This window comes from Talpa europaea, assembly GCF_964194135.1.
Source record: "Talpa europaea genome assembly, chromosome: 9".
Lineage (NCBI taxonomy): Eukaryota > Metazoa > Chordata > Mammalia > Eulipotyphla > Talpidae > Talpa > Talpa europaea.
Window position 1 is genome coordinate 27,762,145 of NC_140076.1, and position 273,874 is coordinate 28,036,018.

The 273,874-nt window shown below is 39.6% G+C and overlaps 4 protein-coding genes and 1 pseudogene across 9 annotated transcripts; 1 reads left to right on the plus strand and 4 right to left on the minus strand.

The window, feature by feature from the left end:
• Positions 1-208: 208 nt before the first annotated feature.
• Positions 209-75,453, minus strand: EIF2B3 (eukaryotic translation initiation factor 2B subunit gamma; the record flags this gene model as incomplete). Its single annotated transcript, XM_084242755.1, has 11 exons — positions 209-306; positions 4,610-4,713; positions 9,907-10,055; positions 11,094-11,171; positions 13,098-13,288; positions 14,375-14,502; positions 26,051-26,140; positions 48,227-48,338; positions 55,687-55,846; positions 69,100-69,245; positions 75,306-75,453. The coding sequence occupies 11 exons, from the start codon at positions 75,451-75,453 to the stop codon at positions 254-256; spliced, it is 1,359 nt and encodes a 452-aa protein (XP_084098881.1). The 3' UTR covers positions 209-253.
• Positions 75,454-90,114: 14,661 nt separating this feature from the next.
• HECTD3 (HECT domain E3 ubiquitin protein ligase 3) lies at positions 90,115-97,667 on the minus strand (the record flags this gene model as incomplete). Its single annotated transcript, XM_084242300.1, has 21 exons — positions 97,296-97,667; positions 96,933-97,093; positions 96,588-96,680; positions 96,374-96,509; positions 95,990-96,105; positions 95,790-95,903; positions 95,567-95,649; positions 94,976-95,141; positions 94,669-94,750; positions 93,912-94,094; positions 93,711-93,763; positions 93,469-93,533; positions 93,215-93,318; positions 92,603-92,722; positions 92,399-92,488; positions 91,317-91,523; positions 90,918-91,047; positions 90,760-90,834; positions 90,556-90,637; positions 90,366-90,437; positions 90,115-90,199 (listed from the first exon to the last, which is right to left on the minus strand). The coding sequence occupies exons 1-21, from the start codon at positions 97,662-97,664 to the stop codon at positions 90,115-90,117; spliced, it is 2,586 nt and encodes an 861-aa protein (XP_084098426.1). The 5' UTR covers positions 97,665-97,667.
• A 2,039-nt stretch (positions 97,668-99,706) lies between these two features.
• Positions 99,707-103,042, plus strand: UROD (uroporphyrinogen decarboxylase; the record flags this gene model as incomplete). Of its 5 annotated transcripts, XM_084241885.1 has the most annotated exons (10): positions 99,707-99,726; positions 100,397-100,509; positions 100,629-100,708; positions 100,784-100,846; positions 101,049-101,246; positions 101,364-101,525; positions 101,921-102,058; positions 102,232-102,332; positions 102,418-102,484; positions 102,881-103,042. In XM_084241885.1, 10 exons carry the CDS (start codon positions 99,707-99,709, stop codon positions 103,040-103,042), a joined length of 1,104 nt encoding a protein of 367 aa, XP_084098011.1. The 5 variants fall into 5 exon arrangements, with proteins under 5 accessions (XP_084098011.1, XP_084098013.1, XP_084098012.1 ...); XM_084241887.1 differs by lacking the exon at positions 101,364-101,525; XM_084241886.1 differs by lacking the exon at positions 100,784-100,846.
• Positions 103,043-105,948: 2,906 nt separating this feature from the next.
• ZSWIM5 (zinc finger SWIM-type containing 5) lies at positions 105,949-234,135 on the minus strand (the record flags this gene model as incomplete). Its single annotated transcript, XM_084244169.1, has 14 exons — positions 105,949-106,811; positions 107,483-107,564; positions 108,048-108,211; positions 124,821-124,978; positions 125,850-125,985; positions 126,199-126,459; positions 127,680-127,817; positions 128,569-128,715; positions 130,965-131,141; positions 136,352-136,531; positions 143,975-144,125; positions 146,099-146,247; positions 153,979-154,335; positions 233,544-234,135. 14 exons carry the CDS (start codon positions 234,133-234,135, stop codon positions 105,949-105,951), a joined length of 3,555 nt encoding a protein of 1,184 aa, XP_084100295.1.
• LOC311177920 (translationally-controlled tumor protein-like) lies at positions 173,189-174,356 on the minus strand (annotated as a pseudogene). Its single transcript has 2 exons — positions 173,763-174,356; positions 173,189-173,636 (listed from the first exon to the last, which is right to left on the minus strand). The product of its transcript is annotated as a translationally-controlled tumor protein-like (transcript).
• Positions 234,136-273,874: the final 39,739 nt, after the last annotated feature.

Consider the following 273,874-nt stretch of genomic DNA (forward strand, 5'->3'; position numbering starts at 1 on the left):
ACACAAGAGATAGGTCATTGTGTCCTATTCTGTTCCACTCAATTGCTCCAAATGGACAAGATTTTACCAAATGACTCATGAACACACAGTTCATGGAGCCCATCTGACATGGAGCTTGGAATAATTCCACAGGTTTCCAGCATGCCTTTGGGAGCGCTTCTTTATTAGGAAATAAATACAGAGTCAAACAGATGGGCAGACCAACATCCGTAGTTCTGGGGGCCAAGAAGAAGGAATCTGACTTGCTGATAAGTCAGATCTCCATGAGCTGGTCATTCCCCACGATCACCTCGTTCACTCGCTTGGCTGCAAAAGAAAAGAAAAGGTAGTTTGAGAATTGGCAGCAAAAGAGGTAATTTCAAAACGAATTACTTGTAATTCTACATTCATAAACATTTATTCCTCTCCTGTGTGACTCTGCTCTTGAGAGAATCTTGGGGCTAGAACTTGCCAAAGGGACTATGAGAAAGGTAGCATCTTCCTCATGCAAGAACCAAGTCTCTATACACCTGGCTCTGTGGAGACAGACTTCACATAGGGGGCAACTATAGCTGGATGTTAAAGGATGAATAGAGTTTTTTCAGGTAGTAAATCAAAAAGAAGGCATTCCAGGTTGTTGGAACAACATGAACAAAGACACAAAGATATAAGAAAGAGGAATATGAAATACTGGGGTATAGTCAGAATAGGGAATGAGGGGAAAGAGTGAAGAAATAAGACTAAAAGGATAAATGGAGATATCCAAAGGAGGAAGGAAGATACCTCATATGTTATATGAAAATAATACCACCCACTACATAGGGTTCTTTTTTTTTTTTTAAAGATTTATTTATTTATACAAGAACTGGGGTACAGGCCAGAGGCATGGGAGGGTGAGAGAATTCACCAGAGACAAAGCAGGGAGCAGAACAGGCAGATGGACTAAAAACACTGCTGAGGGGAGCAGTGGGCGAGACATGAGAGGTCTGCTGCACCATGTGGGTATCTCCCTGGCTGACTGGGAATTGAACCTGCACTGCAGAGACTGCAGACAGCTCCACAGCACTGCGCTCAACCTGCTGTGCCACCGGGGAGGCCCTACATGGGTTCTTGTGAGAAATCAATGAGTTAAGGCACTGGATAATCAACAGCGGACATTATTTTTCTAAATAATTTTCTAAATAATTAAAAAAAATTTTCTAAATATTTTTTTCTAAATTCAAAACTAAGAGGCCTTCTCCAGGAGACCTGGAGGGAATAATAAACAGTACTAGTTTTGCTTGGCTGGGGTTGGAAGGCTCCAGAAAATACAGAAGAAAAGTTCTGGGCTGGAGTCAGGTTGGGAGACATCCTAAAGCGACAAGTATTAGGGAGGGTGGTAATTTGAGGAAAAAAACAATGGGATAGAAGGGAGTGACAAGTCATGAATGAAAAGCAATACTGTTGGGAAGATGGGAAGGATTCCTTCTAGCCAGGACTTGACCTATGCATCCATCAGGTCTATTTTCATAGCAAAAGGACTGATCACTGAGATCTCCGGGAAGAGATCGTGTCATCTCTTTACAGTAAGAAGATAGTCAGATGAGGTGTCCGATCTTAACTCCCAGGTCTTCACTTTGTTGATTGTGGCCTTTCTACTAGTTTGAGTAGGAAGTTAACATCTGGTTGCCAGAGATAATTTCATTGAGCAGGCTGGGGTGGGATTAGAAAAGCCAGACTCGCTAGAAACTGGTTTGTTCTTCTGGTAGTGCTAGAAGAGGGCAGAGACTTATACTTGTGTTATAAGAGTCAAATTTTCGAGGTAGAAGACTGCTACAGATATGGTAACTGGTAAGCAAATGATTAGGATTTGGAGAGGGGACACCATTACTTCTGAGGATGCATGATCTTTCTTGAAATTTCCATGTGAGGGAGACTATGAATTTTGCTATCGACTGAGTTCTTTGCTGATGAGGACCTGAGTCGCTGATGTTTGTCTGGGTCATCCACTTGAGGTCTACACTGTTAGCCAGGAATTTGTTTTTTTCCATATGGCTCAGCCATACAGATGACTGACCAGGAGTACCTGGAGCAGGAAGGCTTCTGTGCTAGATTGCTAGATGCATTGGTCCCTCCAAAGATAACAGAGAAAAGGAATTGTCGGAGTTTTCTAGTTGGGGGCCTATTAAGGCGTCTCCTTACTAAAGAGTGGGCAAAAGAGTTAGTTAAAAGCCAGAAAGATGTTGAAGTCCATGATATTCCAGAGGCTTTGCATGACCTGTGCTCCCTGATGGGAGATGCCATTCCTTAAACCCTCAGTACCTGGCATTCAGTTGTTATTTGTGCATTATACAAACAGAATGAAAGGGGTCCTTGAAAAAATAAATGGAGCACAAATACTTTGTTGGAAATGGGGAGGAGAAACAGCAGAAATAGTGTGGTTCTAGGTTACAGCACACGGGAAAGAAGGAACCTTCTAGGGTGGTGGCAAATGGAATTCTTTCATTCAAAACATACCTATGGCATCTAAACCCTATTATAAAAGGAACAAAAGGAAGCAGCTCCTGGCCTCCAGAGGGACTGAAAGAAGAGCACTGGGGGATGTTTCTACTTTTTGCTGAGCAGGAGATAATTTACTAAGACAAAGAGGCAGGAAAGAGGTGGAAGGAACAATGTGTGGGGTCACAAACCCAAATAAAAGAGAACAAAGAGGGACTGACAAATGCAACACAGAGATAGAGAAGGGGACAGAATAAGAAATAAGCTCCAAAGAAAACGATGTGGCTTCCACAAATTCAAAGCTGAGTTGCTGCTTTCAAAGCTCTGGGTACCCCTTTGAAGGCCTTCCATGAAACAGAAAAGGCTGGGAATTCTGAATCCTATTTTTAAGAAACTACCAACAGAATCAAGCTGCTTTGAGTGTCTCAGTCTAGTAGGGAAGGTAGATTCATAGATAACTGCCATTATCCATGAAGTACTATAACAAAGTGCTGGCAAAATTCACAGGTACAGAGGAGGAAGGAATGCTCAGTTTGGCTGTGGGGAGCCATGGAAAATTCTATAGAGAAGAAAAACCTTGGGTGGAGTCATCAAGAGAGGAGTTCCAGAGAGAGAGGGTACAGGCAAAAGCATGGAGAGGCACAGCACCACAGTACTGAGATGGGTCTGAGCTGCAATGGCTCTAAGCCCCTTGGTAAGCTTCCAGAAGTTGTGTGTACTCCTTACATTGCATTGTATTTAATTCTCACAATAACACTCAAAGATAGATATTACTGTCTCAAATTTTCTAGTTTTGAAAATCTGAGGCCCAGAGAATAAAATTTTAATGTGGTGTACATTCAGTGAGTTGTTCAGCTGAGATCTGAACCCAGGTCTGTTTGATTCTAAAACACAAAAAGGAGGCATATGACTTTTAAAAAGGGAAGGCAACAAATATACAAACAAAAACAAAAAAACAAAAACCCTGAAGATGCCTCTCTTTACTGGAAAGGAGGAAAATGACATGGCTTCTACAAATCCAGAACTGCTGAACAGAGGCAACTGGAGCTCGAGCCTGGGTTGGGGGAAGGCCTGGACAAACTTTATGTGAGTGAGAAGAGGTCCACCTGTAGCCAACACATTCTGGGCTATGCTGGGATTAATTCCTTCAGAAGCTCCCCTACACCACCCCTATTTTAGGTTTAGGAATAATCTCAAAAGGAATTAACTATTCTTATTGATTTTGAGCTTCGTCTATTTTTTGGTTAAAAACATCCAGCCAAATTATGTTTTTATTTGCTCAGTCAAGTAGGGAAACCCTGGTGCTCGTATGGCTCTCAAGTGCTATGTGTTCTTTTGATAAGCTACAGAGCAGAGTGAGCTACCAACACAGCTCATAGCATCACCTCTAAGCAGTTGAGGATAGCTCTGAGTGAATAACTTCTTAAGATGGTGTTAACCTTCCAGGCCAGGAAATCTACAGAACTACTTCCCTTAAATACTAGGTCAGATGAGATGCTTAAGGACTTCAGCACTAGCAGGTCAGAGCTACTTCCAGAACCCTTCCTTGTGAAATACTTATGCCAATCTGGGCTATGAGATCTTTTTGGTATGCTTAAACTGCACACATATATGAGCTTACCTAGAGGATAAAGTTAAGCTGCACACATATATGAGCTTACCTAGAGGATAAATTTCCTAAAAGTGGAACTAAGTCAAAGTAAAGACATTTGACAATGATGTCAATCCCCCACTTAAGATGGGGGATTTTTTAAATCAATTTGTGTTCTTTTTTTAAGCAATTCTTTTTTAAAAAAATATTTATTTATGCCTACAAGAACTGGGGTACAGGTCAGAGGTGTGGGGGTGAGAGGATTCACCAGAGACAGAGTGGGGAACAGAACAGGCAGATTGACTGAAATACACTGCTGAGGGGAGTGGTGAGCAAGTCCGGAGAGGCCTGCTGCACCATGTGGATTGCTCAACTCATGTTGCAGTGGCTGTGGACAGCTTCATATGTTGCGTCTTAACCCCCTGAGCCACCAGGGAGGCCCCTCGATTTGTGTTCTTATCTACAGTGTATGCATGTCCTTATTCCCCAACATTCACCAGCACCGAGCATTACTGGTATTAGTATGATCCATAAAAAATTGTAATTTGGGTTCTGATTTACCTTTGGAGTCAATCCTCTGGCCACTTCCAATGAGGCATTCCCTGATGTCTGCTCCCTTCTCGATCACAGCATTATTACAGATGACACTCCCGTGGATGTTGCTTCTGTAATACAGTAGCCAAGTTAGGGAGTACCACGGCTTTCATCATCATTTTCACTACTATGAGTTGGGGGGCTGGCTCCTCCCTTGGCTAGGAATATCTGGCCAATACAGTAAATGGCTACATGTCTAAAGTTATCACTAGAAGAGAGAATGGCTAAGTTGGGTGAAGGGAGGACATGACTTTACAGAAATCCAGAGTTGGGATATACTCTTAATGGAGCTGAAAAGAGCAGACATTCCAACTTCAATTCTTTAGGCACCCCAGACCTGGAGGTCTAAATTCCATCCAATCTCTTCTCCTTTGGTCTGGGTGTGGAGGCTGGCACTGATCCCTGGCCCAACCCATCACTCCTGCCTCTCATCTGGGACTATATATCAAATTTCATTTGAGGTTCAGATCCCATGACTCTTCCTAGGAGATCAGCTATGGAAACAATGGATGTCCCACAGCTCTCATCACAGACTCTGGTTAATCAAAACCATACTCATTTAGGAAAAAAGGATGTTTTATAAACTAGCTCCATGCCACATAAAAGACTACTCCAGACCCTAAAGCCACACTCTGAAGAGTAACACTGCTTGTTCTTAGCATTTAAATGTTTAAAGAGCATCTTCCTGGCTCCTAGAGACCAGTGGGTGGGGGGAAGGTCCTTTTGAAAATCTTCACTAGCATTTACTGAATAGTTATTCTATGCCTGGTGCTATGCTATTTTAAGCACTCTGTACATTATTGGAGTGACTTACTAATCTAGTCATTTTATCAGAAAAAATCAACTGGTAAAATGCACACACACGCGCATGCACGCACACACACATATCCTCAATGTCCTGGCCCCCATCAATCTTTTTTTTGGTAGAACAAAAAAACCTTCCAAGACAATTCTGGGAGTATCATTTTTACTTCTGATGATAAAATAACCACATTTTGCAGATGAGGTAACAGATTCAGAAAAGTTAAATCTTTTATCCAAAACCATATAACTGCCAAGAGGCAGGTTCAAATCTATGTCTGTCTGACTCCTGAACCTATTCATTTAATTGTAACCCCCCCCCAAAAAAAAAAAAAGGGTAGGGGGAGAAAAAGGTGGAGCCTGGAACTACTGAGCTGCTTTTCTGAGTTAAGATGGCTCTGCGGAAGGAGTTCCGTCCTAACAATGGAATGTTCGAATCTGAAAGAATCAGTTGGAGGGGAGGAGATGAATAAGAAGGGTGTGGAAGATCCATTTAAATAAAACCAAACAAAAGGTCAACCAGGGAAAATCCTCAGGCAGCCCAGGGGGCATAGGGGATGAGGAAGAGGACATTTCAGTGACTGTAAATACCGATGCCATTAAAAAATATCTTCCCAAATGCCAGAACTTTAGTAAAATACAAAAAAGAATTTTAGTACTTTATGGCATTCCAGAATCATCTTCATTTCTATTGTTCTATAAGGTTAAATAAAACCTGTCAGTAAGCCACACCTATTGTGATGGGCAGAGATAGTAACAGTTTGTTATTTGGGTCACTCAAGATACACTCAGTGGATGGGCACTAAGGGATCTTTCAAGATTTCCAATTTGCCCTCTGCCTTCAGCATGCAGTTCTGTCAACCTTTAGAGTAGTTCTTGCTCCTTGGGGAAAATTCTCCCCAAAAGAGGAAGCACGAAATGTAGAAAGCATAACATACAGCTCTGTCCCAGGGCAGAGCTGTTGGCTATTAGTTTGTCACTGAAAAGTCTCCTTTCTTTTTTCAAGATAGGAGTAGGGGGTATGCTTCATGCTCTATAATTTAAGAGCCTGAGAATTCACGCTCTGAAACTAGGCAATGGGTAAACAGCAGACAAGAGACAGCCAATAGGATCTCATGCAACCATAATTAGAGACTACAAAATGGCTATTCTGCAATCTGGGATATAAGTGGGAATCATTTTGGGAAGGAATAGGCTGGAATGACCAAGGTTGGATTTCCACAGCAATGGATAGCCTAGGTTCTCCTTATGTTTGGAAGGGCAGGGAGTAATTGACCTTTCACACTTAATATACCCATTTGTCAATATTTTGTTTCATTTCTTACTTGGCTATATTATGTTTTCAAGTAGTTTTCAGAGGGCTTATGGGAACAAAACTCTTAAGCCCTGGAGTTTTTCTGACACTTATATTTCAACTATAATTTAACTGAATATAGAATTTTTGGATCACAACAGTTTTCCCTCCAGTTTTTTTAAACTTTTGTTTCACTGTCCTCTGGTCTTAAATGTTGTCATGGAAAAGTCTGAGGTGAGCCTCATTTTCTCCCTTTTATATGCTGCAATTTTTTTTTTTCCTTTTAGTTCTATGTGTCGTGAGATTTTGCAAAATACGTATTTTCCATATCTCCTTTGGCTCACCCATGACTCTTATGCCAGTCAAATCTCTGTGTTCTCTTTAGATTTGATTTAAATTTCATTGTGTCTGGTGAATATTTTTTAGTCTGTGTTTGGAAACAGCAGTTACCTAGTATTATTAGAGATGAAGTTTCTTTTTGCTGCTTTTGATTGTTTTAATTTGGTTAATAAATGATGGCAGAAGAGTAAAAATGAAGGATTCACCTACTCCCCAAATATATAACAAAATAATATGCTGATAAAAATAATAGTTCCTAAAGAAAAACTGAAGTATCAGTTTTACAAGGTAAAGTGACATGGCAGAGAGATTAGGAAAAACTGCAGTATAATTTTGCTAGAAATGTTACCAGGGTAGGGTAACCTGAGAGAGGCACAGCTGTGACACAGTCCTATTTTTGTTGGTGACTGAAGGGTTCATGCCCACATTGGGGGCTTTAGAATCTGGGGCTGCACTGGAGAGGGGGGTACACACAACCAGGTGTGGAAAATGGAGGGGCCTACCTCTGGAGAACTATAGGATATGTAGGAGTAGAGATCCAACATTGAATACCCCGGGGAACAGGTAGACACTAGCAAAGGGCAGATGTCATACAGGTAGAAATCAACCAAGGAATTAGAGCTGTAGGGTAAAGTATGCTGCACCCCTGCTACTAGGGGGGCTTGAAGCCATTGGACAAGTCTTGCTATGCCAGCATAGTGGTCTAAGGTAGCTTCTGCCGGTGACCCTGAACATAGGCAACTGGAGCTCCAGCCTGGGTTGGGGGAAAGGCCTGGGTAGAGAACTTTATATGAGTAAGAGGTCTACATGTAGCCAACATATTCTGGGTTATGCAAAACGCCTGTCCCACTCCTGCCTGAGCCCAATCACTGGGATAACTTTCACCTCGGAGATTGCTGCCTTTTATCAGGGATTAAATATCTAGGCCCTGGGAGCAGGAGTTGGTACCTCCAGGGAAGGCTCAATACTGAAAACCTGAGGACCCTGCTATTGAAAAGCAGGGTCAGAAAAGCAGCTCACCATTGCTGGCAGAGACTAGCAAACCAAGACTAGGATAAATTCCCTTCTGGACAAATTCATGCTCCTGCTCTGCCACTCAGTTCAGATGTAATAAAAGCAGGTTATCTGGTCTCACATGACTACAATTTAATTACCTTTCCAAAATTCACCATAAGCAATTAAAAGTAAATGACCCAAAAAATAATGGGGAAAAGTTTCATATGTGATGCAGGATGTCTAACAGAGCTACTGGACTTCCTAGTCATCATGTAGCTTTCCTTTAATATTTTTATTTGGAAAAATAGCAGCAGTCACCATGTGGGTTACTTATTACCATGTGTTGGGAACTCAGTAGGCTCTTTGATTCTCTAAATTCTTATCTTTCAGTTGCAGGACACTTTCTTATATTATTTCTTTAATAATTTCCACGTCTGATTTTTCTACACTCTTTTTATGGAAGTTCTAGTCAAAAGTTGGCCTCGTGGACTGGTCTTCTCATTTTTTCTTCTAATTAAAGTGTAACTGACATACAGCATTATTTTAGTTTCAGGTGTACAACACAATGATTTGACATTTGTACATTTTACAAACTGGTCACCATTTTTTCTTAGCAACTTTCAAATTTGCACTATCATAATATTGATTATAGTCCCCATGGCATATAATGCATACATGGTATACATGACATCTCCTATAATAAATTCTATTTATTGCTTTTTTGGTCTTTAACTTTCAGGACATAGGCTTTCTGGTAATCTTTGATTATTTCTTCATTGCTTGGAGAATATTCTAAAAATGCTGACTGGAAGGTCTGAACACATGAATGGAATTTGTCATCCATAATTTTCACTAGAGGGTGATTTAACTGGGCTGTTAGAAAGCTTTGATGTAAACAAATTTATGTTTTTCTTCTGCCATTGGTCAGATTCTCCAGAGAAGATTCTCCCAAACTCCTGACTGAAAGCTTTAGGTCTGACTGCCAGGGTTCTGGGAATCAAGTAGGAAAGGTATAAGGGGAGGACAGATCTTGATAGCCAATACCTACATGGTCTACACCTTTCCTGATTTTTATTATGGTACTGTCCCTCTCAATCATGTCTACTGTCTTCCATCTGTCACTTTTCCCAAAGAGCAAAAGCTTACCCTTTAGCTCCATCCCTAGGCAGCTCCCCCAACCCTCACTGGCAGCTGTACATAAATTATAAGTTTTCAATGGCCTTACAGTCTTCCCCTACCCTTCTTTCCTATCAGTTTCTGGACAGAGAATTCACAGATGTTAGAACTAGAATCAATCTCAGGTTGATTCAGCTTAGTGGTTTTCAAAATTTGTTTTATAGGTTATAAATCTATAAATTTGTTGTATAGATTTGCTTCAATTCTATACAAAGGAAAAATGCTCTCTTCCTGCTCTTTCAAACAACTGTGTTTTATCAATTTTAAAATATTAAGTCTCTGCATAAGATTTATCATAAGAAAAAGTTCACTTTATAAAAAGTCTGGGATACTGAGATATGGGAAAATGACACTTGGCCATTAATACAGTGTCATTCCAGCCTGCCATCCCATCAAGTAGGATATCAAAGCAACAGAAGGAGCTTGTCCCAGGACCACAATTATTACAAGTGTGAGAAGGCTGCTGGAAATGCTTTCAGAGGCTATGTCAATATGGAGTCAAAACTAAGGCCTCAAAGGAAATAGACACTATTCCTCCCTTTATTCTTTTTCCTTCCTTCCCCTCCCATGGTGAGTCCTTTTTTTAGAATGGACTGACTCCCAAAGCCTCTCAGGTTTCCAGGAGTCTTGCTTTGTGTGGGCACAAAGAGAAACATACCCTTCTTCCACAGTGACTGAGTTCATGAGAAGGCAATTGGTGATAGTCACTCTATCTCTTATGACACAGGATGAACCAATGATGGAATGCTTAATGGATGACTTCTCTCCAACGTGTGTATCTGGCCCGATGAGGCTGTCAACTCCAACCTGCAAAAGGTGAATATAAAAACTTATCTCAAACAGCTGCATATCAACTCCCTATATCCCTTAAGTTGGGGCCTAATAGGGGATCTTCCCCTAGAGACTTAAGAAAGAGGAATCATCATCAAGATTTTTCAAAGCCACAAGGTCACTTAGTACCTCTGATACCAACCAAGCATACACACTCATGCACTTTTTTTTTTTTTAAAAGATTTATTTATTTATGCATACAAGAGCTGGGGTACAGGCCAGAGATGCAGGGTAATGAGAGGATTCACCAGAGATAGAGTGGGGAACAGAACACAGGCAGACTGACTGAAATACACTGCTGAGGGGAGCAGTGGGCGAGACAGAAGAGGTCTGCTTCACCATGTGGGTTTCTCCCTGGCGGGCCGGGGATCGAACTTGTGCTGCAGAGGCTTTGGATTGCTTCATAGTGCGATGCTTAACCCTTACGCCACCAGGGAGGCCCCAGATGCACTTTTGAGGAGAGTGCTCAAATCAGGGAAACAAGAGGGACAGAGGGCCCCCCCGGGGTTGAGTGCAGCACTGTGAAGCTGTCTGCAGCCTTTGCAGCATGGGTTCAATTCCCAGCCAGCCAAGGAGATACCTACATGGCACGGCGGACCTCTCCTGGCTTGCCCGCTGCCCTCCTCAGCAGTGCTTTCCATCTGTCTGCCTGTTCTGCTCCCCACTCTGTCTCTGGTGAATCCTCTCACCCATCCGCGCCTCTGGCCTGTACCCCAGCTATTGTATAAATAAAAAATAATTTTTTTTTTTTTAAAAGAGGGACAGAGATGAAACTGAGTCCCAAGGCTATAATTAATCTTTCCTTACAGACTCTTGTGGCTGGGATCAGCATTTGTCCAGGCATTCTTTGTGAATGGCTAGGCTAGAAGGTAAGATTTTATAACCATAACCTAGTGGGTTTTCCTAGGGTTAATGAGGTTCAGGGCTTGAGAGAACCCTAATCCAGCTTCTCAAGAATAACCCTCAATGCTCCCAAACACTGTTCATGCCTGCCCTGACCATGCTAGCACTTACCAACTGTTTGTTGACAATCTGGGCTGACGAATGGATCAGTGATTCTTCTGGACAGAGAACAGGTAGCAATTTGGGCACCTTGAGGAAACAGGTTTGATTACTAAAGTAAAACCAGAAAATACTTGAAAGCACCTTAGGTAGAACTAAGTCTGTCAGAAATGTGGGAAATTTTCAACCATAGTTTCCTTTCTGGATTAGGCAGAGCAACAGACTGATATATTTCTGTTAGGACAAACACTGTTTCTGCAGCAGCTTCTAGATGGTCTTATTTTCTGTATCCTAGGTGAGAGTTTCCTTACTGAAATGATAAAAGGGACATAATGCTATGTCCCTTAGCTGGGAGGAAGTGAGACAAGCTCTAATGAGGGCAAGGAACACCCCAAGTCCTGCCCATCCTAGGTTCTGGCTCACGTCCTGGACCACTTGAACCAAGTGAGGATGCAATATTAGATAAATTCCACAGTCAGGAAAGACCCTAAGAAGGCATCCATGTACTTTATCAACTGAAAGGAAATGCTGGAGGGGAAGTACTCAGTATTCTCTCTCCAGTATGAGAAAACTGACACGGTCACAAGTGTGGAGGATTTTAGCTGTGGACTGTTAGGTCAAGGCACTGTGTGAAGTGGCCACACTGGTTAAAAGAGGCCCTACCAAGATTGACTACGCTGGCAATGTGAAGGCTAACCCTCAACTCCTCCTCCTGGGAATGCCTCTATTATATTCCAACCATACACTCTGCTGGTACTTCAGAGGATACTTCTCCAGCCCAGGCTACCCATGAACCTGCTTTCAAAAGTCACAGAATAATAGAAAGAGAACTAAAAGTTAAATTAAGGAAATGTTCCAATGCTAACTTGGGGCTGACTTTACTTTTTTAATAGTGCTGACCCTAAGTTGGAGCTGATTTACCTTGGACTGCCATGGCTATACACAGGACTACTTGTGATTTCTCATAAATGTTCTTGTGTGGATGGATTCCCTTGGATCTATTACCAGCCCAGGTTTGAGGTCAGTTTAAGGTCTAGGGCTGGGGCTACAGCCACCATATGGTATAGATCCTGAAGATTCCTGAGCCAGGCTTTCTTCAGGGACTAAATTCCAATTTTCAACAATATCTTCTGTCACTGCACCTACCCTCCCACCTCCACCTTGCATCTGCAATGACAATTTCACAGAGCTCTACCAGGAGCAGTATCAATAGCTAATCTTTTCATTATCTCATCGCTGTTATCCTTGAATGCACCACCCCTATGGAGTTCCCTCAATCATTGATCTTCCTATTCTTTTCTCAACCCTTTACTGCTGTTTCCTGTTCATGGTCTCATCCTTTCCTCCTAAAACCTTCCTCCTATACTTGCTACACAGTAATGAGTTCCCCTGCACCCACAGTCTCTTCATTGTCTCCCTTTCTTGACTTAATTAAAAGCTGGTTTTATCTTTTAGGACACTGCTTCCCCTTCCATAGAAGCTACTCATTCTCTGTATCTCACAAATCTCAGGGTTAGAGGAGGAGTTAGCAAGATTCTTCACTCTCTAAAGTTGTTCCAGACAATCTTCTCTTTCATAGCTGTTCTTTCCTTGAGGTTTTGCCATCTGGCTACTCTATAATCTCTTCCTTTACCTTCTTAGGAAAGCCCCCTCTGTGTGCCCATGTTTACCTTATCACAGTAATGATACACAGTATTTATCTGCTTGTTTATCAACACTGTAGGTATGTCCATGCTGAAAATAAGTGAAAGCTGAATTCACAGATCAGACACTAGCCTTCCTGGAGAGCTTAGCTTTTGCTTGGAACCCCAGAGGCCTCCACAGATTAGGCCCTCTGCTTCCCTTTTACTGTCCCTAGGTACCCTAATGATTTCCCCTGACATGCCAGGTCTTGTTCAACCTTGAGAGTAAGAAGATTCTGAACAAGTCACTGTACCTAATGAAATAATACAAAAGGCTCTCCCTATTTCTGAGGCATGAGCTCTCACCATGACTCTTCTAAACCCGTCCTCTCACCTGTCTATTTGCTTCCATGTAGAGTCCCAGGGTGCTCACTCGAGAGCAGAGCCCTTCTTTCATGATGTGCACATAGCAGCGCACCTGTGATCTGGACAAGTCTTCCCACCTGTCTTCTCGACAGGCATTCCAGCAGGCATCATAGGGCGCAAAGGTCAGTGTGTTGGCTTCTTTTAGAAAAGTGTAAATATCTTCAGAACAAACGCCACGGCAAGTAAGTGAAGAGACAGATGACAGAGGGGATACAGAGTCAATTGAGTTTTGAAAGCGGGTACAGCTCATACCTCTCCCCTGGAACTCACCCATGCTTCATGGACCCTGAGGAGTCCCTAAAAACTGAAAGACTAAGTTAATATAAAAGAAACAATGTGCTTTTCTGTATATTTGAAATGTATGATAAGAGAGGTCCTATAAGCAAGTTTGACTAATAATCAAGTGCTACTGGGGAAAATAAAATAGATGACTCTTGTAAATCACGAAGTAACACAAGCAAGCGTCCAGGCTTTAATGACCAGCTATGCTGGCTTTGTACTGTTAGCATGTATCACCACCGTATCTGCTAGTGGTGCTATGGCAGAAATAGCACAGGACATGGAGCCAGAGTATCTGGTCTCTAGTTTTTCAACTCTTACAATAATCATTTGAAATCTTCTATTTTATGACAAGAAAAATAGGGCTCAGAAGATTGAGTGGTCTGCCTCATGTCACAGAGCTAATAAGAGGCAGAGTCATATGCCAAGTTCTAAAATACTAACCATCAGGCTATACCATTTCCATTGATTCATTTGATAAATATTTTTTTGTAACATCTACTATGAGCCCAGGACTAGGTCAGGGACTAAGCAGGGATATAGCACATGCAAGACAACCTTAACTTTATATCCTGGAAAGGAGACAGTCTAACTGGCCTCTGGTTAGATTGTAACTGAATACTCTTTCACCTTTCTTCCCCTGACATAAGGGGCTGAATTTAGTCAGGAATGCAGCTGCCCAGATCCTAAAGAATAGGCAGGCAGAGTTTAAAGTTACACAGCCAAACCAGAGTTGTAAACCAGAGAATGGAACTGAAGCAATTAGCCTGTCCCTGATGGACAGGGTGACAGGATCATCTTGAGCAAGCTCAGGAAGTGGCATCAACTAGACTGTCTAGTCTTTTGGCTAGACAAGAATCTTTTGCTTGAGATAGGTATCATCTTGGGCTGAGCTAAACTGCCCAGCTACTCTTTCCAAAGGTGCTGCCATCCTGCCTCCCTTATTGCACCAACCCAAGCACTGACCTAAGGATTTCAGGTCCTTTTTCTTTAGATCCTCCTCTTTTTCTTCTTGTCCTTGTTGTGAGGAAGCTGAGGAGAACTGTTTTCTTACTAGGTATGGAATCAGTTCACTCCTGATGGAAGTGATTGACCTAGGAAGAAAGAGTGGTCAAATATGAGAAATCTGACTATCTGGATCTTAGTGGGATTAAAAAACTGTATCTAAGGAAAAACCAAATTCTTCCTATCATATCATCTTGGGACAGATAATGATCAAAGTGATACGGATTTGGCAGTTTTGGAGAAACAGGGGATTAAGTCCTCTATCAGCTTTAGACCAAGGTGGAAGGTAAAGTACTGGATCTGAGACTCCCTTTCCCTGGCCTCTGCAGACAATAGTCTTTACAAAGTCTTATCTACATGGTGTGTGCATGCATGTCTGTATCTGTGTCTATTTTAACATGGTGCCTTGACTCTTTAACTGACAATAACCCATGAAAAGACACATGCTCTGGTCATTTGAAAAAAGTTTCAAAAACATTTAAGAATTTTCTTCATAAAGACCCTGTATATCTTCTGTTTATCCTAACTAGCTTATATATTTTTGTTGGTACTATAAATGGTGCCTTTTACAAAATTATTCTCTTACTGTCAGTTTAACGAAAGTCAATTTACTCTGTATTCTAATTTTGTAGCCAAGTGCCTTGCTAACAATCGTATTAATTCTAACAATTTATCGATAGATTCTGACAATCATATCAATTATACAAACAGCAATTTTTCTTTCTTCTTTTATAATTACAATGTCAGTTGTTTAAATTTATCATTGTCTTACCATATTGGCTAAGACCTCCGACACAATGCTGAATAGAAGCACTGATAGCAGTCATCCTTACTTGTTGATTTTAAAGGGAATTCTAGACAGCAGCTCTCCTGCCGCCTATAATTATGCAGGTGTTTCTTGTCACCAACCCTCTCCTAGCAAAGCAGCAGAGGCAGCTCTCCTCCCAAGACTGCCCTCCTATGAATATGTCTCTCTTCTAACAAACCTGTCCCTTAATTCAGGGGAAGCTTTTTGCCCACTTGTGTCTGTGCAAGCATCCTTTAGTCTTCTCTCCCTTTTTAATAAAATTGTTCTTTTAAATAAAAAAAAATAAAGGGAATTCTTCTAACATTTTATTATTTAGACTGATGACTGATTAAAAAAATGATCAAAGCTACCATTTATTGTCTTCTATGTATAGCTATGGGCTTCAGGTTTTAGAGTCAGCAGTTAGTATATATCCTACACTTTTTGCAGGTAGCCTTTGTCAGGTTAAGAAAGTTCTCTTCTATGCATTCCTAACTTGTCAAGAGCTTTCATCAATGAATAGGGATTGAATTTTATTAAAACTTTTTTTTGCATGTACAGAACTCATATTTTTTTCTCTTTTAATCTTTTATAGTGATGAATGATATATATTTCTAAAATACAGCTGTTTATATAAGCACAGTACACATGATTTCTGTTCTATGCTCCCTCATAGTAGAGAAATTATGATTCTTTTCTTCTTTATGAAAATTATCAAATTTAAAATTTTAGGCAGGGGGCCTCCTGGTGGCACAGGTGGTTGAGTGCAGTGCTGTGAAGGTGTCCGCAGCCTCTGCACTGCCAGTTCGATCCCCACCCACTGTGGAATAAACCACGTGGCGCGGCAGACGTTTCTTGTCTCCCCGACTGCTCCCTCAGCAGAGTATTTCAGTCATTCTGCCTGTTCTGTTCCCTCGCTCTGTCTCTGGTGAATCCTCTCACCCTCCCGCACATCTGGCCTAAACCCCGGGTTCTTGTATAAAATTAAAAAAAAAAATAAACCTTAAAAAAATTTTTTTAGGCACTGTTTAATTTTTTTTTTTTGTCTATCATATTTTTCTTAGCTTTTATGGTTCTACTCTCCTGGTTTGATTCAGATTCTGCAAATTTAAGATCCATTCTAATGACTAAATACACCCATGCAGTATTCCTTTTCCCACTGTAGGGTAAATGGTTTTCAGGCTTTTCCGTCCTCCTGCCATTAGGATTGCCCTGCTTGATGGGGCACCTGCAGTTGTTGCATTGTTGTAAGCTGTGTTGTTTACTTCTGTGGGCCATGGCTCAGTATTGAGTTATTGGTGGAGAGAAGCTGAGGCAGGAGACAGAAGGGGAGAAAGAACGCAGAAAAGGCCAGAGTGAAGACTTGCCCGGGGCTTGGAGGCCTGTGGCCTCCTGGCCCCCCACCCCCACCTGCAGTGTACCTGGTTGCTACACTACATGTAAAAGCTCAATAAAAGCCTGAGAAAGTCACCGAGGGCTCCAGGACCTTTACCCTGCCTGCTTGGAATCATGGAAAACCTGCTCTGTGCCCTTCCTGGCACTACACCCACCTACTTAAAACAAGTTACCAATGGCTATCAAAGAATTCCCACAACAAAGTTAACTTCAATTTACTTTTAGGTAATAAAATCAATCTAGGATAGTATTTATAAAAAATCATTTGACTTCTTTTGAATTCCAGGCGACATGGTGCTCAAGGCCTGGAACTCAAGACAGGATACCCAGGATACCCAAGACCAGGAATCTGTTACAGGGGAAGAAGGGACCTGATCCTTAGTATAGCAAGTATGTTTTTGATTTATACTTAGCCAAAGAAATGAAAGCACAGAGTAGTGAGAGACTGGCACATTTTTAGTTTTCTCTCTCACGATATGACTTTATTAGAATTTTAAATAACTAATTTATTTAGCATTTACCAAATATCTATTAATATTTCATTCACTATGCTATGTCTTAAAAATTCGCTGTTTCTGCCTTCAAAGAATTCATAATCCAATGAATAGTAGCGTCATTATGGATTAAAGGGAAAGGTAGGAGATGCTAGTTAAGTAGGCAAGGGAGTCAGATCATCAACATGTTCTGTGGAAGTATAGAAAGTCTGGACTGAGAAGCCAGTCATAATTTTTAAGCAAGAAAGTGATATGATCTGTTTTATTTCTTAGTAAGGTTATGCTGGAAGTGGTGAAAACAGGCCTAAAATGAGGAAAATGAAGAAGCTCTGAAAATGAAGATAGGGAGACCAGTTACAAGACTCTGAGAGATGAGATAATGTGGCCTGAAAGAGGGATTAATATATAAGCAGTCTCTATAAACCTGACTGCTGCTGAATACTACCCACCCCCTGCCCTAGTTCCCATTCAAAGAACTGGGAGGCTGGCTCTGCAGACTGACACAGGACCACACAGATGGAGTGTAGGTAGGAAGGAAAGACAGGCAGAGGCTGAGGAGGGTAAGTAAAATTATGAACCCTGGAGCTATGCAGTTCATGGTTTTTGTCATTTTTAAAGGATCAAGTCAAATTTCTTTGGAAAATTCTGTGTAAGCTGGAAGCTCTTCTATGCAATTTCAATGTGATTTGCCTCCTGATCCTTTGATGGAGATTAAAAATTTCCATATAAATACAAAGAATGAAACAACACTTACTCGTAGCTCTTTTTCGTCCCTTTTCAATGTGCCAAACCAGTGTGGGTAGCAAATGTTCCCTGGCCCCCTCTGGTGGAAAACAAGTCAGTTCTCTTTGAAGGAGTGACAAAGCATGGACAGCTGGGGGATTTCAGAGCCATGATATTTACATTATGGGTCAAAAAGAACTGTCACTGCAAAAAGCAAGCAAACAAGTCTTGGCACATAGCCCCTCCAGACAGAGCCCTTTAAGGAGATCAGAGAGCAAATTGAAGAGAGGACGTGAAGCAGTCCTGCCGGCTCACATCGGCCTCTGCTGGCATTCACCATCAGTTCAGTTCCCATAATGTAGTTGGCTAAGCAGCATAAGGGAGGACAAAATTATTCTTCCTGCTTACTAGTCAAAGTAGAGGCAGTTTAAAGCTGTGCCAACGAGTAGGACAGGCTACTGTGAACCACAGCGAACATCCTGACCTTGAGGCTAAAGACTGGCAGCTGGATCTAGTCCCTAGAATGGGTAAAGCTCACTTTGTCCTTTCCTTCTTATATTCAATTTCTTGGAAACACCTGCCTCATTTCATGAAATTATAAGTTCCTAAGAAGAAATCACAAAAGAGAACAAAGATTGACTATTAGCTGTAAACAACTGTACCAAATTAAAAAGACCAAAGAATCGTTACAAATAGGACAAAGGATTAATATCCTTATTAGAGAAATAAATATAAATGTTCAAAAAAGAAATTTTAAAAAAGATTTTAATTTTGTACAGAAGAACTGGGGTGTAGGCCAGAGGTGTGTTTGTGTGTGGGGGGTGAGATGATTCACCAGAGACAGAGTGGGGAGCAAACTCAGGCCACAGCAGTTATAGCAGTGCTGAGATTTAACCTAGGCCACCAGGGAGGCCCCCAAAAGAAAATATTTTTAAAGAAATGAAAATTTTAAAAGATGCAATTTATTACTCAAATTAGCAAATTTAAAATAATTCCCATTACTGATAAAGGGTGATTTGAGAGAGTTATCAAATAATGGGAGTCAGAATGTAAATTGATAAAAAAATTTTTCTGAAAATTGGTGATACATAGCAAAGTCTTAAAGATATTAATATTATTTCACCCTGCAATTCTATTTCTATAAAGCTATTGTAAGGAAAACACATTATGCTCAATAAATATTTGTTGAGCAAATGAATGAAATCATTTTTTATAAAAAGGTATTCCCCTGGATGTTATTTATAAAAAGAGAACATCCAAATATCCAACATTAGAAAAGTAATAGTATACCTATGTAACAGAATACCATACAGCCCAACTCATAAAAACTTTTTAGTGACATAAGAAAATACTCATGAAATAATATGGGCATGAATAAAGCAAGCAAGTTATTTTTATAGCATGATCTCAAATGCATATCATATAAAATAAAACAATGGAAAGAAGCACACTAACATATTTACCGTTATCTCATAGTAGTAGAATTTTGGGTAGTAATTTTTGAATTTTCCAGACTTCATAGAAATATTTTCTTATGCCTTCTTCCTGTACTTTCTGTAGTGCCACTCTCTTAATATATTCCTATTTCTGATAGCTTTTCTTGTGTTTCCCCTAAAAAATTTGGCATTTCTCAGAATTTTTCTTTTTGCTTATTATTTTCCTTATGCTATCTGACTCCTTGAGACAGGTCATCATTAGATGGCGTCTTTGCTGCTGATTCCCTAATATAGAGTCATAGCCAAGTCCTCTCTCCTTTACTTTAGTCTCATATTTTCAACCGCCTGAGTTACCCTTCATTTAGATGAGTCGCAGATCATCTAAACCTTAATGCCTAAATCTGAACCCATCATCCCTTTTCTGAACCTCCACCAACATGGTTATCTTGTTTAGTGATATGAAGATTTAGTCACGCAAGCCAGAAATCTAATAATTATCTTGATTTTCTTTCCTTTCCCACTCCTCACATACAATCAGTCACCAAACAATGCTGATTCTAAATCTCAAAACTGTCAATTTCTCTCTAGCTCTACTGCTATCACTTAGTCAAGCCACTGCCACCACTTGCCTGGATTTTTGCAACTGCTTTTTAATTTGCCTTTCTACTTCTACTCTTACCTCTCAAAATCTATTATTCAATATTGTAGACAGAACATGCTCTCCAAAGCACAAATCTGATGATGTCTTTTCTTCTTTAATCCATCTTATACAATGTAGGCTATTTTTCTAAACTACAGATCTGATCTTACCTCCTAAAACTAACTTCTTTTTTTTTTTTTTTTAGAGGCATGTTTTTTAATTTATTTTATTTATTTGTTTGTTTTGTTTATACATACACTGGGTACAGTCAGAAGCGTGGAAGGGTGAGAGAATTCACCAGAGCCAGAGCGGGAGCAGAGCAGGCAGAAGGACCCAAGTACACTGCTGAGGGGAGCAGCGGGCGGCAGGAGAGGTCTGCGCGCCATGTGGGACCCTCCTCTGGTGACCGGGGAGCAGCCGGGGATCGAACCGGCGCTGCAGAGGCTGCGGGCAGCTTCGCAACCCAGCGCTCAACCACTGCACCACCGGGGAGGCCCCTAAAACTAACTTCTTGTGGTTACTTTTGTGTGTTGGGGGCATAGTTACTGCGTGGGAAGTAGTATGGGGGGAGCGTCTGGAAATCTGGTAAGCTCTAATTCTTGACCTAGATAATAGTTATAAGGGTATGTTCATGCTGTGAAAATTTAATGAGCTGTAAGGCCATCCTCAAATATCTCTTCCTAGAAGCTGTTCACACACATAGACTTCTGTACTCTCGTAGCAAAGACAATATATTTACTCACATTATTTGTGTGTTTGTGCTAGGAAAATTAATAAACATTTTCTCAAATTCTTACAACACTCCTCATGGTAGGTATTGTTGCCCTTATAAGTGAGAAAATCATGGCTTGAAAGGTTAGTTATCTTAAGGTTATAGAGCTTTTATAATTGGCAAAGCTGAACATTACTCCACATCTATCCTAAAGCCCATGACTTTTCTCACTACATCATTATCAACTAGTGTCCTGTGTTTCCTGCAACCACAGCACTTTATAATTTTCTGCTTATAGTCTCTTGACCAATAAACATGTAGTCAGTGCTAAATATTTATTTGCATAGATGAATAAGTGAATGTATAAATGTTTTGTGTATCATCCCTCTGGGCCAGACAGCTGGCAATAATTTCTTCTTCTGATTTTTGGAACTAGGAAAGTAGAGTTTTCCTGATTTGGAAATGCAGTGAACCCTAAACATGTTTCTCTATTATTAGTATCACTGACAAAAAATCCAACATTTGAAAATACATACTATTAGTTTTGCTTAGACTTTGTATTTTTAGCACAGGTCTTCCCTGTGGTTATAAGCTACCAAGGAAAGCCTAAAAAATGATGTCCCTGGCACATGGAAAAATTTGGCTACTTTTGCATTTTGACTTTGTAAACAAATCAAAAGAGACTTGAGTCCTCTAAATGTCTTCAACTTCAAATCAGTCCATCAAAATATTAGTTAGGAAAAAGCAGAAAAAAAAACCTACTTTTATAGAGGCTGGAACTCAAGTCTGTACAGCATAATACTAAAGGCTTGCATTTTCTTGCCTCTTCTTAGCAGAACTGTAATTGGGGAGAAAAGGTGATTGCTGAGTTGACCCTATGCTTCATTTCCAGGTTTTTCTTTTGCTTTCAAAGAAAAATACCTATAATCTGGAATAGTAAACAGGAAATTGTTTTAGATTAAAAGGTGCTATTTTAAAGCTAGGTACTTGGAGAAGAGTATTTTTTTTTTTTAAGATTTATTTTACTTATTTATGCATACAGGAACTGGGATTTAGCCAGAGGTGCAAGGGATGAGAGGATTCACCAAAGACAGAGTGGGGCGCAGAATAGGCAGATCTACTGAAATACGCTGCTGAGGGGAGCAGCGGGCTAGACAGGAGAGGTCTGCTGCAGTGGCTACTGATAGCTTGATAGTGCTGAGTCTTTAACCCCTGTGCCACCAAGGATGGTACCATGAGAGTCATCTTTAAGTTAATTTTAAGTAAGCACAATATGCTGCTAGGCTTTGTCCATTCCCCAGGAGCCAGAAGTCTCAGAGGTCACAATGAAGATAACTAAGAAGTTGAAAGGTGACTATGCTGGTTAAATTTTGGTAGCATCTGAATCAGTATGTTGTTACCATTTAACAGTCCTGGTTAGACTGTGTATAAGCTACACATTCTTGGTTTAATTGCACTTTGTTATTTAAGTAAAGGATAGACCATGCAAATCCTAGGACATCTAAGGACACGAAACCAAGAAACCAAGTATAGACAAGTCATATGGTCATTTAAACTGAACATCGAGGAACCAAGCCTCCTGCGTCCATAGCACTACAATCTCTCATTTCTCATCTCCACTCTGCCTTCCTATGCTCACCATGCTCATGGCTTCCTACCCAGGTCATCACTTCATCTTGCAGGTGGTTTTAATTATCACCCTGATTAAGACCTTGTACTGCAACCGTGGTGCTTGCATTTTCCTGTTCCTGTTTATCTTGCAATAACAAGTCTTTTAAGAGTGAAACAATGGGACAGATCCAACTTAAAAGCAAAAACAAACAAGAAAAAAGATTTTTTGTAAGTTGACAAGTTGTACATCACATTTCAATACTCAGTCTAAGCTCTGCTCTTGCTTTGAATATAAACTCCAATACATTTTAAATTAAATTGTTTGAGGGGCCTCCCCTGGTGGCGCAGCGGTTGAGTGCTGGGCTGCGAAGCTGCCCTCAGCCTCTGCAGCGCCGGTTCGATCCCCGGCTGCCAGCGAGGGTTCCACATGGTGCACAGACCTCTCCTGCCGCACCCACTGCTCCCCTCAGCAGTGTATTTCGTCAGTCTGCCTGTTCTGTTCCTCGCTCTGGTGAATTCTCTCACCCTCCCGTGCTTCTGACTGTACCCAGTGCTTGTATAAATAAATAAATAAATCTTAAAAAAAAATTAAATTGTTTGAGAGTCTTTGTAATATTCATCTACATGAATATTCAGAAATGGATATCCAGAAATGGATAAAAAACTAAAACATATGTGTATACTTTTTTAAAAAGCAAAAATAGTATCATCTTGAATATATATACTAATATTGCAACTTAATTTAAAGTAAACGTATCTTGGAAATCCTTCCTTATCATCACATAAGAGTCATATTTCATTCTTTTTAACAGTTGTATAATACAGATATTCCATAATATAAATAATTACCCTATTTAAATTGTACCTTTGTATATATAGACAAACAGGCTTTCAGCAAAAGATATCAGCATTCAAGCCGAAGTGGTGTGCCTCAGGCAACTGCTATCATTCTTATTATGCCAGGTACTAATTCCTGAGTCCATGCATTACTCTCCTTGGTAAATGCCTTTCACCTGGCAAGCTGGTCAAAAAGGTAATGATGTGGTCAATTTGCAACTTAGAAAGACCTCTGATAGTTCTGCAAAGGATGGATTGGAAGGAGAGGGCAAAACAAGTAGCAAGAAGGACACTATATTAAACCAGATGAGAGATGACTTGAATGTTAGCTAGAAAGCAACACTGAAAGAGCAAATAAGTGTACTAAGTTACTGAATTCTGCTGTTTTAGTGCTGGGTTTTGCCATAAAGTTAATCTGAACCACTAATATTAGTTCAGTTAATAACCGTTAAATTCTTCCCACTCATCCACTGTTGCTAGATCTACTTAACCAATTGCAGAAAATGTCATCTTTTTTCACTACCAATGTACCAAATTACTTCTGCTATCTGAACTATGACTTACCTTCTCTCCTCCCATTCACCAAACATATATTGAATGCCTTATAGGTATCTAGTATCAAAGACTTTAGGTGGAAGACATTAATATTAAACATTGAAACAAAGCAAAACAAAACAAACCACAGGGCAGAATATGTTAACTTTCATAGGTGAGAGACAAAGGATTGTTAAGGCAGTTCTTTCTCTAAATTATATCTCCTAGGTTTACTTTTTCATTTCCATCTCTAAAGGAATCATCATTTCATAGCCAGATTATTATAAATGCCTCCTACTTATCTTGAAGAAGTTTCTTTTGCATCCATAATGGTTTATGTTCCCCTGCCAGGTTGCATCAATGCTCATTCTAATATAGGACTACTCTGTTTAAAGATCTGTAATTCCCTGCCATTTTTTGAGGTCTTCGACATCCTGCTCCCATTAACCTGTTCAATCCATCTACCACAACTTTGAGGTATAACTAGTCTAGCCAAGAATAAAGAATCCCCCTCAAGTACTGCTGTAACTTGTCCTGCTGTGCCTTTATATTTTTCTAGTAAATTGAAATCCTCCAGTTTTCAATATAATGCCTTTAATCCCAAAAACTCTGAGAGGGCGAAGGGTGGGGGTGGAGAGGTAGAGAAAGGGTCTCTTTAACAGAGCTTGAGATAGGGGTGCTAAATGGGTGCTAAATGGGGTGCTAAATGGGTGCTAAGTGTGAAAATGGAATTCAGGTATTTAAAAGATAAAAAGATTATCTATGGGGCCTCCCCTGTGGCGGTGGCGCTCGCTGGTTGGATCCCTGGCCACTGGCGAGGGTCCCACATGGCGCGCAGACTCCTCCTGCCGTGCCCACTGTTCCCCTCGGCAGTGTACCTTGGTCCTTCTGCCTGTTCTGCTCCCAGTTCTGGCTATGGTGAATTCTCTCACCCTCCCGTGCTTCTGACTGTGCCCAGTGCTTGTATAAACAAATAAATAAATTAAAAAAGATTAAAAAAAAGATTATGTTTTAAGAGATTTACACTGAAATATTTACAGATAATTACAGATAAATTTATTATGATGACTTGGTTTAAAGAATCTAGGATGCTAGTGGGGAGAGGGGTGGTAGCATATATAAAACAAGGCTGGTGATAACTGTTAACTGCTGAAACAATATCATTGGCACAAATGAATTCACTATATTACCTTCTCCACTTTTCAACTAGCTGTTGCTCTTAACCATATATTATAGTTATAAATATATATTTTTTTAAAGATTTATTTATTTATACAAGCACTGGGTACAGTCAGAAGCGCGGGAGGGTGAGAGAATTCACCAGAGCCAGAGCGGGGAGCAGAGCAGGCAGAAGGACCGAAGTACACTGCTGAAGGGGAGCAGCGGGCGGCAGGAGAGGTCTGCGCGCCATGTGGGACCCTCCTCCGGTGGCCGGGGAGCAGCTGGGGATCGAACTGGCGCCGCAGAGGCCGCGGGCAGCTTCGCAACCCAGCGCTCAACCGCTGCGCCACCGGGAGGCCCTATAGTTATAAATGTTTTTCTACTTGTTTCTCTGAGCAATCCTTGCATTTCCTATCAAAAATTCTTGAAATTAACTGTAAAAGGAAGTTTTTCTATCTAGAAATAAAAGTCTTATGACTTGCCAGAAACAGTTTCTGAGGACAATACAAGGCCTACAATTCAAAGCAAAATCAGAAAAAGTACCAAAACTTGTTTCTGCATTCATGAATACTCACTCAGGGAGGTGGACTTCTTTCTCAAAATTGGAGTGAAATTTGTTCTCTTTCCCCTCCTCTTAAGTCTCTAGCCCTTTGCCAAGAGGGCTCACCCAAAGGATAATCGCCAAGGGAGGGACATTTGCTTTCAGATAAAGAGCACTAGAGCTAGGAAGCTCGCCCTTGCAGAAGAAATTAAGAAGAGTTTGGAACTGTGCAGAAAGAAGCATCAGAGTTACTGTTAGTTATACAAGAATATTTTGCTGGTTTACTATATGTGTTCCCAAAATACAAGGGGGTGGATCTTTGTGGTACAGACAAAATAACAGTATGCTGTTAACATTTCATTTCTAAAACAACTGCCATTTTTAAAAACTGGTTAGCTAACATTATTAAGTTTTAAAATCATTAACCAAGTCATCAGGTAGCTTTTTTGAATACTACAGGTTTGACTCCACCTCCCTCTTTCTTATTTTTTTTTTTTTAAGATTTATTTATTTATGCATACAAGAGGTGGGGTTGAGATGCAGGGGGTGAGAGGATCCACCAGAGAGACAGCGTGGGGAATAGAAGAGGCAGATCGACTGAAATACACTGCTGACGGGAGCAGCGGGTGAGACAGGAGAGCTCTGCCTCGCCATGTGGGTTTCTCCCTTGCCGGCTGGGGATCGAACTTGTGCTGCAGAGGCTGCGGATTGCTTCACAGTGTGGTGCTTAACCCCTTGCACCACCAGGGAGGCCCCATTTTCTTACTTATTTTCCATGAGGAAGTCCACCACGTATTTTTTCAAGCAGTAGAGATGGGCATCCACAAGGCCTGTGTGGAAACGTATTCTAGGGTGCCTGCAAAAAGGATAAGAGAGAAGAATCTCAAAACCAGGTAAAATAGGCTCTTACTATTAGGCAGTTTAAGGATTAGAAAGTTTATGTGGGGGGCCTCCCCTGGTGGTGCAGCGGTTGAGCGCTGGGTTGTGAGGCTGCCCGCAGCCTCTGCAGTGCCAGTTCGATCCCTGGCCACCGGCGAGGGCCCCACAAAAAAAAAAAAAAAAAAAAAAGAGTATGTGGCCCAGAGCCATGATGCCTATACCCAGTTCTGGGGAAATCAAGATGTTGGATAACAACTCTGATACTGCCACATAAAATTTCTTCTTATAAAAATCTTATCTCTTATCTCACATTCTATGAGGACTTCAGGCTCCCAAAAACATTAAACCAAAACTGAACGATCAAATACTTACAAGCCACCTTCCTCTAACTATCACAAACTCCTTATCGAGGATTCACCAGAGGCAGAACGGGGAACAGAACAGGCAGACGGACCAAAGACACTGCTGAGGGGAGCAGCAGGCAAGGCAGGAGGGGTCTGCCACGCCATGTGGGTTTCTCCCTGGCTAGCTGGGAATCGAACCCGCACTACAGAGGCTGCAGACAGTTTTACAGTGCTGCGCTCAACCCGCTGTGCCACCGGGGAGGCCCTGGCATGTATTTTCTTAGAAGATAAAGCAAAATTCTTTGAATGCTCCCTAATTTTCTACAAATATTTACTCATGAGGACTTTCCTCAGACATTTTTTCCAGGAAACCTTCATTGACAACTGAGTTTGTGTTCCCACATTTGGTGCCCATCTCTATGAGATAACTGGTCATACAGAAAAGTAACAGCTTATTTACTTGTCGCTCTCCCCCAGTTGACTGGAAGGTTCCTGAGGGCAAAGATTTATCTTCATCACTTTAGCATTTAGTATCGTACCTACCATAGAGAGCTTAATAAAATATTGTTGGATAAACAAACGAATACATTAGGTCAAATTAAGATATTTGCCTAGATGATGTCTATTTCAGTTTTGTATTTGTGGTGTTAACCTTAAGAAATAGCATACTTATCATGTCCAAGGTTTTATTTAATAAAAACAGATAGCTGAGGGAGAGGAAGAGAGGAGTATGATGAAAAAAAAGGAGATTCCAATCACAATGCTTAGTTTCATCTTTCTTCTACTCTGTGTTACTGCCATGACTGGCTTACAGCCTTCAATGAAATTATTCTCATGGGACCTACATAACCCACAAGTGAACTGGACAGAGATGGCAAAAAGGTTGTAGAATGCAAAGCCAAATCTTACCAAGTAGGAAAGGAAAGTGCCAATATAAGAAACAATTAAGAAGGGTCTCCCTGGTGGCGCAGGTGGTTGAGCGCTGCGCTGTGAAGATGTCTGCAGCCTCTGCAGCGCCAGTTCGATCCTGGCTGGCTGGTGAGGGTCCCACATGGTGCAGCAGACCTCTCCTGTCTCACCTGCTGCTCCCCTCAGCAGTGTGTTTTGTCAGTCTGCCTGTTCTGTTCCCTGCTTTGTCTCTGGTGAATCCTCTCACCCTCCCGCACATCTGGCCTGTATCCCAGTTCTTGTATAAATAAATAAATCTTAAAAAAAAAAAAAAGAAACAATTGAGAAGATGCACGAATAAAATAGCCTTATATATAACTTTCATTAAAAACTGATAAAATGAGGGCCTCCCCGGTAGCGCAGCGGTTGAGCGCTGGGTTGCGAAGCTGCCCGCAGCCTCTGCGGTGCCGGTTCAATCCCCAGCTGCTCCCGGGCCACAGGAGGAGGGTCCCACATGGCACGCAGACCTCTCCTGCCGCCTGCTGCTCCCCTAAGCAGTGTACTTCGGTCCTTCTGCCTGCTCTGCTCCCCGCTCTGGCTCTGGTGAATTCTCTCGCCCTCCCGTGCTTCTGACTGTACCCAGTGCATGTATAAACAAAAAAACAAAACAAAACGAATGAATAAATAAACATGCCTCTATTTAAAAAAAAAAAACCTGATAAAATGAAAAAAATGCTTTTAAGAAAGTCTGTTATTTATAGGATACAGCAAAAGTGGTCTTTTTTTTTTTCTTTTTTTTTTAATAGAGGCATGTTTTATTTATTTATTTGTTTGTTTGTTTGTTTTGTTTATACATGCACTGGGTACAGTCAGAAGCACGGGAGGGTGAGAGAATTCACCAGAGCCAGAGCGGGGAGCAGAGCAGGCAGAAGGACCGAAGTACACTGCAGAGGGGAGCAGCGGGTGGCAGGAGAGGTCTGCGCGCCATGTGGGACCCTCCTCCGGTGGCCGGGGAGCAGCCGGGTATCGAACCTGCGCTGCAGAGGCTGTGGGCAGCTTCGCAACCCAGCGCTCAACCGCTGCGCCACCGGGGAGGCCCCAGCAGCAAAAGTGGTCTTAAGGGAAAATATCTATAACACAGGTCCACATTAAGAAGAAAAATCCCAAATAAACAACTTAATATTGCACCTAAAGCAATATTAATGAAAAAAGAGAAACAAGACCCAATATTAACAGAAAGAAGGAAACAATAAAAAAATAAGAAAATAGAAATAAATAAAGGCAATACAAAAGATCAATGAAACTAAGAATTGGTTAGTTTCTGCCCAGGGTCTGATAGCTTTTCAAGCAAATTCTATCATCCTTTAAAGAAGAATTTATGCCCATCTTGTTCAAATTATTTCTAAAAATCCAAGGAGAAGGAATATATCTTATGAAGCTAATATAACCCTAATACCAAAACCAAATAAAGGCAGTGCAAGAAAACTATAGACCAATATCCCTGATGAGTACTGATGTGAAAATCTTCAACAAAATACTAATAAATTGAATTCAACAATATATTACAAGGATTATACATCATGAGCAAATGAGATTTATTCCAGGGAAGGAAGGGTGGTTTAAAATATGTATATCAGGCCTCCCGGGTGGCGCAAGGGGTTAAGACACAACCTATGAAGCTGTTCTCAGCCACTGCACGAGTTCAATCCCTGGCCAGGGAGATATCCACATGGCGCAGCTGACCTCTCCTGACTTGCCCACTGCTCCCCTCAACAGTGTGTTTCAGCAGATCTGCCTGTTCTGTTCCCCACTCTGTCTCTGTTGAATCTTCTCACTCCCCACATCTCTGGCCTGTACCCCGGTTCTTGTATGCATAAATAAATAAATCTTTAAAAAAATATGTATATCAATGATATACATCAAATACATTACAGCAAAACATAAAATTATATGATAATATATGATAATATCAACAGATGCAGAGAAAACAGAAGATTCAGCACCCATTTATGACAAAAACTCTAAACAAGATAGGAATAGAAGGAACCTACCTCAACATAATAAAGGTCATACATATATCACAAATTTATAGCCAATGTAATACTAATGGTGAAAAACTAAAAGCTTTCCTTTTTAAGATCATGAGCAAGATCAAGATGGACTTGTATAAAATAAAGTAAGAAATTGGTAAATGGAAATGAACTTCTATTTAGTTTAGTATTAGAGCTTTTAATAAGAACAATCAGGTAAGAGGGAATAAAAGGAATCCAGGTTGGGAAAGAAGTGAAACTATCTTTATTCCCAGATGATATGATACTGTATAGAGAAAATCCTAAAGAATTCACCAAAAAAAGCATTAGGAACATAAATAAATACAGCAAAGTGGCAGGTTACAAAATCAACATACAAAAATTCATTGCATTTTTATATATAAACAATGAAGGAGAATAAAAAGAAATTAAGAAAATAATTCCATTCACAATTGCTTCAAAAGGAATCAAATACCTAGCAATTAAACTAACCAAGAAATGAAGTACTCAATGAAAATGAAAAGACATTATTTAAAGGATATATATATATATATATATATATATATATATATGATGACAAGGATATAGAATGACAGTCTATGCTCATGGGTACAGAATCAATATAGTCAAAATAACACTTCTACCAAAAGTGATATTAAAATACTAATGATAAGTCTTCAAAGAAATTAAAGAAAAAAATATTAAAATTGATATGAAATTATAAAAGGCCTCAAATAGCTAAAGCAATCCTGAAAACAAATGAGAGGAAAGGAGGTATAATGGTACCTAACTTTAAACTATCCTATAAAGCAACAGTAATTAAAACAATATGGTATAGAACAAAAATACATGGATCAATGTAACAGAATCAAAAGCCCAGAAATAAGTTCATGAATATAGAAACATTCAATCATGATCAAGCACAGGAGAGGAGAATCTCTAACAAATGGTGCTAGGAAAACTAGACAGTCACATGTGAAAGAATGGAGTTGTATCATTCTCTACCTCCATGCACAAAAGTAAATTTAAAATGGTTTAAAGATTTAGGTATAAGACATGCAACAATAAAATACACAGAAGAAAATACTGGTGAGGGGCCTCCCTGGTGGCTCAGCGGTTGAGCGCTGGGTTGCGAAGCTGCCCGCAGCCTCTGCAGTGCCGGTTCGATCCCCGGCTGCTCCCCGGCCACCAGAGGAGGGTCCCACATGGCGCGCAGACCTCTCCTGCCACCCGCTGCTCCCCTCAGCAGTGTACTTCGGTCCTTCTGCCTGTTCTGCTCCCCGCTCTGGTTCTGGTGAATTCTCTCACCCTCCGTGCTTCTGACTGTATCCAGTGCTTGTATAAATAAATAAATTAATTAAAAAAAATCTTAAAAAAAAGAGTTAAGTTTAAAAAAAAAAAAAAGAAAAGAAAATACTGGTGATTTGTTTTATGATATCAATGATGTTTTTAGAAACTCAACCCCTAAGGCAAGGAAAATGAAAACAAAAATAAGCAATTGAGATTACCTCAAATTAAAAAGCTTTTTACACAGTGAAAGAAAACATAAGTAGACTAAAAAGACAGCCTACTCGATGGGAAAAAAAAATTCACATATTACACAACCAACTAGGGGTTAATAACCAAGATATACAAAGAAGTTATTCAATTTAATAAGAAACAATAAAAAATTAAGTGGGTAGCATATCTGAATAGACAATTTGTCAAAGGAGTATTCAGCAGACCAATACACACATGGAAAAATGTTCATTATTTTAATAAGGGAAATCCAGATCAAAACCACAATGAGATCAACTCATACCTGTGAGAATAACATATTTAAAAAGACCTCAACAAGTGCCAGAGAGGATGCAGAGAGAAAGGAACATTATTATACTGAGGGTTGGAATATATACTGGTGCAGCCATTTTAGAAAGTAATCTGGATTTACTTTAAAAAACTAAAAATGGAAATACCATATGACCCAGCAATACTACTCTTGGGCATATATCCAAAGAACATGAAACCAACTAAAAAAAATTACATTTGCTACAATGTTTACTGCAGCACATTTTACAATAGCTAGAAAGTGGAAACAACCTAAGCACCCACTGATAGAGGACTGGAGGAGGAAGATGTGGTATATCAGAACAATGGAATACTGTTGGCCAAAGTAAAGATGAAATGTTGCCATTAGCAACAGCAAAATGGAAAGAGTTCAAAGGAATTATGAGTAGTAAAGTAAGTCAGAATGACAAAGACAAAATAGCAGATTCAACAAAGCAAAATACTTATTAACAAGTGAGTTTTCTGAGGTTAAGGAGGAGGGGAGAAAGGGTAAAAAGGGTATAATGGATAATACCTTTAAGGGATGATGGTGGGGTAGAAAAAGACATAAGTGAAGGGACTGGCCCTAAATTGGAGGATGGAAACTTCTCCCTTTAAGGCTAGAGAAAAGAAACTGAAGGTGGGTCTAAGTAATGATAAAGTTGTGGGTAGGGTGAGTTTGTTGGGGAAATCAGTGTGTTAGGATTTTCCACGGAAGGAGGAGGTAGAGTAATTTTCTAAGACAAGAAAGTGGTGATGATTTAGAAGAACTACTAAGAGAAGTAGAAAGATGATTCTGTACAGATGTAAGAATGCAGAAGGGTTCTCAGGGCCCAACTAAATATGGGACCTTGAATTTATAGTGGTGCCAATTTCCAACACTGTATAGTATTTCTCCAGATGACTTTAATAGGACAGATGTAGGCATAGACAACGTAAATGTTATAGTAATCCAAAGTTAAGGGTTATGAGGCAGATGCAGCAAAAGTATAGTGAGTGAGGATATGGAGGGAAATGCCTGTAGTACCATAGGGTCTAGATTAGATAAAGAAGGAAATGAGAGGAAGGGATGGAAAGAAGGAAGAGGTGGTGAGGGACTGAAACAATGAGCTTGAAATGAAGGAAACAGAATTCTAGGTAAAGATAGCAGATTAAACACAGGCTTATTAAACTCTATGCTTTCTGAAAGCTCATTAAGTAATAACGGTTTTTTGGTTTCTTTCTTTCTTTTTTTTTTCAGCGGCATAATCCCTTAAGGAAAAAGATCAGGAGATGACAGTAACACAATTTTGGAAGCTAGAAAACAGAAGGATGGTGGTAACAGATTTAGTCTGTCCAAGAGAGCTGAATCCTAATCAAGCCATGACAACTGAGTTGTGCTACAGAGTCCTGAAGTGATCAGGAGTTGGCAGCATGACTTTCATCCACATGGAATGGAGAATGGAAGATTTTTCTCTGAAGTCTGTAGCCAGTGCGAAAGCAAAGACTTAAGGATACTGATATGGGAGTTCTTTTAGAAATAACCTAACTACATCACTTTATAAAAGTAAGAGTTAAAAGTACAGTAAAGTTTCAGTACCTATACTGGTTAAGATACCTCAGGAAGGTTTTGATCCCAACTTCCACAAATTCCTCTGTACTGCTTCCTCACTCTACCCTCAACTGCAAATTAGTGAAGTATTTCAGGAATTATGGCTTGTTGGTAACAGTGGGGATACTAATTTAGATAAATAGCATTTCAAGGTTGTGCATACCATTGGGAAAAAGATAATCAAGAATGTAAGCCCATTTCTCATCATTTGTACCCCAGAAATATAGATCTGACCATAATCTTTGAGGTTTTATTTAAATTCTTGCCTTTTGAGATATAAATGTCTAAACTTTCCAAATGAACATGTGAATATTTAAGAGATGTCCTTTAGAACTTTTAAAAATATTTTCATTACCCTTCCAGTAAAAAACCTTGACTAGTATTCAAAAGAAAACAACATAACATTGGGGGAAAGTTACATGAATTTCTTATTAAATATTTGGCACAAATAACTTTTACTTATGAATTATTAAAACCATATGTCCTTCAGAAATAAAACAGGGATTTTAGAACTGGTCTTTAAAGAACAACTAAGCCAATTTCGGCTGGGGGAAACTGAGACTTAGAGAAGCAAAGTGATTTGTCGAAGGTTATATAGAGGATATGTCTCAAGACTAGATTCTAGATCGTCTGAACTTGAATTTTCAATACCATGTTCTTTCTTCCTGCAAAATTCTTTACTACTATATATATAGTGCCTCTCCAAGTAATGACCACATCAATTCAACATGTAGGAAAGGTGGTGTGCATTCTCTAAATTCATGGAGGTAGTGAGAATCTGATCTTATTGCAGTAAAGTTACCAGTACTCCCTAATGATTAAATAGCATGTGGGGAGACTGCCCTTGGATGTGACCACAGGCCTAGCTGACTCTTATTCCAACAAGCATCTTGTAATACCTCATTGTCCAAATATGCCTGAGTTTCAATGAACAGAAAATATTCTTTGCAATCAAGAAAACAGTAATTCTCTTCTGAGAAATGGAGAAAACAAAAAATTTGTACATTCCATCATCATTGTCCTTTTCCTCTATAACCAGTACAAAAGTAAGAAATAAGAGGTTTCCAGGGCCTCCCTGATGACACAAGGGGTTAAGAGGAACCTATGGGGCCTCCCCCGTGGCGCAGTGGTTGAAAACTGGGTTGCAAAGCTGCCCGCAACCTCTGCAGCGCTAGTTCGATCCCCGCCCACCGGGCGAGGGTACCACATGGCACACAGACCCCCTCTGCCGCCCGCTGCTCCCCTCAGCAGTGTACTTGGTCAAGTCTGCCTGTTCTGTTCCCTGCTCTGGCTCTACACTTGGTCAAGTCTGCCTGTTCTGTTCCCTGCTCTGGCTCTGGTGAATTCTCTCACCCTCCCAGTGCTTGTATAAATAAATCTTACACACACACACACAAACAAAAAAAAAAAAAAAAAAAAAAAAGAGGCAACCTATGAAGCTATTTGCAGCTACTGCAGTACGAGTTCAATCCCAGGCCAGGGAACTACCCACATGGCACAGCAGACGTCCTGACTCACCCGCTGCTCCCATCAGCAGTGTATTTCAGTCGATCTGCTTGTTCTGTTCCCCACTCTGTCTCTGGTGAATCCTCTCACCTCTGCACACCTCTGGCCTGTACCCCAGTTCTTGTATGCATAGATAAATCTTAAAAAAAAAAAAAAAAAGAGGCCTCCCCAGAGGCACAGCAGGTGAGTGTAGTGCTGTGAAGCTGTCTGCAGCCTCTGCAGTGCAGGTTCAATTCCTGCCAGCCAGGGAGAAACCCACATGGTGCGGCAGACCTCTCCTGTCATGCCTGCTTCTCCCCTCAGTAGTGTATTTTGTCCCGTCTGCCTGTTCTGCTCCCTGCTCTGTCTCTGGTGAATCCTCTCACCCTCCTGTGCCTCTGGCCTGTACCCCAGTTCTTGTATAAAAATAAATAAATCTTAAAAAAAAAAAAAAGTAATGCTTGAAAAATCTGAATCTAATTGGCTTTTATCGGCCATCTCTCTGGGGCCAGCCAGGAGAAGCACGGTCCTTCAGAGGGCAACAGGAATGGGAGGAAGAACTTTTTTATTACTAATTTATCCAGTCAGCAGCCCTATTACAACTATCCACCAAAGATCCCGAATCACTGGGGTGTAAATTACAAATTGCAATTTGGAGGGAAAAATATCTTCCAACAACCAAAAAAGCAACCTAATCTTAAGAAACTGCTAGAAGATCTGATCTTAAGGGCCCCAGTGCTTCCTCAAAGCCTGAGCTTAGCAGCTACAAGGAAAAAGTACAACTCTATCAACTCTTCATTTTCACCTACCTCTAGCTATGTCCATCTTCTTTGTTCCCATCAGGCCCAAACCTTGCTCACTTTGGCAGGAACTACTGGGACTAAAGGCCTTCACTAACAGCTTACTATATGGAGCAATTAGCTAGTTTGCACGGAGGTTAGAGAGAAAGCAGGAGACAGTCTCCGCCTTCCAGTAATAACTATAGAAATGTATGACTATGGCTTTCTAAGAACTTAAAAAAAAAAGAAATATATTAAACATTAAGATTTATTTATTTATACAAGCACTGGGTACATTCAGAAGCGCGGGAGGGTGAGAGAATTCACCGGTGCATGGGGTTAAGTGTCAGCACTATGAAGCTATCTACAGTCACTGCAGCATGAGTTCGATCCCGGGCTAGGAGCTAACCCGCATAGCACAGCAGACCTCTCCTGCCTCGCCTAATACTTCCCTCAGCAGTTTATTTAGGTCAATCCACCTGTTCTGCTCCCCACTCTCACCCCCCAGAACCTCTGGCCTGTACCCCAGTTATTGTATGCATAAATAAATCTTTAAAAAAAATTTGAGATTAAATCTTTACTCCTCCATATCTGCACATGTTCCACTCACCTTCCACCAAGCCACCCATTCCAATACCTCATCTACCTCCAGTCCCCAACCCCTTCTTTTTCCTGTTCCCTCTAGTAATCAGTATATTTTTTCACTAAGTCCAAGATTTGTTCCTGCCATATTTTGCTTGTGTATATTTTTTTGTTATTTATATTCTAGATGTGAAACTATCTGATATATTCCTTTCACTTTCTAGCTTGTTTCACTTAACATAATCACCTTGAGAACCATGCATTTTGTCCCAAAAGATACTTTCATTTTTAAAAACAGCTGTGTAGTATTCCACTGAGTATATATTCCACAATTTCTTTATCCACTTGCCTGTTGATTGACACTTAGGACCTGATATCCTAGGAGAAGCAGGCTCTTTCTGATAGTCATGATCACCTAAGTGAGAAAAGACAACTCTTGTATCCCTGAGGCTTGACTTCATGGTTGGGAAAGAACTTTGTTTTGACAACACTCAGACTGCAACCACAAGAATGTGGGGAATGTTCTTTTGCTATAAAATGGCAGTTAACTCTATAGTCCTCTGACACCAGAGATATCAAGAATCAGTATCTTTTATAGACTTTATCAGGAAAATGATTTGAATTTATTAACACTTTTCTTGAGGACTTAAGAGTTTGCTTAAGGCCTCAAACTCAAGTAACAACATTTAAAGACATTGTGACTACACTGTTATTATCACTTTCCAAGTCAACCATCTATGCAAATTTGGTAACAAACTTTCTCACTGTGAGAACTGTAATTATTACAAAAAAGCCTAACAGCCTGAAATATTTATGTAGTTTTTTCACCCCAATTAAATATAACAAGAAAATAAGGGATATCCACTTTTCTGTAGTGTTGCTTGTGTCTCTCTCATGTGCATGGAAATTTTCTAAGGAAATAAATATGCTTTATGCACCTTCAAAATTCTAGATAACAAAATCCTTAATGATTCAGTAATGGAAAAAGATGATTTAAAAATCAAGTTCCTATCCTACCTCATGGAGATTAAAAACCACACTACTGGAAGACCACTGGACTAACAAGGAGAGCAAAGAAGAAATTAAAAAATTCTTTGAATTGAATGACAAGGAGGACACCAATATCCTAAATGTATGGGATGCAGCAAAAGCAGTAATAAGAGGAAAATATATAGCAATAGAAGCTCACATCAAAAAACAAGAAAGAACTCAAAGAAACAACCTAATCTCGAAGCTCAGAGATCTAGAAAAAGAACAACAAAAAAACCCCAAAACCAATAGAAAAAAAGAAATAATAAAAACCAAAGCAGAAATAAATGAAATTGAAACTAAAAAAACAATCCAAAAGATCAGTGAAACCAAGAGCTGGTTCTTTGAAAAAAATCAACAAAATAGACAAACCCCTAGCCAGGCTCACAAAGGAAAAAAAGGAGAAAGCACATAAACAGGATCATAAATGAAAGAGGAGAAATCACAACGGACACAGCAGAAATCAAAAGAATAATCAGTAACTACTATGAACAGTTATATGGAAACAAGTTCAACAATCTAGAGGAGATGGACAAATTCCTACAACTCTACAATCACCCAAAGCTAGATAAAGAAGAAATAGAACACCTAAACAGACCAATTACAAGCAGCGAAATTGAAATGGTAATCAAAAACCTTTCCAAAAACAAAAGCCCAGGACCTGATGGATTTACAAATGAATTCTACCAAACATTCAGAGACGAATTAGTGCCTATCCTTCACAAACTCTTCCAAAAAATTAAGAAGGAAGGGACAATACCAAACACATTCTATGAAGCCAACATTACACTAATACCAAAACCAAATAAGGACAACACAAAAAAGGAAAACTACAGGCCAATCTCCCTAATGAACACTAATGCAAAAATCCTCAATAAAATTTTAGCTATCAGAATCCAACAATGTATCCATAAGATAATTCACCACGACCAAGTAGGATTCATTCCAGGGACACAAGGATGGTTTAACATCCGAAAATCAATCAACGTTATCCAACAACGACATCAACAAAAAGAAATATAAAAACCATATGATAATATCAATAGATGCTGAGAAAGCTTTAGACAAAGTGCAACACCCATTCATGATAAAAGCCCTTGAAATTCTTGGGATACAAGGAACATACCTCAACATCATAAAGGCCATCTATGACAAGCCAACAGCCAGTATCATTCTCAATGGTGAAAAGCTGAAAGCAATTCCATTAAGATCTGGAACAAGACAAGGATGTCCACTCTCACCACTGCTTTTCAATATAATACTGGAAGTCCTAGCCAGAGCAATAAGACAAGAGAAAGACATACAAGGAATTCAAATAGGAAAAGAAGAAGTCAAACTATCACTATTTGCAGATGATATGATAATATACATAGAGAACCCCAAAAACTCCACAGAAAAACTAATTCAACTCATCAATCAATTCAGTAAAGTGGCAGGATACAAAATCAACATGCAAAAGTCAGTAGCCTTCCTATACACAAACAATAAATCTGAAGAAGAAGAAATCAAAAAAACCATCCCTTTTATTATCGAAACAAAAAAAATCAAATATTTGGGAATAAATCTAACAAAAGAGGTAAAGGACCTATACAAAGAAAACTATAAAACACTGTTAAAAGAAATAGAAGACACAAAGAAATGGAAAGACATCCCCTGCTCATGGATTGGAAGAATAAACATTATTAAAATGGCCATCCTACCAAAAGCAATATACAGATTCAATGCTATTCCAATCAAAATTTCAATGTCATTCTTCAAAGAAATAGAACAATTATTGATGAAATTCATATGGAATCACCAAAAACCCCGAATAGCCAAAGCTCTACTGAAAAAAAAAGAAGGAAATGGAGGCATCACACTCCCAGACTTCAAACTATACTACAAAGCCATAATCATCAAAACTGCATGGTATTGGAACAAGAACAGACATACAGACCAACGGAATCGAATAGAAAATACAGAAATAAACCCACAGATTTATGGTCAACTAATCTTTGACAAAGGAGCAAAGACTATGCATTGGAGCAAAGAAAGTTTGTTCAATAAATGGTGCTGGGGGGCCTCCCCAGTGGCGCAGTGGTTGAGCGCTGGGTTGCGAAGCTGCCCGCGGCCTCTGCGGCGCCGGTTTGATCCCCGGCTGCTCCCCGGCCACCGGAGGAGGGTCCCACATGGCGCGCAGACCTCTCCTGCCGCCCGCTGCTCCCCTCAGCAGTGTACTTCGGTCCTTCTGCCTGCTCTGCCTCCCGCTCTGGCTCTGGTGAATTCTCTCGCCCTCCCGCGCTTCTGACTGTACCCAGTGCATGTATAAACAAACAAAACAAACAAACAAATAAATAAATAAATAAAAACATGCCTCTATAAAAAAAAAAAAATGGTGCTGGGAAAACTGGGTTGCTACATGCAAAAGAGTGAAGCTTGACCACTACCTCACACCATACACAAAAATCAACTCAAAATGGATTAAAGAACTAGACATAAGACCTGAAACCATAAAATACATAGAAGGAAATATAGGCGAAACACTATGGGATTTGCACATCAAAGACATCTTTACAGACACATCACCCAAAGCAGTGATAGTGAAGGCAAAGATAAACAGCTGGGACTACATCAAATTAAAGAGCTTCTGCACAGCAAAAGAGACAATAACAAAAACAAAGAGAAACCCCACCAACTGGGAGAACATTTTTGCATCCAACACTAATGATAAAGGACTGATCACAAAAATCTGCAAAGAGCTGATGAGACTCAGCAACAACAAAGAAAATAACCCAGTCAAAAAATGGGCAGAAGAGCTAAAAAGAAACTTCTCTGAAGAGGAAATGCAAATGGCCAACAGACATATGAAAAAATGTTCAACATCACTTGTCATCAGGGAAATGCAAATCAAAACTACCATGAGATACCATCTTACACCAGTGAGAATGGCACATATTAAAAAAACTAGCAACAACAAATGTTGGCGAGGTTGTGGAGAAAAAGGAACTCTTTTACACTGTTGGTGGGAGTGCAAACTGGTCCAACCACTATAGAGAGCTGTGTGGAGATTTCTGGACCTACTAAACATAGAGCTTCCATATGATCCAGCAATTCCACTCCTAGGTATTTACCCAAAGGACACAGAAACATCAATTCCAAAGAACACCTGCACCCCTATGTTTATAGCAACACTATTTACAATAGCTAAGCTTTGGAAACAACCCAAATGCCCAAAAATAGATGACTGGATCAAGAAGATGTGGTACATATACACCATGGAATATTACTCAGCATTCAAAAAAGATAAATACATGCAATTTGCAGCAACATGGATGGCGCTGGAAGGGATCATGCTCAGCGAAATAAGCCAAAAAGAAAAAGAAAAATACCGGATGGTCTCACTCATAGCAGGAATCTAGAAAACTTAAATAAGGGACCAGGAAAATGAATAACTATAAGAAAGTGAAAATCAAAATCAACAAAAAACTATGAACCAGAGACACTTTTTGGGGGGTGGGGGCTGGGAGGGGAGGGATTGGGGTCAGAATGGGGCATTTGCAATTGTATGGGGGAATATAAAAATAAAATTTATTATTCAAAAATAAAGAAAAAAAAAGAAATTCATCCTACATTCATAAATCAGCACAGATATACAAAGCTGTTCGTTCAGCAGTATTTAATATCAAAACAAAACAAAGCAAAACTAGAAACAAACTACAAGTTAATGGATTGCTTATTTTATGGCATAAGCAGTTGTTCAGGTTAGCAAGATAAACCTTAAAGTATAACAGGGAATGATATCCACAACAATATGCTTAAAGTAGTATGCTCCAAATTGTGTCAAAATAAATTTCTAAAAAATAAAAAAAATAAATAAAAATCAAGTTCCATTGGATGGTGGCAGATGATCAGTACAACTTTGGTGATGGGAGTAGTGTTGTACCATATAGTTGAAGTAGTGTGAAGCTGAGCTCCTAAAACGTATACAGTGTGTAAAACACTGTTACTTAAATAAAAATATATAAAAATAATTTAGGGCCTCCCCGGTGGCACAGCAGTTGAGCGCTGGGTTGCGAAGCTGCCCACAGTCTCTGCAGTGCCAGCTCGATTCCCGGCTGCTCCCCGCCCAACGGAGGAGGGTCCCACATGGCGCGCAGACCTCTCCTGCCACCCGCTGCTCCCCTCAGCAGTGTACTTTGATCCTTCTGCCTGCTCTGCTCCTCACTCTGGCTCTGGTGAATTCTCTCACCCTCCCGCACTTCTGACTGTACCCAGTGCTTGTATAAAAATATATATATATATATATAAATAATTTAAATAAATAATTTAAATTAAAATAAATCAAGTGCCAACATTAACTGATGAATAATGCATAACTCAAATGTGAGAGATACATATGTATGTATACAATAGTAATTATTGTTACTATTATTCAATAGTAAGAAGGAATAAAGTACTGATATAAGTTAAAACATAGATAAATCGCCCAACATGCTACATCAAAGAAACCATTCACAAAAGAGCATACATTGTATGATTACATTTATATGAAATATCTAGTATAGGCAAATATATATAGACAGAAAGATTAGTGTTTGCCTGCAGTGGGAGGAGAGGGGATTGGGAAGAAGTAAGGAGTAATTTTTATTTTTTTTTATTTTTTTTTAATAGAGAGAGAGGCATGTTTTATTTATTTATTTGTTTGTTTGTTTTGTTTTATACATGCACTGGGTACAGTCAGAAGCGCGGGAGGGTGAGAGAATTCACCAGAGCCAGAGCGGGGAGCAGAGCAGGCAGAAGGACCGAAGTACACTGCTGAGGGCAGCAGCGGGCGGCAGGAGAGGTCTGCGCACCATGTGGGACCCTCCTCTGGTGGTCGGGGAGCAGCCGGGGATTGAACCGGCGCCACAGAGGCTGTGGGCAGCTTCACAACCCAGCGCTCAACCGCTGCGCCACCGGGGAGGCCCAGTAAGGAGTAATTTTTAATGAGTACTGGGTTTCTTTTGGGGGTAGTAAAATGCTCCAAAAACTTACTATGGTAATAGGTGCACAACTCTGACTATAGTAAAAACCACTGAATTGTACCCTTCAAATAGATGAATTGTATGTTGTGTAACTTATACTTCATTGAAGCTATTAAATTTTCAAAAGGAAAATCAAATTCTAGGACTTCTGTCTTCCATCTAGGATTTATAAAACTGGAGAGGTGCTCTCACCCCAAACAAGAAAAACTGGATAATCTACAAATCATAACATCTTGAACTTATCACAGGGCAAAGAAGTAACCAGAAATTTAAAGAAAGACAAGAGCCTCTGAAGAGAGATTAGGTCTCAAAAGAAGCTCACCCATGAACAACATGGGAGGAAGAGAGGGCTGCTATACAAGTGAAGAATTTAGTTAAAATCCTTAGCAAATATCTAAAGGTTGATTGTGAGCTAGCATGAGAGGCTATCAACCCAGGAACCACAGATATATGAAGTATTTGTATTTACTTTTCTCAAATATACAGAACTATATGACAAAGAGTAAACTTCACTACATATAAATTATGCCTTGGTAAAATCCAAGTAAAAAAAATCAAGCACCCAGCAATTAGAAATAATCTAAATGCCCACTGATACTGGACACAGTTAAGTGAATGATGGTATATATTCATATGACAGATTATTATGCAGCTCTTAAAACCATGTTAAAAAATTAAGAGAACTATAGTGGTCAGGATTAATGGCCCCTCAAACATGTCTATAGCCTATTCCCTGGAACCTGTGAATATGGTGCACTATATGGCAAAAGGGATTTTGCAGAAATGATTATATTAAAGAACTTGAGAGAGGTTGATTATCCTGTATTATCCTGATTGACCCAATGTAATTATAAGGGTCCTTGTAAGAGGGAAACAAATAGTTAGCTAAATAATTTTTAACTAATAAGTTATTTAATTCTCCAGAATCATCCAGCCCTGAGTGTTCAAACATCAGCCTTATCTTTAGGCTTGGCCGTAACACCACATACCTAATAGGCTGCCATTTGAGTACTATAGGGTTTATTTGGTGCTGCACACACGTCTTTGGTGTTGGACTCTTATTACTTACACTAGCTGGAGACCTCTCCTTATGCTGTCTAGGCATAGTCTGCAGCCCCTGGAGAATCAGAACTCTAAGCAGCCATTTAAGGTGCTGGATGCACTTTCATTACTATTTTCATTCACTCCTGGGGAACTGGAAATACCTTTAGACTTGAATAGATCGAATGACTATGCATTTATCAAATATTGATAGAGTAGCACTGTTAGGTCACAAACTCTGGTAAGCTAAACATGAGTGTCTAGCACAACGGTTTTCAACCTTGGTGCATCATATTCTGTCCAGGAGTGTTTTAAATATGTCTGCTCAATGCCAGACCAATTAGATAAAAATCTCTAAGGGTGGGTCTCAGGTATCAGCAATTTTTAAAACGCTCCCAAGGTTTGAGAATTACTGGCCTTATGAGGAGGGCAGACAAGAAACCAACACTTAGGTAATGCGAGGTTGGAAAGACTTAGGTTTAATGGATATACAATTTTTGGGGATATACATGCCCAGTCAGGAGACATAAGAGGCACACATATTAGATAACATTCCTCAAAGCTTTTATACATGCAGAGACTGATGCATCAGGTTTGCTTTCAGAGAAAGAAAACAATTTAATCATATAGGTAGCTTAATTCTATACTCGAAAGAAGAATGCTTCCAAGGTTGAGAAAATTTGCTTTAATAGACAGTGACAAACCACAGGGAAAACCATGTCTGCTAACTACACTCCCTAGAGGTGAGCGTAAGTCCTCCCTTGAAGGGATCTTAGACAGTGTATCAGTCTATCATATGATGCTACACCAACAGTGGGTGAAGAGGTAATTCCTTTTCTCAAAAACTTACCCCTACTCAAACCTCTAGGGACACAAGAAAACAAACAACTATGGGATTATATGCTGTCAATGTTTAAGCAACAAAAGCCTTTGAAGTTTATAGGAAGACCATAGGATGGCTTCCATTGTCTTATTAAAGTTTTGAATTGAACTGGTGCTTGTCCATGATTTCAACAAAGGAATTCAATTGAGAAGGGTGCATCATACATATAGCCACATGATTTTCCCTACTTCCAGGTTATGTGGGAGCAAACTGAGACTAAAAGGAAAGGAACAATGCTAAACAAGCACACTTTTTTTTTTTTTAAAGATTTATTTTTTATTTATACAATAGCTGGGGGGTATAGGCCAGAGGTGCAGGAGAGTGAGAGGATTCACCAGAGACAGAGTAGGGAACAGAACAGGCAGATAGACCGAAAGCACTGCTGAGGGGAGCAGTGGGTGCAACAGTAGAGGTCTGCCGTGCCATGTGGGAATCTCTGGCTGGCAGGGAATCGAACCCACGCTGCAGAGGCTGTGGACAGCTTCACAGTGCTGCACTCAACCCACTGCTCCACGGGAGAGGCCCAACACACCTTTTTTTTTTTAAAGATGTCTTTTAACTTCACTGTTTCTTAAGAAACTCTTAACTCAAAGTCTAGAGATTTAGAATATTATTAGTCAGTTACAGTTGTGTAACAAATTACCTGAAACTCATAGACTTAACATTTATTATCTCAGTTTCTGGAATTAGGGAGTGTTAGATTGGTGGTTCTGACTCAGATTTTCATCAAAATGTTGGCTAGGACTGTAGTCATCTCAGGGAACTGAAAGAGATCTGCTTTCAACGTGGCTGTTGACAGAACATCTGTTTCAAACTCACTCACATGGTTGGCAGCAGGCTTCAATTCCACCACATGGGCTTCTCCATACTCTGCCTAAACATCTTCATGACATGGCAGCTATCTTCCCTTTTCCTAAATCTTTGGCATAACATAGCAGCTGACTAACTTAGAGTCAATGATTCAAAAGAGAGAGAGAGCCTAAGAGGGCACCAAAGACAGAAGCCACAGTCTTCTTATAACCAAATGTTGAAAGTGGTATTACACTCAAGAGAAGGGGAATTAAGCTCCATCTCTTGAGGAGAGAGGCATCAAAGAATTTATAAATTTCTCTTTAAAACTACCACAAATATTAAATAGAATAGGCTCAGAGTTTAATTAAGTTTGAATCCAACAAAACTTTGTCATTTCTACTGCAGAAAGTATTCTAAGCAACCTGGCTTCATGCAAAAACAAAGATGCTCCCCAGCTGGGATTCCCTCCAGCAGCCCATTTATGCCATGGCTACCACACAAAGAGAGGCCACTTTCCCAAAGCAAGAGCAAAGTCAAATACAGAAATGTCTTCATCTACTAGAGCATGTCCTTAGAACTACTACTGCCCTGAATCTTGGTCCACTAGGTCCTTAGGCTTCTTCATCTCCAAGCATACAGTACATATGGAATTTTGCTATTTTAAAAACCTTTTAAATTTGGTGAAAACTTTAAAATACAGAAAAATACAAAGAAAAAAATCACTTATACTTCCATTTTTCAGAATTCCTACCATCTCAGTATAAATGCTTTTAGTTTTTTAAAAAAGAAATCACGTTTTATAAAAAAAATTGGTATTTTCTAGAACAAGGACTTTAGAAAATTAGTCACATAAGAATTTAAAAATTCATCCTGAATCTCATCACTCAAGAATAACAGCCACTATAAAGACCTATGTCCATACACAAATAGACTGCTATAGTTAGAAAAACAGGATTTATTGATTCTATTTTGAAATAAAAAACCATATTCCAATTTATTTATATTTAACAGAAGAAAAATGGAAATAAAGTAGAAATGAAGGAACTGTTGAAATTTTAATAGGGGAGCAGCGGTCAAGACAGGAGAGGTCTGCTTTGCCATGTGGGCCAGCTCCCTGGCCAGGGATTGAACTTGTGCTGCAGTGGCTGCCAATAGCTTCATGATGCTGAGACTTACCCCCTTGCACCACCAGGAAGGCCCCCTGATGGCTTTTTAATTGAAGTCAACAGATCTTTTGTTGCTATTAAAGAGTTAGAATCATTATTCATTTCCCCTACTTCATCATTTACCCTCAAGCAGTTGTTGCTATTGCTCCTCAGTCAGAAGACTATAAATGTACAGATGTATACTTAATTTGTTTCTTTCCAGATTTAGAGCTATTAGTGAGAATTTACAGGATTTCATTAACATGTCAATATGGCTTCTGGAGAGAGGTGATAATAGAGTTGAGCCTATCTTTATTCCTTTCTGTTTCTTACCAGAATCTTGTTTCTATCTTGGCTACAATTTTTGAGCTACATTATATTTAATTACCCTACTTTTATTTTCTGCTGCTGAAATTTCTATTGTTTTTAATTCTTTTTCACATTTAATTAGAAACTAGTAATAGGAGTTCTGTAATTTACTGATGAATTTTGAAAATTTTAATTTGGAAGGGCTCTTAATCATGTATTTTTCAATAGTTGTTTATAAATAATATCTCCTTTTCTGTTGTGTACTATGTAGCAAGCATTGTGCTAATTATTTTATATACATGGGTATGCTAAATGTTTTACACACATTTATTCCTCACAGCCCTATTATTAAACTCATTCTACAGATGAGACAACCAAGGCTCTAAAACAGAACTCTTATCCATAGGGTTAACTGGAACCAATTGAAGCCAGAGTTTAACTTGAATTTTCATTAAAATAAGTTTTGAAATATGTCTTCTATCTCTGTTGAGATAGACAGCAATAACAAAAAGACATTTTTCTTTCCCAATTTATTCCTCTCACATTCATTTCATCTGGGTTTGAAACATTTAGCGTTCCTATGTGTATTTTTTTTTTTTAAGATTTATTTACTTATGCATACAAGTACTGGGGTACAGGCCAGAGGTGTGCGGGGGGGGGGGGGGGGGGGATGAAAGGATTCACCAGAGACAGAGTGGGGAACAGAACAGGCAGATTGACTGAAATATACAGCTGAGGGGAGCAGTGGGCGAGGCAGGAGAGGTCTGCTGTGCCATGGTGACTCCCTGACCCGGGATCGGCTGTGAACAACTTCATAGGTTGTGTCTTAACCCCTTGAGCCAGCAGGGAGGCCCCTTATGTGTACTGGCATCAGGTAGTAAAATTCTGAGTATGTGACTTCTGAAAAAAAAAAAAAAAAATCCATGCTGGGCAAGTACTCAATATATAGTTCATCATGCTACATCAAACCTTGAGGACATTATACTAAGTGAAACAGGCCAGTAACAAAAAGATAAAAATTATATTAAAGAAAATGTAACTGGGGCCTCCCGGTGGTGCAGTGGGTTGAGCACTGCGCTGTGAAGCTCTGCAGTGCGGATTCGATTCCCAGCAGGCCAGGGGGAAACCCACATGGTGTGGCAGACCTCACCTGTCTCGCCTGCTGCTCCCCTCAACAGTGTCTTCAGTCCGTCTGCCTGCTCTGCTCCCTGCTCTGTCTCTGGTGAATTCTCTCACCCTCCCGTACCTCTGACCTGTACTGCAGTTCTTGTATAAATAAATAAATCTTAAAAAAAAGAAAAAGAAAATGTAACTGGGTTGCTTATGTGTAAGGATAAAATATGATCTAATATCCAGTAGGATGGATACTATCAAGAAAAAGAGAAAATAACAAGTGTTAGTGAGAATGTAGAGAAATTAGAACTCTGAGCACTGCTGTGGGATTGTAAAAATGGTGCAAATGCTATGGAAAACACTATGGGGGTTCCTCAAAAAATTATACACACAACTGTCATATCCAGCAATCCGACTTCTGGCATATACCAATAAGTATTCAAAAGACAGCTCTAAAAGGGATTATTTGCACACTCACATTCACTGCATCATTATTCACAATAGTCAACAGGTAGAAACAATCCAAATGTATATCAGCAGATGAAAGGATAAAGAAAACACAGCTCGTATGTAAATGCAATGGACTATTATACAGTCTTAAAAAGGAAGGAGATTCTGTCATGCTACACTGATGAACCTTGAGGATATTATACTAAGTGAAATAAACCAGTGACAAAAAGAAAAATATTGTATGGTTACACTTATATGAGGTATCTAAAGTAGTCAAATTCATAGAAACACAGAGTTGAATGATGATTATCAAGGGCTAGAGACAGTAAAGGAGAGTTTTAATTTAATGGGTATTAGATTCGCAAGATAAAAGTTTTGGATACCTGTTTCACAGAAATTTGTGAATATACTTAGCAATACTAAACTGTATACTTAAAGAGTTAAGATGATTAATTTTACATTGTGTACTTACCACAGTTTTTTTAAAAAGGAGATTCTATAACACTGTCAGTCCTGTTCCCTGTTCTCCCCCCAGTTGCTTTGCCCTACTATGTAGGCTTTGGCTCTACCTTGGTAGGCTTTGGCTCTACCTTGGTAAGAAAAGACACAGGGAAAAGCTAAGCTTGTGCAGTAAAGAAAAGCCTCCATCCTATCTCATGGGAAAACATTCACATACTTTTGTTAATTTCACACAGTATAATCTACTTTTCATTCCCTCTTTCCCATCCACTGGGTGGTTTTATTTTGTTTTAAAACAAGGAGACCTGCCAAAAAGAAAAACCCTAGGGCTTACTTCTGCAGGATGGATCCCTTAATGACCAGCTCTTCATCCAAATCTGCTTCATTAGCCATGAAGAGCAGCCTCTTTCCTGTGCTGTCCACTCCAATGAAGTCACGCTGCTCCACTGAATCATACAAAAGAAGGAAAATCAAACAAAGCCATTTTCCCCGCTTGCATCACTAAGTCAGGGGCAGGGCACCTGTTCACATTGCTTTTGGAACCAAATGCAGGCCTGAATGTTATATAGCACATACTTACCACACTGTTGAAAACATGGGCAAAGTTTTTTCATATGGTTTTAAAGGATATTATTAGGTTAACTACTGAATTTATAACGTTATAGATTAAAATATTGTGCCAATGTAATTTCCTGTTTTAAGAGACTGTCATTTTTCTTGGGGGGAGGTACACACTAATGTGTTTAAAGGCAAAGAGAATCATGCCTGCAATTCAATCTCAAATAGCTCAGAAAATAATAATTATATATATTTTGTACATATATTATATTGAATAACTATTATAATAAAAGAAAGAGCAAATGTTAACATTAGGGGAATCTGGGTACATGAAATATAAGTTCTTTGTACTATTCTGTAATCTTACAAAATAGTTAAATTATCTAAATAATAAAAAGGAGATGATGGATATGTTAGACTATAGTAATTTTATAACATATACATATATTAAAATCATACTATATACCATGACATCATTTTTATTTGTCAAAAATAAGTAAATAAAAATTAAAAATAGTGCTTACCTTACAGGCTTGCTATGAGGACTAAATGAATTAATATTTAATAACTGTTTAATAACTATTATAATTCTATAACTGTGGTATTAACTAAAACATTAAATAACATGTTTTAAGTTTAAAAATTAAACAAAATACATGCTTTCATTTGATCTTCATAATAATCAAATAAAGCCATGATTTAATGTCATTAAAAAGAAAATACTCAAAGTTGAGCTCTAGGAAAAGTGATATCTCTTAAAGATGAATTTGTCTGCCTCCTATTGAAGGCAATGGCTACTAACTAACTGAATGTGCTTGTTATAGCCTGCAAATGCCTATTTATCTAGAACCAAATGTATTACCCAAGTGTAGTTCAGGTGCTTAAAAGCATTCATGCCTTCAGAGGTCACTGGTCATCTTATCATAAGCAGTGTGTCATAAAACACACTTTCAATAACCAAGATTAGTGAACTCTAGGAAGGAAAGATAAAAAACGCCAAATTGTGGGTAAGTTTTATAGAGGATTTCAACTGAAGCTACATTTTGTAGAGAATTTCAAATTCCACGCAGCAGCATTCACATATATCAATTCATCCATTATATGGAAACTCAAGACTATAACAAAGTCTGCAAAGTTCTGATTATGAGCCAAGATTTTAAAAAGAAACACAAAGATGTTATTTTTGGATATAGTTTAGACTGCTTGCCCTATCCAATTCCTTAGGCCCACAAAAACCTTGAATCACTGAATGTCCTGGGAGCAATAATTTCTAACAAGTCCATTTTTCAGCTGTGTTGCATTTCACTTGCATTCTTCTTCTCCCTCTCTGGCCCCCTCCTGTATTTGCTTCTTTGCAGATGCCATGGTAACTGTGACCTCAGAATATGACAAATTATAGAAACCTGGAATGGTTTCTTTCTGCCTTACCAAAATGAATTCCACTATTGGAGGAGCAGAGGTAACCTTAGAATGTCATCCTAAGGGCCTCCCCGGTGGCGCAGCGGTTGAGCGCTGGGTTGCGAAGCTGCCCGCGGCCTCTGCGGCGCCGGTTCGATCCCCAGCTGCTCCCCGGCCACCAGAGGAGGGTCCCACATGGCGCGCAGACCTCTCCTGCCGCCTGCTGCTCCCCTCAGCAGTGTACTTCAGTCCTTCTGCCTGCTCTGCTTCCCGCTCTGGCTCTGGTGAATTCTCTCACCCTCCCGCGCTTCTGACTGTACCCAGTGCTTGTACAAATAAATAAATAATAAATCTTTAAAAAAAAAAAAAAAAAAGAATGTCATCCTAAGAAGAAAGGCTACACAAATAAGGTAAGAGAGCAGTTAAAACTATGAACTTCCATTTAAAAAATTTTGGACAATACTCACTTCAGCATCACATACACTAAAATTGGAATGAAACAGAGAAGATAAGCATAACCTCTGAGCAAGAATGACTCACAAACTCATTAAGCATTCTGTATTTTGTGAACCTATCTTCTTAAAACATGCAGTGTTGTAAACCAATATTACCTCAATAAATAAAAAGGAAAAAAAATTTAAGAAAAAAATTCTGGATATTCAACTATTCATATTTTTTTCTAGTTTTATTACCTCTCTAACTGATCCTTCTGTCTCCTCTATATCATTTATTTATTCATTCTTTCATTTCACTAAAAGATAAATGTGTACATCTCCCCTATGACAGGCATTATATTTAGAATTTGGAATTCCAACTTTATGAGGCCAACATGATCCTGATGCCCAAACCAGACAGTGATATCACAAGAAAGGAAAATTATAGGCATATTCACATTATATAAATATAAGAATCCTAAATAAATATTAGCAAATAAATAGCAGACTTAAAGGATTACAAATTTATTACATCTCCTCTGGGAAGGAGATAAGATCTAAGATGTAAAACAGTATAGTTGTTATAAAAATCAGTATGTCAGTTCCTCGAAAAATTTAAAATAGAATTATCACATGATCCAGAAATTTCCCTTCTGGGTATATATCCAAAAGAATTAAAAACAGGGTGCCTGAAGAGATATTTGTACACCGATATTCACAGTAGCATTGGTCATAACAGCTAAAATGTGGAAGCAATCCACATGTTCATCAATGAATGAATGGATAAACAAAATATATCTACATAATTTGAATTTTATTTAGCTTTAAAAAGGAAGGATATTCTGCAATATGCTACAACATGGGTGAACATTATACTAAGTGAAATAAGTATAATGTTATTTATACTTATTAACAAAGGTGTGAATCCTGGTATTCACACCTTTCTGTCTATCTCCCCTTGAATATGGTCTGGCCTACCAATTTGCTTCTAACCAACAGAATGTGGCAAAAAGTGACGATATGTTGCCGCAGACCAGCACAGCAGTAGACGATGAGGCCACCTCAGGGTTGAGAGAAGCGTGCAGGGTGGTCAGGGCGTCGGCGAAAGAAATGACAAACAGACACACTTCAAGAGTGAAAATCTGAGTGTAATTTTCTCTAAATTTGTGACCAGTATATATATGTTTTCCAAAAGCACAGGAATGAATATCAAGGAAATTAGCTTGCTCATGGGCTCAGTCTATCACTATCAGGGAGGTGATCTACATAACAAGCAATGACCATTAAAGAAGAAAGAAGGAAGTTTAAAAAGACAAATAAGGGATTAAAGTTTGTAGTTCTAGGAAGAGGGATAAGATTTTTAGCATTCTTGTAGTGGTTCTTGGTGGTCGTTGTCTTTTGATAAGCTTCTGCCTTTTCAGGGAACTTCCGCTGCACTTCCTCTGCTTCAGGCTGTTCTCCCACCGCGCGCTGGTTGCCCAGCCGGATCTAGGGACCGTGGCGAAAGCTATTCCTAAAGATCACTGCGGTGGGAGGTGCAGCAGGTATGTAGGGTTTTGCTGTTCTTCCGCTGCGCGCTGGTTGCCCAGCCGGACCTAGGGCCGGTTAGCCCTAAAGGTCACTGCAGGGGAAGGTGCAGCAATATGTTATTTTCATGATTAGGTTACTTAAGTCCTTGAATTCTCTCTTACTAGGAGATTCCCTCCCTTGCTAGCTTTCATGAAGCAAGATGATGTGTTGGAGAGGTCCACATGATAAAGAAATGAGGGCAGCCTGTGGCCAATAGACAGATAGAAACTGAGGTTCAGTCCACTAGAAACTTAGAGAACTGAAATTTTGCCAACAAACAAGTGAGCTTAAATAAATTCTTGATCAGCTGAGCTTTTAGATCAGAACTTGGAACTGGATGACACCTTGACTCTAGCCTTGTGAAAGACACTGAATCAGAGGTCCCAGCTAAACTATGCCTGAATTGCTGACCCACAGTGTTATTTTAAGATGTTAACTTTATGGTAATTTGTTATGTAGCAATAGATAACTAATCCACCAGCAGCCATAGATAAATAATCATTAGCTGACATCATTTCTGAACAGAGATAAGCCATTTCAGTTATATCAAGCCAAACTGCCAATCCATATAGAATCATAAGTAAGTAAATGATTGCTGTTCTATGTGTTCTATGTTTGGCGGAGATTTGTTATGCATAAAAACTGAGACAATATGTAAAGAGACAATAAGTCATGATGAAGTTGGGTTTATAACAGATATACAAAGGTGGCTATTATATATTCCAGATATACATGGTGGTTTATTATAATTCATCACATTATCAGAGTAAAAGAGAAAAACAATTAAGACCATATAAAATAGATGTATAAAAACCATTTGATGAAATTAACATACCTATAGATTTATTCCAGAGACACAAGGATAATTCAATATCTACTTATGATAAAAACCCTCAAAAAATTGGGGATAGATGGACCACATCTCAACATAATAAAGGCCATATGCAATAAACCTACAGTCAACATCATACTCAATGGTGAAAAACTAGAGAAGGATGCCCACTTTCACTTCTGCTATTCAACACAATATTGGAAATTCTAGCTAGAGCAATTAGATAAGAGAAAGTTATAAAAGGAATCCAAATTGAAAAAGAAGAGGCAAAACTATCACTATGTGCAAATGACATACATAGAAAACTCTAAAGACCCCATTAAAAAACTAATTGAAATAATAAAACCAATGTAGTCATGTGGCAGGACACAAAATCAATTTCTAGAAATCAGTTACACGTCTATATGCAAACAATGAGCCAGAAGGGAAAGAAGTCAAGAAAACAATCCCATCCACAACTGCAACAAAAGAATTAAATACCTAAGAGTAAACTTAAGAAAGGTGAAAGACCTATATAATAAAAACTGTAAGATAAGTTCCCCACTCTTGGATTGGAAGAATTAACATTGTTAAAATGGCCATCTTATCAATGGCCATTTCAATGCAATCCCTATTAAGAGGGGGGGAAAAGTCAGTCCTCAGCATCTATGTATCTCTTACAAATCTTCTAGAAGGAAGTGCCAAGGAGGAGAAAGATAACTTCTGATACATCTAGCATTAGCCATTCTGTAAGTGGGAAACTTGGACCTTGGGATTCTAGACTATTAAATAATATCTGAGACAGAGTGGACTGCTGGCTGTTCAGTACATAATAGCAGATAAAATATATACTCTGAGAAACTTAGGATACTTTAAAAAATGCTTATCATTGAAATGCATAGCATTATATGGGAGAATTTTAAAACTCAGTTATTTACGTGAGCCTTAGTACTCAATTTTAAGTAAATATAGCTATTAGGAGTTCAAGATTCACATTAAAAATGAAAAATTTTTCTAAAACACAAATCTGATTATGACATTCTCTAGTTTAAAATTCCTCAAAAAAGCCACACTGAATGGGGGATAAAGTTCAAATTCTTTAGTCTGACCCCTGTATCCTGTCCAGTTACAGCAAGAGGACTGCTTCTCTGCCCTCCATACTTAGAGCTAAATAACAAGTTATTAGTGTATGATATACTTTTTCAAAGAAGGTAGAAGAGCCAGTTTAAAGGAACTTTTCTACTGGTGAAGTTGACTACTTAAGGATCAAAATATTTTATATTTTTTTAAAGATTTATTTATTTATGCATACAAGAGCTGGGTTACATGCGAGAGGTGTGGGGGTGAGAGGATTGACCAGAGACAGACAGGGGAGCAGAACAGGCAGATTGACTGATAAACACTGCTGAAGGGAGCAGTCGGCAAGGCAGAAGAGGTCTGCTGTGCCATGTGGGTCACCTCCCTGGCCAGGGATCGAACTTGTGCTGCAATAGCTGCCAAAAGCTTCATAGTCTGAGACCTATCCCCTTGAGCCACCAGGGAGGCCCCAAAACATTTTTAAACGGATAGGTAGTTAGCTAATAGTTATGGCTGATTTAAACTAAAATTGTTAAAGTTATACATTTATAATGACCTTTATGCAAAAAAAGCTAATATGTTAAAAAAAATTGTAAGATCAAGAAAGGTAACTATAATAGGGCATTTGATTTTTAAAATTATTATAAGTAGAAGAGTATGAAAAAAAACCAAATACTCATTTTTATAAAACATGAGTATATTTATAAAATCTGGATATGAGGCCTCCTCTGGTGGCGCAGCGGTTGAGCGCTGGGCTGCAAAGCTGCCCACAGCCTCTGCAGTGCCGGTTCGATCCCCAGCCACTGGCGAGGGTCCCACCAAAAAAATAAAATAAATAAATAAATAAATAAAATCTGGATATGTAGTTGTTTCTATCTATGTAGTCAGAAAAGGCTGAAAACAAGGAATTGTGAGTAAGCAAATCAGACCTTGCAATAATAGAAACTATATCTAAAATAGAAGGACTGATCAACATGAAGATCATATACAATAAGGCAGAAAGAGGACCCAACAATTACTCTACACCAAAAGTACACTTAAACACAAAAGTAACTAGAAAGACGTTCCAATGCTATAATCCAAAATTATGTTAACCAAATGCCCTAAAGAAGAGAGCTAGAAATACAAGTAAGATTACTCAAATCTGGGCCTCCCCGGTGGCACAGCAGGTTGAGCGCAGCGCTATGACGCTGTCCACAGCCTCTGCATCACGGGTTCGATTCCTGTCTGGCCAGGGAGATACCCACATGGCGCAGCAGACCTCTCCTGTCTTGCCCGTTGCTCCCCTCAGCAGTGCTTTCAGTTCATCTGCCCATTCTGCTCCCCACTCTGTCCCCCCACTCCTCTGTCTCTCACCCTCCCGCACCTCTGGCCTGTTCCCCAGCTTTTGTGTAAAAATAAATCTTTTTTTTAAATTTTTTTTTTTTTAAGATTTATATATTTTATGCAAGAACCGGAGTACAGGCCAGATGCGCAGGTGGGTGAGAGGATTCACCAGAGACGGAGGGGGAACAGAACAGGCAGACTGATGAAATATACTGCTGAGGGGAGCAGCGGGTGAGACAAGAGAGGTCTGACGAGCCATGTTGGATTCTTGCCGGCCGGCCAGGATTGAACCCGCACTGCAGAGGCTGCAGACAGCTTCACAGTGTGGTGCTCAACCACCTGCACCACCAGGGAGGCTCATAAATAAATCTTAAAAAAAAAAAGATTACTCAAATCCTAGGCATGAAAGGTCTAGGTGACTCTACTAATTACTATCAATAGTTAAAACCTCTTCAAGTTAGGTACTGTGTCTTATTTAACTTCATATTATCCACCTATAGCACAGTGCCTGAAGTACATAGTTGGTTCTCAATACATGTTTCCTAATAAAAATGATAATTATTATTTAAAAAAAAAAAAAAAAAAACAACAAACAGATAAATCAAACTCTGGTCTGCTTACCTGCCTTTTTTTTCCCCTTTTGACCTGGAATGGATACTAAGCCATCTTGGCCTTTTCTCATTAACATGGCAAGTGATGCTTCATGAGCTCTGAACAGGTCCACAACCTCATGTAAGGCAACATCTGTTATTAGATCACAGCTCAGGATCAGCACATCTGTCTGTTAAATGGAGAAGGGGGTAGTTAATAGCACAAAGGACAATGAATCATGCAAATTATCACAGGATAAGTTTATAATGGTTTAGAAGCACACACAAACTGGACACTTGTTTTCAGTGTCCTTTATTTTTTATAGCAGCTGAGTAAGAAAAATAAATGTGCTATTTTAATTGAACTGTGCTGGGGGAGGGTGTGGAATATCTACCACGCCTTTGTGTGTGCATTACTGCTGCCATTCTTGAAGCACCTCTGGAATCTTAGCTCTAAAGAATAGTCTGAAAACTACTACATTGACCATTTCTATGCCTATGGGATTAATGACCTTAAATGTATATACTCATTTATAATTTGAAAAGCATCTCCACATTGTTTGATAATTTAATATGGTAATATAATACTATAAAGCAATTACTTTGCTAAAGAACTAAGAAATAACAGGATGAATATAATGTCTCAATTTTTGGGAACTCACAGCCTACTTATTTTTGCATAGAAGAACTGGGGTATAGGCAGAGGTACAAGGGGTGAGAGGATTCACCAGAGACAGAGTGGGGGAAGAACAGGCAGATCTACTGAAATACACCAAGGGGAACAGCAGGTGAGATAGGAGCAGTCTGCTGTGCCATGTGTGGCCAACTCCCTGGCCAGGGATGGAACTCAGGCCATCTCAGTGATAGCGCTGAAACTTAATCCCTAGGCCACCAGGAGGTCCCCCAAAAGCTTTTTTTATAGTGGCTGGTTTTCTGATAATAATTCTGATAATTCAGATTAACTGCAGTAATAACTAATGGTGGTAATTAATGTTTACTAAATGTGTACTGATGGGTATAACTGTCTGCATAGAATCCTATGCAGAAAGCACTATTATTTGTATTTTACATTTGAAAGTTTTACAGTAGTTACAGTACTCATCAAAAATCTAACAACTACTAATGACTTCATACAAATAGAGTCTGCACTACCTTACAGTATTTAAACAGAGCTAAATCTAGATCTTAGATACTCTAAATTTTGGTCTATCTAGTACCCAATATTGTGGATACCAGATATTAACTAGAGTATCACATTTTAAGAGTCACCTTGATAAGCTAAAAAGTATCAACAAGAAGACTATCAAGAGGGTGAAAGAGTTGGAAACTATGCCAGCTGGAGAATAGAAAGTGTTTAGTAGGAAAAAGAAAATACAGTGGGCAGGACAAGGAATAGGGGGTGAGGTTAAGAAAGAAAGAGATTTTACCTGAATAGTCTAAGAGTAAAAATTAGAATAAGTAAGTAAAATAGAAAGAGTATTACCTTTTTACATATTACCTTTTTGTCAACTAGAACTAGTCAAAAAGAGTAATTTTTTAAGGTAATGAATTTCCCATATTAGAAATACTAGAGAAGAAACCAGGTTATCACTTAATAATGATTCATCTATCTAATATTTATTGAGTATGTATTCTGTTCAGTCAGGCTCTATTTTAGAAGTTAGAGGAAACTCAGACTACAAAGTATTAAATATGAATGGCTAATCAAGCCTCTTTATTTTAAATGAATTTCTACCTATACAGCCTACCATTATGTTTTATCATAAATGCAAAAAACAGAAATCCGAAATCTACCAATTGTTAAAACAAATTTCTTAAATTGTAATTTAAACTGACACTATCAGTGTTTCACAGTAGCATACAGTTTCCCAGAGAAAGCCTGTTCCTACTGCCCTTCCTGAGGGTAGATTCTCTTTTTTTTATTTTCTAGGTTTTTGTGTAAGCCTTGGCTTAGAAAATGGGTTCTGTTACTATAAAATGTCTTAAAAACATGGGCCTAAGTTATTCCAGGTTTAAGAATAAAGTGAATATCTACATGGAAATTTTTGTAAGAGGTTCCAACTTTTCTAAGATTTTAATTTAAAATCAAGATTCCTACTTAGGGTGGGAAAATAAATGATTTCAACTCATATTCTACTAAAGCAAAGAATCATGTCTGGATCAGAAAGTGAGACTCAACAATTAGTGCCTTGTCTTACTGCTTGAAACTTCTTATTCTGAATACAGAATCTATACCAGAACCACCACTTCTTTTTTTACATAGAACTCATATATAGCCTAAATAATTTCTTGTGACGGTCTCTTAAAGAAGTTTATTTTATTTTATTTTTTTAAAAAGATTTATTTATTTATTTATTTATATAAGCACTGGGTACAGTCAGAGCGCGGGAGGGTGAGAGAACCCACCAGAGCCAGAGCGGGGAGCAGAACAGGCAGACTGACAAAGTACACTGCTGAGGGGAGCAGCGGGCTGCAGGAGAGGTCCGCGTGCCACGTGGGACCCTCCTCCGGTGGCTGGAGAGCAGCCGGGGATCGAACTGGCACTGCTGAGGCTGCGGGCAGCCTCACAACCCAGCGCTCAACCGCTGCGCCACCGGGGAGGCCCTCTTAAAGAAGTTTAAATTAGGATTCTCCCCCTACCCCCGACTCTGCTGTTTAAGGAATTCTTCTTTCTGAATCTTTACTCTGAGCTAAAAAAAAAAAAAAAAAATCCCTATAAACATCTTTTTAGGAAAAAAAATTCCTAAGCACAGAAATCACCCTCCATGAACTACCAAACATCAACAAATGATGGTTCAACAAATGAACCTACATACATAAAAGCTAAGGAAGAAATAGCCTGCAGAATCTTATTTCTTATAACGATGCTTAGGCAGAGAGCAGGGGTCATTACTAAAGACATCCACACAGTTGCTACCTCAACAGTAGTGAAGTTTTCTCATTTCATTTTAATGAAGATGACAGTTTGCTAAGGAAAAAAAAAATCTATTTTTCTAATTTTCGCTAATGAGATAAATGATTTTTGCAAGCTGACTGTTCTACAACAAATTGAATTATTAAGTGTACTCCAAAGTGAAGAAAATGACCTAATGCAGATGCCTCTGAAGTGGTGACAAAGTTGTCTTAGAAAATAAATGCTGTTATCATTCAATATCTGCAAAAAATAAATCTGTCAGTATAGTGAATGCCAAATAAATCCTGCATAATTGTGAACAGTCTGCAGCTTCTTTTTACTCTTTGCTTTTCGATGACTTTTTGCTAAGCTGAATGAAAAATCCCAAAGGAGCATAAGGAACAGACCCTCCCCCAATGTCTGTTTGCCATCTGTTCTCAGTGTGAAAAGAAAGGCGAGGGCATGGGATACAGATGGAGGTGCTATTCCACCAGGCCCTCTTTTGCCTTTCCCATAGAATGCACCACGGAAGACTCACTAAGACCAAACACATTCCCATCCTATTTGCAATCCCACCGCTTCCAAAGGAAAATCTATGCTGTTTGGGCAATATACTTTGTTTGCAAGGCTGGAAATTCTGGAAGAATAAAGTCTAAAAGGAAAACTAAATCATTATTACATTTTCATAATACTATCCATTTTTCTTTACATTTTAATAAAAGCTGCGATAGAAAATAAATGACTGTTTTGATTTTTTACTCCAAAAATGTGAAGTCCATTCTAGAAATATAAATGCCCTACTAACTGAAGCCCAGAGAGAGAAAGTGGAAAAACTATTAAGAGCCAGAAATATTTCTGATCACGTGCGACCACAAGTCATGAATAAACATAGACTGTTTGGGCTGAGAAGCAACTGTCTATCTGAAATGCAGTTAACTTGAAAGTTTCTGGGATATATCAACCCTAAGCTGCCTGTGCTTTGGTGGACCAGTTCTTTTCTAACACCAACAGCATGCCTCTTCTGCAGACACCAAATAGTCTCCATAGACCTCCCTCCTCACTTTTCTAACAGTCCTCAGTATGTTTTATGCCAGGTTTGCGCTCAACAGGAGTAAAGGCTATGTCAAGGGCAAAAGGCACAGCTCTAAGGAAAGCAAGTGTGTGCATTTCTGACAAAGTGGAAACATACAGGTTCTTCAAGGGAAAGTGGAAGACAGCACTTTAGTGTTTGGGAAGAAATCAACACACCCAAAAAATTCAAAACCCGAACTGATGCCAGTCAGTCTTGACTAAAGCAAACAATTAAGCTCAAAAATCCTAATTACTAAGTCACGGCAAAGCACAGAAATCTCTCATTACAAGAACATTTTCAATCAAGCCAAAACCACTGAGTAAAACTAGAAATAAAAAACAAGTTAAATCAGAGAACCGGATGTATGTGTGTGTGGAGGTAATGGTGGGTGGGAGGTGGGAAGAGCTACTGGGAATAGCTTCTTTTCTTTTCCTGGCAGCTGTTCCATGACAGATTGTTATAAATAACACAATCTGGCAAACATTTTTCTACAGCAAGGAGAAAGAAAAAACACACACACTCCTCTGGAAAAAACTATCAAGAGAAGGCAACTATCACACTTTTACCCACCCAGCTCTTCCACAAACAATGGCCATGATCCAAATCACCCCCCTGCACTCCACACCCCCCCCAATCCCCCCACCCCCTGCAGCTGCAGTGGCTGCTGATAACTTCATAGTGCTGAGACTTAACCCCCTAGCTAAGGGAGGTCCCCTAGTTTGCTGCTTTAATAAATAACCAACAGCTAAATGCAATAGAGACCTTACTTTGTTTTTACAGAGGTATGACAGTAAGTACAGGAAGGAATAACCAACAGTCTGTAATAAGAAATGTGATAATCCTTAGGCTTACAGGTAAATATCTTTCCTATATTTCCTAGCTTAATCATCCAAGATGTAAAAGCCAGAAACTGGGTTTTCTTTACTTTTTTTTTTTAAAGACTTATTTATTTACGCATACAAGAACTGGGGTACAGGCCAGATGTGGTGGGGGGGGGTGAGAGGATTCACCAGAGAGAGTGGGGAACAGAACAAGCAGATCAACTGAAATACACTGCTGAGGGGAGCAGCGGGAGAGTCAGGAGAGGTCTTCTGCACCATGTGGGTAGCTCCCTGCCCAGGGGTTGAACTCATGCTACAGTGGCTGCAGATAGCTTCATAGCTTGTGTCTTAACCCCTTGCGCCACAGGGAGGCCCTAGAAATTGGGTTTTAATCTAGGGTTGAAGTTCTCTCTCTCCTACCTAGTTCCCCACCCTAAAATCTCATTCGTCCCCAAATTCTCTTTTATCTCCAGTGCTGTACTTTAGTTCAGGTTTGAAAATATTTTTTCAGTCTCTGAACTAGTTCTAATCCATACTGCAATGCCCATTGCTTAAGTCATATTTAATCAGTTAAAGATATCCAAAAATAGTGTTCTCTAAACATAAAAAATATTGAATACTTATCCACTTATTCCCACTTACTTTAAAATTTTATTTAAAAATACATGAATCTTATAAATGATCAAAATTATAGGACAGGGGCCTCCCCAGTGGAGCAGAGGTTGAGCGCTGGGTTGCGAAGCTGCCCACAGCCTCTGCAGCACTGGTTTGATGCCCGGCTGCTCCCCGGCCACAGGAGGAGGGTCCCACATGGAGTGCAGACCTCTCCTGCCGCCCACTGCTCCCCTCAGCAGTGTACTTCAGTCCTTCTGCCTGCTCTGCTCCCCGCTCAGGCTCTGGTGAATTCTCTCACCCTCCCGCACTTCTGACTATACCCAGTGCTTATATGTATAAATAAATAAATAAATCTTTAAAAAAAAATAAAACTAATAAAAAAAATTATAGGACATATACAAAATAAAGGCATTTTTATAAGAAAATAAAATTTAAAAAGTGAGAGATTCTAGTATTTCATCCCATATACCACTCCCTTGCCTTGAAAACACCCAATTTTGGAGATCACTGTTCTATAGGACTGAATTCACATTCCTTAGCATGACATAAGGGACTTCAAAATATGACTCCACTACCTAATTCAGCCTTTTCACCCACAGTTGGCCCTTCACATAGCTAACACTAACTCATTAAATTGTCAGGAATGTATTCCCCAGTCTCTTTTCCCACTCTGCTACATATTCATCCAACAAGAATGAGGCAAAGTGAATCTTTAGAATGATGCTGACGGGAAGTGACAGAATGACAGTTATACACCAGGCATAAGGCAATCACTATGGATTGAAGTAAGTCAGAAGCTCTGGGAAAGACTTCTTTAGGAAGATGAAATTGACAGAATAGTTGATACATATCTTGAGAAGAGATTAGACAACCAGTAAAAAGGTTAAACTAATAAGTAAATTAATAAGTTTTAGAAAACTAAGCATAGGAAAAGGCAAGCCAATTATTACCTTGCATGGAAAAAAAAATAGTGTAGGGAAGGAACAAAAGCAGTAATTGACCACATGACTAACAGCTTACAAGGTCAAACTAAATAGTCAAACAACTAAATAATGACCTCCCCAAATTACAATTAAGTATATTAGAGGTGCAAAATCTTCTTCTGCCATAGCAGAGAATTAATAGGTAATGTTGCAGTAAAAAACTGAGAACAGCTCAACCCTTGTAATTGTACAATTTTATGCCATACAGGACTTCAGAGATGGAATAGCCTTCTCATGTTATATATGAGGAAATTGAAGCCCAGAGAGGAAGTGATTTATTCAACATCACATGTGGAATTAGTAAAAAAAAAAAAAAAAAAAAAAAAAAAAGAAGAAAGCAAGCATTCCTAATCTTATAAATTGCTTGTCTGTAATGGACTAAGGCAAACTAAGGCAAAACTAAGGCAAAACTTTCCACTTGCATACGGAATCAAATTCCCTCTAAGGTACTCAATACATTCCATAAGGACAGGAACTTTTACTCACTCTTTATCCCAAGCACCCAGCACAGTGACTACTACATTGCAGGCAATAAAATTATAGTTACTTAATTGATGAACTGAATGCTTTCTTTTCTCTTTTATCAACTTCTTCCTTACCTATATCATTCCCATCAGCATGCACATATGCTATGATATGTTGTATCTTAAAAAAAATGTATACCTTATTTTCACAGGCTGTGTAAAGAAACTATAACACATATCCAGTTGTTTTCATCATGTCACTATACGTTTTCAATAATATAAAATAAAATAATGCTTTCTCTGGGAGAAGCTTAGGGTAGAGGATCAGCCATGTCAGTAAACTTACAATTTGGCAGGAAATTACAGATCATACAGAGTGAACACTAAGCAGCCAATGCCATGATCTATCTGGTCTATAATCACTAAAACTCATCCTTACGCTCATATAAATATCTGCGTCCATATTAAAGGAGTAAGGGAATTATTCCAAATGTTTACAAAGAGCTTGTCTCCATTTGTCACTCATCCTATTAACAAATACATATTGAGCATTCTCTCTGATCTCTATCTAGACAGATAAAGTTCTGGTCCCATAATCCATTGCAGGGAGATAATGATATTACAGATAATTTTAATCCTCTGTGCAAGTATAGAAAAATGGCACCGAATGCAGTCTTAGAAAGCCAGAGAAGGCTTGTTGGAGCAGATAATGCGTAAGTAAGAGCTGAAAAAATGTTGGGTGGCTATAGGCTACTTCAAATGAAATTTCTGGTCATGCTATCAGAATGACTTCCCACATGGGCCTCCCTGGTGGCACAAGGGGTTAAGACACAATCTATGAAGCTATCCATAGCTGCTGCAGCATGAGTTCAATGCCCGGCCAGGGAGAAACTCACAAGGCGCAGCAGACCTCTCCTGACTCACTCACTGCTCCCCTCAGCAGTGTATTTCAGTCAGTCTGCCTGTTCTGTTCCCTGCTCTGTCTCTGGTGCATCCTCTCACCCTCCCCCCCCACCCGCACCTCTAGCCTGTACCCCAGTTCTTGTATGATAAATAAATCTTAAAAAAAAAAATGACTTCCCACAAATTGCAGAGGTTCATGCCACTAGCCAGACCATACTGCTACCTTATGATCCAAAGGAGGATGGGTAGCCTTACCATGAGTTTGTAAAAATGTAAGCCATGTTGAGTTGCTTGTTATTCAAAAATAAAGAGAGTTTGTAATCACAGCTTGGGCTTCCTATCACAATTCCTAGCTATCACATTTCCCCCCTTCCCTACAGCTCTTCACTTCATGAAAAGATACTATCAGAGACAGAAAGTGACACTAAAAAAAATCAGGTTCACACAGAACTTGCAAGCTTTTTGGCTGCCAAATACAGTATTGGGCAGTAGGAATCCAGTTCCACAGACTATAGGTCCAACAAGGAGAAGTCTGGGAAGGGAGAGGATAAGATGAAAATACCTTGAACTAGTAGATACATGTACCAGGTTAGTAGAGTTAAAAGAATTTACATTGAGGTTTCTTAAAAAAATAATAGTAATTTAAAAAGTGGGGGGAGGATACAGGGAAAAGGGTTCAAAATTTCCTCATCTAACTTGTTTTGCCATAACTTCTGGGCTTTTCACTATGCTACCAAGCAGGCTTAAAGAAGCCAATGTCAGAGATATATTGAGGCCCTAGAAGGCAACCACAGCCCACCAAAGCAGTCTAAGAAGAAAAACTGCCACTTAAAAAAGTCTTCAAGCAAGTTGGGACCAAGTTCTTAGATCTTCTCTTCGACCAAATTGTATTCATTCTTTTCAAGCAGATAGAAATCTACCAAAACAAATCCTTGGGCAAAATGAAAGAATGACAGAGATTTGTAATTGGATAAAAACTTCAAACACTCAACTGAAAATAACTTGCATTTATCTTTTTGAACATCTAAAAATATCACATATGCTCAATCTTTGTAATAAGCTGTCTCTAGGATGGGGATTTCATTGGCATAGTTTGTTCTTTGTTGTGGCATGTTACCTGATTCAAAAAACATAACAATAGTGCTTTTCCTACATCAAAGGACTTAAAAAACTTAACCTCTAACAGCTAGTGTGTTGGTTTCATTATCCCTATTTTCTTGGTTGTGAAACTGAGGTGCAGAGGGTAAATGAGACTTCCCTGAAGCCAAAGAAAGATTCCTGTGTAGATTAAATAGAAAATTATCAGCTCCAAAATCTCTAAATTAAGAGAAGCCAAGAGACCTGCAGCGTAAGTGTTTTAAACATAGACTACAGAACTCTATTATAGACTTAGTCTGGTGAGGCCTTTTAAATATACCTCACTAACCTGTTCTTAAAGCACTTATCTAAAGAATAATCACATTCTGTTTCTAAGGCATAAAAATAGCACTCATGATTGATTACCTCTGATAATCAGAGGAGAATCTAATGTGAGTCAGGCTCAGTGTCCAAGGTGTCAGTTAATTTTGCTTTAAGTGCTGATTACAGATTGCATTCTTCTCACCTAAGAAGAAAGAGTCCTTGCTCAAGAGTCAGGCTTACTGCTCCTATGGCTCTAGAAAGGACAGATGGTCTTCCTACAAAGCTGGATTTACCTTCACTTAGAGAAAGATATCAGTAAGCCACAACTGCACACTTGTAAGACAAGGATCCAACATAGTTTTTTGAGTCTTATTAGGAAATTTGCAATTTTTAAATATATTTTATATAGAAATATTTAATTAAGAGTTCTATATCTACTTAGAGTCACTTAACTGCACACTTTTTTCTTTTTTTTTTTAAAAGATTTATTTATTTATTTATACAAGTACTGGGTACAGTCAGAAGCGCGGGAGGGTGAGAGGATTCACCAGAGCTAGAGCAGGGAACCGAACAGGCAGACTGACGAAGTACATTGCTGAGGGGAGCAGCGGACGGCAGGAAAGGTCTGCGCGCCATGTGGGACCCTCCTCCAGTGGTCGGGGAGCAGCCGGGGATCGAACTGGTGCTGCAGAGGCTGCGGGCAGCTTCGCAACCCAGCGCTCAACCACTGCGCCACCGGGGAGGCCCTTAACTGCACACTTTAAAAGTTCTTTAGGGCCTCCCGGGTGGCGCAGCAGGTTGAGCACAGTGCTGTGAAGCTGTCCACAGCCTCTGCAGCACGGGTTCAATTCCTAGCTGGCCAAGGAGATTCCCACATGATGTGGCAGACCTCTCCTGTCTTGCCCGCTGCTCCCCTCAGCAGTGCTTTTGGTCTGTCTGCCTGTTCTGCTCCCCACTCTGTCTCTGGCGAATCCTCTCACCCTCCCACACCTCTGGCCTGTACCCCAGCTATTGTATAAATAAAAAAAAAACTTAAAAAAAAAGTTCTTTATATACATATACATATAAATATCTAATGTACATAAATAATTCGACATGAGGGGCCTCCCTAATGGTGGAAGGGGTTAAGTCTCAGCACTATGAAGCTATCTGCAGCCATTGCAGCATGAGTTCGAGTCGTGACTAGGGAGGTGACCCACATGGTGCAGCAGACCTCTCCTGACTTGCTCGCTGCTCCCCTCAGCAGTGTATTTCAGTACATCTGCCTGTTCTGCTCCCTATTCTGTCTCTGGTGAATCCTCTCACCCCACAGCACCTCTGGCCTGCACTCCAGCTCTTGTACGCATAAATAAATAAATCTTTAAAAAAAAATTGACATGAATGAACCCCATGCAGGTCCTCTCAAAAAAGAGAAGGAAAAGTAACTTTGAAAATACCAGACCAACTAACCTGTTCTAAAGTCAAGGGTCTAGAGTTAGAGTAGATTATAATGACTACTGATGGTTGTTTTTTTTGGAGGTAGCATGACAGAATAAGAAAAATGGGCATTTGAGATGCACAAATGGATCTCAAAACCCAGGACTTGGTTCCAGTTCTGGCTTAGTACCTTACCAGGAGTAGAATTTGGTGTTGGTTATTTAAACTCTTTGAGCATAAATTTTCTATTCTGAAAAATGGAATAATACCATGGGGATTAGAAACCCACAAGGCCAGACACCGTAAATCTGAAAGATCTCCCTTATGATCTTCAGAGCAACTGTTTCAGGTAAGCCAAGGAAAAGGAAAATTACATCCCTCATAATCAGCTAATAAATTAACTCCCTACTTTAGGGTAGTATCTAAGAACAGAAACTAGAGTTCTGAAGTACATTAATTAATTTCTCAAATGCACTCATTTTTAAAACTTTAGCACATTTCAGTCTCCTCAAAGTGTTCAAGTAGCTATAGATACAGATATTGAGCGTACAGTCAGCTATTATAGCAATTACTGCAAAGCAAGTTTCTGTTGCTCCTCAATTTCATTTTTCATCTCCCTTTCTGTTCTCTCCAAAGTTGTTCACATCTAAAAAAAGATCAAATTAAACCTTATGTATATAATTCAAGCTGCCACCCAGAAAGAAAAAAAGGTTACTGATTAGTAAGTGGTTTTTTTTTGAGTGTACCTCAAAGAAATATCTCAAATTTCTCACTATTTGGAGCTGAAAATATATCCTTATAGTAAATATTCAGCTGTTAAAGTATAAGCACTACCAACATTTTCATACTTTTTCTGGAACAATTCTATTCTGATCACTAGGAATATTTATCTCTCCTTATCTCTTCACCATCACAAATTCCTATTCTTCCTACAAGATTCAATTAGACCACGACAATAATGAACTGTTCTTCTCCTTCAACAAGTTGATTAAAGCAGTGTTTCTTGAATGTTCCTCTAGAGGGTGTATAGAATAGTACTCTTGTGTCATTTTCCTACACTACTCTACAACAGTGCTCTCCATGAAAAATTCAGTTTCCATTGATACACACGCCATCTTGCTGTACCTAGTAGACACTATTCTACTTATCCTTTGAACACTCAATACAACTGTAGATGCAACTTTAGCATCTAATGCAATCTTTCCACCAGAACTTTAGGTAAGTTACTCAGTCTCTCTGAGTCCTGTTTTCTTACCAGTAAAATGAGGATAAACCTAGTATCTACCTGAGAGTAGTTGGAAATTAAATAAAAACATACATAAAGTGTGTAGCATGGAGGTTTCTGGTATCGGAAAACTAATGGGATGCCAAAATTTTGCTACAAACACCTTAACATTTTTGGGTAAGACATAAAAAAAATTATTCCAAATCTATTCAAAGAAATGTATTACAAGAAAGGGAAAAATACCAAGTGCCAGAATTGAAAAAAAGTAAAAACTGAGCTGAAACTTTGGCTGCTCTAGCTGGGGTTTTTAGGGGCTACACTGGGCCAATGATAGTTTGAAGTTAGTATGAAGCAGGGAACTGAGACCCTCCATAAATGGGAGTTGAGTGAAAGGGGCAAAAATCTATCCACAGCACAGGTAATTTGTTTCTGTCTGGACTTGGGGAAAGATTCTAACTGGGTTTTTCCCAAAGGACATCAATTTAGGAACTCCCCAGTGGTGCAAGGGGTTGAGTCTCAGTGTTATGAAATCACTGCGACACCAGTTCGATCCCTGGCCAGGGAGCTGGCCCATATGGTGCAGCAGACCTCTCCTGTCTCGCCCACTGTTCCTCTCAGCAATGTATTTCAGTCAATCCACCTGTTCTGCTCCCCACTCTGTCTCTGGTGAATCCTCTCACCACCTCCTACCCTGCCTCCTGCACCTCTGGCCCACACCCCAACTCTTATATGCATAAATAACTAAAATCTTTTAAAAAATAAACAAAAAATAAAATTAAAAACAAAAAACAGGGGCCTCCCCGGTGGCGCAGCGGTTTCTCGCTGGGTTGCGAAGCTGCCCGCAGCCTCTGCAGCGCTGGTTCAATCCCCAGCTGCTCCCCGGCCACCGGAGGAGGGTCCCACACGGCGCGCAGACCTCTCCTGCCGCCCGCTGCTCCCCTCAGCAGTGTACTTCAGTCCTTCTGCCTGCTCTGCCCCCCGCTCTGGCTCTGGTGAATTCTCTCACCCTCCCGCGCTTCTGACTGTACCCAGTGCTTATATAAATAAAATAAATAAATCTTTAAAAAAAACAAATACAAAAACAAAAAACAAGGAACATCAATTTAAGAATAATTTACAGGGGATATTTCTCAGCTTATCGACCACAAGCCACAGAGATCCTGTGTCTTCATAACTATATGCCCTGGTCAGTCTCTTAAACAAAAGAGACTAAAAGTTCAAATATTATCAAATGGAGGATTCTGGATTTTTGAAAGCTCCTCTGTACTTCCTTCCAAACAATATCTCCTCTGCAGAGTCAACTGATTTCTATCACCATATGTTAATTTTGCTTGTTCATGGACTCATTCAATAAATGGAATCTTTTGAAGTATGTTTGCAACATTTTTTTATAAAGATGTACTATTACACAAAAATATTGGAAGCCCATGACTACAACAAATAAACACGTCTTTACTAGTAATCAAACTAAAAAGCATTTAAAGAACATATGAATAACAAAGTATGAGATATAAGAATACACTTTTAAAAAAGGATTGTAAACTATAATGCATTGGGAAAATGGTAAGCATTATAAGCTGTAATACACTGGAAAAAATAAATAAGGCAATATTTATTTTCAACAAACAAAAGTCAAGAAACGGTTTTTTACCTTAAGTTTTGGATATATATAGCGCAGAGAATCTGCAGTTCCTGTATCAGCTTCATCAGGAATACACACAATATCTGGCTTTATTTTCATCTTGAATTCTGCACTTAGAGCCTTTTGGACATCCTTGGTTGTAACAATAATGACTTCTATAGCATGAAAGAAAAAGAAAAAGGAAAAAACTCTCATTCACTTGGACAATAGTTTCACTATTTCAGTTGGATTTGCTCTGTTCCTAGAAGTAATGATAAGTTCTATTGAGCATTTTCAACATATCTTACACATGCTCTCTCCATTCTTACAAAAATCCCTCATTTTATAAATGAGGAAATTTGCATTAAAAGACATTAAGTGACTCATTCAAGGTCACATAACCAGTAAGCAAGGATTCTAAAATAAAACTCAGGTCTATACAATATGTTACCTGCCACTTTTTCATGTAAAGAATTCAGAAGATTGGACCTCCCTGGGGGAGCAAGGGGTTAAGACGCAACCTATGAAGCTTGCCGCAGCCACTGCAGCATGAGTTCGATCCCAGGCCAGGGAGCAACCCACATGGCGCAGCGCAGCAGACCTCTCCTGACTCACCCACTGCTCCCCTCAGCAATGTATTTCAGTCAATGTGCCTGTACTGTTCCCCACTCTCTCTGGTGAACCATCTCACCTTCCACACTCTGGCCTATACCCCAGTTCTTGTATGTATAAATAAATAAATCTTAAAAAAAAAATAGAATTCAGAAGAGCATTCATTAAAGCATTTTAAATCTACATTTGCTACAAAGAAAGCGCTATCACACTTGCCACTGCTTCACATAGGATCTTAATGAACCCGAGTAAGGCACTTTCTATAGTACTCACATCTTCAACTTATCCAGGTAGCTATCAACAAAAAAAAGAAAACTTGGGGTTTTGTCATGGATCTTTGATAGTGTTAATATAATCCACTGCAACATTACATGCATTGCTGATGTCTGAAGTGGTGCTAAGGTCCCTCTTTCAGGCAGCCAACCTCTGATACCACTAACTACAACATAAAATAGGCCTTGGAAGGTACTGAGATAAAACACAAAGTGTGATGGATGCACTGAGGTCAGGATGATTAGAGATTTCTGTTAGAGACAGATAGAATGCTGTTAGATATTTCAAAGAGTAAATGACTTTCCATAGATTGAAGAGGACATTTTAGGTAGAGCGGATAGAGTGAAGGGAGTAACTGCAATTATGGGATGGTCAGTTAATAAATGGAACAAGACGATTCTCTATGGAGAGAGACAAAAGCAAAGCAGGGCTATGTTATTTTTTTTTAAGATTTAATTATGCATACAAGAGTCAGGGTACAGGCTAGAGATGCGGGGGGTGAAAAGAGTCACCAGAGACAGAGTGGGGAACAAAACAGACAGACTGATTGAAATACACTGCTGAGGGGAACAGCGGGCGAGTCAGGAGAGGTCTGTTGCGCCATGTGGGCTTGCTCCCTGGCCGGGGATGGAACTTGTGCTGCAGAGGCCTCGGATTGCTTCATAGTGTGGTGCTTAACCCCTTGCACCACCAGAAAGGCCCGTATCGTAATTTTTTTTTTTTAAGATTTATTTATTTATACAAGAACTGGGGTACAGGTCAGAGGCGCGGGGTGGGGTGTGTGTGAGAGAATTCACCAGAGAGAGTGGGGAGCAGAACAGGCAGACAGACCGAAGATATTGCTGAGGGGAGCAACAGGAGAGGCAGGAGAGGTCTGCGGCGCCACGTAGGTTTCTCCCTGGCCAGCTGGGATCAAACCTGTGCTGCAAATGCTGCGGACAGCTTCACAGTGCAGCGCTCAACCCACTGCACCACTGGGGAAGCCCCTATCTTTTTTTTTTTCATTTTTTTTTAATTAATAATAAATTTTATTTTTATATTCCCCATACAATTTCAACCCCCCCATTCTGACCCCAGTCCCTCCCCTCCTGCCCCCCACCCCCCAAAAAGTGTCTCTGGTTCATAGTTTTTTGTTGATTTTGATTTTTTTTTTTTAATTTTTATTTATTTATACAAGCACTGGGTATAGTCAGAAGCGCGGGAGGGTGAGAGAATTCACCAGAGCCAGAGCGGGGAGCAGAGCCGGCAGAAGGACCGAAGTACACTGCTAGGGGAGCAGCGGGCGGCAGGAGAGGTCTGCGCGCCATGCGGGACACTTGCCAGAGGGCCGGGGATCGAACCGGAGCTGCAGAGGCTGCGGGCAGCCTCACAGCCCAGCGCTCTACCGCTGCGCCACTGGGGAGGCCCTGATTTTGATTTTCACTTTCTTACAGTTATTCATTTTCCTGGTCCCTTATTTAAGTTTTCTAGATTCCTGCTATGAGTGAGACCATCTGGTATTTTTCTTTTTCTTTCTGGCTTATTTCGCTGAGCATGATCCCTTCCAGCGCCATCCATGTTGCTGCAAATTGCATGTGTTTATCTTTTTTAAATGCTGAGTAGTATTCCATGGTATATATGTACCACATCTTCTTGATCCGGTCATCTATTTTTGGGCATCTGGGCTGTTTCCAAAGCTTAGCTATTGTAAATAGTGCTGCTATAAACATAGGGGTGCAGGTGTTCTTTGGAATTGATGTTTCTGTGTCCTTTGGGTAAATACCTAGGAGTGGAATTGCTGGATCATATGGAAGCTCTATGTTTAGTAGGTCCAAAAATCTCCACACAGCTCTCCATAGTGGTTGGACCAGTTTGCACTCCCAGGAAGCCCCTATCTTAACTTCTTTAAAATCATGAACAATATGAACAGAGTGAACATAAGCTTGGCTATGATGCTCCTGAATCTGCATTGAGGAGTCTACTCCAAATTCTGAAGGAGCTTCAGTGAGAAGGAATTTTACACATAGAGAGTATTAAATATACCAAAGGTCACCCGCAAATGTAACCAAAGATATAACAAAAGTAATTTAAAAAAAAGTTATAGGTGGCAAATCCATAAGAAGCTATTAAAGGGAAGTGGGATATTTATTTATTTTTTAGAAGATTTATTTATTTATGCATACAAGAGCTGGGGTACAGGCCAGAGGTGTGGGTGGTGAGAGGATTCACCAGAGACAGAGTCGGGAACAGAACAGGCAGACTGAGTGAAACACACTGCTGAGGGGAGCAGCAGGCGAGACAGGAGAGGTCTGCTGCGCCATTTGGGTAGCTCCCTGGCTGGCCAGGTATTGAACTCATGCAGCAGAGGCCTCGGATTGCTTCATAGTACTGTGCTTAACCCCTTGCGCCACCAGGGGGGCCCGAAAGTGGGATATTTTAAAGCACATTAAATCCCACTTTTAAGACCGAGGTCTTAAATCTGTTCTAGAACATATCTCTTAACATTAATGTCATATGTGCTAAGAATAAACAATGGATCACAATACTAGGCCCCACCTCCATCTGGTACTCTGATTTGCTATGCCTAACTTACAGGACAACTCAAGCCCTATGTGGACAAGGTTGAACTCATCTTTGTTCAAATCTGTTCCTTTTCTCATATGCCCCTTTTTTGTTAATGGCATTACCTTCTACCTGGTTACACAAATAAAAAGTAGAGGTAACTCCTCCCTCTTTTTACTGCCCCCATTAATTTTTAAATGTTCTCTCTTCTGCATTCTTAGTGCTTTCTCTTCACTGATGATATGGATCTGCATCAATCCCCTAACTTTCCTCCTTGCTTCTTAGTCCTCACTCCCTCAAATCTATTCTTCATACAGAGTCCAAAAACTTTTTAAAAATGCAAGTCTAAGTTGGTCAAGTTTATTACCACAAAGTGTGGTTCAAAATATTTGCTTAGGGGCCTCAGTGGTGGTGCAAGGAGTTAAGATTCAACCTATGAAGCTATCTGCAGCCACTGCAGCACGAGTTCAATCCCCGGGCAGGGAGCAACCCACATGGCACAGTAGACCTCTCCTGACTCGCCCGCTTGCTGCTCCCCTCAGCAGTGTATTTCTGTAGATCTGCTTGTTCTGTTCCCTGCTCTGTCTCTGGTGAATTGTCTCATCCCCCACACCTCTGGCCTGTATGCATAAATAAATCTTTAAAAAAAATTTGCTTATTATCTTTTCAGGTATGTAGGATGTGTATATGTAGGATCTCATTCCTGTTAATAATTCGTGTCTTTTTCCCCCTGATTACTCTAAATACAGATTTAACAATTTTACTGATTTCCCCCCCAAAGAATCAACTTTTGATTTTTTATTGATTTTCTCTAGTGTTTTTCATTTATTTCTGCTCTTACCTTTTTTTTAAATTTCCTATTATTATGAGTTCATCTCTTTTTCCAGTCTCTCAAAGTAGATGACTTGAGAAATTTTTTTCTTTTTACTATAGCTTTCAAATTTTAATATACTGCATTTTCATTTTCTCTAGGTTAAAATATTTTCTGGGCCTCCCTGGTGGCGCAGGGGATTAAGCACCGTACTATGAAGCAATCCGCAGCCTCTGCAGCATGAGTTCAATCCCCGGCCGGCCAGGGAGAAATCCACATGGCGACGTGTACCTCTCCTGTCTTGCCCGCTGCTCCCCTCAGCAGTGTGTTTCACTCAGTCTGCCTATTCTGTTCCCCATTCTGTCTCTGGTGGATCCTCTCAGCCCCCGCATCTCTGGCCTGTACCCCAAATCTTGTGTGTGCATAAAAATAAATAAGCCTTTAAAAAAATTTTTTTTCTAACTTCCCTTGTGATTTTCATTTTGACCGATGGGTTAGATAGAGCTATATAGCTTAGTTCCAAATACCTAAGGATTCTCTTGATATCTTTCTGTTATTGATTTCTACTTTAATTCTACTTGGTCAGTGAATATACTCTGTATGATTTTAATCCTAATAAATTTATTGAGACCTGTTTCATTTCCAAAAATATGGTCTATCTTGACAAAAGTTCTGAACACTTGAAAAGAACATATATTCTGCCCTACTGAATGAAATGTTCTATAAATGCCAGTTAAGTCGAATTGTAGAAAATCCTAAGGAATCTACAATAAGCTATAAGAATCAGTAAATTTTCAGAAATATTACAGAATAAAGGTCAACAAAACAACAGGAAATTGGAATTTAAAAATTATTTACAATAGCATCAAAAATATAAACTACTTAGAGATAAATTTAACAAAGTATGTTTAAGTCCTATACACTGAATTCTATAAAAAACTGAGAGAAATTACAGAACACTTAAATAAATGGAGAGATATACCAAGCTCCTGGATCAGAAAATTCAACATTGTTAAAATTCTCTTTATTGAGCAATTCACTCCCAATCAAAATCCTAGCAACCCTTTTTGTAGAAACTGACAAGCCTATTCTGAAATTTATATAAAGATGCAAAGAACTTAGAAAAGCTAAAATATTAATCTGGCCATATTATATCTTTGTTTAAACCTTTCACTGGTTTCCCACTGCTTTCAGGAAAAAAAAAGTCTGAATTCCTCAGCATTGAATACAGGGCCTTTCATAGGATGGCCCCTGTACCCCTGTGTATCTCTCCCATGACATCTACTCCTCCCCCTTAACTAAACTTTATATTACAGCCACATAGAATGAATCACACTGAATAATAATATGCTATGCTTAACATGACTCTATATATCTGCATATGTTATTACTTCTGCATAGAAGGCTCTTTTCAATTGATCAATCTGGTAATCTATTCTTCAAGACTCAACCAAGGGTCAGCTACTCTATGAAGACTTCCCTGAATCTGTTGGGACATCCTCTGTTTTCCCAAGGATTAATAATATCCCACTGTTAAAACAATCACCACATTACACAAAGATAATATATTTGCATGTGTTTCTCTCCACTAGACTTTAAGGTTCTGGAAATTGGGACCTGAGTTATCTTTTTAATTTTGTACTTTTTAATTCTGTACTTTTTAATTTAATTTATAAGTGTTTAAACACTTCCTCACACATACAGCTTCTCAGTAAAGTACTGACAATGATGCACTTGGAATCCTATTGTGCTCTTTCTGATATCCTCACAGGTTTCATAGTAGAGACCAGCCCTGAATCAGTAACACTTGGTGCTATAATCTCAACCTTTTTTATACTCAACAGAGTGCGCATACATTTGTAATTTAGAGACCAGTACCCAGCCAACACTGAGTCCTGGTTTTCTCTCATTCATCCTCTCTCACTCTCATAAAACTGACAAATCTTTGGGATCAAATACCCTAAAAGTTTTATGAGTACATCTCATTACCATAGCTCACCTTCAAACCCAACGCGCTCAAGCAGGTTCAGTGGGTACCAAATTAAAGGTTTGTTCCCAACTGGAAGCAGAGGTTTGGGAATGCTGGAAGTCAGGTCTGTCATCCGAGATCCCCCTCCAACTGCCATCACTACTGCTTGAAATTCCATTTTTACAAACTGCAAGCACAGAAAAAAACACAATTAATGGGGGTGAGCAACAAAAATCAAAGCACATACAATATTAACCCTATTTTTATTTAGATTATTGAAACCAATTCATGTCAAATGCATCACTTCCAACTCTAATAGCCAGGGCTAGAGTTCCTTAGCTGCAATGTAAACATCACCTTTATAATATCACCAATATATTTTCCCACTCAAGTTTGGGGGAATGGGTTGTAGGAGGAATATGAATTTTTGAAAATCTGTCCGTTGTTCTTGAGTTGCTCATAATTAAATAGAGAAAACATATTCTGCAAACTACAAAATACTAACATTAGTGCTATGGCAGACATATTTCCAAGATGCAGTAGGCATAGTGAAGGTAACTGCTAAGTTTTCCTAGAAAACATAAGGAAAATTTTCTAAGAAGGTAATACTTGAATTGACCCTTGAAGGAGTAAGAATTTACTAAGCGGGCTTCTGATATCTAAGTTCTTATTCCTTAAAAAAATTTAAAAACTTCTGACTAGTATTAACAGCACATTGGGTCTCTGAAAAGCATGAAAGGACAAGATTCCTCCAATAAATTCAGCCATCTCTACCATCTTCTGATTATCCCCAACTGTGAAAGGTAGCACTACAAACACAATTGTAGGCTTGTATGGGAATCTAGATTTGCAGAGGTCAATTGCAGAAACAAACCCAATTAGTTCCTTGTTTTAAACTCAGTGTAACAAAAGAACCAGTTTGACCATCAAAAGAATCTATTTTTGGCAGTTACCATAGAATAGACACACAGCAAAAGATCAAAATCCTCATTGATTTAAAATAAAAGTACTTTATGACTTGAAATAAATTATATAATCTTTTTAATTTTTTAAATTTAGAATTTATTTTCTCAAGTTTTATAAACTTTATTAATCTGTTTTGGGAGTACATTTTCACATATCCATTATGTGTACAGTTCATTTACCCTTCACCAAAACTCCTGTGCCAATAGATATAATCATAATAAGGTAAACTGCAATGTTTAGAAAAAGAATTTAACACCAAACTAGCAAATATTGTACTTTTACCATAATATGATCTTAAACTGCAACACTTACACTCAGTGCATCCAAAACACAAAGTGAAGGTTCTTGTACAACATCCACAGGTTAAAGATATGGTTATTTTGATTCCAGCAAGCTTGTCTCAGATTGGAATTTATCTTCGATTTGGCACTGATGTTATTATTTGATGTTATTATAAGAGTACTGGATCCCTAAGAATCAAAAGAACTGTGTTTAAGTTCTGGCTCTGCCACTTGTGATATGACCAGATGCCTGACACTTAAAATTCTTAGCATGCTTAGTTCTTAGAAGACAGCCTGATGATTTAAGTGCACAGACCCTAGAAGAAGACTGCCTGGGTTTGAATTCTAGTGCTGTCACTCATTAGCTGTGTGAACTAGGGCAAGCTACCTAACTTTTCTATGTCTCAATTTTCTTCATTTTCTAAGATGAGGACAATTACAGTTTCTACTTCAGAGTTGTGAAGATTAAATGAATTAATTATATAAAGTACACAAAATAATGTCAACCCAGGATATGCACTATATAAGTGCTCCATATTATCTGACAGAAGCTAGATCATGGAAAGTTTTCAGTGCAACTGAACCATACTGTTGCATAATTCTGATCTCTATATTGCTATATTTGCTTCCCAGGTTGCCTTTCTCCTGTACCTAGTAATCTCCTATTAAACAATTAAAGACTCAATTCAGGAATTAGGTTGCCTAAAAAAATATTCCTAACCCTTTCCCACCCTCTTGTTAGAAACTATTCCTTTTCTATTAGGTACCATTTACAGATCATCTTTGTCTACACAGGCTTTCTTTATTGCACCTGCTTCAATGTCTATTTCCTGTGAATTTCTTGAAGGCGTGAACTCTGTCATCACTGTATTCCCAGTACCTTATACAGACCCTAGATTCCATTAGATGCCAGGCACTCAATCACTATGTAATAGTCAAGCTTAAACATGTGCAGAACGGGCATTAGAATAGCGATAACTAGGATCTACGATTCCTGCTCTCATAACTAACTACATACCAGGCCGACTGTCAAAGGCCTCAAAGTTACTGCCACAACTCTGGGTGATGGTCCCCAAAGCTTTAGATGGGACCTCATCACAGCACGCATTGTCTTCTCCCTTTGTGAAGTGCTAAGATAAAACACAGTATCCTAATTGTTCTCTCATCCGGACCTTACAGTCTTCCTCTTTGCATTTCACTGCCCTACACCTAAACAACTCCAACAGGTAGAGTGAACTACTTAAGGGCTGAAGAGGCAGGTTCGGCCACTATGCTAAGGAAGTCAGGTCCTGGGTCCGGTGCTCACTCGCTGTGAGCAAATCCTCCCGTCCTTGAAACTACTTTTCCACCTGTTGCTTAGGGTGGCTGGGACGGGTCCCCCCCAGCTCCCTTCCAGGTCGGACACTCGGCTCCACGGCCGGGTCGGGCAGGGACTCGAGCTGGCGGCTCCGGGCTCTGCATCCCGGCGCGGCTCGAGGAGCCCTTCTCCCTCAGCCGAAGCGGAGCGGGGCAGTCCCCACCGCGCTGCTCACCCCCGCCAGCAGCTCCAGAGGGGCCTGGCAGCACCGAAGCGGCGGCTTTACCTCGGCTCCCGGGGCGCCGCAACCGCTCCAAGCGCTCCCACGCCGCCTGCCTGTGACAGTCCAAAGGCGCAGGCGCGCGATGGCCGAGCAGATCGATGGGGCGCGGCGGGCGGGATGAGCGCCGAGCGACGGATGACAAAGGGGACGCGCTCTCGCCGGGAGAGAGGAGGAAGGGGGAGGGGGGGCCCGAGGGTGGAGGGGTAGGACCGTCTGGGGCTTTTTCCTTCATTCACAAAATCAGGCACACCCTTTAAGTATCCCTTCCAGGGCTGCGCTTCTAGAACCCAGATCAGAACTCTTCAGTCTCCTTCAAAGTTCTTTCCTAGATGCGGACTCCGCCTGCCCCTCTGAAAAGAGATGTCTGAGGGAACCCAGTTTGAGCTTTCCAGTAGAGAAATCACTAAGAGCCCATGCGGGTCGAGGATTGCCAGGGCTTTCTATGTCTGTGATGTCTAACCTGAAGACTCACTTCAACTTTCTGAATCAGACCGTTATGTGAGAACTGGAATTGTATTTTTGGACCCCTCTCCCTAGTCTGACAGGCTGGAGGGAATAGCAGTGCCCCTGCATAGACCAGAGTCAGAACTGCCTGGTCCTGTTCTGTGGAAAACAGGAAGAAAAGTCCATATGCCTGAGAGGAAATGAAATCAACAACACCCTTGCCGCTACCCCACCTTCTGTTGGTGACCAGAAGACAGTTATTGGAAGATCAAACAATGAGTACTGTAGGGTAAGGTACAAGTATCAGGCTTTTCTGCCCTCCCTCCATTAGGATAGATGACGGAACCCTGTGGTCCGGAATGCATGCCTGATGGCAGGCACCTGGAGTAGAGTGTGGGCATAAGTAGATGGGATTCACCTGGGCCAAGACTGGGCTTTTTAAGGGCGGCGTCTGGGAGACTCCAGCAGAAGAAGTCGAGAGAAGCAGAATGAATGGAAGAGCAGAGAGAATGTGAGAGAAGGCCAGAGAACCCAGAGTGAAGACTTGCTGGGGGCTGGGAGGCCTGCCAGTCCCCCAGCACCCCTGCCTGCTGTGTACCTGGTAAATCCCAATAAAAGCCTGCAAAAGCCACTGAGGGCTCCAGGACTCCTCTTTCACCTGTCTGCTGGAATCATAGAAAACCTGCTCAGTGGCCCATTCCTGCCCTACCCCTTATAAGTACCCAATCAAGAGTCGCACAAGCAGAGTTAGGATCAAGTTGAACTACCCTTATGTCTTCCTTCCCATGAAGTATACACAACAGTAGTCTTTGAGTCAGAACAATAGGGAAAGCTTAGCAATTTGAAATCTATGAAAAAAAAAAAAACTGAAATCCTTGTCAAAATGAATATTTTTATCATTATGCTGTTTGATGGAAGAAAATGATATTCCCTTCTTTCCTAAAGTAGATTATCTCATTCAAACTTGTGACTGGCAGAGCAGTTTTCTCAGAGTAAAATCTATCAGACTATTCCCAGATTTGAATCCTCACTTTGATTATCTAATATATTATTTGTCTAATTATCCCAATTACTGGAATCATTATCTCAGCCCACATATGTCATGGAGAGTACCCACCTTCAGTCATCAAAACAGTGTGGAAGTGAGGGTGGCGAGTCAGTACAGGCCTCACAGAGGTGACACTAATAGATTGAAGAAAGTGGAAAGGTGGGTGTCTCAGGTAAGAGCCTTCTAAGCAGACTACCCAGCAAATGCAAAGGCTCCGAAGAGAGACTGCATGGTCAAGTAATAGCAGACAGTACAATATGGCTGAAGGGAAGTAAGTCAGAGGGGCAGTAAGTGATGGCAGAGGAGGGTCAGAAAGGCAATGTGGGAATGAGTGGAGAGTTCAGATCCTATGGGTCTTGTAGGTCATTGTGAGGATCTTGAATTTAGTAAGGGAAATGATATAACAGGTGTTTAAAGGATCACTCTGGTTGTTGCAGTGATAATAGCCACCCTGGAAACACGTTGATCACTTAAGGGACTGTAGCTTCATGAGAGACTCCAAGCACCTGAGTCTCGGCAACTTCAACAACTGTGAGAAATAATAATAAAATAGTTATTTTGAGGATAAGTTTGGGGTAGTGTGTTAAGCTGTAGTAGATAACCAAAAACAATAGTTATTCCCTCCCACATGCTCCTACAATTTCCTAATCTTTTGGCAACTTTCTTTTTGTCTATCTGTCTCTTGCATCTTGAGTACCTTTACCTCCTTGCCAGTTAGGAGACAGAATTTACTTTCTACAATAAAAATAAAGACATTTGACTTCAACAACATTTACTGAGTGTATAGTAATAATGTGCCAAACAATGTCTTTTTTTTAATTTTTTACATTTGTTTTCTTACATTATGGTTAATTTTTGGACCATATTTGATTTCTCCTGTCAAGTGTAGTCCCCATAGTTCTCCCACCACCACAGCACCTGGTTCTATAGTTCTCCCATCACCATAGTCCTTTGTGCTCTTCTGTCCCTTCTTTTAACCCCTCTCCCTCCCCCTACTTTCCCCCCCACTCCTATGTGTGCTTCAGGTCTATAGTCAGCTTGCAAGTTTTGTTTTTTTTTCCTGATCCTTTGTTTGGTTTCTTTATATTCCCCATGTAAATGAAACCATCCGATATTTATCGTTTTCTTTCTGACTTATTTTGTTAGCATAATCCCTTCCAGACCAACCAATGTCTTAGATGCCAGGTGCTGGGGATACTGCTGTCAACGAGAGAGGACTTGTAATTTCCCCAGATTTTTCATCAGAAGGCACAAATGACTCAGCTTAGATCTTACTGGAAACAAAACAAAAAAAGTTATGAGGTCATATCCACGAAGCTAGTCTACATCTGCCCTGCCTCTCCTTCACGTTTTAATGCTGGTGATGAGTAATTGAATGATTACCTATATTAACTATAACACTGACAGTTAGTAAAAGGAAGCCATGGAGTGATTCCAGCCAGGAGTTCGAAACTTGGCTACCCTGTTGTAGGGTAAAGAAAATATCAGGCTTTTCTGCCCTTCCGCCATCAGGATAGATGATGGATCCTTGTCCTGAATGCATGCCTGATGGCGGGCACCTGGAATAGGGTGTGGGCATAGGTAGATGGGATTCAGCTGAGCTAAGACTGTACTTTTAAGGGTGGTGTCATGGGGGGACGCCAGCAGCAGCAGCAGCAGCAGCAGCAGCAGCAGCTCCAGTAGCAGCAGTAGAAGCCGAAGCAAAAGCCGAAAGAGAAGCCGAGAAGCAGCAGAACAAACGCTAGAGAGCCCAGATAGAGTGAAGACTTGCTGGGGGCTGGGAGGCCTGCCAGCCTCCCAGCCCCCCAGCCAGCACCCCTGCCTGCCATATGCCTGGTGAAACCCAAATAAAAAACCTGAAAAACTACTGAGGACTCTGACTCCTCCTTTACCCGGTCTGCATGGGATCAGAAAACCTGCACTGTGGCTGGTCCTGCCCCTACACCTGTCTTTTTACAGAAAGATTCTTTTCTTGGTATTAATCCAAGCAAGCAGAAGTCATGGTATTATATCATGGCTTTGAGTAAGAATTAGTGATGAAATACTGTATTTGTCATTCATTTTAAATGCTCATATTTAAACTAGCAAATGTTTTCAGGGAACTAGAAGATTTTCTCCTCCAGTGAGGGATTATTTTAGCTTAAACTCACTTTAAATGATTTCATTGAGCAGTGGTTCTCAAACATTTTGGTCTCTGGACCTTTACATTCTTTTTTTTTTTTTTTTTAAATTATTATTTTTTTTAAATTTTTTTTTTTAAAGATTTATTTATTTATACAAGCACTGGGTACAGTCAGAAGCACGGGAGGGTGAGAGAATTCACCAGAGCCAGAGCGGGGAGCAGAGCAGGCAGAAGGACCGAAGTACACTGCTGAGGGGAGCAGCGGGTGGCAGGAGAGGTCTGCACGCCATGTGGGACCCTCCTCTGGTGGCCGGGGAGCAGCCGGGGATCGAACCGGCGCTGCAGAGGCTGCGGGCAGCTTCGCAACCCAGCGCTCAATTGCTGCGCCACCGGGGAGGCCCTGGACCTTTACATTCTTAAAAATTATGGGGGATCCCAAAGAGTTTTGTCTGTATGAATAATATCCACTTCTACTTATCATATTAAAAAATTTAAAACATTAATAAAAAACAAAATAAAGTCATTACATGGTAACATAAATAACACTTTTATGAAAATACATAATTATTTTCAAAACAAATTTAGTAAAAAAGAAGGCCATTGTTTCAACTTTTTTTGCAGATCTCTTTATTTATTTTTATATTTTAAAAGGACATGTTTATTAAGAAAAAGAAAGGAGAACAGGATGCTTGCATGCAAGACACAAGCAGGCAGGGAAAAAAAGCTGCTGTAGATCTCTTTAATGTCTGGGTTAACGGAAAACCACTGAATTCTACCCACATCAGTCTCCATTATTGTTTTGGTTGACTTGTTTGGTTGATAAATAGTCGGAAAAGGAGAGAAATTTTAATAGATTTGTCAGATAATTATAGGTAATTCTCATCGATACTACATCAAACTCAGTTAGTGGTAGTTTCTTAAAGATTGGTTGCAACATAGAATTTGAAATTGTATCAATAAACATTTTGTATTCTGTTACAATACTAGCATTTGAATGACATTTTACCCATGTGAGATTTTGCCATTTGATGCATTGATTATAAAATATTGGTTCATTGAGTTATGCAGATCTTCCCAACATTGACTCATTATACCATATTTTTAAAAGTCACATTTGTTACTATCACTACCAATCTCATCAGAGAAGTATTAAAAAGCTGGCAAGCTTATGAAGGCAGATACAAATTTTCTAAACTCCTGATTTTCTCTTGAAAGCTCAAATATTACCATTAACTACAGATATTTTTAGTGATTTTCCTTGAAGTGACTGGCTTACTTCACTCATTTTGATAAATTGTGGGCCATAGTTTGTCAGTTTGAAACTGTGCAAAGCTGGGGAAGCAAAATGTCACTGGGTTGGTGGATTCTCACCTATGCACTTACAACTTCCATTGTGGGGCATGACTCAGGCTCAGAAGTCAACAAAAACAACATTTATTTACAAAAGGGAGATAGAGAAGTTGGGAGCAAAGATAAGGGTACAGGCAGGGCTAAAGGCAGTAGCAACAGTCAGGCGGTGCTTGAAGCAGAGATCAGACGCAAGGGTATTTGAAGGTCTCTCCAGAGGTGGACCACAGTAGCCAGCAACAGCAGTCACCAACAGTAATCCAAAGACCAGGTCAGGCAGCGCTGGACACCAGACCTGCAGCACCAAAGGCAACAGCACCAGGGGTTGGTGGTGTACGTGTCAGAGGCAGGGACCAGTGTTATGGCTCTTACAGATGCTGGGAATAAGGCCATCAGCAAACAGCTCTTTTAGAGACTTGTAGCAAAGGGCCGCTGGTCTTATTCAGCAGGCAGATGTCACAAAGTTGGAGGTCAGTGCTGTGAAGGAACTGTGCCAGAGGACAGGAACCAGTGTTAAAGCTCAATGATGGTCTTCCCAGGAGAGATTCTGGACAAGTATGCCCCCTCACTGCTTAAGCGGGTTGGCACCTGATTTATATAGTCTTCAGGGTACGCCCCCTTGAACCTGATTGGTTCTTTTTAGTTTACTGGCAGTCATGGGAGCTCCTATCAGATTGGTCTATTTCCAATCCCAGCTATTTGATTTGTGCCTTCAAATACCCCTGTGTGCCCTACCTGACCTATACTGAGGTTGGGCTTTTTCACTAAAACTGCACCAGGGTGCCCAACTTGGCCTATACTGTGGTTGGTCTTCACAACTGAACACCAATAGTAGTGAAGGAGGTTTGGGGGGCGGCTCCTATCTCAGCTCTTTGGTGCTGGGCCAATCAAATTGGTCCATTTTGAATGCCGTGTTCAATCAGAATGTTCCATGCTGGTCCACTTTTATTCTCACCTTGGTTGTTTCAAAACTGAACACCAGGAGCTCCTGTGGCACTGGTTCAAGCTCAAACCTAATTGGTGCCCATAGGAGCTCTGATCATATTGGTCAATTCTCAATCCATTTTTTATCCCATTTCATGGACTGCATGGATAAGGGATTCTTTGAAGTAAATATAGTTTTCTATGAAAATAGCAGTAGTTTGTAACTCAAACACACAGTACTTTACATAGAGACATACCTTTTTAGTACATGTAAGTGTTATATGTGTACCTCCTATTTTGTCACATAGAATACTAAAATGATTGTATTCAAGGATTAAGATTTAATGAAATGACTTTTTTGCTTCATCAAAGGCAAACTTAAGTAAAACTTAAAAATTTTGCTTTGTAATTATTTTTTAAAGATTTATGTATTTATGCATTGATTAATTAGGGTACAGGCCAGAGGTGCAGGGGAGTGAGAGGATTCACCAGAGACAGAGCAGGGAACAGAACAGGCAGATTGACTGAAATACATGCTGAGGGGAGCAGCGGGCGAGACAGGAGAGGTCTGTTGGACCATGTGGGTAGCTCCCTGGATGGGGAGCTGTGGATTGCTTCATAGTGCTGAGACTTTAACCTCTTGTGCCACCAGGGAGGCCCTATTTTATCTTTATTTTTACCTTTACTGCCAGTGTGAAGCAGTGAGGAATACAATGACGTGTTAGTATAGTTTGGTATCAGTACTTTGATTCATGTTAAAGCACCAACAGTTTTAATCACCACTGATTTTGTACTAGCAGTGTACATATCAAATACAATGAATGAGCTTGTATTGTTTTAGTATTATGAAAAGAATTGCCTGACAGGTCTCCCAAAAAGATCTTAAGGGGTCCACGAAGCATACTTTATGAACTGTCACCATGTGGGTTACTTCCTTCTGGCTTCCACTGCCTCTGCTACTTGTATTGAGCACCACATAGGATTGTCATCTATGTTTTATGTCTTTTCTATCACACTGGGAACCCTCTGAGGGCCTGTATCTTTGCCTACCAGGTACATAAAGTTCCAGTACGGGAACTGGAACATGTTAAATACATAATATTGGGTGAATTACGAATTTCTTGTATATTTTCTTTTGATCTCTTATTCGGTGGTGGGAGACTGGGCCTCGGGCCTTGGTCACTAACAACAAGCTCTTCTCCAGAATGTTCCTTCTCACTAAGTCAATTCATATTATTATCCTTATGCCTAGCCACATGTTTATTATTTATTTTTAAGTTTTAATTGCACAGGAAGTTCTTAATAAATGCTTATTGAACATAGGCTAGTTCCTATAATGTTTATATCTTGCTCATATTTCCTCCTTAAGGCATATTAGTGTGTATGTGTTTATATGGGGTGGGGAATAGTTTAAGAAGGGCAAGCTCTAAAGTTCTCTTTTTACTGTGGGAGACAAAAGAAACCTTTCAAAAGTTGAGCCTTGCCAGGGTGTGCAAGACATCTCTCTGGGAATTTGCTGGCCACATCACAATATTCATCCTACTTCTTTTGGCTCTAGACTTGTCAGTGGGGTGGAGAATTATTATTTTTACAGTGCTGAGTGAAAGATAAAAATTAAAAGAGAAACCCTACTTTGGCAAGTAATTGCAGGTCCTAGAATATTTTATGTTTCATTTTTGAACATAAACTGAACAGTTGCCTAATAGATTCATTATAAGTTAGAGAGTAAACAATGCTACAGTGTTTCTATAAAGAGCTTTAGAGAGAAACTTCATTAAGACTTCAATATTTCCTTTTATGAACAGAGAGTTTTCATTGTTGGTGATTTTATTTTTTTTTAAAGATTTGTTTTTATTTATTTATGCATACAAGAACTGGGGGTGAGAGGATTCACCAGAGACAGAGTGGGGAGCAGAACAGGCAGATTTACTGAAATACACTGGTGAGGGGAGCAGTGGGCAAGACAGGAGAGGTCTGCTGCACCATGTTTGTTAGCTCCCTGGCCTAGATCACGGTGATAGCTAGCCCTGAGTCTTAACCCTTAGGCCACCAGGGAGGCCTAAACCATGTGACATTTAAATAAAAGAATTGAGAGACATTGGTTTAAACAATGAAAATACAACAAAAAGAAATGAAAAGTGATAATGGTGGATGTGAAATTCAAATTGAACATAAAGGAAGTTATAGCAGAAATAGCTGATTGTGGGGTTGCTGACACTGCTATCAGGAGAATGTATAGGTACGCAGTCAGTGGAATTTAGGGAAGGAATATGGTTTTGACAAAAAGATAAAGATTCATCATTGCTCTAGGGTTTTCATGGGGATTTACTACTTCATAAAGTTGTTGAGAAGATGATACAAGATAACAAATGAACAGTACTTATCACAATGCCGTGTTGTGCTATGCAGAGATTGTTACCAATAAATAAGAAAAATCAAATGAAACCAATAGAAAAACGGAGGAAAGTACATAAAGGACAGTTAATTAAAAAGATATGCAGCGCTGTGAAGCTGTCCGCAGCCTCTGCAGCACTGGTTCCATCCCCAGCAGCCAGTGAGGGTCCCACATGGTGGAGCAGACCTCTCCTGTCTCGCCTGCTGCTCCCCTCAGCAGTGTATTTCAGTCAGTCTGCCTATTCTGTTCCCCGCTTTGTCCCTGGTGAATCCTCTCACCCTCCCACGCATCTGGCCTGTACCCTGGTTCTTTTATAAAAATAAATAAATCTTAAAAAAAAAAAAGAAATACAATTACTCACTATAGTAAACAATCAAAGCAATGTAAATTAAAATAACCATGCCATTTTCAGCACATCAAATTGTCAAAAAATACTTTTAAGTGTTAATACCCAAGATTAATAAGAGTTTAGAAAATAGACCAAAAAAGAGTGAAAATTGATATGTCATACTAGATAGCAATTTGGCAGTTTGAAGATGCAATTTTAGGAAGTTATTCTAGAGGAATAAACAGGCATACAAGGATCTCTACGTGAGTATGTTTATTGCATTGTGGAAAATTTGTAAATAACTTCATTGTCCATCTCTAGAGGGTGTTAAATGAATAAAAAGTTATGAATATTCCTTACAATGTGGTACATGCAAGTAGTAAACATAATGGTTAAAATGAGTATCCCCCTTGTTCCAGTAACTATCATTTCCTGCTTGGGTTACTCCCTGCCTTCAGCCGCTTCCTCAAAATTCATTCTCTACACAGTTGCCAAAGAACAAATCTAATCACTTCATTCTCTTGTTTAACACCTTCAGGGTTGCTCAATGCAAAAATCCTAAGATAGGCCTCTACAGCTGGAGCCTCTCTCTCTCTCTCTCTGTCTCTGTCTCTCTCTCCCTCTCTCTCACCACACACACACACATACACTTCTCTTTTGGCCTTTGCACCTCATCGTTCTCCCTAAGGATTTAGCATTCCATTGGTTAGAATCATCCTGTAACACCACTCTCCACTTCCTTAGAACTCTTAAAAATATGCCATTAAATGCTGTTTATGCGATTGTTTAATAGCTATCTCCCATTAGAGTATAAATCCTCAGAGGACAGTATCAGTTTAGCCAGTTTTATTCATTGTGCCTATTATGGTGCCTGACATCGGTGCTTGAGACATATTGTTCACTGAATAAATGAATAAATGAATGATTAAATGAAAGCTAGCTACAAAACATACAGTATGAACCTAATTTAGTGGAAGAGAGACTAAAGATCATGCAGGCCGCACAGAAGCAGAGTACCTCTTGCAGGTCCTTGCTGTCTAGGTCCTTCTCTCGAGATGGGCAAGTTGCACCTAGGATGGCAGGACAAGAGCAGATTTCTGGGAAGAACGGAGATGGTAGGAGTGACTTCTGTCCTTTCAGCTCCTTGGGCCAGAAAGGGCTGCAGGCCCATGTGAGATGTCTTCCACGGACCACCCACGGCGCAGGGATGGGGAGCCAGAGAGGTTCAGCTGCGGAGATGAACTCAGGAGCTACGCCTCCGGGAGCGCAGTCAGGAGGCGCACAGCGCCACCTGGAGGAAGCGGTTTCCCAGCAGTGTCAGGGCGCGCCCTAGCGGACTGCGTGGGGAAGGCATGGGAGAGTGTTCGCCGTGTTTTCCAGGTGAATTCAAACAGTGCTTGAGGGTGACTGCGTTCACACCAGGTCTCATGGAGAGGGGCTGGGGCTACTTGTTCTTAAAGATTGCACCTTGGCCGTGTGACAATTTGGAGGCAGTGTGGGAGCTGAGTGGCAGCAGTGCTGCTCCCCGTCTTATGTCAAAAATCTGACCACTTGTTCATCAGTCATTTTTTTCTTTTTTAAAAAAAATATATGTATATTTTATTTATTTATTTATTTATTTTTAAATGCTCGCCATCTCTTTTTTTTCCTTTAATATTTATTTATTTATTTATACAAGCACTGGGTACAGTCAGAAGCGCGGGAGGGTGAGAGAATTCACCAGAGCCAGAGCCGGGAGCAGAGCAGACAGAAGGACCGAAGTACACTGCTGAGGGGAGCAGCGGGCGGCAGGAGAGGTCTGTGGGCCATGTGGGACCCTCCTCCGGTGGCCAGGGAGCAGCCAGGGATCGAACTGGCGCTGCAGAGGCTGCGGGCAGCTTCGCAACCCAGCGCTCAACTGCTGCACCACCGGGGAGGCCCTAAAAAAATATATGTATATTTTAAAGATTTATTTAATTATGCATTCAAGAACTGGGGTACAGGCCAGAGGTGTAAGGATGAGAGGATTCACCAGAGACAGAGTGGGGAACAGACAAGGCAGATTGACTGAAATACACTACTGAGGGGAGCAGAGGATGAGACAGGAGAGGTCTGCTGCACCATGTAGGCCAGCTCCCTGGCTGGGGATCGAACTCCTGCAGTGGCTGCCGATAGCTTCATAGTGCTGAGACTTAACTCCTTGTGCCACCAGGGAGGCCCATCATCGGTCATTTCAAGGTTTTTTTTTTTCCCTCTAAAATGTGAAGTTATTGCACCTACTTGGCTCCAAAAGGTGGACTCCCATTCTCCAGATCACCACACCTCTCCCAGAGGATACCAGGTAATATTTCTCTCTGCTCTTCTATATAATGGGGTCCTTATTTCTCACTCAGCTCCACATTTAATGTTTGTAACTGAGAAGCCACTCTTACTTGACCCACATCTACTTGACTCCCAGCAGGGACCTGAAGTCCTAAAAGTTACAGAAGGAAGCTGGAAGATTCTTGCAGGACAACACAAGCCCAATAAACACACTCTAAATGAATGAATTCTTCCATTTATTCAATTTTCCCATGTGCAAGACCATTTTTGATGGAGTGTCATGGAGGCCGTTAAGGGAGGGAGGACTAGGGCAGAGATGTGCTTAAGGAAAGTTTAAATTCTAGACTTTATTTTAGAGTTGAATAAATGGGAGCTATTTAAGATTTCAGGTAATTAGCCTTAAAATGCAAATTCCTGGAGTGGAATGGTAGATGGGGAGTCAGTATGGGTTGGTGGTCGCAGTAAGATTTAATGTTGAGTAGTTGTAGGTTCTAAGCCAGGGAAGGTGGTGCCACTTTGAGACTGGGTTGGAGAAAGAAAGCTCACATCTTGCGTTTGGAGAGAGAGGAGGAAAATACTATATGTGAGGAAGGGAGTTCTCAGCTGTTGCATTGCCCTTGGGGTAGGTGACTTCCTATTCATCTCTGGTTCCTTCCTTGGGGAGGAGCCTCCACTACCCTCCAAAGTTTTTAGTTTTGAGTCCAGGCAGAAGCCAGAAAAAAACAAGCAGAAAAAAGGAGGAGCTGGAAAAAATTGAAGCCAAGTCTATGGGCTGGGGAGCTAGGAGGCCCCCTTCAAGTTAGCTCAGGACTGGCAGCTAGCGCTGGATTTGTGGAAAATTCCCTCTCACAGAGGTTTAAATAACTCAGAAAGCAATCTCCAGCACTAGTAGCACTGTGGGTGCAGGGCTGGACCTGGGTCTACCCGCCGCCCCTAATCCAAATACACACGGGGGCAGTGCACACTGGCTTTCTCTGCTCAGGGAAGCTTAGGTTGGAAGTGCAGACCCCTGCTGGTCCAGGAAGAGTGTCTTCGCTCTGGCAAGGTCAGGTGAACTCATGCAGGCATGGTCCTCTGGCCTGTGGCTGCCCGCTAGCACCACCTCAGTCCTCCCAAGGGCTCATGTCGGTGTCGATGGCCACACAGTTGTATGCCGCATAGCGGAGCTTTTCCTCACACACCTTGGCACTGTGGGGGGGATGGAGACTGGATCAGTGCTCAATGCCAGGCACCTCTGTCACTACTAGGGCAAATGCAGCTCCATTTTGTGCACTTCAGTACCGAAGTCCCCCTCACCTGGGATGCCACTCCCCCTCCACTCCCCACGCTCTAGGCTCGAGTCTAGGAAACGTACCTGGCATAGTGTGGTAGGAAGAGGGTACTGGAGCAGGTGGAAGACTCAGGCAGCGCATCTGTGGTCTCGTAGCTGGGGGTGTGAAAGGGCCAGAGTTCAGGAGGAAGTGTAGGGACACAGGGCCAGGGTCTATGTGAGGAGAGGACAAAAGGCCAGCCACAGCCCCTTGGGGTCTTCCCTCTCCACTCACCCCAGCTTGTCAGGGTAGATGTAGATCCGTGCTGGCAGACGACTGCGGCCTGTGACAAAGCGCAGGAAGCGGCTCCGGTCCTCTGGATGGAGAAGGAAATCAGTGCCTGCGCTGATGGTGGGAAGATTCTACAAAGTCCACCCTGACTCTGTATCCCACAAGTGGAGTCGGAACCCAGGCATCACTCTGCTCTTTTCCACTGACCGTTGGTGAAGTTGCTTAGCGCCTCCCAGAAATACCGCACCCGTATATCAGTTTGCTCAAAGTCTTCAAACCGGGCTGGTGGAGAAGAGGCCAGAAATCATTCCTAGCACCCACCCTAGGAAGCCTCACCCCCACCCCGCACTGCCTGCCCCACTCACTGAGTTTACGCAGAGCGTCCACAGTGACCTCTGGGTCCCCGCACACCTTCTTCTCCAGTTCTTGCCAGGTCAGCAAATCCAGCACAGCCTGTGGTACCACCTTCAGCAGACCCGCCTGCATGGCTGCCACCTGGGAAGGGGAAAGGCCTGGCTGGGCAAGAGGGTATAACTCCCAGTTCATTATGTGGTGGGGGCACTTGGTCTCTACTCAGAGATTAGTAAGGAACATGGTATTTGCTCATCCCTGGGGCATCTCTGTGCCCCACGGATGAGGAGGAACGGGGGGCAAAAAAATGGTAGGTGCCAGAGTTCTGAGACTGGGTATTGGTGGTCTCTCAGCCTGGGCTCTGGATATTAGGGGTTGCCCAAAGTTTTCATTCTCATGGCTGTGGGTAGTACCTGCTCCTTGCTCTCTTCTAGCCGTGCCTTCTGTACTAGCTGGATGAAACGCAAACGGTCCTCATATCCCACCACGATGCCTGCGCCCCCAGGGATCAGCTCCACCATCTGCTGGTCACTCAGTACAGTGGTGAATGTCAACTCCTTCCCAAATTTGAACTCAAATGTCTCCTTGTCCATTCCTTCCATCACTTCCAGGAGCTTCACCTAGGGGTTGGAGAGAGGGGAGGTCAGCTTTTCATTGTGGAATCCTTGTTTTTCCTTGAGATGCTCATAGAGAAGCAGGAAAGACACCAGGCAAGGCCGTCCTCATGCAGGCAATGAGGACAGAGAGGGGCAGTCTGCCCCTAGTTGGCCCTGAAGGCCAGGGAAGTCATCTTGGAAGAAACAGCATCTAAGCTGAGATCTGAGTGATGACTGGGAGTCAGATCAGCCACAAGTGAAGTCATAGAGAAAACATACTGGAAGAAGGTGGAAAGTAAAAAGCCTGAGGAATCTGACTGCAGCCTGAAGGTGAACCAAGTGGCTAGAAATATAGGGGTCATGTAAGGCCTTTCTGCATTCTGCATTTTATCCTAAGTCTAAGGTGAAGCCACGAAAGGGTTTAAATGAGAGTATAATGAATTATTCTAGTTGCAGGAGATCAGGTGGGTAAAGGGACATTAACTTTTACAGTAAGTGGCTGAGTCAGAAAGGAAGGTGGCCTGAACCAGGGAGATAGGAGAAGTGAACAGATTCCAAAGAAACTTGACAAAATATGGGAGGTGAGGGAGTAGAAGGAATGCAGGATTACTGAGTGCATTGGCATGGGGAAGTATGGGTGGTAATGTCATTCCGAGATAAGGATTGCTGGAGGGCAATAGACTGTGTCAAAGACAAAGAGTGTGCTGAGCCCGAGGTGCCATCTTGGGACAGATGTCCAGTCAGCAGATGCATATATGGCCCCAGGTTTAAAAGACAGCTGGGGCTCGAGGTAAGGACTTAGAGGGTCACTGGTTGAAGCCAAGGGAGTAGGTGAGTCTTGGGGAACAGCAACCTTCTTCCAATGAGCAGAGAACACATTGGATCCAGGCTCTACTCACCAGCACAGAGTCCACAGCTGGGAAGTCCTTGCTCCAGCTCACCTCCTCACCAGAGAGCTGCTTCCACACAAAACCAGGCAGAGCCAAGACCTGTAGGACAAGGACTCACTGCTGTCTCCTCACCCTGAGCTCCCAAGCGTGGCTGGTCCTCTTCGTTCCAAGGGCCAGGGCTGATCTGGTGGGAGTGCTGATTAGGCTACTCACCAGGAACTCCTTACCCCGAAGGGCAGCGCCCATCAGTTGTCCAATCCACTCATACTTAGCAAAATCTCGGCAGGATGGGTTGGGGACATACATGTCCCGGGCCTCACCAGTGCCATTGCCCTGCCCCAAGACAGAGCTGTCAGTATGGTATCAGATGGACCCTACTGTGCTGCCCCAAGTTCCCTAGAGACTTCCCTGGGGTCCTCCCTGGTGGCCTAGGGGTTAAATCTCAGCACCATCACCGCTATGGCTTGCAGACCTCTCCTGCCTCACCCGCTGCTCCCCTCTGCAGTGTATTTCAGTAAATCTACCTGTTCTGCTCCCTACGCTGTCTCTGATGAATCCTTTCATCCCCCACACCTCTGGCCTATACCCCAGTTCTTCTACTCACAAATAAATAAACCCTTAAAAAAAAAGACTTCCTTGAATACTTTCCATTGGAGGCCCTGAATGATCTGCCTGTATAATGGCTGCTACTTCCCTGTCTGCCTAGAGGCTGACTCAGGCTATTCGGTTCTTTCTCTGCCCCCTCTCTAGCTCAGCCTTGGTGCCTAGGAGCTTTGTAGAGAGAGGAGAGCAGAAACATCTTGGAGAGTGGGGGTGGGAAATTACCTGGTTAGCTGTGCGCACAAAGAAGGGCAGAGGCACAGGGGTGTCTGCCGAGCTGGGGCACAGCTCCTCTGACATGTCTGACAGGCTATCCCGGAAACCACCCCCTGAAATGCCAGACAGGTGCCCTTAGCTGGGGCATTCAAGAGTGCATGTGGATTAATAAGCAGGTCTCCTATTTGGTTAGCTGGTGACCCCACAAGGCTCTACCACTCTGAATTGGGCAGGACCCTTGTAATCCTCCCTCTGGGCCTCACCTTGGTCAATGATTCCTTCTGCGATGAATTTACACTCCCACCACTGATCATAGCGCATGGGCCACCTGTAAGAAGGGGTGGATCTGTCATGTTGCTGGGCCAGCACTTGGGACGATTCAGCAGTCCAGTGACCAGCCAGAAATAGGGGTGACAGAAGGCTAATGGCAAAGGGTGTCAGAGGCAGTGTGTTGATTGGTGTGCACATGTGTGCCCCAAGCAAGTCCCTTACCCTCATGCCATACCTGTAGTCCAGGGGCTTTTCATACTTGTCAGAGGGCTTGAGACCTTCATAAACCTGGGGGCAAGGGACAGAGGAGGAACAGAGGAAAGTCGGTGTCAAGACCTGGCCCCACTATTGCCCAAAGACCTTGCTAGGCTTCCTCTGGTGAAGGCCCCTGTTCCCTTTACTAACTCTCCTTCAATCGAGCCCAGGTGGTCCAGACCTGGGTGAAGATTGCGTTCTTGCAGGCAGGGTCCTTTAAGGGGCAAGTTCTGTGTTCCATGGCAAGGCGCCGGTTGATGTACAGGAGTGGCCTAAAGGTGGGCTTGCTGCTCTCTGAGTCACGCAAGCACTGCATCACCAGGCCTGGTCGCTGGCGTGACAGCAGCAGGAACTGCTTCACTTGCTGGTGGGGAGAGGTGGTTTGAGCAGAACCAGAATGTAGTCAGCCTCTTTCCAGACCTTGGAACTTTTCTCTATACATGACCTGGTCCCACTGTTTCTGTCCAATTTATTCTGTTCCCTCCTCCTTGCTTCTAGTTCCTCCCTTCATCCAGTCATCAGGGGAAGCTTTCTAAAACAAAGAAAATCTTAAAATCTTTCTAATGGCTTCATTTGACTTGGGACAAAGTCTGTCCTGGCCCACAGTGCCCTCTGCTACCACAGCAGCTTCCTGCTTATTCATTCAAATGCCACTAGCTTCTTTCAAGTTATCTTTTGCTACCACTAACCCCCAGCATGTGCATTTTATGCAACTTGCTCTGTCCATGCTATCAACTCTCCTCCCTAGTTTCTATTTATTTCACACACCATTTGGAGAACAGTACTGTAAGAAACACCAAATTTTGACTATTTGTTTCTGTGCTCCCTGAGCCCCTCGAAGGTCCAGTTTTTAAGAACACTCTGCTGAAGATTGACAACTGCAAGAGCAGAAAGGGGGAGCCCCCTGTAAAGACCAGCAATGGGTGGGCCAGGCTCACCTTAATCTCATTGAAGGTGCCCAGTGTGTGGTCCCAAGCAGGTACCAGGTGGTGCAGGACGCTGTCTAGAATCTTTATGAATCTGTGGGTGGAGTGGGGGTAAAGATGCTTGCATAAAGAGTTTGACATAAATATAAGACCCTCTTGCTCCCCAACACACAGGTACAGAAGGCAGGGTCCAGGGGCTGCTCTGACCCTTGGAATGGAGCACCTTGCTCTTTAAGATCTTGGGGACCTCCTCTACACAGACACACAAGGCTCAGATGGGGAAAAGGGAAAGGGCTGGCAGGCCCCAGATCACAGCCACCTCTGCAGGAGAACAGCTCTGCGGTACAGTACTTCGGGGTCAGTGCCTTCCAGGCGTGGGTATCGCACCAGGCTGGTTGGCTGAAACAAGTCTGCATTCAATCCCAGTTCCCGTGCTCTAGATGACTTGATTTTGACGCCTCGAAGACGCACGTCAATCCCATCATCTGGGGGAAGGAATCAGAGTCAGGTCTCTTACTGCATCTGCAGCCTCCATGGCCCTCAGACCTGAGAATGGTTTCTTAATGCTCGGTTTTTTGTCACCCTCTGCCTCAAGAAACTTGGGAGCACCACGATCCTCTTCCACTCACCTAATTCTGAAGATTATATTCCTTGCTGTTCTCCTGTCCACCACTATAATTTTGGGATGCCTGAGGATGCAGTCCTCTTCCAAGTGAGCCCAACTACCTCTATAACTTTAAGACAGGCCTATACTAGGCACCTTCTACAAGGCTCAGTCCCAAAGCTTCAAATCCTGGAGCTACTGCCTTCGCCTCGCCTGCAAGCCCATCTCCTTCGCACCACACTCACTGCCAGCTAGCTCCTATATCTACTGTGGCTCCCCTTCCCTCCTGATAGCCTTAAGCCCTACCTCGGCACTCCACGATGCGGATCTCGATGATTGGCAGGTGGACCGTCATGTCGTCTAGGACACAGACATCCCCGATCAGCGTCCTGAGGAGATGGATGTGAGGCACTTTGGGTCCCCTGACTTCAGGGATTGCTGGGTTCTCACCCAACCTATGCTTCCAAGCTGGGCCAGGCCCCATTGCTAGGATCATGCCCCACCTCCCACCTCAGGTCAGCCTGCTCACTCGTCAATGCTCACGTCACTCAGCTTCTTCAGATTGTCCCCTTCACCCCCATAGACCACCACTCGCTTAGGCATAAAGTTGTCATCTGTGGTATCCACCGTGAGTAGTAGCTTCCTGGGGGGCAGGGGAGTATGTACATGGTTCTCTGTGCAACCATAGGCACGCGGCTCACCCACCCTGTCCAACTCAAGTCCACTCACTTGACAATGGTGCCCTTCTTCATGGTAAGCCGTACCCAGTGCTGGCACTGGGATCCATCGCTCTCCCAGTAGGTGTCTGCATTGCTATCTGTCAAGCAGGACACATTGAACTCCTCCTGGGGAGGGGCAGGGAGGTGGAGTCAGCATTTACCCCACTCCTTGCACCCGGCTGTGCATTGGGTTAGGGAGCACAAGAAAGAAAGCATAGTTAAGCTGATTAAAGGGCAACTGTTATGAAGGGAGGTGTCAAGGGAATCCTACAGGACATCCAAGGAGCTGGACTGAGTCTGGCTGTAGGGATTTGGGTTTGATCTTGGCCTAGGGGTAAGGCTTCTAGATCTGGCCTGAACGTGACCACACTTTAGACGGAGTCCCAGCACCTACCGTATATGAGGAAACATCTATGCTCTCCACATACTGCTTCACACTACCCAGGTTCTCATCCTCCCTGCCCACGTGGTCGTACAAGAAGTGGATCAGGTCTTCGTCGCACTCGTAGGTCCATGTCGGAGGCACATAGCTAAACAAGCCCAAATTCCTAATCAGGTAGAGCCCAGACCTGAGGGTCTTTCGCCTCATTCCATTCCAGCTTACTCACAGTAGCCTTTGGACAGCTTCCGTGTACGCCGCTGCTGGCTGAGGCTTCGACCCGAGGCGATGCGAGTATGTCAGGTCCACCACCTGCTCCCATCTGCGGGCACAGGGTGGAGGTGTGGGGTGGACACGGGAAACAAAACCGGGCATCCCTTACATGCCCTGGGGCCCTCTCCAGGGCACCTGCTCCTCCAAAGTACGCCCTCAGAAGCCACACCCCAGCTGCCTTCAGGTCCTGACCCTTTTCTTAACCCTGCCTCCCTTCCAATATCACATTTCCCTGCCAGACTAGTTGCCAACCCCTCCGGCCCACCACTGACACTATTCCCCGCCCCTTCCAGCGCAGGACCTGAGCACCCTGCGGTAGTCCACGCCGAAGAGCTGCTGCTGCCGCTGGAGGTGGTCCGGGGTGTCGATGGGCACGAGGCGGGCCCCGCCCTCGGCCGGGCGGCACACCAGCAGCCAGCCCTCGTCCAGCCCGCAGTCGCCCAGGTGTTCGGCCAGCTGCTCCTACCGGGATGCGTGGGGCCGGACGGCGTCAGGAAACAGCCCAGGGGCCCGCCCTGCCCTGCCCTGCCCTGCCCTGCCCAGCCCAGCCCAGGGCAAAGGGCACGAACGCTATGCCAGCTAAATGTGGGGGAGGGGAGGGGACCAGCCGGGGCGTCCCTGGCCGGGGAGTCTTTCGCGGAGCTCGCGACAGGCCCTGGCTCACCTTGGTCAGTTTCACCCAGAGCCCGTGTCCGTTGCACAGCTCCTCGCCCGTGGTGCGCACGCAGGCCCCGCGCCGGAGCTCGATGCTGTCGCGGGCCGCGCGGAGGGGCCCGTAGCCGGTACCGGCGGCCGGCCCGGTGGCACCCACACGCAGCCCCAGGCCCTCCGCTTCCCACACCGGGAGCAGCACGCGCGACGGGCCCGCCGGGTCCTTGTAAAGCTTGTAGAGCACTTCGCGCGGGACGAAAGCCAGCGCCGCGGGCAGCGGCCTCCCGGTGCGGAGACTCTGCGCCGCCTCCACCAGCAGGCGCACGCGGCCCAGCAGCAGCCGCGGGGACTCCAGCGCCGCGCCCCGGCCCGGGCCCGCCATGGCGAAGCGGCCGAGGGCAGCTCGGGGGCGATCGGGTTTCTGGAACTGCAGCCGCGGAGGCTGACCGGGCTTCCCACTACTCTCTCGCCCCGCCTTCTGCCAGCCTCGGCCGTAGGTTCTGGACTACGAGCACCCTGCGCGCCCGCCCTACCGCCCTGCGTGTGCGCACATCAGCCTTCTAACCCTCCTCCGTGGCTCCCAGCCAGCCGATGAGACCCAGGTTTAGGAGCTCCTGCCAGATCGACCCCCACCTCTCCATTTCCATCGCTACCACCTTTTATCCCCACTGCTAATACCCTCATTCAAATAATAGACCTGTCTGCTAGATCATTTTTCTGGTTCTCCAGGCCCCACTGTTTTGTCTCCCCTCCCCTAAGGAGTCATACTACCACCAGAGGAATCTTTTAAAAATCTGCGGGACATCCTTTCTGGATCCTCATCCTAGCGGCTGTATGAACAAAATGTTTGGGAAAATAACTCTTTTCAAACTGCCCTGCCACTGACAGGAGTTTTTAATCATTCCGGCTTGATCCTCGTTGTTACTACGGATCCCAGGACGCTACTGATCCTTTCTCCCTTCTCCCTGTATCTGAAGGAGTCTCGTGGGAGGTGGTGGGAGGCAGAAAATAGAAAAGAGGACTGGAGCTGTTGGAGTACAATTAAGGAGGAAAAGGAATCTCTGTTGTCCACCCTCCATTAAAAATAGAAGTTTTATTGAGATATAATTAATATACCATACAGTCCACCCATTTGAAGTATATGATTCATTTTTTTTAATATATTACATTTAAAAAATTTGGTAAGCTATGTATAACAAAATTCCCCATTTTAGTCATTTTAAGTGTACAATTACCTATTTTCAAAAGTTTTTAGTCACCGCAGACAGAAACTGTATCCAGTAAGCAATAACTCATTAAACCCTTTCCCAGACTCTGATAAACTCTAATTTACATTGTGTCTATGAATTTACCTATTCTAGATAGTTCATATAAGGGGAACCACAAATATTTGTCCTTTTGTGTCTGTCACTCAGGATAATGTCACAAAACTGTTAATAGTATGTATCAGAACTTAATTTCTTTTAATAGCTGAAGAATATTTCATTGTATGTACACTCCATTCTTTTTTTCCATTGGTGTGTTCATGGACACTTGGGTGGAAACTGTTTTCAAATGGTTATCAAGAAAGAATAAATGACCCCATGTGATTTTGACAGTTTTCTACTTTTTTCTGTAGCAAGTTGGGAATTTCTTCCTTCCTTTCCTAGATATTTATATTTCATAGCCACTAACACCAGATAAATGAACAAATACACCTCACAGGGCTTGCATGACCTGGAATCTGTAGGCATCTCCAGCCTCTTTAATTCCACCACATTGATCCTCTGGTTCCCATAACGGTCATGTGCTCTTCTGTGTCTTCTCTTGGCACACGCTGTTCTCTCTGCTTGGAAGACCCCACCATTTCCTCCGACTAAGCTAGGAGTCTTTGTTCTTGCTTCTAGCTTTTTCCTCTTAAAACATTTACTATTATGATTGCAGATTCTGTTTCCTCATCAGTCTGTAGGGGTTCTTTCTTATAACTGTAAACTCTGCACCTAGCATAGCGCCTGGCTCTTAGTAACATAAATATTTACTGATTTTGGGGCCCTGTACAGCTTGATTTCATAATCCACGGTATGCCTGGCTGGGCCAGACATAACATTGGTAGCAGTGAAAGTGAGACTTGGGTCAAACCTTTGGGATACTCAGGCATTAAGAGGAAAGCAAATTCCTCAAGCCAAGGTAAGGTGTAGTTACAGCGTAATTCATGCCCGAGGCATTTGTGGCTGCGTAGCTACAGCGGACATTACGGTGAAGAGCGGTAGGAGGGTCCTACTGGCAGCACCCTGGGCAGCCCTGGAGCTGTCACTGAAGTCTGATCATGTGACTTTCAACGTGGCGACCGCTTAGGCTCATTACAGGAAGGGGCGGAGCCTGGGCAGGGGCAGGCTCAGATTCCGGCTAAGTAGTGGCTGTATTCGCAGTTGCAAACAGCTTATCATGGAGGCGAACGGGTTGGGGTGAGTTCTCTGCGGTGTGGCCAGCGGGGCTTGTGACTCGAGTCTTCCAACTCCGAAATCTGCCCCTGCACCTCCTTCCCCCACCCTGTAGAGTTCCGAACCCGAACCCCAGTCGCTGGAACCCTAACTCCTCCAACCTTGGGTTCCAGAGACCTTCATCCCAAGGACCGCCTGGCTAGATTGCACCCTAGCCCCCCGCCCCCTCCCTCCTACCTTCATTTATGATATGCCGCCGGGACTTTATAATCCTCAACTGGGATCCCTATTTCGGGACTGTCAACTCTGATCCCTCCTTGTGTACTCCCTTGCTCTTCCACCCTCCCAGTCTGGGTTGCCTCCAAGCTCTGGAGCAGCCAACTGGTACACCCTACTGGTTCCTGAGATTCTGGCCTTATAACCCTCAAACTTGCTGGGTTTTCATGAAAACCCCCTTCCCCCACCATTGAAGTGGGGTTCTCTAGGATTGTGTGTAGGGTAGAGGCCCCAGCGCTGGCCCTTCTGGTCATCCTGATAAGCAAAGAGGTGCCAAAATGGGCGTGGAGCCACAGCTTGGAAACTGGCCTGGGGAAGGCAGATAGCGGTGCACGTCTGAATCTGCCTTAAGAACTCAGGCCTTCCCCAACCTCCAGCCTAGCTTACTGATACCTACCCCCTCTCCCCACCACTCCAGACCTCAGGGTTTTCCAGAGCTGAAGAATGACACATTCCTTCGAGCAGCCTGGGGAGAAGACACAGACTACACTCCCGTTTGGTGCATGCGGCAGGCAGGTCGCTACTTACCAGGTCAGGGTTTGGGCCTAGGGTTCTAGGTAAAATTCTGGAGGGTGAAAAGGTTTTGAAGGACGGGAGGGCTCTAGAGGTTCCTTAAGGCTGAGCCCTGCCTTCCTTTCTTCTGTCTACAGAGTTTAGGGAAACTCGGGCTGCTCAGGACTTTTTCAGCACCTGTCGCTCCCCAGAGGCCTGCTGTGAACTGACTCTACAGGTGAGGGGTCCACAAGAGAGGAAGGGATTTGTGTCCTCAGCTGCCACCTAACAACTTGTCCTCTATTCCCTACAGCCACTGCGTCGTTTCCCTTTAGATGCTGCTATCATCTTCTCTGACATCCTTGTTGTACCCCAGGTACCTGCTCAAACCTAATTCAGAAATGGGTAAAAAGGGGAAAAGACAATCACAGCTCAAGATAAGCATTCACTGGATAGAGGGGAAAACTTAGGCTGGAAGAGATGGAGTTTTATTCTCCTTTCTTTCCTGCCATGGGATGAATACAGCCTATCTTCTTGGAGTTACGGATTGTGAACCCTGGTATTTTTTCCCCCTCTAGGCACTGGGCATGGAGGTGACCATGGTGCCTGGCAAAGGGCCCTGCTTCCCAGAGCCCTTAAGAGAAGAGCGGGACTTAGAGCGCCTTCGGGATCCAGCTACAGTGGCCTCTGAGCTGGACTATGTGTTCCAGGCCATCACCCTCACTCGAGAACGGCTGGCTGGACGTGTGCCACTGATCGGATTTGCTGGTGCCCCAGTAATAAGGGATAAGACAGGGGTTTGGGCATGGGGAAATCACCCTGACAGGTCTGGTGTGGACAAGTGGTCAGTCTGGCTTCTATGTCTGTGACATCTTCTTTGTATCCTTCTACAGTGGACTCTGATGACATACATGATTGAGGGTGGCAGCTCAAGCACCATGGCTCAGGCCAAGCGCTGGCTTTACCAGAGACCACAGGCCAGTCACCAGCTGCTTAGTATCCTCACTGATGCTCTTGTCCCATATCTAGTGGGACAAGTGGCTGCTGGTGCCCAGGTCAGTCCCGAGGGAGAGACAAATAGGCTGGGGTTTAGTCTACAAGGACCGGAAGTAACAGAGTTCCATACATTTGTGAGGGTAGGCAGGTGCCTGCTGTGAACTGACTCTGCAGGTGAGGGGTCCACCTGCAGAAGGGTGATCTCCAATGATTTGGCTGGAGCAGCCAAGCCAAATATTGGCAGGGGGTGCTGACTGCTCCATGTATTTAAAGACCAAAGCTAGCACTGGGATCTGGAAAATCTTTTTTACTGGAACTGGGTTTATAGACTTAGGCATTATCAGGAGTTGAAGTCACTTGAGGGAAAATTGAGGCACGTTCTGTGTCTAGAGCCTGAGAGTCTTCCCCTTCATGTGTTATGTATTTTTTTTTCTTCACCACCTCTTGACTATAGGCATTGCAGCTCTTTGAATCCCATGCAGGACATCTTGGTCCACAGCTCTTCAATAAGTTTGCACTCCCCTACATCCGTGATGTGGCCAAACGAGTGAAGGCCAATCTACAGAAGGCTGGCCTGGCACCAGTGCCCATGGTAAGGCTGGGGATGGGGTGAGTGAAGGTGGGCCTCTGGAGCTTTCAAGAGTAAGCCTACATGGACTGAAGTAACCGCTGGAGGGCAGCAGAAGTACAACAAAGAAGTACAACAAAGGTTAATGGGCATAGCAAGGCCCTCTAGTAGCCTTAGAAACCTGCCCTTTCCCCTAGATCATCTTTGCTAAGGATGGACATTTTGCCCTGGAGGAGCTGGCTCAAGCTGGCTATGAGGTGGTTGGGCTCGACTGGACAGTGGCCCCAGAGAAAGCTCGGTGAGTCAGGGAGGGGTAGGCCCTTGAAGTTGAGGTGGAAGGGCCATATATGCAGTCATCAGAACGTGGCACTAACTGCTTCCAGGGAGCGTGTAGGGAAGACGGTGACCTTGCAAGGCAACCTGGACCCCTGTGCCCTGTATGCATCTGAGGTAACCACCACAGTCCCTGTGTATGTCTGTGAGTTCATCCCTGTGCAGTCTCTGATGGCTGTGAGGGGCTGTCAGCTCAGCCTTGTATGTATTACTATGTGTGTGTTTTTATTAGTTGTGTATTACTGTGTGTGTGTTTTTATTATGTCTCTCCCTCCCCTCTACTCCATACACCCCATGTGGGCTCTTTGAAGGCAGGAATTTCTTTTTACTGTTGTTATTAATCATTGTTTTGTTGGTGCCTGGCTCATACTAGGCATCCAATACATTTTGTTGAATGACTGAATGAGTAATGCTGAGTTGAAGCATGCCTTCATGCATGTGTGTCACTATTGTGTGTAGGGAGGACAGAAGTTATGTTGGCTTTCCTATAGCTGGTCCCTTTTGGTCCCCCAGGAGGAGATTGGGCGGCTGGTGCAGCAGATGCTGGATGACTTTGGGCCACAGCGCTACATTGCCAACCTGGGCCATGGACTTTATCCTGACATGGACCCAGAACATGTGGGGGCCTTTGTGGATGCAGTGCACAAACACTCACGTCTGCTTCGACAGAACTGAGTGCCTTTCCCCTCAAATTCCACTAACACAGACGACTGATTGTTTCTAGGAGAATAAAAGTTCCAGATCTGGTGTCTAGCTTGTGGTTTTGTTTGTGAAAGATCTGTGTCCTTATCTTAAATCCTTTCTTAGCCTCTGCTCCTTTTTGCATCCTATCCTACAAGACATGGGAGCTCAGATGTCAGTGAATAGATACTGTAGGACCATTTTGCTCTCAGAGCTCTAATCCCTACAGCTATATGGGGATGGATAGAGCATTCTAGCAGTTGGAGCTGTGACATCTGCAGAGAAATGAGGTTCCCATAGCATGCAAGGCTGAGCTGTCAGGGCTTTGTGTCAGGGGATGTGGAGGAAAGTATAGATCAGAGAGTGGCACAGAAGCGGCTAGAGTACTTCAGAGAGACTGTTGAGAAAGATGGAGTCTAGATGAGCAGGGAGAAGCTGAGGCCTTCAGCTTTCACCCCAAAAGGTAGAGTGGATATAAAAACTCAGCTAAGTTGCTTAGGGTTAGAATCTTAGACTTTAATCACCAAGATGAGAAGCCTCTGAAGTTAAAAGGCCTATGACACTCAGAGTCTGCTTTACATTCTTTTCTGAGTAGATATTTAATTTTCCCAGAATCTTGGATTTCTTGCTGATCATGTTGGTACCTACTTCCTGGGAAAAGGTTCTGAGGTGCTGTGAGCTCTACAGAGGGGCCTACTGAGGCAGAAAATTTCTCATTTGTCATTCAACATTTACTTAGACGACTAGGAACCCACTATGATATAGGACTAACTAGTTCCCATCCCAGCTAGGGCAATGCGGAAGGGAGAGAAGGGGCCCATTTATTGAGAAAACACAATTTCTAACTTTTAGAAAAATGATCTTTTCTGTGATCCATGATTTATTCATAGAAAAGCACTGTGAGTTCACACACTTGCTAAAAAACGGCAATTGTGATACAGAAATGGGAGTGGCTTCTCTTTTTTTAAACCATACTATTGGGCTGAGATATTGCAGGGGCCCAGACGTTGTAGGGGCTGGACAATAAGACTTCAGTAGCCACAAACAGCAAATACAACTTAGTGATTAGTGTGGAAGAAAAAAAGAAGTGACAGTTTGTCAAAGAAAGGAAAATAAAGCAGACGGAGAAGTCCTTAGTTCACACTCTAGCTATACCACCCCTGCCCTATCACACTTCATCCCCTACTTGGGAACTAAAACATGGAACAGTAAAACACCAAGACACTGGCATCCAAATGACTCTTCTGAATGCACTTGCTACCTTCTATAACAATTCCAGGCTGAGCATGATGGGTCAGGAAGGTAGCAGGAACATGACACACTGTGAAGGTCAGCCAGGACTAAGATTGGTTGCCACCAGGGCTAGAAACTAGTCAGAAAGGGAAAGGCCAAATGCATTCCAGCCCCAGCCTCCAAATCAGTGACCAATGGGGCTGTGACAAAGCAGGCAGAGGAAGCTTGAGGTAGAAAGGCAGGGGAAGAAAGCAAGTACAAGAAGAGAACCATGGAGCTGAAGTAGTCACTCTTAGGGTAGAGGAGACCAGTGTTGAGAAGTCTGTTTGGTGAGAATGGTGAATAAAGGAGGCACAGATATGTGGAACATACTTAGCTGGTGAGAGACGATGGAATGAGGAAAAGAGCTCTGGTAAAAAAGAGAAGGTATGCATTCATGCAGATCCTCATATGAATCCACACACATACCTACATGTTGAAATGCACAGTTAAAAAGAAATGTCAACAGAAAGCAGGCATATACACAGAATACATGTTTACATACATGCACCTGTGTGTGCCCAGATATACATACTCTAAGCATTCACTGATGAGCCGTGATGAGCACAGACACACATATGTATTCTTATGTTCCCAAATATGTATTCCCTCACATGGAAACCCACAGTTCAGCAGATGGGTATTCATATAGACATAGACCTCACAGATACATACAAATGTCTGTGCACAGACAGGCATGTACAGATGTATCTGTGTACACAGACACATGTACTTAGCCGTACAGATACATATACACACAAATACAATGAAATGAAACCAGACACTCTAACACAAAGGTGATCAGTGTATATGTATATGAACTCTGTGACCTCCCAGACTTTCACTTTCTCCTTACACTTGTTTCTTGGGAGCTCAGCAGCCTCTGAGAGAGGCTATGACGCAGAAGCAAGAACTTGTGTCCTCATAGCTTTGTGAAGCAAAAGTCTAAGTCCAGTGCCGGCGTCTGCCTTCACCCACCATGGGGCTACAGATACCCCATCTGTAGGCTGGGCTTTCTGCATAGACTAGACTTGTGATTTATGCAAACTGGCCTTTTTCCTCCCTGTCATCCCCACTCTTCCACTGCCAACAGCATATACTCTGCAAGGGAAACCTGAGAAATGGTTGTGAGTCTCCTCAGAAAACAAGCCTATCTTCCCACCCACAGCTACTTCAAGTACCCATCAAATTAGAACCAGAATTATAAATAGTTACAACTTTACAATGTAATTGGCAACACAGCTACTATATTATTTACAGCATTATAAATGTTTCTGTTTCTCTGGTTAAGCAATCCCTGAGAAGGAACAATGTTCTGTGTTTGCCAAGGGAGAGAGGGCCAATGCCCAGGACACGCAGGATATAGGGGCGTGAGGTGGCATGTTGTGGGGTTTCTGATCAATCTGCAGGGCCCAGCTCCTCTAGGAACAGTAGGCTTTAATAAGAACCTGGCCAAGGCAGGCATATTGGCTAGAGTTAGACTCTCCCCTTGTTTAGCCCTGTGGTCCTTTGGTTTTGGCCACAGGTGCTCAGAGTGCTCTCAGGGTGGACAAATGTTTCAGTGTCCTTGGCCTGACCTGATGGTATCTGGAAGCCCTGGCTGCCCCAGCAGTGAGCTGTCTGCTTTCTCAGCCAAAGCGCTCTCGCACCAGCAACATCAGCTTTTTCTTGCCTTTGTAGATTTGTTTGAGGTTGTCAATGAATTGAGCAAACTGCAGGTGGCCATCCTGGGGCAGCAGGAAGGTCTCCCGAGCCTTGCTCAGAAACTCAATGAACTCTCCATAGTGGCGAGGGCTGATGTGTGTCAGGCGTGAGTGTGTAGTGTTGATGTAGGCATTGATGGTTGCATCCAACAGCTGGCGCAGTGGAGCTTTGTCGGTGGACATGAGCTTCCCAGAGCTACGACGGCCTGGGATGCCAGCCAGGCCAGGTGCAGTCACAGTGCAGCGCCGTAGGATGTCTGAAAGCACTGTGGCACAGTGCACACTCTTCACCACCAGGGGAATAAGGGCTGCCAGCTCATTCTTGCCCAGAGAGTGGCTGAGGGCACATGCCCAGAGCACATCATTGATGGCAGGGTGGGTGTCCTGGTTGTAGGCCAGGTTGAGATGGCTCATGGCCAGTGAGGCCAGCTTGAAGGCACGTAGCGGGTAGCCACGGAGCTCCATGTAGCGGGCGATGGTGAACAGCTGTGAGTGGGTCATGCCTCCAGCGGCAGCATCAATGGCTATCTGATAGGCTGCCTCAAAGGCAATGTGGTCTTTCTCACAGAGCGTCAGGGCTGACAGGGCACAGCTCTGTGGATCCTTCATAGCACACTGCAGAGCCAGGGTGCGAGCACAGCTAGCCAGCTCCTCCCTCTGTGGATAGTCAAGACTGAGGCGCAGGATAGTGGTGTGGGATACGGCTGTGGCAGCCACAATGCTGGTGGCCTCTGTAGGGGTGAAGAGTGTGTACCAGCTCTGCAAGATGCTCACCAGTGCACGCACACCTGTCAGGGAGAGCTTGAACTCAGTTGTGATGGTCTGGGTTCCAATCCTGATCTTCCCAGATTACCATTTGGGGACAGAACTTGGTCTATAGAGATGAGTTCTCCCTCCTCAGGAGCCTTGGGTTGATCAGAGGCAAACCAGGGCAAAGGGAGCATCCCAGAAGGTCAGACCCTCTGTGGGGTCTCCCCAGCCCTCCTTTCCCCAGGTCAGAGGGTTGAAGGACTCTACAGGTACCCAGCAGAGCCTGTAGTTTGCCTGCCCCAAAGCAGGGTTGCAGATCTGCCTGGGGGTTCTAGACTCAGGAAAGTGTCTGGGATCTCAGTGAGGTTCTGAGTTTCCAAGTTTGTTTGGGGTTTCCCAAAGCATGAATAGGAATTGGGATGAAACCACTGGGCCAACTACCTCCCAAGGGAACATTTGAGGATTTGGTAGCTGAAATATTCTTATATACATGTCTCTGATCAGAGTCAAAGTACTGCTATCATCAGGTGATGGTCCAAGCAGTGAGTGTGGAACTTGGGATGGCTGAGCAGAGGCCCTACCAGCAGCCCTATCATCTTTTAGGCTGTCAGTAATAGGAATATGAGAGCTCTAAGGAGTCACTGTCCTGTCCTAAGAGTAGGACTGCAAACTCCTTTCCCCTTGGGGCAGGGGGAGGTGGCAGACTCACCCACTTCTGTAGCACATGTCACCAACCACCGCACCATCTCCCGGCGCCTCCAGTTAAGGGTTGATAAGGTCATCCTCATCACCTAGGCAAAAAAAGAGGCATTCCCAATGGGTTAAGTATAACTGTTAAGACCTCCCTCTCCCCATTCCCTTTGCCACTCATTTATGCAACAAGTAGTTATTGTTTGTTTACATAGCCATTTCTCCTCTGTTAAATACAGAGTAGTTTGTTTAACTTCTCCTCCACCCCTCTCACCAATCAGAGAGGCTTCTTTGATGACCTGTAATAAATGAAATCCTTAGTACCACACCTTATTTACCTGGAGGAATGAGGGTGGGGTGGGGAAAAAAAGGGGACACATGGAACTGAAGGCTGCACATTGCTTCTGGTTTTAACTTCAAAACAGAGCCCAATTTATAGAGTTCTTACCTTGTGCTTAGCCAAGAATTTGTGTTCTGGGAACATAGAAAGAACCAGACTCTGCTCGTGCCCAGTCTCCTTGGTATCTTATATCAACTGTCACTAGGCCATAAGCCTACCTGTAACCCCATCTCTTCCTCCATACCTGTAATCCTAGCTCCAGTGCCACGTTGAGTAGGGTGCTGTCAGTACTACTGTCTGTGGGAGTAGCTATCTTGAATGCATCTTGGGCCAACTTAAAGATGAGGGAAGAAGAATGGATGTGCTTCTGTATCGCTTCCAGGATTGTTCGGAGCCTCAGAGTATCCCCTATAAATTGCAAAGAGACAGGGCAGGTAGGCACAGGGTCTTCGTACAATCATCCCCAAACTGTGTGTCAGCTGATCACAACAGGTACTGGCTAAACTGACTACCATCAATTCACTGAATGCTTCTGAACATTACCATCCCTTCTGGGTGTCAAACTATCTCCGCTGAACCCAATGGATATTCCTTCTTTACCCAGTTACTAGTATGGATTGACTTCTCTCCACTTTTTAATCTGCTTCTAACCCTCACCCTCTTTTCCCTCAGGCACCTTACGTGCTCCAAATAATTTTCTCCAACACCTGAAATTTGAGAGCTACTCACACAGGATTATTGCCACAAAAGCAGACCAGTACCATTGTTTGCCTCACTGCAGGTCCCTGGGGCAAAAAGAAGCTGGATACAACTTCCTACTCAGGAAGCAAGGAATTTATACAAAGTACTAGTGTAGAATCAAAGAATATACCACAGGAAGAGCATTATACCATATGAAATGAAGGTCACTGTATGAAGGTAGTTAGTACATAAAATATTGGTCTACCTCACAAAGGAGTAAAATGTGAACTAAGGATAGAACAAAAACTAGGTCTTATGTTTTATAAAAAGGTGTAATGATAAGAATATAATAGAGGCTTGTAGTAAAATGCATTGAGTGCTGAATCCTAACAACCAGATTACTAAGGAGCCCCTAAAATGCATTGAGAATTGAACCTATTTCAGCTGTTTACCAGTTCAGTTACTTAATCTATAAAATGTAAATAATAAGATTTTAGGATTGTTGTGAGAATCAAAAGCAATTGTGTATAGTTAATACTCTATTTCACTTTTATAAAATAAAGGTATATATAGCATGTGTGCATACAGATGAATAGAAAATCTCCAGATAGATTTATATCAATGTCTTAGTGATAGTTATCTTTGGGTATCAGGGCTATATTTTTCTTCTGTCATCTTTAAAAACATTTTAAATTATTAAGTTTTATGTTATTAGATCAATTTTAGCTTTACAGAAAACTAAGCAGAGCACAGAGAATTTCCATCCATTCCCTCTCCCTCCTTCCATTTCCCCCTATTATTAACATCTTATATTAGTTTGGAATACTTGATGAAACAACACTGATAAATCTTTAACTAAAGTCCACAGTTTACATGAGGGTCCACTGAGTTATACAGTCCCATGAGTTTTGGCAAATGCACAGAATCAAGGATCCACCATTACCATATCATTGCTCTAAAAGCTGCATCTTCTGTGCTCCACCTATTCTTGCCGAGGAATCCCTCCTGAGGAGACTACTGATTTTCTTACTATCTCTGTAGTTTTGCTTTTTCCACAATGCTATATACTTAGAATCACAGTATGCAACCCTTCAGACTGACTTCCTTCACTAAATAATATACATTTAAAGTTCCTCCATAGAGTTTTGTGGTTTGATAGCTCATTTTTTTTTCATTATTAGATAAGAATCCACTGTATGGATGTACCATAGTTTATCCATTCACCTTTTGAAGGACATTCTGACCCCAGTTTTTTGGCAATCACAAATAAAGTTACTATACACATTTATGTGCAAAATTTTGTGTGGACATAGTTATCAACTCACGTGGGTAAATACCTAGGTGCACAATTGCTGAATCATACATAAGACTATATTTAACTTTGTATAAAACTGTTGAACTGTCTTTCAAAATGGTTGGATCTTTTGCATCCTTACAAGCAATTTGTGAGCTTTAACTTGCTCTGCAAGTTTCAACTTTTCTCAGTACCATTTGTTGAAGACTATCCTTTGTTCTTTTGTCAAAAATCAATGGGCTATATTTGTGGGGGTTTATTTCTGAGCTCTGTGTTCTGCTTCACTGATGGATTTTTCCACTCTTTTGCCATACCACCCATACTGTCTTGATTACTGTAGCTTTACAGTAAGTTTTGAAGTCAGATAGTGTTCTCCAACTTTGTTGTTCTTTCATATTATGTTGGCTATTCTAAATCTTTTGATTTCCATATAAACTTTAGAAAGTGTGCATCAATATCCACAAAATAACTCCTGGGATTTTGGCTGAAGATGTATTGAATCTATAAATCAAGTTGGGAAGAACTGACATAATAATGAGTCTTCCTACCTATGGACATGGAATACCTATTTATTTAGATCATATTTGATTTCTTTTATTAAAGTTTTATCACTTTCCTTACTAGATTTTGTAGGTGTTTGGTAGATTTATTTTGAAAGGTTTTTTTGTGGGTATGTGTGCAAAATGTCTATTGTTCATTGCTGGTATATAGGAAAACAATTGACTTTTGCATATTAGCCTTGTATCCTACAAATTTGCTATAATCATTTATTAGTTTTCTCTTGTTGATTCATTGGGATTTTTTATATAGACAATCATGTCATTTGTGAACAAAGAGTTTTATTCTTCATTCCCAATCTGTATACCTTTTGTTTCCTTTTTTGTCTTATTGCATTGCTATAACTTCCAGAATGATGTTGAATGGCAGTGGTGAGAGGGGACACACTTGTCTTATTCCTGATCTTCCAGTTTCTATCCATAAGCACGATGGTAGCTATAGGGTTCTTTTTATATGTTTTTTATAAAGCTGAGTTAGTGTTCTTCCATTCTTAGCTTGCTAAGAATTTTTTTTTATTATGAATAGGTGTTACATTTCATCAAATGTTTTCCACCATCTATTGATATAATCATATGATCTTTCTATTTTTCAAAAGGTTTATTTATTTATTTATTTATGCATACAAGAGCTGGGGTACAGGCCAGAGATGTGAGGGATGAGAGTATTCACCAGAGACAGAATGGAGAATAGAACAGGCAGGCTGACTGAAATACACTGCTGAGGGGAGCAGCGGGCGAGACAAGAGAGGTCTGCTTTGCCATGTGGTTTCTCCCTGGCTGGCCGGGGATCGAACTCATGCTGCAGAAGCTGTGGATTGCTTCATAGTGTGGTGTTTAACCCCTTGAGCCACCAGGGAGGCCCATATGATCTTTCTATAGCCTCTGGATGTGATGATTACATTAACTGATTTTCAAATGGTGAATCAGTTTTGCATACCTGGAATCCCATTTGATTGTGGTATATAATTATTTATTACACTTTGTTGTAGTCAATGTGCTAATATTTTGCTGAGGATTTTTACTTTTATGTTCATGGATGAAATTGGTCTGTACTGTTTTTATCTGATTTTGGTATTAGAGTAACGCTGGCCTCAACTGATGAATTAGGAGTGTTCTCACTGCTTCTATTTCCTGCAAGAGGTTGTAGACAAAGGGTATCTTTTTCCTCAAATATTTAATGGGACTTACCAGTGAAATTGTCTGGGTCAAATGCTTTCTGTTTGAAAGATTATTGATTCAATTTCTTTATTTATTTCTCCATGTATGAATTTTGGTAGACAGTTATTTTTCAAGGAATTGGTCCATATCCTCATTGTATATCATATTTGTGGTCATACAGTCTTTTATATTTCTTTGTCATTTTAATATTCATGGGAGCAGTAATGATGGCCTCCTTTCACTTATATTAATTTATGACTTTTTTTTCATGGTTAACTTGGCTATAAGTTATTAATTTTACATTCTTTTCAAAATCCACTTTTGTTTTCACTGACTTTATTTCACTAATTTGTTTTAATATTTATTAGTTCTTTTCTTCTGCTAGTTGTAAGTTTATATTGCTCTTCCTTCTCTAGTTTTCTAATGTGGAATTTTATCCCCCAGTTTATTGATATAATTTACATATAACATTGTATAATATTAAGGTGCACAATGTGATTGAATATGTATTACAAATGATTACCACAATAAGGTTAACAAAACCATCAACTCACATAATTACTTTTTTTTTTTTTGGTGTATGAGTTGAGAATATTTAAGATTTTTTTTAACACGGCCTCCCTGGTGGCGCAAGAGGTTAAGCACCACACTATGAAGCAATCCACAGCCTCTGCAGCACGAGTTCAATCCCCAGCTGGCCAGGGAGAAACCACATGGTGAAGCAGACCTCTCCTGTCTCGCCCGCTGCTCCCCTCAGCAGTGTATTTCATTCAGTCTGCCTGTTCTGTTCCCCAGTCTGTCTCTGGTGAATCCTCTCACCCCCCACATCTCTGGCCTATACCCCAGCTCTTGTATGCATAAAGGAATGGATCTTTAAAAAAAAAAAAAGATTTTTCTTAACAAGTAGCAAACATATGATATTATATTATTAACTACAGTCACCACCTTGCTGAACATAAGACTTCCAGAAGTTATTCATCTTACAACTGAAAATTAGTACCCTTTGGCCAATATCTTCCCATTTCTACACTTTTAAGTCCTTGGCAACCAAAATCTAGTTTCCATGAGTTCAGCTTTTGTAGATTCCACATAGAAATGTCTTTCTATGATTTATTTCATTTAGCTGGATGCCCTCAAGGTCACTCTATGTTGTTGAAAATGACTGGGTTTCTTTCTTTTTATGGCTGAATAATACTCTAGTGTGAGTGAATGTGTATTTGCACTATGCTTTTGTTTTAAAATATTTATTTATTTATGTACACAAGAACTGTGGTATAGGCCAGAGGTGAAAGGGGTGAGAGGATTCACCAGAGACAGAGTAGGAAGCAGAAGAGGTGGATCGACTGAACTACTATTGCTGAGGGGAGCAACAGGCAAGACAGGAGAGTTCTGCTGTGCCATGTGGATTAGCTTACTGGCTGGGTATTGAAATTGTGCTGCAGTGGCTGTGAATAACTTCATAGTGCTGAAACTTAACCTCTTGCATCACCAGGGAGGCCCTGTACTATACTTTCTTTACCCATTGTGAATAATGCTGCAAAGCAATTAACCTGGGAGTGCATCTACCTCTTCAAGATAGTGATTTTATTTATTTTGGACCATCACCAGAAGTGGGATTACTGCACATATGTGGTAGTTTTACTGCTTTTCATAGTGGCTGTGCCAATTTACAGTCCCACCAACAATGCACAAGGTTCCTTTTTATCCAGGTCCTCACCAGCACTTGTTACTTTTTTTGTTTGTTTGTTTTTTTATACTATCCTTTCTAACAAGTGTGACATGACAGATTGATTTTAAATCTTACTTCTTTTCTAACATGCACTTAATGCTAAAATTTCCTCCAACTGCTTTTACTGCATCCTACACATTTTTGTTAGTTGGATTATAATTTTCATTTAATTCAAAATATTTAAATTTTTTTCCTTGAGTTTTCTTCTTTGACCCATTTGTTAGAAATGTTTTGTTTAATCTCAACATATTTTGGGATTTTCCAGTTATCCTTCTGTTAATGGATTTCTAGTTTAATGTGGTCTTAGAGTATACCTTTGTATGATTTTTATTCTTTTAATTTACTGAGATGTGTTTTTTTTTTAAAGATTTATTTATGCATACAAGAGGTGGGGTACAGGCCAGAGGTGCGGGGGGTGAGAGGATTCACCAGAGACAGAGCGGGGAACAGAACAGGCAGACTGACCAAAGTATACTGCTGTGGGGAGCAGCGGGTGAGTCAGGAGAGGTCTGCTGCGCCACCTGGGCGGCTCCCTGGCCGGCCAGGGATTGAACTCGTGCTGCAGAGGCTGCGGACAACTTCATACATTGTGTCTTAACTCCTTGCACCACCAGGGAGGCCCTGAGATGTGTTTTATGGTCCAGAATGTGGCCATGGTGGATGTCCCTTGTGAGCTTGAAAAGAATGTTTATTTTGTTGTTTAAAGAAGAATTCTATAAAAGTTAATTAGGCTCACTTAATTGATGGTGCTGTTCAGTTCAAGTATATTCTTACTGATTTCCTGCCTTCTGGATCTGTCAACTACTGATAGAGGTATGTTGATTCCCCCAACTGAATTAGTGGATCTGTCCATTTCTTTTTGCAATTCTATCAATTATTTTAGTCTCATATATTTTGATGCTCTGTTGTTAGAGGCATACATATTAAGGATTATTATATCTTATTAGAGAATTGACCACGTTATCACTATGTAATGCCCCTATTTATTCCTGATAATTTTCCAATTTTTAAAATCTGCTTTGCCTGAAATTGATTTAGGTACTCCAGCTTTCTCTTGATTTGTGTTAGCAGAGTATAGCTTTCCCAATATTCTGTTGTTGTTGAAGAAATCTGAAGTGGTTAAGAAATACTTTTAAAGATAAAATAACAAACAGCTATAGTAGTATGCATGCTTTCTTGGGAGAGTATCTTTTCAAGATTCTTCCTGTTTTCAGTGAGGCTAGCTAGCATCATAGGGTATGGAAGTGAAGGCTAAAGTCAGACCTCACCTCCTATGTGTTATTTTTATTTAAAGTCCTAGCCTTTGTTATTAGTAGAAAATATTTGGTAATGTAAGGCCTATAAACTTAGTCTTAGAGAAGTTAAATATTTGCTGAAAGACACTGGGATAAAAATGAACAGTACTGTACTTAGGGTCTATCTGTTTGTTATAACATTATCTCTTTATTGACCTATCTAAATTGCTATTTTAAGCAATTTTAGGTGTAAAGTTGAGTGATGCTAATCACAGTCACAATGTTGTGTACATATCACCATTATTTATTTCCAAAATTTTTTCATCACTCCAAACACAGCTCTGTACCCATTAAGGAGTAACTCTATTGCTTCTCCTCTTAGCTTCTCATAACCTCTAGTCTTCTATTAATTTGCTTATTCTAGATGTAAGTGGAAACATACAATATTTATTTTGTGTATGGATTATTTCATTTAGCATGTCTTCAAGGTTTCACCATGTTGTAGCATTTATTTTTTGATATAATATTCCATTGTATGTATATACAGTTTGCATACATATGAATGGTCATATGTGGTAAATTACTTGGGTTGTTTCTAACTTTTGCCTATTGTGAATAATACTACAATTAACATGGGTACAAGTGTCTGAGTCCTTATTTTCAATACTTTTTGGTATATATCTAGGAGTGGCATTGCTGGATCATAAGGTAATTCTATTCAAATTTTTCAGGAACCATAAAACTATTTTCTACAGCACATTCTACATTCCTACTACCAATGTATAAGGGTTCCAATTTCGCAACATCTTCACCAGTACTTGTTATTACTATTATTTTTAATAACACCATCCCAGGGCCTCCCTGGTGGTGCAAGGGATTAAGACGCAACCTATGAAGCTAACCGCAGCACGAGTTCGATCCCAGACCAGGGAGCAACCCACATGGCACAGCAGACCTTTCCTGACTTGCCAGCTGTTCCCCTCAGCAGTGTATTTCAGTCAGTCTCTGGTGGGTCCTCTCACTGCCCGCACCTCTGGCCCGTACCCCCGTTCTTGTATGCATAAATAAATAAATCTTAAAAAAAAAATGATACCATCCCAGTGGGTATGAAGAGGTATCTCATTGTGGCTTTGATGTGCATTTCTCTAATGACTAATGATGTTGACCATCTTTTCATGTGCTTCTAGTAATTTGTATATTTTCTTTGGAGAAATGTTTCTTTTCAAGTTTTTTATCCAATTTTAAATTGGTTGTCTTTTTGTTTTGAGTTGTAGTTCTTTATATTAAGCCATTATCAAATATATGACTTAAAATATTTTCTCTCATCCTGTAGCCTGTCTTTTCACTTTCTTGATAATGTCCTCTAAGGAACAAAAATTTTAAATTTTGATGGGGTCCAAATTTTGTTGTTGTTGTGTAAGCTTTTGGTGTCACATCTAAGAGTCCACTGTCAAGTCCAAGGTCATGGAGATTTATCCTTATGGTTCTTCTATAAACCTTATGACTTTAGCTCTTATATTTAGGGCATTGATCCCCTTCCTTTAATTGGTTTTTATACTTAAAGTAGGTTTTAATCTTTATATTTAAAGTAGGTTGGGTGTAGACAACATATAATTGGATCTTTTTCTTTTTAAAATCCACTCTTAGTCTCTTTTAACTGGTATATTTTGACCATTCACATTTAAAATGATTATTAATATGGTTGGACTAATATCTAACAGGTTTGTAACTGTTTTCTAGTCATTGTACTTGTACTTTGTTTCCTTTTTTAAAAATCTTACCCCATTTCTGCCTTTTCACGTTTAAAACTAGCATTTTATGATTCAATTGTTTCTTCTCTCGGCAAATTGTACTTTAAAAATTATGTTTGTCCTGGAGTTGCAGTATATAGTTACAACTAATCGAAGTCCCTTTTGAAATAACTATACCACTTCACAACTTAATGTACAACAGCATCTCAGTTCTTACCTTCTGACTGTAAAATCAATGCTGTCACTCACTTCACTTATCTTTAAACTATAATCACCTAATAAACTGCTACTATTACATTATTATTATTATTATTATTATTTTGAACAGGCAATTACCTATTCAATTAATTTAAAAAGTGTTTACCTTCATTTATTCCTTTTCTAACACTCTCCCTTTTGTTACACAGATTTGAATTTCAGATCTACATAATTTTTTTTCTTTTTTCTCTGAAGGACTTTGTTCAAAGCAGGTCTGCTAGGAATAAATTCCTTCAGTTTTTGTCTGAGAAAGTCTTTATTTCTCCTTTTGAAGAGTAATTTATTTGGATACTGAAGTTTAGGTTGGTGGTTATTTATTTCAGCACTTTATTTCATTCCAACTCTCTCTTGCTTACATGCCTTGTGTAGTGAAACTGATGTAATTCCGATCACTATTTCTCCATATGTAAGATAATTTTGTTGTCTTTCTTCAGTATTTTCCATCTTTGGTTTCCTGCAGTTTGAATATGATATGCTTAGGAAAAAATTTTTCGGTATTCATCATATTTGGTGTTCTCTAAACTTCCTGGATTTATGTTCTGGTCTCACTGATTTTGGAAAATTATCAGCCATTATAAATTCAAATATTTCTTCTGTTCCTGGCATTTCCATGTTATCCATCTTTTGCAATTTTCCCACAGTTCTCAGATATTTTGTTCTGGGATTTCTGTAGCCCTTCCCTCCCATCACTACTATCTTTTTATTAGCTTTACATTTCAATTTGAGAAGATTCTGTTGACATTTATAATATAAAGTTTTGACAATATTTACATGGTTCAACACTAAAAAGATACAAAAGGTAAATAGTGAAGTTTTTTCTCTCCATTCCTGATCCTCATAAACCCACTCCTAACCCTATGTGTAACCAATATTATCAGTTTCTGTATATTATCATCCAATATAGTCCATGCATTAAAAGGAAATACATGACCTATTTTCGCTTTTTAAAAAAGATTTATTTATTTATGCATACAATAACTGGGGTATAGGCCAGAGGTGCAGAGGGTGAGAGGATTCACCAGAGACAGAGTAGGGAACAAAACAGGAGGAATGACTGAAATATACTGCTGAGGGGAGCAGCGGGCAAGGCAGGAGAGGTCTGCTGAGCCATGTGGGTTGCTCCCTGGCCAGCCGGGGATCAAACTTGTGCTGCAGAGGCTGAGGACTGCTTCACAATGCAGCGCTTAACCTCCTGTGCCACCGGGGAGGCCCTATTTCCACTTCTATTGAAAAAAAAAATACAACCACAAATGGTAGCATAATATACACAGATTCATATGTTATTTTTTCCCTACATATAAATATATCTTGGAGATTATTCCTTTCAGTATATAAAGAGCTTCTTGTTATTTTCAATGACTGCATAGTGTTTCATTTATGGATGAACAGATCCACAACTCCTTATTCAAAACACAAGAGTTTAGTAAGATGTCTCAGAGATATACCTGATCAAGCTTTTGCAGTAACTCTATTTAGAATTTAGAGTTTTGAAAGATAATTTGTGCATGTATTATATGTAATATGTAATACAGTGGGCCTGGGCAGCATCCTATAATATATACATTACTATTTGTGCATGAATACATGAATACTGATACTAGGTGGAATAAGGAGCAATATTAATATTGTAGTTTATTGACTATATTGCAGTATTTATCAGTAAACTGATAAATGAAATAACTATTTATAGGCCATAAATAGTTGCTATTCTTTTTATTTCTAAGGAAAACATTCTATAAAACCTCAAGCTAAATAGCTGTATATATGCATGCAAAAACTGTTAGATCTGGTTTCTTGAGGATCACGGACAAAAGACTTCATTAGTATTGCTGTAATCATCACTAAAGATTAAAATTGGATATTTATTGATGGGCCAGGAGTGAGACGTGAACTACAACAAATGACCTTTAAAAGGGTGTAGTTCTGGGACTCCCTGGTGGCGCAAAGGGTTAAGACACAACCTATGAAGCTATCCACAGCCACAGCCACTGCTCCCGGGCCAGGGAGCAACCCACATGGCTCAGCAGACCTCTCCTGACTCGCCCGCTGCTCCCATCAACAGTGTATTTCTGTCCATCTGCCTGTTCTGTTCCCCACTCCGTCTCTGGTGAATCCTCTCACCCACCACACCTCTGGCCTGTACCCCAGTTCTTGTATGCATAAATAAATAAATCTTAAAAAATAAATACTTTAAAGTTTAAAATAAAATAAAAAGGTGTAGTTCTAGGGCAATGCAGCTCATTAATATGGATTTCTACATAAGCAGTTTCTTCAATTAAGTAAGCCACCAGTCTCTTTTTTTTTCACTCTGAATGAAGTTATTAACTGCTCATACATTTCCCCCATGTTGTTTATAGAGATGGCCCTCCCCCCATATCTTTTTATATCTAATCATTGTCATCACTACTAGCCTCATACTTATTTGGGTTCACACCATGTTAGCAATTTTCAAGTCTCACAAGGAATGTATAACAGGATATAACGTATACTATTCAATAATAATGCATAGTATTTTTTTTTTTCTATTAGCTTTCATTAAGTTAGTGCTTCTACCTTACTAAACATAAAAGTTGCCTGAAGAATTTGTTAAAACATAGATGCTTGGGCTACACCCCCAGAGATGTAGATGTGGGGACCTGCATTTCTTACAAGCTTCCAGATACTGCTGCTGCTTGTCTGCTGACTACACTTGAGTAGCAGGTCTGTGACTTATTAAGGCTTTAAGTTAAAAATTTTGCTGTAAGTAATGAGACTATAGTCTTAGTAGTGACACAAATATTTCAGTCTTTAGCTCTAAGTTCACTTTCAAAAATTACCGAAAGCCAAAGCCTCTGCCAAATATTTATCAATCATTCCAAGTAGCAGCAACTCTAAATGGAATCACTGTGGTATACCTGACCAAGCTTCTGCAATAACTCTTCCAGAAAGATTTGGAAGTTAACTGCTGCAAGTGTAGACTATGAAAATGAAAAAAAAAAACCAACCAAATATTATATCTTCTCTTCATTGAGAATAAAATTTCTTGGTCACAAGAGGTTCAGGAGAGGTGTGTGTAGAATAGTGGTCCAGGGATTATGGTCAAAATAAGGGGGGTAGGAATTGTATGGGGACTATAACCAAGATGAAAATGCATACATTGTGCAAAAATGAAAAATGATGTAAAAAATATATAAAATAAAATTAAAATAAAAAAAGAATAGTGGTCCAGGAGTAAAAGATTCAAACAATTTTCTTACATTCCAGCTTGAATGTAATTAGCTAATGTCATTGGTACAGATAACTGAGATAGCTAAAAAATATTTTGGTTATCCATGCTTTTTTGTTTATTTACTAACAAATAAATCATGAGCAATTTTGATACATGTTGGATGTTGGCCTTTTCTAGGTTTACCTGTATGCTACATTGGCACATCCCAGAACTTTCTACCAATGTTTAGTCTTTAATACCTGTTGTTTGCTCTTCAATCATTGTTAATTTTTAAAAAAAAAGAATATAGGCCAGAACAGAGCTGTTTCATCAGCATTGTATATATGTTTGGGACTAAGGTTTTCATTAAAAACTATATTAAATTTGTCAGTAAAAACTTCATCTACTTCATGGTAAGTGGAGAATTTTTCGTCATAAATATCTAGATATTTTATACCATAATGCTTCCTGAATTTCTGCAGCCAATCTTCTGATATTCTATACTTACCTTAAATGTTCAGTCCTTCATGGCATATTCTAGCTTGTTTCATGACCAACAAACCAGTCACACTGCTTCATCATTGAGTCCACTCAATCCTGGTCATGTCAACATCTTCATTTTTTGCCCTCTGAAAATGTTTCTATTCTTTGTTAGTTCTGGTCATTGTTGTCCCTATAAAACTTCAACACCTTGTCTTTCTGTTCTTTTTTCCCCCCACATCATATGTAGTATTAATTCCTACCCCTTATTCTTTAGAGAGGTGCCTCATAGATACCTGATTAAGCTTCTGTATTAATTCTATTTTCTGTGCTATTGATAATGACAGATGCTTTCTTTTCTTCTTATTCTTATCTACAGGAGTATGTCTAATTTTCTGCTCATTTTTTACAGGGCAATAAAACTCAAACTAACAAAATAACAACATTTAAAAAATCATAATAGTATTAGTGAACAACAGAGACATCTATGGCTGGCAAGGATGTTGAGAAACAACTAATGTCTTTTGAAGACAGGTTTTGCCATCAAACTTCAACTGTGAAGTCAGGTTTTGCCATCAAACTTAAAAGAAAAAGTCTGGATTTTCTGGATTTTGAATTCCATGTAAGAGGTTTTGGACCTAAAGTGTTATTTTTAAACGGTCTCTTATTGATGAGTATTTAGAATGTTTCAAATATTTTATAATAGCAAACAATGTTAGAGTGAATAATCTTATACAAATATCACTTCACATTTGTATAAAAATATTTGTAAGATTAAATCCGGGAGGTAAAATTGTTTCCAATTTGGTTAAAGGAAAATGTGCATTGTAATTCTGATATGCCAAACTGCCCTCCACAAAAGGTTATAATTCATACTCCCACTATACACGGTTACAAACACAATGTTCTACCAAAATGTTTTTTCTTTTATTTTGAGATAATTTCAAACTTACAGAAAAGTTTCAAGAATACTACAGAGAGATCTCTTTTCCCCCCTGAACCATTCAAAAGTAAATAACTGATTTGATACCCATTACTCCTGAATACTGTTAGTTTATATTATCAGGAAACACACTTCTATAACCACACCACAACCATCAAAATCAGGACATTAATATTGATATATTACTACCATCTTCTGCAGATCCCATTCAAATTTCACCAATTGTCCCAATAATGTATTTTTTTAAAAAAAGGGATTTTATAGCAAGTGTTTCATTTAGTTTGTCATGTGTCTTTAGTCTTTGTCAATTTTGAAAAAATTTTCAGTCTTCCCTTCACATCATGACCTTGACACTTGTGAACATTAGATTAACTATTTTGTAATATGTCCTTCAATGATTACTGTTTCCTTGTGATTAGATGTAGGCTTGCATTTTTGTGCTATAAAGTCACAGAAATGATGCAGAGTTCTTATTGCTTCCTCTCAGGTGGTATATGATTTTGACTTGATCCATTGTTGATGGTATTAACTGTAATCACTTGGTTAAAGGATTTCTGCCAGTTTTCTCTACTGTAAAGTTACATATTTTTGCTTTATGGCTAACAAGTATTTTGTGGGGAGATACTCTGAGACCATCATCAATGTTCACACATTAGTTTTAGTATCTACTGATGGTCTAGGTCAAATGAAGCATTATAATTGCCAAATAATATATTTCCTTCCATAATCTTCTCTTCCACAATAATCAGTTGACAATCCAATCATTTATTTACTCATATTATTACTTACCTATATATTTATTTAGAGCTTTACTGATAAATGACTGATATACAATAATCAGCACATATTTTAAATGTACAATATGATAAATTTTGACAAATGTACATAACCAAGAAACCAACACCACAATCAAGATAATGAACATATCCCTCACCCTGAAAGTTTCCTTGTGACCTGTTTACCCTTCCAGTTTAGCTGGCCCTGCGTCCCATTCCTAGGAAACTGATCTTTCTTCTGTGACTACAGTGTGCATTTTCTAGAATTTTATATAAGTGGAATAATAGCATATGTAGTTTTCCCTTTGGCATGTTCTTTCACTCAGCTTAACTTCTGAAACTCAACCATGTTGTGGTATGTATCAGTTCATTCTTATTCATACTGAGCAGTATTCCATCGCTTGAGCCCATGTTTTTGTATTTTTTACTTATTCATAGCCCATTTTTATTTACTCTTGAGTGAGCTTTGATAGTTTGTGTCTTTCAAGGAATTAGTTCATTTAACTTATGCTGCTGAATTTATTGGCATAAAGTTGTTCACAATATTCATTTATTATCATTTTAATGTATTCAGAATTTGCTGCTGTGTAACCTTTCTTATTCTTGATATTGGTAATTTTTGTGCTCTTTTTTTCTTGATCAGTCTGCGCAGAGATTTCTATTTTATTTATCTTTTTTTTTTAAAATAGATTTAATTATGCCTACAAGAGCTGGGGTACAGGCCAGAGGTGCGAGGATTCACCAGAGAAAGAGTGGGGAACAGAACAGGCAGATTGATCGAAGTACACTGCTGAGGGGAGCAGCAGGTGAGTCAGGAGAGGTCTGCTGTGCTATGTGAGATGCTCCCTAGCCAGCTGGAGGATAGAATTCGTGCTGCAGAGGCTGCGGATTGCTTCATAAATTGCATCTTAACCCCTTGCGCCACGAGGGAGGCCCTATTTTATTTATCTTTATAGAGAACCAGTTTATGGTTTCTCTGGTTTTCTCTACAATTTTCCTATTTTATTTATTTCCATTCTGATTTTTATTATTTACTTTGTTGTTCTTTGGGTTTTGTTTGCTTTCTTCCCCCCTGGTTTCCTATGATAGAAGCTAAGGTTATGAATTTATAACTTTTTTTTTTTCAAATATAGGCATTTCATGCTAAACATTTTCACTTAAGTAAATGTTTAGTTTTACTTAGAAAGTACAAAGTTTTCAAATTTTGATTTATTGTGCTTTAGTTTTCATTCAGTTTATACCATTTTCTAACATTCTTGCATTTTTTCTCATTATTCTAGATGAGGTTTAATGAAAGTATGTAATTAAGTTCCAAAAATGTGGTGGATTTTCCAGAAATTATTTTATTATTGATTTCTAATTCAACTGTGATTGTCTGGAAAAGTTTTTTTTCTTTAATTTCATACCTGTTTTTAAAAGGCATTTTCACTGGTATAGAATTCTAGGTTGACAGTTTTTAAAAGTACTTTAAAGATTTTCCTTGGGCCTCCCTGGTGGCGCAGCGGTTGAGCGCTGGGTTGCGAAGCTGCCCGCAGCCTCTGAGGCGCCGGTTCGATCCCCGGCTGCTCCCCGGGCACCGGATGAGGGTCCCACATGGCGCGCAGACCTCTCCTGCCGCCCGCTGCTCCCCTCAGCAGTGTACTTCGGTCCTTCTGCCTGCTCTGCTCCCCGCTCTGGCTCTGGTGAATTCTCTCACCCTCCCGCACTTCTGACTGTACCCAGTGCATGTATAAAAACAAAACAAACGAATAAATAAATAAAAAAAAACACATGCCTCTAAAAAAAAAAAAAAAAAAAAAAAAAGATTTTCCTAAACTGTCTTCTGGCTTCTGAGAAACCTCATCTCATAATTACATTTTGTCCTTTGCATGCAATATGTCTTTCATTGCTTAGCTATTTTTAAGTAAGATTTTCTCTTTTGTGACTGGTTTTACATAATTTGGTTATAATGTACCTTGGTATAGTTCTCTTCATTATTCTTGTATTTGAGGTTCACTAAGTATCCTAAATTTGCAGTCACCCTTATGGTGCTCGGAATATGACACCCCATGCAGGCTGTTGATACCACCTCTCCCCACATGGATGCCTATTATCAAATTTGTCGATTCTTCTTAGTAATATTGGTGAAAATGGTATCTCAGGGTAATCTTAATTTGTATTTCTCAAGTGAAGCTAGGTACCTTAATAGTTTAAAGCTCACTTGTATCTTCTTGTATGATCAGATCTTTTGTTCAATTTTTATATTGGTTTATTGATCCTTTTTTATATTGATTTATCTACATCTTTCTATATTTTTTATAATGAGAATGAATTTGGGGGGCAATAAGAAAATACAACATAAAGTTCCTTTTAATAAAAAAAAATGCTTAAAAATTCATTTCTGGTATCAAGAAAATACTCTTGGTCCATGGTAGTGAGTATTTTATTATAGCTTCTCAGGGACTTCTTTTCACTTCTCTTTGTGGTGAAACTTGCATAACAGGGAAAGTGTGAGCTTAAAAGCCTAAGAGTACTCTGGGCTACCTATATTCTGGCCACTAGGTATGGAAAAAGCCACAAACTCATATCTGTAGAGAGACTTGTGGCTCTATCTTAGTCATCACTTCACTGAAACTTCTAATGGCCGTGGGAAGCTAATAGATTATTGATAATGATCCCCATTTTACAGATTTTGAACTTGAGGCTTTGAAAGGTAAAGTATCATATAGAAGGCTGGATTTAGAAGTTAACTAAAAGATGATTTTAGTTCATGTACTCAGGATCCTATAATTAGTAACTAGCAAAGCTCTGGCTTGGACCAGGGTGCTCATCCTACTAGAAAAATTAAAGTGAGGACCATTATCACTCAAGTGGTCAAGAGAGGATGAGTGGTTTCTGCCCTTTAGGAGACTGCAGGCCAAGCCTTTGATAGGCTAGGATTGGGCAGGCATAGAGTGCGAGCTAGAGCCTAAGGTCTATCTATGCTCACCTTTGGCAGCAGTCAGCATGGTGGAGGCCAGTTCACACTGCTGTGATTCCAAGTGTCCAAGCGTGAACCAGCGAGGATAACGGCTGGGCACCACAGACACCATATGGTGAGGGTGGGATGTGTCGCCTGTAGTAGTTGAGTTTTCTAGAACAGGTAACCTAGAAGATCCAGGGAGAGTCATCAGCCACCATCCAGACACTTGCCATTCTGAGCCACTTGTTCCTTAGAACTTGTTCTTTACAGAAGCTTGTTCTTTGCTGGGGAGGAACTGGGTGGGAAAGGATTAACTAAGCTTTGAAGGTATTAAAATCTAGAGTGAAGTAACTCTATGTGAGGTCAGTGGGCACCTGTAGAACTCAAGATGAGCAGCTTTTACTAAAAATAAATTTTAAAAGCAGTTCAAGAGCCATAGATTATTTTTTCCAAGTATAAGAAATATATGCCAAGAAATCCTCAGCAGTCTTTTTCTGGATGAGCTGAGGAATTCTCTCAGCCTGGTGATATAAATAAAATTCTTCTTTTTTATGGTCTGCTACATTCTAGACGTCAACCTGCCAGATTCAAGGAGCCTATTGTAGTTTGGAAACAAGAAGCCCAAAGTCTAACTGTTCCCAAGTCTTGGTATAGACAGATTTATTTCTACTTCTTCCAGATGCATTTGGTGGCCTGTGCCTGAGACCCACAACTTATGGTTATGACTTATAGAAGAGTTTAAACACCTTCACAGGCTGCCTAATGCCCCAGAATACGAAGACTTAGGTCTTAGGTGCTTCATTCCTATTAAAAACTCAGGAGATTCTCAGAAAACCCACCAAGAGTATATAGCCAGGGAGCCAAGTAATAGGTTAACATCAAGGAATCCCAGATAGGAAGCCTAGAGCATACGAAAATATCTGAGGCATTTTAGGTTGGCTGGCAGGTTCAACAGACTAGACAAAAGGGGAAAGAGAAGAAAGTGAGATAAACTAAAAGGCATCTTGGAGATTTCTGATTTGGTGGAGGCAATTGGACTGGGAAAGGGTTACCCACCTCATGGCACGTAAGGCTAATTTATAGGACAGGTCTGGATCATGAGGCAGCAGTGCTGAGAACAAATACTTGGCAAAGGTATGCATGGGAACACTTTCTCGGTGGATGACTTCTCCCAGGCCACTGAAGGGGCCCCCTGTCGGAAGAAGATAAGCCAGCTAGTTATTTATCTTCATACTTCTGTTTACCAGCCTGGACTTGATACTGAGGATTCCAAGTGTATTTTCTAGTTATGGGGTACCTTTCCAACAAGTAAGCATCAAAAATGATACACACCTATACTCTGTTAGAAAGGGGAATCTAGAGTCATAGGCCGAAGACACTGTGACAATAGCCCTTATCTACTTACCTTCCAGGAGTAAGATACACTGTTTCTGCAATATTTGGACTAGCTCATTGTCCAGCTGTAGTTCCTGGAGTCGACTCAGGAGCTGCTCCTCATTACGGCACACCTTGTCCTGTGCATAGAGGCCTTCAGGCATCACCCTCTGTTGACCCATCCCCATCAGAGCAACTTCCAGGGCCAATGACAGGTAGGACTCACTGCTGTTTGGGCAATCTGCAGCCACAGGTACATGCTGATACACAGGGGGTCTGCTTTCATTCATATCTGAGGGGCAACAGGGCATGAGATTCCTTAGGTGAGGCCCTGTGGATTCTTCTGCTCCTCTTTCCCTCCCACTTTGGGATACAGGTTGGTCAATAGATATCACAGGAAAGCTGAGTCAAAGCCCCAGAGCAGTAAAGAGAAGGTTACATAGTACTAAAAAATGTTACATAGAGACACAAAGATTCCTAGCTCATTTCTAATGAAATGATTAGGCCAGTAGGGGAAAGTATAAAATCTTACACTAAGCTTTTGCTAGTACATTACGTAATATCATAATTATCTATGTTTTTATGTTGTCTCTTTCACTAGAATGTGAGCACCTAAAAAGGAAGAGACTTTATTTTATTGCCCTAAGTATTTACAGCACCTGGTATGTGAAAGGTAAGTGGATGTCAGTGGTGAATAAATTCATCTGATAACTCAGGTTTTCAAAATGTAAAAAGATGAAAGGAACCAAAAATTGATTCCCTTTGCATAGAATCAGAGGACCTCTACCTAAAGAAATCTGTATCTACCCAGTTAAACTATTATTTTTGTAACACTTGCAACTTGTATGTGATCATTACCTAGTATCATCTATCTCTGGGCTCAAAGTTTCAGGAAGTTAACACAGATTTAAAAGTCAAAATCTTGATTCTCCTTTCCTCCCCCTTCATGCATCTGGTAAGTATTTATGAAAGATTATTAATTCAATAAATTGACAGTGTAGTAAGCTATATTCACTTGTAAACAAATTGTAACAAAATGTAATGTATCCTCCTTATTTGAAAGTACTAAATTTCTTCCCTTCTATTTCTCATTTGTAAAACTGGTACATGAGAATATTCAAAGGAAACGTAAGAATATTATGCAATTGCAAGGGATACACACAATCTTGATGGATGTTCCTTCCCATTTCCAGATTGTTATAAGAACTTGGTCTCTGGCCTCTTAAATTCTTCTAGCCCTTCTTATTCCCATTGGATCATACTCTTTAGGCATTCATAGTAGGGAAGTAGGCAGAGCAAAGGCAGGCTGGCAAAGTGAAATGGGAAAGCAGAAAGGGCCAGTCCACAAGGTAGATAAAAGAAAGTGGGAGAAAGGAAGACGAGGAAGGCTCTCAGAGTAGGTCTAGTTTAGACAAGTGAAAAAAAGGATGCAGGAGAGAGGTAGTATAGAATCTAGCAGGGAGGCAGGGTTACCAAGGCCACTTCTGGCTTGCCTCAGGCTGACCCTTATACCTGACACTTCCAGATAACCATCATCATTCAGGCGGCAGGCCTCAGTCAAAGTCAGAAACAGGCAGCCAATGGGATTCAGGGGGTGACCCACCCAGCCTTCCAGGTTTGTGATGGTTGTGGTTCCTCTTTGCAACAGTTCTGGGGAAAAAAAGGTCAAAGTTTTAGAAAATGATAGGGACACCTTACTTGCTCTCCCTGCCTGGTCTCCTCATTAGGCTCTCTCAGATCTTTGTCCGAGACACAAAGACAAGCTTCCCTCATTATTCTGTCTTGGATTTTAGGATTAGGCATAAGGTCATCAACCAGCTGCAAGGTTACGTGGTCTTACTCAAGCTGCCTACTGGAAGCACACATATGCAGGTACAGTTTTATGGCTTAAAAAGCGTCTTTAATAAAAATCAACAAGCAACTATAGACACACTACAGGGGTGGGGGGGTTGGAGCGAGGGACGGGGAGAGGAAGGACCAGGGTCAAAATAAGGGGGGGGGGTGCAACTGTATGGGGAATATAACCAAAATGAAAATGCATACATTGTGCAAAAATGAAAAATGATGTAAGAATTATATAAAATAAAATATTAAAAAAATAAAATTTAAAAAAATTTAAAAGGGTCTTTGCTCACCAGATCTTAGAAGGCTTTCTGATTGCTCTATGAGAGAGACAGCCCACATTATTCCCATTTTACAGGTTAAAAAAAAAAACAATGAGATTCATAGAGGTAAAGTGGGGTACTCTACACAGCAGGTGGAGTGACTTGGAATGACTTGGAATCCCCTATCTCCTGCCACACCATTAAACTTGATGAAAATTAAGTACTAGATTTTGTAACCCCTAAGGACTCTCATCAGCCTCAGTATAACAGGTTAAGATGATTCCTAATCACTATACCTTTCTTCTGATGCTTGTAGATTTCCAGCTGTCGTTGCTGCTGTAACCTTAGAGTATTGATAATAGCCACTGTGAGCCTGAGGGCCTCTTTTGGATAACCATGAGAACGCAGGGCATCAACCCGAGCACAGGCTGTAGGCACATGCTCTACCAGATGAGAAGAAAACATTTGGGTTGAGTTACTTTTTTTTTAATCAAGAAAATTCATGCTTGACACCAAGGGAATTTGTGTTCAGTTCAGTTCCTCAAATTCAGTCTGACATGTAATGTATACCAAGAACTGTGTTTTACCTTTTAAGAATATAAAATTGAGTAAGTCACAGGTTCTACTTTAAATAGCTACCTTGCAGCCACAGTGTTTATGATGTAAAAAAGGACACACAACTAGAATAAAATGTAATGCCATTTTGTTAACATGTCCTAGTAACTAGCTGTCTAAAGGGAAAGGCTTCATTCACTTGCCTTACAGTTTCTGAGACTATATTAGATGCTACATAGTATGCTGGGCAAAGAAAGTATAAAAATGAGTAAGAAATGGTCACTTCCCTCAAAGAGAACACAAATAATAAACAGATCATTAAAAAACAGTTAAAAGGAAATGACATAATAGAAATACATAGAAAAAATAAGATTTGAGCTGTACTTCATAGGACAAGCAAGATTTATAATAGGTAGACAAACATTACTGGCAAAGGGAACACATAAGGGAACACATGTAAGTAAAAACATAAAAAGTACTCTATATAATATCTTTAAAATATGGGAATTAGGTTATGTGGTTAAAGATAACGTGGAAAGGTAAAATTTGGAATGTAAAATCTTTTGAATGCCATACTAAGGAGTTTGGATCTACCTTAAGGATAATGGAGAGCTGCCAAAAGCTTATAAATTGGCAAAGACTATAATGAGACTTATGCTTTATATTGTAATTTCTTTTAGAGATAACATTAAAATTATAGAATTACAGAATATTTCAAAATATAAAATAAAAATCAGAGGTAACTATTGATTCTAGTTTCCCATAAAGACATTTTACTTGATTCTAATAAAATGAAATATTATAATTATTGTTTTGAAACTGGGTTTTTTCATTTCACACCTTGTAAGTATTTGTCATTAAATATACTTCTATTACATTTAAAATGATTAGTCTACTGAATATGTATATTATCCATTGAGTCAATCAATCTCCTATTGTCAGACATTTAGATTGTTTCCAACTTTTCTCACCCGGACTTTATTACATCTATGCTTTATGAACCCCTGTGGATTTATGCATATTCTTAATTAGTTAGTGCTTAGGGTTAATTCTTAAACATGGAATTTTAAAGGCTTTTGATAAGTGTTGTTGAAAAACCATTCAGAAACTGCTGAACATTTTACATTCTGACTGTTAATATATGAGAACACCTATCTCCAGGCCACCCCACCCACACTAAAAAGGAATTATCTTTATTTTAAAATTCTTGACCATCTGACAATCAAAAATGTTAGTATTGTTTTGATCTGCATCTTATTTATTAAAAGGTATATATTTTTTCACATGCTTGTTAGCTTTGTATTTTAGATGTGTTGGATCAGAGTAGAGTAAAATACAAAGAGAACTTTAGGTAGTGACTTTGGCAAAGACTTTGAAAAGAGAGAGGACATATTCAGATTCAGCAAAATCTTGAGAAAGTCAAAGACATTGGTGAGGGACAGTGGTAGGGAGTTGGAAGAAGATAACAAAAAATGTACATCATTGTAATAAGACTCAGAAAATTAAAACTGAAAAAAAAAACATCTATTTTGGAATGAGCATCTGTGATAAAGTTAAGAATAGATTGATAGAAGGTCAGAGGAAGGTTTAAACTCATGATGGAGCAGCCTTATTCTATTATGGTGAAGGAAGGAAGGGAAGGTGGGAAGGAAGAAAGGAAGGCAGTTTGATGACAAATACAGATTGTGCTCTAGCTACTAGCACATTACACAGGGTAATTTAGGTTTCAAACCTAGTGCCTTTTTTACAAAACATATAATTTCAGAGTAGATTATAGTGTTGCTCAGTACTGTTGGCTGAGAAATTCTGTGAACTGATGTCTAGTGGTTTTGTTAGTACTTTTTGAGATTTATTAACTTCTTTTCTCTTCCAAACTTAGGAAACAGAATATAAATTTCTCTTTGAGGTTATTATACCTCAGCTGACTATGTGTGTGCATGTGTGTATAAATATATATACAAATGGCTCAGGCTTCACATATATACCCTAAGGCTCTAGTTAAGGCCCCCAAAGATCTGTATGAACACTGTCCAAATTGCAGTTATGGTGTGGGTACCACTATAGATAGCTCATCCAGGTTTGGAAGGAAGTGAGATTGGGCTTTAAAATTCTTAGAGTAGAGGAGAGATACACTTACCAAGCCACAGTGGCTGGCCTCGGGAATTAAAGAGTAGTCTCTCACTTTCCCGCTGGCAGGCAGGAGCTGTATATATATCACTACTGATTATTCGCTGTAAGTGACTATCTTGCCAGTGCAATTCACGGCCCTCGATGGCTCTAGTGAACACTGTTCGTCTTGGCCTGGATAAGGAGTCTGAGAGAGAAAGAAATACAGCTGTCAATAGTGGGCAATTTTAAGTTCTGGGTCTTCTTCAGGATGGGAGAATGGACAGAAGAATAGTATATGGTTAGTGAGAACCGTGACTCTGCTATCTGGGTGTCTGTCATGCTGCCTCTCTGTTGGATAGCTTTTAGTATGTTTGTGCCTTCAATGGGAAGAATCTTTCCACAGAGATCTATGGTTGTCTTTCTACAGAAAACATTCTGAAGGTATATTTCTTCTAGGACCCAGTACTATATGAAAGAGAGGGTTAGTGATTTCAGTTGTTCGGTGATGAGGATACAAACTGCTTCTATTGAAGTGAGAGGAAGAAACAGCTAGGTAATTTCCCTGGTCTATCCATATTTGTCTCATTTACAACACAACCCTTATCAGACTAAGAACTTACATGAAATTTGTATTAAAAGCAGAAAAGGAACTGAAGCCCTGTGCATATTGGTACCTTTATCACATTGATATTTGTAGTGTTTTAGCCTTGTTCTCCAATAAGAAAAAATAATGCTGATAAAGGACTAACTTGTTTTCTTATTAAAAAACAATGCCATCTTGCTTCGGGAAAAGGGTTGCAAGGGATCAAAACAGCAGACAAAGTAGTTAACGTCTTAAGAGTGGTGTGTAGGAAGCCTAAATAGAACATACACTATCATAAACTGTGGCTATAGAAATGACATTAAAGAAACAAACAAACAAAAAAAAACCCATGGAAGGCTCATTTAACTGACTCTCTACCAGATTAAGGGCAGCTGAACCAATTTTGGGATTAAGAATTGAAGTATAAGATGGATGCATCTCTTTAGAACTTGATATGTTCCACAGATCATAGGTGCAGTAGATTAAATCAGAATAGCACTGACAGTATTTACTGAAATTGTTTCTTCTTCATGTTGTCCTTCAGTGGAAGTACAATGACCCTTCTACTGGCTGCAGTGTAAGTCCTCCTGCTGAACTGAGAATCCACCATGAGGCTGCTTGGCCCACAGTGGGATTGACTACACTCTCAATATTTTTTATAATTCATTCAGTCAGCATATAATGAGTACCTACTAATGGTCTCTAATAAGGTAAAATTCATAAAGACCTAAAGGAATTAAAAGGCAGCCCTTAGACATAAGCGAGGGAAGAAAATTCCAGGCAAAAGGAATAGCAAATGCTAAGATCTTGAGGTGGGAACATATTTGGAGAATATGTGGGCAGTAAGGAAATCAGTATACTTGGAATGGAATTAGCATTCATGCGATGAGGTCAGAGAGACACCATGTAGTTAGATATGGAAAGCCTAGAGAACATGAGGAAAGATGACTTTAGCTTTTTGAGTAAGGTGAGAAGTCATTGGAGGGCAGTGAGGTGTTGAAGTATGTGATGTGACTTCCATTTTATTTTTTTTTTAAAGAATTTTTTTTTTTATAGAGGCATGTTTTATTTATTTATTTGTTTGTTTGTTTTGTTTATACATGCACTGGGTACAGTCAGAACGCGGGAGGGTGAGAGAATTCACCAGAGCCAGAGTGGGGAGCAGAACAGGCAGAAGGACCGAAGTACACTGCTGAGGGGAGCAGCGGGCAGCAGGAGAGGTCTGCGCGCCATGTGGGACCCTCCTCTGGTGGCTGGGGAGCAGCTGGGGATCGAACCTGCGCCGCAGAGGCCGCGGGCAGCTTCGCAACCCAGCGCTCAACCGCTGAGCCACTGGGGAGGCCCATGACTTCCAATTTATAAGGATGACTGGCAACAGCACTGAAATCAGACTGTAAGGTGAAAGGGTAGAGATAGAAGTCAGATGGTCACCGCAATAATTTGTGAAAGATGATAATAACTTGGCAGAGTAAACAGCATGGGGGTGAGGAGAGTAGGTGGATTCTTGATACATTGAGAAGGTAAAAGCAATATGATTTGCTCATGGATTAGATCTGAGATGAGAGAGAAAGAGAAAGAAGCATCAAGAATGACTCTAAAGCTTTTAAGTTAGCCTGCCACATGTGGAGATAGGAGAGATAGCAGGAGGAGCAGGTTTGGGTGGCACTTCAGGGGTAAGACATCCTACTGAGATGCTGTTGAACATACCAATCTGGAGCTGAGAGGAAAAGTCCAGGCAGGAGTATAAATTTGGAAATTATTAGTATATAGATGATTATTAAAACAATGCAATAACCAAGGGAGTAAGTATAGAATGAGAAGTGGTTTGATGACTACTTAGTCATCTCTGGGCACTCTATCATTTTAGATTGGGAAGTGGGAATGAGACAGTAAAGGAGACAGAGGAGGAAATAGCCAATGAAGTAAGAGGAGAACTGAGAGTAGTGTCTTAGAAATAAGAAAGAGATATTTCAAGGAGTGATCCACTGTGACAAATATTGCTGACAAGTGAAGTAGATTATGACTAGGAATCAACCACCAGATTTAGCGATGGTTAGTTAGCATTAGTGACCAGTGAAAGTTCTGTTTCAGTAGTAGGGAGTAATAAAAGCCCAACCGAAGTGAGTTCGATGGAGAATCAGACAGAAGTACAGATAGTAAATATCTACTATTTTTTAAATTATTTTTCTTAAATTTTCCACTTATTTCTTATTGCTACTATCTCAGAGACATAGTCAGAGAGACATGTGAGGTCCACAAGAGTGTTTTCTGTTTTGGGAAGAGAGATAAAATAGTGTTTATATACTCAGATGAATAATCAACAAAAATTTGTGATGCGGGAGAGAAAATACTGAAGTGATGTTCTGGATAGAGAAGGAATAGGACTTCAAGAATAAGTGGAGGGCCTCCTGGTGCCTCAAGGGGTTAAGTTGCAGCCTGTGAAGCTGTCTGTAGCCTCTGCAGCACGAGTTCGATCCCCCGGCTGGCCAGGGAGCAACCCACATAGCACAGTAGACCTCTCCTGCCTCGCCCGCTGCTCCCCTCAGCAATGCATTTCAGTAAATATGCCTGTTTTGTTCCCCACTCTGTCTCTGGTGAATCTTCTCACCCACCATACTTGTGGCCTATACCCCAGCTTTTGTATGCATAAATAAATAACATCTTAAAAAAAAGAAAAAATACAAAAAAAAAATAAGTGGAGGGCTTGAATTTAGAAGTACAAACAAAAACATGGAAGACACAGAGCAGATGGGCATAGATAAAGGTAGATATGTTGATGTACTTTTCGAAATTTTTCTCCGATTGCTTCTGTATTCTCAATGAGTAGAAGGCAAGGCGAAAGTGAGGATGGGGAGGAAGTGTAGAAAGTTTAAGGGAAAAGATGATTTGAAATACTAATTTAGAACAGTGAAAAAGAAGGCATAGATTGGGGGAAATAGTGGATATCTGGACAGTATTCCAGACCCACTTGAGATTAGTGGTGATAAACTTAAAGTAAGACCAGTTACTGTGGTTGTGTTTCTAGCATGTTCAGCTGTGCAGGTGAGAGCAATTGAAGCAATTAAATTAGTAATTAAACAGACTGAACTACTAAGGTTAAGGTCTGCTACATGACTGGAACAATAGAAAGGGGGGTTGAGTGTGTATATGAGGGAGTTACTACAATGATGCACCAAGGAATCTAACCTGAATAAGGCAGAAAATGGGTCATCATGAAAATGAAAATGTGGTAGGATGAAAATTTCTAGGGGGTCAAAGAATTATTGGAATTGGGATATTAACGAAAATAAGCTCGTAAGACTAGTGGTGGTAACTAGAACTACTTGAAATTGTGATTATGAAGAAGATGCAGGTATTTGGTAATGACAAGGTTCAGGGTTTGACCTTGTGATTACATGACTAAATTGTACTGGAAGATGAGACAATGAAAAGAGAGGAAGTCATAAAACTGAGAAGCTAAAATATTGGAAGGATCATCTATGCAGTTACTAAAATCATCATGAATTACAATAAAAGTATGTCAGAGAGTAGCAACAGTTATCCAATAGTCAAAAATCTTCAAGGAAATAAGGGGGATTGACTCAAAGATCTACAAATTATTGAAACCAAGGAGGATAACATACAGTATTTTGATGGACAAACTTTAATGTTTAGGGATATTTTAGGAAGGGGAGAAGGAAAATGATACAGAAATGACAATAAAGGGTAAGTAGGATATCTATTGCTCCCTCAGGCCCAAAGATAAAGAGATGTATGAGCCACAATTTGAGAAGACTACAGAGGAAACAACATCCTCAAATGAGAAACAGTAACAATGAATAATAAATATATGATAAGGAATGCTTATATGCATTTCAGTCTTCTATGCCAATCCATAGCCAATAATAAAAGGATGACTTCTTGTATTATGGAGGTTAGTTAGCTAAGTGCCTGTAAAGAATAGCTTAAAGAAGTGTCAAATTGTAGACTTTTTACCTCTCGTTACCTTACTTGCCTTAAATACACTGATAATTATGGCACAGTAGATAGAATCAAAGCAAGAAATACTTTAAGTGATTTCTTCCTAGAGATTAAAAATATCAGGGGATTTGTCACTTAAAATAAAAGCGATCACATATAAAAATAAATGTCTGATAAAATCTTCTACCAGTAAAGGTTCCAATGGGCTAATGAGCAATTAGTTGCAACACCAAATAGCCTGAGTTAGAAAAGCTAATATTGATGTGAATGCTGATGCCCAGTGATAGCTGCAGGCCAGTGGGTTCAAAAGAAGGAAGGTTCAGTATCGTTGTATTGGTTTTACCTTAAAATGGGCCATGAGTCCTAGCAGTGACACAGGAGGATGACCCCTCCCAGCTATCTGCTATATAAGAATTCTTACAAAAGTAAGAAAGGCAATTGTCACATTTTTTAAAACTGTTTTTTGTTGGCCTTCCATCCTTCGCTTGAGGTAGGGCTTGTGAACTTAAACCAACCTCAACTCAGGATCTATTAATCATAAAGAACTTGAAGGATAAAGAGGGTTCGTTCAGAGGTCTCTAGGGATTTATTCTGGGCACTATAAGGACACTCGCTCGAGATGTGGGAAAGGGGAAAGGACAAGAATCCCCAATGTCAAAGTTAAAATCTTATTTTTTGTAAACAAGATAAAAAATTCTTATCTAAGGTTTGGCATTTTAAGGCAAACAAAAGTATTGGTTTTTCTTATTTTGATGACAATTCTAACAGCAAAGAGGTTGTTCAGTCTGCTTTGTTCTAGCGCTTTACCATCTGATATTTTGGAGTTTGAGGCAAAAAAAAAAAAAAAGACCCTAAAAAGATTTCTGGCTCACCTGGGTTGTGACTGGCATTCTGGGGTAGTGCATTGGTGATGTTGGGTAGCTCATGTCCATAGTTTCCATCCTCCAGGGGACAGACATCCAGGTCACTCCACTTCTGCAGTTGTTGCAGCCAACAGGATTTTTCCTCCATTTTGCAATGTGGATTTAAAATTATGCACACCCACAAGGCCCCTGAAAAATAAAGCAGCCTACAGTCTTGGTATCTCTTTACTTTACTTGATATCATGCTTCACTTTACTCTTTTCTTCCATTTGTAGTTGGTAGGAAAGGTTCCAAAACACTGGATTTTCTCAATATAAAGAAATAGATCTGCTAAAGTTTTCAGTGCTGGCTTAATGTTACTTCCCAAAGTTCCATAGAGTAACTACCTTTATCCATGTGTGCCTATGATGGATAAAGACAGATGACAGATTTGGGCTTGAATTTCAAGCTCAAGTCTGCAGTCCAACAAATATTTATGAAAGTTTTCTATATTCAAGGCTTTGTGCTGGAGAACAAGATCCTGTTCTTACCTTTGAGGAGCTATATCTAGTGGGGGAAATAAATAAATAATGTCACTTGAATATGATAAATGTTAAGATGAAAATGTGGTTAGGGTACAACAGAAGGAGAGAGGAAAGGCATGGACATAGGTGAGAAGGGAGATGCTCAGAAAGGGTTTCAACTATTAGTTAGTTGACTTTGGACTTTCTGAGCTATATTCCTCAGCTGCAAAACTAAGATCATAATAAGCAAAACCTACTTTGTGGGGATAATGTGAGAATTAAATAAGATAACATGTGTAAAGGGCCTAGCATATTACTTGGTACACAGTAAAATTCTAGTATTTCCCTTTCCCAGGGAAAAAAGCTTATTGGGCTTGGATTCTGGTACTGCTTAAAACTGTGATGCCTTAAAACTATCACATTCTGGGCCTCCCCGGTGCAGCAGATTGAGCTCAGCGCTGTGAACCTGTCCACAGCCTCAGCAGCGCCGTTTCGATTCCCAGCCGGCCAGGGAGATTCCCACATGGCGTAGTAGACCTCTCCTGTTGCGCCCGCTGCTCCCCTCAGCAGTGCTTTCGGTCCATCTGCCTGTTCTGCTCCTACTCTGTCTCTGGTGAATCCTCTTACCCTCCCGCCCCTCTGGCCTGTACCCCAGCTATTATATGAACAAAAATTAAATCTTAAAAAGAAAACCAACTATCATTCTTGTATCTTCTCTGTTACTGTACCAGATATCACATACCCCATCTAGCCAATAGGTAGTGGTTTTTGACCATATTTTCAAGCAAACCTGCTTCTTATTTTCAAGGTTGGATGTATGGCTGAGCCAGATATAGTATCAATCTCAAGTTAGCAGTAAACCTGGCTGCAGAGTGTCTTGTTAAATACTCTTTGAGATGGAGCTGCATCTATTTCTAGGCCCCTCAAAGTCAGACAGAAATGTTTTGAAAGGCCATTTTAGCCTCAATTTCAGGTAGCAACTAAAGATGATGAAAATTCATTTCTATTGATTCAATTTAATTTTTAGAACCAAGAAACAAAAACTATACTATATAGTGTAATACATAGTATTATATTAGTATAGTGTAATGATGGTTCTCAAGGGCATTATAGTTAGGAATGACCCGGACAATGATTATTATAAAGCATGGTAAGTGCTATATAGTTTTTTTTTTAAAGACTTATTTATTCATTTACACAAGAACTGGGGTACAGGCAGATGCGTGGGAGGGTGAGAGGATTCACCAGAGACAGAGCGGGGAACAGAACAAGCAGACTGACAAAGTACACTGCTGAGAAGAGCAGCAGGAGCGACAGGAGAGGTCTGCAGCGCCATGTGGGACCCTTGCTGGCAAGCAGGGATCGAACCGGTGCTGCAGAGGCTGCAAACAGCTTCACAGCACTGTGCTCAACCGCCTGTGCCACCAGGGGAGGTCCAGTGCTATATAGTCTTAATAGAAAGTCCTATGAGAATATATCTGATGGAACAATTAACTCTGCACATACGGTCAGGAAAAGTTATATAAAGGAAAGACATTTGAGTTTGACCTTAAGGAATAAACATGAATTACTACCCATATATTTATCACTACTTCTGAAACCTCATTAAAATGAAAATAAATGAATAAAATAGGTATAAATTCACATTGAAACAGGACGGGAGAAAGGAAAGAGAACAGACACAGAATTTTAGGATCTGGAAAGTGAGTCTATGAGTGATAGCTGATTTAGCAAAACAAAGTTGAAACCTCCATCAGCAGTTAAGAAATCCCAGAATTAGAATGATTCATGCTGTAGAAGCCCACTGAAAGTAGGGCTGAAAAATAGGAAAATTGCTTAGAAGTTTTTCAAAGGTCTCATGCTCCCAGATTTCTCCTCTATTTAAAGTAGTTGCATGCCTTTGCCTTCCGGGAAGAACACCAGAACTTTACTCACTAGAGAGACTGATTTGGAGAGGCTCTGAACAAATGGATACCTTCCCATCCAACTCTCTTTCTCTGCTTGGTCCTGAGAAGATTGTGACAGGTTTATTACCCAGCAATAAGAGACTGGAAGATTCATCTTTGGGGAACTAATCTGTCCAAGGGGAGGAAATACTATAGATACTGATAGGGTTCTCCAATGAAAAAGTCCAATCAGATCATCCTAAATTGAGCTGGTTAGGTGAGAAAATTACACACACACACACACACACACACAACACGCATGCACACCCCTTCCTTTTACTCTGAGGTGTCACTTATATGTGGACTATAGAGAAACAAACAAAGGGTCAAATAAAGCCAAATCAGTAACAAACCCTAGAAATTTCACCATAGAATTGATGCTACTAGAGGAGGGGTAGGGAGCAGAGCAAAGTAGGGAAGGAGCACAATGGACTATGGTGGAGGATTATGGGTACATTAATGGCGGGTGTGGTGTGGTAATGTACACCTGAAGAGGTCGATCCTATACCTCTAAATCATATACAATGTTGTAAACCAATGTTACCTCAATTTAAAAAAAAAAGGGAAAAAATTCACTAATTAATGGACAAATAACAACAAAAAATTGGACAGCTAAGGAACAAAATGAGGACACAGTGAAAGATGGCCTTCTGTGAACTGGGAGTGAACCCTGACTTGAGACCAAAGTTTCTATTCACTTAATCTTGGGCTTTCCAGCCTCCATCATTATGAGAAATATATCTCTGTTGTTTATAAGTCACCCTGTCTCTGGTATTTTGTTATGGCATCCCTAACAGACTAAGACAGAAATTTGAACCAAGAAGTAAGGTACTAATTCAACAAATACCTAAAAATGTGGCAGCAGCTTTGGAACTTGGTTCAAGGGTAGAGGCTGGAAGAGTTTTGAGCTGTATCCTAGAAAAAGCCTATGCTGCAATGAATGGATTTTTAAAAATGATTTTGGTGAGGTATCAAAAGAAAAGAGGAAAGCTGTAGAGAAGGTCTCAGTCTTTAGAGAATACTAAGTGATCTTGCACAGAATAGTGGTAGAAGTATGGACAATAAAGGCCATCCTGAAGAGGTCTCAGAAGGAAATGAGGATTATGTTACTGGAAATTGGTAAAGAAACTGGCTGAATTGCGATCATGTCCCAGTGTTTTGTGGAAGGTAGGACCTGTGAGTGCTGAAATTGGCTAAGGAAATAACCATGCAAAAGTGTTGGAAAAGAAGTTTATAGTAAAATGCAAGAAGAGAAACATTATTTAAAGGTAGAATTGTTAATCAAAAAAAGGAAGCAGAACATAAATATTTGGAACATTCTTAGTCTACTGATCTTGATAATAATGAGAGAGCATGTTTGGGAAGAGTCTAAGGGTGTAATCCTAAGAGAAGGTATATCCTCATCCTTCATTGTACAAAGACAAAAGACTATATCTGGAATTTAAAAAATCAAGAAAAAAGGTTATTTAGAAATGTGAAAAAAGCAGCTGAAAGAATTAAAAATTGCTATTTTTAAGAAGTGGGAATTAGCAATGTGAAGGAATGTGACAAGGGAAAACTGTACTAAAAGTCTGTACAATTAGCTAACTTTTAACTTGTGTACATGAATTATTTTGTTTCAAGAGAATAAGATAAACTGGAGTTCTTTTGGCAGAGAGATGGAGGGAGGATATATGCTCAAACAGGATAACTAAGGTAGAGATGCACTCAGGAGTCATTTTTGTACCTTTTGATATTTTGTCTATTAAATAGTTTTTCCTTCTGATAGAAAATTGTAATCTAGGATGTTGGTGTTTAGTCCTACAGGGACTGTGAGTTCCTACCAATTACAGTGACCTTTATGAACACCAGATGGCAGGACATTCTTAATATGCAAGTGCAGGAGGTAAAAAAATTGGAACAGTGTGGCAGTAAGAAAGATGTACAAATATTCAGATCATAAAAGACTTACTTTATCCACTTTTAGGACTTGAGAATCCTAAAGGCCTGTATAAACCTCATGAGAAAAAAAATTTTTCTTCACATTGTAGTTCTTTCCCTATGGTGTCTGTGTTACACTTTCTGCTGGTTCTTTTGAAATTAATGTAGGGAGGGATAGTGTCACATTCACCTATAAAAAGAAAAGAAAACCTCATCATTTAGGATGAGAGGAAAGAAAATGCTAAGAACAGAATTTTGATGAAACATCAACATTTAAGTAGTGAGCAGAGGAGAAGGAGTAATCAAAAGAGAAAGATACCTGACAGGAGAACCAGGAGAAACTGGTGACACAGAAGTCAATTAGCAATGTCTAATATGGCAGAATGTCAACACTAGTAACAAACATTTATTTTACAGTTTAAGAAGTCTTTACATTTATAATGAAATAAAAAGATTTCACATGTAATCTTCACAAGTAAAAGAAGAACCAAAAAGTGGTCATTAAATTTCACAACTAGAGGGATTCGAGTGACCTTATGGGTGGCAAAATCAATAGGATGAAAGGAATGGAAAACAGATAAGGTAAGCTGAGAGAAACTTAAAAGGTAAGTAAACAGGGTACTAACTCTGGTTCTCTAACAGTGCCTATTTCCTAGTATTTAGATATTAAAAAGGGGGTCCCTAGAATGTGAGTAGATGTACTTTCACCTGTAAGTTAAAAAATGAGTTTTCTATCTTATTAACTTAGTCTTTATGAATTTGCTTCAAAAACACTCAGAGACTGTCACGTCTCTAAGAGAGCCAAAGCAAGAAATCCTAGTCACTTACATATACAGTAATAGCACTCATGGGACTCTATTACCAGTATCCCAAAGCATGTTTTCCAACAACTTAAAGTAGGTACTATAGAGGTAAAAATTTACATAATTAGTACATATTATATAATAATAATGAAAACAAGTACTATTATGTCATTGCTTTTTATATGCTAGGCATTATAGTAAGCACTTTCGATACATTATCCCATTGAGATAATGACAAATAATGAGGGTCAGCGGGTCGTGGATTGGGTGTAAAAGGTAGAAAACAGAGGGACCAAAGGATAGCTCTTAAGATTTTCTTCTTGAGCAACTAGATACATCCTGCTGTTATGTACTGAGAGGGGAACAAGAGGACATCAGGTTTTGGTGGGAAAATTAAGTGTTTTTTAATGATCACATTAACTTTGAGATGTTCAAAGAAGTGGTTGGAAACAAGACACTTTCAACCAGCTCTCAGGAGAAAGGTCGGGCTAAAGTCGTAAATTTGACATAAATGCAGATACCTTACCTGAATCTGGATGGTATTTAAGCCATAGAACTTAATATGATCTCTTAGGTAGAGAGTGGAGACTGGGAAGTAGGTGCTGTGTAGTACTCAATATTTAAAAGGGTTGAGGAAAAGCAGAGAGGCAAAGCAGACAGAGAAAACAGCCAGGAACATAGGAGGAAACTAAGGGGGTATGGGCATACGAAAGCCAAGAGAAGAACAGGCTTCAAGAAGTTTCAATTTTATTGAAAATCGCTAAGAGGTCAAGTAAGATAACAGCCGAGAGTGATCTAGCAACATGGAAGTCACTGGTGACTTTGACATAAGACACTTCAGGAAAAGCAAGTGAGTAAAGGAAAGAGTAACTGCAAACAAGATTTTCAACAAGTGTTGCTTTGAAAGGAAGAAAAGAAATGGGTTAATAATTAGAGAGGGATGGAGAAATTAAAGGCATCTTTTTTTGAGGTTGAAGATATTGGAGCATACTTGCATTATGATTGGATTGATCCAACGTGGAGAGAGAAATTAATGTAGCCAGACAAAGGAGATAATCTCAGGAGCAAAAGTCTTGAGAAAAAGAGATGGCTTAGTACCCAGAGAAAATAAATATGTAAGGATTGGCCTTTTGTGGGAGCAGATACTTTTTAGATTTTGACAGAAAAAGTTGTTATGAAAATCTATCTGAGCACAATCTTAAACACTGAGACTGGCACATAACACTCAATAATGTAGTTATTCATTATCAGTGAGAGCTCAAAAGCCGGTGATATAAAAAAACCTCAGCACCTAAACCCAAGCTTCACACCTACTGGCCCTGAAGTAACTAAGTACAGTTCCAAGCCTCTTTCCCCAAGGCTTTCAGTCTTCAAGACTATAAAAATAAAACATTTGCCTCAGGGGTTTCGGTCTAGAAGAACTCACTAATATCCTAAGCTTTAGCTTTTTCTTATGCTGTTTTGTATGAGTGGGATGTTTACTGTTGCTTTCTGGGGTGGCTGAAGTATGGAGAAGCTTTATTAGAACTTTTAAAATATGTCACTTGAAGTGACTGGGTGATTTTTTTAGTAGAAATGGTCACTGGGCAGTTGCAAATATAAGATGAAACTCAGATAACTAGAAAGAAGATGAGACTGAGGTCACCAGGGCTATTAAATACCATGATATTAAAAAACTGCTCTCAACGGAGTATGGAGGAAGAAAAATAGGCCAAGGTCCATGTTTAGGAAACTGCCCAATGTCTAAGAGGTCTGTCTAGGAGTGATAAAGAGCAGACCCGGGAAAGTGGGAAAACTGAGGTTAAGTACTAATGTTCTCTGACTTACAATGGGGTTATATCCTGACAAATTCATTTTAAGTTGAAGATATCATAAGTCAAAAATGCATTTAATATAACTAATTTATGAACATCACAGGCTAGCTTACCTTAAAAGTTCAGAAGACTTAGGCAAAATCATCTAGTAGGAAGCCTATTTTATAATAAAGTATTGAATATCTCATGTAACTTATTGAATACTATACTGAAAGTGAAAAACAGAATGCTCTAATTCAAAATTTGAAGTACAGTTTCTTCAGATTTCATATTACTTTCACACCAAAGTAAAGCTGAAAAGTTGTAACTCAAACCATTGTAAGTTGAGAACTCTGTGTTTGGAGAGAGAAGCTAATGCTATGCAACAGAAGCCAAGGGAATACGTTTTCTCTCAGCAAAGGTTTTTATGTGGTAACATCTGAACAGAGTGCTGGTGTCAGTTGTAAAGTACAATACTAAGGAAACAATATAAGTGAGTTCAGAATTATTCAGTGTGGACTCTATAGAACCTAAATCTTTTACCACTGAGCTAAAGTTCACTTAGCACCATCCATGTAATCACTGATGGCAAGTGTTCACTAACACTGTTGCCAGGAGTTGAGCTGGTGGGACAGACATAGTACTTCTCTGAGATATGGGGACTTACCTAGCTCATCCCAGAGCTGCCTGCACTTATCTGTCATGCTTGTTCCTTGCTGCCTCCAGAGTGTGAGTCGTGGGTCGGCCATAAACTGCTCAGTTATTAGTGTCAGCATCCTGGCTCCATTGGAATCTCTCATTCGCAGCATCTCTCGAACCTGACACATAAGAGGGGGCAGGGGTTTGATGACTGCACATGATAAGAAAGTAGGAGAAGGAAGGGGAAGAAGGGGAGGAGAAAATGAAGTATCTAAACACAACATATCCAAAGAGCCAAATAGGAGGCCTCTTATTCTGTAAGTAATTTCTCTGCATGTATCAAGAAAGCCTGATGTACACAATGAGATACCACTGCACACCCACTAGGATGGCTAGAAAGAAAGTCACATAACAACAAGTATTGGCAAGGATATGGGGAAGTCGGAAGCTTATACTGTTGGTGGGAATTTAAATGATATAGTCACTTTGGAAATCAGGATAGCAGTTCCCCAACAGTTAAACATAGAGTTACCATATGACCCATCAATTCTTTTCCTAGAGAAAAAGGAAACAGATTCACACAGAAACTTGTAAAAGAATGCTTGTAGCAGGGCCTCCCTGGTGGCGCAGGGGTAAAAGACAGCGCTATTAAGCTATCAGCAGCCACTGCTGCATGAGTTTGACCCTCAGCCAGCCAGGGAACTAACCCACATGGTAAAGCAGACCTCTCCTGTCTCGCCCACTGCTCCCCTCACCAGTGTATTCCAGTACATCTGCCTGTTCTGCTCCCCACTCTCTCTGGTAAATCCTCTCACCCCTGGCAGCTCTGGCCTACACCCCAGTTCTTTGGGGTTTTTTTTTGAAAGATTTTTTATACAAGAACTGGGGTATAGGCCAGACGTGCAGGAGGGTAAGAGGATTCACCAGAGACAGAGTGGGGAACAGAACAGGCAGACTGACAAAATACACTGCTGAGGGGAGCAGCGGGCGAGACAAGAGAGGTCTGCTGCACCGTTTGGCCAGGATCAAACCTGCGCTGCAGAGGCTGCAGACAGCTTCACAGTGTGGGCACTCAACCACCTGCACCACCAGGGAGGCCCCACCCCAGTTCTTATATGCATAAATAAATAAATCTTAAAAAAAAAAAAGAATGCTTGTAGCAGCATTATTTATAACAGTCAAAAGGTGGACACAATCCAATGTCAATCAATAGACAAATGGATAAATAAAGTGTGGGGTAATTCATATAATAGAGTATTATTCAGTCACAAAAAGGAATGAAATACTGCACATGCTACAACACAGACGACTCTTGAAAATATTATGCTAAGTGAAAGAACTAGTCACAAAAGACTACATTAACGATACAGGCTAACTTTTTAAAGTGATGAAAATGTTCTAAAGTTGACTATGGTGATGGTAGCACATACCTGTGAATATCCTAAAAACTAGTGAATTGTACAATTTAAATGGGTGAATTTATGGTGATTAATCTCTAAAGGTGCTAACAAAAAAAAAATCAATAAAAGAAAGCATAATGTAAAAATCCCCAGTTCCAAAATACCAAGTTTCTTCAAAGAGTTATCAGGTAGCCTTGGGTCTAAAGTACAGAGCACTTCATTACTATAACCCCCCAGCAAAGCTCTAACTTATTTATGGAGAGTGGAACAGAAGGAAGAACTACCTGGATGCAGCCTGCTCAGGTCTGCTCTGATCAGCCCCTCCCATTAGTTTTCCTTTTTTTTTTTTTTAAAGATTTATTTATTTATTTATACAAGCACTGGGTACAGTCAGAAGCGCGGGAGGGTGAGAGAATTCACCAGAGCCAGAGCGGGGAGCAGAGCAGGCAGAAGGACCGAGGTACACTGCTGAGGGGAGCAGCGGGCGGCAGGAGAGATCTGCGCACCATGTGGGACCCTCCTCTGGTGGCCGGGGAGCAGCCGGGAATCGAACTGGCACTGCAGAGGCTGACGGGCAGCTTCGCAACCCAGCGCTCAACCGCTGCGCCACCGGGAGGCGCATTCAGTACAGCTAGGTCAAGTACAGCTAGGTCAAGTGAGCCAGCTGCAATATGTGAAGCCAGAAATGTGGTAAGCCCAAATTAAGAAAGTGAAAAAAAAAAAAAAAAAAGGCCTTTTCACATCTTTCTTACCTTGGCAAACATTGAATTGAGTTGCTTTCCAGAGCCATAGTAACCACCCTGAGATAGAAAAAGCTTCACTTGTTCTTTCACCTGTTCTTCATCCAAATGCCAACAGTTCTCATCATCAATGCTGGCCCCAGCTGTGGGGTCTGGGGCACCTACAGGGAATGGGAAAGGTGAAATGAATCCCCTGAGTTCATATGTTACACATTCAGCAGAAGGGGCACTGTGTGAGTATATTAAAAAAATGAATTGCCTGCCTAAACCTTAGCTTTATGAGTTATGGTCCTAAATAAATGTAAGAGATCTAATGCTACTTTCAAGTTCACTTAATATCTCCACTGTATTCTATTCCAGGGTCTACAAATACTATCCTAAGGGGAAAAAGCCAAGAAGGAAATATACAAATGTGAAAATGGTGATGAATTTTTCCCCCTAGGAGAGTGACATTTATTTGTTTCTCCCTTTTGCCTTTCTTTGAGGTTCAAGTAAGCTTTAAAGTACAAGAACTATTTTAAAATAAAAAGAAAATTAAAAATTGTTTTTAAAGTTCACTACAAAGTGGTAGCTTCTCAGAGTCAATACCTCTAAATTTCTAGACACTTGCACCCTAATGCAGAGGCAGAGTTGCATGTAGGGTGATATAATTTTATAAATTTATACTCAAAATATCTTTTATTTCAACTTGACACCACTTAAAATACACTTTTAGTTATTTACACTTTCCTCTTCCTTATACCCTGTGAGTTCCCCGCTCACCTATAGCACAGTCTTGGTACTGTGACAGGCACCCAGGAAATGTCTGTTGAATGAAAACGGAAACAACTTCTCTCACTTTCTCACAGTCCTGTGATAAGTTTTCAGAAACCTGCCTCTACGTGACAAGAAACTCTAAGTCAACTCTCTATAGGTGTGGTCATGCAATAGGCATATGAATTCATGTCAGTTTAATCAGTTAGTCTGCTTTTCTTCTTGTCTCCCTATATGAAAGCCCTGCTTAAATGAAACCCAGGTTTGCAAAGAAAGCTCCTCATCTGCCAAGCTTATTAGGTGCATCTTATTCTCCAGGGAATGGGGGGGGGGTGGTTTCACACATTCACTTATTCCACAAATGCTAATTAACATATATGATATCCCAATTAATGATACCTACTATATGCCACTTTTCTTCAAATGTATTATTCTAAACACAGTTCTGATCATATCACTTCCCTGCTCAGAGGTCTTCAGTGATACACTATTCTTTTTTTAAATTTAATTTTATATTTATTTTCTTGCATTGTTGTTAATTTTGGGCAGTATTTGATTTCTCCCCTTGGCTATAATCCCTGTAGTTCTCCAACCACCATAGCACCCGTGATCCATTACTACAGTTCCTTGTGATGCACTATTCCTAATAAAGTCCAAATGCCTTAATTTGGCATTCAAGGAACTCCTGTTCTAGCCCTATCTTTTACTTCTAGTCTTGTCTTCCCTAAATTTGTGTTATGCTGCAATTGGAAACTTAGTGTTCCCAGAAGCAAACCACATTTTCTTATAACTTTACTTATATATTTCCCTTTCATTTTTCTCCCTCCCTCCTAATCTGTTCTTTGGCCAAGAATCAACACTTCTCATTGTTAACATCACCTCAGTTCTAGAGTCAGGGCCCCAGTGAAGAATGGAAACCCTAGAAAGGCTAACACTGCCAAGGTTCATGTACTGCTTAGTTCACTTGGCAGGAGGTGTTCTTTATTATCCTCTCGTTGAATTAGCCATATATCTCATTTCCACCTTTCAAAAGTATGTTCATCTTATGCTCATATGCACATAAAGGCAGTAGCACTCTTCATAACATTTTATTATCTCTTAAAAACCTGACACATTTTGTTTATATTGGAATTATGCATTTCTCATATAGTCTCACCTAAGTTGAAATTTGTTAAAGAGCAAGGATTCATTTTTGTACATTACAGTGCCTGGATTAGTATAGCACTGAGTTAATATTTATAGAATGAACAAATATATGTCTCATTGGCCATTTAGATTTATGTTCCAGGTGGGCAAATAATATACCCTATACTTCTTTTGTATACTGAAAGTGGCAAAGCCAAACAGATACATGCCTTGTCCTTAAATATCTGTTAATAACAAATATTTATTGAGTGCTTCATACATACCAGAGTCTAAATACTTTTTATACATATCCTCTCTGGAATGTATGCTCCTTGAGAGGATAAACTGTTTATTTGTTGACATATTTTTAAAGTGTAGATCAGTGCCTGGCACAAAAAATACTGTTGAGTGAATTCCAAAGAACTCTCATAACAATGCTATGAGGTAACAGTATTATCTTAATTTAAAAATGAAAAAACCGGGCCTCCCCGGTGGCGCAGCGGGTAGAGTGCAGCGCTGTGAAACTGTCCGCAGCCTCTGCAGCGTGGGTTTGATTCCCGGCCGGCCAGGGAGATTCCCACATGGTGTGGCAGACCTCTCCTGTCGCACCTGCTGCTCCCCTCAGCAGTGTATTTTGGTCATCTGCCTGTTCTGCTCCCCGCTCTGTCTGTGATGAGTCCTCTCACCCTCCCGCACCTCTGGCCTGTACCCCAGCTCTTGTATAAAAATGAATAAATCTTAAAAAACAAAAATAAAATGAAAAAACCTAAAGTATAGTGTAACATAATAGATATGAGCCAGAATCTATGCTGGTCTCTCTCCAAAGTCTGTGTTTTTTTTTACTATGTTAACAACTAACCATTACACTAAGGTTATATTTACTATGTAGCCTCATGTTGCTGTGATCCACCAGTTGGTTTCAGGCCCATACATGAAGTAAGCTGGATGGTATGGCTGAAAAGAGCCACCACCTTTCTTGGTCTATATTACTACCGAGAATATAGGTTTAGTCAGAATAATGCATTTTCTCCACAGTGTGGATAATAGAGTTCTTACCAGTGTGGGGATTCTCAAATGTTAATATACAGAATAATCACTTTGGGTTTGTATTAAAAATGCAGACTATAGAATCTCACCTCTAATGATCTTAGTTTTCAAAAGTTCTACAGAAACAACTGAGATAAACTAGGACTAAATCAAGGACTAGGCCTCTGAGTACCTTGTTGCTAAAGATGGGGATAAGTAAAGAACAGCTATGATGTTCCAACAGCAAAGGGCAGAGGTGGTTCACTCAGGACAAAGTAAGGAGCAGACCCATTCTCCCCTGGAGTCAGCCTTAACTGACTGGTTGATAGTGTGCAGTGATAACCCTCTAAGTGTTTGAAGTGCTGTGGAGAAAACTGGAGAATCTTTAGGACTCAGGTAGTGGTACTGGCTCCAACAGTGGAAGAAAATTAGGCACAGGTGATAAATGCCAAGTGTGCAGACTATAGAAAAACTGCTGGGGTCAGGTTAGCATAAGGCAAAGCATTGAGCATTACTAATACTAAAATTTCATGTAAAACTAGAAGATAATTTGTTTGTTTACTATGAAAGAAAGGAAGGTACATTGTGTAAATGTTTGTTGGTCTACAGTGAACCCAGGGGATGAGAAACTGAGCTACCAAAATGGATAGCTGCAGCAAAAAGGGAATATAGTTAATATTTGGGACACTCAGGTAACAAATCACAAGGAATAAGTATGACTATGAAGGAATCAAGTTCATCTGAGTGAGCATGAATTGGTAAGAGGCCCCCCAAAGATGGTTTTCTAAGACATTTTCATTTATTCAACCAATATCTATTGAAAGCCTACTAAATGCCAGAATCTGTGCCAAATACTGGAAATACAGTGGTAAACAAAACAGATATATAGCTTCTATCCTTGAAGAACTGATAGACAAGTTGGGGAAAGGGACAATAAGCAAAAAATCACACTTGTACGTAACTGTGTGAAAAGACAAATCAAAAAAGTTTTTTTCTGAGAAAGTAACATTAAGGTGGACACCTGAGGAATGAATAGGAATTAGCCTGGCAGAGAATGAAGGAAATACTGTCTGTATTATTTGTTTAAAAAAAAAAAAAAAAGCATGCAGTCTTCAACTATTGCAGTAGTTAAGTACATCTATAACAAGGGGAAAAGGATAGGTATATCATGTGAAAACAGGCAAAAGCCTGATCATGCAAAGTTTTGTAGGCCATCTGATTTTGGATTTTATTCTAAGAGCAAGAGGAAGCTGTTGATGGATTTTAAGCAAGAAGTAGTAATATGACAAAATTTGCAGTTATAGAAGTTTCTTTGGGTGACTATGTGCAGAATGGAACAGAAGAGAACAGCAGTGGATATGGGAAGATCAGATAGAGGGCTATGGTAGCAATCTAGGTAGGAGATTATAGTGGTTTAATTTAGGATGATGAGAGTGTCAACAGAGAGAAGTGCAAAATGACAGAATATACCTAGGAGATACTATGAACAGATCTTGCAATGGAATACATGTGGATTATAAGAAAGAAAAGGGGGGCCTCCCTGGTGGTGCAAGGGGTAAAGATGCAACCTATGAAGCAAGCCACAGCCAATGCAGCACGAGTTCGATCCCCGGCCAGGGAGCAACCCACATGGTGCAGCAGACCTCTCCTGACTCACCCACTGCTCCCCTCAGCAGTGTATTTAGGTCAATCTGCCTGTTCTGTTGCCCACTCTGTCTCTGGTGGATCCTCCCATGCCTCTGGCCTGTACCCCAGTTCTTGTATGCATAAATAAATCCTTAAAAAACAGAAAGAAAGAAAAAGGGGTTAGGGATACCACAAGGTTTCTAGATGATCCAGTAGCTAGATGGTGGTGCTATTTCTTGAGTAAGTTTGGGACAGAAGATAAATTCACATTTATACATATTGATCATTGGCTGTTTCTGTGACATGGAATAGTCTACTGGATTTAGTCTGGAGCTCAAAAGATCTGTGCTAAGGAAATAAATCTCTAAGTCATAGCACATAGAAGATATTTAAAGGACGTAGTTGAGATTGTCTATAGAGATCAGACAGAGAAAAAGAGGAGGATAAAGCTTAAGATTAATCTATAGGAAATGCCAAAATTAAAGGTCAGATAATAGAGGAGGATACAGCATTTATGAATGAATGCACAAGAGCACAGATAATTTTAACTAGATAAACTTGGCTTGGAATTCACAGCCAGCCTCTCCAGTTGCCCCTTACTAACTCCCAGGCAAAATCTTAAAAAAAAAATCCTTTGGTTAAAATGTCCCTATATATATTCACTGGTTAGAACATTTTAGTCTTTTCATTACAAGGGGCAAATATGAAACTAATTACTCTCAGTAGTGGTAAAGTGTACCCAGTCAATATAAGTGACACTTGGAATGTGAAATATTCCACAGCAAAATAAAAGATGTGGTAAGAAGTAAAGATAAAGTACAATGAATGTATTTTATAAATATAGGCATGCTAAGAGATATTTCAGGTTTGGTTATAGACCACCACAAGAAAGCAAATATTGCAATAAAGTGAAGGACATAATTTTTGTTTGTTTGTTTTCCAGTGCATATAAAAACTATGTTTACACAATTAAATGTGCAATAACACTGTGTCTTAAAAATATGCATACCTTAACCAAAAAATACTTTATTGTTAAAAAATGCTAACCATCATTCCAATCTTCAGTGAGTCATAATCTTTATGCTGGTGGAAGGTCTTGTAAAAATCTATCTGTGAAGTGCAATAAAACAGAGCACAATAAGATAAGTATGCCTGTAATTATAAAACAAACCATCTTGTGGGTTGAGGCTCAAAGTTAGCATTGAGGCTGTAACAATGAGACCTATATTAAGGGGACTATTAAGTCTGTGGAACCAATTTTTCTTTCATTCTGAAATCCCATTTATATATATTTTTATGTGTGCTATAAAAATAACACTTGTGTATGGTAGAAAATGCACTAAAACATAAAATAAAAATCCACCTATAATGTCACCAGTCATAGATTACCATTAATTAATATTATGAGTTATTTCCTTTCCAGGAGTAGGTTTGGAAGAGTAGGAAGATGTTCTAAGTGTTTAACAATTCAGCAGAAACAAATATGACTTCAAACATCATCTCTATACTAGTAATTCCAAAATTCTGACTTTTGGTCTTGTTGCAGATTTATATGGTAAACTATATCAGAAATCTTTATTTAAATGTTCTGGAAGCACCTCAAATTTTAATTGCACTCATCTTCCTCCTAAATTTCATTCCTCCCCTTATGGTGGAAACAATATCACCAAATCCACCAATGCCATCCTAGCTAGACATTCTACAGTTCGGTTTTCTCTCATCTTGATTTTCTTCACTCCCTACCCATCTTACACACCTGGATGTTGAATCCAGTCTATGTCACCTCTAAGATATCTCCATTCCCCACCCCACTCCCATTTCCAGTATCATTATCTATATTAGCAATGATTGTTAGAAATAGATTAGGAAAGGCCTTGTGGAATACTATGGAACCTGGGGTAGAAAGTGTGGGATAAACCTCAGGTAGAATTATAGTTGTTCCTGGGGAGAACTGATAATAACATCTCAAGTCAATGTGGCAATTTCAGCCTAATTTCAGATAAATAATATGATGTTAGGTGTAATGAAGGATAAAGGTTGTTTCAGTACAGTAGTAAAGAGGGAAGAGGTTGCTTTGGTGACAATAATAGTACAAAAAGAGACATGCAATACAGATCCTGAACTAAGGTGGTCAGTTCAAGAAAAGTCAAGCGAGCAAGCTATTCTTTAACATTATCACTCAAACAGAAAGAGCTCAGTTATTATACAAACACCACAATTCTGCATATAAAGCAACAGAAGATTATTTCTTCTACTTAGTGAGAGTTCCTAAAAGCCTGTCTTGCTTGTTTTTATTTCTAAGCAATGGTAAGGTGTTTGCAAGTCCTGCTTCGTGCTACTACTTAACTGGGAAAGGCAGGACCTCTGGCACATGGATTACATTATATAGACCATTCACCTGGTTGCATTGTCTCTTTCACACTAGTAACCAAACTTATCTTCTAAAAATAGATAGTATAAGAAAGCATAAAAAAACTTGAGTTCAGAAGTCAATTCAGCCGGGTTACAAATAATTTATTTACTTATAAAATAGAAATGGTTACAGCACCTACCTAACAGGGTAGTTTTGAAAACTAAGTGAATTAACAAATATAAAGTCCCTTGCATGATCAATGCCTATAACATAGTAGACCCTATTAAGCAAAATGAAAAACTGGCCCATATAGCTCCTTTTCTCAAAATCCTTCAATATTTTTCAATGATTAAGACTCTACAACCTGGCTTCATTATAAAATCAAGCACTTATTGCACTTAGCTCTCTTTCCCACTAGATTATAAGCTATTTGAAGGCAGGAACCATGACTGTTTTATGTCCTCAACAATCAGCACTATTGCCTGCACGTGATAGGTATTTAATATATACTTGTTAAATGAATGAGTGAACACAGTATTTTCCCCTCTTTCCCTCCATGCACCTTTCCCTCCATCCACTGTCTCCCCGCCCCATTATATAGCCCACAAACACAAAGCTAACAGCTACTCTTTAGAATTAACTCTGATGCTATGTGGAATCCCAAAACGTTAAGAGAATTTTCTAATCACCTCATTTCACTAAATGACACAAATTATTTTATGCTTTATCTCACTAGTGAATATTCAAGCTCCTGGGGATAGGGATTAAATGGACAAATAAAATCCATAAACTAGATTAATATATAACTCTAACATTCTTTATCCTTTTTTAGCAGAACCTTATGAGGTAGACAATCGTATTACTTTAGGAAACTAAGAGTCACACACAGAGTTGTTAGGATAGAATGAACGGACTAAGGTTAAATGATTACAACTGCAAAAATTCCTCAACCTCTAAACATGTGATAAAGCAACAAAGCAGATTTTTAGCAACAAAAATGTTGAATTACCATTTACTTGGTTGATTTCCGAGTTGGAGGATAAAATCTCATCTGCCAATTTCTGTGCAGTAGGAAGAACTTCTGTGTGGTGGGCGGTGATTAAATACTGAATAAACTTTTGCAGTTGGTCCCTATTCATCTGGAATAGGGTTTCTGAGATAGGAAGACGCAATTTGACTTGGTCTGGTTTACGGATCCTGTAAAGTGAGAGTGCTACCACATGAGCACAGTAGAATATGTCCTTGTTCCCACAGCCACATGTCACTGAAGTGATTTTGCATCGGTCAAAACTGATTGCAACTTTGTAAGTCACCGCTGGTTCAGAAGTAGTGGCCGGCTCAGTTACAGTGCCACTGAGATGGAAGCCTAAGGAAACAAAGATAGTGTTTAGAGATTCTGTAGTAAGAAACTTTGAGATTTTCACTTTGCATTTCGATGAATCAATTCAAAGACTATATTCTAAATATCTCCTGTATACATGGTAGCCTCTGCCATAGTCATGAAGGTCAATGAAATTCAGGTATTATTCTTTTTTTTTTTTAACTTATTACTCTGGAGTCTGAACCTCCTGAACTAATATGAAAACCTTTGTTTGGACACATGTATATTTTTCTGGGGGAACAGTTTGTAGCTTTCATGATAGTCTCAAAAATAGTAAGGAGCACTAAATAGTTAAGAGCCTCTAGTACATTTTTAGTTCTCTGTGGTGGGCAAACACAACTGTACAAATAATATCAGTACAATTTAGTGGAAGGTGAGTGTTATAAATGAAAGAGAAACCAAAACACCATGAGGAAGAACAGGTAGGAAGAAGATAAGGACATTTCTCCCTCAAAACAGTTGCAAAATGATGACTGTGTGGGATACCTTAATTCAAGAAACCTTAAGGAAGGGAAAGCAGAGCTTGGTGCATTAAGACTATGCAGTGTTACACCTCTACCACTAGCACCTATCACCAATAATTTCGCAATGTAGAGCATAGATTTTTTTTAAAAGATTTTTTTAATTATTTATTTATATAAGCACTGGGTACAGTCAGAAGCATGGGAGGGTGAAAGAATTCACCAGAGCCAGAGCAGGGAACAGAACAGGCAGACCGACAAAGTACACTGCTGAGGGGAGCAGCGGGCAGGACAGGAGAGGTCTGTGCACCATGTGGGACCCTTGCCAGCGGCTGGGGAGCAAATCGGCACTGCAGAGGCTGCTGGTAGCTTCGCAGCCCAGCACTCAACTGCTGCGCCACCAGGGGAGGCCCGAGCATAGATTTTTAAGTTACAACTAAATAGGAAAAACTAAAATCAATAGCAAATTCATGCTAGAAATCTTTTTTATTCTTTAAATATAATTCTTCTCCTTTCACAACAATATATATTCAGCTAATCATTCAATTACTCAAACAAGTTTAAGAAGATCTTAAGTATAAGATTGCTAGGCCTGGGCCTCCCTGGTGGCACAGGCGGTTGAGCGCCTCACTGTGAAGCTGTCGACAGCCTCTGCAGCGTGGGTTCAATCCTGGCGGGCAGGGGAGAAACCATATGGTGCGGCAGACCTCTCCTGTCTTGCCCGCTGCTCCCCTCAGCAGTGATTTCATCAGTCTGCCTGTTCTGTTCCCTGCTCTGTCTCTGGTGAATCCTCTCACCCTCCCATACATCTGGCCTATACCCCAGTTCTTGTATAAATAAATAAAATCTTTTTAAAAAATTAAAAAAAAAAAAAGATTGCTAGGCCTAAGGATGCTAACAAAGAGGAACATCAAATATTTGTTAAATACCCACTATATTGAAGAACTGTATTGGGTATTTTTAATAATTTATCACAAAAGCCTTATGAAGTTAGCATTATATTTTATTTTAAAGGTGTGTAAACTGAGGCTTATAAAGGCTAAATAATTTGCCCAAGGCTCCTCAGCTAGCAAGTGCAGCTAAAGAATTGCAGACACATACGCAACTAATTACAATATGATATGCCAAGTAGTATAGTAGAGACAGGAACAAAGGAGGGGATAATGTGAGATTTTCCAGTTTAACTGCATTGTACACTATGAATAGAGAATCAATTTTAAATAGTCTTATATCTGTTGGAGAAATACTTGCCAAATAATAAATGGTGCATACGTAAGTCTTAAGAGTTATCATTGTGACCTGGAAGAATTAAAAAATGCAGAGAAAACTTCCCAAAGTTCAAGTTTCAAATAATTATGGTTTAAGAAAGACCGAAATTTACAAGCATATTCATAAAACCTGGCAAAATTAACACCACATTTGATTTTCACATTCAGGTCCAAATCAAAGAAAGGTGTACATTTCTGAAACAATGAAGATTAATTTCCAGAGCAAGAGAATAATAAAATTTAATTTTCTAAATCCACAGAGTCTAGATATATATTCTAAACGTCACAGAGGTTTTTTTTTTTTTTTTCCTCAAACTAAACATAGCTGCAGACTTAAAACATTGTTTAGAGCAAAGTAAAAAAGTTACATTCGACTAAGTATGCTTTCACTTTAGATCTAAGGAAAACAACCACAGGATTGAGAAGGAGCTCCTTCCCAAATCTATAACCATTCACATGGCCAGTAGAGTTATATAGCAGAGAACGCACTGCACCAAAATTAGGCAGCCAGGATTTCCTATTTACTATGTAGGCTGGGCCACTCATTTTACAACCCTGAGCCTGAACATCCCCCTCAGTAAAGTGGGGATAATAATACTTGCCCTGCCTAGCTCTCAAAAGTGTTTTGTACAACTGTAAAAAGTCCTAAAGATTTATTATTCATGTGTATATGTAGTTATTGTTAATGGAGCCTCCATGACAAGGGAATTAAGACAACTTTCCCAATGACCAAGTTTCAGCATAGCTGAAAACCAGGTGCTAAGAAAGCAGATTCTTAATTTCTCTCAGGCCACTTAGTAGTATTTAGTACATTCTTAAAAAATGACTAAAGTTCTGATGAAAAGAGATCCCAAAGAATAAGACAGTGATGGCAACATGTTAAGAGCTTAGTTTCCAAGCCTCTGAATCTAAAAGGGATGTAAAAATATTTCTGCACTTGTCCCACAGCAATTTCTGAGTCCATTTCTCTCATTTCTTCCAGCATGAGTAAGAACATGATTACACTTAGGCCAAAAACCGCCATCAATGAGTATCTTTTTAAGATGTAAGTTCCATGAGGGCAGGCTGTACTAGGCATCACTATAAAAATAAAATCACTCTGGTAGTGGTATGAAAGAAAGATTGAATTACAGCTTCCATGTTTTTAAGATAAGAGTTTTGTTAAATGCACCTATTGAGCTGATCATGATTTTGATCCTTCATATTATTAATGTGGTATATCATGTTAAGCATCCTTGCATCCCTGGAATAAATTCTACTTGATCATGATATATGATACTTTTAATGTGTTACTCAAGTTAGTTTGCTAATATTTTGTTGACAATTTTTACATCTATATTCATCAGGGATACTGGCCTGTAATTTTCCCTTTTTGTGATATTCATCTTGTCTTACTCATCTGGTTTTGGTGTCAGAGTAATACTAGCCTTGAAAATATCATAGGGATGTAATATGTAGCATGGTGATTAAAATTAGTAAATACTGTAGTATACATTTGAAAATTGCCAGAGTAAATCTTAAAAGTCCGCATTACCAAAAAAAAATTAATTTGCAACTTTTTTATGATGATGTCTACTAACTAGATTTATTGTGGTGATCATCTCACTGTGTATACACATATAATGCCATTAGGTTGTATTTCTGAAACTATTACATACATGTTAGATATACCTCAATTAAAAAAATATGAGCAGCTGGTCTAGATGACTTCCACAGTTCATTCTAACATAGGTATATTATGATATAGTGACTATCACTGAATCCCCCATAATGTGATATTATACAGTAAAGCTCTCTTACTTAGCCTGTTAGTCTTACCTTGGAAATACTTTCACTTAGTGTCTTCTTCATCAAAATGGGGTTCTTTGCCTAGTAGTATTCCATCTAAATTCTATAGTGTGGGGCCTCCCAGGTGGTGCAAGAGGTTGAGCACAGCTCTGTGAAGCTGTCCGCAGCTTCTGCAGTGCGAGTTCGATCTTCAGTCAGAGAGCTAGCCACATGGCGCAGCAGACCTCTCCTGACTTGCCCGCTGCTCCCCTCAGCAGTGTACTTTATCTGCCTGTTCTGTTCCCCGCTGTCTCTGGTGAATCCTCTCACCTCCCATGCCTCTGGCCTGCACCCTAGTTCTTGTAATCATAAATAAATGTATCTTAAAAAAATAAATTCTATAGTGTGGGTGAAAGTTGAGATTTTAATATTAGTTGAAATATTAATATCCTAATTAATAATCAACATATTATTATCTTTCCTAGAACCAGGGTATTTTGGGGATTTAAAGAGAATAAAATAATAGCTAACCTTTATGAGTGTCTCCTATGTTTTAGGCTCTGTTTTAAGAACTTTATGTACTCTGCTTTAGTATTTTAACTCATTTAATAGTCACAACTCTATGAATTTGATAGTGGATGTAATAACTTCTATGTCAATTTGATGAGGGTACAGAGTCCAGTTATTAAATCTAACACTAATCTAGGTGTTGCTGTGGAGGTACTTTGTGATGTGGTTAGCATCTACAATCAGTTAATGTTTTTAACTAAAGGAAATTATCCTCAATAATGTGGGTGGGTCTCATCCAATCAGATGAAGACCTTACCAGCAAAACTGAGGTTTCTCTGAGGAAGAAGAAATTCTGCTTCATGACTTCAGATCCTGACCAAAAAATTTCTAGCTTGCTGGTTTGTCTTACAGATTTCAGACTTGCCAGCTCCCATAATCATGTAGGTCAATCCTTGAAATAAATCATATATAAAAATCATGATTTATCTGCCCATCATCCATCCATCCATCCATCATCTAGTGATTCTGCTTATCTGAAAAACCTAACTTATTACTATTACTATTCTGAATTTATGTATGAGAAAACATAATTTGCTGAAGGTCACTGTAATAGTAAATGGCAAATCCAAGATTCACTTCCAGACAGTTTGTTTCAAAAGCCCATATTCTTAACTACTGCACTACACTTTCTCTGTATAATATTGTGTTGTGGCAATAACACATTTAACTTTATAAACTATAAAAAAAACAGTTAAAACATTACTAGAAAATAACTTTCAGGTTTATTGCAATTCTAAAATTTCAGTTTTCATAGCATTGGCAATGGTTTTAATCCTTCTGGGTTAATCTGGAATTAAAGACAAGATGTCAACTACCAATCAAGGAGTCCACCACCTGTCTGCACAGTAGGTCACCGTTAAAACAACTGAGAAACTTTCTGCAAAATGTTTTTCAAAAGTTAATGCTGGGCCTCCCCGGTGGCGCAGCGGTTGAGCGCTGGGTTGCGAAGCTGCCTGCGGCCTCTGCAGCGCCGGTTCAATCCCCGGCTGCTCCCCGGCCACCGGAGGAGGGTCCCACATGGCGCGCAGACCTCTCCTGCCTGCCGCCCGCTGCTCCCCTCAGCAGTGTACTTCGGTCCTTCTGCCTGCCCTGCTCCCCGCTCTGGCTCTGGTGAATTCTCTCACCCTCCCGCGCTTCTGACTGTACCCAGTGCATGTATAAACAAAACAAACAAACAAAGAAAGAAAGAAAGAAAGAAAAACATGCCTCTATAAAAAAAAAAAAAGTTAATGCTTATGGCCCATTATGCTGTTGGGAACATGTTCATTTGAGCTGGGTAAATCTTAGGACTCCCTCAACTCTATTGACACTGGTTATAGCTCATGATCCAGGCTTAAAGCCCATTTGAAGGGCAGGAGGCTCTGTGAAAGTGTCCTTGCTGGAATGCCTTCTTCCCTTCATATATCTTAGAATGTAAACAAAGAGTTTCAAATATTGGTATTCCTTGCCTTACTGCAACGTAGTAACATTTTTTAGAAGTCTAATACCTCCTGAGAATAGGCTGAATGTAGTGCAAACATAACTGCCATAAACATGTCCATCAATAATTTGCTGATTTAAGCAAACACCTAGAGGTCAATTATTTACTGAAAAATAATAGCTCCAGAGAGACTTGATTAGATTCAGGTTTTCTGGTACAATTACCTTGCAGGTAGTGTTGCATACTTCTTATACTTCACATCAGGAGACACATAATGCTCAGTGGTCTTTTTTGTGTGCTGTTAGGACTGATTAGTGGGTAAGGTATTATTAGCCCAATCCATACATTATAAAGTTCCTTGGGAACTATTCACCTGTTTTAATAGTTATCGATGACCATTGCTTCAATCTGTTATTTCATTAGGGTGGCTTTATTTTTTTATTTAAATTTTGACTTACCTTCTCTGACTATTAATACCCTCATCTGTAAAATAAAGGAAAGTGGTCAGCTCAGTGCCTGGGATACACAGGGTGCTAACAAAAAAAGTGACACAAAAATTGCTTAGAGCTCATTGAGAAAAGCAACCACTTTATAGACAAAGTTTTCCTAAATACCACCTTTGTGGTGATCATCCACATTTCCCCAAAATACAAAGAGAAAATGTATATATTGTGTGAGCATCATATTTATCAAATATTCAAATGTCCTCAAGTTATTAAAAACAGATGAATGAAATCAAAAGCCAGTAGAAGGAAGCTAATAACAAAAATTAGAATATAAATAAACAAAACAGAAGTAAAAAGACAGATCACATGATTAATGAAAATGAAAGCTAGTTCTTTTAAACAAAATACACAACCCCCTTAAACTCACTAAGAAAGAAAACTAGTAAGCAGAATAAGAAATGAAAGAGAAATTATAAAAGATATCTCAGAAAAAGAAGATCGTAAGAGCATCTTTATACCAATGAAATTACTTGGAAGAAATGGACAATTTCTTAGATGCATACAATTTTCCAAGACTTACAGAAAACCTGAAGAGATAAATTATGAGTTAGAAAATTGAAACATTAATCAACCATTAATCTCCCTAGAAACAAAAGCCCTGAACCAGATAATCTCCCTAGTGAGTTCTACCAAATCGTCAAAGAAGAACTAATACCTAGTCTTCTCAAACTGAGGAAGAGGGAATGCTTCCAAACACACTTTATGAGGCCAACATTAATCTGATACCAAAAGCACTCAAGGACTTCATAAAAAAGAAACTGTAAACCAGTACCTCTGATAAGTACCAATGCAAAAATCCTCAACAAAATCTTAGCAAGCCAAATTCAACAACAGATTAAAAGGATTACAATAATACATCACGACCAAAGTGGGATTTATTCCAGGGATGTAAGGATGGTTCAATATATACAAATCAATCAATGTATTTCACCATATCAAAAAAAAAATCAAAGGGAAAAATTATATGATTATATCAATAGATGCAGAGAAGGCACTTGACAAAATTCAGTATCCATTTATGATTTAAAAATTTTAGTAAAATGGAGATGGAAGAAACATAACATAATAAAGGCCTTATATGCCAAACCCATAGCTAGCATCATACTCAATGGTGAGAAACTAAAATGTTTAAGATCAGGTACATGATAAAGATGTCCATCCTCACCACTGATAGTCAACAGAGCACTGGATGTCCCAGCTAGAGCAATCAGGGAAGAAAAAGATAAAAAAGGAATCCAAATTGGAAAACTATAACTACTTGTAGATGACATTAGAAACAGAAACCCTAAAGATGTCACTAAATAAAACTAATTAGAAACATTAAATCATTATAGTAAATTGGCAGGCAATAAAATCAATATGTAAGTCTGCTACATTCCTATATGCAAACAACAGAATAGGAGAGAAAAAGAAATCAAGGAAAAAATCCCATTTACTGTAGAATCAAAAAGTATTAAATACCTAAGAGTAAATGTATAAAGGAGGTAAAAGATCTACTCAATGAAAACTAAGACACTGCTAAAATACACAGAAGACAAAAGGAAGACATGCACGGATTGGAAAAACTGACTTTAAAATTTCCATCTTACCCAAAGCAATATATCAATCCAAAGCAATCCCTATCAAAGTTTCAAGAGAATTCTTCAAAGAAACAGGGAAAAGATTTTTGAAATTTAATAGCTAAAACAATCTTGACAAAAAAGGAAAGGAATGGTGGTATCACATTCCCAGACCTCAAACTATACTACCAGGTTTTAGTAATAAAAACAGTATGGTATTAGAATAGGAATAGATACACAGACCAGTGGAATAGAATTAAAAGCCCAGAAATAAACTTACAATTATATGCACAGTTAATCTATAACAAAGGAGCCATAAATATACAATGGAGAAAGGAAAATCCCTTCAACAAATAGTGCTGGGAAAACTGGATAGACACATGCAGAAACATGAAACCGACCCCTTTCACACTGCACACAAAAGTTAATTCAAAATGGATTGTAAACTTAGATGTAAGACCAGAAACCATAAAAGATATAAAAGAAAACATAAAGAAAACACTCCACATTGGCTTTACGCATGCCTTTTGGGAAGTCTCCAACAAAGAGAATAAAAGTATAATAAATGAAATAAGGTATAAAAAGAAAATAAATGGTGTATATAAGACTAAAAAGTTTCTGCACAGTAAAAAAAAAAAACTATCATTAAAATTAATAGATATGGACCTCCCTAGTGGCGCAAGGGGTTAAGACGCAACCTATGAAGCTATCTGCAGCCACTGCAGCACAAGTTCAATCCCCAGCCAGAGAGGAGACCCACATGGCACATCAGACCTCTCCTGACTCTTCCGCTGCTCCCCTCAGCAATGTATTTCAGTCAGTCTGCCTGTTCTGTTCCCCACTCTGTCTCTGGTGAATCCTCTTGCCCCCCACACCTCAGGCCTGTACCCCAGCTCTTGTATGCATAAATAAATCTTTAAAATTAAATTAAATTAATAGATATCCTACCAAATGGGAAAGAATATTTGCACATTCCACAAGAAGCTAATATCCCTGTTATACAAAGAACACATATAAAAAGAAAGCACATAACCCAATCAAAAAATGGGAGAAGAGCTAAATAGACACTTCTCCAAAGAAGACAAAGAGATGGCCAACAGGCACATGAAAAAATGCCCATCATCTGGTTTAACATCAGAAAATCAATCAACGTTATCCAACACATCAACAAAAAGAAATATAAAAACCATATGATAATATCAATAGATGCTGAGAAAGCTTTCGACAAAGTGCAACACCCATTCATGATAAAAGCCCTTGAAATTCTTGGGATACAAGGAACATACCTTAACATCATAAAGGCCATCTATGACAAGCCAACAGCCAGTATCATTCTCAATGGTGAAAAGTTGAAAGCAATTCCATTAAGATCTGGAACAAGACAAGGATGTCCACTCTCATCACTGCTTTTCAATATAATACTGGAAGTCCTAGCCAGAGCAATAAGACAAGAGAAAGACATACAAGGAATCCAAATAGGAAAAGAAGAAGTCAAACTATCACTATTTGCAGATGATATGATAATATACATAGAGAACCCCAAAATCTCCACAGAAAAACTAATTCAACTCATCAATCAATTCAGTAAAGTGGCAGGATACAAAATCAACACGCAAAAGTCAGTAGCTTTCCTATACACAAATAATAAATCTGAAGAAGGAGAAATAAAAAAAACCATCCCTTTTATTATCGAAACAAAAAAAATCAAATATTTGGGAATAAATCTAACAAAAGAGGTAAAGGACCTATACAAAGAAAACTATAAAACACTGTTAAAAGAAATAGAAGAAGACACAAAGAAATGGAAAGACATCCCCTGCTCATGGATTGGAAGAATAAACATTATTAAAACAGCCATCCTACCAAAAGCAATATACCAATTCAATGCTATTCCAATCAAAATTTCAATGTCATTCTTCAAAGAAATAGAACAATTATTGATGAAATTCATATGGAATCACCAAAAACCCCGAATAGCCAAAGCTCTACTGAAAAAAAAAGAAGGAAATGGAGGCATCACACTCCCAGACTTCAAACTATACTACAAAGCCATAATCATCAAAACTGCATGGTATTGGAACAAGAACAGACATACAGACCAATGGAATCGAATAGAAAATCCAGAAATAAACCCACAGATTTATGGTCAACTAATCTTTGACAAAGGAGCAAAGACTATGCATTGGAGCAAAGAAAGTTTGTTCAATAAATGGTGCTGGGAAAACTGGGTCGCTACATGCAAAAGAATGAAGCTTGACCACTACCTCACACCATACACAAAAATCAACTCAAAATGGATTAAAGAACTAGACATAAGACCTGAAACCATAAAATACATAGAAGGAAATATAGGCGAAACACTACGGGATTTGCACATCAAAGACATCTTTACAGACACATCACCCAAAGCAGTGATAGTGAAGGCAAAGATAAACAGCTGGGACTACATCAAATTAAAGAGCTTCTGCACAGCAAAAGAGACAATAACAAAAACAAAGAGAAACCCCACCAACTGGGAGAACATTTTTGTACCCAACACTAATGATAAAGGACTGATCACAAAAATCTGCAAAGAGCTGATGAGACTCAGCAACAACAAAGAAAATAACCCAGTCAAAAAATGGGCAGAAGAGCTAAAAAGAAACTTCTCTGAAGAGGAAATGCAAATGGCCAACAGACATATGAAAAAATGTTCAACATCACTTGTAATCAGGGAAATGCAAATCAAAACTACCATGAGATACCATCTTACACCAGTGAGAATGGCACATATTAAAAAAACTAGCAACAGCAAATGTTGGCGAGGGTGTGGAGAAAAAGGAACTCTCCTGCACTGCTGGTGGGAGTGCAAACTGGTCCAACCACTATGGAGAGCTGTGTGGAGATTTCTTGATCTACTAAACATAGAGCTTCCATATGATCCAGCAATTCCACTCCTAGGGATTTACCCAAAGGACACAGAAACATCAATTCCAAAGAACACCTGCACCCCTATGTTTATAGCAGCACTATTTACAATAGCTAAGCTTTGGAAACAGCCCAAATGCCCAAAAATAGATGACTGGATCAAGAAGATGTGGTACATATATACCATGGAATATTACTCAGCATTCAAAAAAGATAAACACATGCAATTTGCAGCAACATGGATGGTGCTGGAAGGGATCATGCTCAGCGAAATAAGCCAAAAAGAAAAAGAAAAATGCCGGATGGTCTCACTCATAGCAGGAATCTAGAAAACTTAAATAAGGGATCAGGAAAAAGAATAACTATAAGAAAGTGAAAATCAAAATCAACAAAAAACTATGAACCAGAGACACTTTTTGGGGGGTGGGGGCCGGGAGGGGAGGGATTGGGGTCAGAATGGGGCATGTGCAGTTGTATGGGGGAATATAAAAATAAAATTTATTATTTAATAAAAAAAAATGCCCATCATCACTTATCATCAGGGAAATGCAAATCAAAACCATAATGAGAAACCACTTCACTACTTCACTCCATTAAGAAAGGTTTTTATGGTCCCCCCGGGTGGCCCAAGGGGTTAAGCACTGTACTATGAAGCAATCTGTAGCCTCTGCAGCACGAGTTCGATCCTCAACCGGCCAGAGGGTAACCCACATGGCGCAGCAGACCTCGACTGTCTTGCCTGCTGCTCCCTCAGCAGTGTATTTCAGTCAGTCTGCTTGTTCTGTTCCCCACTCTGTCTCTGGTGAATCCTCCCCCCCACCCCCGTACCTCTGGCCTGTTCCCCAGTTCTAGTATGTATAAATAAATAAATCTTTAAAAAAAAAAAAAAGAAAGGTCTTTATCAAGAAAACAGAAACAACATATGTTGGCAGGAGTATAGAGAAAAAGAAATCCTTGCATACTGTTGGTGGGAATGTAGACTGGTCCAGCCTCTATGGAAAACAACATGGAAGTTCCTCAAAATATTAAAAATAGATACATAACCCATCAATTCCACTTCTTGGTATTTATCCAAAGAATACAAAAACACTAATTTGAAGGAATATATGCATTCCTATGTTCATTGCAACACTATTTTCAATAGCTGTTATAGACACAATCCATGTTTGTAACAACAGATGGCTAGATATGAAGATGTAGTACATACACACAATGGAGTACCACTCAGCTATAAAGGAGGTGGGGAATCTAGGCATTTATGACAACATGGATGGAACTAGAGGGGATTATGCTAGGTGAAATAAGTCAGGAGAAAGACAAGTACTAGATGATTTTATTCATATATGGAATATTGAGAAATAAAGGAACAGACAACTAAACAACTAAACCAAAACAAACCTTAAAAATATGACTGCAGAACTGAGGCTACTAGAAGGGAAGGGGAGATAAATGAGAAGAGGGCACCCAACAGTGGGTGGTGGAAGGTGTGGTGTGATAAAATAACATACATCTGGAGAGGTGTAAACCTATTTTCCTAATTCATATACAATATTGTAAACCAATGTGACCTCAATTAAAAGAATACAAATACCAATAGTTTTATTAGCTAACAATTATTGGGTGTTCTAAATAATTTCCACGTATTAACTAAATCCTTACAATGACACTACAAGATAGGTTCACTTGTTATTTCCCTTTTTCAGATCAGAAAGTCCAGGCTCTAAGACATAAAGGAACTCTAAGACATAAAGGAACTTGTTTAAGATCACACAAACTAGGCCTCCCTGGTGGCGCCAAGGGTTAATATGCATCCTATGAACTATCCACAGCCACTGCAGCATTAGTTTGATACCCGGCCAGGGAGCTACCCACATGGCACAGCAGACCTCTCCTGTCTCGCCTGCTGCTCCCCTCAGCAGTGTATTTCAGTTGATCTGCCTGTTCTGTTCCCCACTCTGTCTCTGATGAATCCTTTCACCCCTACACCTCTGGCTTGTACCCCAGTTCTTATATACATAAATAAATAAATCTTTATAAAAACAAAAACAAAAAAAAGATCACACAAACTGCAAAAGAGTTGGAATTTGAGTACAGGTAGTCTGGCTCCAGTCTATACTCTTAATCACTACCCCACATAAAATATGACTTTGCAGTTTAAATTATGCATACAAAACTTTATAAGGGTAATTAGCAAGTACAATTCTGCAAAGATGGAGTACTGCATTAATGACAAGTCAGTAAACTCTGGTGTTTGCCTAGTTTCCTGGGCAGTTGTTCAAGGCAACTAAAACTGACAAGTGCTTGGTGATGCTCTCACAATTGGAATAAAGATGGACTCATGAACTCATCTGTACAAGACAATGTCTCAGCACAGTGAGTGAATCATCTGCTGAGAGTTCTGAAGGAAAACACTTCTCAGTACAGTCCTCTGATACCATTCAGTCTTTTGTGTTTCTGAGTGCAAGAAAGGCTCTAGGAAAGCTTGGGCAATTAAAACCACTTTGCTCATTGCTCTTTTGATTCACCAGGCCCCTGGGCAGGTGCTAATGCATGAAAATGAATGTAGATTCAGCCAATGGGAGAGGAAAGGACGACTGTGGTTTACAAAAAGAGTAATTTTTCTTGTAGTCAGTTTAAGTATGTATACACAAACTCACACAGATATAAACTATATAACTCCTTTAAACCAGAATGCTTTCCTATTGAATAAATTTAGTTTTGATGAAACTGCATAGTGTAAATTAGACATTCTCACTTAAATTCCAGTCTTCTGGAAGGCCACAGCCGTATGCTAGCAGCCACTCTTTCTCCTTTTTGTCACTTAGCAAAACAGTAGTCACATGAAAATTTAAAATAGTCAAAGTGACACCCTCAAAATAACTGATATCCTTTCTAGAAAGCCTTATTCAAAAGTTGGATAACTACAACCCTAAAGAGAGCACTGGAAGGTACTATGATAAAGAGCTCATACTATGATATAAAGAACTCAGGAATCAGGATGCTTGAGTTCTTATTTCAGTACCCCTGAGTATCTATTTGCCCTAGTTTCTTACTTAGGCAAATAGATATAATAACATTTATATGCCTATAAGACTCATGTGAAAATAATTTGTAAAGAACACATCTCCCAGAGATATCACTCAATAGTAATCCTAACTGGCCAGGGCCAGTGTCTACATAAGTTCACAAGAAGCAGATGGCGCCCACACACTGGGTGAGGGTGTGAGAGATTGCAAAGTGAGGAGAAGTATTGTTATTCAGGAATACAAATGATGCTGCTCCATTACCCTGAGAGCTACTTGGTTTGTTTGTATCAGAGAGGTCACCCTAAGCTTCTCAGAGCAGCTGAGTAAGCTGGAGGGCCCTTCTTGTGGCCATCTGCTCTCCTCCCAGACTCCTCTAGCAAATCAAGAGGTTTTCCTTGTATTAACCTCTGAAGAGCAGCCACAGGCTCTTCTCAGCACCAGCTTTAGCAGGCAGTAGTCTCCGCTCTCCATCTGTGCCAGCAACCACAGTTGAAGAACAATGAGACTTCCAAGCCCAGGCATTCACTCACAGAGATACCCTTGCATTACCTAGTTTTCTAGAGTTCTTTTTGGATATTGAATCTTTATATGGGGATTAGGTGTACATTTTAAAAGACTGAGGGTAGGGAAAAAATAAAATGGGAAGATCTATCTGGAAAATTCATTTACAAGTCTAACATGCATAAAACATAATCACTTTGAAAATAGCAATTTCATTGCCTCCCTAAGACTTAAACAGAACAAGTTGTCATATATAGTGATGGATAAGTAGTCTATTCAGAACTGCAGATGAGCACCACCTCCTCAGTTCACAGATTTGAACATAGATTAGAAAAACAAAATACCACACTCTTTAAGCAGTTCTCTGCAGAAACAGAATGTACCTATACAAAGTACGCACTGCCAAAATGGATGTTATAGGCTAATAATCACCATTTGGATTATTGATTTGAACAGCATAAAAGGCAACATATCACTGTAAAATGATTTTTAAAATTACCTTACTCTATCAGTAGTTATATCGATGGGTTAAAACTAAAAAATAAACTGCTTTTCAAAAGGAAAAGGATACACATAGCTATTTTTGATCAGCCACAATATTGAAAGTTCAAATGTTATTTTGGAGTCTTCAAAACAGTATTCAGATTTTTAAAATTGATTTTAAACAGAGGCCACATTGGCTTGCATTATTGCTAGTATTTCAGATTTATTTTAAAGCATAAAAAAATTACCTTGATACACTTTCCAAGAGGAAAAAAATTCCTGGTTACTTTGAGTCTGCAAGTCATTAGAATACACTGAAGTTATACTTAAATGAGTTATATATATCACTAAGAATAGTGTATGGCATACAAAAATACTAAAAAAAGTTATTATGTTAGCGTTCGATTATAATCGTAGCTAGTTCCCTTATTCCAGTATCTACAGACCATATCATTTTAAGCAGTCTATCCTCAAATGATCTAAAGAAAAGTGCCTCTGCATAAAGTAATAGGAGCTGTAGTTAAATTCTTACAGCAATCAAAAGACTAATTTTCAGGCTATCTTAATCCTCATCTTTTCTAAACTCCATGACATTTTATTTCCAACATGGCCTTTTTAATATGGAGATGAATGCATATCTCTAATAACATTCTTTATTTAAAGGTTTCATACACTAGTAAGAACACCATTCCTAACATTTACAGCATTTTGGTCAAGACTTCATGTTACCCTCTAGCTTTACTCTTTTGTTCCATCTTGCAACTTGACCTGTGTGGGGCAGCAAGAATGTCAAAACAAATTCAATTAGGACAATGCTTTTTCTTTTGCTTGGAAACTGGAGCAAAACCATTTTTTCACATTCTACAGTAACCTGATTCCATACAAACACCAGTCAAACAGAAGACATTCTCATCAAGTCTTCACTCAGGGTTATAAATGCATTCACATCATCCATTGGATCTAAGGGAGCAGTTCTTCATAGTAAAAATCTCTAGTGTCAGCAATTCTTCTGAATCAAAATTACATCCTTAATGTATAATCCTATTAGTTGACCAGCATATCCTTGTGTCCTCTGTTCTAACATGGCTTTTAACTCCTTTGCTTCTCTGATCCCAAAGGAAGGGGGGGAAATTGCTAAATAGAATATTCCTCCTTATGTATACTTTTTTTTTTTAACAAAAAGTTTTATTGTAAGGTGCCATGCCGCAAGAACATCCAGGGCACTCCCCATATCAAGTCGACTGCCTGTCATATTTGTGCATTGCTGTAAGAAAGAACCTGGATAAATGCCTAACCGCACAGCTTGACCCTTACATAAGCAGGGGCATTTTTAGGATAAGAGATGTAATGGTCTTGGTCCTTACCTCTTCCCATGCAGTGTCTAGCTCTGTAGATTAGGGGTTTGTTTTGAAGCCAAACACAGCATTCCTCCTTTATCATTAACCAAGGATGTTAGAACCAACCTCTTTTCTTGTTAACTGAAAAATGTTAGAAATTAACCAAATGCCTCCTTTGTCTATTAGAGAGCGTGTATTCTTTCTGCGCATGCAGCCTATCTGCACAAATTGTATATAAATTGAGACCAAACTTATGAAGGGGGCTGGTCTATCACCCAGAGAAATATGATGGCTATTTCCCTAGGTATAGGTCCTCAGTAAGACTCTGAATAACCTTTTAGTCTTTTCTTTTATTAAACTTTGAATTTCTTTTGCATCAGTGATTGTTATAATTGACACATTCAACTCCCTATACAGGGGTCTACATAAAACTTGAGGTCTTAATACCTCAAACATAACAAGTTCAATTCCCCATCCCAACCAATGGCGATCCTCATCTTTCAAAATGCTTAGGCGAAAAACCTTGGCAGCATCCTTGACTCTTCACATCCTACATTCAATCCACCACAAAATCACACTTGTTTTTACTTAAAAATATTTCCAAAATTTGATCATTTCTTAACTTTTCTACTTTTTCTACTCTGGTTCAAGTCTGGATTATTTTACTAGCTTCTTAACAAGTCTGCCTAGTCTTACCTTTTTATTCCTTCTTCAAATCTATTCTTTTCATAGAATTTAGACTGACCCTTTAAAATCTGTCAGATACTGACATACCTCTACTGAGAAACTTAGTATGGTTTCCCATTTAATTCAAAGCTAAGATTCTTACAAGGGCCTACCAAAGCTCCTGTCAGCTGGTGCTTTTAACTCTGATGACTTTTTCATACAGTCCCTTACAGTCCTTATTGCTAAGCCCTTCCACAGACCTTTGTTCCAGCCATTCCCTTCAAACATATGCTTGGTTAATACTCTTCCTTCAAATCTGCTCAAATGCTGCCTCTTCAATGAGGGTTAACCAGATCACCACATTAAATATTGAAACTATTCTATCTACCCATTACTACCCCAGCACTCTGAACTCCTTCAAACCCTGTTCTACCATTGCTTTTTTCAATAGCACTTACTTTTAGACACATTATTTAATTAACTTGCTTATTATGTTTACCATTGTTTCCCCCTGCTACAATGCCACTACAAGGACAGGGATCTTTGTTTTATTCATTAATGTATCTCCTGTACTAGAATGCTTGGCATTCAGGTAATATTTGTTAAACATGGGATGAATAGCCATTGGCTATTTTAGGCTCTCAGAACCCTGATGACTAACATCACCAGTCAAAAATCAATCATCCTGGCCAGAAAGTAACGTATTCAATCAGCCAGACTTTACATATACCTTCATGTGAACTAAGAAAAGTGGCCAATTATATTCAAATTGCATGGAATCATTTCCCCACAAGAAGAAGGGTGACATTACTAAAAGAAAGCATACTGAACAGGCAAAGAAGTACAACTGGGGTCAAGTACAGCATTCGTGGTTAAGGGTAGTTAAGGGATAGACTCTGGAATCAGTAGGCCAAAATTGTATTCCAGTCTTACTACTTGCCAACTGTGGGGCCCAGGACAAATTTTTGTTCATGTGCCTCAGTTTCTTCATCTATAAAATGGGGAGAAAACAGCTACTTTGTAGAGTTGTTATGAGTATTAAAGTATACTGCATGCATATAAAAACACTTAAAAGAGGGTCTGGCATATAGTAAACATTATGGAAATGTTAGCCATTGTGATTATTACTGCTATTGTTAGTACTCTTATTAATTAGGGCAAAGTAGTCCTCATCACAGCAATTATATCACTGTATCTGAGGTTTAGTGAGAAACAGCAACAAAGAACAAGAACTGCAGGGTGGCTTGCTTAATTAATCATCTTATCAGGGGAGCTTGCTTAATCATCCACACATTCACTAAATGCATACTCTGTGCCTGGCACTTGGCCAGTGCCAGCCTTTAAGGAGGGCGCAATTTACTGTGGGTAGACATTTAGCAAATAAAAGTAATCAAGTTTTATAGGTGCTATTTTGGTTCCATTCTTTCTATGATCTCTTATCTTTCTAGTCTAAGAACGCTTAAGAAGTCAGAAATGTCGTCTGCCTTTTTACTAAGCATTTTCTAAATTTTAAATAATCATCTAAATTCCAGACCTAGTGGTATCTCTTGACCTTGAGCCCACTGCCACGGTATAATGTGGTATCTCCAGTTTTTGTGGCAGCAGATAACTAGCTCACCTACTCAGTTTTCTGCTTATGATCAATTGCTACACAGACTAATTTTACTTACTCCAAGCTGTCTTCTACATAATCTGTGGGCTTTTCCATAGTCAATTCTGGGGGCATAAGGAGATGATCGAAAGTTTTGAAGTTGTAAGAAGACTGTGGATAAAGCTCATAATATATGACACTTGGACATTCATGGATTTTTATTAACACCATTTGAAATGTCTGACTGAATGAATAAAATGGTTGTTTTTTATTTGATTACTGTGAAAGAGCAAAAGTTCCCGGTCACTGGAGCTACTGAAGACAATGTTATCACCTATTTTAATCATTCACTTGTGTGTATGATCTTATTCTAAGTGTTAACAAGTACAGTGATGAGCAACAAAAACAATTCAGACTGAAAAATTTGGTGTTTACCAGAGGGGAGAGTGTTGATCTAGGGTAGCAGGGTCCAACTTGATAGTATGATGGTACCAGAACTTCAGTGATGGGTAAAGTATATACACACATAAAGGTGTGACGCTATACTCCTGAAATTATATACCACTGAAAACCAATGGAAATTCAATAAAATTTGATTTTAAAAATAGTGATGAATACATATAAGCCCTTGCATCGATCTAGTGATTGAAGGGGATATAGTAAGCTTAAATTAAGATAATTTTAAAACTCCTAAAGAACCTAGAAAGGAGTATTTTGAATCAAATGATAAGGCTCCCTCTTTGCTGAAGAGAGATCCAAAGTAAATACCAAATTTGTTAACATTTTTTCATTTCTAAACCATCCCTAAAGAAAATCATATATGGTGTTACACCATCCACATGGTAGTCCAGGAGAGCAACCATACCATCTGGGTTCATGTTTTCACCAAAACACAATTGGTCGTTTTTTAAATTAGCTAGGATATGTTTCATTTAGGATATGTTTCATTTGTTCTGTAGCTCCTGACATAGAAGGTTTTACTCTTTCTGGTCTCTGCTTTCCAAGTTTGCCTTTAATTGACTTCATGTAATCTTTGATGTACTTTTAGACTTCATGGTGAACTTGGTTTCCTACAGTGATGGTTCATGACAAAAGCAACACCAGTGATAACCGTGCTTCACCAGAGTCATTATCACCAGTGAGTGAGCCATCAGTGCTACCCTCCCTTCTACTGACAATCTTCCCCTCCCCTTCCGGGTACAGCCCATCCAGGATCCCCGTAATCTTTTTTTTTTTTTTTTTTTTTGTGGGACCCTCGCCTGTTGCCAGGGAGCTGCAGAGGCTGCGGGCAGCATCGCAGCCAAGCGCTCAACCGCTGCACCGCCAGGGGAGGCCCAGGATCCCCTTAATATTGTAGACATTGGAGAACATCTCATCATGGCTGAGGAAGTCCTGGTAGATAAACATGATGGTAGCTAGAGGGAGACAACAGCACTAGCTTAGCAGGAGCCTGGTGCTTTGAGTGGGTGGAAAAGGCTGACATTGATTTTAGTCAGTGAGATTGGGTCACACTTCTGATAGACAAAATTTTAAGATAATACATTTGTGTTGGTTTAAGTTTGTGTAATTTGTTACAGTCATTAAGTCACAAAGTTTGTGGTATTTTGTTACAGCAGCAATAGAAAACTAACACAAATATTAAAATGTTAATGAGCAAGTGGTACAAGGGAAAGATATGTTATGCAAGTTATAAGTCTCAAAAAATGGGTTTTTTTTGTTTTGTTTTTTAATTTTTTTTAAGATTTATTTATTTATTTATACAAGCACTGGGTACAGTCAGAAGCACGGGAGGGTGAGAGAATTCACCAGAGCCAAAGCGGGGAGCAGAACAGGCAGAAGGACCCAAGTACACTGCTGAGGGGAGCAGCGGGCGGCAGGAGAGGTCTGAGCACCATGTGGGACCCTCCTTTGGTGGCAGGGGAGCAGCCGGGGATTGAACTGGCACCGCAGAGGCTGCAGGTAGCTTCGCAACCCAGCGCTCAACCGCTGCGCCACCAGGGAGGCCCTCAAAAAAATGGTTTTACTGAAGGTACGAGAAACGGTCTAGAAGGGAAAAGGAGAAAGTAGCAGGATGTTTATCTTTCTGAACCTTGTAATAAGTCCTAGAAGAATAAACAGTCCTCGCTCATCAGGAGTTATTATACTTGGGAATAATCTGATTCTGGGATGGAAAAGCAGAGGATTTATAGTCAGGAGAATAAAGATATTAAAAATAAAAGTGAGGTTAGTTGGTTTACTTCTGATTCTCTGTTGATGCAACCTGAGAGACCTGATAATGGCAGGAGTCAGCAGTCTGTATGCTGATTTGCTTCAGAGGAAGAAACTTTCATAGGGGTTATACTCTCAAGTGATCTAGCAATCAAAAGGTTGATTGCCCTCAAATAAACCCCCATTATAGATCAGTCTGAAATGATATGGAAAGTCTTGTATTGGGAGATGGGACACGTGTCTGAGTTTTAGTTCTGCTTCCACAATATAGCAATATAATGCTGGATAAGTTATCTCATCTTATTTCCTTTTTTTTTTTTCAAACTCATTTTACAAACAGGCTTAGTTTTTATAGAAAGACAGAGTCTAATTTGTAGATTAGTCTTTCAGCCTATATACATTTATTTGACTCATATTTTAATAATACTTTAAACAACCCATTTTATTCCCCTGATATATTTCAGCATAATCACTTCAATTTCCATTCATATTGACACAAAGGCACATTTCATCTTTTTAAAAAGCTGAATAGTATTCCATTGAATATATATATGTATCTATATATATATATATATACACCACAACTTCTTTATCTAATGATAGTTACCCACCAAAGGGTATCTTGATTGATTTCATGCCTTGGATTTTGAAATTCACCATTTTACCATGTACAAGTACCATGTACAAGTTGGTGGTATTTAATATTCAGTACGTTATATAATTATCACCATTAATGTATTTCAGAATATTCCTAACATCCTCCAAAAGAAAACCTGTACCTGATAGCAGACAGTCCCAATTCCTTCCTGTTCCCATCTTCTGGCAACTACTAATCTATTTTTTTTTTTTTTGTCTCTTTGGACTTATCTACTCTTGACATTTTACATAAAAGAAATCATACAACATGTGACTTTTTGTGTCTTTCACTTAGTATAATGTTTTCAAGGTTCATTCCTGTTATAGCAAGTAATAATACTTCTAAAATAATTGTTAAACTAAGGTAAAATTCACATAACAAAAACCATTTTAAATTAAAAAATTAAGTATGTTAACAATGTTGTGTAACCAGCCCCACTGTGCATTTCATCTACTTTTCATCAACCCAAAGGGAACTCTGTACCCATTAAACAATACCATTTCTCACTCTCTCCAATCCTTGGTAATCTCAATTCTATTCTATATCTATGAAATTGCCTATTCTAGATCCCTCAAATATATAAAATTATACAAAATCTGTCCTTTTGTGTCTGGTTTATTTCACTTAGCATAGTGCTTTCAGTGATCATCCATATTGCTGCATGTATGGACACTTCATTCTTTACGTCTGAATAATATTTAATTACATGGATATACTGCATTTTGTTTACCCATTCAATAGATGATGGACATTTGGGTTGTTTCCAACTTTTGTTTGCTATGAATTTTGGTGCCAAGAACACTGATGTACACATCTGAGTTCCTGTTTTGAGTTTTAAAAAAAATTTATTTACATATTTTTTACATCATTGTTCATTTTTTGTGCAATGTTTGATTTCTCCTCTCAGGTGTAATCCCAATAAAATTGCCATCACCAAGACAACCCTGTATCCCTGGAAGAAACCTCACATAGTCATGATATGCTACCTTTTTTAATAGATTGTTAAATTTAATTAGCCAAAATTGTTTAGAATATTTGCATTTATGTTCATGATAGATAATGGTTTATAGTTTTCCTATAATATCTTTGTCTAATTTTGGTATCAGGATAATGCTGCCCTCACGGAATGAGCTGGGCAACAGTCTCTTTATCAAGGAAAACATGTTGGATTTTGTCATATGTTTCACCTGCATCTTTGAATTTTGTTAACATGGTGAATCACATTTATTAACTTTTGAATGTCAAACATGTATTCCTGAAAAAAAATCCCACTTGGTTGTGATATACTATATTTTTGAATTGCATTGCTAAAATACTGTTAATTTTGTGTTTATAATATAGATTGTAGTTTAATTTTCTTATAATGTCTCTGGTTTTGATAGAAGGGTAATACTGGCCTCAAAAATGAGTTGGGGAGGCCTCCCTGGTGGCACAAAGGGTTAAGACGCAACCTATGAAGCTATCAGCAGCCACTGCAGCACGAGTTTGATCCCCGGCCAGGGAGCTACCCACATGGCGCAGCTGACCTCTCCTGTCTCACCCACTGCTCCCCTCAGCAGTGTATTTCAGTCAATCTGCCTGTTCTGTTCCCCACTCTGTCTCTGGTGATTCCTCTCACCACCCCCTCCCCCGCATCTCTGGCCTGCACCCCAGTTCCTGTATGCATAAATAAATAAATCTTTGAAAAAATGAGTTGGGAAGTATTTCTTCCTTTTCATGTTTTTGAAAGAGTTGGTATTATTTATTTTTCAAGTGTTTTCTAAAACGCATGAGTGAAGCCATTTGGACCTGTAAAATTTGATTTATTAGAAGTACCAACCTTCTATTTCTTTTCTTTATCACTTATCACCTTCTATATTCTTGTTTATTCCATATACCCCTCTAGCAGAACATGTGCTCCACAAGTATAGGATTTTTTTTTTTTTAGCTGTTTTGTTCCCTGCTATCTTCTTAGCACTTAGTGCATGGCATGCATTAAGTGCTTAAGATACTGATGAATTCAATATAGATAGGTACAAATAAGAATATCTTATTTTAATCATGTTTTCTAAAGTCTTTAAAATGATCAGCATTTATATATTGAAATGTATCCTCTCATTATAAATGATACTTTTAATTTATATATTATTAGTATACTTTTTAGAAATTATGTGTTAAGTAGGTTATATTGTATATGAATTTTATTTCAGGAGAGTAAAGGGAACCTTATAAAATTTCTGTCACAAAGGGGTATATGTTGGATCTGATAGGTTGGGAATAACTCATCAGTCACATTAATTAGTGAAAGAAGTAGGTAAGGGGCAGTAGGTCATTGCTCTGAAAGTCCTTTGGAAGAAGTGCTCTCCCAGATTTCTAAAAATATTCATCTACAAAGTATCTGCAGATATTCTGGGACAGCGCAGGTTTAGGAGGGAGAAAAGTGATAAGGACCATGTATCTTGAGTGTAGAAGTTACTGACAGGATTCAAGAGAACTCATATCTGTTTTCAGGAAGTCAGTCAATTTTGGAGAAGTTTTCATATAAATTGCGAGAAATGCTCAAAAGCTAATACACATTCTTGAAAGTAAAGATACAGGTTAATTGTTACACTACAGGACAGGGACCTCCCTTGATTGGCATCATCTGTACTCAAACAATCAAACACCTGTTTCTCTAGGTTATCTTGGTTGTGATGGAGAGTCCAGAACCATGAAAAGTTCAAATGATCATACGATGCCTGCATCACTGAAGAAATCAACTTAAATAATTATCCTGCATGGAAGGTTGAGAAGAAGATCTTTCAAAGACCAGAAGAATTATGTACCAGAAGCACCATAAAGAGAGAGACCAGTTTTCTTGGTATTAGTTGGGTCTATACCAACTATTCCAGTATAATTATAAGGATAAGAGAATGGTTATATTAATATAAAACAACATAGACTATAAGGCAAGGAATATTACTAGATATAAAGAGGGACATTTTATGATGATAAAAAGGGTCACTACAACAGGAAGATATAAAAATCATAAATGTATATACGCCTAATAATAAAGCTAGAATTGAAATAAGATATAAACAAATTAAAAATTTTAGTCTGAAGTTTCAAAATCTTTTTTCAATAACTGATAGAACAAGAATGCAAAGTTCTGCCATCTTTTCAAGTGACAGCTACTCAAGTCTTATACACAGCATGTTTGTACTTACCAAAGAGATTAATCCTGTACCTCTGTTCAATGAAGCACTGTATACTGCAGCAATGGCCACCTCCTTGACTTATAAAATTGGAAATAATGGAAATAAGGAACTAGCTTCAATTACTCAGATTTTTCTCAAGAGAACATAGGAAATTTTAATAGATCCTGGCACTGAGTGATCAGTATGATAATATGTTTTTTTTTTTTTCCAACTCAGAGAAACACCTTAAGAGATAACTCCTTTCTCCTCACTAGTAAATGTTTCATTAGAAACACAGAAAGTCTGAAGCTGGAAGTATAGCTAGCAGACTGTAAAATATAAACAGGCATGTAAACAAAACCAAACCACTTCCAACTCTATTGACAAACTCTCCATTCAGAAATGTTAAACTGCAGAAGGAGTATCTCCTATAAGTTGAAGTATAAATTAAGGTGCTGAAGAATTTTAGAAAAAAAAAAAAAAAAAGAACAAGTAGTCTAACCTCTGAAAACTATAAGCAGCATCCATGAACAATTTAAACAAATATATATATATATACACACACACACACATATTTGGTTATCTTCTAGCTTTGACTGTCTATGACTAAATTTCTTTTAAAAGGATGACACTCTTCAGTGTAGTCAGCACCATGTTTGGCAACATAAAGCATTCCAAGGGATAGGTTAGAAATTTAGAATACATTATATTTACTTGCTCCTCCTCTGGTTCACATCCCTCTTGGATAGAAGAGAGCAAAGAACATGCATGTACAAAATATACAAAAGAACTTTATTTTGATGAGTTATATTTAATGTAGGTTGACTATTTACAATTAAATACATCAAAGGTAGCATTTAATCAAAACACTTGCATCGCTGAGGAAATTCAAAGAGTAATCTTTATGCTCAGATGGTCTTACTGGAGAATTCTACAAAATGTTCAAAAATAATTAACATCAACTCTAAACATCTTCTTACAGAAAGTACAAGAGAAGGAAACAGGACCTCACTGGTGGCACAAGGAGTTAAGACGCAACCTATGAAGCTGTCTGCAGCCTCTGCAGCACGAGTTCCATCCCCTGGCTGGCCAGGAAGCAACCCACATGGCGCAGCAGACCTCTCCTGTCTCACTCACTGCTCCCCTCAGCAGTGTATTTCAGTAAATCTGCCTGTTCTGTTCCCCACTCTGTCTCTGGTGAATCCTCTCACCTGCACTACTGGCCTATACCCTAGGCTCTTGTATGCATAAATAAATCTTTTTTTTTTTAAAGAGAAGAAAATAGTTCCTGAATTTTTATTGAAATTAAATATTTTATTAAATATTTTTATATTTTTATTAAAATATTACCCTGATAACAAAACCAAAGACAGTGCCAAAAAGGGAAAATAAACCAATATCCCTCATAAATATGTCACAAAAATCCTTAACAAAACATGAGCACACAGAAGTTGGCAATATAGAAAAAGAATTATATACCATAACCATGCTGATTCAATATTTGAAAATGATAGGATATTTGAAAATTGATCATTATAATCTATTAATGGGCTTAAAAGTTGCATAATCTTATCAGGTGATATAGAAAAAGTATTTGACAAAATTCAAACACATTCATGATTAAAACTCTTCGAAAAACAGAAGCAGAGAAATTCCTCAATCTAATAAAGAACATCTACAAAAAATCTACAGTTATTATACGTAATGATGACAAAATGGACCCTTTCCCCTACAATGTTGGTTTTCACCACTCTTATTCTACTAAGTAATAGTAAATAAATGAGCTCAGCAAGATGACATGACATATGATAAAACATACAAAAATATACTGTATATCTATACACTAGCAACGAATAGTTAGAAACTAAAATTTAAAATGCTATTTTGACACAACTCTCCTGCCCACCTGTGACTATGTGGGTGCCTCTCTTTTTCTTTCTTTGTTACCTAATAAACATGTCCTTTTAAAATGGAAAAATAAATAAAATACTATTTATAATCACTAAAAAAATGAAATATTTGTAAATTTAATAAACTTCATACAGTTGTATGCTGAAAACTACAAAACATTAATGAATGAAAGTACAGAAGACCTAAATAAATGAAGAGTCTATGTTCATGACTTGGAAGATTCGACATATTCGACATAGATATCAATTCTCTCCAAATACAGTTAGTGCAATTCCTATGAAAATCACAGCAAGATTTTTTGTGTATATAGACAAGATTATTCTTAACCCTATCTATAAAGACAAAGGAGCTGGGATAGCTAAAACAAAATTTTTAAGAGAAGAATAAGATGGGAGGAAAAAGTTCACCCTATTTTTAAGGCTTGCTAGACAGCAGACTATACTAATCAAGACTGTAAGGTATTAGGGGAACAGCCACAAAGATCGATGGAACAGAATAGAACAGAACCCAGAAATAAACCCACACAAATATGCCCAACTGATATTTATTTGTATGTTTGATTATTTGTTTTAAAATTCATAGTTCACATTAGGTTTCACTCTTTGAGTTGTCACAGGTTTATTGGTTTGACAAATTCAAACTGCATGCTAATATAGTTTAAAAGACACTGTGGTGCTCGCTTCGGCAGCACATATACTAAAATTGGAACGATACAGAGAAGATTAGCATGGCCCCTGCGCAAGGATGACACGCAAATTCGTGAAGCGTTCCATATTTTTTAAAGCTCTAAATAAGGACCTAGAGCATTTGGGCTTAACAGACATCTATAGAACACTAAACCCAAAAAAAAAACGGAGTACACATTTTTCTCAAGCACACAGGATCATTCTCCGGATCGATCACATACTGGGGCACAAGACAAACATCAACAGATGCACCAAGATTGAAATCATACCAACCATCTTTTCTGACCACGAAGGCATCAAACTAGAAAAAAACCATAAAAAGAAGGCAAGGAACTATCCTACCTCATGGAGATTAAAAACCACACTACTGGAAGACCACTGGACTAACGAGGAGATCAAAGAAGAAATTAAAAAATTCTTTGAATTGAATGACAAGGAGGACACCAATATCCTAAATGTATGGGATGCAGCAAAAGCAGTAATAAGAGGAAAATATATAGCAATAGAAGCTCACATCAAAAAACAAGAAAGAACTCAAAGAAACAACCTAATCTCGAAGCTCAGAGATCTAGAAAAAGGACAACAAAAAAACCCCAAAACCAGTAGAAGAAAAGAAATAATAAAAACCAAAGCAGAAATAAATGAAATTGAAACTAAAAAAACAATCCAAAAGATCAATGAAAGCAAGAGCTCGTTCTTTGAAAAAAATAAATAAAATAGACAAACCCCTAGCCAGGCTCACAAAGGAAAAAAGGGAGAAAGCACAAATAAGCAGGATCATAAATGAAAGAGGAGAAATCACAACGGACACAGCAGAAATCAAAAGAATAATCAGTAACTACTATGAACAGTTATATGGAAACAAGTTCAACAATCTAGAGGAGATGGACAAATTCCTACAACTCTACAATCACCCAAAGCTAGATAAAAAAGAAATAGAACACCTAAACAGACCAATTACAAGCAGCGAAATTGAAATGGTAATCAAAAACCTCCCCAAAAACAAAAGCCCAGGACCTGATGGATTTACAAATGAATTCTACCAAACATTCAGAGATGAATTAGTGCCTATCCTTCACAAACTCTTCCAAAAAATTGAGAAGGAAGGGACAATACCAAACACGTTCTGTGAAGCCAATATTACACTAATACCAAAACCGAATAAGGACAACACAAAAAAGGAAAACTACAGGCCAATCTCCCTAATGAACACTGATGCAAAAATCCTCAATAAAATTTTAGCTATCAGAATCCAACAATGTATCCATAAGATAATTCACCACGACCAAGTTGGATTCATTCCAGGGACACAAGGATGGTTTAACATCCGAAAATCAATCAACGTTATCCAACACATCAACAAAAAGAAATATAAAAACCATATGATAATATCAATAGATGCTGAGAAAGCTTTCGACAAAGTGCAACACCCATTCATGATAAAAGCCCTTGAAATTCTTGGGACACAAGGAACATACCTTAACATCATAAAGGCCATCTATGACAAGCCAACAGCCAGTATCATTCTCAATGGTGAAAAGTTGAAAGCAATTCCATTAAGATCTGGAACAAGACAAGGATGTCCACTCTCATCACTGCTTTTCAATATAATACTGGAAGTCCTAGCCAGAGCAATAAGACAAGAGAAAGACATACAAGGAATCCAAATAGGAAAAGAAGAAGTCAAACTATCACTATTTGCAGATGATATGATAATATACATAGAGAACCCCAAAATCTCCACAGAAAAACTAATTCAACTCATCAATCAATTCAGTAAAGTGGCAGGATACAAAATCAACACGCAAAAGTCAGTAGCTTTCCTATACACAAATAATAAATCTGAAGAAGGAGAAATAAAAAAAAAAACATCCCTTTTATTATCGAAACAAAAAAAATCAAATATTTGGGAATAAATCTAACAAAAGAGGTAAAGGACCTATACAAAGAAAACTATAAAACACTGTTAAAAGAAATAGAAGAAGACACAAAGAAATGGAAAGACATCCCCTGCTCATGGATTGGAAGAATAAACATTATTAAAACGGCCATCCTTAAAGAACTAGACATAAGACCTGAAACCATAAAATATATAGAAGGAAATATAGGCGAAACACTACGTGATTTGCACATCAAAGACATCTTTACAGACACATCACCCAAAGCAGTGATAGTGAAGGCAAAGATAAACAGCTGGGACTACATCAAATTAAAGAGCTTTTGCACAGCAAAAGAGACAATAACAAAAACAAAGAGAAACCCCACCAACTGGGAGAACATTTTTGCACCCAACACTAATGATAAAGGACTGATCACAAAAATCTGCAAAGAGCTGATGAGACTCAGCAACAACAAAGAAAATAATCCACTCAAAAAATGGGCAGAAGAGCTTAAAAGAAACTTCTCTGAAGAGGAAATGCAAATGGCCAACAGGCATATGAAAAAATGTTCAACATCACTTGTCATCAGGGAAATGCAAATCAAAACTACCATGAGATACCATCTTACACCAGTGAGAATGGCACATATTAAAAAAACTAGCAACAACAAATGTTGGCGAGGGTGTGGAGAAAAAGGAACTCTTCTGCACTGTTGGTGGGAGTGCAAACTGGTCCAACCACTGTGGAAAGCTGTATGGAGATTTCTGGACCTACTAAACATAGAGCTTCCATATGATCCAGCAATTCCACTCCTAGGTATTTACCCAAAGGACACAGAAACATCAATTCCAAAGAACACCTGCACCCCTATGTTTATAGCAGCACTGTTTATAATAGCTAAGCTTTGGAAACAACCCAAATGCCCAAAAATAGATGACTGGATCAAGAAGATGTGGTACATATATACCATGGAATATTACTCAGCATTCAAAAAAGATAAACACATGCAATTTGCAGCAACATGGATGGCGCTGGAAGGGATCATGCTCAGCGAAATAAGCCAAAAAGAAAAAGAAAAATGCCGGATGGTCTCACTCATAGCAGGAATCTAGAAAACTTAAATAAGGGACCAGGAAAATGAATAACTATAAGAAAGTGAAAATCAAAATCAACAAAAAACTATGAACCAGAGACACTTTTAGTGGGGCGGGGGTGGGAGGGGAGGGATTGGGGTCAGAATGGGGGGGGCTGCAATTGTATGGGGAATATAACAATAAAATTTATAAAAAAAAAAAAAAAGAAAGAAAGAACAGCAAAAAAAAAAAATAAAAAAAATAAAAATAAAATAAAAAAAAGAAAAAATAAAGGACTGTTCAAGAGCAAAAAAAAAAACAAAAAAAAAACGGCCATCCTACCAAAAGCAATATACCGATTCAATGCTATTCCAATCAAAATTTCAATGTCATTCTTCAAAGAAATAGAACAATTATTGATGAAATTCATATGGAATCACCAAAAACCCCGAATAGCCAAAGCTCTACTGAAAAAAAAAGAAGGAAATGGAGGCATCACACTCCCAGACTTCAAACTATACTACAAAGCCATAATCATCAAAACTGCATGGTATTGGAACAAGAACAGACATACAGACCAATGGAATCGAATAGAAAATCCAGAAATAAACCCACAGATTTATGGTCAACTAATCTTTGACAAAGGAGCAAAGACTATGCATTGGAGCAAAGAAAGTTTGTTCAATAAATGGTGCTGGGAAAACTGGGTCGCTACATGCAAAAGAATGAAGCTTGACCACTACCTCACACCATACACAAAAATCAACTCAAAATGGATTAAAGAACTAGACATAAGACCTGAAACCATAAAATACATAGAAGGAAATATAGGCGAAACACTACGGGATTTGCACATCAAAGACATCTTTACAGACACATCACCCAAAGCAGTGATAGTGAAGGCAAAGATAAACAGCTGGGACTACATCAAATTAAAGAGCTTCTGCACAGCAAAAGAGACAATAACAAAAACAAAGAGAAACCCCACCAACTGGGAGAACATTTTTGCACCCAACACTAATGATAAAGGACTGATCACAAAAATCTGCAAAGAGCTGATGAGACTCAGCAACAACAAAGAAAATAACCCAGTCAAAAAATGGGCAGAAGAGCTAAAAAGAAACTTCTCTGAAGAGGAAATGCAAATGGCCAACAGACATATGAAAAAATGTTCAACATCACTTGTAATCAGGGAAATGCAAATCAAAACTACCATGAGATACCATCTTACACCAGTGAGAATGGCACATATTAAAAAAACTAGCAACAACAAATGTTGGCGAGGGTGTGGAGAAAAAGGAACTCTCCTGCACTGTTGGTGGGAGTGCAAACTGGTCCAACCACTATGGAGAGCTGTGTGGAGATTTCTTGATCTACTAAACATAGAGCTTCCATATGATCCAGCAATTCCACTCCTAGGTATTTACCCAAAGGACACAGAAACATCAATTCCAAAGAACACCTGCACCCCTATATTTATAGCAGCACTATTTACAATAGCTAAGCTGTGGAAACAGCCCAAATGCCCAAAAATAGATGACTGGATCAAGAAGATGTGGTACATATACACCATGGAATATTACTCAGCATTCAAAAAAGATAAACACATGCAATTTGCAGCAACATGGATGGCGTTGGAAGGGATCATGCTCAGCGAAATAAACCAAAAAGAAAAAGAAAAATACCGGATGGTCTCACTCATAGCAGGAATCTAGAAAACTTAAATAAGGGACCAGGAAAATGAATATAAGAAAGTGAAAATCAAAATCAACAAAAAACTGTGAACCAGAGACACTTTTGGGGGGCTGGGGGGGGCGGGAGGGGAGGTATTGGGGTCAGAATGGGGCGTTTGCAATTGTATGGGGGAATATAAAAATAAAATTTATTATTTAAAAAAAAAAGAAAAAAAAATAAAAGACACTGTGGAAAAACCAAACCACCATTTATAATATTGTTTCTATGGAAAAAATTACTTTCAAAGCTAAATATAGCACATAAAGCAATTGTTTAAAAATTGTAGATGCTCTGTATTCTAAAATGGCTGTTAAGAAAAGAAATGGGAACTTTAAAAATATCAGAATCAGGCTTGGAAGGAGCTGTGGGTTTTAGAGAAGTTAATGAATAATCTTTTGTGTCTGATGCCAATTAACTTTTATAACAATTCCAGACTTCAAAGGACAAGAAACAGCAGAGGAGAAGAATTTGAGAACTTTCCTACAGACTGGGAAAAAGTAGCAGAGGGTAATCCTAGGAAACCAGTGTATTTGTAAAGCAGAATCATTTTCTTTATTTTTGGTTTAGACTGGAGAAAAGAAAAAAGGATGTTGAAGATGCTGGGATGCAAGTGAAACTTGAGCTAGGGTAGCAGAAGAGAAATAGCCTCTAGTGGGAGTCAGTAGTAGAACTACTAAGAGTTTTTCATCCCGACAAGCAAGAAAAAACTTGGAATTCCTGCTAAATCAGAGTAGGACCAAGGTTAGGTTAAACAGTGGAAGCATCTTCATGACAAAGTCCATGAATGTGTTGAGTTGTTTTATTCAATTATGCTCTAAATTGCGCGTTTTATATCTAAGTCCCAGGTTGTATACTGATTATTTCAAAAAACTTACTCATATTTATAGTTCAGAACATTTTTCTAATCTTTTTTTGTATCTTATTTTATTTATTTTTATTTTATATATTTTTACATCATTTTTCATTTTTGTACAATGTATGCATTTTCATCTTGGCTATAGTCCCCGTAAAATTCCCACCACCCTTGTTTTGATCCTATTCCCTGCTCCCACTCTGTCGTGTGTCTCTAGTTTATAGCTGCTGGTTGATTTTGATTTTTACTTTAATATGATTAGTCTTTTTCCTGATCCCTTATTTAGGTTTTCTAAATTCCTGCTATGATTGAGACCATCCAGTCTTTTTCTTTTCTTTTGGCTTATTTCACTGAGCATGATCCCCTCCAGCTCCATCCATGTTGCCCAAAGGACACAAAAACATTAATTCAAAAGGGTACCTGCACCCCTATATTTATTGCAGTACTATTTACAATAGGTAAGCTATGGAAACAACCCAAATGCCCAAAAACAGATGACTGGATGAAGAAGATGTGGTACATATACAAAATGGAATATTACTCAGCATCAAAAATGATAAACTCATGCCAATTGCAGCAACGTTTTTCTAATCTTGAACTCCTTAATGTCTCACAGACACATCCTGCTTAATATACTTGTGTTATTGATCTCAACCTGCACCCTCTCCACCCCTACTCCTGGCACGGCTTCTCTCCAAATTCTTCCCCAGTCTTCCCCATCTCAAGACATGGCAGAACCATTCACCAAAGTACCCAACTCAGAAATCTACAAGTCATCTTTGACTTTTACTTCTCTCACTGTCACATTACACCCTACCATGTGTCATTTACTTCCAAATATTATTTGCCTCTTTCCATTTTCTCCACTGCCACTGGCAGGTCACCATCATCCGTTTCTTAGATTACTGTAAGAGTTTCCTAATTTTCTCATTCCCACTCTTGCTATAGTTTATACGGATCCATTCTGAGACTTATATAAAGCTATAGTAATCAATGGTAATGATAAAGTATGGTAATGAAATTGGGATGATAATGATAAAGGGACAAACACATAATCCCATGAAAAAGAATTGTGTCTAGTAATAGACCCATACAAGTATAATAGACCATACAAGTATAGTCAACTGATGTGACAAAGATGCAAAAGCAACTCAATAGAGAATAGTTTTTTCAACACATAGTGTTGGACATTGAACATCTATATGCCAAGGGGAAAAAAGTGAGTAGAGCTTCATCATAAACCTCACAAATTGTACAAAAATTAACTCAGAATGGATTATAGATTAAATGTTAAGATGCAAAGGTATAGAATGTTTAGAATAAAAAATAGCAGAAAATCCTTGAAACTAGGATTAGGCAAAGAATTTTTAGTTATGTCTCCAAAGGCACAATTCACAAAAGAAGAAACTAATAAGTCAGATTTCATTAAAATCTTGCTTTATCAAAGACACTCTTAGGAGTACAGGAAAACAAGCCATAAACTAGGGGAAAATATTTACAAAACACATATCCAAAAATGGATTTGTATTCAGAATATATAATGAACTCTCAAAACTCAAAATAAGAAAACAACCCAATTTAAAACATGGTAATAGTTAACTTATTTTTTGAAAGAAATTTATTTGCTTTAATATCCTGTGACAGGTATTTCTGTTTTGATTCAAGGAGTGCTTTGTGATATCACTATCTGTTCTAGTACATGGTCTCAAAATTTTAATTTGTACAAAATGGGAACTCTGTCCTGTTTCATTTTCAGTCGGGTCTATTTTGCCCTTCAAATATATAACTTGATGTCACTGTGATTGACATGAGTATTCACTTGCTTTCTTTTTACTTTGCTGATATTTAGCTTTATCTGGAATGATAAATATGGTTATGGTTTATTGTTGAAAAATAAAACAGGCAAAATATTTGGATGCCTTCCCAAAGAGAATACACAAATGGAAAGTAAGCACATGGAAAAATGTTCAACATCACTAGCCCCTAAAGAAATGTAAGATAAAACCATAATGAGAAACCACCATATACTTATGAGAACAAAATTTAAAATATTGACAATACAAAGTGCTGGTGAGGATGCACAACAATTGAGCTTTTCATGCATTGCTAGTGGAAATGCAAAAATGTCAGACACTCTGGGAGAGCATTTAGCAGTTTCTTATAAAGGTAAACATATACTTACCATATTACCCAGCAATCCCACTCCTGGGATTTCTCCCTAGAGAAATGAAAATTCATGTTAACACAAAAACCGCGTTATTAATGTTTATAGTTCTGTTCATAATGGCCAAAAACAACCCAAATTGAAACAATCCAAATGTCCTTTAACAGGTGAATGGATAAACAACTTATGGTACATCTGTACAATGGAATAATCAGCAATAAGAAGGAACAATAGATACATGCAAAGATTTAGAGGAAGATCAAAGACATTATTATGTTGAGTTTTTAAAAAGCCAGCGTAGAAGATTCTATACTATATAAGTGCATTTACATCACCTTTTCAAAAAGACAAAAATACTGTGCTGCAGAACTGATGAGTGGTTTCCAAGTGTTAGAAGTGTGACTTTGTGATGACATGAGGGAGTGTTTTGGGCTGACAGAATTGTTCTGTATCTTAATTACATAAATTTGTACATGTGTTAAAATTCATAGAATTGTATATCAAAAGAAAACAAATTTTTACCATGTGATTTTTTATAATGTGCTTTTTATGTTGAGAGAAAAAAAGAGAAGAGGAAGAATGAATAAAATAGACTGTGAAGGAGGCACCTTGAGATAGGAGAAAAAACTAAGAGTGTGCTATCCTAGGAGCCTTATGAAGAAAATGAATCAAGGATGAGAAAGTGATCAACTGTATCAAACAGCAGTGATAGTTAACTTAGACAAAGACTGGGAAGTAGCAATGCAGAAGTCATTGGTGACTGAGAAGATTTGGAATATTATGGTAAACACTGGCTGAAATAGGTTTAGAAGAATGGGAAGAGAGAACATGGTTTTAATGTATAGAGAAAGCTCTTGAAGTTTTACTACAGAGGACAATAAAGAAAGAGCTGATAGAAGTTAGTAAAGAGAATATTTTTTAAAGAGGCAAGAAGTGAAAATATGTTTACATACTAATGAAATATCCAATAACAGATGAAAATTGATGATCTAGTCAAAGTAATTTTTCATACTGCTTCTTTCCAGCACTTAAAACTTTTTTTTCACATAAACACACACCATATATTAGCAATACCAGGAAATAAAGGCAAATATACCTGTCTTCAAGGACTTCTGCAATCTTAAATATATACATGTTTCTGTCTTCCTATACTTTATGGATATCATACATACACAATTGCAAATATACATATTCATACTGACTATAAGCACCTTGAGGACAGCTATTACTTATTCATCTTTGTAGTTCTAAGATAGTATATGGAACACAGTCAATATTCAATTAAAAATATTTGTTACAGTGTGTAATAGTCAGTCAAGCTTTTTAAAAAAGAATTCAACTCTATTGGCCAGCTCTATGATAAGTCAATATACTTTCCTATAAACAGCCAACACAGAACAAAGTAACTCCCTGACTTCCCTTCCTACTCCTAACCCACCAAATGTTCATCCTTGGTCCTCCATCATCCACACACACACTGCTGGTATTTACCACAAACCTAAACAAATTATTCTGAGTTCTCACTGCTATAAAATATAGTCCTTTTATTATAAATGTTCTATATTTTTCCTTTGTTCCAATGGGCACCAATGACAAGTTCTGGATAACAAATGACACCAACTTTAATAATAAAGATGAACATTATCAACTTCAAAAGGGTTAAATATTATACCTAAAACCTAAATTTTGAAAATGGGAAATCCTAATTCAAAACATATCTAAACTTCGACATAGATACCAGCTTAGACAAAATATGACTATTAATTTAAGAAACAATTTTCCTATATAAACCACCTCAAAATGCTACAAAGAAATGGAAATTCACACATACACACAAATATATATACTTTGACTTGTCAACTTCACTAGTAAATGTACAATTACCATCACAGGAAAGGTATCTGCTTTGCAGAATTCTATCAAGCATTCAAAAACATTTCCAAGAAAGGCCTCTGATCTGTTCCATTGTTAGTCAAGTGGTTTATACATGCATAAAAAAGAAAAAGGAAATCAGCTAGATGTATATAATATGGAAAGAAAAATATGGGACAGAAGAAATCATCTCAGCAACTCTTACTTTTCTCCTTTCCAAAAGTCCCTTCTTATTACCCCCTTTTCTTAATATTCCCTCCTCTCCAACACCCAAGCCAGGAATCTTGCCAAATCCCACAAAAACCCTTAGGCCTCTCTCAAGCATGCAAATGTAATTTTCCACCCAGACAACACACTCCCTTTTTAATGAACTCCAAAAACAATCTGTGAATGCCCACAGAACAGAAAAGAGGAAAATTGCAGTGAAAGAAAATACAAACAGAGTGATGTGGGGGAGGGTCAAGATGGATATGGCAAGTCCAGAGTTTAAATAGACATAAAAGATAATGAAGGTGAAGGGACTGTAATCAAACAAAATGGTCTGCAGGCTGTCATTTCATACAAATTAGAGTCAGAGAAGTATATGAATATTCACTTGAATAAAAATCATTCATTATAGGAGTGGTCCTTCAAGTAAAAGGATCCCTGTGAAGGCCCAATGTGACCATAATTCTTTGTTTCATTTTATAATTAAAAAACAAAGACTAAAAAACTGTGCATAGATGAAAAAGGGAAAAAATTTTACATATGCACCCACCTCTGAAACAGTCAAGAGCAGGAGCAAGTTTCTTCGTGATATAACCAAATATGTCAAAATTAGTTATTCAAAGAATGTTAATAAATGACAAGAGACACTTCAGTCAGTCACATGATTCAGGATCCCTCCAGATGCACATTATGATTCAGATTTGAACAGCAAATAGAGTAGGCCACAGAGTAGGGTGGGAGGACTTGAAGAAAAACACAATGCAGGAAAGGTCGTCAAAATGAAAACTGTCTTCTTGCCTCACAATTTCAAGAGAAGTTTTATTGAAAAAAAAATAGCTTTAAACCAATTTAGGCTGAAATAATTACAACATTTTACAATCTAACCTCTTAATGATGAATAGACTTCTTCTCCCTGCTTAAGGATCAAATTGGTTGGGCTCTACACTTGTCTGGCACCATGCTGTGGCTATTTCCTTTAATATATAACCAATCAAAGATGTATTCAGGCTTTTGTGAGATCCAAAGCTCTGCTAACTGCATATCCTAGAGCATCATGAAGTTTCTCTAAAAGGAATAGACAAAGCTATACACAGTGATAGCCTCCCTTGGATAGCAAATGTTCAGTGGCCCCCTTGTTTCTCAAAGATATGCACTGAACTCTTTTATAATACATGAAATAGACACCTTTTCTTATAATATTTAAATACCCATCCTATAATATTTATACTAATTTTTTTCCTCCCTTCAGTTTTCATCAACATACCACAAAACCACAAGCTGCCAAGGGGAATAACAAAAAGAAAATAACTCTTTAAAATATGTAATTGTTAGAAACACAATAATCTGTAAGTAGTAACTGAAAATTAATACTATTTTATCACACTTAATGATAAAGGTCATCAAGTGAAATTACATTCAGCATAAATCTTTTCAGAATGAATATGCTTACATAAACCATACAAAAACATATCATTGATAATTATGATTTATAAGTGAAAGTAATTTCACATATTGACACATATGATATTGATATTAAGACTGTAAAATCTATATACGAGACTAATTATCTTTTAAAACCTCCTCTTAATCCTATAAAACCTTCCTCACAAAATATATAAGGTAACCTACTTAAACAAGGATTTAAGACTGAAAGGACACATATAACAGTATTACATGAGCTAAAACTTGCTTTCAGGGGCTCCCTGTGGCACAGCGGGTTGAACACCTTACTACAGAAGCTGTCCACGGCCTCTGCAGCATGGGTTCAATTCCCAGCTGGCCAGGGAGAAACCCACATGGCACGGCAGACCTCTCCTGTCGCACCTGCTGATCCCCTCAGCAGTGTCTTCGGTCCGCCTGCCGGTTCTGCTCCCACTCTGTCTCTGGTGAATTCTCTCACTCTCCCACACCTCTGACTGTACCCCAGTTCTTGTATAAATAGATAAATCTTTAAAAAAAACTTGCTTTCATTTATTTATAACAGGCTCATCAACCAGCGGGTCTATGTGGGAGTACTGAACATAAACACTTAAATATTAAAATACATTGAAAAGTGACATATATCTTTGTAATAAAAAAGTTTCAAAGTTTATCAAATTCTTAACAAAGGTTTGTCCATTCTAAAAAACAAGTTAATGACATAACTTTTGGATTACCACAGAAAAGATGCTGTAAAGATATACAAATGGCCAACAAGCTCATGAGAAGATATTAAACATCACTGATCATTAGGAAAACGTAAATCAAAACTACAGTGAGATTCCCACTACAATGGCTAAAATTTAAAAAAAAAAAAAGGAAACAGCAAGTATTGGTGAGGATGTGAAAAAATAGGACCCCTTGTACATGTCTGGTGGAATATAAAATGGTGTAGCCACTATCAAAAACAATATGGTAGTTCCTTAAAGAGTGGAACACAATATAACCATATGATCCAGCATTCTTTAATATTCTTTTAAGAGAAGTAAAAACAAATGTCTACCCAAATGTCTACCCACTTTGTATCCATCATCAACTGATAGATTAATAAACAAATTGTGGTATAGCTATACAATGGAATATTATTCAGTCATAAAAAGAAGTGAAGTAGTGACACATTCTTCAAGTTGGATGAACCTTGATAACATTAAGGAAAAAAGCCAACCAGACACAAAAGGTAACAAACCATATGATTCAATTTATACGAAATATCCAGAATAAGCAAGTCCACAGAAAGAAAGCAAACCAGAGCTTTTTAGGAAATGGGGAGTAATAATTTAATGGGTACAGAAAATCCTTTTGGGAAGCTGTCATAATTTTAGTTATTCTCCTATCTTATGGAGATATAGATATAAACAAGGCACTATCCTCTAAGAATAGGAGAAAACTGAAAATATAAGTAAATTCTATAATGTAGTAATATCAAAACAACATGCTCAGATTATAAAGCCACAAAACTAAAGAACTAAAAGATTCTTGACTTAAAAAATAAAAAGGCTGGGGACTCGCTGGTGGCACAGCGGTTGAGCGCGGGGTTATGAAGCTGCCCGCAGCCTCTGCAGCGCCAGTTCGATCCGCGGCTGCTCCCCGGACACCGTAGGAGGGTCCCACATGGACGCAGACCTCTCCTGCCGCCCGCTTCTCCCCTCAGCAGTGTACTTCGGTCCTTCTGCCTGTTCTGCTCCCCGCTCTGGCTCTGGTGAATTCTCTCACCCTCCCGCGCTTCTGACTGTACCCCAGTGCTTGTATAAATAAATTAAATAAATAAATGAATGAACAAATAAATAAATAAATAAAAATAAAAAATAAATTTAAAAAAATAATAAAAAAATAAAAAGGCTGGTTAAATAACTGAGTGAAATAGAAATGATAGAATTTCTGAAATATAATAACAAAAACACAACACATCAGAATCCATTTATGGAATCCATTTGAAGCAGTGAGCAAAGAAAAAAGAAAAGAATAGCACTAAGTACCTATGCCAATCAAAATAAGATAATGAAAATTAACTTATTTCAAGCTAGAATAAAGAACAAAAAGTAAAAGTAAACTTAGCAAGGAAACAATAAAGGTGAAAGCATTAATTAATGAAATAGAGAATAGAAATTAGTAAAATTAATAAATTAAACTCCTGGCTCTTTGAAAAGGAGAAAATAAAAGTTAAATTTGACTACATAAAAATGAAAAAATTCTGCATACCCAAAACACTCTAAAGTCAAAAGACAAGTGACAACTTGATAGAGGACTTTTGAAAAATCAAGGGGGAAGACAACAAAATCTGCAGGTCCCATTAGATATTAAAAAAAAAAAACACCCTGAAATTTGAAGCAAAAAACCCTCACAACTTCATTTAAATAACAAGGAAAAATGGGGGAAAGGCATGAAGGGATAAATTACAAAGAAAGATCTAAAACTGCATTCAATTTTCTTTCTTTTTTTTTTTAAAGATTTATTTATTTTTATACAAGAACTGGGGTACAGGCCAGGGAGGGTGAGAGGATTCACCAGAGACAGAGTTGGGAACAGAACAGGCAGACGGACCGAAATACATTGCCGGGGGGGAGCAGTGGGCGAGGCAGGAGAGGTCTACAGTGCCATGTGGGTTTCTCCCTGGCCAGCCGGGAATCGAACCTGCACTGCAGAGGGTGCAGACAGCTTCACAGCGCTGTGCTCAACCCGCTGCACCACCACATGCATTCAGTTTTCAAATGGCCTTTAAATGTACAAAAAGATGTTAACTTCACTCAAAATTTTAAAAATGTAAAGTAAAAATATTCTATCATTTCTCACTTCATCAGACTTGACAAAAATTAAGAAGTATGACAACTCATTCTCTTGGTCAGTCAATGTTGAAATAAACACTCATAAATTGTTCCTTGGAATGTAAACTTGTGTAACCCTTTTGGAGGGGAATCTGGCACTGTTTAACAAAGCTGCAAAGGCAGTTTTATTATTTTACTCAGTAATCCTACTTACAAGAATTTATTCTGCAATACCTACATAATCATGCATAGGTTATTCATTATAGCAAAATAGTATAAACTACCTAAATACTCAAACATAGGAGATTAAATAAATTGTAGTACTATATTATGTATACATACATACACATATATATGTACACACACATTAGATACTGTGAAGCTATATTTAAAAATATCTATTAACTTACATGGAGTGATTTTCTAAGACATGTTACATGAAAAAGCAAACTGCATAAGACTATATAAAGTATGCCATTTTCTTGTAGGAAAGAATTGGGAAATAAAAACATAAATGTCTGATTATTTTTGCAAAAGAAACAGGAAGAATAAACCACAAACCAGTGAAATTGCTTATTTACAATAGTAGTGGGATGGGGTGAAAGGAACAGAGTAACACCTCTCAAAGTATATCATTTTGTATAGTTTTGACTACACAACATGTTGTTTTTTTAAAAAAGATTCATGTTATTTATACAAGAACTGGGGTACAGACCAGAGGCACAGGAGCGTGAGAGAATTCACCAGAGGCAGAGCGGGGAGCAGAACAGGCAGACGGACCAGACCAAAAACATTGCTGAGGGGAACAGCAGGTGCGGCAGGAGAGGTCTGCCACCCCATGTGGGTATTTCTCTTGCCAGCCAGGAATTGAACCTGTGCTGCAGAGGCTGCGGACAGCTTCACAGCACTGCACTCAACCCACTGTGCCACCAGGGAGGCCCTACACAACAGGTTAATGATGGTGTATATACTAAAAAAAAAAAAAAAAATCAACAAACATTGGGGAGGAACTATAAAATTAAAAGCTAATAAGAATAAACCGGGCCTCCCCTGGTGGCACAGCAGTTGAGTGCTGGGCTGCTAAGCTGCCTGCAGCCTCTGCAGCACCGGTTCGATTCCCGGCCGCAGGCGAGGGGCCCACATGGCGTACAGACTTCTTCTGCCGCCCGCTGCTCCCCTCAGCAGTATATTTCGTCGGTCTGCCTGTTCTGTTCCCTGCTCTGACTCTGGTGAATTCTCTCACCCTCCCGCGCTTCTGACTGTACCCGTACTTGTATAAATAAATTAATTAATTAAAAAAACTGTTTGGAAAAAATAAAAAAGAATAAACCACCCAACAGTATTTCAGAGGGGTAATATAATCACATCTCAGAATGTTCCCTCATGCTACTTTCCACTGCTACAGTGATAATCATTAGTCTAATTTTTCCCTTTTTGCCATAGGTTAGCTTTGTCTGTTTTAGAATTTCATGTGAATGGAACCATATTGTATATCTTCTTTTGAGTAAAATTTCTTTCACTTAGCATACTGTCTTTGAGATTTGTCCATATTATTGTATACATCAGTAGTTTGGTCCTTTTGGTATGAGGCAGTCAATGCATTATATAAATATCATAATTTTAGTTATTCTCCTATTGCTATTTCATCCAGCTCTGTGCTTTTAAGAATAAAGTTATTAAAGTTCATATACAAGGTTTTTTGTAGACATGTTTTCATTTCTCTTGGCAAATAGAAGGAATAGAAGAGCTGGGTCAAAAGGAGGTGTATATGTAGTTTTATAAGAAACAGATGATTTTTCAAAGTGGTTGTACCAACAGCAATATATGAGAGAAAGGTCTAGTTGCTCTACATCCTCTCAACTTGTGTTTTCATTTCTTTATTATTCTTATAACTTTGCTATATATTTTAATTATTTCAAAACAAAGTTAAAATTTATTTATCTATGCTGTGACATTTCTATCCCTATAGATAAAAATATATATACTGCTATTATTCTCATTTTATACCAATTTACTCAAGCTCACACAGAAAACTGTTGATCTTATCCATTGATTGGTCTCTTCGCTTTATCCACTGAAAAATTTGATACTGACCCACAACTTTCCATTCTACATTCTACTAGAAGTCAGTGTCATCATGTTGAGTGTCTCCACCATCCATGTGTTAAGCAAATTGAAAACCTGCCTCTAAATTCTTTAACTTTCATATTACCAGTGGTCTTATTCTATGCATCATTTCAGCTACACACTCCCTTAGTCATACTTTAGATCTTATCATTGTCCTAAATTGCTCTATTTCTGAAATCACTAAATCATAAATTCCACTCTCTTCTAACTCCTTTCATTCTTAGGTGTTCACTCAATCTTCCATTATAATTGTTCTTCCACCTCAACTGAATTTCCAATCCATTAACTTGTCCATCAATTCCCTCTATGTATTCTTTACTCCTCTCCTGGATGTCTGGTACATAGTAATTGCTTAATAAATAATAATTAAGTGAAATTATCATTATGACCCAGCTAAGGTTCCTTGGTCCATTATTTTAATTACTCTCTTGTCAATATCCTAAAACTTGTTACTTAATTATCTTTATTTGACAACTACCTGGCAAAACCTTAATCCTAAAACTATCCAATTTCTCTATACCTGCAACTCAACTGACAGACACTTAAATAAAGACCACACAATTAGGCTGACTGGTACTATTGAAAATTCAAGTTCACCAATTTTATTGTCAGGCATTATTACTATGTTTTCTTCATCAGCTTGCTCCCCCATTCTCAACAAAATCACACCTCTTCTTTCTTTAAAACTCAACTTACTATCTATACCTGGGTGTTTCATAGACATTTCATTCAACATGCTGAATACTGAACTCAACAATTTTCCTACCCAACACAGCCCTCAACAATACAAAAACATGCCTTCCTCTTCTCCAGTCCTCTTACCTGGGTCATAGCACTATCACACGGCCTGAAACCTGGCAGCATCCTTGTCTCCAATTGCTGCCTTCTCAATATCTAAACAATCACTAAGTCATGTTGACAACTTTCTATACATGTTTAGAATCCAAACACTTTTTTCATAGGTACCACTATCTCAGATCAACATTATTTTCTAACAGCTATAGTTTTTCAAAACCCACTCTCTCCTTGCCTCCGCTTTTACCCAAATTACATAGCTAGGTTTCTAATTGGCTTAAGACTCTTCCAAGGCATTCTTTAATCTAACCCTAGCCAAACTCTAACTTTGCTAAATTTCTTTCAGTCTCAAATCTGTTACTCTCTAACCTCCAGGACTTCATATACACTCTTCTATGCACTTGAGATACCTTCCTTATACCTATTAATCTGGCTAGCTCTTACTCAAACTTCAGATCCCAAGTTAAATATCATTTAATCCAGGCTCTGTCTTATTTCCCAAAACAGATAAGAACCCACTGTCGTTTGTTCCCCACTGTACACTGTTCTTTCCCTCAAAGAATTTTTAATCTAATGTAAATTCATACTGGTACTTACAATATCTAAGAAGTAGTACAAGAATCTTTTTTTTTTTTCCTACCTGGGAGAGTTGCAGAGAATAACTGAACACAGTTTTAAAGTTTATAGAAAGGTATGCCAGAGGGGTGACACTGCTACTCCCTTTCCCCCCAAACACACATACATACACATGCACACAGATGGGAGGGTAGTGTCCAAAAGGATAAACAAATGCATATATGTGCAAAGCATGAGGAAGACTGGAGGAGTGGAGGGGAGAAGTCGGGTAGGTCAAGGACAAGCAGTTCTTTATTATATGGCATAAAGTACAAGAGTGTGAGAGAGCTTACTCTGTTATTTCCCAAAGGTGGTCTTCAGACCATCTGTCTCAAAATCCTCAGGCATTTATTAAAATTTGTAGGTTTCTAGGTTTCATATCAGATCTAGTCTATCAGAATCTCTGGAGTTGGAGACCCAGTAATATGTAATCTCAATAGCCCAAGATACAGAAAAAGAAAAGAAAAACATCAGTAACAGCCCAACATATGTTATGCACATCAGCATTTGAAAACTTTGCTTAAATTTGGGGGAGTTCTTACAAAGAGACATTGACTGTGGGGTCTGCAATGAGAGGATACCCAAACTCAGCTAGCCACAATTCTTCTGTGACAGTAGGGAATGGAAGAGAATGAAAATTGGTAACCAAAAACAGAAGACACCTTGGGCCAACTAGAGCACTAAGAGAAAATTTGTCCATGGAATCATCCTCATTTGAAAGAAGCTTATGGCCGTTGCCAAAAGTTGGGTGAGCAAATAATATTGCTATATAGGAACCAGCAGTAGCAGATGATAGAGGTGAGTATCTGACATCTATACTTCCTGGCCACAAAGAACAGTAATAGACTGAGAGTCACCAGGATTCCTCTCTGCTTAAAAGTGGAAATTAGATACACCTTCTGTTTTAAAGGAACAAACCCTTTAAAGTTTTCAAAAACTATAAAGGAAAGGAAAATGCCCATATTTCAGACATTACATGGGAAAGGATAATATTGATCTTTCTGCTAAATATAGCATTATAAGGACTTAGATTGGTTTTAATTTAGAGAAATAAGAGATGGGCTGCATTTTCATGTTGAGAATGAAGTATAAGTAGGAATTAGGTGAGTAAAGAAGAGCAAATAAATGGGCCTCCCTGGTGGTGCAAGGAGTTGAGCACCGCACTATGAAGCAATCCGCAACCTCGCCAGCACAAGTTTGATCCCCGGCTGGCCAGGGAGCAATCCACATGGTGCAGCAGACCTCTCCTGACTCCCCCGCTACTCTCCTCAACAGTGTATTTCAGTCAATCTGCCTGTTCTGTTCCCCACTCTGTCTCTGGTGAATCCACTCAGCCCCCGCATCTCTGGCCTATACCCCTGCTCTTGTATGCATAAATAATTAAATCTTAAAAAAAAAGAGCAAATAAAGATTCTAGCTAAAATAAAGCCAAGACCCTAGAAAGGAACATAGTTATTTGTTTAGCAGCTTTATTGAGAAAAAAATTGACATAAAATATAGTATCTATTTAAGTACAGAATTTGTTACATTTGACATATACTAAGTTTTGACATGCAGACATGAATCCATTATCTCAATTACTATAATGAATTTATCTATCTGTATCTTGGCACAGATTTGTTATTTACTTAACTAATATTTATTGTTACCCACCATGTATATGAGCATACATAATGTACACAGACTGTAAAGTATGACCCCTGGCCCACTTGGTACTTAAAAATTCAATAGGTGTTTAGGTCAACAAAGTGAAAGAAAACCCGTATAACACTGGGAAGGTGGGAAGAGGCCATATCTTGCAAGGGCTTGGAGACCACATCTTCATCTTTATACAAGAGCAATGGAAAGCAAACGGACGGGCACTCAAGCCATGCTGAACTGGAACAGGACCATTAGAAGGTTTTAAGTAGGGCAGTGACATGATTACAGTTCTCTTTTCAGAAAGATCACTCTGACAGAAAGGTAAAGAATAGATAAGGGAAAAGCAAGAGCAGCTTCTGGGGGAACCAGGTAGGCAAGTAAAGTAATTCTAGGCTAGAGATGATGGTTGTTTGACCAAGAGTAGTGATAGCACAGTAGACAAGTTTTCGACTAATTCAAGAGACATTTAGGGAATAAAGCCATCAGGAGTTACCGGTAGGTTAGGTATGATGCATACGGAAAATGGAGGAGTCAAGGATAATTCTAAGCTTCCTGACTGAAAAATTAGTAGGATGTGATGTCACTACCAAGATAGAAGACTTGGTAGGAAAACTTTGGCAGAAAATATGAATAAAGTAATATAACCTTAGACCCTGTTGAGTTTAATGATATAAGGAGATATGACTGTGGAAGAAAGTTAATTACATTAAGGTTGGGTAAAGTATGAACAAACTGCAAAGATAACTGAGTAAGTATAATTAGGCAAAGAAAAAAATAAAAGGAAGAAGTAAAACTACTATATTCATAGACGGCATTATTTTATATATAGAAAATCCTAAGGAATCTATACAAAAACTATTAGAGATAATAGATTCAGATAAATTCAGCAGGGTTACAAGAGCAATATACTACAAAAATCAATTGTACTTACATGCATTTGCAATGAACAACCCAAAAATGAAATTAAAAAAAAATCAAAATATAGAATCTTACCATTACCCTATAAAGTTTTCTCATGCACCTTACCAGTTGGTCCCCTCGAGAGACAACCACAATTCTGATTTTCAAAAACCACTCATCAATTTTGCTTATTCTAGAACTTTCTATAATGAAATCAAACAATATATACTCTTTCAGTGAGGCTTTTTTATTCAGCATGTTTTTGAGGTATATTCATGTTGTTATATGCATCAGTGGTTTGTTCCTTTTTATTGCTGAGCAGTCAGTGGTCTAAAGTGTGAATTAACAGTGTTTAGCCATCCTCCTATTATATAAAACTAGGCTGTTTCCAATATAGGACTATTACCACTAAAGCTGCTATAAACATGCTTGTACAGGTTTTTTGCTGACATTGTCAAAATGTGCTAATGTTTTTGTTATCTCTAATAAATGGTGAATGGAATTTCTAGATTACAGAGTAGGTGAATGTATAGACCATTCCCAAAGATAACTGAGACTTCTTATTGCTCCACATCCTTGTCAACATTTAAAATTTCTACCCATTCTGGTGGGAATGTAGTAATATCTCACTGTGGTTTTAATTTACATTCCCCTGATGATTAATGATGCTGAGTACTTTCTTATGTATATAATCATTTGTATATAATTTTTTGTGATGTGTCTGCTGACAACCTTTGTTCACATTATATTGGATTACCAGTCTTGTTATTGAGGAGTAGGGGTTCTTGCTGTATCTTAGATACCAATCTTTTGTTAAACACATGTTTGACAAATATTACCTCCCAAGTATTAAGTATCTATTAAATGAATTGACTACAGTTTTCAAGTGATGTTACAGAAATTCTCTTTGAAATCAAATAGACTTGGATTTGACTCCTAGCTCTATCTCTAACTCGTTGTGGTAATTTGAGTGAGCTATTTAACTTAGGGGACATTTTTCCCCCATCTATAAAATAGAAATTTAAACAATGGATTTTTGGCATGTATATGGCAGATAAAGGATTTTTAATAATGTTAGTTCTGTTCTTTTCTGATTTTAGTGCTATGATAATATGGCAGTTACTACCTTAAGTAGCTTAACTGCAATTCTCACATTGTAAAAATCTATAAAAATTTGAATTTCCACAATGGTAAAAATCATTGTAATCTTGAAGACCACAAAAAATTAGGACTCCTGGGAAGATTAATGTTCCTTCCTTTTATTCTAGTTCGGTAACATATTCAAAATAATGCTGAATGAAAAAGTAGTCAAATTAAATAAAATTCATCTAAAGATGAAACGGAAGAAAGGTGAAAAATTCAATTGTGTTATGCTAACAGTCATCTGCTATAGTATGCAAGAAATTTAAATGACATGCTATTGCAAATATAATTTACTGAATCCTATCTATGGACAGACTTACATTGTCTCTCATAGAAATTCACATAAAAATAGGTTGGACACAAAAGCATTTTTTGGGAGTAACATAAACAGTTAATACTACTATAAGTACAAGTTACACTAATAACTTACCATAAATTAGTATACATAACAATTATATATATCAGTTATTATATAATTCAGAACTAATTGTATTGTTTTCTGCTCCTATATAGTTGCCATAAAAAATTTCAGGTCTGGATCCATATTCTGATCTTTTAATTTATTAGTTAAGTTAGTTAACTCTTCAAACTTTCACTTCATTTTATTCCCATTTCTAAAATGGGAACATTACTATTTATTTACTATCTGTTATAAGGATTAAATAGGAGATAAGCCTATAAAATCAAAGCACAGAATACTTTTAGCAGAGTATATGATAAGTAAATATTAGTTGTTGTTAAAGTATATTAGTCAAAATTTTTTTTAAGTATCTGTGCCTAGTCTGGGCTTCACATCTTCTGATTTGGAGAGGTAATAAAAGTAAAATAATGATTCCTTTATCAAGATGACTGGAAAACAATGACAGATTTTGCATTATTCAGATCTCCACTTAAATGCCACTTTCTCAGAGAGATCTACTTTCCAAAACAGGTCCTTCATCAAAAATTTAATTTCTTACGTGGCAAATATATATTTTTAAAAATTCTAAGATTTATTTATTTATTTATTTATACAAGCACTGGGTATAGTCAGAAGCGCAGGAGGATGAGAGAATTCACCAGAGTCAGAGCAGCAGAGAGCAGAGCAGAGCAGGCAGACTGAACGAAACACACTGCTGAGGGGAGCAGCGGGCAGCAGGAGAGGTCTGCGCGCCATGTGGGATCCTCACCGGGCAGCAGGGGATCGAACTGGCATTGCAGAGGCTACAGGCAGCTTCGCAACCCAGCGCTCAATCGCTGCGCCACTAGGGAGGCCCTTTACGTGGCAAATATTAATAGATATGACCCATATAAACAAATGCTCTTTGGGAAGTCTCTACTTTTTATCAGTGTAAAGAGTTACTGAGAATAAACTGTTAAGGCTATAATGAATTGACTAGAAAAATGTGTATTCTCCTCATTCAAAAGTATATTATGGACTGTCAAACTTTTGGGTGATTAATTTTCCCCATTTTTGGCTAGTAATTAAGACTTGTACACATTCACTTTTCCCAACTATAGATTACTAACTGAAACAGCAAACTTATAACTTCAGGGTTCTTCATTGTTTGTTTGTTTTATCACATGAACTAGATTTGCATTACCTCAATGTGGTATGTAGCTATATGCACCTTGTGCTTATAGGAACTTGACAATTAATAATTAACTTTCTATGGTAACATGATTATTAATCATTATAGATTGCTGAACATTTTTTCACATGACTATGGTGATGGTGCACAGGTCCACTGATGAAGTGCAGGGGGGGGGGAAGTAAACATTGTTTAAAAATGAACAATGATGTAAAATATACATATATATAAATAAATAAAACAATTATAGATTGCTTGCAAGACATGAATCTTTCCAAAGAGTAAATCCACAATGGTACATGAAAGTGAAAATTTTGAGAGGCACGACAGTGAAATTATCTCTTCAATGCATCTCCCACGCCCACTTCCAACCCTAATGCCACTATCTTAAATTAACTATACCTTTTCTCTCACTTTTTCTATTACAACAGCCATCCTACATTCATTCTTTACTTTCACCAATCCAACTTCCACACTGAGAATGATCTATCTCAAAATCAAATCTGCCATGTCATTACCCTTGTTATTAAAAGCTTGTATTATAGCTTCCCAGCTAACTATAGCAGAGGCAATACACTGATAACCCATGGGTTGAATAAAGAATAAAGATGGATGTTTACACAAACACACACACTTTTTTTAACTATGTTTGAAAATAGGAGGACTCACATAAAATATATCCAATTTCGCTTAAAAATTAGAAAATTCAGCAACACAGGGCCCAAATTTCTACACAGTAAAACTCAGTTGGAGCAGAGGTAAGGATACTTGGGTAAGAGAGGGTATGTGAGATTTGTGATTTCCGTTTTACTACAGTCCTTACCCAGTCCAGATCACTCATTTGCCTTACCCATCTGCTTCACCATAAATAATAAATTTTGTGCTACTTAGTTTATTTATTTATTTTTTTAAATAGAGGCATGTTTTATTTATTTATTTGTTTGTTTGTTTGTTTTGTTTATACATGCACTGGGTACAGTCAGAAGCGCGGGAGGGTGAGAGAATTCACCAGAGCCAGAGCGGGGAGCAGAGCAGGCAGAAGGAGCGAAGTACACTGCTGAGGGGAGCAGCGGGCGGCAGGAGAGGTCTGCGCGCCATGTGGGACCCTCCTCAGGTGGTCGGGGAGCAGCCGGGGATCGAGCCGGCGCCGCAGAGGTCGCCGGCAGCCTCACAACCCAGCGCTCAACCACTGTGCCACCGGGGAGGCCCCTACTTAGTTTATAAGATAAAGCCCAAATTCCTTAAAAAGACAGACCCTTGATAATCTGGTTGAAACTAAATTTCTACTCTAACTCCCATCCCTCTTATGGTTCCCTTTCACATGCATGCTCATCATTTTTCAAACACATTACTTTCTTTTATAATTAAAGCTTTATATTGAGGCCTTCCCAGTGGCGCAGGGGGTTGAGTGCAGTGTTGTGAAGCTGTCTGCAGCCTCTGCAGTACGGGTTCGATTCCCAGCCAGCCAGGGAGATTCCCACATGGTGCGGCAGACCTCTCCTGTCTCACCCGCTGCTCCCCTCAGCAATGCCTTTGGTCCCGCGGTTGGTCCATCTGTCTGTTCTGTCTCTGGTGAATCCTCTCACCCTCCTGTGCCTCTGACCTGTATGTACCCCAGTTCTTGTATAAAAATAAAAAAATCTTAAAAAAAATAAAGCTTTATATCTAGTTCCTTCTACTTAAAATTCCTTCCTACATGCATTTCTGCCCTCCCTCCAGCATTTAGGGTAAGAACACAGAGGGAAAGTAGCACAATGGTGGCAATAGTTGATGAGGATATCCTAATATTATCTCAATTAAAAATAAAATTTATTTATTTTTAAAGATTTATTTATTTATGCATACAAGAACTGGGGTATAAGCCAGAGGTGTGGGGGATGAGAGGATTCACCAGACAGAGTGGGGAGCAGAATAGGCAGATCTACTGAAATACACTGCCGAGGGGGCTCGAACTTGTGCTGCTGTGGCTGGCGAAAGCTTGATAGCGCTGTCTTTAACCCTGTGCCACCAGGAAAGGAGTATGTCATATTTTTTAAAAAAAAAAAAAAAAAAAAAACTATTTTTAGAAATAATTCTTTTTGAATCCTCAGTTTAATGAGATTAATCATAATCCCTCCCAACTCATTCAAAAACAAACTGAATCACAATTGGGAAGTAAATACTGAAGTCCTAAGAATAAGTAATTACATAAATTAGGACAGTTTTGGGCCTCCCCAGTTTTAATTTTTTTTTCTTTTAAAGATTTATTTATGTATGCATACAAGAGCTGGGGTACAGGCCAAAAGTGTGGGGAGTGAGAGAAGTCACCAGAGACAGAGCGGGGAACAGAAAAGGCAGACTGACCGAAGTACACTGCTGAGGGGAGCAGTGGGCAAGTCAGGAGAGGTCTGCTGTGGGTTGCTCTGTGGCCCGCAGGGGATCAAACTTGTGCTGCAGAGGCTGCGGACTGCCTCATAGGTTGCATCTTAACCCCTTGCGCCACCAGGGAGGCCCCCGGAACAGTTTTTTTTTTTTTTTTTTTTTTTTTATAGAGGCATGCTTTATTTATTTGTTTTGCTGGTTTGTTTGTTTGTTTTGTTTATACATGCACTGGGTACAGTCAGAAGCACGGGAGGGCGAGAGAATTCACCAGAGCCAGAGCGGGGAGCAGAGCAGGCAGAAGGACCGAAGTACACTGCTGAGGGGAGCAGCGGGCGGCAGGAGAGGTCTGCGCACCATGTGGGACCCTCGCCGGCGGCCGGGGAGCAGCCGGGGTTGGAACCGGCGGCGCCGCAGAGGCCGCGGGCAGCTTCGCAACTCAGCGCTCAACCGCTGCGCCACCGGGGAGGCCCAACCCCCGGAACAGTTTTAATTTTAAAAAGACATACTACACACTCAAAGACCCTAAAATAATTTCTTATTAAAAATGACTGAAGGGCCTAACTGGTGGCGCAAGGGGTTAAGCACCACACTATGAAGCAATCCACAGCCTCTGCAGCACAAGTTTGATTCCTGGCCAACCGGGGAGCAGCCCACATGGCGCAGTAGACCTCACCTGTCTCGCCCACTGCTCCCCTCAGCAGTGTATTTCAGTGGATCTGCCAGTTCTGTTTCCCACTCTGTCTCTGGTGAATCCTCTCACCCCGGCATCTCTGGCCTGTACCCCAGCTCTTGCATAAATAAATAAATCTTTAAAAAATAATAATAATAAATAAATGACTGAAGAGTTACCAATATTTAGCCCTGTGTTTAATTTACATCATTTCACTTGATTATTGAGAATTACTTTTATTTCACAATAAATCTTTCTTTAGAAATTACATATATTTTTCTCATCTACTCTCAATGCAATTTGTGAAAAAAATGATATATTTAAAAGTGTGGAATTAGGAAATTTCAACACAAGTATTAAAACAACTATTACATTCGTGGCTGAAAATTCTGCCAATAGAACAACTACTATTTTGATTTCCATAATAGCCAAAGTTCTTCCATATGCGTTTTCAATTCTGTAAAGTCAGGCTTTCTCTAAAAAAACAAAATAAAATGCTAAACATACTCCTTTGTTGTCTTTTCAACAAGCTCTAAGACTATGCCACAGTATCGAAAAAAATTAGTAAAAAGGATTCCTTTGTTCTAAGGTCAGAAAGTCAACTGAATTTGAATTGTCACAACATCATGTACCTAACAAAGATTAATGTAAAACAGATATTGTCTCTAAACCAAAGTTCACTGAACAGTTTAATAGTCTATCAGTCATGTGAAAGTCTCTCCTGCTGCAACTTTGCTGACTGTTACACTTCTTTCAGAAATAATTCAGTCTATTTTTATAAAATAGAAGGTCATATTATTATATTCCACAAGCACATAAGAATCACAAAAACCCAAAAGTATAATTACTAAAAAATAAAGCATGATCTAAGGGACTTTGTGAGAATGAACATTAAACCCACATTACCAAGAAAAATGCTGAGGTAATACTATATCGAACATTCTATCACTGTAACCAATTTTTGCTCACTATGACTGATTCAACAAATATACCTGAAAAGAAATTTAACCAACAGGCCAGAAAATTATTTTAGTAAAAATTTTATACAATTATATGAATTATAATAGTTTCTGTAACAAAAAAAGGCAAATGAAGCTATCAAGTAATTATACCTTTTCCCCTCGCCTGCTTATTTAAAGAATCATGAATTTCATTATGATTTTTTCAGTCTAAAAGCTCAAAAATGTTCCCAATTCCATAACATTCAAATATCCAATATTCATATTATAAGAATGTTTGTAGGTATGACCCGATATATATTCAAAATAATGGAAAGAGGATCCATTTAATGCCAGCACCAAAAAATACCACAATGGTCATGAGACCGAACAAACGTGGTTTTATTTGGGGGTTACCCTATACTTTGTTTTGACTGTATTTGTTGAGCAAATATTAATGGTTGTGCTTTTCTCTGGAAAAAAAATTAATATGCCCCCCAAAAGGAGATAAAAGACCAAGGTTAGTTGGTAATGAATAGCACATAATAATGGTTAAAGGCAACATCATAATAACTGAAGAACCCAGTGCCAAATTAGTATTATAAATATATTGTTAGTGGATTGAACTGAAATGAATAAATATGTTCCTTAAAACATGAAATATTTTACTATGTAGAAAACTGAAAAAATTACTAATTTATAGTCTTGCCATAAATTTACTGCACGTGATCTCAGACAAGTCACTGCTAATATTAATAAAGAACTTTATGCTTTAATAAGCACTTCAGATAAATTACCTTTTATAAACAAACAATGTAAAAAATATCCTCCCAGAAATGAAACTACCATAAATTGTTGCTTTCTTTTTTTCCCACAACATGTCCTTGTACTCTTTCTAGGATCTCTAGGATCACAGATTTTAGAATAGTTAGCAAATGAATCATATAAATTTTAAGTTTTTTTAATCAACAAAGCAATTTCCAGGATAAGCCAATATTTGCATCAACATCATCATCATGAATTCTACTACAAAGAAGTCTTTTTCATAGATGTACTGATGTATCTGAAGGTGGCTGGAATCAGAATTTAAGTCTTTAATTTTCTCATAAAGGCATGCTACTACATATTATCTGCACACAGGAATTTACTCTGGTAAACAAACATCACTGGAATTTTTAGATGTTAAAATGTCTAATTTTCTTCAATTTTTCCAAATATTTAGCAGGAAAAAATGGGTAGGATGGGCCCCAATGTTAAAATTTGCTAGTGATTCTTGTGAAGCTGGGAAAAGCAAGGGTGTTGGTGGTGGGGTGGAGGTGCAGCATAATTAGTTTTCTGAGCTGCTATTTTTCACACATTAGAATGCCCTTTTTGCCAGTTGAGGGCCCCCGGATATTTATTTAGTAGTTAAGCTCTGCAATATCGCATTGGATTTAGGAATATACTCATTCTAACAGGGGTATTATTCATTAGGAAACATGGTAGTTTAGGAAAATTAGATGATTTTATCAGTGTGAAAAGAACAGAATTTTTTTCACAAGAGATCTTGATAGAATAAAGATTTTTAAAATGGCAGTTGACACTTGTAGCTTTCCGAGTCAAACCCTTTGCTAAGCAGCTTGTGCACAATAGTTCATGTAATGTTCTCAGTAATCACACCAAGTAAGGTCCATTATTATTCATACTTTCAGATGACAAAACATATTTTGCAAGATTAAGGGTGTCCAGGTCAACAACTAAGAGCCTGGACCATGAATGGAACCCAGATCCTTTGACTTCTGCCCATTTAACATACTTAGATGATAGCCCTCATGCAAATATGAGTTTTTTAAACCACTCCTCAGCAAAAGATCCAATGTTCTTTCTCCTTAGTTTACTGCTTCCTAACAAATTGTGTAACACAGGAAAATAAGACTATTTAAATTGCTATAGGTGGATCATAAAGGCAAATAAAGGCAAGGTGAATAAAATCAATAACATAATCCCCATTTATGAAGTCACCTGTTTGGTCTTTCTATTTGTACAGCAAAGCAAATTATTTTTGTGTTAAAATTATAATCCTTACCAATTTTAAACTATTTTGCACTACTGAAGAAAAAGTTACTCTTAAATGAATGCATAAGAGGTCTGTAATACATAAATTTAAAATATTAGGTTCAGGGCCTCCCCGGTGGCGCAGCGGTTGAGCGCTGGGTTGCGAAGCTGCCCGCGGCCTCTGCTGCGCCGGTTCCATCCCCGGCTGCTTCCCAGCCACCGGAGGAGGGTCCCGCATGGCGCGCAGACCTCTCCTGCCGCCCGCTGCTCCCCTCAGCAGTGTACTTCGGTCCTTCTGCCTGCTCTGCTCCCCGCTCTGGCTCTGGTGAATTCTCTCACCCTCCCGCGCTTCTGACTGTACCCAGTGCATGTATAAACAAAACAAACAAACAAAGAAAGAAAACATGCCTCTATAAAAAAATAAATAAATAAATAAATAAATAAATAAATAAATAAATAAAATAAAATATTAGGTTCAACAATAGTTCTTTTTCTTGTCCAGGACCAGCTAATTTTTTTTTAAAGTGCGCCCTAAAGATGTGATCCAGGGCCTCCCTGGTGGCGCAGCGGTTGAGCGCTGGGCTGTGAAGATGCCCGCAGCCTTTGCAGCGTTGGTTCGATCCCCGGCAGCGGGGCAAGGGTCCCATATGGCACACAAAGACCTCTCCTGCCGCCCGCTGCTCCCCTCAGCAGTGTGTTTCGTCAGTCTGCCTGTTTTGCTCCCGGCTCTGGCTCTGGTGAATTCTCTCACCCTCCCGCTCTTCTGACTGTACCCAGTGCTTGTATAAATAAATAAATAAATAAATCTTTAAAAAAAAAAAAAAGATGTGATACAATGCAGAAGGTAAAAATGTGGAATCTGATTCTAGAAATCTGACTACAGAATTGAGGCTACCAGAATGGGAGGGTGGGGAATGGAAAACAAGGGGAAGAGTGGAACAATGGATGATGGTATTGGATTACTGGTATTTTGGCAGTAGGTGTGGTGTGGTAAAGCACATCTGAAGAGGTGTCAACCTATAACCCTAAATCACATACAGTGTTATAAACCACTGTTACCTATTGAAAATTGATACAATTTTGGGGCCTCCCTGGTGGCCCAAGGGGTTAAGCACCACACTATGAAGCAATCCGAAGCCTCTGCAGCACAAATTGGATCCCCAGCTGGCCAGGGAGCTACCCACATGGTGAAGCAGACCTCTCCTGACTTGCCTGCTGCTCCCCTCAGCAGTCTGTCTCTGGTGAATCCTTTCACCCACACCTCTGGCCTATACCCCAGCTCTTGTATGCATAAATAAATAAATCTTTAAAAAAAAAAAGAAAATTGATACAATTTTATAAGGAACGGAAGTTATTAAAGTCAATAAAGATTTCTCCGATGTTATATTAAAAAATCTGTATCTGGATATTTTTATTTGTAGACAGGAAACATAATTTCCATACATAATAGAATTGCCTTCATTTAACTGATTTTCTTACTTCCCCTGCCTTTTAACTTATATTATTCATTTTATTTTTCACAATGTATAACTCAATATGGCATAATGATTAAGACTTTGAATACAGACATCAGACTGCCTGGCTTCTAAACTCAGCACTACTCCCAACTACCTATGTGAATTTAGCCAAGTTTCTTATATGGGCCCCCTTTTCTCATCTGTACAATTGGGATAATAACAGTACATATCGCAAAAGATTATTTTAAGCATTACGTAAGCTAGAATGTTAAACACTTAGCAGGTTCCTGGCATATAGTAAATGCTCAATATGTGCTGGCTATTTATATTGTTGTTACCACTGTTATGCAAATTAAATACCAATATTTACTAAGCTTTAAATTTTAAGGTTAAATTTATACAACCAAGAAAGACACAATTGGGCCTCCCTGGTGGCCCAGCTGTTGAGCACTGGGTTGCGGAAGCTGCCCACAGCCTCTGCAGCGCCGGGTGGTCCCACATGGCGCGCAGACCCTCCTGCTGCCCACTGCTCCCCTCAGCAGTGTACTTTGTCAGTCTGCCTGCTCTGCTCTCTGCTCTGACTCTGGTGAATTCTCTCACCCTCCCGAGCCTCTGACTCTACCCAGTGCTTGTATAAATAAATAAATAGATCTTTAAAAAAAAAAAGAAAGACACAATTATTTTTGTAAAAACTCAAAACTTCAGCTTATATTTTGAATAAGAAATTAATAAGTATCATTTAAATTAATGATGTTGGGCCTCCCCGGTGGCGCAGCGGTTGAGCGCTGGGCTGCGAAGCTGCCCGCGGCCTCTGAGGCGCCGGTTCGATCCCCGGCTGCTCCCCAGCCACCGACAGAGGGTCCCACATGGCGCGCAGACCTCTCCTGCCGCCCGCTGCTCCCCTCAGCAGTGTGCTTCGGTCCTTCTGCCTGCTCTGCTCCAAGCTCTGGCTCTGGTGAATTCTCACCCTCCTGCGCTTCTGACTGTACCCAGTGCATGTACAAAAAACAAACAAACAAATAAATAAAAATACATGCCTCTTTAAAAAATAAATAAATAAATAAATAAATAAATAAAATAAAATAAATTAATAATGTTCACATTCCAAGACTGAATCAGGAAGAAATAGAAAACCTGAACAGACCCATCATGTGTAACAAAATTGAAACAGTAATCAAAATCTGCGCAAATATCAAAAGCCCAGAGCAAAATAGCATTACCAGTGAATTCCACTAGATTAATAAAGAAGAATTAATACCCATCCTCTTAAAATTTTCCATAAAGTTGAAATGTTGGGAAAATTTTCAAACACATTCTATGACTCATACAACCCTGATTCCAAAACTTAACAAGGACATCACAAAACAAGAAAACTACAGACCAAGATTTCTGATGAACAAAAATACAAAAAAACTCAACAAAACACTAGCAAAGTAATTAAAGAATACATTAAAAATACCATAAGCCATTATCAAATGAGGTTTATCCTAGAGATGCAAGGATGGTTCAATGTACATAAATCAATAAATGTGATAACATACACAATATAAATGTGATGTGATGCATATCAATAAAGGAAAAAATCATATGATGACCTCAAAATATGCATAAATAGCATCTGACAAGATTCAACATCCTTTTGTGATATAAACCCACAACAAAATGGATATAGAAGAAATGTACCTCAACATAATAAAGGTCAAAAATGACAAATCCACAGTCAATATCTTACTCAATGGCAAAAATTTGAAAGCTTTTCCTCTAAGATTAGGAGAAAGATAAGGAACTCTCCTGCACTGCTGGTGGGAGTGCAAACTGGTTCAACCACTATGGAGAGCTGTGTGGAGATTTCTTGACCTACTAAACATAGAGCTTCCATATGATCCAGCAATTCCACTCCTAGGTATTTACCCAAAGGACACAGAAACATCCATTCCAAAGAGCACCTGCACCCCTATGTTTATAGCAGCACTGTTTACAATAGCTAAGCTTTGGAAACAACCCAAATGCCCAAAAATAGATGACTGGATCAAGAAGATGTGGTACATATACACCATGGAATATTACTCAGCATTCAAAAAAGATAAATACATGCAATTTGCAGCAACATGGATGGCACTGGAAGGGATCATGCTCAGCGAAATAAGCCAGAAAGAAAAAGAAAAATACCGGATGGTCTCACTCATAGCAGGAATCTAGAAAACTTAAATAAGGGACCAGGAAAATGAATAACTATAAGAAAGTGAAAATCAAAATCAACAAAAAACTATGAACCAAAGACACTCTATGGAGGGTGGGAGGTGGGGAGGGGAGGGATTGGGGTCAAAATAAGGGGATTGCAATTGTATGGGGAATATAAAAATAAAATTTATTTTTAAAAAATAATTAAAAAAATAAAAAGTAAAAAAAATAAATAAATACTGGGCCTCCCTGGTGGCACAAGGGGTTAAGACGCAACCTATGAAGCTATCCGCAGCCTCTGCAGCACAAGTTGGATCCCCTGCCAGGGAGTTACCCATATGGCGCAGCAGACCTCTCCTAACTCACCCGCTGTTTCCCTCAGTGGTGTATTTCAGTCAATATGCCAGTTCTGTTCCCCACTCTGTCTCTGGTGAATCCTCTCACCTCCCACAACTCTGGCCTGTACCCCAATTCTTGTATATATAAATAAATAAACCTTAAAAAAATTAAATATCTTGTAATAAATTTAACCAAAGTAAAAGAACCTGTATGTATATAGGTATACAAAAACCATAAGATGTTCAGGGAAACATAAAACATAAAGAGATGTAAAGGTATTCCATGTTTATACATTAGAAAAATTAACGTTAAAATAGTTACATTACCTAAAGTGACATACTGAGTCAATATAATCCTCTATCAAAATTTTTTTTTTTTAAATAGAGGCATGTTTTATTTATTTATTCGCTTGTTTGTTTTTGTTTTTGTTTGTACATGCACTGGGTACAGTCAGAAGCGCGGGAGGGTGAGAGAATTCACCAGAGCCAGAGCGGGGAGCAGAGCAGGCAGAAGGACCAAAGTACACTGCTGAGGGGAGCAGCGGGCGGCAGGAGAGGTCTGCGCGCCATGTGGGACCCTCCTCTGGTGGCCGGGGAGCAGCCGGGGATCGAACCGGCACCGCAGAGGCCGCAGGCAGCTTCGCAACCCAGCACTCAACCGCTGCGCCACCGGGGAGGCCCCCTCTATCAAAATTTTAATGGTATTCTTCATAGAACAGGACAAAAAAAAAAATCATGAAACTTATTTAGAACTATAAAATACCCTGAATAATAAAAACATTTCTTGAGAAAAAAAGAACAAATAAGATAACATGTCCCCTGGCTGAAAACTACATTACAAAGTGATTAAAACAGCATGGTGGGCTTCCCCGGTGGCACAGCAGGTTGAGCGCAGCGCTGTGAAGCTGCCTGCAGCCTCTGCAGTGCGGGTTCAATTCCTGGCCAGCCAGGGAGAAACCCACATGGCGCGGCAGACCTCTGCTGTCACACCCTTTGCTCCCCTCAGCAGTGCTTTCGATTCGTCTGCCTGTTCTTCTACCTGCTCTTTCTCTGGTGAATCCTCTCACCCTCCTGTGCCTCTGGCCTGTACCCCAGTTCTTGTATAAAAATAAATAAATCTTTAAAACAAAATAAAACAGTAGGGTACTGGAATAAAAACAGATACACAGATCAATAGAACAGAACTGAGATCATACATATGGACAAGCCAATTTGCAACAAAGGAGCCAAGAGTTTGCAATGGATTGCAAAAAGTCTCTTCTATCAATGCCGTAGGGAAAACTAGACAGTAACACAAAAAAAAGATGAAAGGAGACCACTAGTTTCACCGTATCTAACACCATATGCAAAAATTAATTCAAAATGGATTAAAGACTTGTGCAATATAAATCATAAATACACAGAAAACAGAGGCCATATGTTCCCTTAATATCAGTTGGACCATCAACCCCAAAGAAAAACAAAATCAAAACAAAACAAATAAGACTACATCAAACTAAAAAGTTTTTGCACAGAGACAAAAATTTGCATCAAAAAGAAAAGACATCTTATTGAATGGGAGAAGATATGTACACACATCACATGTCTGGCAAGAGATTAATATCCAAAATATACAAAGAACTCATAGAACAAAACAATAAAAATAAAACACCTGATTAAAAAATGGGCAGAGGATCAAAACAGTCACTTTTTCAAAGAAGGCATACAAATAATCAACAGGCACATGGAAAAATGGTCATCCTCACTTATTAACAGAGAAATGCAGGGCCTCCCCGGTGGCGCAGCGGTTGAGCGCTGGGTTGTGAAGCTGCCCGCGGCCTCTGCAGCGCCGGTTCGATCCCCGGCTGCTCCCCGGCCACCGGAGGAGGGTCCCACATGGCGCGCAGACCTCTCCTGCTGCCCACTGCTCCCCTCAGCAGTGTACTTCGGTCCTTCTGCCTGCTCTGCTCCCCGCTCTGGCTCTGGTGAATTCTCTCACCCTCCCATGCTTCTGACTGTACCCAGTGCTTGTATAAATAAATAAAAATAAATCTTTAAAAAAAAAAAAAAAACAGAGAAATGCAAATCAAAAGCACAATGAGATACCACATCATACCTGTGGGAAGGTCTATAAAGGGCATGGTACTTAGGCTCAGATTCCTCAGTAATGACAATTTCCCGATCTGGTAAGCCTCTAGACAAGTATAGAGATAAGCTAAGAATCTAGAATGGACGTTGGGAGAGGGAGACAGTGAGTATCAATGGTGATCTAGAGATTAACTGTAGTAGCAGAGGTTGTAATTGACTCTCTAATCTCACTCTTTTTTTTTTTTTAATAGAGGCATGTTTTATTTATTTATTTGTTTGTTTGTTTGTTTGTTTTGTTTATACATGCACTGGGTACAGTCAGAAGCGCGGGAGGGTGAGAGAATTCACCAGAGCCAGAGCAGGGAGCAGAGCAGGCAGAAGGACCGAAGTACATTGCTGAGGGGACCAGTGGGCGGCAGGAGAGGTCTGCGCGCCATGTGGGGCCCTCCTCCGGTGGCCGGGGAGCAGCCAGGGATCGAACCGGCACTGCAGAGACTGCGGGCAACTTCGCAACCCAGCGCTCAACCGCTGCGCCACCAGGGAGGCCCCTCTAATCTTACTCTATTTAAAAAAAATTATTTATGCATACAAGAACTGGGGTACAGGCCAGAGATGTGGGGGTTGAGAGGATTCACCAGAGACAGAGTCGGGAGCTGAACAGGCAGACTGACTTAAATACACTGCTGAGGGGGGCAGCAGGCGAGTTAGGAGAGGTCTGCTGCATCATGTGGATAGCTCCCTGACCAGGGGATCGAACTTGTGCTGCAGTGGCTGCAGATAGCTGTTGCATCTTAACCCCATGCACCACCAGGGAGGCCCTAATCTTACGCTTGTAAGTTCCCCCAGAAAAGAGATCAAACAAAATGCTGGAGGAGTTGTTCCCACATGGGGCAAGTTTACTATATGAAATGAATCCAAAAAAAACTCAGGATCAAAGCATTCATCCCTTTATCAGGAAAGTTGGTTACTGGATGCTCACAACTGTCTTCCTTCACTACCTGCCTTCAGCCAAAGTATCACAGGGTGAGTTCTCTAAAAGCAGACACTGAGATGGAGTTTGGGATGCAAGATACTTACTAGACATCAACACCTGTGAAGGAAAGGAAGCACTCACAGGATGGAGAAAAAAAAAAAAAGAAATCAAACTGTAATGCATACCTGACAAAAGCTCAGTCAACTAGGTATGACTCTCTGGAGCAAGTGTTGCCTGTAAGACCACAGCAACTGGACATTTATACAGCCCCCGCCTTGCTCAGCCATTTGTCTGCTGCCTCTAAAAGAATGTGACATCAAATGAAGCAGTACTCTGTAGCTGAGGCAGACCCTGAACCAGCTAACAGTTGAAGTTGCCTGCTTAAAGGCACTTCCTGCAGCTGGGAAAGGAAATTGTGTACTTCATCTCCATGTCTACCATAAAAAGAAATTGTCCTACCCAAGGTTCAGATCCCTCCCCCTCAAGTCAGCCCACATCTAATTCCAGACAACTCTGAAGTGTCATCTTAACTCCAGCGCTCCCAACAGGAATGATTCAAGTCTCTGTTGGAACTGCTTAGGTTCAATCTCTCCGCCCTCCTTATCTCGCTTTGTTCACTACATTACATGAGTTGTTCTTCAATAAACCTTCTGCAAGCAAATCTCCATCTCAGAGTCTATTTCCCAGGGGACACAACCTAAAAATTCTAATTCCATAGGTAGATTCAATAACGAAGTAGCTATGACCTATTCTTTCAGTAACCTCACAGGATATCATTTTATTTCAGCAGGAGCAAATCATTAAAACTCAGCTGTCTATGGCAAAATAATGTCAAGCCATCATTATGTTAGGAAAAAAATAATAAAAGCAACTTATACAGAAGCATTTAGATAAGTAGCAGACCAGGATGAATATATGAGGAATGCCAAAATTGAAATATTTAACAAGAAGTAGCAAGCAGTGGAACTATGTCAACCTTTCAAAAAAATAAAGTAACTATTTTACTCACATACTGACAATGGGAAAAATAAAAAGGATTAATAAAAGTCTAATAAGCCCACATTATATACATCAAGCCTTAAAGGCAATAGAGAAATTAATTGAAGAATTTTTATCAAATAAAAGATTCTTCTGCATCAGTCAGTGGCTCCTGAAATTATTTGAGTCATGGATGCCTTTGAGTATCAAACAAAAGTTATAGACCATCTTCTCTAAAAAATGTCTACATACATTTGTAAAACATGAAAATAATTTCAGGAGTTCATGGATTCCTGAAGTCCATTTATAGATGGCAGTTTAAGAATCCCTGACCTACAGTCTACCTGTTCTGTTCCCCACTCTGTCTCTGGTGAATCCTCTCATCCCCTGCACCTCTGGCCTATACCCCAGTTTGTATGCATAAATAAATAAATCTTTTTTTTAAAAAAAAGAATCCATGATCTAAATCAGGCTTTTAAGGGTAAGACAATATCTAACTCAATTAACTAAAGGCAAAAGACAAAAAAAAATACAGTTGAATAAACCATATTGTCTTAAGCTTATTTAAATCATATTATTATACAAGAAATATATAAACAGGTTCTCATGATAAAATAATTCAAACAATGCAGATTAAACTAAATTTCATCTTAGTTGCTAGCTATTCCCATTTTTCTTCAAAGAGATTATCAGCTTGATGTAAATTATTTCAGAATTTTTCAATGCTTTGTCAAAAATGTATGCGCCTTGGATAAACTATGTTAAGAAATAGCATTTTAAAATAAAGAATAGATACTAGTCATTTTCCTAATATTGGCAAATTGAGCTTAAGGACTTTTTCACGGAATTCTGAATTCAACTTATCTGTTTAATACAATTTGACCCACAAGTTCCAAAAATGGTTGGAACAAGCTGATGTATAAATCAATTTAACCAATATCTACTGAGCACATTCTATATAAATCACTGTGTTAAAAAGTGCTATGGAGTAGTTCCCAAACCTTTAAACCTGGAGGGCTTATAAAAAATACAGACTGCTGAGCCTCATCCCAATGATAACTAACTAACATTTTCAAGAGTGGGTTCTAGAATCTGTATTTTACCAACACTCCTTATGCAACTTAAGTGTAAAGCAGCCATTGCTGTGAACTGCTACTGTATAATCATAGAACTGACCAAGATAATGTTCTCAATTTGTTTCCACATTTGTTAAATGTCCATTATGAAACCTATTAGTTTTTGTAGGTATTGTGCTGGATGCTAAATAGGATACAGTCCTCACCTTAGAGTGCTTACAGATCAGAAGCAAAGACAACACCTGTAACAAAGCAGTATAACACAAGCTGAAAGTAGAATGTGCTGTATGTTCCCTCAATAAAATGTATGCTCCATGAAAGCAGGAACTTTATTCACTGCCACATCTCCATAGATAGACCAGAGTCTAACACATACTAGGTACCAATAAACAATTGCTGAAGACTACATAATAATAAAGATGAAGGAAAGTTTAATTTCAACTAAACAGATTAGGAAATGGCACTTTTGAGACTAGATCTACAGGTTCAGGGAGCCAAGGTAATAGTCATTCTGTTTTTTTAAGTTCCAATTCAAGATGATGGTACAGAAAGAACCTGAACTCACCTTCTCTCACAGACAGAACAAACATACAACTACATGTGGGATAATTTACTAAAATGACCAGAAAACCAGATAAACAGAGCTTCCACAACAAAGCACAAAAGAGCAGCAGTGAGACTGGCTGAAGAAACAGACATACACTCTCCAGTATAGTCATTAAGGCTGGGAAGAATCTCAAACGTGCAGAACTTTTTCTTGGAGAGTCAGGGGAAACAGGGGTGTGTGGACTCTATTGCACATCCCAACCTTTAATTCTGTGCAATGAAGATGAGTTCCTGGAGCTCAGGCATTGAGGACCAGTGGGAAATATATCCAATAAAGCCAAAGAATTATAGGGAACTGAGAATCTTCCCTTAAAAGGCTCACATGCAGACTCACTCCCTCAGGAACCTACTATAGCAAAACCAGTCTGAAAAGGGCCCAAACCATAGTTGAAGGAAACCTACTTACCACTCATAATGTCTGCCTGAAAGGTAGAAAACTTTTCAGATGAACCCTAGGTTGGAAATACTTGGTGGGGACTATTTTAGCATCCTCACAAAATCTTGCTAGCACCAGTGGTAGCAGTCACCATCTTGGAACCCTCTCTGTGGGCAAGGCCCCAGTGTAACTTAGCTACACATCACATCGGCACCACAACAGAACACTGCAATTGGCCTACAGTTCTACCTACCCAGCATGGCTAGGCCAACAGCCTCACCTACCATGCTGCCCTAACATAACAGGTAGGTGGATGCAACCCACATAGGGGACATATCTTGAGCACCTGGCTCTAGTGGTCAGGGGGTACCACTTCCAGACTCTTTATGCATATGTTCATGCATAAGGCCAAACCTTCAAGGTTAGAAGAGGTAGTAAAGTTGCCTAATACAGAGAAGCATGTCCCAAACAAAGAACAAGACCAAACCCCCAAAAAAACCTTAAAGAAAACAATACTTGCAAAAGAGTTCAGTTATAAAGATGTTCCCAAAACAGGGAATAAATAGATGAACTACAAATTTAAGAAAGACCTAAACATAAATTACAGAGCTGAACAATACAAAGAGAGAAATGAAAAATACAATAAGGGGGCCAACAGCAGAAGGAATGAAGCAGAGGAGCCAATAAATGAACTGGAAGACAGAGCAAGAGAACTTACCCAGTCAAAGCAGGAAAATGAAAGAAGTAAACCTACTTTAAAGGTGCTGTAGGATAACATCAAAGAAAATAATACTCATATTATAGGAATACTAGGAAAAGAAGAGAGAGAGAAAGGGTTACAAAAATTATTGAATAAATAATGGCTAAACTTCCCTAAGCTGGGGGAAGAAGGAGCAGACATCGAGAGAATCATACTGGCTGATGAAGAAAACAAAAAATCAAATTTTTAAGGAGCATTAGCCAGATGAAGAATTTACGAAGATGAACAAATCAAGAGATTAACTGATGAAACTGCAAGGGAAAATATTCAGCTAAAGGAAGAGTTCCAAAAGCTTGAAGGTGAAAAACAAGAGGCCACCAGAAATTACCAGATTAAAGAGGATGTTCCTGAAACAAACATGAAATTCACATTTGTACAGAATCCTAAGACTGACAGTTTTAAAATTTATCTATAAGGAAGCTCACAAGATCCTTATGAGCTACAAAATGACTTTATCACCTTTGAAAAAGAAGTTATCCAAAATATGATCAGGGAGAAACATCAAACATAGATAGAGGGTGTAGATGTGGAAGTGATGGCCAACCTGGTTTCATTAAACTTTGAAGTTGGACTCCTAGTTCATGTAGAAGTTTCTAAAATTAAGATCAATGTTACTGAGGTTTCTGATGAATTGTTTGAAAATCAGATGAGAAACAAGCTAGAAGTGAGTTTTGCACCCACCAAAAAGGAGGTAGAAAGGTGTGGAATGGAAGATTTTGATGATGGATGAATAACTTCTCAAGTACTTAGGTAACATCCACTTTCACCAACAGAAGAAAAAGATATTATCAAATATTCTCTAGGTCAACCTCTCATAGCATATTTTTGAGAATGGATTTATGCAAGTATATAAAAATTGAGATTCTGAGCCCAAAACACTGTAAATGTTTGACAAAAAAAATGATTATTCTCTTCCTTAAAACAAAAAAAAAACTTTCATTCTTTAGTGTCCACTTATTCTTTTTAAAATTTTTTTTAATTTATATCTTTTACATCGCTGTGTATTCCCCATAAAATTCCCACCACCAGTCCACCCGTGAACCATCACCATAGTCCCTTGTGCCCTTTTCTCCCCTGTTTTGATCCTGTTTCCTCCCCTCACAGCATTTATTCTTAGATGCAAAATATATTTACACATTTTTTAATTCTTCACAGTTGCAAACTGAGGTACATGTTTACAAATATAGTAGGTGCACTGTATTAAAAACACTTGTTCATAAAAGGAAAATAGCTGTATAAATTGCTAAAAGGCAAGGGAAGGGGAAAGAATTAATATTCAGTTTTCTTATGATGTGTAAGAAATTCCAAACTAACTTTGAATACATTATTTTATTTAACTATGATGTAAACATTCTCAAATAGCATAATGTCCTCATTTTACAGGTGAAAAAACTGAGGGATAGATGAGAGAAAATATCTGCATATCACACATCTAACAAGGGCTTAATTTCCAAAGTACATAAAGAACTCACACAACTCAACAACAAAAACCAGAAGAAAAAACAGAGACACTTCTCCAAAGAAAACATACAGACAGCCCACAAGCACATGAAAAAATGCTCTACGTCATTATAAGGAAAATGCAAACCAAAATCGCCAAGAGACATCATCTCACACTTGTGAGAATGCCATACTACATCAAAAAGACTGGAAGTAACAAGACAAGGCAAGAATGCAGAGAAAAAGGAACTCTCCTTCACTACTGGTGGGAATGTAAATTGGTACAGACTCTATGGAAAACAGTACAGAGATCCCTTAAAAAATAAAAATGGAAATACCATATAATCCAGCAATTTCACTTCCAGGTTTTTATCCAAATAATACGAGAACATTATTCAAAAAGATATATGCACCCTGTGTCCACAGCTGCACTATTCACTTAGCCAAGTTATGGAATCAACCTAAATGTTCATTGACATATGACTGGATAAAGAAGTTATGGTACAGGGCCTGCCTGGTGGCACAAGAGGTTAGGATACCACCTATGAAACTGTCCGCTGCCTCTGCAGCACGAGTTCAATCCCCGGCCAGGGAGATACCCACATGGTGCAGCAGACCTCTCCTGGCTCACCCGCTGCTCCCCTCAGCAGTGTATTTCAGTCAATCTGCCTGTTCTGTTCCCCACTCTGTCTCTGGTGAATCCTCTCACCCCCTCCCCCAGGCCTCTACCCCAGTTCTTATATGCATAAATAAATAAATCTTAAAAAAAAAAGAAGTTATGGTACATATATTCAATGGACTACTACTAGGTTATTTTTAAAAAGATAAAATTGTGCCTTTTGTGACAATATGGATGGAATTTGAGGTGACTGTACTAAGTAAAAGACATTGTGAAAGTGAAAGACAATGACTGGTGGTTTCATTCATTTGTGGTATATAAACAGCCAAAGAAAGCATCCAACAAATACAAAAAAATAACTCTTGAGTGTGAAAAAAAATGGTGATTACCATAGAAGAAGAGGAGAGGGAAGAGGAGGTAGAGGTGGGGGTAACTGTAATAATGCAGTGAAACTGGGCTTCGGTGGTGGCGAATGGTGAAGGAAGTGCACAAATCTAAGTGTGAAGTTGTATCTCCCAAAATTGTGTCATTTTATAGATGAATTGTTAATCAATGAAATTTTAATTAAAAAATAAAAGGCTTCTGAGATGAGATTTAAAAAGGAAAGGTAACAAATACAGGATTCTCTCAATAATTTTGGTAAAGGCTATAATAATAATAATCATGGTAAATATGTACATAGCACTTAGATAGTAAGTGCTAGATCCTCCTCAAAATGCTTTACATGCAAACCAATTTAGTCTTCAAAACAAGCATTGTTACCATTATTCTATCCATATACAGTTGGAGAAACAGACATAATGAGGCACCAGAATTCTGAGGCAACCTGCTCCATAGTCCCTTCATATATGTTGATAATATATAATATTATCATATTACATAATTTGCATCATGCAACATGAGATTATATTTTAGATATAAGTAAATATATACCAAAGAATCCAATAATGTAATATTGAATGAAAGACAAAATTGGCAAAATTAAGGACTTTTTCCACAATAGAGAATCATAATGAGGGTACAGAATTTATATTGTTAATGACATCAATGCATGTTGGTGATATCTGCCAGTCATGTCAGTTTATCAGATGTTGATAGTCTTAAGCATAATAAAACAGGCTGACTTTTCCTGAATGTATTAATGATGCAACATCCATTCAATAAAACCATAAATGAATAGGGGAAAAAATGCAATTATCTCCAAGGCTTTCAAAGACTTAACAAATTTTCCTGTTGCCACAAGATAATGAATGCATGGGCCAAAATCTATTTTGTTGATTAGCTCTATCATATACTGGTACCTAAAAGAAGCAACATTTTTTTTTTAATTCAGAAAGGATTATTTGAAGAGAACAAAGCTATTCTAAAGCCAGAAATCTCTATTGTGAGAAAGAATATCTGGTAACATTTTTGTTATCTTCCTGCCTACTGATGTTACTCCTTTGAATCAACTATGGATGAGAGTATCACAGGACATAGAATTGTCAATACAGAACTTCATGAAGGGTTAATCTAATTTTTAAGTGGTAAATAATTTTTTCAATCTTTATTGTAACATTAAACATTTTAATATTTCTTATAATTGAAATTATATTAAAATAGAGTAACATGTTCAGTTGTCCACATTTCTCCAGTTAATGACTTCTTACTCTTTGCATCCTTACCATATCTCTATTACAAAGCATTGTGTAAAAAGCTATTGTATATATGTATCCTATATTAAACCAAGCACTCCTTAAATATAGAAGTTATGTTCTATTTTGCATAAAACACTGAAAATGTTCCATCTAAGTTTTATAAATGAACAAACATGAAGAAAATTATAGGGGCCTCCCTGGTGGCACAGGGATTAAAGACAGTACTATCAAGCTATCGCAGCCACTGCAGCAGGAATTGCATGCCCATTCAGCAAGGAAGCAACCCACATGGTACAGGAGACCTCTCCTGCCTCACCTGCTGCTCCCCTCAGTAGTGTATTTCAGTAGATCTGCCCGTTCTGCTCCCCACTCTCTCTGGTGAATCCTCTCACCGCCTCACACCTCTGACTTATACCCTAGTTCTTGTATGCATAAATAAATAAATCCTTAAAAAAAGAAGAAAATTGGGCCTCCCCTGTGGCGCAGCAGTTGAGCGCTGGGTTGTGAAGTTGCCCGTAGCCTCTGCAGCGCCGGTTCGATCCCCAGCTGCTCCCCGACCACCGGAGGAGGGTCCCACATGGCGCGCAGACCTCTCCTGCCACCCGCTGCTCCCCTCAGCAGTGTACTTCGCTCCTTCTGCCTGCTCTGCTCCCCACTCTGGCTCTGGTGAATTCTCTTGCCCTCCCACGCTTCTGACTGCGCCCAGTGCTTGTATAGATAAATAAAAATAAATAAATCTTAAAAAACAAAACAAAAGGAAAAAAAAGAAGAAAATTATACATTGGAATTACATTTAAACAAGTGTCTTTTGATGATGTCTTTTGATGACAATTACAAAGATTTTATATATTTTTGCATAAGACCTTTCCAAAACATAGAGACACTCTTTAAGTAGTAAAAGAATAATTTTCCTTGAAATTCATTAATAAACCTAAAGACAGGTTTATAGTTGCTTGTTGATTTTGATTTTTACTTTGTATTAATTAGTCTTTTTCCTGGTCCCTTATTTAGGTTTCCTAAATTCCTGCTATGAGTGAGACCATCCGGTGTTTTTCTTTTTCTTTCTGACTTATTTCGCTGAGCATGATCCCTTCTAGCTCCATCCATGTTGCTGTAAACTGCATGTGTTTATCTTTTTTGATTGCTGAGTAATATTCCATTGTGTATATGTACCACATCTTCTTGATCCAGGGGCGGGGAGAAGGACTGGGTCAAAATAAGGGGAGGGTGCAACTGTATGGGGAATATAACCAAAATGAAAATGCATACATTGTGCAAAAATGAAAAATGATGCAAGAATTATATAAAATAAAATATTTTTTAAAAAAATAAATTAATATGAGAATTGCAAAAAATAAATAAATAAATAAACCTAAAGACAGGTAAAAGAATAGATTGAAGCCTCTCTGTCTTTAATCCTTTTCTTAATAAACCTGTCATTTTAAAATATAAAATAAATAGATTGAAATAGAGCTAAGAAAATTGACATGGTCCATAGCATTTGCGTAATAAATCATAATGCTTTGATTACCTACAGTAAGTTTAAAATGCTGATAACCTAATAAAGGTGATCATTTTTCTAGAGCAATACTTTTAAACCTCAGTTATATATAAAAATAACTAGGAAGTTTTTTTTTTTTTAATTCTGAAACTCAGTCCTCATTCTCAACAGATTCTAATTTAATTAATTTGGGGTTAGTCCTTTAAAAAATTTCCCCAGGTTATTTTAATGTGAAACCAAGATTGGAACCACTATTCTTTTCAAATAAAAAATTTGAAGTATAATTTATATTTAATAAAATTTACCAATTTTATGTATACAATTCGATAAATTTTGACAAGTGAATACAGCCATGTAACTACTACCATAATCATGATATAGAACATTTCCATCACCCAAATAAGTTTCCTCATATCCCACTCCTTTCTCTCTGAGCAACCACTGGTCTACTTTTTGCCACAACAACATGAGCTTTTCAAAAATTTCACATGCATGTACTCTTTTTTGGTTTGGCTTCTTTTACTTCACATAATGCTTAGCTATTGCTAATTTTTCTTTTTTATAGGTGAATAGTATTCCACTATATGGCTATCCAACAGTTGTTTGTTTCCAGTTCAAGTTTATTCTGAATAAAGCTGTTCTAAGTATCTAAAATTCAAATCTTTATAAACACATGTTTTCATTTCTCTAAAGTAAATCCCTTAGGAATAGGGTTGATGATTCTTATGATTAAGTGTACGATTAATTGTATGATTAATTTTATAAGAAATTGCTTTCCAAAGTGACTATCAGCAATGTAAGAGAATTTTAGTTGTTCCATTCTTGCTAGCACTTGATATTATCAGTCTTTTTTCTTAAGTCATTTTGTTGAATGTATACTAGTAGTATGTTTTTGCTTTTTAAAATGCATTTCCCTAAAAACTAAATGATGAGTATTCAGATAACTTCCAAAAGCAAGAAAACCACCAAGAAGAAGAGTACTTCATTTTTTGATTCAGTAGTGTATTCTGAAAGAAGGTAACAATGTTATGCTTCCATGAATATCAAATTCATCACTCCATTATGAGAAACAAGCAAATGATCAAAAACATGTACAAAAACATACGTAAACAAGCAAACTTTTCAAAAAAAGATTTCAGAGAAACTCTTAAAGGCAAGTATTCACTCAATATATAACCTCACACCTATGTAAATATGGCAACATAATATAGTTCTTAGAAGCTTAGGTTTCAGGGTCCAACCCCACTTTGTATTCTAAGGTAGGAAAATATAAATTATTTTGGAAAATTTTCCACCAAATAAACAATATATTGAGTTTTACATGAAACAAATGACTAAAAGTTAGTTCAATTAACAAATCAAGAATTGGTTAAAAATAAGTTTCGGGGTATTTTTATTAACTATGTAATGTTTTTTTTTTTAAAGATTTATTTTATTTTATTTATTTATACAAGCACTGGGTACAGTCAGAAGCGCAGGAGGGTGAGAGAATTCACCAGAGCCAGAGCAGGGAGCAGAGCAGGCAGAAGGACCGAAGTCCACTGCTGAGGGGAGCAGCGGGCGGCAGGAGAGGTCTGCGCGCCATGTGGGACCTTCCTGGGGGGATGCGGGGGGCCATGTGGGACCTTCCTGGGGGGGTGGGGGGGGGCCGGGGAGCAGCCGGCGATCGGAGATCGAACCGGCGCTGCAGAGGCTGCGGGTAGCTTTGCAACCCAGCACTCAACCCCTGCGCCACCGGGGAGGCCCAACTATGTAATGTTTTAAAGGTCAGAAACATCCAGATATTACAAAACGCCAGTATATTTCTTAGGCTCCAGTTACATATAAATCAAGAAATACATCCATACTACATAAATATTTTAAAAGTTATGTAATAATTTACTCATTCATTCTATAAACATTTAATGATTATCAACTTAAGGCATGTCACATTATACATAGTAAGGGGGAGAACAATTTTTCTCAATACTGAGAACCAAAAATCAATCAGTTGACTTATATACTATTATGAAAAGTATCAGAGTAATTTAGCATAAGACAACATAATGCTAAAGCTAATATTTAAGTGAGTGTGATTTCCTTGGCATAAGATTGATGAGAGGCTAAAAGTGGCCAAGACGGATGCTGCCTATGTCAGAAAAGAAATTAGCCTATAAATAACCCACAAGGTAAAAAAATAAAAATCACATAAAAGTAATCTGGGATGAAAAATAATCTATTTCTAATATCAAATACTAAATCTAAAACATATTAACTTGGGGTTTGGAAACAGAGGTGAAGATATGGTTCATATATTTCCAGGGTTACCTATTTCTAAAGATGTGTGTGTGTTATAAACAATATCCATGAAAAAATAATCCCACAGTAAGCTGTTCATCCATGCATGTATACAGTGAGTATTGTATTGCAGTCATCCTTTTTTATAAAGAGTAGCAGGTTTAACTTTTAAATAACCACTTATTTGTTTTAAAAAGTTCCACATGTATTAAAAATGTTAAATGTTTTTAATACTTCAATATGACTGTTATCCTTATAAAATAGCCATCTGAAGACATAGACACATACAAGAATGCTATGTGACAGAGAAAACAGATTGGAGTTATGCAGTTTCAAGTAAGGCAATGCCAAAGATAGCCAGCAAACTACCAAGAGCTATGAAGAGGCAAAGACAGATTCCCCTATAGGTTTCAGAAGGAGCATGGCCCTGTGGATAACTTGTTTTCAGATTTCTAATCTCTGGAACATTAAGATAATAAATTTCTGTGGTTTTAAGTTACCTAATTTGTGGCAAGTTGTTACAGCAGCCATAGGAAACTAAATCAGCATTTTCAGTATTGCTCTCACACATTAATGTCTTAATTTTTTAAAATTATCTTCTAAAGTAAAATACAGGAAATTATATCGTGGGGTATACTGCTATACATTTCAACATATATATGTATATGTGTATATACACATAGATTCATATAGCCATCACCATAATAGGATATTGAGCATTAATTTTTAACAGCCATTGTTTCGTAACTAAGAGAAATGAAATTGTTTCACATAGGCATAAATAAATTTTCTTTCTTTTCACTTCAAAATTCAGACTTTGAACTCACACTTCAATATTTCTTAATTCCCACAATAGAGATAACCTCTAAAATAAAATCCATTATCTTCAGTTTGTTCATTAAAATCTAAAGCTCTACCCTTGAGAAAATCACCTTCAAGAAGAATTCATTAAAAGCTTTCATTTGACGAAATTAATAAACCACCATTTTTCACACAAAGCAGATGGTCAACACAGAGATACATATATGTTATAATACTCATCCTACTTAATACTATCAGTTTATTATATGCACAATCACGGGGTTTTCTCCACATCTATCTAATACCACAGTCAAATTAAAAACTCAGGCCTCTCTCTCTCTTTTTTTTTAATAACACAGAAGTCCATTCTTAACTTTCACTCTTCAACATTTATTGAACATTAAGGTGTGTGTGTGTGTGTGTGTGTGTGTGTGTGTAATGTGTTGGGGTAGAAGGGGTGCTTTAGAAAACTGTGATGTTAAAATTTGGTTATGTTTCTATCCTAAAAAATGTTATCATTTATCCATTAAAGGTACACAGCTGCCTTCTGGCTGAAACATCTTAAATATAAATTAAGCTATTTTTTCCCACATGAAGTTTTATTATTTCATAACTAAATTACATACAATGTTATAGAGCTTTTTAGGTGAAGAACATGCTTTGTTCCCCCACATGATATATATCAAAATAAAATATATATATGTGTATCAATAACTATAATACTTGGCACTGCTGCATTTCACCAAAGCTGTCCTATAGAAGAATTCCTCAAATATGTATTCAGTGCTTATAATTTAAAACTAATTACTTGATATTTAAGTTATGTATAACTTCCTGAAATGGACCTTTTTATTACTGACTTTGTGTTATACTTCCTACTCATAAGGTAGTACTTAGCATTGTGGTTCTAGTCTTGAAGACAATCCAAGGACAAATTATGTACTTATTAGAAAATATATAGACTAAAAATACGGGGTTTTTAGAAATGCTCTAGGTAAATATTTACAAGTAAGATATACCACCACTGAAGGCCCGTGTATGTGTTTACCCAATTTCCAAAAATGTAAATAATACATATAATAGTTGATATATTTCTGCATTAAAGAGAGAAAATCTGTTGATGCTTCTCTTCTCTCAGTCAATTCTGATTTTGCTGAGAAGGCACCAACCTCCTTTAAAGTCCACCAAATACAGAAATTAACTTAAAACATGATGGATAGCAAAAAGAGCCAACATCATAAAATTATTAGTAAATTAAAGTTGTCCCATTCTTATACCATCTGCAGACTTCTAAATAAGTATTTTCCCAAGGTTTATACCACCGCTGTTTCCATGAATTTCTTAAACAGGTTAAAAATGCAAACGCTTAAATCTGAACTCTATTACCTTCATAATACTGAGAGATTATACTGTAAATCCATTCACACAGCTTCAAACTTACAGATGTCCCAGAAAAGACTAACTTATAAATTTCCCCTTTTAAATGGAACAATAGTTCTGATTCACCACTCTTATGTAAAAGTAATGTATTCATTGAGCATAACAACCTATAGTTCTCATTAGTTTACATAAAGCCAGGAAAGTTTTAGTTCTTATTCAAAATCTGATGCTTTCTATAGATTATTTGCTGTTCGGCCAATCCATAATTACTAATACCAGATTCTATGTGGAAAGTAATCAGAAGCTATCAAATATACCTACTCTTCAAACAAGTTTTTATGTTGTTTAGTTCACTGTGCTTCAAATGTTTTGTTTCATGTTGTACTATATTCTTCATCTTTCTTAATCTTTAAATTTCTTTAAATTTTATGGTTTGGGGCCTCCCTGGTGGCGCCAGGTGTTAAACACCACATTACAAAGCAATCTGCAGCCTCTGCAGCACGAGTACAATCCCCGGCCAGCCAGGGCACAACCCACATGGCACAGCAGACCTCTCCCGTCTCACTGGCTGCTCCCCTCAGCAGTGTATTTCTTCAGTCTGCCTGTTCTGTTCCCCGCTCTGTCTCCGGTGAATCCTCTCACCCCCTGCATCTCTGGCCTGTATCCCAGCTCTTGTATGCATAAATAAATAAATCTTTGAAAAAAAAAATTTTATGCCTTGACCTTTTTTCTTCATTTAATTCCCCCTGTGAATCTTTACTTTAAAAGGATGTTGTTATACAGAAATACCCTAACTTTTCTAAAGCATTACCTTGATGCTTTCTAAAGCATCAGTTTTCAGTAACTTCGCAATTCTAAGGTTACAATGATGACTTGGAAACATACAGAATTTTTAATTAGCACCACTTAGTAATTAAATTGAGTTTAAAGTGAAGTTATAAACTGAAGAACTAATCATTACTACCTCGCTATACAGAAATCATTTTCTCTCTTCTAGCAATACACTATAAAACCTGTCATCTGGGTTAAGTGACATACTCACAATATTAAGTTTAAAAGATGGTGGGGGGGCAGTGAAAGGAGAGGTCAATGGTGGACTATGGATGCCTTGGTGGTGGGAAAACTATGGTGACCACACCTGAGGGGAGAACTCCTATATTGTGAAAAAACAGACAAATATGTAAAATAATCTCATTAATCGTCATCAATAAAAAAAAATAGTAATAACACATGAGGGATGACTCTCTGATTTTACATATTAAAAGGTGATTCATGCCAAGATACAGGACTCAAATGATACATAATGGAATATCCTCTTCCATACAGCATAGCATAAATTAAGGTCAGAAAAATAAAGGTTAGTCAGCTCATGGTTCTCAAATAGCATTACCTAAAAGTGATTAATTCATTCTCCTACATTTATCCACAACATCCAAAAGGAAAATCAAAAAATAGTCTTATACGTCTTTTCTCCAGTCCCCAAAACTACCACACAAGAGCTCATCACCCCAATAAGCATGTCAACTATCATAAAAGAAAAATGTGATTTAAACATGACCTGAGTGACCCACAAAAGCTGATTTCATTTGTAAATTGACTGTGTGGTCACTTTCAAAATATGTACCTTTTTAAAATTCTTCCTCGACCTCATTTGCCCCCTCAAGTTTGAAAATTCTTTCAAATTCATCTCCTACTACAAAATAAATATTTAAATCGATACTTTTCAATTTAAAATATTAAAATAAGAATCTTAAAAAGTAACTGATCTGAACTCACACAAAGAATAAAGTTAACAGAGTATTAGAGAAATGCCAACATTTATTGTCATGACTTCATTATTAAAGCTGTATACCTTAATTATGTTTCCACCATTCAGTCTTTCAAAAAATACACAAATACACAAAGGACTAGACTCTTTCAAATAAACAGAACTTTTTCAACCTATTGTCACTGTATTCTGGTACTACATAAATTTACAATTGTGGTATACTGTTGTTTTAAAAAGAAAACAGATTCCATGTTTCTCAATACTCAGAAGTGGATTACTTTATATGAAACCCAATGTACTACTCTTAAAAGGGAAAAATTTAAATGTGTTAATTTGATCTGAGAAGACAGTTAGATGTTGACGATGCCTGTGTATGTGTGTTCCTGTGCTTGTCTAATTCTTAAACCAACCTCTCTTAAACTCCTTTCAAAAATCACTTTTTTTCAATAAATGAGCCCATACTGTACAATAAAATGCATAGATAATGTGCACTTCCAGAATGCTATAATAGGCCAAATAGGAAAAAAAAAAAAATCAGTGTTTTAATTTTCCAAATTGCAAGTCAATGTTAAACAATGTCATTTCTCTTTCTCCTGATTCAACAAATCAGGAGTCCTGTATTTTCATATTTAATAAGAGTAACAAACTGATTAGAAGCCCTGGAGGAGTAAAAGAAAAAGAAATTATTTTTCATTTTCCCACAAACAGAAAGATAAAACAATAGCTAATACGAAGACTTGTTAAATGAGAGGCATTTGAAATACCCAACGTGACCAGCTTTTGATTTACCCCAGTCTGACAAGGAAGACAGACCCCACCCCCACTCCAGATTGTATGGCTTTTTTTTTTTTTTTTTTTTCCCCTTGGTGGGGGTGTGGAGAAGAGAAGCTGTCACATTTCCATCTTCGGTTATTGTTAGTCTGCAGCCTAGATTCCCAAGTATCACCGGTCCGGGGGAAAAGGTATTAAAAGCAGACAATGAAAACAGTCTGAAATGCACAATATTTTGTTGGGGCTTTTCCAATTTTAAAGTTAATTACACCCAGTTTCAACCTGCTAAGACTATAGCTTGCGTTTGACAGCCTGTCCCTCAAACGTTCCCCGCAAGCCCGTTGCTCCAGATTCACTACCATTTCTCTCTTCTCCAAACTTAAATTAGAAAAATGCATTTCCGAAATTATTACACCCGTAAAGACAAACCTCCCCATGCCGCTTCGCTGCTGTGTGGGAAGCAGAATGAAGAGTTAAAAAAGAGACCTAGTCGCTCTTCAAACAAAAAGAAATAAGGACAGAGGGCCAGGGGGCGAAAGAGCAGCAGTGGACCTGAATGCAATGTTGGGAAAAGTTTTTTCTGTGACTTGTTTGTCCCTCGGCAGGGGGACGCGAGTTGGGGGGACCCCCGGGTCTCGGCCCAGGTGCAGACAGCGGCACCTGCGGGAGAGAAGCTGGGGGGCCGGCGCGAAGCCCGGCGAGCACCTACCGACTTGCAGCACGTTCTCCACGGAGCCGCTGTCCAGCAGTCGGATGCCCCGGCGGAAGGGCAGCCCCTCGCCGCCGCCGCCGGCCCCTCCGGCCGCGGCGCCCAGCCCGGGAGACGCCCCCGCCGCGGCGGCCCCGGGGGCGGGGCCGGCCGGAGCGGCGGCCCCGGGGGGTGGCGGCGGCCCCTCCTCGGCCGGCAGAGCCCCCACGGCGCCGCCAGGCGCGCCGGCGCCGGGGCCGCCGCGGTACTGGAAGCTGGAGTACATGCAGATCTCCCGCTCACTCCGCGGGAAGGACCAGTAGACGATGCGGCGCTGCACGGGCTCCGGGATCCGCTCGAAGCGCTCCTCCACCCGCTCGTACGCCCACTTTTCCGCCACCGTCTTGGCGGCGCAGTCCAGCAAGGACTCGGGCTGCAGGTGGGGGCGGGCCCCGGGGGGCAGGCAGCCGCCGCCGACTCCCCCCGCCCCGCCGCCGCCGGCCCCCGGAGAGCCGCGAGGGTGGAGAGCCTGCGGGCTGAGCCGCGAGCAGAGCCGCTTGGCCGGGGAGACCGGCGGCGAGAGCAGCTCCTCTCGCTCACCTCCTTCCGCCATTGCTGGGGACTGACTGACTGACTGACTGAGGCGGCGGCACCGGCTGCGGCGGAGACCCCGGCCACGGCCACGCGCCCCGCGCAAGCGCCCAGCTGCGGCGCCGAGGGGCGGGGCGAGCAAACCCGCGAGCCCGCCGGCCCGAGTGGGGAGCCTGGGCTGGTCCGGCGCGCGCGCCGCGAGGGCCGACGGGCGCGGCCTGAGGACGGGCGTGAGGCGGCGCGCGCTGTCCGGGCCGCCGAGAGCTGGAAGAGGGCGGGAGCGAGCGCGGGCCGGCGGCGCGCGCCAGGCGCAAACAGCCCGGAGCGCGCACCGAGCGCTCGCGCCGGGGCCGGCGGCCGCTGGGGGGAGAGGAGCGCGGGGTTCCCTCGCCAGGCTGCGCGCCCCGATCCACCTGCCGCTGGGGCGGGGGGGCGGGGGGGGGCTTGAGGCCAAGTGAAATGGTCCGGCCGCCGAGCGTCCGGGAGCCGCGTCCCTGAAGGAGTAGTGCGGCTGCGGGCACCGGGAGAGGGAAGATCCCTAGCCCGGCTCCCGTGATAGACTGACAGAACTAAGGAGCGGGCGAAGGGATGGGCAGAAAGATGCTAGGAAGACAGTAGGGGACAATCGGAAAGTTCGACTCATGAAAATTCTCACACCACATCAAGGCAAAATACAGTCTGCGGTCCCCTCCAGAGCCAAGCAGAGACGCACCAGCCCTGCCTGGACAATGAGGCGCCAAGATCTCACGCCCTCGGCGGCTGTCCCATCGTCGGGTTCTGGAGGATTTAGCACCTTGCATTCTAGGAAATAAAACACTTTTGTGTGTATTTTTTTTGGTAGAATTCTCTGATCCCCTGCCTCCAGTCTGAATTAGGTCTTTTTTTTTTCTCTTTGCTCCCCTCTGCCCAGCTCAATCTGCTACATCGTCATATAATAACACGTTGTATACATCTTTTTTATGTATTTGTTTAATGTCTGCCCAACTAGCCAAGCTCCATGAGAAGGAGGATCGTTTCCATTTTCTTCACTTTCATTCATCCTCAGTGCTCAAGAAAGGTAACTTCACCACTAACTCCTGAATAAATAACAGGGAGCTGGAAACTAGTCTGTTGTTCAGTCAAGAAAGCTCAGATTATTTCAGACTTGCTGACAAACTAATCTCTACAATTTTAAAATGCTCCAGTAACTACATTAGGAGAGACCCTTGAGTTGCATTCTTTCTTCATGAACAAGTTCTGTAGTATAAAGTAAGAATTGAAGGGAGTAAATGGAGACAGGCTGGACCCAAACTAATTTGAATTTGCTATAATCTCAGAATTAAAGACCACAGACTATAAAGAATTGGGTGTGAATCACACTTGCTACTTGTGTGATGCTAATCATGACTCAGTTAAATAATTTGTAAAGGTGAACTAGTAATTATACATATATATATAAAACTATTGGAAAAATCAGAAATAATTCAAATGGGGTGCTGATTCAATGTTTTCAAGTTATTTTTTAAAAACCAGAGAAATTTAAAGTAGCAAAATGGACAGATAAAAAAGTATAATACATGGCAATTTAAGGTTTCAAGAAAATATGGGATTATGAGGAAAGAAAAACTCCAAAATCCAACCACAAAGACATTTGCATTTCCCTATCAGAGTTCAAAACTGTTATAATAAAGAAATTCAAAGAGATAGAAGAAAAATCAGAAAGGCAAATCAAAGTGGTACAAGAGAATTCAGAAAAGGTAACCAAGCAATATTACAAAATTCAGAAAAACAAAATGATGACCTCATAAGTAAAATGAGTGAACAAAAACTCTAACTTGAAGCCTTTAAATAAGAAAATTAGAGAGATTCAGAGTGTAAAGAATTCAATAAACGAGATCAAGAGCTCTAGAGAGAGCTAAGAAAGGAGAACAGACCAATTGAAGGGATGAATCTATGAGCTCAAGGATAGCGATTTGCAAATAATTCAGGTGGAAGAAAAAGAAATAAAATGTCTTTTTAAAGTGAAGAAACACTATGAGAACTACCTGACTTCATTAGGAAAGGCAACGTAAGGATAATTGGCATCTCATAAAGAGAAGAGAACAAAGAGTGTATTCTAATAAATAATAGTCTGGCAAGATGGCAGCAGAGTGAAGATGCTGGACTCACAGACGCACACAATAGGACTGATGCAGTTTTGTTGTTTGTCCCGTGAGGAAAAAACTATATAAGTGTACACATAGGAGCATTAACCCAAATGAAAAGGTAGGAAAAACGCTAAGTGAATTTTGTTTAAAGTAACAATGGGGTAGTGCAACTCACAAGAGGGAGAAGAGGCTGTGGTGAGAGCTCCTTACAGCTATTGACTTGGGCCCACACCAACACTGGGGCTCTTAAGATCCAGAACTGCACTGGATAAGGGGGTACACAAGCAGACACCCAGGACAGAAGTTTGCTTTGTGGGAGAGCTACAAGGTGAGGGCACCGAGCAAAGACTGTTGGCTTGGATCTCATGCTCATCATATAGAACAGCTATAGCCCGAGTAAGGGCAGAGCACCTGGACTTCCTTATAGAAAAGACTACTACTAAAGTCCAGGCTGAGATATCTGAAGCACCTGCTACCTCTCCCACCCCCTCCACTGGCTGAGATATTCAAAATACTTGCCATCCCCTATTCCAGACTGAGGTATATAAAACATGCATGACTCTGCACAAAGAAATGCTTTACAACAGAAATTTCAATAGCACCTACTAGAGATAATTCTTTGAGGCCTATTGCTCCAATCCTCCTTTATACCTACTACTCCTTGCTGGTACAGTTTCCCAAGTATTCCAAACAAGTACAAAAACAACAACTGAAAGTATATGCTTACTAAAACACACACAAAGTCAAAAATGAGGAGACAGAAGAACACAATACAAATGCCAGAACAAAAAACCCTGAAAGAAGCCATGACTTAGTGGAGTTGCAGAGCAAGACAGAAGGGTAATTCAGAGCAACAGTACTGGCAATGCTGATGGAACTAAAAAACACAACGGAGGGCATAAAACAATAACAGGATAAATAAAATGAAAATATAAGGCAACTATTGTACATTCAGAAATAATGGAGTTAAGAAACACCAGAGCTGCTTTTAAAACGCTATTGAGGGCCATCATAGAAGACAAGCAGAAGCACTGGAGAGAATGAATCGATAAACTTGAAAACACAATACTGGGGAATACAGAAGAATAGAAAAGGAAGAGAAAAAAGAATTTAGAGAATGAAAACAGTGTAAGAACTCTCTGAGACAACTTAAGAGAAATAATATACATATCATGGGGGCCCCAGAAAAAAGAAAAAGAGAAATGCACAGAAAATGTATTCCAAAAAATAATCACTAAAAACCATCTCACTCTGTGAAGTGAAACAGAAGTTGTGATCCAAGAGGCCCAAAGAGTTCCAAATAAAATAATGCCAGATGGACATACACCAAGACACATCATAAAGCTGTCATTAACCAATGATAAGGACAGAATACTAAAATTATTAGGAGGGAAAAAAACGGTTACCTTTAAGGAACCACTAATCACACTATCAGGATATTTTTCAACAAATGCATTCCAAGCAGAAAGGAACAGGAAAGAAATATTCAAAGTACATAAAGAAAAAGACTTCTAGTCAAGAATCCTCTACCCAGTAAGGTTTACAATCAAGACAGAAAGAGGAGAAAGGAACTTCACTGAAAAGGAAAAACTAAAATCATTTATTTATTTATTTATTTTAAAGATTTATTTATTTATTTATACGAGCACTGGGTACAGTCAGAAGCACAGGAGGGCGAGAGAATTCACCAGAGTCAGAGCAGAGAGCAGAGCAGGCAGACTGATGAAGTACACTGCTGAGGGGAGCAACGGGTGGCAGGAGAGGTCTGCGCGCCATGTAGGACCCTCGCCAGGTGGCCGGGGATCGAACCAGCACTGCAAAAGCTGCAGGCAGCTTTGCAGCCCAGCGCTCAACTGCTGCACCACCGGGGAGGCCCCAAAACTAAAATAATTTATCAACATTGAGACACATAGGAAAGCTATCCTAAAGACATTATTAGATTATTATGAAGCAACAGGACAATCACTATCAGACAGAAGATATCTAACTTACCTAATATGGAAGACGAAGAGAAGAGTAATAATGTGATCCATTAAAACCAGAAAGAGATCAGCCAGTCCAACCCATCATATAGATTATCATTTACTAATCTAAGTAGACCCCTCAGACAAAAAAATAAAGGAAGTAACACTTAAGACAATAGAAATGGAAACTAAACAAAACATAAAGGAAGCCCTCAAAAAATTAAAAAGACAAACAACAATTAAAAAAAAAACAGAGAAAATAAACACTCATATCTCAATACTCACCTAGATTTGTTACGGGGCAGGAAGAGGAGCACCCCAGACCCTGCACACCTGTCTGCTCTACATAGGTTCTGCCATCTGCCCCATCAACACAAAACATGAGACTTTAATGAAAAGGAATTTTAATACAATTAATAAACAATACAGGAAAGGCAAAGAATATAGTTTCTAAATCAAGCACCCAAAGTTACCTGTCCCCTCGTGGGTAAAAGTCCATCCAAGCAGGACTGGCCCAGAGCAAGACCCCAAAGCCTGCCACAAGTCTAAAGCATCTTCCAGTGGGGACCCACAGAAAAGGATCAGAAACAACCAGACAAGTCTGGGAGGAAAAGAGAAAAATCAAAATCAAGACAAAAACCGCCATTGTCACCTCCCCACAAGTCTCTCACCCACATCTGTGTCACCCAGTACATGACCAAAAGGCAAGCGCAATTTCTTCATGTGTCTCTGGGCTCCATGTGCCTCCTCCAGGTCTCCTTCTGGCTCTCCCTCCTTCTTCCTTCCTTCCTCAGTCTCCTCTGCAGCTTCTTCTTCTCCCTGCTCAGCTCCACCCTCCTTTGGGTGGGGCAGGGAACCTGGAACCTCCCCCTTTCCTGGGGACCACCCTGTTACAGATGTACATGGCTTAAATTCACCAGTCAAAAGATGCAGCATCACTGAATGGATTTCCAAAGCCCAGCCTCCTGCTGTCTACAAGAAACTCACCTTACCAACAAAGAAAAGCACAGACAGAGAATTAATGGTTGGGAGACAATTGTACAAGCAAATTTGTAACCAAAAATATTAGGAGCAGTTATACTTATATCTGATAAAATAGACTTTCAATTAAGAAAGGTAAAAAGAGATAAAGGACATTCTATCATGATTAATGGTCAAATACAATATGAAGAAATAGCCCTTACAAATATACATGTACCAAGTGATGGAGCGCTGAGATACCTAAGACAATAATAGAACTTGAGAGTGATAACAGCACAATAATACTAAGGGATTTAATACCTCACTTACAATGATGGACAGATCAACAAGACAAAATATAAATAAGGAAACAATATATTTTTTATTTTTTAAATATTTTATTTTATATGTCTTACATCTTTTTTCATCTTTGCACAATGTATACATTTTCATTTTGGTTGTATTCCCCATACAACTGCACCTCCCCCCTTATTTTGACTCTAGTCCTTCCTTTCCCCACTACTCCCTTCCCTCCCCCCTCCTCCCTACCCCCCGCCCCGTGTGTCTCTCTGGTTTATAGTTGCTTGTTGATTTTGATTTTTACTTTGTATTGATTAGTCTTTTTCCTGGTCTCTTATTTAGGTTCTCTAAATTCCTGCTATGAGTGAGACCATCTGGTATTTTTCTTTTTCTTCCTGGCTTATTTCGCTGAGCATGATCCCTTCTAGCTCCATCCATGTTGCTGCAAACTGCATGTGTTTATCTTTTTTGATTGCTGAGTAATATTCCATTGTGTATATGGACCACATCTTCTTTATCCAGTCATCTATTTTTGGGCATTTGGGTTGTCTCCATAGCTTAGCTATTGTAAATAGTGCTGCTATAAACATAGGCGTGTAGGTTCCCTTTGGAATTACTAGGAAACAATATCTTTAAATGAGTAGTTATTGCCTCCCTGGTGGTGCAAGGGGTTAAAACACGGCACTATGAAGCAATCTGCAGCCACTGAAGCACAAGTTCAATCCCTGGCCAGGGAGGTGACCCACCCACATGGCTCAGCAGACCTCTCCTGTCTCCCCCACTGCTCCCTTCAGCAGTGTATTTCAGTCAATCTGCCTGTTCTGTTCCCCACTCTGTCTCTGGTGAGTCCTCTTACCCCCACACCTCTGTCCTGTACCATAAATAAATAAATCTTAAAAAAAAATAAATGAGTAGTTAGACCAATTAGGTCAATAGACCAAATAGACATCTATAAAATATCTAGACATTTTCTCAGTCCCTTATTTAGGTTTTCTAAATTCCTGCTATGAGTGAGACCATCTGGTATTTTTCTTTTTCTTTCTAGCTTATTTCGCTGAGCATGATCCCCTCCAGTTCCATCCATGTTGCTGCAAATTGCATGAGTTTATCTTTTTTAATTGCTGAGTAATATTCCATTGTGTTTATGTACCACATCTTCTTGATCCAGTCATCTATTTTTGGGCATTTGGGTTGTTTCCATAGTTTAGCTATTGTAAATAGTGCTGCTATAAACATAGAGGTGCAGGTGCCCTTTTGAAAACCTAAATAAGGGACCAGGAAAAAGACTAATTACAATAAGGTAAAAATCAAAATGAACGAGCAACTATAAACCAGAGACACGCTACAGGGGCGGGGAGGAGGGAGTAGGATCAAAACAAGGGGGGGGGACTATAACTAAGATGAAAATGCATACATTGTGCAAAAATGAAAAATAATGTAAAAAACATAAAATTTTTAAAATAACAAATAAATAACCACAAAAATATGTCTAGACATGTATAAAATGTCTACACATCTATAAAATGTCAAAACTGCTGCATACATATTTTTCCAAGTGCACATAGAATATCTACAAGATTAGACCAAATCTCCAACAGATAAATGGATTAAAAATATGTGGTACAGGGCCTCCCTGGTGGCTCAAGGGGTTAAGATGCAGCACTATGAAGCAATCTGCAGCCACTGCAGCATGAGTTCAATCCCTGGCTGGCCAGAGGCATCCCACATGGCGCAGCAGACCTCTTCTGACTCACCCGCTGCTCCCCTCAGCAATGTATTTCAGTCAATCTGCCTGTTCTGTTCCTCACTCTGTCTCTGGTGAATCCTCTCACCCCCCCACACCTCTGGCCTGTACGCTAGTTCTTGTATGCATAAATAAATAAATCTTTTCAAAAAAAAATGTGGTACATACAGACCACACAGTATTATATATCCATAAGAAATGATGAAATGCAGCCATTTCCAAAAAATGAAGTGAATTTTTAAAAATTATATGCAGCAAAGCAAGTTATAATAAAGCAAATATTAGGCATTCATATAGAGACAATTCAACAGTGTAAAAAACGTTTTCAAAAATTACTGTACATCAACAAACATCCTGAGGGATGAGGTTAAGAGGACAAGGAATGGTGGGGGGGGTCAGGGGAAGAAGAAAAATTCCTCAATAAAATACTAGCAAACTAAATTCAACGATACATTAAAAGAATTATACACCATGATCAAATGGGACTTATTCTAGGGATGCATGGACGGTTCACATACACAAAGCAATAAATGTGATGCACATTCACAATATAAATGTGATGCGATACACTGAATATAGCCTTTTTTAAATATTTATTTTTTATTTATACAAACGAGAGTTGGGGTGTAGGCCAGAGGTTGGGGTGTTGGTGAGAGGATTCACCTGAGACAGAGTGGGGAACAGAACAGGCAGACTGACTGAAATACACTGCTGAGGGGAGCAGCGGGTGAGCCAGGAGAGGTCTGCCATGCCATATGGGTTTCTCCCTGGAAGGCTGGAATCTAACCCATGCTGCAGAGGCTGCGGACAGCTTTACAGTGCTGTGCTCAATCCACTGTACCGCTGGAGAGGCCCTGAATATAGCCTATTTTTTTCAACTCTTCCCCCCATTAGTCTATGCTTTGTATTAGCACATAATAGATCCTCAATATATGTTTTATGAATAAATGAATGTTCAGGCTGTGGTATGTAGAATCTATTTGAAGGGGAGGAAGGGAAGGGTTAGAAAAATCTTAGGAACCTATTTCAATAATCTGATCATGAGATATTAGTGGCTTTAATTCAGATGACGGCAGGAAGAGAAAATTTTTCTTGAATAAAGAGTTTCTGCCCTATTGTTCTAAAAAATAATACAATAGCATTTGTTAATATGAACACTGTACATTAGAGTAACAGGGTAATTTTTTTGATAGACTATAAAGCTAGCTATATTTTATGTTTTTTGATACATTTGCCATTTAAAAACAAATACAGGGCCTCCCTGGTGGTGCAAGGAGATAAGATGTAACCTATGAAGCTCGCCACAGCCACTGTAGCACGAGTTCGAGCCCCAGCAAGGGAGATACCCACATGGTGCAGCAGACCTTTCCTGACTCGCCCGCTACTCCCCTCAGCAGTGTATTTCAGTAGATCTGCCTATTCTGTTCCCTACTCTCTCTCTGGTGAATCCTCTCACCACCCACAACTTTGGCCTGTACCCCAGTTCTTGCATGTATGAATAAATAAATCTTTTAAAATAAATAAATAAATAAATAAAACAAATACAAATAAACTATAATTTGTAATGCATTATAAGTTAAATATAGTTAAAGATACTAAGTTGTTTAAGATAGTCTGGGCATTCAAAAAGAAAAAGAAAAATACCGGATGGTCTCACTCATAGCAGGAATCTAGAGAACTTAAATAAGGGACCAGGAAAATGAATAACTATAAGAAAGTGAAAATCAAAATCAACAAAAAACTATGAACCAGAGACACTTTTTAGGGGGTGGGGGGCGGGAGGGGAGGGATTGGGGTCAGAATGGGGGGCTTGCAATTGTATGGGGGAATATATAAAAATAAAATTTATTATTAAAAAAAAAGATAGTCTGGGCATTAAGAATAAAAAAATCATGTAGGAATAAATACAGAGGAAGTTGCAGGAGGAGGGAAGGATATCTAATAAAAATGATATTTAAAACCGATACAGTGTTGGGCCTCCCTGGTGGGGCAGGGTGTTGAGCGCAGCGCTGTGAAGCTGTCCGCAGCCTCAGCAGTGCCGGTTCAATCCCTGCCGGCCTCAGAGCAACCCACATGGTGAGCCGACCTCTCCTGTCATGCCCGCTACTCCCCTCTGCAGTGTATTTCATCACTCAGCCTGTTCTGCTCCCGGCTCTGTCTCTGGTGAATCCTCTCACCCTCCTGCACATCTGTGCCCTGGTTCTTGTATAAATAAAATAAATCTTTAAAAAAAACTGATATAGTGTTTAATAGTTTTCAGCTGGGAAATAAAGCATTGTTGAAGAAAATTCAATGAATTGTGCTGACCAAAATTACAAATATAATTCTAATTTCATTTGGGCCCTCAATGCTGCTTGCTTAGAAACCCTAGTATTCATTCCTAATTGATTGGCAACTTTATTCCCATTTTACCTGTGAAGAAAGGCTCAAGAAAAGTTGGTCTTAATTAAGGCACTAGCCAAGTGAGTGACAGAAATAAAATTCATGTTGTTGAATTCTGTCCAGTGAAACTTCATTTCTATACTATAGTTGTTTCACCCAGAAACTGAAGGATTATATGATAGCATCAAAGTGACCATATATTCTTTTCCTGGACAGGGGTTGAAATTTGGTCAGAAGGATTAACTTAGAATGGAATAAGCACTCAGATTTCTCAATGAAGCATGAGAATCATTCCATCGGCAACAGCAAAATTTGAAAAAAGGGAACAGAGGGTAAGAACAAGAGGAAGACACAGTATAAGATGAGAAGGAAAAGGAAAGGCAGCAATGAATTGTGGTAAGAAAGTTATAGTAATACTGGAAATATCAGCAGGTGGAATAATGAGACTAACAGTAAGACCTTGATGTGTGGCTTTTGTGGAATAAATACGGTGTTTGGAAGTGCTTCTGAGAACTATGTGAGGTGATCAGACACATCCGCCAGTTCATTTGGTTTGCTGATGTTAGCATTATTGTTTTTTTTTTTTTAAAGATTTATTTATTTATGCACACAGAACTGGGGTACAGGCCAGAGGTGCAGGGGAAGGGTGTGTGTGAGAGGATTCACCAGAGACAGAGTGGGGAACAGAACAGGCAGACTGACTGACATACACTGCTGAGGGGAGCAGCGGGCGAGTCAGGAGAGGTCTGCCGAGCCATGTGGGTGGGCCACCTCCCTGGCTGGGGATCGAACTTGTGCTGTAGAGGCTGCGGATAGCTTCATAGTGCTGTGCTTAACCCATTGTGCCACCAGGGAGGCCCAGTATTATTGTTCTAATGCTTTAAACACAAAAGTCAACACACAACGTGGAGCTTATTATCTAATTTGGGAAACAAACATTAAATAAATCAACATATAAATTTGTAAATACGGATAGTAATAACATAGTATACAAGATATTGGGCAATATGTAAAATGTGGCAGGTAATAGCAAGCGCTTTAAATTGATAGGAATACAAAGAATGAGGTGGGACACAATAGCAAAAGACTGTAAAGGAGACTTGAGAAATTTTATGACGAGTTTTAAAATGCTAACTTAAGGAATCTGGATTCTCTTAGGGTGGCAGAGGGAAGCTGATAACGATGCTTTGAGCAGGAGAGCAGCATGACAAAAAGGCAATATTTTAGGAAGATTAATCAGACAAAGTGTGCAGGATGAATGGGGAGGAGAATAAGAGTCTGGGGGCAGAGGATGAGTTAGGAGGCTAAGACAACAGTATGAGAAGGATGTGACAAAGTGCTGCAGAGGGCACAGGACATCTAGACACAGGGGCAAATAGAGGTTGAAATCCAGTCCTTTAGTCCAGCCCTGCATCTAAAGGTGCCTTTTGCTTCTTGGTGCCTTTCTCTAATTCCCACCAAAGGATCATATGGCAGTGTTTCTGGCATTGTTCTGCTCTATTTTATCTCTCCTCTCTGGTGACAAAATTGACCCATTTCAAAGAGGCTGTGGGAGTCTAAAGATAGTTCTTTTACAGCATTGCCATGTCCTGGGTGAAAACACAAATACCAAAATCAATGACCAGGAAGAACACGTGACATTTTATGATAACTCTTTTGATGTCAGGAAAATTTTGAGACAAACTTAAACAAATCTTTAAAATTGCATTTGTGAAAAAAAATAAAATAAAATTGCATTTGTGAAACATTCTCAATCTCTCAGAAATGGAACAACAATGAGTAATGAGACCTCAGAGATGACAAGCAAACTAGATGACCTCATCTGACAAGCAAACTAGATGCAACCCAGATGCATTTATTTCATGGAATTTGTTCTTTCCATTTCAAAATAAAGAAGAAACCTGTGCTTGCTGATAATGCTGACTTGGATGTGGTATGTATATGTTAAGGAAGTGGACATAGATATATAAACAGACTTTCTCTTTTTTTTTAAGATTTATTTACTTCTGCATACAAAAACTGGGGTGTAAGCAAGAGATATGTGGGGGTGAGAGGATTCACCAGAGAGAGTGGGGGGCAGAACAGGAAGATGTACTGAAATACACTAGTGAGGGGAGCAGTAGGCAAGACAGGAAAGGTCTGCTGTGCTATGTTGGTTAGCTCCTGGGATGGCTGGGGATCAAATGCATCTTCGAATTCAGTGGAACCATTGTTGTATTCACCGTTAGAAACTAAGACCTCTAGACCAGTAGAACTCAAAGTAGTTGAAAGAGGAAGCAAAAATATTATTAGGGTTTGATTATTAGAGGAGGTACTCCCACTTCTAGCCCCTTGATTTCCTGATTTTGCTAATGGAGGAGACAGTACCATATAATGGTCTCTGATTCAAAGCATATACTGTACGGTATATACAGAATCCCATCCTTTCATGGTGCTGTTTCAGTTAAACGGATAATCCACAATCATTCTTCAGCATTCATCCAGGTTAGCCAAATAGCTATGTTAAATGCAGATGAAATAGGTACCTGCATCCCAGTATGTTTCAAGTCTTTGATGGTGGCACTAATATCTACAATTTTTGCAGTGATGCAGTATTACTTCTGGTCTGCTATTTTAGAGGAGGGCCCTTTGGTAGAGAGCTTTTCTACCACAATGTTTATTCCAATTATATATTCAGGAAGTGGGGAAATAACCAAATGGCCCCACCCTAACTTAGGCCAAGATTTTATCACCTACCAACAATAGCCCTCACTGTGAGCCACAGTGTCATTTTGATCCCCAGATATTATCATCAGCTTAGAATCAGTCTGTTAATGTCTGAACTGTCTGGATATTTCTTTTCTTCCAGTGCACAGCCACTCTAGCAAATGGGTGATGGTCCCTTTGGAGAAGGCTGGAGGAAGATTTATGATGCATTCAAGCAGCAATCAGCAGGATATTTCCTCAAGGGAAAGCAGCCTCCCATTCAATCAAGGGACTCTGCATTTGTGTACTGGCTTAATTTTGGAAACTGGGTAGAGACTATGACTCTCCATTGTCATGTTTTTGGCCAGCAGGTACAGAGCAGAGTGTTCATCCTTTTTTCTCCAAGGAACAGCATGATCAATTAACTACAACCAAAGGTCTCTGTAGGCCAAAGCATTCTTACCACTGATAACATCCCTGCTGCCCTTTACAGTAAACATACCCTTGTCTATTATGGTCAAGTGCTGCCTCTTGACCTCTGCTACTTGGATTCCTATAATTTCTAAAGAAATCAAGAGTTCATTTCAATGACAGTTCACATGGTCATACATTTCCCATAAAGGAAAACAACCACAGAACCTCGCTAATGTATTTCTCAACACCTTAGTAACAGCTGTGCCTTTCAGGCCTCCTTAGGAATTATAGCAGGGGGATGAGATTGCACTTTGCACATGGTAAACCTACTTCAACTTTCCTATCCATCTTTTTTTTTTTTAAAGATTTATTTATTTATATAAGAATTGGGGCACAGGCCAGAGTTGCAGGGGGTGAGAGGATTCACCAGACACAGAATTGGGAAGAGAACAGGCAGATTGACTGAAATACACTGCTGAGGGGAGCAGCGGGCGAGACAGGAGAGGTCTGCTGTGCCATGGGGGTTTCTCTCTGTCTGGCCGGGGATAGAACTCATGCTACAGAGGCTGCAGATTGCATCATAGTGCGGTACTTAACCACTTGTGCCACCAGGGAGGCCCCCTACCTATCTCTAAATTTTTGGATTCCTTTCCCACTTTATGTCAGTGAAGCTCTGTTCTGCTCATTGATCATGGGCCACCAATAAGTCAATGAGTCAAAATTTTAGACAGCCTACCCATTAAGCTGTTAAAGCCACCTCCACATACACAAATTAATATGTTAAATCCATAATCTCTACTAAGCAGCCTCCTATCAATGAATTCTTCCTGGCCTAGTGTTATATTCTGCCTTCTTTGGTCTGACACCCTTAGGAGTTACTCCTGCACATGTTCCCAGGTTTCTGCTGACACTGTCTATATTAATGAAACCTTATAATAGTTCATTTGGTGTATTAGCTACTCCTTCCTGGGTCATACTTTATTTCAGGCTCCCAAGAGCAAACTCCACGCTAGAGAAAATTGACCCTACTTAGGGTTCTAGTGGCAAACAAGTATGACTGTGGTAGTTCTTGTTTAGGATGCATATCCCCTTGCAAGGCATCTCTCTCCAGCCAGTTTATAGCCAGGTTTTCAAGCAAAATAAGGCTTGTTCCTTAGTCCTATCTTTTGGAAGTGACAGATATTTTTAAGGTATAAAGTATAGTACTGTTTCATGGATATATAATTATTTCCAAACCGGTCAAATTGTATACATTAAATATATTCAGGTTTTTTGTATGTCAATCTCATCTCAATAAAGTGATTTTAAAAAGAAAAGAATAAAAAAAAAAAAGGAATTTCATTGCCTTAGGGTTTGCCCACCTCTCTACCAGCAAAAGAAGGGCATGGGAGGAGGTTTACCACCTCTCAGAAAATTCTCCACTCTCCTCCTGTAGGCTGCTGTGGCAGGTGGCACCTGAGGCAGGTGGCAACAAGAAGTAGTCTTTCACTGTCACTAACATGCATTTCCTATTCTCGCCAATTATCCCCACAAGTGTTAGGTCATACCTTCCCAACTCAATATGACTTTTTTAAAAGTTGAAAATATAAGGGAACATAGAGTTTATTTTGAGAAGAGAGAACCTAATAGGTTTTAATTTGCCACCATTGCATTAGGAAGAAGACTGATTTTTGGACTAAAAGCTAAAATTTGCAGAAAAGGTGTTTAAGATTCAGTGGCGGACCTCCCTAATAGCGCAAGGGGTTAAGCACCACACTATAAAGCAATCCACAGCCTCTGCAGCATGAGTTCGATCACCAGCCGTCCAGGGAGAAACCCACATGGCAAGGCAGACCTCTCCTCTTTTGCCTGCTGCTCCCCTCACAGTGTATTTTCAGTCAATCTGCCTGTTCTGTTCTGTTGCTGTTGGATCCTCTCACCCCCACATCTCTGGCCTGTGCCCCAGCTCTTGTATGCATAAATAAGTAAATCTTTAAAAAAAAAAAAGATTCAGTGGCAGTCATTCTCAGAAATAAGTAATTACTTATAAAAAGTTATAAGTAATAAGATACTTTAGGTCCAAGTAGAAATGGAGGAATGAATAGTGCTATGGAAAACACAGCATTAAAAACATGATCAAGTCAGATATATCATGTGAACTTCCTAGAATGATTATTAATTTATTCTTTTTGTGCTAAATGAGAGATCTAAAAAATGAAAAATAGACAAGTAACATACTCATTAGAGAATATATTAAAAACTTTTGCAATAAAAAGCACATTTGGGGAGCCTCCCTGGTGGCGCAGGGGTTAAAGTCTCAGCACTATCAAGCTATCACCAGCCACTGCTGCATAAGCTCAATTCCTGGCCAGGGCGCTGACCCACATGGTGCAGCAGACCTCTCCTGTCTCACCCACTGCTCCCCTCAGCAGTGGATTTCAGTATCAGTAGATCCACCTGTTTTGCTCCCCACTCTGTCTCTGGTGAGTCCTCTCACACCTCGCATCTCTGGCCTATACCCCAGTTCTTGTATGCATAAATAAATAAAAATAAATCTTTGAAAAATGCATTTGGGGGCCTCCCCGGTGGCGCAGCAGTTGAGCGCTGGGTTGCGAAGCTGCCCGCAGCCTCTGCAGCTCAGGTTCCATCCCCAGCTACCAGGCGTGGGTCCCACATGGGGCACAGACCTCTCCTGCCACCCGCTGCTCCCCTCAGCAGTGTACTTCGTCAGTCTGCCTGTCCTGCTCCCTGCTCTGGCTCTGGTGAATTCTCTCACCTTCCCACGCTTCTGACTTGTATAAATAAATAAATAAATAAATGTGCTTGTATAAATAAATAAATAAATAAATCTTTTAAAAAAATGCATTTGGAATCTATGAATTGATTTTGTTCATATCTTCTTTTTGGCTAATGTTACACTTCATGATTTACACATTAGAGGAAATATCTTTTCTGGGCCCCTAAACCATATCATTCAGCTTCCCACATCTCTGTATCACTAAATTGTGAATTAGTTATTCTTCAAATTTTAAACCTAACTCTCTTACTTTTACCCACACAGATGTCCTTTTTTTTAACATGCTACCTGTGTTGTGACTGAATGCCAATCATGAGGACAGCGGAACCATTTAACAGAAAATGTCTAGCCAGCAAATCACTTTGTAATTATATCAAATGCAGCTGCTTTTTAGGCCACCACTTCTATGAGAATCAATGTTTTAAAATATAGGTTGAACCACTATGGAGAGCTGTGTGGAGTTTTCTTGACCTACTAAACATAAAGCTTCCATATGATCCAACAATTCCACTCCTAGGTATTTACCCAAAGGACACAGAAACATCAATTCCAAAGAGCACCTGCACCCCTATGTTTATAGCAGCACTATTTACAATAGCTAAGCTTTGGAAACAACCCAAATACCCAAAAATAGATGACTGGGTCAAGAATATGTGGTACATATATACCATGGAATATTACTCAGCATTCAAAAAAGATAAACACATGCAATTTGCAGCAACATGGATGGCGCTGGAAGGGATCATGCTCGGTGAAATAAGCCAGAAAGAAAAAGAAAAATACCAGATGGTCTCACTCATAGCAGGAATCTAGAAAACTTAAATAAGGGACCAGGAAAATGAATAACTATAAGAAAGTGAAAAATCAAAATCAACAAACTACTATGAACCAGAGACACTCTATGGGAGGTGGGGGCAGTGAGGGGAGGGATTGGGGTCAGAATGGGGGGGTTGCAATTGTATGGGGAATATAAAAATGAAATTTATTATAAAAAAACATATAGAATTGTATCGATAAATCAAAAAAAATAAAGTATGTTATGCATTAAAAAAATAAAAATAAAAATAAAATATAGGTTGAAGACATATTCACACCTATTAAAAAAAATCACTATCTCTTTCTTCCCAAGAACAAAAGCTCAGAGCAAGTAAGAACACAGAAATGTACACATTAGTACAGAAAAATAAGCTTAGAGGCTATCCTGTGCTCCCAAAGTGGTGCTGTTTTAAGCATAAAGGCATCCTTCAGTTAAAAGGTCTGGCCAGGGCCTCCCCAGTGGCGCAGCGGTTTCTCGCTGGGTTGTGAAGCTGCCCGCAGCCTCTGTAGGGCAGGTTCGATCCCCGGCTGCTCTCCAGCCAGCAGAGGAGGGTCCCACATGGCGCGCAGACCTCTCCTGCCACCCGCTGCTCCCCTCAGCAGTGTACTTCGGTCCTTCTGCCTGCTCTGCTCCCCGCTCTGGCTCTGGTGAATTCTCTCACCCTCCTGTGCTTCTGACTGTACCCAGTGCTTGCATAAATAAATAAATAAATAAATCTTAAAAAAAAAAAAAGGTCTGGCCATTCATCAGTGATGTTCACTTTGATTAATCAGAAATAATAAAATAAGATGGGAGTAATTTTACTAGCCTAAAAAATGCATGAATAAGTTATATAAAGGCCATGAGTAAACAGAACATTCACATTAGCTTTTCATAAATGGTTCTCATATCAGCTTCCCAGACTTAAGTCTCCAAAGTTCAATGTGATGGAAAATCAGAATAAGACTCAACCAAACTTTAGATACATAATTAGTTCTTGTGCAACAGACAGCAAGCTCTTTCCTTTCAACATTTGACCACTCTCAAGTCTCTCCTACCCACAAAACATAAAACCTTGATGCCGTATTTTCTCCTGGTTACTGCCTTGTGCCCCTTTCTCCTCCAAAACCAAATTTATTTAAAGAATTGTTACACTCATTGTCTCAACTCTGTCATTTGTATAACCCTTTGGTTGGGTTCCTCCTCTACCACTTCACTGAAATGGCTCTTACTGAGACCATTAAATCACATCATTAAAACAAAAGAATATTTTTCAATCCTTATCTTGCTTGGATACTTGGCAGCATTTGATGTATCCTCCTTAATCCCTGGCCTAAGTCTCATTTGTTAACCTGTCTTCTACCAGAACCTCAAATGCTGGAGTTTCCTAGGTCAATGTCTTAAAGCTCTTTCAACATATCATACTTCTCCTGGGTGATCTCATTGTTCCCATCGATATGCTGAGGACTTCCAAATGGTTATCTCCAGGAACACCCCCTTTTGGACTCCAGTATCATATATTCAACTCTCTACAGTGCTCTTGGAAATCCCAAAGGCATCTCAAACTTTGCATGTCCAAAGTTTAACACTTGATTTTCTTCACATCATTCCCTTATCTTAGAGTCTAGTAATAGTTTGCCTATTGATCTCTTTGCCTTCAGTCTCACACTCCTCTGATGCTTTCCACATACAAATTAGAGAACGGTCTTTCTAAATTTACCATTTGATCATTTTCCACACACCTCCCCAGTCTTCTGAGAAACATTTAGTGACTCCTACACAGCCTAAGGGTTAAATAAAAAATACTTAGCAAAGCCTATAAAGTCCCTCATGTTATTTTTGCCTACCTGGGCAACCCAGTTCCATGCCTCTCCTCCTCAGTCTCTGTATTCCAATCCTACCAAGTCAAGTGGAGCAGTTGAAAGGTACGCCTAGAAGCAGAAGTTGAAATGGGATAAGAAAAGCAAAAGGCATATTCGGGAGTAAGATCTGAGAAAGGAAAAGAGAAGAAGCAGGATTGGCTGGGAGAGCTATGTATGATATGTCAAAGTCCTTGCCACTTCAAAAGGGAGCTAAAGAGAAAAGATTGCACACTACTGGAGTCCCATGTTGGGCAGAGACAGCCCAGCTCTTATACCACAGTCTTAATCACTGGCTGGGGCCAGAGATGAGTATAACCTCCCTTCAAAAACTGAGATGGGGGCCTCCTGGTGGTGCAGGCGGTCGAGCACCGCACTATGGAGCTGTCCGCGGCCTCTGCAGGGCGGGTTTGATCCAGGCCGGCTGGGGAGAAACCCACATGGCACGGTAGACCTCTCCTGTCTCGCCCGCTGCTCCCCTCAGCAGTGTATTTCACCAGTCTGCCTGTTCTGTTCCCCACTCTGTCTCTGGTGAATCCTCTCACCCTCCCGTGCATCTGGCCTATACCCCGATTCTTGTATAAATAAATAAATCTTTAAAAAAAAACAAAACTGAGATGGAACTGAAGGAGTTAACAACTAGAAGACTGGCAGTTGACCTGATTCCTCCCACTCTTTAATTGAAAGGGGGGGGGGGGAAGCTATTTCAGTGTCCACCATAAAGGAACATATAACAAAAGCCCCTACTGAAGTCTAGGGAATTAGGGAACATTTCCTAAGGAAGTGACATTGAAACTGCCTATTGGATAGATCAAAGTTGGCCAGGGAAGAGCCAGACTATTCCAGACAATATTCTAGGGATAAGTATGTGGAAAGCTTCTGAGTGACAAGGATGCTATATCCTTGAAGGAACTGAAAAAAGACCCATGTGGCTGAGCACAATGTGTTTAGCACAATGTTGGCTTCCATCACACACTCCAGAAAGGAGCCTTTTTCAAACTGAATGTGTATAAGACTTTCTTGATGTGTATAAAAATGCAATCCCTGAGTCCCACCCAGAGATTGTGATTCAATAGGTACACATTCTATTACCTGTGTTTTAATAAGCACTTCCCCTGGGGGGATTCCAAAATATGTATTTTATGAAACAGTAGCTGTTATTATCACTGAGTATAAGATTTTTATAATCAGTGACATGTGCCATCCTTTTTTGTCTTTGCAAGTTTCAAGTTAGAGTAAATGCAGGGTAGAGATAGGGAAGGTATATATTTTTCCTTGTATCACAAGGAAAAAATATCTTGCAAAGGAATCCTTTATTCAAATTTTAATAAATATATGCCTGAAATAACAGTGACAAAAAAAATAAAAGAAGCAAAGTGCTATCATGTGCTATTTTGAGAGAGGAAATCTGGATGCCGTAGAGGTCAGGGTAAAGAATGAGCTGAATGAAATAACCATGTTGCTAAAAACATGAACCTTCTGTAAATAGACTGGAAGAAACCTCACATTGTCAGGTTCCTTCCAGTACTACAACTCACAAAAACTATTCATTATTTCAGTCAGATTTTAGTTCAAATAGAGCGCAGATTTTGCTGTCTGGTTCATAAAGGGCCTAAATATTTAAGAGTTTTCAACATAAATATTAATGGAAATATTGATTCACTGGGAAGTTTTGGAGTGAGAACCAAAATAGATCGGGTCAAGCTTAACAATGGCATCTCAAAGTGTCCAGTAAGATGGCGATCCCTGAGATGGGCCCATTGCCCTTAGAGGGGAAAAGGGGCTGCCCTCAGCACTCCCAAAGGCACCTTGGCTAATGTGCACATTCAACCTAAGGAAATGAAATTACAAGGTCTTGCCTTTTCTACTCTCCTAAGGTGACTTCTGTTAGTTGACTTTATTTACACTCCATCACTGGAACAGTGTTAACAGAACCCAATAACATTTCAAAGATGCTTGTGTTGCCTTTATAAATCTGTCAGTCTTTGAAGACTTAAAATATTTTTGTCATTTTTTAGTCCCCTTGACTTTAAGCATTTGTACTTAAAGAGGTTCTTGACACCTTTCATTCCTTTCTCTGTCCCTGGAGTCTTTCTTCTGTCTCATATTCTTACTCTTCTCCTGAGTACTCAGAAATCAAAAGGACTTTAAAATACAGCTCTCTGACAGATGAAGGAGGTAAGGGACTACCTTGCATCATACCTTATAAAGGAGGACACCAGAAAGTGAGGCTCAGTCCTTGACTCCTGAGAGTGGTGTTGGTGTTCTGCAGAGGCCGCAGTGATGCAGGGATCTGAGGCAAAAGTGAAAAAGCTTGGTTACTTAATAAATGTTGGGCGATCTCATTATGTTCTTCCACTGTGCTGACACTAGGTAAAATCTAAACAATACATATTTAATTCTTATAGATTTCATTTTTTTCTATTTGAAAAATTCTGCATACTAGACCAGTGGTAAGCTACATATTTGCCCTAGTCACTTGTGAAATGGCCTTACTTCCATTCAAAGAGCCTGTGGTCTAACATTGAGCCCCCTATGTGCTTCTGGTTAATGTAGTGCATGTTACATTGTAAGGACACAACAGTCACAGCATCATGCTTATTGATACCTTTTGTCTTTTGATATCTTCGACATCCATAAACCCTGTCAGTTATGAGTCACGTAAATAACACTGGTAGAAATCAAAGAAAGAAAATTCCTTTCCCCGAGCCCATCTGAGCACTGACAAAGATTCATGAGAGATTCCCTGTCCTCTTGGGGTCTCTGTTCCTCTAGTCTCCTGAGAGGAACAAAGCAACAAGCAAATAAACAGTTACATAAGGTAAAAAAGAAAGAAAGAAATTATTTTTAATCCCACCACTGCAACAAATCAAAATAACTTTCATTTTTTTCTTGTTCCTTTCAAGTCCTTGCTTGTTTATCTAATATTTCACTTACAAATCACTAAACCAAAAAGGACTTACGAAAAAGACTAGGATCAGATGAGACTTGATCCAGCAACTCAAACTAAATCACCAAGCTAGTACCAGGTTTCTTTAATCCACTCTGTTCAATCTACCACCGCACTGGCTTTATCCTCAAGCTCCACATTAAGGAGGTCACCTTAAGCTTCACATTAAGGAGGTCCAGTGTGAGTTCCAGTTCCAGTGTGGTAGCAAAACACTGTAGAATTTCTAGATCCCACATCTGTTGATGGGGTTACCTGCTTACCCCAGAACCAACATATACCAGGAAAATGAAGTTCAGATTGACCTGCATTGCCAGGACTGAACCATATATGGCTGAAAACTGCTGAGAAGTAGTTTCCTTCAAAACAAACATACATGCTCTTAGGAAAAAAGAGAATAGCTGTTAAGCAGCATAACCAATATATATGCAAACTTGATTTGTTTTATCATTTTATTCATAGCCTGGAGGTGATTTTATATCCTGCTTTTTAAACATAATATTCTATGGAATTATATTTCAATGCATTGAACTGAAAGTAAGCATATTTTCAATGCTATTAAATTTATATTACTTTTAATAATTCTGTCATCATTTAAGCTTGAATCTGAAATATTACTGACACTAATGAAAAATATAGTGACAAGTCATTCAAATAATATGAGCATATCAAATGAATCATCCACAGAAGCTGATGCATCATAACAATGATCAAAACACATTTTTGGAAATAAAGCAATGAGAGTTTTAAGCAAGACTTTCACTAAATATTTATTCCCTGATTTATTAGCATATTCAATAGACATTTAGCAAGAGTGTGTGTGTGTGTGTGTGTGTGTGTTTGTGTTTGTGTGACAGTGTGTGTTAGCTGTAGAGAATACAAACCCGGCCCCTGACCTCAAGTAATACCTGCTTCTTGTCAGCCTTACCCCCAAACCTGATTCTGTGTTTCATAAACTTGTTTCTATATATTTTACTTTGATGAAGCAAAATTCAGTAACAACCTCAAGCTTTATGTCTCACAATTTCTTCCCTAAGGCAACTTGGACATTATTTCCATCTTCTTCAGACTGTCAGGCCACAGGAATGCAGTGTCTGACTACAAAACAGATTCTGCATATCTGTATATGTGCTTCCAGAATGTAGACATCAGCACACAACAATTCCTAGATATAGAAAGGAAGACTTGATTTAGTGGAGACAGGTCCATATTCCTGAAAGTGAGTCCTTTAGTAACATATTAAGTGCAATTTTAATCAGTCATCAATTAAATGTTTAATTGTAACATCATTTAAAGATAATTTAAATAGCTTTCAGAACATAAAATTTAAAAATGAATAAAAATCAACCCTTTACAGAAACATTAAATGTGTGTAAACACTACAATTAAAACAGTGGTAAGTCCCAATTCCAGAGGAATTCCGAATAATTTAGGCAGCTACTACCATCTTTAGAAAATGTGGTTTAATCCCTGTCTTCTCCCTTTTGAGTGTGAACATGAAAGGAGGACAAATAATAACTTTACAGTGGACAAACCCAGCAGACACAACTTTAACCAAGTGATTAAAGTTAGCATCATCCATGATGTTAGATGAGTATCATTTACCCCTCTTAGGCTGTGATCAGAAGGGCACTTCACCTTGGTGATATTCTTTATCAAAACCCATAAGCACAGTCTAATCTAGATGAAAGCATCAGGCAGACTCAGATTGGGAAACATTCTACAAAATAATTAGCAAATACTCTTCCACAGCCCGTCAAGATCATGAGAAACAAGGAAAAGACTAAGAAACTATTGCAGACCAGAAGACTGAGAAGATGTAGCAATGAAATGCAATGTGGTGCCTTACACTGGATCCTGGAACAGAAAGAGGACATGAATGAGAAAACTGGTGAAACTCAAAGTCTTTTATTTAGTTTATCTTATAGTACCAATTTTAGTTCTTCATACTGACAAATTACTATGGTAATGAAAGATGTTAACTTTCATTAACTTGGTGATACTCGCCTTATAACTTTTCTTTGCAATCTAAAATTTTTCCAAAAATTTTTTTTTAATAGAGGCATGCTTTATTTATTTGTTTGCTGGTTGGTTTGTTTGTTTGGTTTATACATGCACTGGGTACAGTCAGAAACGCAGGAGAGTGAGAGAATTCACCAGAGCCAGAGTGGGGAGCAGAGCAGGCAGAAGGACCGAAGTACACTGCTGAGGGGAGCAGCGGGCGGCAGGAGAGTTCTGCACGCCATGTGGGACCCTCCTCAGGTGGCCGGGAAGCAGCCGGGGATCGAACCAGCGCCGCAGAGGCCGCGGGCAGCTTCGCAACCCAGCGCTCAACCGCTGCGCCACCGGGGAGGCCCAAATTTTTCCAAAATTTAAAGTTTTTTTTTTTTTTTAAAAAAAGCATGAAGTATGCAATTGCTATAAAAATTCCATTAATTTTCTTCAAGGAAATAGAACAAACAGTACTGAAATTTTGATGAAACCACAAAAGACTCCAAATAGCTGAAGCAATTCTGACAAAACAAAAACAAAAACAGAGGTATTATGCTCCCAGCTGTCGATTTACACTATAAAGCAATAGTAATCAAAACAGTATGGTACTGGAATAATAATAGACACACAGATAAATGAAATAGAATTGAGACTCCAGAAATAAACCCACACTGATATGGACAGTTAATTTTATGACAAAGGAACAAAGAACATACAGTGGAGAAAGGAACAAATGGTTCCATTGCTATTCAGCAAATGGTGTTGGGAAAACTGGACAACCACATGCAAAATAAATGCTGTATTTCACAGATGAGAAGAAAATGGGCATTAAGAAAACAGGAAATAGGGCCTCCCTGGTGGCGCAAGCGGTTAAGATGCAAACTATGAAGCTGTCCGCAGCCACTGCAGCATGAGTTCCATCCCCAGGCCAGAGAGCAACCCATATAGCGTGGCAGACCCTCCTGACTTGCCCACTGCTCCCCTCAGCAGTGTACTTCGGTCAATCTGCCTGTTCTGTTCCCCACTCTGTCTCTGGTGAATCCTCTCACCCCCTGCACCTCTGGCCTGTACCCCAGCTCTTGTTTGCATAAATAAATAAATCTTAAAAAAAAACAGCAGTTGAGTGACTTCTCTTAAACCACACATTTCTCTGTAATTAGTGAAACCTAGATAAAAACTTAAGTAAAATTCCATTATATAAGATAGTTATTATGTCCTAATGCAAGAACTTCCAAATACTAGCAAAATTTCCACTGACTGACTGGTTTTATCAGAAAATTCGCTGTGTATCCTTCTTGTGTCAGTCTAAGCTGAAACCCAGTAAACAACCAAAAGTTCCATCCCTCACAGTTCTGAGTCTTGTGGGGACAATCTCTCCTAAAATTGCTACAGCAGAGGGTAATTATCATTTCAGTTTCTTATCACAAGACAGTTTAAGTCTTCAAGGAAATATGCCATCCTTTGTACTCAAATTTTGTTTAAAATATGAATTGTAATCTGTGATAAAAGGGGTCTGCTAAGCAAAGTTCACCTTTAACCAGCCCCTGTTCAAATTATTGCAAATTCTAAATAACTGTACCAAGTGAAATTTTACTGTGATTGGGGTTTATAAATGTTGGGCAATAACTACTTATAAAAGTTTATAAAATTGCACAGCAATGTTCATGAAAAGACCAACAATTAAATCTCTTCTTTTGTTTAGAGAAAATGTTGGTGAATTATATCTGAGTTAAGAGCAGGGAATCTGTGATGAAACAGCAGAATGAAAGTTAGCACCATTTAAACACCTCCTGACCCCTCCTTTCACAAGGTTGGAAGGAAGGCTACAGGCTCATTAAATTCTCTCTGTGGTGGCAGGATGGATGTTTAGTCTCAAACCATCCATAATAGATGGATGTCTAGTCTAGCTTTAGAAATCTACTCATATGATCATCACTCCACAGTCTCCCTCGGCTGTTCTTAAGTGTTCTTAGAATTTTAATATTTATTAAATCCAAACCCCTCCACTTGGTTCCAAAGCCCAGACAGCGGCAGGCGAGGTCTGTTGTAATTGATTCATCACCTGTCCTTCCCTTGCCAGGTTCTCACATTACCTGCCAAGCACTTCCCAACGTCAAACCACTCCCTTTCTCCCTAATTGCCAGACTTTCTTCAACTTTGTCTTACATCACCCTTACCTTCCTTTTCTCCCCTTGCTGCTCCTCCTCTTCTAACCTGGGTACTTGACTCTCAGTCCCCTTTAGACTCACTTGATTCTAGTTGTTGGACTTCACAACTTTTCCATTACCTATTTTACTTGCTCTGAACATTAGTGATTTAGGCATAGGATTAATACTATCTCTGAGTTACTGTAGTTGACTCATGGAAATTAAAGTCTATTTTATAATGTTACACTTATGCTACATAATCTAGCTGGGAAATGTTCACGCCATGATGATCATTTTACCTGTTTAGCCATTTTTACACCATTTTTGGCTATGTATTTCTTCTGTACTTAAGTAGATTGGGTGAGAGTTTCTCCACAAGGATGATCCAACTTCCTGGTTTGATCAAAGTTTTGGTTAGATCAATGTAAAGTTGAACTGTACTGAAAAGAGTAATTCAATTTTAAATGCTCCTGCTCTACACAAGAAACTATGGGATGGTTCACAGGTGTCTTGGTGGTGGTAATTTTATGGGGATTACACCTGAGAGGAGAAATCAAATGTGTACAAAAATGAACAGGGGCCTCCCAGGTGGCGCAAGGGGTCAAGTGTCAGCACTATGAAGCAGGCCGCAGCTACTGCAGCACAAGTTCGATCCCCAGCCAAGGAGATGACCCACATGGAACGGCAGAACTCTCCTGTCTCACTCACTGCTCCCCTCAGCAATGTATTTCAGTCACTCTGCCTGTTCTGCTCCCCACTCTGTCTCTGGTGAATCCTCTCATCCCCCACACCTCTGGCCTATACCCCAGCTCTTGTATGCATAAAAAAAAATCTTAAAAAAACAAAAATGAACAACAATGCAAAAATATATACATTTTTTTAAAAGAAATAAAACCTTGAAAACAAATTCAAAAATAAATAAATATGTGTTCCTGCTCTGATCACTCATCTAACAAATAGTTTTTCAGCACCTATTGTATTTCAAACACTGGGCCTTGAGAATAAGTTACACCCACGGTCTTCCTGGTGCTCACTTTCTCAGTGGCAGGTGAGGTATTTTTGACTAATAATTGTGGTAAAATGTAACAACTGTTCTAAGGGTCATAGGAACACAAAGGACATACTGTTTGGTCACTAACACTTTCTAAACAATTTCAGTTCTTCTGTCAGGCACTCTGCTGAGCAGGACCTACAAAGATGAATCACATATGGTCCCTACCCACAGGAGCTCACAATCTAGTGTGGAAGACTGAATGAATAAGATGACTTGAGGCTTACAAAGAGGAAATGCCTAGGCTGAGTTTTGAAAGATGAGAAGGCAGAGGGCAGAGGTGGAGGAGGGAACTCTTCCAGGCAGGAAGAGCCTGAACAAAAACACAGAGGCATATAAACACAGGGTATACTCATAGAACTACATGCCTCTTGGTATTCATGGAGGGTAAACAAGTCCAAGACAGCAAGACATGAGACAAAAGAAGGAAAAGGAAACCTTGCATGAGATTTAGTGATGTAGACAGGCTTGTGTTTTGGAAAGATCAGTCAGGCTATCAGAAAGAGGGTAATTTCTGTCTTGAGTCAATTTGTAGATTTGGTACCATTTATGAGTTAGAGAACACTGAAGAAGATGTGGATTGTGCAGGAGGGAGTGATGTTGGGCTATGAGACATTCATTTTGGGATATATTGAATTTGAAGTGTCTCTAAAACATCAGAGGGAAACTATCAGGCTTTGAAACCATGGCCTATTCATTATCAAGAAACCCTTTTGGGCATGGTTAACTATCTTTGAAGCTTATTTTCATAGAAGAAAGTGATGCTCAGTTATGAGTCATACAATGTACAATAGTAATTGCCTTCAACTGAACTCCCAGAACCAAGAAGATGGGAGAAAGGGACCACCTAGACCCCATTAGAAGCAAGGGGGTCTACCCACCAGGGAGATTTGCCCATTTAAAAAAGACCTCTCTCCATATGGGTTGATTTGTAACTATCTGATGAACTTCAGTCAAGTTTATATTCTTTTGCCTTTAGCCTGCTCCTTAGACAATAAAATTTAACTCTTCTGTTCTCCATCCCACTCCCCCAAAATCTATTCCCTTTCACGGATATGAAGACAAATTTGAGTATTAACTCCTGTCTTTTTGCTAGATTATTTTCCAACTGACTCTTTCTTCTTTCAAAATGCCAATGCATCACTGCCTTGAAGAGCAAACACAACCTAGGAGACTGAGATTCAGCGTCATTTAGTGCATTCACAATGTTGTGCAACAATGATCTCTCTCTAGTTTCAAAACATTTTCATCATTTCAGAAGAAGCCCTCCCCAGTTCCCAGTTTGATCATACTGGAACGTTCTAAGGAGCTATGAAAAAAAACACCTAAATATTCTCCATCCATAGGCCAGAGGAGGGAGAAGTTACTTCTACTCTCATCTCCGTTTGGTAAAGAGTTATCTCATGAGGTGTCAACCCCCTCACACTTCCAGAAGTGCTAGTTTGAATACCAGATGGTTCCTATAGAAGCCCTGTCCTGAGACAGAGAACGAGATGAGCAGAGGATTTGAGGTCAGTGGTCACACACTTGTGTGAAGCTGGTTCCCAGCAATGATGGTGTCAAAGGAGGACCAAGAGGATTGAGTTGAGCACAGGAGAGAGCCGCAGTAGACAAAGCAACCACTGGCTGGCCTTTGGTATGTGATTAGTTGTTGTCTTTACACAGTGGTTGACATCATCAGCTGGCAGGGACAAGACAAAGATGCTGGGATTAGAGCCCTGGGGGAACAATACATTTCTGTTTTTCATCTTTTGCTGAGCTCTCTCCCCAAACTGAGAACCTAGTACATGTCTCTCCCTGTTACAAATGCTGGCAACTTAACATAGTGAAGGATGCAGACTCCTAGAGGAGTTGAGGCAGATCATGGTATGACAAGTGTCACAGCAAGGGGCATGCTGCAGGGACTGGGAGGAAGAAAGAGGATCCATCTGGGGGAAACAGAGACGCCTTCGTGAGAAGGTGACATTTGAGCTGCAGTAGACATACAGATAGACTTGGGCACTTGGGCAACCATGTTCTTGGGCTCAGACTCAGAGGGCCCTCTGCCCTCTGCCTAGAAGGGGAAGTGTGACTCAGGAGGACAAAGCCTAACATAGCCTAGAGAAAAAAAATTAAAGAGAACAATCAAAAGGAATAAAAAGCAACAGAGGCTGAAAAATGAATTTTGCTGTGGCATCTTTTAGGAATTAGATATCTAGGTGGGTATATTAGTTTTCTATTGCCACTGTAATTACCACAAAATTAGTATCTTGAAACAATATGAATTTGTTTTGTCAAGGTCAGACATGGTCTCATTGGGCTAAAATCAAGATTATTGGCAGACAGTGTTCCTTCTGGAAGCTCTAGGGGAGAATCCATTTCCTTGCCTTTGTCTAACTGTCAGAGGCAGTCCTCATTCCTTGACTTGTGGCTGCCTTCTATCTTCAAAGCCAGCAATGATAGATTAAATCCTTCTCATGTTGAATCACTTCAACCTCTGCTCCACTTCCTTCTCTGACTGATTCCTCTTCTGCCTCTATCTTCCACCTTGAAAACCCCCTGATTTACATTGGACTCACCTGGAGAGCAGTCAGATGCTTCACCATCTTAACTCCCCGTTGCTATATAACATAACATGTTCACAGGTCCTGGGGACTGAATATGGATATGTTTGAGGAGACATTATTCTTCCTACAACAGATGGGATAAAGGAATAAAGATCATCTCTTTTCAGGTTGAGCCACACAATCTGGGTGTCCCAGCCTCCATGGTTGAAGAAATTCTTGGTGTCCACAGGCTTTATTTACCTTGACCAAAGCCACCTGGCAGCACACCCTGCCCGCAGACTCACAGTCTCACAGAGGAGCTGATGCGAGGCACCGTGCCTGCGCTGCTCCCTTTCCCTAGAGTATCTTCAGTATTTCTCACTGTTCCCCTGGAGCCTTCCCAGGTGAGGGCCTGGCCCTTCTCCAGTTCTGCCCTTGGGCATCCTCCATACAAGGGGAGGGGGCCCCTCACCTCAAGCTACCTTCTGTGTAAGGAAAACTGCCGGCAGAAGGTCATACTGGGGCTCCAACCCCATGAAGGACACTACTCCACCCTGTGTCTCATAGAAGAAGCACGAAGTCCAACATATGTATCAATACTAAGAAACATTTCATTGTACACTTTAAGATAAAGAATTTTATAGTGTGTGGGGGCCTCCCTGGTGGCACAAGGGGTTAAGCGTCAGCACTATGAAGCAATCCACAGCTAGGAGTTCGATGCCCGGCAAGGGAGCTGACCCAGAAGTCTGTGGTGAGATTATTTGTCCCTTCATGATAAATTCATTTATTCATATACTCATTGATCCAGCATATTGAATGCTTACTAAATGCCAGTACCAGCTCCATGAGCGGATACTCTTGTAGTCATCTTTTTGGTGTAGCAGACCTCTCCTGTTGCACCTGCTGCTTCCCTCAGCAGTGTATTTCAGTAGATCCACCTGTTCTGCTCCCCACTCTGTCTCCGGTGAATCCTCTCACCTCCCGCATCTCTGGCCTGTAACCCAGTTCTTGCATGCATAAATAAATAAATCTTTAAAAAATACTTTTATAGTGTGTGAATTAGATATCAATGAAAACAGTGTTACCAGAAGTCTGTGGTGAGATTATTTGTCCCTTCATGATTAATTCATTTATTCATATACTCATTGATCCAGCATATTGAATGCTTACTAAATGCCAGTACCAGCTCCATGAGCGGATACTCTTGTAGTCATCTTTTTTATATCAACTCAGCTGACCAACCACCCTCTTTCCCCTATCCACCTACAAGATTGGGGATCTGAGGCTCGAGCAGCCAGGTTTATCTGACTTGACTCAAATCCCTTAACCCCAGCTGGTTCAACTCAAACTGAACCAGTCAGACTTTCTTTGCAAAGACATGGGTTTTTGGGCCTTATTCTCCCCACACACTCCATGCTATTCCTCAAAGATGTCACCTTTCCCTAAGGTTTCATCTCTATCCTGATGACTGTCTCTGGAGCTCTGCAAGTGTCCATCTAACCAGTTGGGCAGCTCCACCTGGCTATCCCACAGGCGCATCAAACTCTGTCTGTACCTTCACTGTGCTCATATCAGGGGCTGTTAGGAGCTCTGACTCCCAATTAAAGACCTAGGGTCCCAAGGCAGGGACTGTCTTCTGGGTTTCTTTGTCTTCCATAGCATCTGGCACAAAAACTCATACTTAATTAAACACTGATTAGTCACTGGGTTGAATTTGGACTTATTCAAAATTTAGGTCCATTTCAGCAAATCTGCAGGCAGATATAGTCAGGGTTGAATTGCTTTGGTAATTGGCAGAGTAATGTTTCAGAATTTGTTTAAGCTGAGTTAATACACTACTAACAAAATTAACTCTCAGAGCTCCCAACTACTTTCAGACATGATTTAATTTGTCACAATGTTCACCTCGAGGAACAGAAAAAGCCCCCAGTGCTTAGGAAAGTCAGAGGTGCCAAAAAGCTGAAAACCATATTTATCTACGAAACTTGGGGACTCTCTGAGTGCACTGCCATTATCTGCTCTTCCCACAATGGAGGAGGGTAACTAATGTTACTAAGCCCTTGGTGTATGATGATTACTTTACACAGGTCTACCTTCTTCTTTTTTTTTTTTTTTAAGATTTATTTATTTATTTATACAAGCACTGGGTACAGTCAGAAGCGCGGGAGGGTAAGAGAATTCACCAGAGTCAGAGGGGAGAGCAGAGCAGGCAGACTGACGAAGCACACTGCTGAGGGGAGCAGCGGGAGGCAGGAGAGGTCTGCGCGCCATGTGGGACCCTCCTCCAGTGGCCTGGGAGCAGCCGGGGATCGAACCGGCGCCTCAGAGGCTGCGGGCAGCTTTGCAACCCAGCGCTCAACCTCTGTGCCACCGGGGAGGCCCTACCTTCTTCTTAAGGGATGAATTGTGTGCTCCTAAAAGGAAGTCCTAACCTCCTCCCACTACCAGGACCTTGGAATGTGAGTATCTTTGGAGAAAGGACATTTAAAGAGATAATTAAAGTAAAGTGAGGTCATGTAAGTGGGCTCAAGCCAATGTAACTGGCATCCCTACATGAAGAGGCGATTAGGACACAGACACACACAGAGGAAAAACCATGTGAAGACACTGGAGAAGAGCGGACATCGACATGTCACAGAGAGGGACCTTAAAATAAATCAACTCTGCAGAAACCTTGATCCTTAAGAGTCTCCAGAACATAGATTTCTGTTGTTTAAGCTACCCAGTCAGTGGTACTGTATTATGACAGCCTGAGCAAACTAACACAGCCCATTTAATCCTCTCACCAACTCTGAAAAATGAATAAGGAAACTGAGGCACAGAAAAGTGCTTCATCTTCATCCTCTAGCCCAGAAGTGACAGTGGGGACAGGAGATCAAGTTTGCTTGACACAGAGACCCCATGGCAATCAGTGTCCACTCTGGGGGCTCCAAAGATTAGATAGAAATGTGGTTTGCTCCACTGCTACCCCTCTCTCCTAACCTTTGGGGAGTCTAGCTATCTCACCTTCCCTGAGCACCAAGCCCCACCTCAGACGTCATCAATGCCTCGCTAGCACAATTAGCTCTAAGATCCTATGACAACAGGTGAATGACTGAGGCACTAAGGCAAGATTATGTGGCTGAAGCACAGAGTAAGAAGATGAGCAAGACGAGGCAAGGGCCAGGTAGGGGAGGTATCGCCAAAGGTGTGGGTTTCCATCATAAGAGCATCAGGAAGCCATCACTGAGTTTAACTGGGGAGATAACAACATCAGGTCTGAAGTCTTGGAAATATCCTTCTGAGGGTAGTGTAGATAAAAAATTGCAGCGAGAGAGTGAGCTGCAATGAGACTATTAGCGTCAATGGCAGTAATCCAGGCAAGACAAGCTGGTAATATGGAATAAGACAATAGCAGTGGAGCTAGCAGTGGAAATGGAAACAAGTAAATGCTTTAGGAGCCATTTGAGAGGGAAAATTGACTGCATCTGGATGGGCATAGGGCGAGGAAAAGGTTGAGGTCCCAGGTCTCTGGCTGATGCAACTAGCTGAGCAATATACAGATCAGCCAGATAGGAGGCGCTGGATGAAGAAAAGATATGGGAAAATTGTGTGTTCAGCCTGAGGCATATTGAATTTGAAGTCAGACACCAAATGGAACTACCCAATAAGCAGATGGACATAAGGATCTGAAGGTCAAAGGGAGATATGGACAGGAGTTGTATCCAGAGCCACTCTATTTTACTAGACACATCGGGATTCCAGTACTTTTAGGACTTGACCAAAAAAAAGTTTTAACCTCCTTTAGATCAGAAGAAAAAAACTTCTACATCAAAGACAATGTTTTGATATATCATATTAATATACTTATCTATACACCAAAAAAATATAACTTAAAAAGAATTTTTCTCTAGAAAGGGACCCCCTAAAGGTCATAATGCTGCCCCCATATATCAGTAAGGACACTTTTTGCTACAGACAAGGAAGTTCAATATAAAAGTGACCCAGTGGGGTTGGCAGACTGAGTGCCCTCAAGAATGAAGATTCTTTTAGCTTGCCACTCTGCTATTCCTTCTTTTGGCCCCATCCTGAGCTGTCAGCTCAATGGCTACAGCAGTTCCAGGACACACCCAGTCTTGACAACATCCCCAGGAAGAAGAGACATTGTCACTTCTAGTGGCAAACCTTTCCCAGGAGGCCCTAGCAAATGTCTCCTTAGTTTCAGTGGACAGGAGAGCACACCCACATTTGTTAAATATGATGGGTTCAATCCAATCATCTGAGGAGCTGAGGTTAGGAAGTCCACCATGTGTTTTCTCTAGAAGTCCTCCTGCAGGAGGTGGGTATTGAAGACGACTGTGGGCCTGAGCTCACCCAGGCAAGCATTCAATGGGAGGAACTCAGAGAACGTACAAGTTCTAATATTGCCAACATCTACCGAGGGCTGGAGGAGCAGGGTTTGAATAAACCACTGCTACAGAGGGGTTTCTTGTCTGGTGGAACAAACACGCCATTAAATATAGTTACAAATGGACTGGACTACAGTTGGGGTCAACTCGAGGGCTGTGAGATTAGACTGGGTGGGAGTCCTGACTGTGTATTAGCTCTGTGCAGGGCAGGGTGCAGGGCAGGGTGCTCTGTACAGGGCAGGGTGCTTGAGCTCTCTGACACAGTTTCCTCCCTGTAAAGGATCCTATACTTGGTAAGTGTCAAATAAATGCAGTAATTATTACTTCATTATTGTTCACATTATCATTTTTAGGGAACCCATTGGAAGGGAATTAACAGGCAAGTGTCCTGGTCATTTAACCTGGTCTTGGTTAAATTACATGATTATGTTCTAAGCCTGTTCTGGGTATCTTTTTCCCTAAGTCACCCTGAGCAACTAGCTGAATTTCTCCCGTCTGTCCCCAAGGCTGAGCCCCACCGGGCTCCTCCAGGTCCTAGCAGCATCTCCACAAGATCTGTGTGTTGGTTTTAGCTGCACTCCTGTGCCTTGGAATCAAGATGAATTACTGTCCCTCCTTTCACCCCTGTCTGCTTGCATTGTTGCCACTCAAAGAAATTAATCAGGTTTATTAAGCATGACCTCTCTTTTGTGAGCCTGCTCCCGGTCTGTCAATCTGTACCTGTCTCCTGCTCTCCTACCTCAAATCCAGTCAGAGGCCTCAGCTCCCCTTGGTTCTCTGGTGGGGGCGGGGACAGGCGGCCTGATGGCCACATCTTTTGTTGTTTGCAGAAACTGACGCACCGGGTTGGATAGGACAAAAGCAGGACGCTCTGCTATAGTGAGCACAAGGCCCTTTGTTGCCATGGCTGTGGAAATAAAATAGGAACAAAAAGGAGAAATGTTGCATCCAAATACGCTAATAATTAACACTTAGCACCATGGATATAAAAAGCATTTAATACTAAATTACTATGATCATAATAGCTATTCTTCATTCAGCCCTACTCCATATGGCATCATGGTTTGGTAGTTAAGTATGTGTGAGCCTGAGTCTGACTGCCTGGTCCAAATCCTGGCTCTGCTATTTACCAGCTCTGTGACTTCAGGCAAGTTTCTCAAGCTCCTTGAGTCTCAGTTTTGCATCTCTAAAGCACAGGCAGTGAAAGTACACAGCTCATAGGGTTATGAGTTCAACCTAGGCTTATTTAGCGCTTACAACTGGCCTGCCACAGTATAAGCACCTAATAAACATTATATTTTTATATTCCAGGTTTAGGACTCTGTATACAGTGATCAGCACATTTAAACCTCAGAACAAACTTGTGACTCAGACATTATCTCTACTCAGAGAAGTTGAGTAACTTTCTCAAGGTCACACAGCAAGAACCCAATTCTGTCTGATTCTAAAATCATGTGTTTTCCACTGCACCAATTCACTGTCCTCCAGGTGACTGCCTGCCCTCCCCCTCATTGATGTGGGACCTGGCAAGAGGTCCCACATCAATGTGATGGTACATTGTTGGGGACTATTTCACAAATTCCTCTTCCCTTTAGTCACAGATGGAACACATTAAGCATTTTCAGAACGAGGGACAGAAGGGTCCTGTGTGCAAGGAAGTTTAATCAAAAATTTCACCAGTGGTTTCTGTCCTCTCCAGGCCTGCTTTGTGCCCAGTTTCCCAGCCTACCCCAGAATGTGCAAGACCCAGTTCTGATGGAAGGTGGAGGCCAGCTAGGGAAGCACAGAGACAAGGCCCAGATCCAGCACGGACTTGCTCGAGCTCCATCTGACTGGTGACTTGACTAGCAGGTTGGAGTCACAAGGTAGAAATGTGGTCACAGAGCACAAGGCCACACCAAGTCCAGGTGCTGGGCAGGTTTGGGGCTAAGAAGGTCCAGGACAGATCTAGTACCCTCCAAGTCTTTGGATATGATCACATGAGCAAGGAAATGCAGTGACACTGTACTGCCTGCCAGAGAACTTAAATCTTTTTTTTAAAGATTTATTTATTTATGCAAGAATGGGGTACAGGCCAGAGGCGCGGGAGGGCAAGAGAATTCACCAGAGACTGAGTGGGAAGCAGAACAGGCAGAAGAGTTAAAGACACTGCTGAGGGGAGCAGTGGGCAAGGCAGGAGAGGTCTGCCATACCATGTGGGAATCTCCCTGGCGGGCCAGTAATCGAACCGGTGCTGCAGAGGCTGCAGACAGCTTCACAGCGCTGCGCTCAATCCACTGTGCTACCGGGAAGGCCCATGTCTGTATTTTTTTAATGAAAAGGAATCCCACAATCTGGCTTCTTAAACTTGCTACAGAGCAGACATCTGGCTGCTAGACCAGTGAGTACTTACAAGGGCTCTAACAACTGCCCTGTCCAGCCAGGCCTCTGCCCACACTTCTATATAACCCACTCTTGGTTAGTATTCAAAACCAGCTCAATTTCTAAACTCCCCACCCCTCACTCATCCTTCTAGATAATGGCTAGTTCCTGGCAGTACCTCCCCTGTGCCTCTCTCATGTCCAGAAGTCCATTTGCAATCAGACAAGTACCAGCTAAGTTCATCCTATAATCTATAAAACACAGTTCTGGTTGCTCAATGAGAACACATTGGTGTTAGGATGACAGTGTAAAGATACTGCCCTGGAAATGGCCAGGATATTATATACACACCTAGTTAAAGATGGCAGAGTCCTCTCATGGATGGATAAATGCTATGTGAACATTCCCTTCCCTCTTCCACCCATACCTGCCTCCTACTGCCTACTCATACCCCTGGGACTGCTTCCGAACGAAGACTAGAATCAGAGGGACATGGCCAGACTGCTAATTCAGTGAAAATAACAGGAGTTATGTAGTTGGACAGACGTGACTTTGAATTTCACCATGCTACTAATAATTGTGTGACTTGGGCTGGTCACAACATCTCTGATTTTCAATGTATTCATCTCCAAAAGGGGAATAATCTCTGTGTTTTTAGTGATTCTGTGAGAATTAGAAACAACATATGTAATTGTATTATACCCAAAGGCATTTAAAAAAATCAACAAAAGATACCTATTGCCAGACACAGGCTTCATTTAAAGAATACATACTTTTTCTCCCTAAATTCTTACAACCACCAGGCTACATGGTCAGTCCACTGGTGAGGCGGCTGCTGTGAGGGGCTTGGTCGGGTAAGCTCTTCTACTGGGCCTAGGTTTTAGTATAGTGCAGACATGGGGATTTTGGTCCCTCTGCCCTTCACTGGGTGACCAACCCTCTCAATTTACCTTTGATTGTCCCAGTGTCAGGACTGGGAAGTTCCACATCCTTTGAGCACTGAAAGTTCAGTGTCGGAAAAACTGGAATGGTGGGTCACTCTATGAAGGCATCTGGCCTAGAGCAGATGGAGGTTTCTTCCTGGGAGAAGCGAGTTTTCCCACAACCCTTACCAGCTTGCTAGAAGGATGGGCCATTTTGGGAACCCAATCCACCTCTCCCTCTATGATCCTGCCAAGACTTGGTTAAACTGAGGCCAAGGGTGACACCTGGAGGCCATATGAAAAACTGCACCCTGGCAATCACCTGGCCTTTCAGGCCTTGGTTGGTATTTATTGAGCTCTCAACATGTACCAACCAGCTCTGTCAGGGGCTGAGCATAAGTCTCAGGGGCCTTAGAAGGTTTCCTAAAACAAGTTAAATTTATTCTGAGACCTACTTCTTGCAAAGATGTCAGCCAGATCAAGGCAGGAGGGAAAGAATATTTCAGTTAGAAAGAAATTAAAAAAACAAAGGTTCTGAGTAAGGAAAGAGCATGAAACTTTCAAGAAACTTATTACAGTGTGGAGGAGGGGGGATAGTGGTGAAAAAAAATCTGGGAGGGGTGTCAAGGCCCAATCAATCACCGGAATTATTTTGTTGTCTTTTGCCTAAGTGCAAACTTATCAAAGGGTTTTAAGCAGGACAATATCATCAGATCTATATTTCTCATGGCTAACTATGGATTTAGGGTGAAGATTGGTTTCAAAAGTAGTAAGCCTTAAATCCAGGGAGGCAGTTAGAAGGTCACTGCAGTGTCATGTAGAGACAACAGGGAACTGAACTAGAGTGGTTCAGAGGATGAAGAGAAATTGACGTTTTGAGAGGTAGAGTGGATCTAGAATGGTAGGGACATGGTGAGTAATTGGTAGTGAGGGTTGAGTGACAATGAGGCTCAAAAATGAACAACAGATTTCTGATTAGAACTACTGGAGAGCCATGGGACAGCTGCTGAAATAGGAAGGGGGGGAACCCTCATGAGCACAGGGAATTTGGGTACCGATGGGACACCCAAGTCAAGATGATGAATAAGCAGTTGATTAAGGAATTGGAAAGGGGACATAAATGTGGGAATCATCTGCATATAGATGGTGACTAAATCCTTGAGCAGCACCAATACCTAAGTGTGGGCAGAGGAGAGATAATGTTGCCAAAGGAAAACCAGGCAAGTATGGTGTTAGGAAAGCCAAGGCAAGAGTATTTCAGAAAGGGGAGAGTGGTCAACTACATAAAACATTTCTGAGACAGTGAGGTGAACTCTGAAAACTGTCCATGTGAAGACTGTTGGTGACTTCTGATCATTTTAAGGTGGGATGAAGGAAAGCAGCCAAATTAGGGAGAATTGAAGAGTAAGTAGAAAGTGATCCACCAGAGAAAGCAAATGTAGGCAACTCTTTGAATAAATGAGGCTAAACTATCACAAGTCACCAGTGAGAGTATAAAATGTTTTTCAATGGCAATAAGGCAGAAATTATGAAAATTAAAAATACTCAGTCTTTTCCTCAACAATTCTTCCAAATTACTTACAAAAAATTAGTTCACAAACATACTTCATGGGTGCACTAAGACCCTTGGAGAAGATTTTCACTGTGGCATTTTATAAATAGCCAAAGTGGAATATAACTTATATGCTCATCAGTAGAGGGCTTGTTGAATTAACGATAACATGGCCACGTATTGGAATATTATGTAGCCATTAAAAAGAACATGCTAGATTGAAATAAAAACTTTTTAAATGGAGATATATCCACAAATGGATGCATTATGAAAAAGGGATAGCCATTTATATGCCTATATAAATGCATAGAAAATGCTTTAAAAAACAAAGGGTACAAAAGAAACTTCATAGTGGTTACCTTGCAAGGTAGTCAGAGTAAGAATTTTACTTTTCATTTGTTTTTTCATGCTCAGATTTTATTGAAGGTACAGTGAATTTTTATATGTATTTAGAAACTAATTTTTAGAAGTTGGGCTGTGAAGGGGAGAAGAGAGATGCAAAAGCAGCTTATAGGAGTAAGCAGCATAGAGGGAGATTTTTTTTTTAAGATGAGAGACCTAAAGGGAGAAAGTGAAGATACAGGAAGAAGGAAAACCAATAAATCAGTAAAAGTGAACTCACCAATGATGTGAATGTTGGTGAGCTCCAGATCGATCTCCAGTGTAATCTTACCCAGTGGGCCTTCTTCCTTGACAGGAAAGAGAAGAGGGTGCTATCAGCACTTTTTAGATGCGGTAGCAGCAAATTGAAGTAATTACCAACTGATGGTTCCCACTACCCTTTTACGTCCAGTAAGTGTCCTCAGAACAGCAATATAGGGCCCAGCCCTAGGGTTATAGAAATGAAGTACAGAAGTTCCCCCAAATGGTGGCCTCCTCATTTCATACAAGGTATTTTAGTCATAATGTGGATGAAGAAAAACAAAAATTATTTCCATCCAGGGCCACTGTGTGCAGAGTTGGGCAGGCAGCTATGCTCACACTACACCACCAACGCACTGTGCAGGCTTTGCCCGTTCTCCTGGGTCTGCACGGGTTTTCTCTGGGTACTCCGGTTTCCTCCCGCAGCAGAAAAATGAGCACATTTGGTTCATGGACATTTCTAAATTGTCCCAGCCTGAGTAAGTGTAGGTGGTATGAATGTGCCCTGCAAAGGAATGGCATCCTGTCCACGGTTGATTCCCATCTTGTGCCCAGAGCTGCTGGGGATAGACTCCAGTCACACTGAACTGAAATAAGCAGACTGAAAAATAAGTGAATGAATACAAGTTATTATTTAATAATTAGAGTTGTTTTAGGTCTTTATTTAGAAGTTTGATGATGTTTTTGTGACAAGAAATAGGTCATAGGAACTCTTGTTTCTATCAATTAGTCTATGGTTTATTTAATGAGTGCAGAGAAATTGGTTTTATTATATGTTGTTTCACTTAAAGTCATGGTTTCCAAATACCTATCCACTTGTTAAGTGAAGACTTACTCTACAGCTATTCCTGTTATAGGGCAAGGAGAGGGGCACCCCAAACCCCACAAACCTGCCAGCTCTAAATAGGTTCAACCATCTGCCACATCAACACAAAACATATTAGACTTTAATACAATTTAATACAATTAGTAAACAATACAGGAAAGGCAAAGAATATAGTTTCTAAATCAAACACCCAAAATTACCCGTCCCCTCGTGGATAAAAGTCCACCCAAGCAGGAATGGCCCAGAGCAAGGCCCCAAAGCCTGTCACAAGTCTAAAGCATCTTCCAATGGGGACCCACAGAAAAGGATCAGAAACAACCAGACAAGTCTGGAAGGAAAAAAGCAAAATCAAAATCAAGATTAAAGCTGCCATGGTCACCTCCCCACGGGTCTCTCACCCA